Source organism: Schistocerca americana, chromosome 3, assembly GCF_021461395.2.
Source record: "Schistocerca americana isolate TAMUIC-IGC-003095 chromosome 3, iqSchAmer2.1, whole genome shotgun sequence".
In the NCBI taxonomy this organism is placed as follows: domain Eukaryota; kingdom Metazoa; phylum Arthropoda; class Insecta; order Orthoptera; family Acrididae; genus Schistocerca; species Schistocerca americana.
The window spans coordinates 813184163-813427955 of record NC_060121.1 but is presented as its reverse complement, the minus strand read 5'-3'; the positions used below and the strand labels follow the sequence as shown (position 1 = coordinate 813427955).

Sequence of the window (243793 nt, the reverse complement as noted above, 5' to 3'; positions counted from 1 at the left end):
CTTTTTCCTCAATAATCAAAAAAGATTGTATTCATTGTCAGGTACCATGCTGTTTTTTTATGATTTGTTACACTCTATTAAGCGTTAAACAATATTGTTTTTAATTTAACAATGGAGAGGAATTCGAGTAAAGAGGAAATAGTGTATTTATCCTTCAAAGAAAATAGCGGACCTTTCAACGACAGCCGTAATAGCCGAGTTTAAATAGTATAGTGCCAAGTGTGTTATGTGTGCGTGACGCTTTTACCCCTTCCTTAATTGGATGTTCCTGTGGAGTGAGTTTATTTTGTTTCTGTGCTTTATATTAATCATTTTTCTTTTAGGGAAATTGCCAATGAGGCTAGTAATTCATCAATGAGTCACTTTATTCGATTCCATAGCATATATTACCACTCTGTGTTTTAAATGGCTTACTGTAGCAACGCAAGAAATGACAATAAATAAATAAATAAAATGGCAACTGTGACGTTGGCAGGCGACATGACGCAGGCTGATGGCAGCGGAGACGGTGTTGTGGAAGCATCGACGACTTCCTCGGGGCGTCGAGTTTCCTCTGCTGAAGCATCGCCTCGTTACCACTGCGGCAGTTGCAGTGACCGCCAGCGAGATCTTCGTGACACCGTGGGATGACGTTTCCGCTCGCCAGCGTCAACGCTCCATCTCTGCGACGTCCACCACGATATCTCTCAACATTTCTCTTTTCAATAGCGAGAATTGCTGCAGAAACAAGAGAAATAATAAATACATTATTAGCCTTGAAAGCTTTGTGAGAAACAAGATGTGCTACAACTCCGAACAGCCGCCGGAAAAAAAAAAAGAACAGAAATAACCTAGCAGCTAAAACTGGCAATAGTAATTACAACAAACTAAGAATTCTTTGACGACAGTGTAAGTAGGCTGTTTAGGTTTTTATGTTGGTAACGCCATGTAGCGCTCTATATGAAAATCACTGACTGTGCTGTGTGAAATCTGTGGCTGGTTTGCTTTGTTGGAATTTGCTATTGTAGTGTTGGGCAGTTGGCTGTCAATAGCGCGTAGCGTTGCGCAGTTGGCGGTGAGCCGCCAGCAGTGGTGGATGTGGGGGGAGAGATAGTGAGATAGTGGAGTTTTGAGAGCGGATGATCTGGACGTGTGTCCATCAGAGACAGTAAATTTGCAAGACTGGATGTCATGAACTGATATATATATATATATACAGGGTGAGTTACCTAACGTTACCGCTGGATATATTTCGTAAACCACATCAAATACTGACGAACCGATTCCACAGACCGAATGTGAGGAGAGGGGCTAGTGTAATTGGTTAATATAAACCATTAAAAAATGCATGGAAGTATGTTTATTAACACAAACCTACGTTTTTTAAATGGAACCCCGTTAGTTTTGTTAGCACATCTGAACATATAAACAAATACGTAATCAGTTCCGTTTGTTGCATTGTAAAATGTTAATTACATCCGGAGATATTGTAACCTAAAGTTGACGCTTGAGTACCACTCCTCCGCGGTTCGATCGTGTGTATCGGAGAGCACCGAATTACGTAGCGGTCCAAAGGGAACGGTGATGGACCTTAGGTACAGAAGAGACTGGAACAGCACATTACGTCCACATGCTAACACCTTTTTATTGGTCTTCTTCACTGACGCACATGTACATTACCATGAGGGGTGAGGTACACGTACATACGTGGTTTCCGTTTTCAATTACGGAGTGGAATAGAGTGTGTCCCCACATGTCAGGCCAATAGATGTTCAATGTGGTGGCCATCATTTGCTGCACACAATTGCAATCTCTGGCGTAATGAATGTGGTACACGCTGCAGTACATCTGGTGCAATGTCGCCGCAGGCTGCCACAATACGTTGTTTCATATCCTCTGGGGTTGTAGGCACATCACGGTACACATTCCCCTTTAACGTACCCCACAGAAAGAAGTCCAGAGGTGTAAGATCAGGAGAACGGACTGGCCAATTTATCCGTCCTCCACGTCCTATGAAACGCCCGTCGAACGTGTACCTCACCCCTCATGGTAATGTACAAGTGCGTCAGTGAAAAAGACCAATAAAAAGGTGTTAGCATGTGGACGTAATGTGCTGTTCCAGTCTCTTCTGTACCTAAGGTCCATTACCGTTCCCTTTGGATCCCTACGTAATTCGGTGCTCTCCGATACACACGATCGAACCGCGGAGGAGTTGTACTCAAGCGTCAACTTTAGGTTACAATATCTCTGGATGTAATTAACATTTTACAATGCAACAAACGGTACTGATTACGTATTTGTTTATATGTTCAGATGTGCTAACAAAAGTAACAGGGGTCCATTTAAAAAAACGGAAGTTTGTTTTAATAAACATACTTCCGTGCATTTTTTTATGGTTTGTATTAACCAATTACACTAGCCCCTCTCCTCACGTTCGGTCTGTGGAATCGATTCGTCAGTATTTGATGTGGTTTACGAAATAGATCCAGCGGTAATGTTAGGTGACTCACCCTCTCTATATACACTCCTGGAAATGGAAAAAAGAACACATTGACACCGGTGTGTCAGACCCACCATACTTGCTCCGGACACTGCGAGAGGGCTGTACAAGCAATGATCACACGCACGGCACAGCGGACACACCAGGAACCGCGGTGTTGGCCGTCGAATGGCGCTAGCTGCGCAGCATTTGTGCACCGCCGCCGTCAGTGTCAGCCAGTTTGCCGTGGCATACGGAGCTCCATCGCAGTCTTTAACACTGGTAGCATGCCGCGACAGCGTGGACGTGAACCGTATGTGCAGTTGACGGACTTTGAGCGAGGGCGTATAGTGGGCATGCGGGAGGCCGGGTGGACGTACCGCCGAATTGCTCAACACGTGGGGCGTGAGGTCTCCACAGTACATCGATGTTGTCGCCAGTGGTCGGCGGAAGGTGCACGTGCCCGTCGACCTGGGACCGGACCGCAGCGACGCACGGATGCACGCCAAGACCGTAGGATCCTACGCAGTGCCGTAGGGGACCGCACCGCCACTTCCCAGCAAATTAGGGACACTGTTGCTCCTGGGGTATCGGCGAGGACCATTCGCAACCGTCTCCATGAAGCCGGGCTACGGTCCCGCACACCGTTAGGCCGTCTTCCGCTCACGCCCCAACATCGTGCAGCCCGCCTCCAGTGGTGTCGCGACAGGCGTGAATGGAGGGCCGAATGGAGACGTGTCGTCTTCAGCGATAAGAGTCGCTTCTGCCTTGGTGCCAATGATGGTCGTATGCGTGTTTGGCGCCGTGCAGGTGAGCGCCACAATCAGGACTGCATACGACCGAGGCACACAGGGCCAACACCCGGCATCATGGTGTGGGGAGCGATCTCCTACACTGGCCGTACACCACTGGTGATCGTCGAGGGGACACTGAATAGTGCACGGTACATCCAAACCGTCATCGAAACCATCGTTCTACCATTCCTAGACCGGCAAGGGAACTTGCTGTTCCAACAGGACAATGCACGTCCGCATGTATCCCGTGCCACCCAACGTGCTCTAGAAGGTGTAAGTCAACTACCCTGGCCAGCAAGATCTCCGGATCTGTCCCCCATTGAGCATGTTTGGGACTGGATGAAGCGTCGTCTCACGCGGTCTGCACGTCCAGCACGAACGCTGGTCCAACTGAGGTGCCAGGTGGAAATGGCATGGCAAGCCGTTCCACAGGACTACATCCAGCATCTCTACGATCGTCTCCATGGGAGAATAGCAGCCTACATTGCTGCGAAAGGTGGATATACACTGTACTAGTGCCGACATTGTGCATGCTCTGTTGCCTGTGTCTATGTGCCTGTGGTTCTGTCAGTGTGATCATGTGATGTATCTGACCCCAGGAATGTGTCAATAAAGTTTCCCTTTCCTGGGACAATGAATTCACGGTGTTCTTATTTCAATTTCCAGGAGTATATATATATATATATATATATATATATATATATATATATATATATATATATATATATATATATATACTATTAAGATAAATACATTGTTTGTTCTCTATCAAAAACATTCATTTGCTAACTATGCCTATCAGTAGTGAGTGCCTCAAGTAGTTAGAATCTTATATTTAGCTGGCAGTATTAGCGCTCGCTGTATTGCAGTAGTTCGAGTAATGAAGATTTTTGTGTGGTAAGTGATTCATGAAAGGTATAGGTTATTGTTAGTCAGGGCCATTCTTTTGTAGGTATTTTTGAAAGAGACTGCGTTGCGCTAAAAATATTGTGTGTCAATATAGTGATGATCAGAATAAGTAAAGAGAGAAATGTCTGAGTACGTTCGGTTTTGCTGAGCTGTTTGAAAATCAAATAACGTAAGGGGTTTACCAGCACAATCATTCATAAATTTTTTCTAAGGGGACGTTTCATAAAACCCCTTACATAATTTGATTTTCAAACAGTTGAGCAAAAATTATGAGCAATGGCAGCCGAAGACTTCCGGTCTAAGAAGTCACCCTCTCTCTGCCAAAGGCCTTGTCAAAGAGGGCGCTGAAGTGGACAGAGCTTCAGGGCACTCTCTTGCCCTTGGGGTGGGAAACTACTCCTAAAAGATGGAAGAATCATCAATGATCAACGGCATGAGATGCAGAAGGCAATGGAAACCACTGCATTATAGACATGTAATGTGTATCCTCCGAACATATGACCCATAATTGAAAAAGTATCATGATGATGTCTCCAGTGGCTAAAGATTCCTGACACGTCCCCATTCGGATCTCTGGGGGATGACTGCCGAGGTGGAGGTGACTATGAGAGGAAAATTGAATAACCAACGAAAGGATAACATTGTACGAGTCGAGGGGTGGAATGTGAGAAGTCTGAACGTGATAGGGAAGCTAGAAAATCTGAAAAGCGAAATGCTAAGTCCCAATCTAGATATAGTGGTGATCAATGGAGTGAAATGAAAAGAAGACATTAGTTTCTGGTCAAATGAGCATAGGTTAATATCAACAGCAGGAGAAAATTATGTAACGGGTGTAGGATTCATTATGAATTAGAATACAGGACAGAGTGAATTACTGTGAGCAGTTCAATGATGGGATTGTTCTCATCAGATTCGACAGCAAACCACCACCGACAACAATAATTCAGGGTCGCGCGGGATTAGCCGAGCAGTCTACGGCGCTGCAGTCGTGGACTGTACTGTACGAGTCCTCCCTCGGGTATGGGTGTGTGTTTTTGTCCTTAGGATAATTTATGTTAAGTAGTGTGTAAGCTTAGGGACTGATGACCTTAGCAGTTAAGTCCCATAAGATTTCACACATTTTTTTGGACAATAATTCAGGTACGCATGTCGTCGCCGCATGCGGAAGATGGAGAGGCAGAGAAAGCATATGAGGATACTGAACGGCTAATTCAATAGGTAAAGAGAGATGAAAATCTAATAATCATGGGAACTGGAATGTCGTTGTAGAAGAAGGAATAGGAGAAAGGGTTATGGGAGAATGTGGGCTTGGTATAAGGAATGAGAGAGGAGAAAGACTTTATGAGTTCTGCAGTAAATATCAGCTAATAATAGTGAATACTCTGTTCAAGAATAACAAGCGGAGGAGGTGTATTGGGGAAAGGACGGGAGATACGGAGGATGTCAGTTATATTATAGCCAGGCAGAGACACCAAAATCAGGTATTGGTGTGTAACGGGCACCCAGGAGCAGATAGTCTCAGTTCACAATTTAATAAAGATGAACAGTAGGATGAAGTTTCGCAACGCATTAAATTTTATTCTTAACAATTGTTTCTCATCGCAAACTACCCTGGAACACCTTTTTAAGCGTTTCAGTTTCTGACCACCTTGTACACGTATATATGTACATTATGACCACATTCCTGAGGGACACATATACAGTGTGTTTCAGAAGTGACTGTCAATAGTCAGGGATATGACAGGAATGATCATTCGAAACAAAAAAGTCAAGTAAACATGGACCCTAAAACGCATATCTTAAGAGCTATGACCAATTCTTAATCTTCGATGCTGTGAAACGAATCTGTTCTACTGCAAGCTCTTTGTTTTTCATATTTTGGGAAGTGGTAATATGGAACAAAACGAGAAAAAATGGCCAGTAAACATGTGCTCTAAAACGCATACTTTAAGAGCTATAAGCACTTGTTTATTTTCGCTACTTTGAAACACAACTCTTCTAATGAACAAATGCTCAAAACTTTTAAGGTACGAATTTTGGAGCACATGTTTACTGGACTTTTTTTCTTGTTTTGGTCCTCACTACCAGTTTCCAAAACATGGAAAGCAATGAGCTTGCAGTAGAAGAGATCTATTTCACAGCATCGAAGATAAAAAATTGCTGTAAACTTATTACCTGTTTCGATTTGACGAACTTTGCATGCTTTCCTTCTGTAGTGTAGACAGTAAATCGACCTTCTTCGGGATATTACTCTCTTATGAAGCAAATCTGCAATTGTATACAATAAATCAATGAACTTTCGTTTTACCGCCACTGTAGTCTCATGAATACAGCTTCGTTGGCGGCCATCTGATCCCGAGAGTCATTTTCGCCATGCCATTGCTTCACTACAAAAGCAATATCGTGCACCGAGCTTTCGTGCTACGTCAGAGCGTTACACACTTGCACGATTTAGTAAGGGGGAAAGAGTCCACGAGTAGGAAGCGACCGCAGACGCGCCGATTTCACTTGTCATACTCCGCAACTCCAGCGGGTAGGGAGGAAGCCAGTATAGAGCTGAGGTGACAGCAGCAAGTTGATTTACATTGTATGCAACCCTCAACCTTGCGTTTGTACTAGCTGTGTAGTCGGTAAACGACGCCGGAACAAAATATGTGCTACCGGCGTATGCGTGCTGAACTCTTGAGACTGCATACCTCCGACATACCCTCCTGGAAATTGAAATAAGAACACCGTGAATTCATTGTCCCAGGAAGGGAAAACTTTATTGACACATTCCTGGGGTCAGATACATCACATGATCACACTGACAGAACCACAGGCACATAGACACAGGCAACAGAGCATGCCCAATGTCGGCACTAGTACAGTGTATATCCACCTTTCGCAGCAATGCAGGCTGCTATTCTCCCATGGAGACGATCGTAGAGATGCTGGATGTAGTCCTGTGGAACGGCTTGCCATGCCATTTCCACCTGGCGCCTCAGTTGGACCAGCGTTCGTGCTGGACGTGCAGACCGCGTGAGACGACGCTTCATCCAGTCCCAAACATGCTCAATGGGGGACAGATCCGGAGATCTTGCTGGCCAGGGTAGTTGACTTACACCTTCTAGAGCACGTTGGGTGGCACGGGATACATGCGGACGTGCATTGTCCTGTTGGAACAGCAAGTTCCCTTGCCGGTCTAGGAATGGTAGAACGATGGGTTCGATGACGGTTTGGATGTACCGTGCACTATTCAGTGTCCCCTCGACGATCACCAGTGGTGTACAGCCAGTGTAGGAGATCGCGCCCCACACCATGATGCCGGGTGTTGGCCCTGTGTGCCTCGGTCGTATGCAGTCCTGATTGTGGCGCTCACCTGCACGGCGCCAAACACGCATACGACCATCATTGGCACCAAGGCAGAAGCGACTCACATCGCTGAAGACGACACGTCTCCATTCGTCCCTCCATTCACGCCTGTCGCGACACCACTGGAGGCGGGCTGCACGATGTTGGGGCGTGAGCGGAAGACGGCCTAACGGTGTGCGGGACCGTAGCCCAGCTTCATGGAAACGGTGGCGAATGGTCCTCGCCGATACCCCAGGAGCAACAGTGTCCCTAATTTGCTGGGAAGTGGCGGTGCGGTCCCCTACGGCACTGCGTAGGATCCTACGGTCTTGGCGTGCATCCGTGCGTCGCTGCGGTCCGGTCCCAGGTCGACGGGCACGTGCACCTTCCGCCGACCACTGGCGACAACATCGATGTACTGTGGAGACCTCACGCCCCACGTGTTGAGCAATTCGGCGGTACGTCCACCCGGCCTCCCGCATGCCCACTATACGCCCTCGCTCAAAGTCCGTCAACTGCACATACGGTTCACGTCCACGCTGTCGCGGCATGCTACCAGTGTTAAAGACTGCGATGGAGCTCCGTATGCCACGGCAAACTGGCTGACACTGACGGCGGCGGTGCACAAATGCTGCGCAGCTAGCGCCATTCGACGGCCAACACCGCGGTTCCTGGTGTGTCCGCTGTGCCGTGCGTGTGATCATTGCTTGTACAGCCCTCTCGCAGTGTCCGGAGCAAGTATGGTGGGTCTGACACACCGGTGTCAATGTGTTCTTTTTTCCATTTCCAGGAGTGTATATCGCTACCTGGCCACATCCACATTCTTCTACGTCTGTTGTCAGGCGTCAGAAAAATCTTGCAGTCGTCGATGAAGGGAACGCAGTCTCATTGATACAGGTTACATTCCAGGAGTTCCTCGGTAACCTCAAACGAATATGAACACATTCCTGAGGGACTCGTACGGTCATTCGTAGTAGATGTATAGAGGCCAAACTGATCGCATACTAGAATTAAAGGATACAGCGGAGACATGGCTTAACCACAGCCTGGGGGATGTTTCCAGAATGAGATTTTCACTCTGCAGCGGAGTGTGAGCTGATATAAAACTTCCTGGCAGATTAAAACTGTGTGCCCGACCGAGACTCGAACTCGGGACCTTTGCCTTTCGCGGGCAAGTGCTCTACCATCTGAGCTACCGAAGCACGGCTCACGCCCGGTACTCACAGCTTTACTTCTGCCAGTACCTCGTCTCCTATCTTCCAAACTTTACAGAAGCTCTCCTGCGACCTTGCAGAACTAGCACTCCAGAAAGAAAGGATACAGTGGAGACATGGCTTAGCCACAGCCTGGAGGACATTTCCAGAATGAGATTTTCACTCTGCAGCGGAGTGTGCGCTGATATGAAACTTCCTGGCAGATTAACACTGTGTGCGCGACCGAGACTCGAACTCGGGACCTTTGCCTTTCGGGGGCAACTGCTCTACCATCTGAGCTACCGAAGCACGACTCACGCCCGGTACTCACAGCTTTACTTCTGCCAGTATCTCGTCTCCTACCTTCCAAACTTTACAGAAGCTCTCCTGCGACCTTGCAGAGCTAGCACTCCAGAAAGAAAGGATACAGCGGAGACATGGCTTAGCCACAACCTGGGGGATGTTTCCAGAATGAGATTTTCACTCTGCAGCGGAGTGTGCGCTGATATGAAACTTCCTGGCAGATTAAAATTGTGTGCCCGACCGAGACTCGAACTCGGGACCTTTGCCTTTCGCGGGCAACTGCTCTACCATCTGAGCTACCGAAGCACGACTCACGCAGGAGAGCTTCTGTAATGTTTGGAAGGTAGGAGACGAGATACTGGCAGAAGTAAAGCTGTGAGTACCGGGAGTGAGTCGTGCTTCGGTAGCTCAGATGGTAGAGCACTTGCCCGCGAAAGGCAAAGGTCCCGAGTTCGAGTCTCGGTCGGGCAAACAGTTTTAATCTGCCAGAAAGTTTCTGATCGCATACTGTTTGACAGCCCTCCCAGTTAGCTCCAAAAAGACAACGTACAGTTCTGTTGCAGTCTCCTCGGGGAATCTGCTACCAATAAATTCTAGGCAGCGGTCATTAACGGTTGTAGATCGCTACGAGGCAAATATCAATGCTTTGTGTCACACGAAAGTGGTTGAGTCTCCGAATGTACACCAGTGTGGTGGCCAAGATCCAGTGTTGAAAACTCTTCTCGCCGTAAAATGGCTCTGTCCAAACCTGAAGTGCTCCGTCGGTACTTGATGACAGACAAAGCAGTGAGCAAACGCAGCATTAACTGAAGATTGGATACAAAGCTTGCTCTACTGCGGCTTTTCTTTTTCGTCCATTGCTTAGCGATGTCTTGTTTCTAAAAGAGAATCGACAAAAAGGCCGGCCTTAAAAAAGAAGAAGCTAGGTGAATAACGAAGATGGTATAAAACATTTTTGAGCACTTTATATGCATTTTCGGCTATATAAGAAGTAAACTCACTCCCTAGCGAGCTTTATTAAGCTATCGAAGATAAAGCTGCGTTTAGCTGCTGCTGAGCGACCGCGAGGAGGCGCTGATGCTGATGGAATAAGCGAGCTACGCCACCTTCCTTGGAATGTGGAATGAGGTGTGGAAGCACTTCGAGTTCCAGAACCTTAGCCGACCATTCATCCAGTTATTTTTATAAAAAATGAATAAAAACTATGGCAGTCGATTATGAAGATGAGGCAAGTCACTTGTACACTTTAAATAATAAGGCAAAGCAATCACATGAGGAATAGGAAAAATCAACCAAGATAAAAGACTACCACCAAAAACAGCAACAAATAATAAATCCAGCAGAAAAGCTTGATATTTATAATTACGTACTTACCACAGTAACACGGTGCACAGTGGATGAAGACTAAGGAATAGCCGGCCTTTGTCCAGTATGCCGCGTGACGTCACACTCGAAAGCCGCGTTGTCAGTACAGCACTCGCTTCTTTCTTTGGATTCCTTCGCTGGAAGAGTGAAAGGATGAAAAGCTCCATTTACTGTATTTTTTATTGAATTTTGATAGTTTCTTGTTGAGAATTTACAATTTGCGTAGCAGAAGATGATTTTAAATTGTATTGTTGGCCATGAAGAGTAAACCCTGAACATAAATAAATAATCTTCCAGGGTCTGATAAGCTAAACGCACTAGCCGATAATGCTAACGATCATTAGTGGGTCTACCAACTGACTACCTGATGAAATTCTAGAATTTACGTCACTAGCTTTCTTCATTATAATGGCTAAAACAGTTCCGCACTATCGTCTAGAAACAAAATACGAGATTCGGAATAACAGGACACTTTGGACTGAAGAGTTCCTACCAACAAAACAGAGCATGTGTTCTTAATGGAGAGAAACCTTCAGAGAGTAAAAGTGGCTTCGGATGTGGCCCGAGGACGTGTTATAGAACCAGTACTATTCACGATATACACTCATCAGCCAGAACATAATGGCAACCGACCTACTATCCATGTAGACCTATCCAGGCGATAGCAGCGTTACCTGGCGAGGAATGACTGCTAGCCAGACACATTCACGGTGCATGTAGTATCAGTAAGCGTGCTGCCCATGTGCAGAATGGGAAAAGAGCGCGATCTGTCTGAGTTTGACCAAGGGCAGATTGTGATGGCCCGGAGACTCGGTATGAACGTTTCGGAAACTGTACAACTTCTCGGGTATTCGAGAAGCGCTGTCGTGAGTGTCTTCAGTACGTGCTGGAACTGTGGTGAAACCACGTCCAGACGTCGCTGGTCGGACAAATGGTTCAAATGGCTCTGAGCACAATGGGACTTAACATCTGAGGTCATCAGTCCCTTCGAACTTAGAACTACATAAACCTAACTAACCTAAGGAATCACACACACCCTTGCCCGAGGTAGGATTCGAACCTGCGGCCATAGCAGTCACTCGGTTCTAGACTGAAGCGCCTACAACCGCTCGGCCACCCCGGCCGGCCGCTGGTCAGACATATGTCGGACGTCATAGGTTGGGCAGACTGGCAAAACAAGACAGGCGGCGAACTGTGGTGGAGCTAACACCAGAATTTAATGCTGGGCAGTGTACAAGTGTGTCTGAACACACAGTGCACCGAACACTCCAAACGATGGGCCTCTGTAGCCGACGACCCATGTATGTGACAGTGTTAACACCATGACGTTGGCCACTACGGCTGAAATTGGCACGTGACGCTCGTCGCTGGACATTGGCACAGTGGTAGAGCGTTACATGGTCTGACCAATCACGATACCTTCTTCATTATGTCGATGGAAGGGCGCGAATCCGTCATCTTCCAAGCGAACAGCTAGTTGACACCTGTACTGCGAGACGGAGGCTGCGGCTCAGTTAATGCTCTGGGGAACATTCATATGGGCATCCATGGGTCCAATGGAACTCGTGCTAGGCATCATTACGGTCACGGGGTATCGTACCGGTTGCAAACACTTACATCCTTTCATGACGATCATGTTTCCTGATAACGGTGCCATTTTCCAACAAGATAATGCGCCATGTCATGAGTCCAGGAGTGTGGTGGAGTAGTTCGAGAAAACATTAGTGAGTTCCAGTTGATGTGCTGGCCCCCAACTTGCCAGACTGAGCTCCATCGAATACATCTTGGATGTGATTCAACATAGCTCAAAACTCATTGTCCCCCTCCCCCGAATTTACGGGAATTAGGTGACTTGTGTGTGCAGGTGTGGTTCCATCTCCCTCCAGGTACCTACCATGGCCTCATTGCTTCTATGTCACGAGGCGTAGCCGGTGTTATCATTGTCAGCGATGGAGATACAGGCAATTAGGCCGGTGCCCATTATGTTCTGACTGATCAGTGAATGTATGAGACCGCGGTGAAAAACTACGATTTTTTTATTCTGTTCGGAATATGGATCGAGGTACTACATGCCATGCATATTATTCAGTCGACCTTTCCGTTTCGCTGGCGTAAGTGGCAACCCTTCGCCGCTAGAGGGCTCCGTATTGTAGCATGTAACATGGTGGTGTGTATTGTAACTATGGTGACACGTTAGAAAATCTCAGATCACTGAAAGCACGAACTCGAAAAGTTAGTCCATACATGGTGCACCATCTCCTTCAGCATGACAAAGCCAGACCACACTCGAGTGCTGCAGTACCTACAGCAACCCGCGGCCTTGCGTGCCCTGTCATCGATCATTGTTCGTACAGTCCCGACTTGGCCCCATCCGATTTTCATGTTTCGGAAACTTTCTGCGATTTAATTTTGATAGTTATGAAGCGGCACAAGCAGAGATGACATTGTGTTTCCCTCAACAAAGTCAAACATTCTACAGTGGCCGGCCGGGGTGGCCAAGCGGTTCTAGGCGCTACCATCTGGAACCGCACGACCTCTACGGTCGCAGGTTCGAATCATGCCTCGGGCACGGCTGTGTGATGTCTTTAGGTTAGTTAGGTTTAAGCAGTTCTAAGTTCTAGGGGACTGACGACCTCAAAAGTTTAGTCCCATAGTACTCATAGCCATTTTTACACATTGTACAGTGACTGTATTAATAAAATGGTCTCTCGTTGTGAGAAATGTGTTCCTTGCCAGAGTGACTATGTTAAGAAATAAGTATGTAGACACGAAGAATAAAGATGTAGAATGTTAAAACGTTTCTGTTATTTAAAAAGCTTTATGAGGTTTTACATAAAACATTCGGAAGCATTACTTTTCACCACGAGTTTGTATAAATGACCCGCTAGATAACTTTAGATGCTCCGTGAGGCTGTTGCTGTTGTATGTAGAGAAGTAGTAACGCTAGAAAATTGTACGGAAATGCAGGAAGACTAGCAGAGTACCCGACGCTTGTTGTACGGATTGGCAGTGGTCTATCAGTATAAACAAATGTAACATACTGCCTATAAATAGGCGTAGACACCAGTTATTGTGTAACTACACTGTTGCCAAATAGTCACTGAAAGCATTCGCATCCATTAAATATCTGGGAGTATGAGTACGGAACCATTTAAAGTGTAACAACGACATAAAAATATTCTTAGAAAAAGCACATGCCAGAATGACATTCTTTGCAAGAATACTTGGGAAGTATAATCCGCACACAAAAGAGGTGGCTCTAAAATCCTCGTTCGACCGATACTTGAGAATTACTCGTCAGTCTGTGACTCATATCTAGTAAGAGTAGATTGACGCATAAAATACGGAAGAACGAAAGAAGAGCAGCGCATTCCGCCACGGATTTATTTACTAAGTGCGAATGCATCATAAAGAAGCTCACCCAATTCTAGTAGCAGAAGTTACAAAATAATCATTGTGCATCTTGGCGGAGCTTACTGTTAAATTACCGAGAGCGTGCTTTCCTTAGAAGAGTCAACCGACATATTACTTCTTCCTACGTGTATTTCGTTAACAGACCATGGAGGCAAGATCAGAGAGATTCTACACCGTTTGGAGGCTTCCCAACAATCGTTTTCCCTGCGCACCATTCGTGGCTGGAACGCGAAGGTGGGAAATCGCAGTGGTGCACAAAGTATCCTCTACCACACACGATACCGTGGCTTGCGGAGTATAGGTGTAGAACTAGATGTAATTGCAGTAACATGCACAGACCACTACGAACCATGAACACGTACTCTGAATCACATGCAACTGTTTCCCATGCAACGACTGCTGGGCACACCCCGAAAATGTCGCGGCGTACATACAACACTGAAGATCGCCAGCGTCGCATCCGTGAATTTCCATCAGAATTCTTGTCTGTATATGAGTAAATGACGGCATTATTCGATTTCGGTGTTTGACGACCTCTATATATTTCAAAATATTGTTGCGATGCCTGAGAGGACTATTGTTAAATAAAGTAGGAATTCTGTCTTTAAAATACGAAGTCGGATGTATTTGTGTTCAGAAGAAACAATAGTAAGCGAGTGAAACGTGACGTGCAGAACTGAGAAAGAAGTTGTAGTATATAGTCTGCCGATCATTTCTGAAAAGCTGAGACGCAGCTTTACTTTCCAAACGCAACTAGCATATTGTTGCGGATTGTGTGCTGATTCGAAACTTCCTAGCAGTTTAACCGTGTGCCGAACTACCTCTTGCACTGTGATTTTTTTTCGCAGGTTCCATATTTTGTAAGCTCATTGTTCTGGAAATCAACTATTAGTCTGGCACTACCTGCAGATTTTCTAACGAGATATGTGACTCGTCTTCGTAACTGTGTGTTCACTTGATGTCTCTCTTTTTATTTTATTTGTTTCCGTAAGTCTTTCCAGTCTAACGAAGTATACTGTGCAACGAAATTAAAAGATCACTCTTTCCCACTGCGACGCATAAGTTTGTGATTTGGCACAAAGGTGCCTACAGCCTCTGTCTGTAATGGTGCAAATACATGGCGCCCTGTGACACTACATTTGGCCTCGCTGACGCTTCAGACATCAACGTCTTGACACATGAGAGAAAGAGGCCAGGGCTCAGAAGTTCAACGTGAGTTGGTGATGCCACACTCACACCAAATTTGACCGCAATTTTACCCAATGTCACCGTGGCCACGTCACACTACGAAAATGTCGTCACAGCCCCTCTGAGCCACATCCACTCCGTTTTTTGACGCCTCTGCACGGCTACGATGTCCTTAGAGAAGGGTTGAAGCGCTAAGGAAACATCATCAGTACCACAGACTTCTCAATCCACTGCAAACTGTCATTCTCGACCTCGAAATGTGTGGGAATCAATGTACCAAGGAAAGGGTAATTTCATTGACCCCCGTTATGCCACACCCTGGAGCCTTTTCGTGTCGATTCTGAGCGGCAGTGCCGGCCGGAGTGGCCGAGCGGTTCTAGGCGCTTCAGTCTGGAACCGCCTCACCGCTACGGTCGCAGGTTCGAATCCTGCTTCGGGCATGGATGTGTGTGATGTCCTTAGGTTAGTTAGGTTTAAGTAGTTCTAAGTTCTAGGGGACTGATGGCCACAGATGTTAAGTCCCATAGTGCTCAGAGCCATTTGAACCATTTCTTTGAGCGACAGTGTCCGAAATGTTTCCCTCGGCCACTAATAAAAAATAGCATGATTCCAACACTGGGCATTGCAGTTCTGACCTCCGTCACAGAGGCGTCCAAATAAGTGGTGAGGGGTGTGACGACCTTCCCATCGTGTGACACGTTCACGGCGATGTCGGTCAAAATTGTGGTGAAATTTGGTGCCAACTTAACATCAATAACCCAATAACCCACTTCGAGCGTCACATGAACTTTTGAGCTCTGGCCTTTTTTTTTTTTTTTTTTTTTTTTTTTTTTTTTTTTTTTTTTTTTTTTTTTGCTTGCGTCGAGACCTTACCGTTTCAAGTGTCGTCGAGGCAGAGGGTGATGTCGCAGGGTGCCACGCTTTTGCAGAACAATAGAGAAAGCTTGTAGGCACCTCTGAGCCAAATTTCAAACTTCTGCGTCGCCAGGGGAGAGAATAATAGTACTTCGAAAAAGCGACCCTTTAATTCTGTTGCACAGTGTATATGATGAAATCAAATCACTGTTCATTCCAGTTCTCTTTCTATGTGTGTGTGTGTGTGTGTGTGTGTGTGTGTGTGTGTGTGTGTGTGTGTGTGTGTGTGTGTGGGATTGGGCTGTGCTTAGTCGTGGTGGAGGCAGAAAGTTGAATGTCGATGTAATAGCTGCCAGAGATTGGTGAAAGTTTTAGGTGTAGGGAGCAAGTAAAGTACGCTGTAGATAAAGGGGTTTAAATTTGTGTAACGAAATTATGTACTCATTGTGGATCATGGCCACGAAGACAAACTTGTTATAAATCCTATTTAATACAATTTGAGCAATGAAGAAGAAATGTTACACAAGTTGTCGAGAACAGAGCAAATGTGGACTGAACTGCAAGAACATCGGTTGCTTGTATCGTCTCACGTAAAATGTGAGTTCAAACGCCAGTTGAGTCGACTACAGCGCGTGACACTGCAGTAAGGTGGGTTGCCGTAGAAGCATCGCCAGGCGCATATGCTGCTCTCGATGCCTGTGAAGTCTTCGAAATCGGCATATTCCAAGTCTCATGTTACTCAAAGGGCATAATCACGATCGATGAAGCCTTTATAATGTGTTAAACCTTTCCCTGTTTCCTTTAACCGTTCAATCATTGCAGGCATACGTGAAACTAAAGACATGCTTGTCTGGTAGTTGTCCTAAAGGCAGCTCATAGAAGCTAAGTAGCTACAAACAGGAAGTTAGTCTATTCGACTCACTTTAAAATAGAAATTCCACTCCTACTCTTTCAGTAGTAGCTAGTACTCATACTGCGATGATTTATTAATTATTTCATTAGTGAACGTATAGGAATGTGCAATAGCATGCCTGCCACCATTATAAGGGCCCTACAAGATGGCAGAGGCCCATCTTTGTAAGAATAAAGTCGCAGGAATGTGTAAGAACGTTACATTTTCATCCCTGTTATTCGGTGTTGTGATCTTCATTCCGAAGAATGATTTTATGCAGCTGTCCCCGCTAGTTCGTTAAGTGCACGCCTCTTCATCTCTGTATGATTATTACAGACTACTTCCGTTACTCCTATCTCAAGGCGATTTATTCAATTGGTCTCCAATGTAACCCCCTCCACCCCCCCCCCCCAACACACACACACACACACACACACACACACACACACACACACACACACACACACACACACACACACACACACACACACGTCCCCCACCATTATCAAACTGACGATTCCTTGGATCACTCGATCCACTCTTTCATATAAATTTTGTCGTATATTCGTTTTTTCCCGACTTGACTCAGTATCTCAGTATCTCATTATCAGTTATCCGTTCTACTCATATTATCTTCAGCATTGTTCTTTAGCGCCACAAGTATAAAGTTCCTATTCTCTTTTTTTCTGATTTGTTTATTACCCATGTTTCAAATCCGTAGAATGATAGACTCCAAACCAATACCTTTTGAAAATCCTTCATAATATTTTAATTTTATATTCGCTGTCAACAATTTTTTATTTTTCAGACACACACCATCCTTCCAATTTCCAGCTGCATTTTTTATTCTTTCTGCTTCAGCCATCGTTAGTACTTTGCTACCCACATAAGAACACTCGTCTAATACTTTTAGCGTCTCGTACCCTAATCTAATTCCCTCAGTAACCCCTGATTCAGTTAGACTGTATTCCATTACCTTTGGTTTATCTTTTTTATATTCACCTTATAGCCTCTTTTCAAGACTCTTGCCATTGCCATTAGCTATTAATCCAAGTTGATTACGTGTTAATAATCTGTTAATAATACTGAGAAACAAATATTTCTGATAACTTAACCCCTTATACAGGGTGTTACAAAAAGGTACGGCCAAACTTACAGGAAACATTCCTCACACACAAAGAAAGAAAATATGTTATGTGGACATGTGTCCGGAAACGCTTAATTTCCATGTTAGAGCTCATTTTATTACTTCTCTTCAAATCACATTAATCATGGAATGGAAACACACAACAACAGAACGTACCAGCGTGACTTCAAACACTTTGTTACAGGAAATGTTCAAAATGTCCTCCGTTAGCGAGGATACATGCATCCACCCTCCGTCGCATGGAATCCCTGATGCGCTGATGCAGCCCTGGAGAATGGCGTATTGTATCACAGCCGTCCACAATACGAGCACGAAGAATCTCTACAGTACATTTGGTACCGGGGTTGCGTAGACAAGAGCTTTCAAATGCCCCCATAAATGAAAGTCAAGAGGGTTGAGGTCATGAGAGCGTGGAGGCCATGGAATTGGTCGGCCTCTACCAATCCATCGGTAACCGAATCTTTTGTTGAGAAGCGTACGAATACTTCGACTGAAATGTGCAGGAGCTCCATCGTGCATCAACCACATGTTGTGTCGTACTTGTAAAGGCACATGTTCTAGCAGCACAGGTAGAGTATCCCGTATGAAATCATGATAACGTGCTCCATTGAGTGTAGGTGGAAGAACATGGGGCCCAATCAAGACATCACCAACAATGCCTGCCCAAACGTTCACAGAAAATCTGTGTTGATGTCGTGATTGCACAATTGCGTGCGGGTTCTCGTCAGCCCACACATGTTGATTGTGAAAATTTACAATTTGATCACGTTGGAATGAAGCCTCATCCGTAAAGAGAACATTTGCACTGAAATGAGGATTGACACCTTGTTGGATGAACCATTCGCAGAAGTGTACCCGTGGAGGCCAATCAGCTACTGATAGTGCATGCACACGCTGTACATGGTACGGAAACAACTGGTTCTCCCGTAGCACTCTCCATACAGTGACGTGGTCAACGTTACCTTGTACAGCAGCAACTTCTCTGACGCTGACATTAGGGTTATCGTCAACTGCACGAAGAATTGCCTCGTCCATTGCAGGTGTCCTCGTCGTTCTAGGTCTTCCCCAGTCGCGAGTCATAGGCTAGAAATTTCCGTGCTCCCTAAGACGCCGATCAATTGCTTCGAACGTCTTCCTATCGGGACACCTTTGTTCTGGAAATCTGTCTCGATACAAACGTACCGCGCCACGGCTATTGCCCGGTGCTAATCCATACATCAAATGGGCATCTGCCAACTCCGCATTTGTAAACATTGCACTGACTACAAAACCACGTTCGTGATGAACACTAACCTGTTGATGCTACGTACTAATGTGCTTGATGTTAGTACTGTAGAGCAATGAGTCGCATGTCAACACAAGCACCGAAGTCAACACTACCTTCCTTCAATTGGGTCAACTGGCTGTGAATCGAGGAAGTACAGTACATACTGACGAAACTAAAATGAGTTCTAACATCGAAATTAAGCGTTTCCGGACACATGTCCACATAACATCTTTTCTTTATTCGTACGCTTCTCAACAACAGATTCGGTGACCGATGGATTGGTAGATGCGGACCAATTCCAAGACCTCCACCCTCTCCTGACCTCAACCCTCTTGACTTTCATTTATGGGGGCATTTGAAAGCTCTTGTCTACGCAACCCCGGTGCCAAATGTACTGTAGAGACTCTTCGTGCTCGTATTGTGGACGGCAGTGATACAATACGCCATTCTCCAGGGCTGCATCAGCTCATCAGGGATTCCATGCGACAGAGGGTGGATGGATGTATCCTCGCTAACGGAGGACATTTTGAACATTTCCTGTAACAAAGTGTTTGAAGTCACGCTGGTACGTTCTGTTGTTGTGTGTTTCCATTCCATGATTAATGTGATTTGAAGAGAAGTAATAAAATGAGCTCTAACACGGAAAGTAAGCGTTTCCGGACACATGTCCACATAACATATTTTCTTTCTTCGTGTGTGAGGAATGTTTCCTGAAAGTTTGGCCGTACCTTTTTGTAACACCCTGTATATCGACTTAACGGCGGTTAACTGTTGGTGCACTCGGCCATTAATGAACGCCTTTCGTATTAATGGTTGACAATCAGGCTTTCTCACCGTGTTGTGTGCGTTCGTAGACATTTTGCACTGCTGGTTATCGGTAAATTCGTCTGTTTTGTCAACAAAGAAATATCGTGGCATTAATGATTAGATACAGAGAACGTTGGTAGAGCTATGTCCTTTTCGGAACGACAGATATTTCGTGTTGCTCGGCCACTGAGCTCGTGAGGCAGCCACTCACCTGGGGGAGGCTCGTTCCAAGGCTGGACATCGGCGCTGGTGAAGACGGCGTAGATGGTGTAGTTCACGGCAGCGAGCGCCGCCGTCACGTAGAAGACCGAGTTCCACGCCCACCGCGTTTGCTGCCGACATCAGAAGAACATCGGCTGTGTGGTAGTTTCTGCAGCATTTCGACTCACTAATTTATTAATATTAAATGACTAACACTCATAGATTGTCTTTACTTTTCTATAGTGACATAATTTACCTATAGTTTTTACTCTAAGATCGAACAGCATAACTATTATCACATCCTGCGAGGCGTGTTTTTAAGTAAGTACCGTTTTGAAATTAAAAAAAGACGTGCTAAGATATCTCAATAATTTTAGTTTTACATGAAAGCCTGTACCTTAATCTACTTTTCTACATAATTCCCGTCAATATTGAGGCACTTGTCATAACGTTGTACCAGTCTTTGAATACCCTCCTCATAGAAGTCTGCCGTCTGTCTTGTTAACCACTGCATCACCACTGTTTTGACTTCGTCATCGTCTTGAGGGCGCTGACCGCCCAGGTGTTTCTTCAAGTGCAAAATGGTTCAAATGGCTCTGAGCACTATGGGACTCAACTGCTGAGGTCATTAGTCCCCTAGAACTTAGAACTAGTTAAACCTAACTAACCTAAGGACATCACAAACATCCATGCCCGAGGCAGGATTCGAACCTGCGACCGTAGCGGTCTTGCGGTTCCAGACTGCAGCGCCTTTAACCGCACGGCCACTTCGGCCGGCTTCTTCAAGTGCAGGAACAGATGGTAGTCAGTGGGCGCAAGATCGGGGTTGTACGGAGGATGGTCTAGAATTTCCCATCGAAAAGATGTGATGAGATCTTTGGTCTGATTCACCACGTGCGGACGGGCATTGTGTTGCAGCAAAACGATGCCCTTGCTCAACTTTCATGGACTGTTGCTTTGATTCTGGTGTGACGTAGGCCACCCATGTTTCATCGCCAGTAACAATTTGGCTTAACAAATCATCACCGTCGTTGTGGTACCGCTTTAAACGTTTGGTTTTGTGCACATCCGCCAACATTTTCGGTACCCAGCGTGCGCACAATTTCGGTAACTCAAGTGCTCGGTCACAATGCCATACAGAACACTACGAGAAACATTAGGAAAGCCATCCCGCAAGGAGGAAATCGTAAAGCGTCTGTTTTATCTCACCTTATTGTCCACTTCCTGCACCAAAGTTTCATTAACGACCGAAGGACGCCCACTCCGTTGTTCATCATGCACTTTTGTGCGCCCATCTTTAAATGCTCTCACACACTTTCTTACCATTCCATCACTCATAATGTTTTCTCCGTAAACTGCACAGATCTCACGATGAATATCGATCGCTTTTAGGCCTTTACCACTAAGAAATCTTATAACAGCCCGTACTTCACAGTCGGCGGGACACGATTATCGGAGGCATCTTAAACACTCAGTACACAACGTAAACAAGGAAGAATTAGACTGTAATGGCGTCAGTACGTAGATTGAGGTACAGGCTTTCATGTAAAAATAAAATTATTGAGATATCTTAGCACGTTTTTTAAATTTCAAAACGGTACTTACTTGAAAAACAAGCCTCGTATTAGAATAAGAAATATAATAACATAAGCACGCAACAGTACATAATAAGCACATTAAAGATCAAGTTCCCCCCCCCCCCTTAATCTGCCTTACCTGGAGCGTTATTATCAGAAAATTTAGCACATCGAACAAAAAGCTGGTCAGGTATGAGTAGGACTCGCGTACGTAGACAGTTCATCCATTTCGGGAATCGAGGATATTGACGAAGTTTGCCAGTTATCGACATTTATACTGGCAAGCTATCAGACCCAGGCATTCGAAGACTTTCGAGAATGTTTTAATTTAAAGTTGAAGGCGGCTATCAAATGACAAAAAGTAATATTTTTTCCTGTGATATAATTACAGATTAACAATTTCGGATTATTGCCTTTACTCGTACTGTGAAACCCTCCTTTCCAAATCTCATGAGTCTGGATCAACGGAAAGAAACCTATATGTTCTGATGAGTGAGTTTGCGACTATCAATGTATCTGACATAAATGGCCGCATCTTTTGATTGCATTGACTTGCAAGCTTCACCTTTTTACGTCGCCAAGGACCCGTAGACCTTAATATGTGACTATGTGGCGTAAATTTCAACGTGATGTGTCTCTCTGGTTTTGAGAAAAGGGGTTTTGAACTGTCGGACACAAAGACAGACAAACGGGCAACAAAGTGATCTTACACGGGTTATGTTTTCACCGACTGAGGTAGGGAACGATAATTACACTACTGACCATTAAATTTGCTACACCAAGAAGAAATGCAGATGATAAACGAGTATTCATTGGACAAATATATTATACTAGAACCGGAATGTGATTACATTTTCACCCAATTTGGGTGCATAGATCCTGAGAAATCAGTACCCAGAACAACCACCTCTGGCTGTAATAACGGCCTTGATACGCCTGGGCATTGACTCAAACAAAGCTTGGATGGCGTGTACAGATACAGCTGCCCATGCAGCTTCAACACGATACCGCAGTTCATCAAAAGTGTATTGTGACGAGCCAGTTGCTCGGCCACCATTGACCAACGTTTTCAGTTGGAGAGAGATCTGCAGAATGCAGTCGAACATTTTCTGTATCCATAAAGGCCCGTACAGAACCTGCAACATGTGGTCGTGCATTACCCTGATGAAATATAGGGTTCGCAAGGATCGAATGATGGGTAGAGCCACGGGTCGTAACACATCTGAAACGTAACGTCCACTGTTCAAAGTGCCGTCATTGCGAACCAGAGGTGACCGAGACGTGTAACCAATGGTACCTCATACCATCACGCCGGGTGATGCGCCAGTATGGCGATGATGAATACACGCTTCCAATGTGCATTCACCGCGATGTCGCCAAACACGGATGCGACCATCGTGATGCTGTAAACAGAACCTGGATTCATCCGAAAAAATGACGTTTTGCCATTCGTGCACCCAGGTTCATCGTTGAGGTGCTCCTTTCTGTGATGCAGCGTCAAGGGTAACCGCAGCCATGGTCTCCGAGCTGATAGTTCATGCTACTGCAAACGTCGTCGAACTGTTCGTGCAGACGGTTGTTGTCTTGTAAACGTCCCCATCTGTTGACTCAGGGATCGAGACGTGGTTGCATGATCCTTTGCAGGCATGCGGATAAGATGCCTGTTATCTCGACTGCTAGTGATACTAGGCAGTTGGGATCCAGCACGGCGTTCCGTATTACTCTCCTTAACCTACCGATTCCATATTCTGCTAACAGTCATCGGATATCGACCAACAGAAGCAGCAATGTCGCGATACGATAAACCGCAATCGCGATAGGCTACAATCCGACCTTTATCAAAGTTGGAAACGTGATGGTACGCATTTCTCCTCGTTACACAAGGCATGACAACAACGTTTCACCAGGCAACGCCGGTCAACTGCTGTTTGTGTGTACGAAATCTGTTGGAAACTTTCCTCATGTCAGCACGTTGTAGGTGTCGCCACCGGCGCCAACCTCGTGTGAATGCTCTGAAAAGCTAATCATTTGCATATCACAGCATCTTCTTCCTGTCGGTTAAATTTAGCGTCTGTAGCACGTCATCTTCGTGGTGTAGCAATTTTGATGGCCGGTAGTGTAGTAACCCCCAGGAGACCTGACGCTAATACCGTGTAACACCGTCTCTAAAACTGGAAATGGCGTCAATTCGTCGCGGGAGAGAGTCCACAAGTTTCTGCAGATATGCGAGACCCATCTGAGGCTAGCCATTGATCACTATATGCCCTAGAGCTACTAAATTTCGGGGATGTTGATTGCTTCATTTCCGCCGCTGTTCGAAGTAATCGCACACATTTTTATGTGATGAAGATAGGGTGATTTAATGGACCAGTCGACATGCGATAGGATGAATCAGTGTTCGTCAACCCAGCAACACCTTTTAGCAGCTCTGTGAACATGGCTGATATCTTGTAAGACGGAAGTATCGATAGCATAATCGTCATAAGGGTGTAGAAGGAAGGACAATACTTTTCGACCTGGAGTGCTGAAATAATCATCCCGCATCGTAGTCGCAGTAACCTGGATGGGTGCGCCTGAGGCATGACAAGAAAGATGACCGCAAAACAACACGGAACAACCTCTCGTCTTAGCTAGACCTTCCGGTTAAACGCCTTATTACGCCGTCGGTACACTGTACCACTGGCCAGACCGTACTGCACACCAGCACACCACCAGTTGCGGCGGCGCGGTTCCTTCCTTCCCTTTACGACGAACCTGCACCTACCTGTGAACATTGTCTCAGCATATCACAGTAGGGAAGCCGAGCGAAACCTACTGTACTTCGACGTGAACCAGGCTACAATTAAAGTCACTAAATCTACGTTTCGGGAGAACGTTTTCAGACGAAATGAAAGGTTGGAAATTTTGTCCTTAATTAATATACTCTGAAACTTAGGTGAAAATGTACCACTGCTAAGCCCGTGCTAGTCTTAACACAGTCACCCACTATCCCTTTTACTCACGTTAGCAAGGTTATGGTGTTGCATTTCCCGAAAACGTAATAGCTACAAAAATACGGATTGTTATTGATTAAGAATGCTCGACCAATATTAAGTCTGTCTGTACCTAATGCAGTCACAGTTTTTAGCCACCGACCTTCTCAATACGCCACGCGGAATTTATGTCTTTTCTCGTCACAAAATTCACTTAAAAATTCCGAAATTTCTACACACCCATAGGAATAATTATGCCGTCACTTTACAACACTTTTGATGTATGAAACACTGCTAGATCCGGCAACTTATCATTTCCCTCGGAACTACTACTACACACGTCCGAACTGTTTCATGGCTAGGCTCCGACTCCTCTCTAGAATACTCTAAGTCTTCTCTACCAGCAGAGAAAGGCCCGCGAAGAATATTGCTTTACCATTGGTCAGTTTACTCAACAGCCAATAGCAAAACAACATTCGCCCGCGTCAGTCCGCGTTTTTCATCAATAACCAATCGCAAAATAGTAAACCTGACGGCAGCACTTTTTACCGACGCAATTATCTAATATGCTGAAGTTTTGTTTATGCATAAAGTTATTTGTAGTGACGTAACAAGACTGTTACGCCACTTGAGGTAGCCGTTTGAAAGGCACGCGTACACACACGCCGACTGGCGTCAATTCTGGAACAGGATAACTATTGAATGGTAGCAAGAAAAGTACGTAGCTGCTTTATACTTAACTTTTATTATGTGATGAATACAGCGTTCTTGTTGAGACATTTATACTATAACTCTCAAATTAGGTAAGGCTAATGGCGCCTTGCTAGGTCGTAGCCATGGACTTAGCAGAAGGCTATTCTAACTGTCTCTCGGCAAATGAGAGGAAGGCTTCGTCCGTATTGTCGCTAGCAATCTCGTCGTACAACTGGGGCGAGTGCTCGTTCGTATCACGAGACCTGCCTTGTGGTGGCGCTAGGTCTGCGATCACACAGTGGCGACAAGAGGGTCCGACATGTACTAAATGGACCGCGGCCGATTTAAGCTACCACCTAGCAAGTGTGGTGTCTGGCGGTGACACCACATTATTTATTATTCTTATTTATACCTGAATTAACTTTCCCTTTACTATAAACTTACTTTACAAATCTTTTCTACAGAAATCCCCTTTGTCCACACCCATACTTCTTCGAAATGTTCCCACACTAAATCCCACTACATAACTCGTTAAACAATTCTCTTCATATTAACCTTAAATCACACTCACGCATCATTCATACTGCTAAAACACATTTATAACATTTTACATACACAAAAAGACATAATAACACTTTATGAAAATACTAGAACAGTTTATGAAAAACATTCTACTACTTTAGTGCACTCTAGTGGGCACAATCGAAACTAAATCACAGTCCCCTATCCAATATTGTCCTCTACCGGCTGATACATAAACTACGTGTGCGTCCAGTCTCGCGTCACCATCTGTCACTATCCAGCTCTGGGACACATCTCCCACTTAACCGCCTCCAAGGCAGGATCGGTATATGGCGTTACGCCTCACAGTCACTGTCCAGTTTCTGTGTTCTTTGGTCCTATGAATACCAGCAACTCCATATGCCCCTGTGAGGAAAGGCCTATTGCGCGGGTCCATACATCCATTGCATGCTGTAGCTTTCGCATCACTCGCCTGGGAACTGACTGAGACAGACCTACATTCACTAGCAACAGAAGTTCCTGTCGGTTTTCAAACCACCTATCAACGCCAAGGCGTTGCATTATATCCAGTCACTGCCGCTGTGGAGCTCTCAACGACCACTGTCCTTACGTCACATACGAGGGGGTGTTCAGTAAGTAATGCAACACATTTTTTTTTTCTGAAGCCAGGTTGGTTTTATTCAGGTTTCCAATGCACCATATTATTCCCCACTCTTTTCCCTACACTTTTCGACATAATCTCCGTTCAATGCGACGGCCTTACGCCACTTTATTGGGAGGGCCTGTATGCCCACATGTTACCACTCTACTGGTCGACGTAGCAGCCAACGTCTTGCTGCATCGATAACCTCCCATAATCCACGTACTGCTTCCTGAAGAATGTAACTTTCAAATGGTTCAAATGGCTCTGAGCACTATGAGACTTAACTTTTGAGGTCATCAGTCCCCTAGACTTAGAACTACTTAAACCTAACTAACCTAAGAACATAACACACATCCATGCCCGAGGCAGGATTCGAACCTGCGACTGTAACGGTGAGGCGGTTCCAGACTGTAGCGCCTAGAACCGCTCGGCCACTCCGGCCGGCATGGATCCTTCATTGAGCCAAACAGCTGGAAGACAGAAGTTGTGTGATCCGAGCTGTAGGTTGGATGCGGAAGAACAGTCCAATGAAGTTTTGTGAGCGCTTCTCGGTTGAGCAGACTTGTGTGAGGCCTTGCGTTGTTAGGGAGAAGGAAAAGTTCGTTTTTGTTTATATGGTAACGAACACTCTGAAGGCATTTTAGTTTCCTGAGGTAGTTTCCGGTTCAAAGTGATGAACCCATGTTTCATCACCAGCTACGATGTTCCACAAAAAGTAGTCACGATCAGCCTCGCTAGTATTTCCGCACAGACGGTCCTTCGTTCCTATTATGGTCTTCTGTTAGGCGGCGCGGAACTCAGCAGACACACACTTTCGGGCATCCCAATTGATGGACGAATGTGTCAACACTGTCAACAGAGGTATCTAGTTGAGCAGCGACGTGTTTGATTGTGATCAGATGATCAGTTAGAATGAGAATGTCCGCACTTTCCAAAATTGCAGGAGTCACAACTGCGCGAGACCTGAAGGCACGTGGAAGATCGCACAGGTTTGCACGACCATGTTGCGATAATGACAGATGGCTCTCCGAACGACTCACCATGCTTTTGTTCACTACCAGATCTCCTAGACATTCTGCAAGCGCCAATGAATATCTGCGATGCTCTCGTTTTCCGACATAAGAAACTCAATAACAGCTCTCTCTTTGCAACACACCTCCGTTACACACGCCATTTTGAAGGCCACGTACAGTGCCGCCATCTATCGTGGCTTCATGAAACTATAGGGGCTGAAGCGGGAATATTCCACGATGTCCCACAAAAAAATTCTGCCTTTTTTCATTCGAAATTGTCCGAGCAAAAAGAAGTGTTGCCTTCCGTACTGAACGCCGCTCGTCCATAACTGCAGGGGGTACTCCATTTCTTGTAGACACATTGGACAACACCCATTGATACACAGACAAATCGGATAACGACATTCAGTCACGCCTAAAAGTAGACCTATCTTTCTGCGCTGATTTCATACAAGGGACTGCCACTGGATTGCCATGACTTATCCCAGCTGTGAAGAGTAACACAACCGACTAGTACCAGTCCTGCACCACCTACATCGTTCCGAAGCGGCCAGTCTGGTCTTCTTAGAGGGTGAGTAGTGTTCTGTCTGGTGAGCTTATCAGAGTCACTTTACACAGGTGCCACGCGCACGTTCTAAAATAGGATAAGAGCTTGCTACACTTATACGACTATGACATTTTACTTGCTAAACGGCAAGTGCTGTGCAATGGCGTCGCTCATACCTGACGTTTTGCCAACAATACCTTATGTCCATCTACATCGATACTCTGCAAATCACAGTTAAGTGCCTGGCAGAGGGTTCATCGAACCACCTTCAGAATTGAAATGATAATTAAATGGACACCTTAGCTGCAAACAGGTGTTGATGTTCTTTATTGGGGACATGTTGAAAATGTGTGCCCCGACCGAGACTCGAACCCGGGATCTCCTGCTTACATGGCAGACTCTCTATCCATCTGAGCCACCGAAGGCACCAAGGATAGAGCGCCTGCAGGGTCTTATCCCTTGCACGCTCCCCGTGAGACCTACTTACCCAACATGTCCACACCACTACATTCGTAGTGCGCTTAATAAATGATAAAGTCCATCAACGCCTGTTTGCAGCTAGGGTGTCCATTTAATTATCATTTCATTTCTAGCAAAGCTGCAGGGTCATCTACGGTAACTGTTCTTTCGGGAACAGATACTACCGTCATATATACCTTCACAATTCTCTATCATTCCAATATCGTATAGCGCGCCTAAAGAATGAACACTTATATCTTTCCGTACGAGCTCTGACTTCCCTTATTTTATCTTAGTGATCGTTCCTCCCTATGTAAGTCGTGTCAACAAAATATTTTCGCATACGGAGGAGAAAGTTGGTGATTGGAATTTCGTGAGAAGATTCCGTGGCAACGAAAAACGCCTTTCTTTTAATGATGTCCACCCCAAATCCTGTATGATTTCTGTGACACACTCTCCCATATTTCACGATAATACAAAACGTGCTGCCTTTCGTTGAACTTTTTCGATGTACTCCGTCAGTCCTATCTGGTAAGGATCCCACACCGCGCAGCAGTATTCTAAAAGATGACGGACAAGCGTGGTGTAGGCAGTCTCCTTGGTAAGTCTGTTACATTTTCTAAGTGTCCTGCAATAAAACGCAGTCTTTGGTTAGTGTGTTCTATGGGAAGTAACAGAACAGATGAAATGATATCAGTCATCCGGTAGAGTAGATTTGAGTTCCACCATTATATCGGCTAGAACATAGCTACCAGTATCGCTGTTTTTCCGAGTAAATAGCTTCCAAGTATACAGCGCATAGTTTTATAAACGTTTTGTGTAGGGCCTGGTTGGCTCTCTTTAAGTAGAGTATCGTGGTATTACATCCTGCCATTACTGAATAATCAATTAAAACTACAGTCTTCCATGACATGTCCAGCACCATAAAGTCACAATGAAGGCAATCATCGCATCTTACTGTACCATGACTGACATCCAACCAGTTTTGCACCGTGGCATTCCCGACCAGAGCCTCCCCCATTGTTTCGGCTTCCTTTGACCGTTGGAAAAGACAGGTCTAAAATATTTGTGATCAGGAAACACCACGTTTACGTCGCGTGATGCAAAGCCAACAGTCGGGAAGCACGCAGCACCATACAATCTGTTAAGTATGATTTTACTTTTGTTACTGAACAAAAAAGCAAAACGACGAAAGTTAAGAAGAAATTCTGGGTGCATAATTTTTTTTTTTTTTTTTGAGTCAACAGTCTTCTGACCGGGTTGATTCAGGCCGCCATGAATTCCTCTCCTGTGCCAACCTCAGAGTAGTACATGCAACCGACGTCCTCAAATATTTGCTCGACGTATTCCAATCTCTGTCTTTCTCTACAGTTTTCACCCTCTACAGTTCCCTCTTGACACCATGGAGGTTACTCCGGCATGTCTTAACAGATGTCCTACCATCCTGTCCCACCTTATTGTCAATGTTTTCCGTACATTCCTCTCCTCGCCGATTCTCCGGAGATTCTCCTCATTCCTTTTTTTTTTTTTTTTTTTTTTTTTGGTGGGGTTTAAGGGCGCTCAACTACTGAGTTCATTAGCGCCCAGTCACTGTTGTTAGAGCACATGGAATCTAGTAAAACTCAAGGGGAGGGGGGACACCAGAAAGACCTGACAAAGATGCAGATAAAATAAGTAAAAAGATTAGATGTCTTTGGACAAGCCAGTCAAAGTTATAAAACGCAGAACACGAGCAGCTGCTCGAGCGTCATCAGCTAAAATATCCGGTAAAGTAGATGGCAGGGACAGGACAACACGAGATTGACTAAATCGGGGACACGACAATAAAACATGGCGCACTGTTAATGCCTGACCACAAGGGCCCTGCGGGGCTGGGTCACCGGAGAGCAGGTAGCGGTGGCTAAACCGGCAATGCCCAATCCGCAACCTGGTCAGAAGGACCTCCTCTCGCCGAGATGGTCGGGAGGAGGTTGTCCAAGCAGTTGGGAGCGGTTTTACTGCCCGGAGCTTGTTTCCTTGGAGGTATGACCAAGCATCCCACCACAACGACACAAGCCTCTTACGAACAACCCCACGACGGGACACAATGGGAGGCTGGCCGAGGCAGGAGGACTGCAGCCTTGGCTGCAGCATCCGCAGCCTCATTCCCAGACACTCCTACATGTCCGGGAACCCACAGAAAGCTGACAGGAGAACCATTATCAGCGAAAGAATGGAGGGACTGCTGTATCCGTTGAACCAAGGGATGGACCGGATAGGGAGCTCCAAGGCTCTGAAGAGCACTGAGTGAGTCAGAGCAGAGTACATATGTTGAATGGCGGTGGCGGCGGGCATACTGAACGGCCTGATGGAGAGCAAAAAGCTCGGCCGTAAAGCTGGAACATTGGTCGAGGAGCCGGTATTTAAAGGTGGCGTCCCTGACGAAAAGGCACAGCCGACACCATCGTCAGTTTCGGAGCCATCGGTGTAAATAAAGGTGTGACCGGCAAGACAAGCACGAAGTTCGACAAACCATGAGCAATACACTGCAGCCGGAGTACACTCCTTCGGGAGTGAGCTGAGGTCGAGATAAATATGAACCAGAGCGTGGAGCCAAGGTGGTGTCGGGCTCTCACCCTCTCTGAAGGTGGTAGGGAGGGCAAAATCCAATTGTCGAAGCAGGCGACGGAAGCGGACTCCGGGGGGCAGCAGGGCAGACACATACAACCCGTACTGACGGTCGAAAGAATCGGCGAAGAAGGACTGGTAAAAGGGGTGGTCAGGCATAGACAACAGCCAGCAGGCATACCGACACAGCAGTACGTCACGCCGGTAGGTCAATGGTAATTCAGCAGCTTCAGCATAAAGACTCTCGACAGGACTAGTGTAGAAGGCTCTGGTCGCAAGACGTAACCCCCGATGGTGGATGGAGTTGAGATGGCGTAAGAGGGATGGCCGAGCGGACGAGTAGACGAAGCTCCCATAATCCAGCTTCAATCGGACTATGGACCGATACAAGTGAAGCAGGACAGTGCGATCCGCTCCCCAAGATGAACCACTAAGAACTCTGAGGACATTAAGGGAACGTGTACAACGGGCCGCCAAATAAGAGACATGCGGAGACCAACACAGTTTCCTGTCCAACGTGAGCCCTAGAAACTTAGTTGTTTCCACGAATGGGAGAACCACGGGACCGAGATGTAAGTATGGCGGAAGGAACGCTTTATATCGCCAAAAGTTGATACAAACCGTCTTCTCTTCAGAGAACCGGAAGCCATTTGCCACGCTCCATGAGTATAGGCTGTCTAGACAACGCTGAAGGCAGCGCTCCAGGAGGCATGTTCTCTGGGCACTGCAGTAGATTGCGAAGTCATCGACAAAGAGAGAGCCTGAGACATTAGGTGGAATGCAATCCATAATTGGATTGATCGCGATGGCAAAAAGGGCTACACTCAAGACGGAGCCCTGAGGCACTCCGTTCTCCTGGAGGAAGACGTCGGACAATACGGAACCCACACGTACCCTAAACTTACGATTCGTTAAAAAGGAATCAATAAAAAGGGGCAGGTGACCGCGTAGGCCCCGCCTGTGCATAGTGCGGAGGATACCTCCTCTCCAACAGGTATCATAAGCCTTCTCCAAATCGAAGAACACGGCTACCGTTTGGCGCCTTCGCAAAAAGTTGTTCATGATGAATGTTGACAAGATCACAAGGTGGTCAACAGCGGAACGGCGGCGACGAAAGCCGCATTGGACATTGGTAAGTAGCCGTCGAGATTCAAGAATCCAAACTAACCGAGCATGAACCATGCGCCCCATCACCTTACAGACACAGCTTGTAAGAGAAATGGGGCGGTAACCAGAAGGAAGGTGTCTATCCTTCCCGGGTTTGGGTATAGGAACAACAACGGCGTCACGCCAACGCATGGGGACCTGACCTTCGGTCCAGACGCGATTGTAGGTACGAAGAAGGAAGCTTTTGCCCGCCGGAGAAAGGTGTGCCAGCATCTGAACGTGAATGGCATCTGACCCCGGAGCAGAGGATCGGGACAGTGCAAGCGCATGTTCGAGTTCCCGCATAGTAAAGGGGGCATTATAAGTTTCCAGAATCTTCGAGTGGAAGGAAGGTCGCCGAGCCTCTTCTGCCTCTTTCCTGGGAAGGAAGGCAGGGTGGTAATGGGCGGACCTTGAAACCTCCGCGAAAAACCGGCCGAAGGCGTTGGAGACAGCCACAGGATCAACGAGGACCCCATTACCTGAGGTCAGGCTAGGTACCGAGGAGTGGGCCTTAATGCCCGACAGCCGGCGCAGGCCACCCCATACGACAGAAGAGGGAGTAAAACTGTTAAAGGAGCTGGTGAAGAGGCCCAACAAGCTTTTTTGCTCTCTTTGATGACTCTACGGCATTGCGCTCGGAGTCGTCTGTATCCAATACAATTCGCCAACGTAGGATGGCGGCGAAAGGTGCGTAAAGCACGTCGTCGAGCATGGATAGCGTCTCTACAAGCCTCGTTCCACCAGAGGACAGAAACGCGATGTGAAGAAGAGGTAGTATGAGGAATGGAACGTTCGGCAGCATTGATGATAACAGCCGTGAGGTATTCGACCTGACTGTCACAACTGAGAAAATCGTGGTCCGGAAAGGTCGCCAGGGAGGAGTAAAGTCCCCAGTCAGCTTTCGGTATGTTCCAACTCAAAGGACGTGGGGATGGGGTGTGGTGCAGGAGACGAACGACACTGGGGAAGTGGTCGCTCGAATAGGTGTCAGAAAGGACATACCACTCGAACCGACGGGCAAGAGTGGTAGAACAGATTGAGAGGTCCAAGTGGGAGTAGGTATGAGTAGAGAGGAAAGTCGGGGCGCCAGTATTGAGGCAGACAAGATTGAGATGGTTGAAGACATCCGCCAAGAGTGAGCCTCTTTGACAGGATGCAGGAGAGCCCCAAAGGGGATGATGGGCATTGAAGTCGCCAAACAATAAAAACGGCGGGGGAAGCTGAAGAATCAGGTGCATCATGTCAGCCCGACTAACAGTGGATGATGATGGAGTGTAGATGGTACAAACTGAAAAAGTAAAAGCAGAAAGAGTAATACGAACAGCTATTGCTTGGAGTGGGGTGGTCAATGGGATGGGATGGTAATAGACATCGTCCCGAACGAGCAACATGACCCCTCTATGAGCTGAGATACCGTCCACAGGGGTGAGGTCATACCGCTCCGAGGTATAGTGGGTAAAGGCAATACGGTCAGTCGGGCGCAACTAGGTTTCCTGGAGACCAAGGACGAGTGGACAGTGTAGGCGGAGGAGCAGTTGTAATTCCTCCCGATTAGATTGAATACCTCTTATGTTCCAATGTAACAAGGCCATCGCTAGTCAAAAAAGAGAGGGAACGAGACGGGGGAAGAGCTGGTCACTTCGACGGCCGCTGAGGGCCAGGTTTCGAGGGAACAACGTTACAATCGGAGGGCCAGCTGCGGCCGCTGTCCCTGGGTGTGTAGGAAGGGCAGCATCATTTGCCGACAAGAGGCCAGCTGAGCGCCTGGCAGCAGAGCATCCCAGCGAAACTGAGGACGGCCGGGAGCAGCAACTCACGGATGGAGCATCAGATGAAACGCGCCGGGGTGGAGTGGGGGATAGAGACTTCTTCTTGGAGGCCTTCTTGGAAGTCCAAGGAGGCACAGGGATGGTGGGCTGGACCCGAAGAAGGTCCTCACGCGCGGGGTCCGTTTTGGAACGCCAGACCTCGGAAGCTGGGGTCCGGAACGTTTCCCCGATGGATGCCTGAGAAGAGGATCGCTTCTCAGGCGGCGGGGGGGGGGGGGAGGAGGAGGAAGGGTGGCCCCTGGGGCAGAGGGGGTGGGGGCCACAGGGGAGGAGGATTTGGAAGGGAGGGATTTGGGAGGTGGAGGCAGAGACCCTGGATGGGGGGAGGAGGCGGAGGGGGGGACAGGATAGGGGTGAGGATACCATGGAAGGAGTGGACAAAACTGAGGCAAACAAAGTGGTCAACGGCATGGGATGGAGGCGGTCCTACTTCTTCCTGGCCTCAGAATAAGAGAGACGATCCAAAGTTTTCAGTTCTTGTATCTTCTTCTCCTTCTGATATGCAGGGCAGTCTGAGGATCTAGGCGAGTGGATGCCAGGACAATTAACGCACCGAGGTGGTGGGGTGCATGTATGTTCCTCACGAAGAGGATGTCCACAATCGCCACAAAGGGGCTCAGCCTCACACCGTGATGACATGTGCCCAAAGCGCAAACACCGAAAACAGCGCATAGGAGGCAGGACGTAAGGTCGCATGTCGGTCCGGTAGCACATCACCTTTACCTTCTCTGGGAGAACGTCCCCCTTGAAGGCGAGGATAAAGGCCCCGGTGTCGATGCGACGGTCTTTGGGGCCGCACTGGACTCGCTGGACGAAATGCACACCTCGGCGCTCCAGGTTGGCCCTGACCTCCTCATCAGATTGCAGCAGGAGGTCCCGATGAAAAATGACCCCCTGCATCCTATTTAGTGCCAGATGCGGCACAATAGACTCTGGGATGTCCCCTAGGCGGTCGCATGCCTGGAGCGCCGCCGACTGTGTGGCGGAGGTGGTCTTTATAAGAACGGACCCCGAACGCATCTTACTGAGAGCCTTGATTTCCCCGAAGATGTCCTCAATGTGCTGAACAAAGAACATGGGCTTGGAGGTGGCGAACGTCCCCCCATCAGTTCGAGAACAGACCAAATAGCGGGGGAAGTACTTCACCCCAAGCCGGCGAGCCTGTCCCTCCTCCCAGGGAGTGGCCAAAGGGGAAAGGGCAGGAGAACCAGAACTAGAGACAGTACCTTTCCTTTTGAAAGACTCGGCCGCAGAGTGACCTGATACGTGCTGACGTTTCATCTGCGAAACGTCCACCCTGATACCACCCACTCCGACCAGGGGCTCTCCCCACGGGCGCCACCCAGCCTCAGCAAGGGCCACCTGGCAGGATGAGCGTTGCCGGGAGTCCTGATGCCCCAAGGAGACGGGCATCTACTCCTTGGCCGATGTGGGGAGGGTGCAGCTCAGGTATCGGCAGTACGATCCTTGTGTTGTCAGGGGGCTACAACCTAGAGGGTACATGACGACCCCAACACAATGGGCTGGCTACCGTGCTGGATCTCTGGTGCCATGGAAAGTCCATCATGATCGTAGGTGCAGATGGGGACGCACTATGGGCGTAACTTGTACAACCCATCAGGCGTTTAGGCCCAATTTGAGGAATAGTGGGTATGGTTACAACGCCAGTATAATGCTGAGTGCCAAGGTCTCAGTGCACTGAGGACCAGTGGTACACCACGTAAGGCGTCCTTCCCCAAAAGGCTCGTACTTCTGTAGAATTTTGAAAAATGGAGGTCAAACCCCAAGGGGGACCATCACATGGAAGGCCGAAACGGTTGAAACTCCTTTTAGTCGCCTCTTACGACAGGCAGGAATACCTCGGGCCTATTCTTACCCCGGACCCGCAGGGGGGTCCTCATTCCTTATCAGTCCACCTAATTTTCAACATTCTTCTGTAGCACCACATCTCAAATTCTTCGATTCTCTTCTTTTCAGGTTTTGTCATCGTCTATATTTCACTGCTGTACAATGCTGTGCTCCAAACGTACATTCTCAGGAATTTCTTCCTCAAGTTAAGGCTTATGATACTAGTGGACTTCTCTTGGCCAGGAACACCCTTCTTCCAGCACTAGTCTCCTTTTGATGTCCTCCTTGTTCTCTCCGTCATGGGTTATTTTGTTGCCTATGCAGCAGAATGTCTTATTCTATTTCGCGATCACCAGTTGTGATGTTACATTTTTCAGTATTTCAAATTTCTGCTGCTTCTCATTACATTCGTCTTTATTGGATTTACTCTCAGTCCATATTCTGTGCTTATTAGACTGTTCATTCCATTCGGCAGGTCATGTAATTCTTCTTCACTTTCACTTAGAATAGAAATGACATCAGCGAATCGTATCACTGATATCCTTTCAACTTGGTTTTTAATTCCACTCCTCAACCTTTCTTTTGTGTCGGTCATTGCTTCTTCGTTGTACAGATTGAACAGTTGTGGCGAACGATTACATGCCTGTCTTACACCCTTTTTAATCCGATCACTTCGTTCTTGGTCCCCACTCTAATTTTTCCTATCCGTCTGTCCCTACAGCTTATCCCTGTTTTTCTCAGAATTTCGAACACCTTGCACTATTTGACAGTGTTGAACGCCTTGTACAGGTCGACAAATCCTATGACCGTGTCTTGATTTTTCTTCAGTCTTGATTCACCGTAGCGTCAGGACTGCCTCTTTGCTGCCTTTACCTCTCCTAAAGCCAAACTGATCATTATCCAACAGATCCTCAATTTTCGTTTCCATTCCTGTATATTATTCTTGTAAGCAACTTGGATGCATGAGCTGTCCTCGCACTTGACGGCTCTTGCTGTCTTCGGAATTGTGTGTATGTTTTTCCGGATGTGAGAAGGTACATCGCCAGATTCATACATTGTGTACAACACCGCCAGCGATTGTAATGCCAACAGTAAAATTCGGAGATGGTGATGTTATGGTGTGGTCGTGTTTTTCATGGAGAGAGCTTGCACCACATGTTGTTTTGCTTGGCACTATCACAGCACAGACCTAAATTGACGTTTTAAGCACTTTCTTGCTTTCCGCTGTTGAAGAGCAATTCGGGGATGGCGATTGCATCTTTTTTACCCTTCACCCAATCATTTCAGATATTCCGGTAGAATAGTATCAATCCCTACTGCCTTATTCGATCTTAAGTCTTGCAAAGCTCTTTTCAATTCTGATTCTAATACTGGATCTCCTTTTCTTCTCCATGGACTCCTGTTTCTTCGTCCATCACGTCATAAGCCAAGTCTTCCCCTCTCACAGACGCCTTCAGTATACTCTTTCCATCTATCTGCTCTCTCCTCTGCAACTAACAGTGTAATTACCATTGCAATACCAATGTTACCACCCTTGCTTCTGATTTCATCAAAGGTTGTTTTGACTTTTCTATATGCTGGGTCAGTCCTTCTGCTGTGACAGTCACAGATACTGCATTTCGCAATAGTAGCCGTTATCTATACGCAATTTACGTAACTCTACATTTTTGTATTTCTATCCATTTTTTACGAATTTGACATCTCCTTCATTCATTTTATTCATACTCCATAAATAGGAATATACAGCTAACTTATAACCACTTGCATTAAGACTCTGGAGATCGAGCAACTTACATTGGCGCTGGTGAAGGCGCCGACGACGTACGGTACTGCGATTCCCGTTAAGTTGGCGAACATGTTGACGATGCCGACGATGGTCCCCGCGTAGTTGGGCGCGATGGCCGACATGCTCATGGAGGGGCCGGCACCGTTGGTGGAGATGCAGAAACCGTTGATGGCGAGCAGCGCGATGATGACGCCCGTGTTGCAGCCGACCACCGAAACCACCAGAAACGTCGCTGCGGGCACCAGCGTTCCTGTGCGTCAACACGGCAGTCACGCCTGGCTCCCAGCTCACTCACAGAGGTGAAATGTGACAGTTCTCTATCAGTGTATACAGGGCTATTACAAATGATTGAAGAGATTTCATGAATTCACTGTAGCTCCATTCATTGACATATGGTCACGACACACTACAGATACGTAGAAAAACTCATAAAGTTTTGTTCGTCTGAAGCCGCACTTCAAGTTTCTGCCGCCAGAGCGCTCGAGAGCGCAGTGAGACTAAATGGCGACAGGAGCCGAGAAAGCGTATGTCGTGCTTGAAATGCACTCACATCAGTCAGTCATAACAGTGCAACGACACTTCAGGACGAAGTTCAACAAAGATCCACCAACTGCTAACTCCATTCGGCGATGGTATGCGCAGTTTAAAGCTCCTGGATGCCTCTGTAAGGGGAAATGAACGGGTCGGCCTGCAGTGAGCGAAGAAACGGTTGAACGCGTGCGGGCAAGTTTCACGCGTAGCCCGCGGAAGTCGACGAATAAAGCAAGCAGGGAGCTAAACGTACCACAGCCGACGGTTTGGAAAATCTTACGGAAAAGGCTAAAGCAGAAGCCTTACCGTTTACAATTGCTACAAGCCCTGACACCTGATGACAAAGTCAAACGCTTTGAATTTTCGGCGCGGTTGCAACAGCTCATGGAAGAAGATGCGTTCAGTGCGAAACTTGTTTTCAGTGATGAAGCAACATTTTTTCTTAATGGTGAAGCGAACAGACACAATGTGCGAATCTGGGCGGTAGAGAATCCTCACGCATTCGTGCAGCAAATTCGCAATTCACCAAAATTTAACGTGTTTTGTGCAATCTCACGGTTTAAAGTTTACGGCCCCTTTTTCTTCTGCGAAAAAAACGTTACAGGACACGTGTATCTGGACATGCTGGAAAATTGGCTCATGCCACAACTAGAGACCGACAGCGCCGACTTCATCTTTCAACAGGATGGTGCTCCACCGCACTTCCATCATGATGTTCGGCATTTCTTAAACAGGAGATTGGAAAACCGATGGATCGGTCGTGGTGGAGATCATGATCAGCAATTCATGTCATGGCCTCCACGCTCTCCCGACTTAACCCCATGCGATTTCTTTCTGTGGGGTTATCTGAAAGATTCAGTGTTTAAACCTCCTCTACCAAGAAACGTGCCAGAACTGCGAGCTCGCATCAACGATGCTTTCAAACTCATTGATGGGGACATGCTGCGCCGAGTGTGGGAGGAACTTGATTATCGGCTTGATGTCTGCCGAATCACTAAAGGGGCACATATCGAACATTTGTGAATGCCTAAAAAAACGTTTTGAGTTTTTGTATGTGTGTGCAAAGCATTGTGAAAATATCTCAAATAATAAAGTTATTGTAGAGCTGTGAAATCGCTTCAATCATTTGTAATAACCCTGTAAACTATGTGATCAAAAGTATCCGGACACCCACAAAAACATACGGTTTTCGCATTAGGTGCATTGTGCTGGCACCTACTGTCAGGTACTCCATATCAGCGACCTCAGTACTCGTTAGACATAGTGAGAGGGTAGAATAGGGCTCTCTTCGGAACTCAGACTTCGAAGGTGGTCAGGTTATTGGGTGTCACTTGTGTCATACGTCTGTACGCGAGATTTCCACACTGTCAGGTATCCCTACATCCACTGTTTCCTATGTGGTAGTGAAGTGGAAACGTGAAGGGACACGTACAGCACAAAAGCGTACAGGCCGACCTCGTCTGTTGACTGACAGAGACCGCTGACAGTTGAAGAGGGTCGTAATGTGTAATCCAGACCATCACATAGGAATTCCAAACTGCATCAGGATCCACTGCAAGTACTTTGGCAGTTATGCGGGAGGTGATAAAACTTGGATTTCATGGTCGAACGGCTGTTCAAAAGCCACACGTCACGCTGGTAAACGCCAAACGACGCCTCGCTTGGTATAAAGAGCGTAAACACTGGACGATTGAACAGTGCAGTGACGAATCACGGTACACAATGTGGCGATCCGATGGCAGGGTGTGGGTATGGCGAATGCCTGGTGAACGTCATCTGCCAGCGTGTGTAGTGCCAACATAAAATTGGGAGGAGGTAGTGTTATGATGCGGTCGTGTTTTTCATGGAGGGGGCTTGCACCACTAGTTATTTTGCGTGGCACTATCACAGCACAGATCTACATTGACGTTTTAAGCACCATCTTGCTTTCCACTGTTGAACAGATATTCGGGGATGACGACTGCATCTTTCAACACAATCGAGCATCTGTTCATAATGCACGGCCTATGGTGGAGTGGTTACACGACAATAACATCCCTGCAATGGACTGGCCTGCACAGAGTCCTGATCTGAATCCTACAGAACACCTCTGAGATGTTTTGGAACATCGAAATCATGCCGGGCCTCACCGAACGACATCGATATCTCTCCTCAGTGCAGCACTCCCTGAAGAATGGGCTGCCATTCCCCAAGAAACCTTCCAGCACCTGTTTAAATGTATGCCTGCGAGAGTGGAAGCTGTCATCAAGGCTACCGGTGGGCCAACACCATATTGAATTCCAGCATTACCGATAGAGAGCGCCACGAACTTGTAAGTCATTTTCAACCAGGTGTCCGGATACTTTTGATCACATAGTGTATCAGTCTGCTTACACTTTGTTTCATCAAACATTCAAGACTGCGTAAAACTATGATTTGTGAATATCCTTCTAGGAAAACTAGAATTTAGCTTCCATTCTGCAGTGGGATAGTTTTGAAATTTTGCTCCACACTGAAACTGTGTACCGAAGCGGAACCGGACCTTGCGGTAATGCTCATAGGGACAGAGCATCCACGATGGATCGAATAGCCACTCACCCTTCGAACATCATTTCTGCCAGTACCTTTCGACATCTGCAAGAAAGTTTGACAAAAACTGCATACTCTGGTGTGAAGGTTCGTTCAGGAAACCCCCCCTAAGGCTGTTGCTAAAGGCCCCTGCAAAAAAGCATGATTTTACTCACACGTATTCGGTCCCAATGTATGGGATCCGACTAGTGATGTATGTTTTGGTAGGCCAATTAAATAACGAAGGATCCGGGTACCGGGTGAACTGTAAAATTGTAGCCACCGACCAAGTTGGTTGGCTCAGTTGACCAGCGCTACTGTCGGTACCTCAGAAGAATCTCAGCCCCATAATCACTGCCAATGGTAGGTCGGGGAGAGAGGAACATCTTTGCCTCTCGGTCACTGTCCCTTCCGAGACATTGCGCGATTCGTTTCCACATGCATGTTGGCGCTCCCCGAGGTCCGATAAGTCACTGCGAGTGTAAATCCAGCCTGACGTCACATATGGATACCAGAACCGAGAAATCGTGCCTTCTCTAGGGCCATAAGTGCTGTATATTTTTTCTGAAGTGCTAGTACAGCAAGTGCAACTATTCTCAAACGTCCAGTGCAGGCTGTAATTATCGTGTAGCAGCGAAACGTGGAAGATATTCTAATGCGGTAATGCGGAACCGAATTATCTTGGCAAAAAAGGTACCAATTTTGGCCATCAGGTGCAAATTGGCGCTGTGAATGCAACTAGGCCGCAACTAGGCCGATCCTTCCCCGAATCGAACACGCCCGGCTGGTTAATGACGAGGGCCAGTGTGTCGGGCAGCTTGGGTGTGGTTTTTAGACAGTTGCCCACGTCCGACTAGGCGAATACCGGCTTGGTACCCACGTCCTGCCTCAGTTACACGATTTCCAAACATTTCGAAAACGTTCACTCATTTTCACTTGGGTTAACACTAGACGCAGACCTATGACATATAAAAATTTTGCCCCAGGGGGCAAGTGGGGAGAGGTGGACGATGGAAAAGTGATGGGGATTGAAGGGGGGGGGGGGGGCGGAATGGGTGATGACAGAAAGGTCATACAACCAACCTCTAACACTAATTTTGCCAAATCCAGATTAATATACCGACCCTGTGAAGACACAGAATAACGTCAGGAAGAAGGAGGAAAGAAGACTGACAGTACGTTTTAGATGCCCAATCCACAAGGTACGGTTAGTGTGAAGAAATACTGAGTAAGTAGACGCATGAAAATCATTAAACTGAATGGAACATCAAAGTGACTTACCTAATCCGTTTACTATACGAAGACCGTTGATCTTGGATATGTACCCTTTTCGGAGTACGTAGTCGATAAGCCAGCCACTGAACAGAACTCCGACACTGCCAGTGATTTGTGGAATGGCAGAGATGAGTCCATTCTGCACAGTATGCAAGCATATTCCAGGTTACTCCGAAGTCTCTTAGAGATCCAGCGTTTTAAACTACTATAAATAATTTTCTAATTGTTGTGTGCATTACCGCCTCAACGATAGCAATCTAGTCTGTCTCTAGATACAGTGTATACTGTATAACATTTGTTTCCAAAATTTTACAGCTACAATGTTACTGCTGGCATATGGTTTATTGTATAAAACTTTTAGAAATTGCTGTTTCTTGTCCTACATTTCGTACTTGACGCAAAACACACCTCAGTGAATTTGTCACGTGTAGTATTGTAGTCATTAGGTATCTTTCTCTAAAAGTTTTCCAAAACATCTTCCATATTGACTGCTCTTAGTTGGCAGAGAAGATAGTACTGAACACCACGAATAAAAAGTTAACACCAACTTTTGATCTGCTTGTCAAAGGTTACTGAGGTTCAATTGTTTGAGTGTAACCGTAACCAGGTTACCGTTTATTCCTTGTCCTATATGGCACACACTAAAAAAATTAAGGACTTACTATTTCACTTTATCTTTGACAACACTGTTCTTTTAAATTTGAGCATTTCACGGGAAAAAATGTTTTTTTTAACCGTTAGTGATGCAGGTAATAGTTACATAGTCCTAAAAGCAAATACCGTGTGCCTCTGTGCGATAGAGATATTACCTGTTTGTAACTTTCATACGTCTCCAGCTACGAATGTACTGCGCAGTTTTTCTCATACTGTACATTTTATATTGCCGTGAGGTAACAAAAATACAGAGTATGTTGATATGATTGACATGAGCGACTAAGGCTGAAACTTGGAAAGTGTTTATTTTTCTAGAATGACGTCACGAGTAACTTGTAAGTAATAGGATTTTTTACGTAGCCTTCTGGGATCGCAATTTTTTTTCTCGTATGACCGGCTCCGGAATTAAAAACCAACCGTCGTTTCTGTTGAAGGAAAGACAGGCTTTCTTAACTGCAAAAGTTTACTAAGTTGCATTGATATTCAAGACAATTGTACCTAGCCTTGTTAGACCGAGGCCACGTACGCTTACAATTCTATGTTTTATCTTATGTGCTATTTTTATTTCGGAACTACGTCATTTTCAAGACAATCAATTTTTGCAATTCCATGTTATAAATATAACTTATAAATGACAGAAATTACGTCGCTTACATACCAATTTATAAATTCGGAAGAAGCAATAGGGGCAACGACTAACGAAATAAATGAAAGCACTCCTGGTCGTTCGTGTGAGAATACGAGACTCAGAATGACTGCGCTTGAAAAAGGGATAAGGGCGAAACTGCATCAATACATAAAAAAATATAAACAACCAGGAGCGGACATGATCTCACTTAAACAATTTATAAAGGCTTTGGTCCCCTTCCTCAAGAAATTAATGGGTTTCTTCTTTTCTTCTTCTTCTTCTTCTTCTTCTTCTTCTTCCCTTCCCCTTCCTTTTCTTCCTCAGTGTTCAACCCGTACTTTTACATGCAGTAAACATTTTCCAACATGTTCGACTTTCCGTTAGTCTCCTCAGCTCGGTGTAGCTTCTACAAGCTTTTTTCCCTTTATTCTGTTATTAATGTACGAGGGGTGTCGATAAGTAACCTAACACACGTTTTCTCGGCGAAATACGGTTGAAAAATTTCAAAATTTGTTGTGGGACATCGTCGAATATTCCCGCTTCAGCTCCTATAGTTTCATGAAGTTCGGATAGGTGGCCTTGGTGTACGTAGCCTTCAAAATGGCGTCTGTAACGGAAGTGTGTTCCAGGCAGAGAGCTGTCACTGAGGGTAGCAGTACGTGGATAACGGCTGCGATGTAGACCAGTAGAGTGGTACAATGCCTGGATGCAGGGCCTCCCAATAAGGTGGCGTAAAGCCGTCGCATTGAACGGAGCTCGTGTTGAAAAATAGGGTTTTGTAGTCAAAAGCGTGAGGAGTAATATAGTGTATTGTAATCATGAATAAAAATAACTTGCTTTCAAAAAAAATGTGATGCATTACTTCTTAAACGCCCCTCGTATTTCAGCATGGGACGCTCTTAGCTATTCTTCCATTCTAATTGTCTATAGCAGTCCTTCTTGACAAAGCATCAATGCAACCCTGCTCCTAATTGACACCTCCCATACATCAGCTTTTCTCTCAATCGAACCAAATCTTCATTCATTATACTGTCAACCCATAATATTTTTGACGATCTCCGACAACACCACTGCTCAAATGCAATAATTCCTTTCTTTCGTGCTGCTCCAACTGGGCACGTGTCGTTTCCGTGAACTACACTCCTGGAAATTGAAATAAGAACACCGTGAATTCATTGACCCAGGAAGGGGAAACGTTATTGACACATTCCTGGGGTCAGATACATCACATGATCACACTGACAGAACCACAGGCACATAGACACAGGCAACAGAGCATGCACAATGTCGGCACTAGTACAGTGTATATCCACCTTTCGCAGCAATGCAGGCTGCTATTCTCCCATGGAGACGATCGTAGAGATGCTGGATGTAGTCCTGTGGAACGGCTTGCCATGCCATTTCCACCTGGCGCCTCAGTTGGACCAGCGTTCGTGCTGGACGTGCAGACCGCGTGAGACGACACTTCTTCCAGCCCCAAACATGCTCAATGGGGGACAGATCCGGAGATCTTGCTGGCCAGGGTAGTTGACGTACACCTTCTAGAGAACGTCGGGTGGCACGGTATACATGCGCACGTGCATTGTCCTGTTGGAACAGCACGTTCCCTTGCCGGTCTAGGAATGGTAGAACGATGGGTTCGATGACGGTTTGGATGTACCGTGCACTATTCAGTGTCCCCTCGACGATCACCAGTGGTGTACAGCCAGTGTAGGAGATCGCTCCCCACACCATGATGCCGGGTGTTGGCCCTGTGTGCCTCAGTCGTATGCAGTCCTGATTGTGGCGCTCACCTGCACGGCGCCAAACACGCATACGACCATCATTGGCACCAAGGCAGAAGCGACTCTCATCGCTGAAGACGACACGTCTCCATTCGTCCCTCCATTCACGCCTGTCGCGACACCACTGGAGGCGGGCTGCACGATGCTGGGGCGTAAGCGGAAGACGGCCTAACGGTGTGCGGGACCGTAGCCCAGCTTCATGGAGACGGTTGCGAATGGTCCTCGCCGATACCCCAAGAGCAACAGTGTCCCTAATTTGCTGGGAAGTGGCGGTGCGGTCCCCTACGGCACTGCGTAGGATCCTACGGTCTTGGCGTGCATCCGTGCGTCGCTGCGGTCCGGTCCCAGGTCGACGGGCACGTGCACCTTCCGCCGACCACAGGCGACAACATCGATGTACTGTGGAGACCTCACGCCCCACGTGTTGAGCAATTCGGCGGTACGTCCACCCGGCCTCCCGCATGCCCACTATACGCCCTCGCTCAAAGTCCGTCAACTGCACATACGGTTCACGTCCACGCTGTCGCGGCATGCTACCAGTATTAAAGACTGCGATGGAGCTCCGTATGCCACGGCAAACTGGCTGACACTGACGGCGGCGTTGCACAAATGCTACGCAGCTAGCGCCATTCGACGGCCAACACCGCGGTTCCTGGTGTGTCCGCTGTGCCGTGCGTGTGATCATTGCTTGTACAGCCCTCTCGCAGTGTCCGGAGCAAGTATGGTGGGTCTGACACACCGGTGTCAATGTGTTCTTTTTTCCATTTCCAGGAGTGTACTATCTGCCATACAGACTTCTTTACCAGATTGATTCTTATTTCAATTACAATACTTTCTTTAAGCGAATCATTTTGTGTGTCTTATCGAAAGCTAATTTTGTTGGTTGTATACTAATAATTTCCTGTTTGCTTCTACCATCAGATGTTATTTCGCTTTCCAAGCAGTTGAATTCCTTTATATTTTCTGGCTGTCTATTATCCTAACGTTTCTGTGCTGCTATTTTTATTTTCCTTATTTACTTTTCATCTTATTTAATTTGTAATTCCATCGCGAAAGTTTGGTATCGATCTGAGTATCAGTTGTTGCAGCTGATGCTAACTTTCTCCCAGGACAGCGGGTATCATCTGCGAAGTGTGACATATCTATTTTCCGATCGCGAACTTTTACTGCAGTTGCTACTAAATTTTCACTTATTCCATGCGTTCTGTCTGTGTTTAAATTAATGCGGGTGACGGCGAATATTTCTGCCTCATTCCCCTTCTGATTTTGGTCTACCTTTTTGTTCAAAATGGTTCAAATGGCTCTGAGCACTATGGGACTTAACTTCTGAGGTCATCAGTCCCCTAGAACTTAGAACTACTTAAACCTAACTAACCTAAGGACATCACACACATCCATGTCCGAGGCAGGATTCGAACCTGCGACCGTAGCGCCTAGAACCGCTCGGCCATCCCTGCCGCCTACCTTTTTGTTGTTCGCATCTCAGCGGTGCACTTTCTTCTCTTCAGAGACTCCAAAAAAAAACCCCAATTTTTATACATTGTTCTAGCGTCTTTCAATATCTTGAAAAGCTGAGTCTAGTCGATGCTATCCAAAACTTTCTCAAGTTGACCATAAGCTGTATAGGGATTCTTTCTTTGATCATTTTTTTATATTACTATTGTAACGGCAAATATTTGGTTCCTTTGTTCCTTTGCCCCTTCCAAATCCAAAATAGTCTCCACCGAGTCTCTGCTTAACATAATGTTCATTAATATGGGAGATATGTCTCACTGTGTGCTATTGTTCACATCTGTTGGCTGATGTTTCCTTTGGCAGTGGTACCATTACGCACTCCATAAATTAATTTGGTGTGTTACCAGTTCTATACATTCGTTCAATAAAGAATTCTTCGTCAGTCATTCTTAGGACGAATTCGTTTTTTATAATTCAATTGGGGGGCGGTAGTCAACAGTCATACAAAAAATTGTGACATCAGTTGAATGAAGGAAAGAAGATTTGGTTTAACATTCCATCGACAGGAAGGTCATTACAGACGGAGCATAAGTTCGGATTATGTCCGGAATGGGGAAGGAAATTGGCAGTGCCCTTTCAAAGGAACCATCCTGGCATTTGCCTGGAGCGATTTGTGGAAATCACAGAAAACCTAAATCTGGATGACCGGACGTGGTTTCAAACGTCGTCCTCAGAATGCGTGTCCAGTGTGCACACCATTGCGCCACCTCACTCGGGACCATCAGTTGATGTTCTGCAATTAGTACGTAAGTACGGAACCTGTATAATAACTCTATTACCGAGCGAGGTGGCGCAGTGGTTAACACACTGGACTCGCATTCGGGAGGACGACGGTCCAAACCCGAGTCCAGCAATCCTGATTTAGGTTTTCCGTAATTTCGCTAAATCACTTCTGGCAAATTCCGGGGATGGTTCCTCTGAAAGGGCTCGGCCGATTTCCTTCCCCATCCTTCCCTAATCCGATGGGAACGATGACCCTGCCGTTTGTTCCTCTCCCTGAAACCCAACCAACCAGCCTCGATTCATGTACTACTTCTTCGAAACGAGCCTATCTAGCTCCTAAACTGGCGAGTTACTTTGTAACGGTAGGTACCATTATAGAGTGATAAATAAAAAAAAACTGTTATTGACGTAGTAGCTTGTGTTTCTTCTTTAGATATCAAAGCCTATCTTTTTGTTGATGTTTGTGTTGATTAGCAGGGCACTCCGCTACACAAATGAAGAACTACCACACACGACGCGTGTTGTACTATCTCTCTTGCATTTCTGAGCTTCTCATAAATCGGCATCTAACCGGATTGCACCTGTATGCAGCACCGGGCAAATGTTTCTCTAATATGTCCTCTTAAGGGCGTGAATAGGTCTAAGTATTTCATTTAGTAACTGTGAATCTAGAAGAGCTCTAATGATATCTTTTAGAGAAGATTATAGTACTATTAAATAACTCATATCAACCATATGTACAAATAATTAAGTAAATATTACGTTGTATATCAGGCTGTTGCTTAACGAAGAAGCAAGGCTTAGGAAAATTCTGTCCTGAACAGATAATGTATTTTCTCCGAAAATGCTGTCTGAAAGTAGAAGGGAATGTAGCCATGAGAAACACCTCGCTTCCATTTATTGTAAAAAGAACTTGGATAGAATTAAAACGCTCTTCCCACGGACGTCATGACTAAATGAGAACATCCACTCCATCTTCTGGAAGTTATAGAAAACTTATACCGTCGCACACAAATAGTGATGAAAACAGAACATATGCTGTCTAAAGATCAAGGAATATGTCATGGCCGCAGCTTATCCACTACACTTTTTAATGTTTACGATGGCGATATAGTTAGAGAACGGCAACTCAGAGAAAGGCCGTTAATTAAAATCAGCGAAAGAGTGCATTTAAATAAAATGCTATCTGCAACATATCAAGTCATTATTCAGAGCACTAAGGATGGCTCTCAGATCTGTGATTTAACAGCAGCAGATCTGCACAGAATGTAACAAAAAAGGATCTCTGCACAAAAGAGGACGAGAATGGCATTCGGAGGTAAATATCCGGTCCGAACAAGAAATAGTTCGAGATAATAGGCCTACTGAGTAAATGTCTCACTTCCAACTCCTTGGCAGTGACATAACTTATGACATTTATCATGATAACGATCACCAGTTGAGTACCAGGTTATAAGTGGAATAATCTAAAAAGATTTATCTAGGTAAACGATGAAAGAAAGAAGAACGAAATTTTATGAATCGATAGCTATGGATGCTTTGTTCAGGGACATGGGTGACAAATTCTAAATATCTTAATAAGGTACAGAGATCAGAAGTGTGATTCCTGGGATATGTGCAAGGCTCTGAAAGACTGAACAGATTTAAAAATTAAGATATTTAGAGATAACTGAACTTTTTAAAATGGAAAGAGAAGAATGAACGCTGATAAAAAAGTCATCATATAAATCTAACGGCAGAAGAAAAATTGGAATACCAGTGCTTCCAATAACGTCCTATGTAATCAAAACCAGAAAATATCTTACTTCTTGAATAAGAAGATGAGGAAGTACAAATATGATATATGATTGCAGTGTACCTAAAACACTAAAGATAACTATGAGTGTTGCACTTAAAAATCTAAAATATGAAGTATTTACTATTTATGATGAGATTCGAAAATCGATGCCAAGTTAGTGTAATATACAGTGTGTCCCAGATGTGTTACGACTAACTTCGAGGGGTTGTAGACCGTCTTGGGGAGTAAATTGAGGACGGGAATCCGTGTCAGAACACGTCATCCAACGACGCTGCTGAGTGTCGAAGTTGTGGGCTCCGGCGACTGCCACTAGGCTGCCCCTTCAGCTGGAACCGTTACTTTGTAAGCTGACGCTCCGCAATGTTGTGAGCGCTTGCCACGATCGCCAATGGTGAAGACCGACATACGTACAGCCTAGGCAAGCCTGGTCTCCTTTGAATGCGAGCTCTATTGCCTCGGTGGATGATCGTTTTAGTCACGGGTTTCCAGCTGCAGTTTATTTTTCTCCTGGGACCCATCTCCAGTGTTTTTTGGTATTCAGTAGAAAAATTAACTGCATACGGCAACCCGTGTCCAAAACCGTCATCCACCGAGGCAACAGAGAATATCATTCAATAGACCAGGCCTGTCTACGCATCAGCTGGCTTCATCTCCTCCACTGGAAATCGTGGCAATCAGTCGCGATCACTGAATAACAAAAAACATTGCGAGACGTTCCGTCTACGGTTCGTCAGCGTGCGGCGTCACTTTTGCTGCCGGAGGGGTGGCCTAGTGACAGGCGCCGTCGCCTATTAACTTCGCTCTGTGCCGTCGTTCTATGACGTTTCTGGACACGGTTTCCTATCCTCGATTGGTTCCTCAAGGCACGCTCTATAACCCCTTGCAGTTTGTCGCAACATTTCTGGGATACCATGTACTACCTTAGCCTAAAACTGTAGACTAATCGATGCAGTCGCCGCCAATGTTTGCTAGGCTTTTATGAAGTGCAGTCCTTGCATACTCACACTTCGTGTATCGAAGAACAAGACGTTGGCGATGTAAAGCGGCAGTGAGGTGAGCAGTAGGTAGAACGTCCAGTCGAAGGTGATCATGAGCGACACGAGCGCCCACAGAGCTGGGGACGTCAGAATGCTCTTCCACGGCACTGGCAGGTTCTTCTGCACAACCAGCCACAAGAAAACGATATTCAGTCCTGGAGGCGTTATTCCACTTCCGAAATTAAGGTGCATTTGCGAACAGGATGGAGACGAGTTGGCAATGCGCATTATCTACTCAAATTGAGTCACCACCTCAGCAAGAGTTTGCTTAGCTAAAATATGACGCAGTGAATATTAAAGCAAGTGAGTATTTCTGATAAGTTTAAATTGGGTGTTGGACCGGTGATCTAATAAGAGTTTCTTTCGAGCAATAATGCGCTACCAATTGCACTAACCATCTGTATTTTATGTTAACATATGTCTCATTTTTGAAAAAACTTTTCTTGTTATTGTCAGTCTGCATTTCATATCCTCTTGTCCGCCCCCTGGCAGCTGAGTGGTGAATGTTATACCTAACGGCCCGGGTTCGATTCCCGGCTGGGTCGCAGATTTTCTCCGCTCAGGGACTGAGTGTTGTGTTGTCCTTATCATCGTCATTTCATCCCCATCGACACGCAAGTCGCCGAAGTAGCGTCAACTCAAAAGGCTTGCACCAGGCGAACGGTCTACCCGACAGGAGGCCCTAGCCACACGGCATTTCCATTTCCATATCCTCTTTTCCTCTGCCGTGGTCAGCCGTTCTCCTGCCCTAATGTCAAAACTCCGCCACTTTTGACTTTCCTGCTCTAGCTCCATCAAAAACAGCAGACCATATTCAAGTAGATTTCATTACCCCTCTTTTACATTTATTTAAACTCTTTTCTTACTCTTTTGAAGACCTTCTTCAATTGACCTTCCAAGTCCTTTGACGTTTCAGCGAACCTAAGAAATTTTATTTCTATTCTCTGAATTTTACCTTCTTTTCTAATTTCTCTTTATTTTCCATTATTGTTTACATTTAGACTTAACAGGCTTCATCCTGTCTCATCCCAATCTCTACTGTTGCCTCCCTTTCATGCCCTACCGCTATTATTAATCCTATCATGCGTATATGCTACACTCCTGGAAATGGAAAAAAGAACACATTGACACCGGTGTGTCAGACCCACCATACTTGCTCTGGACACTGCGAGAGGGCTGTACAAGCAATGATCACACGCACGGCACAGCGGACACACCAGGAACCGCGGTGTTGGCCGTCGAATGGCGCTAGCTGCGCAGCATTTGTGCACCGCCGCCGTCAGTGTCAGCCAGTTTGCCGTGGCTCCATCGCAGTCTTTAACACTGGTAGCATGCCACGACAGCGTGGACGTGAACAGTATGTGCAGTTGACGGACTTTGAGCGAGGGCGTATAGTGGGCATGCGGGAGGCCGGGTGGACGTACCGCCGAATTGCTCAACACGTGGGGCGTGAGGTCTCCACAGTACATCGATGTTGTCGCCAGTGGTCGGCGGAAGGTGCACGTGCCCGTCGACCTGGGACCGGACCGCAGCGACGCACGGATGCACGCCAAGACCGTAGGATCCTACGCAGTGCCGTAGGGGACCGCACCGCCACTTCCCAGCAAATTAGGGACACTGTTGCTCCTGGGGTATCGGCGAGGACCATTCGCAACCGTCTCCATGAAGCTGGGCTACGGTCCCGCACACCGTTAGGCCGTCTTCCGCTCACGCCCCAACATCGTGCAGCCCGCCTCCAGTGGTGTCGCGACAGGCGTGAATGGAGGGACGAATGGAGACGTGTCGTCTTCAGCGATGAGAGTCGCTTCTGCCTTGGTGCCAATGATGGTCGTATGCGTGTTTGGCGCCGTGCAGGTGAGCGCCACAATCAGGACTGCATACGACCGAGGCACACAGGGCCAACACCCAGCATCATGGTGTGGGGAGCGATCTCCTACACTGGCCGTACACCACTGGTGATCGTCGAGGGGACACTGAATAGTGCACGGTACATCCAAACCGTCATCGAACCCATCGTTCTACCATTCCTAGACCGGCAAGGGAACTTGCTGTTCCAACAGGACAATTCACGTCCGCATGTATCCCGTGCCACCCAACGTGCTCTAGAAGGTGTAAGTCAACTACCCTGGCCAGCAAGATCTCCGGATCTGTCCCCCATTGAGCATGTTTGGGACTGGATGAAGCGTCGTCTCACGCGGTCTGCACGTCCAGCACGAACGCTGGTCCAACTGAGGCGCCAGGTGGAAATGGCATGGCAAGCCGTTCCACAGGACTACATCCAGCATCTCTACGATCGTCTCCATGGGAGAATAGCAGCCTGCATTGCTGCGAAAGGTGGATATACACTGTACTAGTGCCGACATTGTGCATGCTCTGTTGCCTGTGTCTATGTGCCTGTGGTTCTGTCAGTGTGATCATGTGATGTATCTGACCCCAGGAATGTGTCAATAAAGTTTCCCCTTCCTGGGACAATGAATTCACGGTGTTCTTATTTCAATTTCCAGGAGTGTATAAGTAAATTCTTTTACTTTTGACTACTCTGGATAAAAAACAAATGCTTTTCTTACAAACTGCTGTGTTACTATCATTTACTGTTCACGATCATGTGTTGCTGTGACTCAGTCTGTTTAAATGGAAAATAAATATGAATGGGATTGTATATACATATATCCTAATCTCCTTCTCCCCCTGTCTCTGTCCATCTCTTTCTCCTCCTTTCTTTGTCTATCTCCTCTTCTTCCTTCCCCCCTCTCTGTCTATTACGTCCTCCTCCTCTCTCTGACAATCTTCTCCATCTCCTCCCGCCTCCTCTCTCTCTCCATCATCTCCTGCCCCCACTCTGCATCTCCTCCTGCTGTCTCTCTGTCCATCTGCTCTTTCCGTTTTCTGTGCCCATTTCCTCCCACACCTTTGTCCATCTCCTCTTCCACCCTATTCTCTGACCTTGAGCCTTGATTATTGTTCCGTAAAAACGTACAAAAATTTAACAGGACATAGAGGATGCTGGGTCGGTGAGCCAGCTTAAAGAGATAATAAGAATAAGAGGTGCATTCAAGTTCTAAGGCCTCCGATTTTTTTTCTCTGGACTGGAAAGAGATAGAAACATGCGCATTGTTTTAAAATGAGGCCGCGTTCATTGCCAGAGATGGCAGCACCGTACGGCAGATGGAATTTTACAACCAGCGGCGAGAATGAGAACTGTTTTAAATACTTAAAATGGCGACGTTTTCCTTACTTGAACAGCGTGCAATCATTCGTTTTCTGAATTTGCGTGGTGTGAAACCAATTGAAATTCATTGACAGTTGAAGGAGACATGTGGTGATGGAGTTATGGAAGTGTCGAAAGTGCGTTCATGGGTACGACAGTTTAATGAAGGCAGAACATCATGTGACAACAAACCGAAACAACCTCGGGCTCGCACAAGCCGGTCTCACGACATGATCGAGAAAGTGGAGAGAATTGTTTTGGGGGATCGCCGAATGACTGTTGAACAGATCACCTCCAGAGTTAGCATTTCTGTGGGTTCTGTGCACACAATCCTCCATGACGACCTGAAAATGTGAAAAGTGTCATCCAGGTGGGTGCTACGAATGCTGATGGACGACCACACGGCTGCCCGTGTGGCATGTTGCCAAGCAATGTTGACGCGCAACGACAGCATGAATGGGACTTTCTTTTCGTCGGTTGTGACAATGGATGAGACGTGGATGCCATTTTTCAATCCAGAAGAAAGCGCCAGTCAGCTCAATGGAAGCACACAGATTCACCGCCACCAAAAAAATTTCGGGTAACCGCCAGTGCTGAAAAAATGATGGTGTCCATGTTCTGGGACAGCGAGGGCGTAATCCTTACCCATTGCGTTCCAAAGGGCACTACGGTAACAGGTGCATCCTACGAAAATGTTTTGAAGAACAAATTCTTTCCTGCACTGCAACAAAAACGTCCGGGAAGGGCTACGCATGTGCTGTTTCACCAAGATAACGCACCCGCACATCGAGCTAACGTTACGCAACAGTTTCTTCGTGATAACAACTTTGAAGTGATTCTTCATGCTCCCTACTCACCTGACCTGGCTCCTAGTGACTTTTGGCCTTTTCCAACAATGAAAGACACTCTCCGTGGCCGCACATTCACCAGCCGTGCTGCTATTGCCTCAGCGATTTTCCAGTGGTCAAAACAGACTCCTAAAGAAGCCTTCGCCGCTGCCATAGAATCATGGCGTCAGCGCTGTGAAAAATGTGTACTTCTGCAGGGCGATTACGTCGAGAAGTAACGCCAGTTTCATCGATTTCGGGTGAGTAGTTAGTTAGAAAAAAAAAATCGGAGGCCTTAGAACTTGAATGCACCTCGTAAAATCACATCACTGCGTACTTTCTTATTTACGTTTATTAACTGAAAATATCATCCTTGACACAATAAAAGTATGTTTTGTACGGAATCTTACAAAATGCGCTGAAACTGACGGCCATCAACCTCAATGCAAGTATGACATCTGCGAACAATATTCCCTGGTGTATTTCGAATCGCATCACAGGAGCTATAATTCTGGCAACCAATTCCATCTCCGTATCCACTGGGGTCTCTTCGGAAAAGAGGATTCAGGTTAGGTGACCTCGCAAGTCATTGAATAGAACCTCTCATTCCAATCCAGCGACCAAGAAATACTGCTCAATCGTACTGTACTGCATGTCTCTGAATAACACTGAGTAATGAATGGGTCTGCCGTTGATTCATAGCATGGTCTATCATGAGACAATGTAAATACGATACAACACAGCCACCATATCGACAAGTAAAGTAAACAAAACCTGCATCATATCTACCTGGCAATCAGGCTCGTTCTCCGTGTTTCCTTGCAGGAAATAAACAACGTACATGTAAATAAACAGCACAGTACGTGTAAACTTCTACGCATCTTAATCATAAGTAAGCAGGAAAACAGTAATGCTAGACAAAGCATTAGACAAGTTTACTTCCATATTTCCTTAAGTTAGCTTCCCTACCTCAAATGCTCAGTGGAGCATTCTCCACGCCCTGTTACATTTTTGCGCGCTCTTACGGAAATACCCCATATATTACATATACAGGGTGCTAAAGAAAGAAGTATCAAATATTTTAAGAGGCGGCAGTACTGGTCCGCAGCTCGTGGTCGTGCGGTAGCGTTCTCGCTTCCCACGCCCGGGTTCCCGGGTTCGATTCTCGGCGGGGTCAGGGATTTTCTCTGCCTCGTGATGACTGGGTGTTGTGTGATGTCCTTAGGTTAGGTAGGTTTAAGTAGTTCTAAGTTCTAGGGGACTGATGACCATAGATGTTAAGTCCCATAGTGCTCAGAGAGAGCGGCAGTACTCATCGAAACGAGAAAAATAAGTCTCATAAACATGGGTCCGGGAACGCATGCTTTACGAGGTAAACATGTGTTTATAGGAAGGGCTGCGAGACGCTTGGTTGCGGATATTAGCAAAAAAATGGTTCAAATGGCTCTGAGCACTATGGGACTCAACATCTGAGGTCATCAGTCCCCTATAACTTAGAACTACTTAAACTTAACTAACCTAAGGACATCACACACATCCATGCCCGAGGCAGGATTCGAACCTGCGACCGTTGCGGCCGGCCAAGGATATTAGCACAATGTTGCATTGGCGCTCTGTCAAATGTGTCGCCAGGGTAATATGATGTGTTACAGCACTGGACCTACCATAAGGTGATCTGCATACAAGTGTGTGGTTCGGATCGTGTTGTAGGCTACGTAAGTTTTCGTCATGTTTATGTGCTTTATTGTACAGTACTGTCAGCACTGGATATGCGCTGTTTTATCTCTTTCCAAACATGGAGTAACTTACATGTTAACTGTTATTGCCCTGTTTGAACGTACAAATGGTGTGGTATATTTACATTTCCTCTCTTCCACCATTTGTTAGGACTGGGAGACTACTACTCGACAAGTCAAATGGCGGATATGATATATTGCTATTGTTTAGCAAATGGACGTAGCCTGCAAGCCGGCGCCCTCTATATCCAAAGCAATGAGTGCCCTCTGATGAGCTGTCCGGCAGACTTTTCCAGCATCTGAGGGACACAGGTACCCTTGCATCTCGGAAGACTCGCAGTGGAAGGCCTCGCACAGTCTGCACGTCTGGCGTGGAGGAGTGTGTGCTACGTTTGGTGAAAGAAATCCCTGGGACCAGTAACGACGGTTGACAGCAGCAGAAGGTCTGTCTCTTTTATCTGGGGGGTACTTCACGAACAGTTGCTGTATCCATATTATCTAAAGCGAGTTCAGCCCTGAGGCTACAGGATCATCAAGGCAGACGGCGGTTCTGTCAATGGCTGTTGCAGAAGTGTGTCGTAGATCCACTGTTCATATACAAGATTTTATTTACCGATGAGGCATGGTTCATATGAGAGGGTTTTGTGAATTTCCATAACCAGCATGTGTGGGCACATGTAGATCCCCATGCAATTCAGGAAAGAGGTCATCAACACCGATTCTCAATCAACGTATGGACAATCCCCTCGACTTTTGGTTATGGGGATACTTCAAGTAATTGGCGCACGTCACGCCAGTCAACGATGTGCGTACACTACAGGGTCGCATCTTCAATGCGTGACAGCAAGTACAACAACCGGGTATACTTCAAAGGGTGCATCATTCTTTATGCCGGAGGGAAGAGCGGTGCATTGTCATGATTGGACACCAGTTTGAATACCACCTGTGAACATGTGTTTATCACAGAACTTATGTATTTCCAGGTCCTTTTTTACTGATCTCAGAAAGTATACATTTTTGGACTCATGTTTATTGGACTTATTTTTCTTCTTTCGATGATAGCCTTCGTCCGTCCCAATCTTCATTAGATTATTGTGTAAAGTTTGAAATAAATCTGTGAAGAACTTTTCAATATTATGGTAAATGCGTTTGCCTTTTATACGTTATATATTTATTAATATATTGCATATATTTAAAAAAATAGATATTTAAAAACTCGCGCTTATCCGAATGTAACATTGTGTCAAAATTTCAAAGCATTCGGTGAAGAACTTTCGGATATATATGATTCTGAACAAACGAACCCTTACGTTTTTATTTATATAGATTGAGCTTAATATGTTGAGCGTGATATTTGGGGCATATGTTAATCTGTATTATTATGTGTATTTCTCCTCAGAGCTTTGTATACACTGATAACAAGAGAAAAAATAGAGTCTGGGTCGCATTTTGCGTGATTTTATCAACAACTCAGAAATAACTTATTTGTGGTTCTCATAGGAAATCACCTGAAATGCATTGTACCCCACAGGGTACGTCACTTTCCTCGTTGGGTACCATTACATGTTCAAAAATACGAAGGACTTAGGAAACACAGTGTTCAATCAGATGCAGAGTCTAATAATTTTAATTCTGTTTTTTTTTTTTTTTTTAATATCATCATTGTATCGCTCAGCCGTTCAGAGGAAACAGTATTTATTACACAACCGATTGTAGTCTGAAATGGAGGATTATCAGTTTATATAAAACTCCGACACGCCTAACCAAATTCTATAGGTTTAATGGTAATCGTAGTCGTAGTAAGACTCGATATGTCCAAAAATTTGATCACATATTTGATTAGCCACCTAACCTGATCCATGTAGTGTAACCTACTGTAAACTGCATGGAAAGTAAAATACAACAGTATGGGTATTACGCCGGAACTAGAACCAGGACTTTCGTCTTTAATGAGAGATGGTTGACTGAAGTATGTAGTCATACTTCACGACTCCATTCAAAATTTGAGGTTTCAATACGTCTTAGAAGTTCTGCATCACACTTGGTGGGAATAATCCTCGACAGAGTAGAACATTGCTGTGCCGTAAGCTACAGAACAAATCTTTCGTGCTAGAGCGATAAGTACATTGCAATTATGTTTCCTCAGAGTTTGAAAAATTGTATTCCTGTTCTGGAATCAAACACCTGGTTTACTCTTGTCAGCTGAGCCTTATGGTAATGTAACAGGAAAACGAGCAGGAAGAATAATTTCTGGTGTTTACCCGCTGCTATCTTGTAGGTAACTCTTCGAGGAGGTACTTCATAACAATACGTATATTCGTTAACGAAATTCTTCTTATATAATCCATCACAATTTGAGAAGAATAGTAATGTGCATACTTACAATATTAGAGGAAAAATGACCTTTATTACACATTATTTCAGTCCAACCTAAAGTAAAGTCTTCTGGACAACGCCCTGTATTCCACTGACGAATTTTTATTTTAAAACTGGTAGCCTGTTAAAAAAACTATTTTTAAGCGTAGTTGCATAAGTGGGACATTTACTGTATGTTTACATTAGTCAGGTATACATATCCTGTAAACTGACTCATTCGACATCATTTCGATAAACGGAAACATGTAACTAACTAACTGACATCGATTAGGGGAACAGTTTTATTCTTTGATGAAACATTTCAGTTGACACTCTGGTGAGAGCTACCAATTCAGTCTGGACGGGAGAAATTTGTCTGAGCTGTGAGGCGTTACCTTGGCACTCGACTTGATAGTAGCCTCGATGTAGCGACGCTCTGTTGGGTCTATGCGTGGGTGTTTCGCTGGCGTGTCGGTAATCATCAGGAACCATGGCAGGCACCAAAGCACACCGGCGCCGCCGATCACGTAGAAGGCCAGAGGCCACCCCGCCGCCGTCTCACACATGGCGCCTGTCGAAGCCATCGACACCAACGGCCCAACGAACATACCTGCAACCGAATTAGTGTCACGGTGTCATTTGTGTTCAGTGGATGATGAAGACATCTGTGGAAACAGTGAATAGGTAAACAAATTATTATACAGGATTTGTACCTAAATGAGATTTTGACTCTGCACACACACACACACACACACACACACACACACACACACACACACACACACGTACACACACGAGCACGCGCGGTGCTTACAGATATGAACACATTCACATGAACGCATAGCTAACCGTTTCTGTAGTATAGAGCACTAGTTCCTGTGCGAATAACTCGCAGTCTATTACTATAGGTAATACAGTTATGGACAAATAAGTAAATGGAAATATTATTAATAAAAGATGTTATGTTGTGAGCAGTGAAAGCAAATATTACACAGATGTGACAAAAGTCATGGGATATTTCCTAATATCATGTCGGATCTCTTTTTGCAGGGAAAGTGCAGGAACTCGACGTAGTATGGTCCCAACACGTCGTTGGAAGTCCCTGAAGAGATACTGAGCCATGTTGCCTCTACAGCAGTCCATTATTGCGAAAGTGTTGCCAGTGCAGGGTTTTGTGTACGAACTAACCTTTCGATAACGTCCCATAAATGTTCGATGGCTTCGTGTCGCGCGATGTAAATGACCAGATTATTCGCTCGAAATGTCCACAATGTTCTTCAAACAAGTCACGAACAATTAGAGTCGGTGACATATTTGGGAACTAAAGACACCAAGTAGCCCAACATTATTATTTCCAGTCAATGAGCTGTTCAGCTGGACCAGAGGACACCGTCTGTTCTATGCAAACACAGTCTGCACCATTGTGGAGCTACCACCAGCGTGCACATCGCCTTGTTGATAACTTGGCTCCATGGCTTCGTGGAGTCTCCGCCACTCTCGAACCCTTCCGTCAGCTCTTACCAAGTGAAATCAGGACTCATCTCACCAGGCCACGGCTTTCCAGTCGTCTAGGATCCAATCGATACGGTCACGAGCCCAGGACTGGTGCTACAGGCGATGTCGAGATGTTAGTAAAGGCACTGGCATCGATCGTCAGCTGCCATAACCCATTAAAGCCCAATTTCGCAGCGCTATAGACACGGATACGTTAATCGTATGTACCACCTCGATTTGTGCGTTATTCCACTCAGTGTTCCTTGTCTGTTACCACTGGCAACGCTACGCAAACGCTGCTGCTGTCGATCGTTAAGCGAAGCCCGTCGGCCACTGCGTTTCCATGGTGAGAGGTTATGCCTGAACTTTTGTGTTCTCAGCACACTCTTGAAACAGTGGATTCCCAAACGATTTCCGATATGGAATGTCCCATGCGTCTGTCTCTATCATTCCGCATTCAACGTCTGTTAATTCAACTCGTTTGGCCATAATCACTTCGAAAACCTTTCGAAAATCACCTGAGTGCAAATCACAGCCCCCTCAGTGCACTGCCCTTCTGTACCTTGTGTACACTATACTACGGCCATCTGTATATGTGCAAGTCGCTTGTAACTTCAGTGTACTCTCGTCGTAAAACATCGATTTCATTATGTACAATACGGATAACTGTAAAACATATGTAAACAGATATTGTCTTTCTCAGATTAATTTCATTTTTTTAAATTTCATCATTTTAAAAACTTCTTTTAAACCAAACTAAGCAGCCTTGATGTGAACATCGTTTACTTTTTCACTATATGTGACTTTAGTACAAAACCAATCTTAACAGTCATAATGTGATCACCGTTTACTTTTTGGCTACACGTGCCTTTAGCACAAACATAAGCATTACTGAATACGCAAACTCGTGAAAAAGCCACGTATAATTGTCCATGCGAAAGAACAGGTTCTGATCAAATCAATCCCGCTCTTCGAAGCGTCTGACCTCGTGCTTTGTTAATGGTCAGAGCGAAGCATCCTTTTATTGGGAATTGTTTTCTTATCATTTGGAAAGGCATGGTTGGTTCAGAAGGTGTGAGGTTAATGCAGGATATGAGCACAGTTTTATCGGAGTCAATTAATTTAGCAGTGATGATGAACTCGAATAAGTGACATCTTGCACCACTAATTAGTCCCTGATCAGCGATAGGATTTCTTTCTGCTGTTAAAGCTTTAAAAACAACTGATTAGGTTCAATTTAAAGAGTTCAAGAATTCCTTGGGGTACAATTGGATGTTATTTATTTCCTTAAATTGGACAGAATCAGAACAGAGGTAAATCTTTGCCTTTCCTGGCAACGAATTGGAAATGACATATTCATTAATTGCTGTACAGTCGTCATTTTCTTGGACACAGAACGCAGTTGAATAGAATACGAAAGATTTTGCTCGTTGTTTCTTTGGCCCTGAATATGGTGGTAATAAAACTATCGTCATTGCAATAACAACGTTCAAGAATTTTGAACGCTTCATTGAAGTAATCTGTTTGATTTTCTAAGTCACCGCTACCCAATTTGCCGTGATACTTTAAATTAACTTATGAGTTTTAATGTGAGAAAATAGGAGTGATTCTTTAACTTTAGTTTCAACTATGGCAATTCTGTTGCCATGTCCAACGACGGGTAGTACTTGATGGAAATCTCCACCAAACATGAAACGCGTACGTTTCATATGTATTCATTACCAGCGATGGCGAGGCATGACAGAATCTCTGACCAGAGAGTTATTTATCGTTGCTAGTCTGCGCTTGACCGCGCGAGAGTTCAGTAGTGTTTGTGGATTCGGCAGAGGGAGTAGTCAGTTGCGAGTGGCACTCTGTCGGCAGTAGTAGTAGCGAGTGGACGGTTGTACTGAGCGGGCGTCGACATGGGTCGGCGGCGTGCTCTCCTTGCATCTCTGGTCACGATTCAGGACGAGGTATATTGTTATCGAAGGTAATGAAGCAGCATTGCGCTCAGCTAATAACATATGTTAATTGTAATTAATTTGTTCAAGAATTGTCCCAATAATAATTTTCTTTTAAAGTAACTGTTTTAAACAAAAAGATTCATTTCAAGTTAAATAATATTTCCCATGCATTCCCTCCAAGAATCAAAATTAAATATGGGCCAGCATTGCACGGAGCTGTGCCGAAAAATATGAGCAGATATAGATGCTGTTTTACTGAGGTAAGAATTTTGGTTTCTCTATTCAGGTTTAATTATTTCACAGGGCCGAAGGTCAGCGTTGCTGCCCTTGTAAGATTTATCAGGTTAAATTATTGCTGTTCACATGTTACATTCAGTTGATGCTTCATTATTTAATTAATATTATTGTGAAGTTTATGATCAATCATCATCCCGTAATTTTGTGGGGAGTTTACATTTGGGCCATTATTATTCTTAATTTTGCAAGCAGGTTACGCTTGGCTCATTTTATTATGCAATTTTGTGGGAAGAGAACATTTCACTTAACACTGACTTTCATATTCTTGCCTGGAGGTTACAATTTCACTATCATTGACTTTTATTATTTTGTGCGGGGAGGTTACACTTGGCGCCATCCGGACCAGGATCGTATTTCTTTGAGAATCTTTTGAGAAGTAGTCAGATATCTGATCGTTTTTACTTAAATATAATTAGCATTTGGCGCAACGCTTTTACTAACTTTGTCACTTTCTTCCACAGATCATCGGCAATTTGTTGCTCTTTGTTGTATTTGTGTTTGTTGCATTTTGTATTGTCTTTGTTTCATTATTGAATAATTGTGATTGGTGTAAAAATGCCGCGAAAAACTGTTAATAGTACATCGCGAGGTATAATGAGTGAAATAACCAAGTTAAACAACTTGACCGATAGTAGTTGCGACATGCAGTATTATGATGATAATCTTTCAATTACGGACAATCAGTGTGTACCGACCACTAATGTTGATTTTGATCTTAGTGATGAACGGACAAATTCAATTGTGTCGTCTCTTAATTTAACGACAATTGATGACGCGGGGCGTTCTGTTGCAATGAGCGCTGCCCAGCTTGAAACACCCGGTTTGCAGGATTTACGTGACGAACAGATAAATTTTTCTAAAGAAAATTTACAGGATACTCAAAGTAGGACGGATTTATTTGATTCCGGTGTGGTGACTAACAGTGCTCACCCGACTGGCAAACATTTCCAAGAATCACGGAATAACCAAGTGGTTACACAAAACGTGACAATTGCAGGCACGTCATCAAACAGCACAGAGAATAGAGTAGGTAATATTGGCTTGGATCAAATTGTGGGACTATTGCTACAACGATTTGATGAAAAATTCAAACAACTAGAAAACAATTCCAAACAACTGAGCGAAGATCTTAAACAACAACTTAGTGAAAAGTTAGACATCAATTCCAAACAGTCGGATGAAAGACAAGACGAAAATTTCAAACAACTTAGTTAACAGAACAAACACCTTAATGAAAAATTAGGCAACAATTCCAGACAGCTTAGTGAACAGATAAGAGCCGTTGCCGCGCAGTGTCATGATTCTAAGGAACAATTACGTGAGGAAATTGAGACTTGTGCTAGGAAAAGTAGTGAGGAAATTAGATCTGTTGCTCAAGAATTAAGGGATATGCAAACAGCTGCAACAGAATCACTTAGAGACGAAATTAGTGCAGTCGGTAAACAATGTTCTGAGAAGGCAAAACAATTACGCGACGAGTTTAAGTTAATGACAGCAGAACTTTCGCGCACAATGGATGTGAAGATAGACCCGAAATTCGACCAACAGAACACTCAAATTGACGAACGTTTTAATCTTCACCTACAAAACAGTGATACGCGTTTCCGCAAATTTATACAGGATCAGAATAAAGTAAAACGACAAGTCATGGAAACAATTACTGCACAGAAGCAGGAAGACAAACGTAAATTGTTCGCGAAAGCAAAAACATACGTAGACAACAATATTGCTACAGTGTCCGACGAAATTAATACCATCAAACAGTTGAACACAGAATTACGTGATGAAATTTCTGATCTTAAATCAAAAACAGATACACACACAGTAGATAATCAGACAGTGACAGACAGATTCGAACAATAGAACTAACACAGAATTCCGATGTCATCAAAGCTGACGTTAAAAAATTGAACGAAACCACACGTAAATTACAAAAACAGATTAATACTTCTGACACTAAAAACGATGATCAGGTAAAAATACTGACTGAAAAATATGATGAATTGTCCAGTCGTATTGATGTTATCGAAAGTAATAATGACAACAAATCAGACGATACTGCACCGATTTTGTTTAACCAAACACACCTGAATTCCAAAATTTACAGCAGACAATCAATGAGATCGATTCGTCTAATAACACATTACGTAGAAAATTGTCAAGTTTACAGCAAGAAGTAACTGAGTTAAAAATTATTTCAGTTAATCACATGTCACAGCATACGGCGAATTCCGAACATTTTTCACACTCACACAGACAGTGTAACTTAAGCAATTTACAGAGACTACACGACTTAAAATCCGAAAAGCTACGCGACTTGAAATCCGAAATGACACAGACAAATAGATTCTCACACAAACCTGAACCTGTTCACAAATTCAGAGACGAGAACGTAGGTTACGAGCAATTTTTATCCGTAAGAAAATGTTGTTGTTGTTGTGGTCTTCAGTCCTGAGACTGGTTTGATGCAGCTCTCCATGCTACTCTATCCTGTGCAAGCTTTTTCATCTCCCAGTACCTACTGCAACCTACATCCTTCTGAATCTGCTTAGTGTACTCATCTCTTGGTCTCCCTCTACGATTTTTACCCTCCACGCTGCCCTCCAATACTAAATTGGTGATCCCTTGATGCCTCAGAACATGTCCTACCAACCGATGGTCAAGTTGTGCCACAAACTTCTCTTCTCCCCAATCCTATTCAATACTTCCTCATTAGTTATGTAATCTACCCATCTAATCTTCAGCATTCTTCTGTAGCGCCACATTTCGAAAGCTTCTATTCTCTTCCCGTCCAAACTATTTATCGTCCATGTTTCACTTCCATACATGGCTACACTCCATACGAATACTTTCAGAAATGACTTCCTGACACTTAAACCTATACTGGATGTTAACAAATTTCTCTTCTTCAGAAACGCTTTCCTTGCCATTGCCAGCCTACATTTTATATCCTCTCTACTTCGACCATCATCAGTTATTTTGCTCCCCAAATAGCAAAACTCCTTTACTACTTTAAGTGCCTCATTTCCTAATCTAATTCCCTCAGCATCACCCGACTTAATTAGACTACATTCCATTATCCTTGTTTTGCTTTTGTTGATGTTCATCTTATATCCTCCTTTCAAGACACTGTCCATTCCATTCAACTGCTCTTCCAAGTCCTTTGATGTCTCTGACAGAATTACAATGTCATCGGCGAACCTCAAAGTTTTTATTTCTTCTCCATGAATTTTAATACCTACTCCAAATTTTTCTGTTGTTTCCTTTACTGCTTGCTCAATATACAGATTGAACAACATCTGGGAGAGGCTACAACCCTGTCTTACTCCCTTCCCAACCACTGCTTCCCTTTCATGTCCCTCGACTCTTATAACTGCCATCTGGTTTCTGTACAAATTGTAAATAGCCTTTCGCTCCCTGTATTTTACCCCTGCCACCTTTAGAATTTGAAAGAGAGTATTCCAGTCAACGTTGTCAAAAGCTTTCTCTAAGTCTACAAATGCTAGAAACGTAGGTTTGCCTTTCCTTAATCTTTCTTCTAAGATAAGTCGTAAGGTCAGTATTGCCTCACGTGTAAGGAACTTAATAATGACAGAGCACAGGTACACGCTTTGAACTGTATACGACAATTTATTTTTGTACTTTCAATAGCATTGCCTGTAATGAAGAAACAATTAGCATGGATACAGCAATTTGTTTCTGAATTTTTACCGCCATTGCCTGTAACACAAAAGCTGAAGTTTATTTGCAGCGCGTAATTGACCTCGGGGATTCATTACGCTTTAATGAATATGTGCCGTAGCGTGCATAGGGCCCCGAGCTGTAGTAGTGCTGTTTCATCTTTAGTTTTCTGCACTGCTGCCTTCTCTTCTACTATCCTTTATATCTATCAAAACAGCTCTTTAACTATTGCTCTATCTAGAATTAAGAAAAATGACTAATGAAAACCCGATAAGACAAATTTTACCGGAAGTGACAATTTTCATTAGGCACTCCAGAACTACCAGCGTAATTTTGATATCAGATAAAATTTTAATCATCAGTATGCACAAAATTTTAAGCAGTCGCAAACGCACTTTGGTAACAATAGACGTTTTTCACCACAACAGCATGAAAGTCAGCCGGTTAGCATACCTAACCAACAATGCAGTCTACAAGGTCAACCAAGCTTTAATGTTTCGCCGCGTGCACGTATAGTCTCAGCTCCAACAAATAGTAACGCAAAGCAACAAGGAAATAACTACGTGCAGAAAACACAGTATTTCAATCCCTATCGCAATGCACCGTATAGGAATGACTATCACGACAGACGTAAAAATAATGACCACAATTTTCAACATACGTTTAATAACAGTCGGTCTTACCAGCAGCAAAATGATCAGCAACAATATATTCTCACGAATGAACCCGACAGTAGATGTCATCCATAGCGTAATACGTCAGGAAGAAATAACAGAACAGTTCAAATAGTCGAAATGCCACAGAATCCTCCTGAAAATAATAACACTCCAGATAGAATTTGATTAATTTCAGTACAGGTTGTATATTCCAGTAACGCAAGCAATAATTTTGACACGCAGAATCTTGTTCATGAGAATGTTATTTGAAACACGCCTTGTTGAATGCACCACTTTTATCGCACCCAGATCTTACCAGAAATTTTTACATTGCCACCGACAGTTCTAACACTGCATTAGGCGTACATATTTTCCAGGAAATTGAAGAAGATGGCTCTACAGTAATTAAAAACATCGCATTTGCAAGTCCCATTTTGTCACCTGCTGAACGAAATTATTCCGTTACAGAACTGGAAACATTATGTGTTGTTTGGGCTTTTACGAGATTTAGGCATTTTCTTTATGGAAGACACACCACCGTTTACACAGACCACAGAGCGATACAATTTTTACTTTCGGCTAAATTCACACACGACAGACTAAGTAGATGGAAGCTTTATTTACAGGAATTTAATTTCACAATTGTTCACATTCCCGGCACACAAAATGTTGTAGCAGACGCACTATCTCGTTCTCTCGGCAACAATCAGCAAGACATTGCAACCAACTTCTGCAAAGCAAATTTCAGCGTCATGTACATTCAACAAGTTGCATTTGAAAATTTTATTTCGTCGTCATTACAAGACAACAATTGGTTATTATGCATTCCTGATGAACTTGTTAACAAATTAATCTGGATACTCATTTAAGTTATGCACATTACGGAGGTAGAAAATGTTTTCTTATACTGAGACAGAACTGTTATTTTGTCAACATGGAGAAACGTATACGACGAGTTTTAGCGTCATGTAAAATCTGCCAGAAAGCTAAGTCAGACACGACTTCACATATTCCTCCATTATATCCCATTGTACCTGTTAAATTAAGACACATGGCCGCTGTAGACATTTTTGGTCCGATTCCCAGAACTAATAGAGGTTTTTGCTACATCTTTGTCGCTGTTGAACTCACTTCAAAATTTGTTACCTTCACTCCGTTACGCAAAGCTACTGCTAAAACTGTTTCGAAAGCATTTGTAAAACATTTTCTATTTCATGTAGGGCATGTGATGAAAGTAATTTCCGACAATGGATCACAATTTCGATCTGCTATATGGACACGTATGTTACGAGCTAGAAACATTTCTCCGATCTATATATCCAGGTACCATGCTTCTTCGAATCCTTGTGAGCGATTAATGAAAGAAATTGGTAAACTGTGTAGAATATACTGCCACAAAAGACATATTGACTGGGACACACACATACACTCATTCCAAGATGTAATTAATTCCATACCAAATGAATCCACTATGCTATCTCCGTCTGTAATACTGAAAAATGCTGAACCACCTAACAAAATTAAAGAATTAGTAACATTTCCTACATCTCGTCGACTACGACACCATGAAATAATTGACATTGCGCTGAACAACATCAAACGTGCCGCAGAGCGCCGGAGAAGGCAGCAAAAACAGGTTTGTACACGCCGTGACTTCCACATTGGACAAAAAATATTAGTACGTACACACTATTTATCCAACAAAGGAAAGAGTAGATGCAGTAAATTTGAGCTTCTATACGCAGGTCCATATCGAATTCGCAGCATTCCTCACCCTTTGAGAACCAGAAAATCGAAAGGAAACCACCACTGGTCAAACGTCAAACCTTTTATTGAATGAAGATACTTTATGATTTAACATGCTATAATGCCATTTGCTAATTTTATGATCACTTATGCAATTATATGTATGTGACTACTTACTGATGATTATCGTATTTTTTCTTGGCAAGTGCCCGGCAAGGTAAGGTTAGCAGGTCGCTTTTCTTGTCGTTACACATCAGACAGTGCACATTTTGCAGATAAAATTACGTATGTTACGAATAATTATGCAATTCTATCTAGTGATATATTAATTTTATCAAATTTTTTCTCTATTAAAGTCTTTAATTCTCGCCTCTATTAACTACACAACATACAAGCTGAACACAAAGAAGGTCACATTTCTTGTCATCATTTTTTTATGTATGTATGATTGTTTTCATGTTTTGTTTGTATGCACTGTGAAATAGTTAAGATATAACACACACCAGTTGACTTTGACATTTTTGCCCTATGATATCTCAACATCGTGACTGTTTTACATTTTTTTTGCTGCTGCTTTGTGATATTCTGTGTACATTTTTGCATCTGAACACTGTCTATGTTTTTGGACATATTACGTTTTTTGTCATGTTATGCTGTATGCTTAATTATGTTACCATAAACCAGTCATTATTTAGTGAGTATGTGATGTAAATGCAAGACATTAATCTTTGTTCATCAATTTCAGAGAGAAATGATGCGTGAAAGAAATAAATTAAACAAAATGGGAATTTCACCTTCGGAATGTCCGAAAGAAGATGCAAACCCTATGAGGAAGAGTAAATGGATCAGGATTAACAAGCATTAACAAGAATATACTATACACATCGTAGAATAACAGTCTTAACTAATTTTTTCTTTCAGAATACAAGGCGATTGATGCAGGCTGTCAGACAGAACTACACATGTTAGTTTTAGTGATGAAATATGCTAGAGATAAGGAATAGTTGTATAATGAGTAATGAAGTGATTTTTTTTGTAGATGATAATGAATGCTGATGAATAATGATGAAGAATATGCTACTATGGATAATGAAGTTTTTCTTTACAGGTGATGATAATAATGGAGTTATGATAATATAGATAATGAAGTGATGGATAATGAAGTTTTTTTCTTTACAGATGAGGATATTGTTGAAGTTATCTATTTATGCTATGTAATTATTTAAGTATTTGTTGCAGTTCGTTTTGACAGTAGGTATTATATTGCATAGTATGATGACTGAAGGTTTTGGAAGGGACAGCTATGGAACACAATTTTATACACATTTCATTACCTGTTAATTCCAAGTTCACCACTTTTCAGCATAAAATGCGTTTCTTCTTTCAGTTTAATAATCCATTTTTGTATATTTTGCAGGAGAAATTATTTATGAAATTAATGTGCTATAAGCAGTTGTTCATTAAGTCTATGTCATTTATGAAGGTGATTACATATACTCTAGTTGTTTCATAATCTTGCTACAGCTGACTCATGACAAAGGACGTTACACATTTTCATTTACAGCAACAATCCAAAAGCAATTTTTTTTCTTTCCCCTGTAATTACCCAACGCAATGCATTGCTAACACAAAAAAAAGGAAAGTATTACCGGTCCCAAATAATGCTACCAATTTAAAAGAGTATGAGTAATACAAAATGATGTTTTCCAACCACAGACTTTGACTAATAGTTACAGTATAATAATAATGCTTTGTAACTGGGAAATGAATGCTACTGATTACTGTATTGAGATGACCAATGATTAATTATGAACATTATTCTGTAATACTATGTTATTGACTACCTCCTGTTTTCAGTAATGACTTCTGATGATTTGTAATTAGGAATAGAGTGCCAATGTTCTCTGTAAAACGCTAATTTATGAACATTGTTCTGTAATACTACATACATGGTACAGAAATGTTCAATAACTGGGCAATGAGTGCCGCAAACTACTGATGTAATTCTCAGTGAAGACTAGTATGTGACTTAATGTCCTTCACCTTCTGGCGTAACTACCCTGAATTACTGCAATATCCGTTTGTCCTGTATATCCTCTTGATCATGGAGCAGTATATTTGGTTTTTGCACTAATTCTACGTTGGTGTACCTTACAAGGACGTAGTGTTGACACGACATGCTGTCCACCACCTTGAGCGATGGAGATGTTATAATGGTCCCACTGTTTGGTGAACCTAATGCACTGCCAAAATGACAACATGGAATATTACTACGACATTTCAGTGTCTTGGGTACGCTGATAAATACTTCTGGGAAAAGAACTTCAGATTGTTTCACTTGGTGTTGTGCTACAGTAGAAAGTGAAACACGTATGTAACGTAGCAGCGATGGTGAGGCATGTTAAAATCTTTGACCAGAGAGCCTATTATCGTGGTTAGTATGCGCTTGACCGCGCGAGTGTTGCGTGCAGTTCGCTAGTAGCCGTCATGTAGAGCAGTACGCGAGTTGCAGTAGCTCTGTTCAGTTGCATCCAGCAGTACGCGAGTAGTCGTCATGCAGAGCAGTCGGTCAGTAGTAGCAGCCCAGTGCGGTTGTGTGATGTAGTCTGTCGGCAACACTGGTCAAGATGCTGAATGAGGTATACTGTTACTTAAGATAATCATCAGATAATGTAAAGTTTATTTATTGTAATTAATTTTCAACAAGTGCCCCCAATAATAATATTGATTTCAAAAGCAATTTTACATAAACATTTTATTTAATTGAAGTAACTATTTCGTTCCACTTCCCTTAAAGAAAAGTTTCAGTTTTCAGTTAAATAATAATAAAAAAAAATATTATTATTTGCAATGCAGTTCCTCCAAGCCATGCGCAAGAATAAGAGCAGAAATTTGACTAGCAGTTACAATGAGGTAAGAATTTAATTCTGATTTTTGCACAGGGCCAAAGACCGATATTTCGGTTTAATTGAATTATCATTATCACTGAGATTTTTTATCACTGAATTGACTTTCATTTTTTTTGTGAGGAAGTTATACTTGGGTCAGATTGCTAATTTTTCACATTTTTGTTGCCTTTGTCAGTACATTTCATTGCAGGGAGGTTATTCTTGGGTCCCACTTATTATTATATTTTTTATTTAAATATTTCTGAGGGGACGATATTGCTTCTTGGCTCCATTTCTATATAATATTGTCATTTAAAATTTTTGTGGGGAGGTTACACTTAGCGCAATGTCCATTAGCATTCTTAAATAATATTGTCATTTAAAATTTCGGTGGGGATGTTACAAAAGATATGGACTTTCAGTGCAGCTGCGTGCAACCTAAAGTGCTACAACCATGATGCAATCGTTCCCTTTCCTACCCTATTCGTGTAACATAGTGAAAATCATGTTTTGCTAATATGATTTGTATTCATGACCAATACATTTTTTTGCTTTGCTGATATGTTCTGAACTACAGTGTGTGTGCACTTCTCCCATTTGTTAATATGTTTTGTACTGAACTTCAGTGCCTGTGCACTTTTATCATTTCTCAATATGATTTGTACTCGTTGCCTATACATTTGTGATTTCCTGATATGTTCACTACTTCAGTGCGTGTGCACCTTTGTCATTTTTCTAACATGATTTCTACTCATTGTATGTACATTTTTTTGATTTGCTGATATGTTCTGAACTAGAGTACATGTGCACTTAGGTCATTTGTCAAGAGATTTGTACTCATTATGTCTATTTGTTGTGAAAACTTTGAAGAATTTTTCAGTGCATGTGCACTTATGTCATTTGTTAATATGTTTTGTACTTACGTATGATTTGTACTCGGTGCATGTGCACCATATTTACTTCATGTTCTACATCTGTATATTCTCTGTTTGTAAAGTTAGTTAGTTAAGAAAAAATTTGTTGCTCATGGCAAGTCCAAATGACTCACCATCGCTGCCAAATTTTTGCCCCCCCAGTGGAGGGTTATGAAACGCGTACGTTTCATATGTATTCATTACCAGCGATGGCGAGGCATGACAGAATCTCTGACCAGAGAGTTATTTATCGTTGCTAGTCTGCGCTTGACCGCGCGAGAGTTCAGTAGTGTTTGTGGATTCGGCAGAGGGAGTAGTCAGTTGCGAGTGGCATTCTGTCGGCAGTAGTTGTAGCGAGTGGACGGTTGTACTGAGCGGGCGTCGACATGGGTCGGCGGCGTGCTCTCCTTGCATCTCTGGTCACGATTCAGGACGAGGTATATTGTTATCGAAGGTAATGAAGCAGCATTGCGCTCAGCTAATAACTTATGTTAATTGTAATTAATTTGTTCAAGAATTGCCCCAATAATAATTTTCTTTTAAAGTAACTGTTTTAAACAAAAAGATTCATTTCAAGTTAAATAATATTTCCCATGCATTCCCTCCAAGAATCAAAATTAAATATGGGCCAGCATTGCACGGAGCTGTGCCGAAAAATAAGAGCAGATATAGATGCAGTTTTACTGAGGTAAGAATTTTGGTTTCTCTATTCAGGTTTAATTATTTCACAGGGCCGAAGGTCAGCGTTGCTGCCCTTGTAAGATTTATCAGGTTAAATTATTGCTGTTCACATGTTACATTCAGTTGATGCTTCATTATTTAATTAATATTATTGTGAAGTTTATGATCAATCATCATCCCGTAATTTTGTGGGGAGTTTACATTTGGGCCATTATTATTCTTAATTTTGCTAGCAGGTTACGCTTGGCTCATTTTATTATGTAGTTTTGTGGGAAGAGAACATTTCACTTAACATTGAGTTTCATATTCTTGCGTGGAGGTTACAATTTCACTATTATTGACTTTTATTATTTTGTGCGGGGAGGTTACAAACATAATTATTTTACCTCCATAACGGAGATTATTATTCATGATATTCCTTAAACGTTAATCGAAAACGCTAAGGGCGTCTTTGGAATCACTGAAATCTCGTCCCAAATGATGAGATCAGTTGCAGAGAAGTTATGCATCCCTGGTGTCAGCGCAAATCGGTGAGACGGATGTGCTCACGTTGGGTACAGGTAGTTCGAAAATCGTATGTGAGTACCTCCTCCTGTTAGGATACTGGCATCAAATGCCTGTCCAACAAACTGTTACAGCAAATTCGCTTTCGTCTCGTAAAATGTGACACTAACGTAAGTTTTGTAGACAAATGTTTTACCGCTGCAAACTCCGTAAAGTAATGATGAATTATAAGTTAAATAAACTAAGTTATAAAAGTAGACTGTGCTTACCTATGACAGTGAATATTGATGTAATTTAGTTTATTCACGCAGCAGACGGCGCTTGCTTAAAGAAAGTAAACAAGTCCAACCGCTTTTGTGCATAATAGAAAAATTAGGGACCTCGTTCCTCGAACGATACCACACTAATATTGCCACAGCAGTCAGTGAACAACACGACGGCAAATCATCCAGTCACCTATGTCCAAGTTCCATCTGATCCCAATCTTACAAGGCGCTCCATCGTAGCTCATCCAACAAATGATGGCTCAGTGTCACTGGGCCAAGTTACGTCGCAGTACTGAGCTAACAGCCACTTTTCTGCCATACTTTGGTCTGCTAGTATACATATAGATAGTGTAACAATGTTAGAGGGGATGTACAAGGTGTCTTGAGGAACAATCTGAGGGTAGAGACCCATTTCTGGTAACATCCAACGAAGATACAGAGCGTCGAAGTAAAAGCAGTCAAACGCCCCACCCTGAGCTACCCCTTCAGCAGCTACTGCCGTCACTGCGCTTAGCGCACGATATAGTATTGTTGTGACAGGCGTGGACCGTGGACGCCTCAGATGGCACCAAACGCCCTCAGTACTGTCATCTCCGCTGCGACGAGTCCGTAAGCGTCAACACTCACGTTTGTTGCCAAAGGGTTGGCCTAACGGAAGGCTTTCTGGTCAAATGTTTGAGCAGAACAAAAACTAGAGTCCCTAGAAATTACACGATGGATTTTTGCACGAATTTTCATGGGCGGACGAAAAGTGGGAAATGGACAAATGGGCTTTCAAGTTGGCCAGTGTGAGGTCAAGTTTGGCAAAAAACAAAAAATATTTAATTGCTTGGAAGTAATCATGGACCCGCTCGGATAGTCGTGCGTTTTGAAGTGCTGATTCCCGGACGGGATCCCGACTCGGGATCGAATCCGCCTGGCGGGTTAACGAAGAGGGTGTGTGTGTCGGCCAGCCTGGATGAAGCTTTTAGGCTGTTTCTCACATTCCACTAGGTGAATACCGGGCTGGTAACCAGGTCCCGCATCAATTACAGGTTTCGCAAACATTTAGAAACTTTCACCCACTTTTACAAGAATAATATTGCACGTAGACAACTGGGATACACATATTCCGTCATGGTGAGAGGTACGGGGGGGGGGGGGGGGGCACACATTTGGCCACCCCTTAAACTAACTATGCCCCGAATCCGTTTGACAACAGTGCCGACCATGCACCGATGCGGAACAAAGGCACAGGGAAAAGCAGACGAAGAAGAAGTAGAAGGTAATCAGAGTGATTAAGAAAAACTTTGTGATTTGAAGTATTTTTGAAATATTTCACGGACAGCTGCTGCTAGTGGTCAAGTGTCAAAAAGTGTCACATTGCAGCATAAAATGAAACTTGTCTTCTTTCTCTTGATCTCCATACTCTTAAGTAATAATAACCCCCGACTGGTACATGATTCATGCTTTCTGAACGGAACTGAGGTCAGATATTTTTTTAAATGATTTGTCTAAAAGTAAGACATAAAAGACATAGAGAAACATTCGACGAGCCTTTGGATGATGCTTGTAATCATCTACATCATTTTTGCTTACGATTGAGAATTTAAAGTTCAGTGCTTGACTTTAAATATTAGAACTTTAAAGATTACTAGGGCACATTTGGCTGATGCAGTTTCACTCAGTGGTCTCCTCGCGTTACTAACGCGTGAGCATCTTAGCTCCTGTACATGATTTCGAACATCATTCAAATCTACTGCATTTCTTACATTTAGGCAAACCGTTTCACAAAAATTTGACCGTTTTTGTTTCTTCAAACTTTTCTTTTCATATCACAGTGACTTCGCCGCTATGTAGTGTCGATCGATGGCGTTTCTGGACATGGGTTCCTACCTTCAATTCATTCCTTAAGACACTGACTACAGTCCGTCGAAGTTTGTCAATATATTTCTATATCACCCTGCACATCTATGCGGATTGTAGAGACGCACGATATAAAGGGTGGTCAGAAATAGTGTGAAAAGGTTGTAAGGGTTTTGCAGAGAAGGCTGTGTTGAGAAATAGTTTTGCAGAGAAGGCTGTGTTGAGAAATAATTGTTCAGAAAAAAAATTTTATGCGTTGCGTTGTTTTCAAGTTAATTAGCATTGAAGTTTAATCAATCAGGCCGTTGCGAGCACCAGTTTAAGTTCAAATCAAATGGCTCTGAGCACTATGGGACTTAACATCTTAGGTCATCAGTCGCCTAGAACTTAAAACTACTTAAACCTAACTAACCTAAGGACATCACACACATCCATGCCCGAGGCAGGATTCGAACCTGCGACCGTAGCAGTCCCACGGCAAGGTGAGTGTAATAATATATTTAGTGCTCTGAGAAATTTTATTTTTTCAAGCAAACAAAATTATCGCTATGAAGCCTGTGCTATCTGCATTATTGTTACGAGATAAAAACCAGCGATACAGTGGTGATATCAGTGTATGAAGTTTAACATTTCACAGAGTCATAGGACTTTTATTCGACAGTTCATTTTAAAAGAACATGTAGGGGAGACTGGGGCAAGTTGACCATAGGGGTAAGATCACTATTCACCTAGTCCATACTTCCAGATAGCACCACCACACGGGTCGTACTAACACTTCACAAGGGCGAGGCACTAAGAACTCGCACAATGAAAGCGCTATCGCCAGTTCACTGTGCGTAAGATAACTGCCGTGCTCATTCCTTGACGTATTATGATTCTTAAGACATTCAGCATAAGCTCTTGTGGATCTGGTAAGATATTTAGTTATTATTTATTAAAGGAGGCGAAACAGACAATAAGCGTTACATATTCCATATTTATTTATGTCTTATCCTTGTTAATCCTATACCAAAGATCACACACTTTTTAAGACAGTCGACTGGGGCTAGTCGACTCGGGCAGTTTGACGACTTAGCCACCTACTGAGCACTACTTATTTCAGAGCAGCTACAATCGGTAATGCAATTAATGGATTCAAAGAAATGAGAGATAGAACCTTATGATCCTCTTGTGTTTAATGAGCATTATTTTGCTGCGGCGAAAATCACCGATCGTGGCTTTTTTTACAGACCAAACCGAAACTGAAGTGCTCCAGCTCAGGCCACAGAACCTACAGGCTAACACACAGAAACTCCTAACTACTCTCCTACTGAACACAAAGCAGATAATAATCAGGAACCGGATCAGCAATTGCTGCTCCCATTAAGACACGACGTTTCCGAAGTTTTCCCATTTTAAATGGTTCCATAAAGAAAGGTCATTTGTGAACAAACGGAAAAGTCAGAGAACGCAAAGTACCTCACTCACATGTAACAACGTTTAATTCATTAATTTTCTATCTCATACATCACAAAGTATAAAAACATGTTCAAAGTTTATCACTATTGTCAGCGCGCCCCCTGGTCAAAGTAATTTTTGCCCTTTCATTAGCTCTGAAAATTGGCAAAATAATTGTCATGGTATTAAGGCAAATATTTATACAACCGGATGCAACACAATAAGAAATCAGTTTCTTAATACATTTAAAGAAAGCCAAACTATATCCATAAATAAATTTATTAAAAATGAAAACAGTTAACATCGCCAATTTGCCCCGTCTCCCCCATGTATAAAGAAAATTTCAGTGCCAGAAAAGTACAAGAAGGAATATAAAAATTCTGAACTTACCGATGTAAATAATGGCAAACTTGCTTCTTTCGTGATCGGGTGCCCATCTACAGATTAATGTCTGTACGGCTGGTATTATACCACCCTAAAAGAAGGGAAAGCGATATTTAGTAACTTTTGTCATCGGCGATCAGAATTACATAATGTAAATTGAATAGTATATGATCTATGAACTAGCAGTTCCAACTTGAAACTGTGTAAAGGCATGTTGCTCATATTGTTTTCTTCAGGTATGGCTCTTCTCAGTCTTAATACAATATTCTGTTGGACACCACCTGTTATGATGCTGTAACAAAGAACTAAGCGTTCCTGCCGGTTATTCATCATCGACCTCTCCAATGATGCTATATGACTGTCATTCGGTACATCATACACTATGTGATTAAAGGGATCCGGGCATCGGGCTGAAAATGACTACAAGTTCTTGGCGCCCTCATTGGTAATGCTGGAGTTCAATATGGCGTTAGCACACCCTTAGCCTTGATGACAGCATCCACTCTCGCAGGTATACATTCAATCATTCTTCACGGAGTGCTGCGCTGGGGAGAGGTATCAATGTCGGTAGGTGAAGCCTGGAAAGAAGTCGGCGTTCAAAAACCTCCCAAAGGTGTAGAGCACTTGCCCGCGAAAGGCAAAGGTCCCGAGTTCGAGTCTCGGTCAGGCACACAGTTTTAATCTGCCAGGAAGTTTCATATCAGCGCACACTCCGCTGTAGAGTGAAAATCTCATTCTGGAAATATCCCCCAGGCTGTGGCAAAGCCATGTCTGTGCAATATCCTTTCTTTCAGGAGTGCTAGTTCTGCAGGTTCGCAGGAGCGCTTCTGTAAAGTTTGGAAGGTAGGAGACGAGGTACTGGCAGAAGTAAAGCTATGAGGACGGAGCGTGAGTGGTGCTTGGGTAGCTCAGCTGGTAGAGCACTTGCCATGTCTCCGCAATATCCTTTCTTTCAGGAGTGCTAGTTCTGCAGGTTCGCAGGAGAGCTTCTGTAATGTTTGGAAGGTAGGAAACGAGGTACTTTCAGAAGTAAAGCTATGAGGACGGAGCGTGAGTGGTGCTTGGGTAACTCAGTTGGTAGAGCACTTGCCCGCGAAAGGCAAAGGTCCCGAGCTCGAGTCTCGGTTCGGCACACAGTTTTAATCTGCCAGAAAGTTTCATATCAGCGCACACTCCGCTGCAGAGTAAAAATCTCATTCTGGAAACATCCCAAAGGTGTTCTATAGGATTCAGGTCAGGACTCTGTGCAGGCCAGTCCGTTACAGGGATGTTATTGTCGTGTAATCACTGCGTCACAGGCCGTGCATTGTGAACAGGTGTTCTAACGTGTTGAATGATTCAATCGCCATCCCCGAATGGCTCATCAACAATCAGAAGCAAGATGGTGCTTAAAACGTCATTGTAAGTCTGTGCAGTGATAGTGCCACGCAAAACAACAAGGGGTGGCAGCCCTTTCCATGAAAAACACAACCACACCATAACATCACCGCCTCCGAATTTTACTGTTGGCACTACACACGCTGGCAGATGACGTCCACCGGGCATTCATCATACCACACCCTGCCATCGGATCGTCACATTGTGTACCGTGATTCTTCACTCCACACAAAGTTTTCCCACTGTTCAATAGTCCAATGTTTGCGCTCCTTACAACAAGCAAGACGTCGTTTGGAATTTACCGGCGTGATGTGTGGCTTATGAGGAGCCGCTCGACCGTAAAATCCAAGTTTTCTCACCTCCCGCCTAACTGTCATAATACTTGCATTGGATCCTGATGCAGTTTGGAATTCCTGTGTGATAGTCTGGATAGATGTCTGCGTATTACACATAACGACCTTCTTCAACTGTCAGCAGTCTCTGTCAGTCGGTCGGCCGCGGTGGTCTAGCGGTTCTAGGCGCGCAGTCCGGAACCGCGCGACTGCTACGGTCGCGGGTTAGAATCCTGCCTCGGGCATGGATGTGTGTGATATCCTTAGGTTAGTTAGGTTTAAGTAGTTCTACGTTCTAGGGGACTGATGACCACAGATGTTAAGTCCCATAGTGCTCAGAGCCAACCATTCTCTGTCAGTCAACAGACGAGGTCGGCCTGTACGCTTTTGTGCTGCACGTGTCCCTTCACGTTTCCACTTCACTTTCACACCGGAAGCAGCGGACCTAGGGATCTTTAGCAGTGTGGAAATCCCGCGTACAGACATATGACACAAGTGTTACCTTAATCACCTAACCACGTTCGAAGTCCGTGAGTTCCACTGAGCGTCCCTTTCTGCTCTCACACGATGTCTAATGGTCACTGAGGTCGCTCATATTGAGTACCTGGCAGTAGGTGGCAGCACAATGTACCTAATATGAAAACCGTATGTTTATGTGGGTGTCCGGATACTTTTGATCACATAGTGTATGTTGCCAATTGCATTATCGCGTGCAACCACGACACAGGTTCGTTCCTCGCACTTGTCAAGAATTCTGCACAAGTTTCCACAATTCCAACAGCAGATCAGAGTTTAATTACAAATACGGCAGAGATCGCTCTTCTGAGTATCTTAAGGAACAGGGATGTGAGACAAGCACTGATGATATAAAACGTATCTTCACTTGTTTACTTTATAGATACAATTTATTAAAAACATCACTAGTTAACACAGTCTAGTAACATAGCTTCGAAAAAATAAAATTTTCCGCCAACGGGTCAGAGCCTCGTTCTAGTTACGTGCAATTTTCGCCATCTTTACAGTTCAAATCATTCTTTCACAAAATATGTCCCTGGAGGCTTACCTTACCTACATCTAAACTACGTTCCGCAGGAATTTGCTCCTATTTTCCATCATAGAAGCATAATTCTTTCGAAATTTTGTACACTGCGGTACTTAATAAGAGGCCAATTTTCTGGAGTATTTCCCATCCATGGAACTGGGATACCCTCCCTTCATTCTTCAGACGAGTTTCTTCAACTCAGATGACGTCTGTGAATTAGAAGAATCTTTTTCGTTGTGAGCACTCCTAGAACACTGGGTTGCATGCAGTACTGTATCCCGTTCTTATTCCAAGATAAAGAATAACTGAGCAAATGGGGTAGCACTATCCAGGTACGAAAAATTCTCCAGCACCACTGTTCTGTTCAGAACTAAATATAGTCCCCGAGTGACCCCTGGAAAATTCCGGCGTCCAGTGAAAACAGACGTTGTTGGCCTCAAGGAGTCTCCCTTCCCTGGCTCAGCATCGGCTTTTGCTGCTCAATTAGCGTCAATTTCCTCGCGTATCACATGTAACCTATTAATTATCGTCTCCTAATAAAAGTGAATCACAGAGTCCCCTCGTCCTCCGTTTCACATTCTGCACCTAGATCAACGTTTACATTAACCTCAACAAAACTGCACAATACAGCAAAATACCCAAGTACTACAAAACATGGGAACTGCGTGACTTGTTCGTAATATCAGATGTCACACACTTCCAGAAATATAACAAGGATCTGTCGGCTCGACGCTATGTAGAATCTCTGTTGTACTGCGTTTGAGAGGTGCACCGACGTGCTATTTTGTACGTGGTCATATTGATTGACCCATCAGTGTATTTGGCGGATGTGTTGGGGAAGTTCGAGACATAGGGGAACTCAGGCCAGAATGGGATATTTGACGTTTAACAATTTCTGTAAAATAAAGGAGCACAAGAAAACACTTCTTAGAGATATAAAAATCACCTTGTAGTATACCCTAAGGCACTTTACTTGAAAATTACTTAAAACTTTATGTTACGTAACTTTTTACGTTTTTCCAAAGAAACTCTTGCATTACTCTCGTTTTTCCCACCCACCGTGTAGGGTGGAATAAGGCGAATTTTAATGAAATTGTTGCATTAACCTTGTAATAATTAGGTATATATCTTAAAACCAAGATATAAAGTTGTTTAATGAACGATTCAGAGTAAGGAATATGGAATCATAAGAAAGTTAACAATAAGAAAAAAAATTTAATGTCTTTTTAAATGTACAGTTATTTTTAATGATTGTAGAGCTACACTAAGCGAATGAAACGCAGAAGGAATAGTAGCACTGCACAGATAAGGTTGCGCACACTTTTCTAACTGCTTAAGGCCGTACATGCGAGATACAACTGTACACACAGAAGCTATTAAGAAAACTACATCTACGTCTTCATCTACATGGCTACTCTGCAAATCACATTGACTGGCAGAGCGTTCATCGAATAATTCTCTGCTATTCCACTCCCGAAAAGCGCGCGATGAAAATGAACACCTGCATCTTCCCGTGCGAGATCAGATTTCACTTATTTTATTATTATGATCGTTTCTCCCTATGTAGGTCGATGTGAACAAAATATATTCGCAGTCGGAGAAGAAAGTAGGTGATTGAAATTTCGTGAGAAGATCCCGCCGCAACGAAAAACGACTTTGTTTTAATGATTTCCGCCCCTGATCCCGTATCATGCCTGTGACACTCGATAATACAAAACGTACTCCCCTTCTCTGAACTTTCTCGATGTACTCTGTTCATCTTATCTGATAAGGATTCCACATTACACAGCAGTACTCCAAAAGAGGACGGACGAGGGCAGTGTACTCAGTCTCCTTAGTAGATCTGTTGCATCTTCTAAGTGTTCTGCCAATAAAACACAGTCTTTGGTTCGCTTTCCCAGCAAAATTTTCTGTGTTCTTTCCAATTTAAGTTGTTCCTAACTGTAATTCCTATGTATTTAGTTGAATTTACGACCTTTATATTTGAGTGATTTAATGTGTAACCGAAGTTTAACGAATTCCTTTTAGCACTCATGTGGGTGACCTCACACTTTTCATTCCCTAGGGTCAAATGCTAATTTTCGCACCATAAAGATAACTTATCTAAATCGTTTTGCAGTTGGTTTTAATCTTGTCATGACTTTACTAGACATAAACGACAACAAAATCTAAGACGGTTGCTCAGATTATCTCCTAAATCGTTGATGTAGAAACAACGGAGGGCTTGTAACAATACGTTGGGGCACACCACTAATCATTTCTGATTTACTCGATGACTTTCTGTCAGTTATTACAAACTGCGGCCTCTGCCAGAAAATCACGAATCCAGTTGCATAACTGAAATGATATTCCACAAGCACGCAATTTCATTACAAGCCACTTGTGGGGTACGGTGTCAAAAGCCTCCCGGAAATCCAGAGATACGGAAGCAGTTTTAACTCCTTTGTCGGTAGCACTCAGCACTTCGTGTCAGTAAAGAGTTCGTTATGGTTCACAAGAACGATGTTTTCTAAACCCGTATTGAATAGGGTCAATAGACCGTTCTCTTCGAGGTAATCCACAATATTCGAACACAATATATGTTCCAAAATCTTGATGCATATCGACGTTAATGATATGGCCCTGTAATTTAGTAGATTATTCCTATTGCCTTTCTTGAATATCGGTGTGACCTGTGCAACCTTCCAGTCTTTGGGTGCGTATCTTCCGTCGCGCGAGGGGTTCTATATGATTGTTCAGTATGCAACAACTGCATCAGAATACTCTGAAAGAACCTGACTGGTAATCAAACTGGACCGGTAGAGTTGCTTCTATTAAGTGAATGAAGCTGATTCACTACTCCGAGGATATCTGTTTCCAAGTTACTCATTTTGGCTACTGTTCTTGAATCGAATTCTGGAATATTTACTTCGTCTTCGTTGGTGAAGGAATTTCGGAAGGTTGTGTTTAGTAACTCTCCTTTAGCGGCACTGTCATCGATAGAATTACTATTGCTATCGCGCAGAGAAGACATTGATTGTCTCTTGCCGCTAGCATACTTTACATACGAGCAGAATCTGTTTGGATTTTCTGCAGGTTTGGAGACAATGTTTCGTTGTGGAAACTTTTACAAGCATCTCTCTAAATTTCGAGCTCCTGTGAAAGATCACCAATCTTGGAGATTTTAAGTTCGTTTAAATTTGGCACGCTTTTTTCGTCGTTTCTGCAACAATGATCTGACTTGTTTTATGTACTATGAGGGATCAGCTCCGTCGTTTGTTAATTTATTTGGTACATATCTCTCAATGCTTTCGATACTATTTCTTTGAATTCAAGCCTCATCTGGAGTACTCTTACATTGTTAACTTGGAAGGAAGGAGACTCTCTCAAAAACACGTCAACCGATTCTTTATCTGCTTTTTTGAATAGATATATTTTTCGTTTATTTTTGGGGGATTTGAGAGTTACGGTGTTCAGTCTCGCTACGACAAGCCTGCGTTCACTAATCCCTGTACCCGTTTTTATGCTCGTTATTTGCTCATGATTATTTGTTGCTAAGAGGTCAAGTGTGTTTTCACAACCGATCACTATTCGAGTGAGTTCATAAACTAATTGCTCGAAATAATTTTCTGAGAATACGTTTAGCACAATTTCGGATGATGTTTTATACGTACCTCCGGATTTAAACATATATAACGGATGTAGAGGGTAAATTGAAGTCACCACCAACTATAATTGTATGAGTCGAGTATGTGTTTGAAATTAGATTCAAGTTTTCTTTGAACCATTCAGCAATTGCATCATGAGTTGGGTAGTTGGTATTATTTTGTTCCGGTGCCGGTGACCTCTAATGATACTAACTCACAGGAAATATCTACTTCAATTTCGCTACAAGATAAACTAGCAAACACGCCATCACCAACTGTACTTGGAGTATCCCTTCTGAATACCGTTAGGTGCTTTGCAAAAATTTCGGCTAAACTTACCTCCGGCTTTATCCAGCTTTCATTGCCCTTAATAATTCGAGCGGCAGCGCTTTCTATTAGCGCTTGGAGCTCTGGTACTTTCCTAACGCAGCTGCGACAATTTACAACTGTTATACCGATGGTTGCTAGATCTAAGTTGTTCCTGTGCTCGACCTGCACCCTCTGAAGACTACTCAGTCCATACCACACAACCCCCGCAACCCGTGTAGCCGCTTCCTGCGTGAGTCCACCACCCTACGGCGCAACTGACTGTCAAGATCACGGACATGGTGTCTAGGCAGTGATGGTATGGCGAGGCGCGGCGACTCGAGCGCACCGAGAATTCCTCGAGCCTCTAGTTCTCAAGCAATTCTCGAGAAGCTCACGAGAAACGGCTCGGCGGCGTGTGCCGCTGCGCGCCGGTTGGCTGCGACAATATACGCCGCGCCGCTGTTTTATGAATTGAATGCCGCCGCTAGACAAACACGTTCGCTTCTCGCTGTGCTCGTAACTAGTATGTCTAAGGTTTCATTCGAGTAAAGTTGTTATTCAGATCAATATGGACACTCGAAAACGAACCTCATGGTGCTGGTAATACTTTACAGAGGATTGAGATAACGTTACTTGCAACATTTATCGTAAAAATCACCGTAATGTATCAAAAAATACAATGGACATTATTAGACATCTTAAACTGCACAATTTATCGAGCAATAAAACAGCGACGTCCGTGGATAGAGAGGCTCATTCTTCCAATAGTGCGAGGCAGACAAAATATCCAGGTACGTATGGTACAAAAGGTGAATTCCGTGCAAAAGTTCGGATAGTGTCCGAAGCGGTCCGCCACGCTTAAAAATCATAGACTTTTTTAATCGTACTCCGATAACATACAACATAGCCCAAAATCAAACCTATACCATCCTAGCTTTTGCACGATACGATATGTAATTTTATTGAACTAGTTGTCGAGCATAACGTATCCCCTTGCATGAGCACTGATCTAAATCTTACGTTTCTCTTCATAGAGGGAAGTAAACGGCAACAACAGCTAGATGAAGCACTAGTGGCCATGATAACAGACGATTTTCAACAGCTTTCAATCGTCGAGGACACTTCACTGTTTAATCCACAATACTCGATACCAAATCGAAAAAAGTTGCGCCTCGTGATTGAGGACGATTACGATAAACAGAAAGAGGCTGTAAACTTGGCCGTGGAAGACTCTACTTGTGTTTCTTTAACGACCGGTATATGTACCTCACTCAATAGTGAGGCATATATTGCTGTAACTGGTCATTTCATTAACAGTAATTGGTGTCTGAAAGCTTTAGCTCTCGAGACTTTCCGTTTCCCGGAAAAGCATACAGCGCTAAATATTAGTGAGGCGTTAGATAACATGATTTCAAAATGGAACATTGAAAACAAAGTTGTAAGCATCACAACTGACAACGCCAGTAACATGACGGCAGCCGTACAACTTACTCATAGTGGCAACATAGTTATGCAACATGTGCCTTGTTTAGCACACACCCTCATTTTAGTTGTGAAAAGTTCTTTGAACAGCAACAGTGAGCTCTGCATAATGCGGGAAAAGGCCAGGAAAATTGGTAGCTATTTTAAAAAAAGTTGCAATGCTAATGAAAAACTCCATGAGATCCAGGATCTAATGAAAAAACCCGTTCATAAATTGATTCAGAAAACCGAAACCCGTACGTTTTATATGCTTCAACGTCTAGTGGAGCAAAAGGAATGCATTGCAGCCTGTTTATCATCTTTGTATTCAGGTGTACAGAACCTCACAGCTGACGAGTGGCGAATTCTGAGCGAATGTTTGTGTGTACTGGAGCCATTTGAAGTGGTAACAAGTGAAATCTCAACTGAAAACTATACCTCTCTTTCGAAAGCTATTCCAATAATCAGACAGCTAAGCCGATCAGTATGCAGTGGGAAGTGGGCTACCACGACAGCGCAAGAGCTGCAGCAACATCTGCACAACTCACTAATAGTCCGGCTAGGATTAATAGAAACAAAGTACATGCCATTGCCACAGTTCTCGACCCAAGATTCAAAACTTTACCATTTACGAATCCCATTCATTCAAAACATGCCGTTGCAAGCCTAATTGCAGAGTGCACAAATGTGGTAGAGACCGTACGATCTACTCATTCGGCTGCTAACGACACTAGCAACGAGTACAATTTCATACAAAACCCCAGTAGTTCCTTATGGGCTTCTTTTGATGAAGAGGTTTCCAATAAAAATCTAATGAAAAGCGGTTGTGATAGCATAGACCTGGAGGTACAACGATATTTGGAAGAACCGTACCTACAACGCACGGATAATCCTTTACACTACTGGAAAAAAATGAAAACAGTTACCCAGGTCTAGCTGTCGTGGCAAAAAAATATCTTGCAATACCTGTAACTTCTGTTCCCAGTGAAAGAATATTTTCGAAAACAGGACTACTTATAAACAAACAAAGAAGCAGGCTAAAAGGCCAATTGGTTAATAAAATCATATTTCTAAACAAAAATCGACGGCAGTGCAGCAATGGGATGTAAAAATGCCTTCTGCTGAACAACTTTTACTTCCTTTCTTTTTCAGTAAGTAAACGCATGTACGCAGTTTCTGTATATAAAAGGCTATAGCACATCTCTTTTACGTTTAAGCACGCATGCATACATGCAGAATGTACAAGGTAATTTATTTTGTAAGAATAACGCTTCTGTTTCATGCGAATTCTGTGCTTTGTTTAAACAATTCTATGATTTTTGTCTTATGAGACATATACTAATACTTCAGTGCACATTAATAACGGTAGTACAGTTGATATCAATCATAGGATTTCAAAGTTTTCCGTGCACGTACGTACGACTGGTACGACTGCTGCGGCTCAGTGCTTCGTGTATTGAAGGTTTGCGCAATTTCTCAGAGAGCGCAGTACCGTCAACTCGAGCGTACCCGAGACATTCTCGAGAAATTGCCTTCGCGTCCCGCGTTTCTCGAGCGCGATCATAGCCCATCCCTATCTCTAGGTCGATCAGCGATTATTCTTTGCAGTCGCGGAGTTCCCATAGGCTTAATGCGGAGTTTGTGTTACTGTTACTTTACTGAATCCCATTGCCGATCTGTCAGATTTTTTTTCTTTTTTTGCTTACGAACAGACAATAGGACGCGTGCTAATAAATCCTATCACCCAGTCTGCCCAGCTAGATAAGTTTCTTTGTCAAATCTGTTAGTCATTTCATTCTGTAGCTGGCAGGCTAATGATCTGACAATATGTTTCATCGTTGGGCTAAAAAGTCTACTCTGCATTGCCGTCAGGCACGCTACCATCTCTTTTGTTCTGCACTGAATACAATTTTTCATTTCCCATCTGACCTGTCAACTCTGTAGTTGAAAGTTTTCTAAGCTGTACGAACGTTTCTGGTTAACAACTTTTGTGGACCATAATAACTGACGGATTTGAAGGTATTATGTAACTAACGCATACTGAATGACATGCACTTCAAGATTACCTGTCATATAAGGGTGCACAGTTAAGAATTAGGGGCTTATCTTGCGTTTAAATTCAGCAAAAGTTATAAAAACATAACTGGAAAAGTGAATGACAAGTGTTCACTTAGAAGTCACACTCCAAACCGAGTCAAAGTTGGGAGAAGCAAGTTAGCGTCTCTTTGCCGCCGTCCGCGCTCAGTCGCTGCCGCGACCTGGTGGCCGTTACTCGATCTACTTGCTGGGGTCGGTGTCGTGTGGCCAAATAGTTCTTTCTGTTCCTGCCATGTGCAGCGGAATTGTGGGTGCGACTCGCGATCGCTTTTGCGCTTCTAGAGACTGAAATTGCAATCAAAGCTTGAATGCATGTCCATTTTCTTCCCTGATTGTATCCACAGCTCCAAGCCAAACACCATTCCTCAAAAAACTTTGACTGCAACATTAATCTTCTTCAGCAATATAGTGGAAAAGTCTGAACGTCTAAAATCTATGCTATGCTCAGGAGAGCAATTAGGTAAGCAAATTGCAAAATGGAAGCAAATTCGAAGAGAAAAGCAAAAAGGCAGAACGGTCACAATGGTAACGTTCTTGGAGGAAGGAAGAATAAGGAAGATACATGAGGTTTGTTCAAGAAAATCCGGGATTTTGTCCACAAAGTTTTTTTACGCTTACCGGTTACTTATTGTGCATGGTCTCTGAAATACTCTACTGCACAACTGATTAACTGCTCCTAGCACAGTTTCCACTTCCGGGAGCCAGTCTTGGTTCGCCTTTTGCTGGACCGCGCGAAGTGCCATCAGCGAATTCTCTTTTATTTCGTCTCTCTTTGCAAAATTTTTGTCGCTTCAACGGGGCTTTCAACTCTGGAAATAAAAAAAAGTCCCCAGGACCATGTCTGGATAGTACGGAGGATGAAGCAGCACAGTGATTCCGTTTTCTGTGCAATAGTCACGCACCAACAGGGATGAAAGTGCGGGTGCGTTATCGTGACGCAAGAGCCGTGAATTGTCTCGCCACATTTCAGGCCGTTTCCTTCTACATTTTCTTGCAGGCGTCGCAACACGTCCCGACAGTGCCGTCGATCAACACTTTGCCCCTGTGGCACGAATTCAGTATGAACTAATCTTTCAAAGTCAAAGAAAACTATCAGCATCGTTTTGACATTTGACCTAACCTGAAGAATTTTTGTTTGGTCTTGGAGAATCTTTCCCGGCCCATTGTACAGACTGAACCTTGGTCTCAACATCATAGCTGCAGACCCACGTCTCATTACCAGTTATGATTCTCTTAAGGAACATCTCGTTCTCATTTGCGAGATCCAAAGGCTCTTCACAGACTGCGAGGCGAAGGTCTTTCTAGTGTTGACTCATGAGCCGCGGGATGAACTTGGAGGCGACACGATGCACTCCAAGATGCAGCGTCAGGACATCATGACATGGTCCAACTAAAACGCTACATTCTTCTCCAATCTCTCTGACAATCAGTTTCGATTGTCACGCTCAGTTTCGCCGACGTTTCTGAGACGAGCGACATCGGTAGACATCAAAAGGCGTCCTGAGCGAGGGTCATCTTTAACTTCCGTCCGGCCATTTTTAAACTGTGTGTACCATTCGTAACACCGAGTACGTCTCAAGCACTCATCAGCGTAGGCTTCCTGCATCATTTGGTGCGTCTCTGAAAAGCTTTTTGAGTTTCACGCAAAATTTAATGCAGACGCGTTGGTCCTCTAACTCCACCATCTTGAAATTCGCACACTGTGCGACACAACGTTCTACTCGATACAGCACTGAACAATAACTAACAGACATACAACAATGAAACTTCCGGCAGTTACACATTAAACACAGGGGTGTGCAGGGATGCCAACCGCATTTCACTCCAACACACCATTGGCGGGAAATTACGAATCCTCCGGAATATTTTGAACAGACCTTGTAAAACGATTCAGCATAAGATGTTTCTGAGTATCTAAAATCTATGCTACGCCCAGGAATACAATAAATAAGAAAACAGCAAAATAGAAGAAAATTGGAAGTAAAAAGAAAATATAAAGGCAGAATAGTTACGTGATAATGTCATTGGAGAAAGGGAGGAAAATAACGAATACATAAAAGGTTTTGGGAGCAGCAGCTAGAAAACGAGAAGTATAGGTTAATAAATATTTTCCAAAGAAATCCCAAATGCACCTAAACCGAACCATCTCCATCTAACAGATAGAACTCACATAACTAACATCAGACCATTCAATATCATTATTTTATAGCCGTAAAAATTAAATTTCAATCCGTAAAAAGACTTTTTTTTGCGTAGTGGGGCGATCACACTGTTGTAGAAATAATTCAAAACTCAAGATCGCTTAAATACTGTTTACTGGATAACCGGTTTCAACACACTTCAGTGTAGCACCTTTAGTGCGTTGAAACCGGTTATCCAGTAAACAGTATTTAAGCGATCTCGGCTTTTGAATTATTTCTAAAAAGACTTCTGCCAGCCAGCCTTCATAAGCGAAAATGTAACTGAGGACAAAATTTAAAAAAAGTAAAAATGTTATTGTTATTAAGGGATCATAAGAGACCAAGTAACTCTTATCATGAGATCTTTCTTCAGCCTGCCGAAAGGTTACCTGGGCTTTTCCGTTTGTGGTCGCTGTCTAAAGCCTTCCTTCCCAATCAGCGTCGCCCACGTGTCAGTGGCCTTTGTCACATTGTTGCCACCAAATCACTACGACTGGACGCAACATTGCATTTGATCTATATACCACCAGAGTTTCACTCTGAATCTGTGTGCAATTTAGACGTTCTTCCTAGAAGAATCGTATTATCCCGTGTTCTTCAACGCTGGAGTTAAGTTTACAGCTGCTGCGTCATTTCAATCGAACTCAGTGGTACACCTCGTATCCGTACTGCAGCTAACTACCTTTCTGAATTCCCTACATATAAGCAAGCCTTCAAAATTCGATATTCACATTGTTGGCACCAGTTAATATTTGTAAATTATAGATTGCATCAATCAGTCGTCCTTTTTAAATTTTATTATGCAGATGTAGATGTCGGCTAGAAGCTAGCCATTCTTAATGCTAAGAATACAAGAAGTACATAGTCAGATGATGTCATAAAATGTTACAAGTAATGGCTTAAATCGTATGGTTTGTATATTACATACCACTATCATTTTCGCTCAAAGTATGTAAGTTCCTGTTGATCGGGCTTCACCCACAGTTCATTGAATACTATTGTTTGTGGAAGGCAGGCTGTATGGAGAACGCAGCGGTTGGCTACATGGCTCCATCTACATGAACTACGTATATAAGACTCAAGGGAAGTAAACCACTTCAAATTTGCATGAGAATTACATAAAATGAAACATAAGTAAAAATCTTTACATTGTAGTCCGATTTATTTCATATTTGCATAATACTGTACGAGTACGATGATTACACTTCTGAACCAACATAACTTCTTCCATGATACGTTACCTCAGATGTATAATCAGTATTATTAACAGCAATTCAGTATATTGGTTGTTTTGCATTTACAGGGAAAATCGGTTTTAAGGGATAATGAGGTTAGTATCCTCTATATGTATAGCGGAATAATAAAATTGCGCCAGCCATGCATCTGACTGACATTTGGCGCCATCTACGAATTATTTAGTAAATATGAGATAAAAATATTTAAGCCATTTCAAATAATAGTTGTATACAGCATGTGTCTTCTTGTGTCATAAATTTTTTAAAAATTTAAAAAGTTTTACCCATCTGACATAATTTAGATGTTTTAATAACAATAACGGACTCACAAGGCGTGAACATGGAAATTTTATTACTTGCCGGCAAATATGAAATAAGGCGGACTACAGTGTACGGAATTTTACTTATGTTTCATTTTATGTAATTCTCATGCAAATTTGAAGTGGTTTACTTCCCTTGAGTTTTATATACGTAGTTCGTGTAGATGGCGCCATGTAACCAACCGATGTGTTCTCCATACAGCCTGCCTTCCGCATACAGTGGTACCCAATGAACTGTGGGTGAAGCCCAATCAACAAGGACTTAACCTACTTCGAAAGACAATAATAGTGGTATGTAATATAAGAGGGCTACCCACAAAGCACATTACGTTTTGGAATTAAGAATAAAAAGTTTTGGGAAAATTTTTTATTATATACAGATGAAAGCCACACTTAAATACTACTTTTCTACATAGTTGCCATTTAAATTAAGGCACTTATCGTAGCGATGGACGAGCTTGGAAATTCCTTCGTCGTAAAATTCGGCCGCCTGCGTCTTCAACCACACCACGTAATGACTGTCTTTTGGGACAGAAAAGGTGTGAGTTTTGTGGATTTCCTGGAAAGAGGCACTACAATAAACTCTCAAAGGTATTGCCAAACTCTGTACAACCTCAGAAGAGCAGTACAAAACAAGCGCAGGGGAAAGTTGGGCTCAAAGATCTTGCTGATTCACGACAATGCCCGGACCATACGGCAAATGCCACTCGTGAAGCCTCGAATCTTTTAAGTGGGAGTTGTTTCCTCATCCGCCGTACAGTCCCGACCTGGCACCGAGCGACTTCCACTTATTCCCAGCAAAGAAGAAGTGGTTGGCTCTGCAGCGTTTTGCTGACGACGCACAGCTTCAAGAAGAGGTAACCACGTGGTTGAAGGCGCAGGCGGCCGAATTTTACGACGAAGGAATTTCCAAGCTCGTCCATCGCTACGATAAGTGCCTTAATTTAAATGGCAACTATGTAGAAAAGTAGTATTTAAGTGTGGCTTTCATCTGTATATAATTTAAAAAATTTCCAATACTTTATTTATTTTTAATTCCAAAACGTCATGCACTTTGTGGAAACCATATGAGTTAAGCCATTACTTTTAACTTTTTATGACATCATCTGACTATGTATTTCTTGTATTCTTAGCATTGAGAATCGCTAGCTTCTAGCCGAAATCTAGATCTGCATAACAAAATTTAAAAAGGACGACTAACTGCTGCAATCTATAATTTACGCCGGCCGGAGTGGCCGTGCGGTTCAAGGCGCTACAGTCTGGAACCGCGCGACCGCTACCGTCGCAGGTTCGAATCCTGCCTCGGGCATGGATGTGTGTGATGTCCTTAGGTTAGTTAGGTTTAATTAGTTCTAAGTTCTAGGCGACCTCAGAAGTAAAGTCGCATAGTGCTCAAAGCCATTTGAGCCATCTATAATTTACAAGTCAATGTAGCAGTCGCTGAGTGCAACCTATTTCCGAATGGAAGGTACCCTGATGAACAGTTAATATGTTTCCTTGTTATCAGTACTGCATTCGAAAATATTCAAGACACCGGACACGAACTAAAGTCGTCGGCACACGGGGCGAGGCAGCTAACGTTGACACGCACGCAAACGGGCTAGGTCACCTCACGAGACGCAGTGCCGGTACACGCCACGAGTTGGTTGACGTGATTTTTCGCTGTTGGCGCTCTGCAACGGCAGTTGTCGGCTTTATTTGTGTCGCAAACCATACAGGATGTTCATGAAAATGGATACCGTAGATTTTCTGTACTAGCTCTAGTAAAACGCACATTTCTTTCTTGACCAAACGCTAGTTATGTTGGTCTGTCTGTTGCGGTATACATAAATATAAACTTCAGTATCCGTGAACGTACAGTAAGACCAAAATAAAAGGTACATGTTCAATCAAGAAGGACATCAGCCTATAAAAGTTCACCAATTCGAACAATCTCAATCCTGGCAGAGAACACACATTTACATAACATCAAATATTATAGGAATTACTTCAATTACTTTCTCGTCATTTTATTACAACAGATCGTGCCAACAATGATTCGTTCTCGAGACTTTCAACGTTATGGTGCTTAAAAACAGCTTAATATTGACGGGGTGTAACGTATAACATAAAAACCCCGGAATATGACAAATACAGTATCCCGTCTTGCTTGTGACCCTGGGAGCGTGCTTGCTTCCTGCTGGTTCTTATTTTGTGTTTTACTTGACGAAATGGCTCAACAATAACAAACAGCAGGAAGTGACTTCACAAAACTCGCAGAGCGCCCCGTCAAGGTTAACTAAATCGTCCCGTGCGCCGACGGCTGCAGTCGCTCTCCGAAGACACCGGCTTAAACGCCTCTAGCTCCGATAGCGGTCTCAGTTCGGAGAGGAAGAGACCTTGAATATGCCGTATCTAGCTGAAGCCCCTCATTGATGATTAGACACTGTAGAACTACCAAACTGCGGGGCTGTTGATCGTCGCATTTTCACCTGCTGTTCCAAATAGTCCTAGAAATTTTCTAAGGGTCTAATATCGGGTAATTTAAAGGGCCGGACGAAATGTGATAGCGTGTCTGTCCGTTCGTCTATGTAGGAACGTAAGCGTGAACACAGCTGTTGTCATCTTGTAAAACGGGAATTTCCACACCATACTCGTAATGAACCTGTCGAAAAATGAAACCATTATCAACGAGTGCAATCAGATATTAACAAGAATCCCTGCCCTCCCATCACCATCATCACCATTAGCTCCCAATCGTAGAAAAGAATTTACTTTGAACACTTATTTTTGAAGACGAACGATAGATATTTAGCTTTTGTAGATGTTTCATTAAATCACTACCTAATGAGTCAGTGGGACGGCTGATACTGCTTATTTCTAACGAACTTTTTTAATAGAATGTGGAACAATTTTCAAACCAACCTGAGTGCTACGTACAACTCCTTCTCAGGAGAGGCAGCTAATCGCCAGAGTTGAGGATAGACACTTACTTTATACGAAACCTACCTCATCCGCCCGACTCCCCTCTCTAGCAACTCTCTCTTCATCCGCTCCCTGCACCCCCATTTAAAATCAACCGAATTAAATTTCATGTACTATACTCTGCCTTCTGCTTGTAAATCACTTGATTGCTGGGCTCCTTACTTCTGAACTGGTAAAAATTGGAAAAACTTCAGCCTGCCAATGCTTTGTGTCTGGCACTACCACTAATAATAATAATAATAATAACAATAATAATATAGTGTACAGCACTATAGTAACCATTATGTTGCTGCTATTGTGTTGTGCTCTCAATTTGTTGGTTTATCTGTTGCGAAGTAAGTAAAGAAGCAACTTCTATTTACAACTCGAGAAGGCGTTATTAACCGTTTCTTATGTGTAAGTCTCACTTCTATTGTCATAGGTGGATGGTACGAAATGTTGTTCATACATTCATTTCACAAGCTGTAACCTTCAACACATTGCGACGTCTGCACATAATACTTTTTCTGTGAGCTTTCTGTAAAATGTCTCCCACTGACGGAAAACTTCTCTGTCTAACGGTTGAATTGCGTACGTCGTGTCTGGTGGAATCTGAAGTACCTCGACTTCTTTGTCAGGGTGATCTCGAAATATAGCTTTTAATGAACCACAGCTTTTATGGCCTGACCACTAATCTAGAAGAAATCTGTAACGTTTTCATATCTCATGTCCTGTATCTCGACTTCAATGCGTCTATCATAAGATTACTGCGTAGAACAATGTTGATTTGACGTGTGGTCCAAAACGTCTCGTTGATTCTTGAAGACATATATATAGTTTAGGCAGCAGTGAACCATCAAGACTAATTACGAGCATTAAAGTTTGTGAATGTGTGAATGCAGTCTTACATTGCGCAGTGGCCTGTGAGTGTTTTTTCCCCTTTGAATGACAGTATTGTCTTAACACGCGTTTAGTTTTGAAAACGCCTGATCTGCACTGTAAACTTAAGATCCACTAAAACTAGTGATCTTATGCTTTTCATTCGTAATGAAAGCTTCCAACATTTCGTTGTGAATCACCACATTTTCCGACCTGTTTCTCAATTATTATTTTTCTTGCTATAATTTTATGTGATCTTTTGAAGCTACTAACCCAACTTTCAGAAACTGTAAATTCTTAGCGTCTATCGCGTTGGCAATATCTAACGCTCACTCACGTATTAGTTGTATCGCTGATTCGAAATCACATTCGTCTGCCTTTGGCAAATAGCTCAAAAAGGTCGCGCAACTTCCAGTCGACTCTTACGTCGTCCAGCGACTTCCTTTTCCCATCGATACAATTCACGTTCAGAGCGGGCAGAGCGATATTTATTTTGAACAGTATTGACGCGTAGGAGTTTCTTGTCACTGTCGTTCAATAACTACAACACCGCGTTTTTTTGTCCGATAAAGTAATTTTAGTTGCTGGAGTTGCTTTGGGAGATAATTGTTTTTTATACGTGACACTATCACTCGAAAAGTCTTCATGAGTACAACTTTCTTCAGTTTCTTTGCCATCTCTGGATTCGCAGTCTGCAATATCAAGTGTTTCAGTCGTTTCTCTATTTACATGCTCGTCTGCAACTACCATTTCGCACATTAAATAGTCTTCACGCGTGTTTTCTGTTGTTCTTCATTCGGCATATGTTTTATATCTCCACAGCAAGTAGCAAATATTTACAGGGTTCGTCATCAACTGTGAGGGGAGATTGAATGTTCAGCGTAAAGTGGTCTGTGGAGTATAGATGTAGTTGTACAGAATATTTATCTCAATTCGAACTAGCATCAGAACGATATATTCCGAAATACGTACCAGAAAGTAAAAGATGCTGTATCCCAAAGAATCGAATATTAATTTCCTCTTTTTAACAAAACTTTGCAGCGATATTCGTCTTCAGTGAATGCTGCTGTAAGACGGCCGCACTTCCCGGCCATGAGCGAATCGCTCATCACACCAACATTTCACGAGTCGCGAATTCCAGAGGTGGCCAGTCTTCGTTGCAAGCGCCGAGCAAGAAAAACGCCGTTTCCGTGTTTTGTTGTGGGTGACTTCCAGCTCATGTCAGCAGCTACAATCTTGTGTGCGGAGCTTTTTCACAGATAACTAACAGTGGTAAGAAAATCAATACATGTTTCGACATGACAAGCCTGACCATTCTGCTGTTAGTACGAAAAACACCCCCAAAACATCGCCCAGCTACAGCCTCCACACACTGCAGTTGAAACTCCTCACTGTGCAGTCGGTACGCTGGGCAGCTTGCTTCTTTTGAAGAGGGCCAAAGTTGCGATTGGTCGGCCACACCGCACGCCTCAAACCAGCTAGTGCCCAGTTTCTGTGTTGACGCAGGTTTGTGTACCGCTGTGAGCAATGGCCGTTTGCGATATGACCGACACAAACTTCCATTGCTTGCAGTTCCCTCCAATCCTCCTCTGGTCTGAAAATGATCGTCAATGATAGGGAGTGACAGTCTTCTCTGGTCTCTTTTGTTTAGGATCTATTTACGACAGCTGCTCTTATCTCGCGTTACGTGGGTGTAAGTGGTACACCATTCCTTATAAATACTATGGGGAGCCAACGTTGATCAACATCATAATATCCAGTTCTGGTTTAAGATCCTTGCCTGTCCAGTTTCAAGTAGACTACAGTTGATCTGTCCATCTCTCGTGGTTATTCCACTCACCCTGACTGCAAATTTGTACGTCAGTTTGGTGATACGACCTGTTGTGCTGCCAATCGTGAACAGCATTCCAAGTGATGTTTTCCAACAGGATAACGCTGTTGTAACCCAACGAGTTCTACAGGGAATCGACATGTTGCCTTACTCAAGTCGACCATCAGATCTGTCTCCAATCAACCACATAAGGGACATCATCGGACGACAACTCCAGCGTCATCCACGTCCAGCGTTAGTCGTCCCTGTATTCACCATCCAAGTGCAGAAGGCATGGAACTCCATGCCACAAACTGATATTCGTCACCTGTACGACGCAATGCAGCACGTTTGCATGCGTGCATTAGCATCTGGCGGCTACACCGTCTATTAATGTACCAGCATTTCACATTTGCAATGGCTTTTCTCGCAATTACGTTGACCTGTTGCAACACCGAAAATGCAGGATGCATGGCACCTGCTACCGATACATAATTTTGTTTGCTGAATTGTGTGTAAATATTTGTATTTTAAATGCTTTCTTTTAATAAGTAAGTACATTGCTTCGCTGCATGTGTAAATTTAGGTAGAAGTCTGTTGACATTTCATTGTATTTATCTGTGTCTTACTGTGAAACTTATAAGCCCTGGGGAAAAGCAAAAGAATTGTTATTTGCATCGACTAGCAACGATTGTAGCAGTGCTTGTGCGTTGTAAAATCTTTGGGTGGGGAGTTGCTGCGCGGAGCATGCGGAGAGTGTGGTGTTAATGCTCTCGCAGTAATGTACCATTTCGGTGGCATCATGTACGCGCGCCGGCCAGATATCTAGGAGCAGGAGTAAGGACAGTGGACGGGCGGAAGAGGCTGTATTAATTACGATTGCCCGATCCTGTAATTAGCCGTGCTCCACAAGATGCTACCGTCTTCAACAACAGCAGCAGTTCCAGCAACACAGATTCGTCATCGGCTCCGATTTCATCGTATGCACAGCACTGAAATAAGACTGTTCCGTGGTAGAAAGCATGAACGGCTAACCCAGCAGCACTACTGCATGTGATTTGATTGATAAAATTTATTTAAATAATAATCAGCTAAACTCAGGGCGGTTGTGTCCTCATTGTCCTCAGACATTGTTACCAAGCAGGGTCCTTGTCCCTTTTTTTCCCTTATACGTTAACCGAGTGTCATAAGAAACAAATTGAATAGTTACAGCCAGTTTATTAATGAATAATTTCTCTTTTAAGAATTTTAGACTCAGTCTACTTTCAATTAACTGTCGCACAACAGAGGCTTCAGTATGTCACTAAAGTACAGCAATTTCATTTTTCAAGTTTGCGAATCAATCACAGAAAAAAAACAATTCTAAAGAAATGCACAAATTAAGAGTGTGGAAGTTTTATTTATTTTAAATATAGCTTGGAGCACATGGCTGTCTGGTTTGGTACGTATTCTATTATTTATTTCTGTTCAAGTCAGTAAAAAAGGCTCAGCTGTTCAGACAATAATTTGAAATCCAATTTGCAAAATAAGTAAAAGCAAAGTAAAAATGCTTGCTTTTTATCTAAATTTCTTTGATGACGTTACGTTGAGGCCACTGAAAGTCATTGTTCACGTAACGAAGCTCAGTACTAACATACAGTTTAATTGCATATTTTCAAATCATTACTCGATCTTTTTTTTTTCAAAATTTAATGACACATTTTGTAAGAGTGACTTTTCAGTTTTTTTTATCATTACATACTCACTTAAAATTAGTGTCAAAAAACTTCACAACCTTCTGTTGCCACCTCAGTGTTTAATAATACATGTTTTTCTTTCCCATCATCTTGTACAGGATTTTGTATGTAAATTACCCTAGTGGGCTGTTGACCGTTAATGATTTCCTTTTCGTTCGTTAGTGTAACTTTTGGATTCATGATCAGTAGTACCCCTTTTCTGTCCAGTGTTGTTCGTGAGTGAATGCACAAAATAACTTTCATTTTTCCAAATTATAACCCTGTTCAGTTTAATTACTTTTTATTTTTAGTAGACTTTTCCATCGGAAGTGTCTGGTGTGCACTCTCCTCCTACTTATCGGTATTATTTCTTCGGGAAAGATAGCCTTATCCAATTAGTAAAAATCCATTAGGCATACATGCGATCCACGGCCATATTTTATATCGCAAGCACGGTAGACTGATTAGTAAGGGGGAGGTTACACTGTGATCTTGCAAAGTTAATCAGTTAAATATCTTATCTAGTCAAATACAGGGTGTGTCAAAAAAATGTATACACACGTTGAACTGTCATAGACAATTTATTTCCCGTTCTACAAGGTTAAATATCTGTGAGAAAGTAATGTTATGTTTCTTCAACAGGTGGCAGCAGTGGCAAGGAAGTAACTGCAACATGGCGGACGTGCGTTTCAGCTTTGAAGCGCGGAAGCAGATAATTAAGTGGTACTGGAATTTTGAGAATGTAGCTGCGGTTCGAAGACAGTGGAGAAGTGAGTATGGTACAGAACCACCTTCAAGGTTAACAATTACACGTCTACGAGACAAATTCGAAATTCATGGAGCAGTGTGTGATGTGCATAAAGGTCGATCAGGGCGACCTCGTACAGCTACAAGTGATGATTCCACAACTGCGGTCTTGGAACTGTTTCAGCGTTCGCTTCAAAAATCTTCAAGGCAAGCGGCGGGTGAGAGTAATGTAAGTGCTAGTAGTGTGCTACACATTCTGAAGAAAAGCAAGTCTCGTGTGTACATTCCAAGGCTGGTGCAACAGCTAAGTGACGATGATCCAGATCGAAGGTTAGAATTTTGTGAATGGGTTCAGGAGGTGGTGAGATGTGAACCGGGATTTATGGGTACCATAATTTGGTCGGATCAAGCCCAATTCAAACTCAATCGAACTAACAATAGGCACAATTGTGTGTACTGGGCTGAAGATAATCCTCACATTGCAGTTGAAAAGGCTGTGAATTTGCCTGCTGTAAATGTGTGGTGTAGTTTGTCTGCAAGGGGTCTCATTGGGCCTTTCCGCTTTGAAGGTACTGTTACTGGAGAAACGTACCTAACAATGCTTGTTGACTCCATATTCCCTGCCATTTGTCCATTATACAGAAATGATGAGTTTTATTTCCAACAAGATGGCGCCCCGCCGCACTATCATAGGGACGTACGAGCATACTTGGATCACAATGTGCCAGGCCAGTGGATAGAACGCAGGGGACCAATCGAGTTTCCTGCACGCTCTCCAGACCTCACGCCGCTGGATTTCTTCTTATGGGGCACAATAAGAGATGAAGTGTACAAACGTAAACCACGTAACCTGGACACACTTTGGAATGAGCTTCAGGCGGTGTGCGCAGAAATCTCATTGGTCACTTTGGTACGATGCACGGAATCAGTGGTGACTCGTACTCAGAAATGTATTGATGCTGAAGGCCACCAGTTTGGACATTAATCACATTTGCAAAGTACATTTATTTTCCAATTGGACTTTAAGCTTTCCATTTCCAGAAATTTAACATTGTAGAACGGGAAATAAATTTTCTATGACGCTTCAAAGTGCGTATACATTTCTTTGACGCACCCTGTATATTGCTGACACTTACTGTACACTAATTATTTATTGGTGCTGAGATTTTTTTTCCGTCAGGGTATGAGAGGGAATGTAGTCTACGTGTTCTTTGGTACATACCTGTGCGAGGCCCTGTGCCAGCCTGTTGGTGAACAATACGTAGTCGCCAGCCCATGCAGACAGTGGTGTCAGAATTGAGAGCGCTGATGAAACCAGCACGCCAACGCCGAAGATAATCTTACCGCCGAAACGATCTGCAAGCAGGCCGCCGGGGATGTGTCCGACCGTATAGCCATAGTAATACGCGGCTAAAATCTCGCCTTGCTTCTGTTTATCCCACACGAACTCTCCGCTCTGTAAAATATAAGTGATGTAAGACATTAACGAAAATCTGTGTGTTTGAAAATGCTAGCAGAACATTATCATGTTAAGCGATGTCTATATCTTCTGTTAACTTCTTGTACGACAAAGGTCTATCACTTAATTAATCCTTAGGCTGAGGTCTATCACTTACGTAAAATCTATGTAAGTAATCTCCAATAAAGATGGCATACACATGGGTATTTTTACACACATCAGCTCTCTGTGAATTCCATATATTTGCAACAGGAGACTTACGTGTAGCAAGAAAATTTTAGTTATTTTTTGTACATGTTTTGTAATACCGTAAGTCAAGCGAGAACCTTCAACCGAGAAACTGTTTTATATTACCGGCTTTTTAACTGAGTTGTATTGTGTGATTTTGTTCAAGCGGACCAGACTATCGTGTCGTAGTTAAATTTTTTATTACAGTCAGTTTATGCTATCAGAAATGAAAAAAGAGTTGGCAAAGTTATATATGTGATTCAGCTGTCTCTATCGATGTCGTTTTATGTAACCCGCAATTCTATATCTGGCCTTCAAAAACCACGCGCAATATTTTCGTATTCTCTCGCTCCCTACGCGCAAGCTATTAGTCTTACAGAAAAAATTAACAGGACCTTCTTGTAAGAAATTTAATTTAGTTAAACTTTTTAACTGGGGAATGTTTTTCCTACAGGCCGTAGTTTTCCAGTTGCTCAAGAAAGACAAACGGAAGTGACCTTCAAATGTACCCTCACTCTTACACTCAGCCCCCACCGATCATGTTGTTCATGGCACTCCCTTCTAACACTGTGCAAATATTTGCCACTGCACGAATTATTTCCAGCATTCAACCTTTCTTTGGTCTTCGTTGGTCGGCCTTGTTACGCCACTGGCTTAGTCGAGCACTTACAAATGTAAAATTTACGTTTGTATAAATTTCACCTAAAAATTTTGTAAGTTTAAACAGCATAAATTAAACAATTACATTGTTATATTGACCAGGCCTCCTGACTGCGAAACTATTGTGCTTGTAAGGGTTAAGTTTGGATCGAATTGTTAACGCAATTAGTTTTAGTGTAACGTTTCGAAAAAATCGTTTTTCTTTCGTTACCCTCACCGGCACGTTTAAGTTAATGGTGTTAACGAAATAACCGCCCATACTGGTGGCGTAATAGCCCAATCAATAGAGACGAAAGAGGGTCGAATATCGGGAGCAATTCGTCCACTCGGAAATTTGTCTACAGTGGTAGGAGTGAGTGCCACGAACAACAATCCTGAGCGTTGAGGTGTGGTGTGGGGTTGGAGGTGCATTTGAAGGCCAGCTTTGTAAGTTTTTCTTGAATAACTCGAAAACCGTGGCTTGCAGCGAAAAGGTATCCCAGTACAAACTTTAATTACATAACATTTTCTAGAAAAAAGTCCTGCTTATTTTTTCTGTAGGGCTAATAGTTTGCGCTTAGCGAGCGAGAGAATACGAGAATCTCGCATGTGCTTTTTGAAAACCAGATCTACCATTGCGGATTGTATAAAACGACATCGGCAGGGGCAGCTGAATCAGCCTGTATAAGGGGTCTACTGCTGCATTCAACAGTTAAGAAGCAACGGCTGAATTCAGATGTGGCCGTATTTTTCTTGAAGACAGCTGAGAGAGGAACGCTGCAAGTCAGCCAAAACAACTGCTTTTGTTTCATTTGTCTTATATTTTACAGAACATCGCGACCTTCTGTCACATACAATTATATTAAATTTTTTGGGTGGTACTCTCCTATAGCGCCACTATCTTACTTCATCAGTTCGTCAGTGACAGCAACTCATTCGCAAAGAGGCAGATTTTTAGTATCGAGACCAAAAATTTACAAGGACACCTCTAAGGTAGTGATTAAAAAAAGCTATGAGAGATAAATGACGCACGTGTTACACAGTCGACCAATCGTGAATTGGGTGAATGATGAAAATAACGACGTGGAGCAAAAGTCTGCAGCTTCATCACATTACGCAGCAAGTATTTGCAACAGGTCTGGTATTCTGAAGAAACTCGCTGTGAATCGTGTTCTTTCATCACCTAAGACTAGTTCTTTTACGGCTTTGTAAAGGGTGATTTTGTTTGCGTAATGTGACTACCGTAAATAGTGCAGTTGTGGTATGTTATACATACGCCAGACCACCGTCAGACCATTGAAGACCTGTGTACAGAGCATAAGCGCCACATACCCTTACAACAGCCAATCATGTCTGAGACGGCGGAGCGTCGCCTTGATAACGACAAAGAGATTCTGGTGTGAACTTGCAGTTACTGGGATAGTACGACTGAGAAATATGTTGAGATTAAATCCATGTTGAGCTTAAACTATCAACTTATGAAAAGAGACGTAGGTTTTGACGAACTTTCAGCATGCTGGAGTAATTGCGGGGCGGAAACTTATGTTAATCAATAAAACTGAAAAACAGGCAAAGTTGTAAATTTCACTTTTATGTAATTGATGACTGATTTTAGGTCATGAACCACTTTCAAATAATACAGATAATCAAATTGGTACTTCCCAAAATATAAGAACAATATCAAGATAAGAAACAAATACGTATTAAAAAGTGCAAATGAATGCATAACTGTATGATTTATGCTCTGAAAATATTTATTTGCACTTTGTTATAGGTACGTGTTTGATACCTTGACATGATTCTTATATTTTCGGTAACAATTTTGACTATTCCATTCTGGATAACCTGAAAATGGGTTCACACCCGTAACTAGTCTAGTAAAAAAAGTGAAATTTGGAACTTTGGCCGTTTTTCCATTGTACTGACGTACGTTTTTGTTTAAATTCTGCCTCGTATACTGCTGTGTCCCTAGTCAGACAACCGAAGGACAAAGCTGCTGCTACTTGCTTTGCTTCAGGTCGACGTAGCACCGGCCAGCCGCACAGTGGCCTGTCGTTTCATTTGTACCTTGAAAATTACGGAGTGTTCATCCATTGTCATATCGACGGTTGTCTACTTCTACATCTACATCCACATCTACATCTACATCCACACTACACCTACATCCACATAGGTACTCTGCAAGCCACCATACGGTGCTTGGCGGAGGTAGCCTGTACCACTACCCGTCATTTCCTTTCCTTTTCCATTCACAAACAGGGAGAGGGAAAAACGACTGTCTATGTGTCTCCATATGAGTCCTAATTTATCGTATCTTATCTTCGTGGTCCTTACGCGCAATACATGTTGGCGGCAGAAGAATCCTTCGGCAGTCAGTTTCAAATCCCGGTTTTCTAAATTTTCTCAATAGTGTTTCTCTAAAAGAACGTCGCCTTTGCTCCAGGGATTCCCATTTGAATTCCCGAAGCATCTCCGTAACACTTACGTGTTGTTCGAATCTACCGGTAACAAATCTAGCAGCCCCCCTCTGAACTGCTTCGATGTCTTCTTTCAATCCGACCTGGTACAGATCCCGAACACTCGAGCAGTACTCAGAATAGGATGCGCCAGCGTCCTATATGCGGTCTCCTTTAGAGGTGAACCACTCTTTCCTAAAATTCTCCCGATTAACCGAAGTCGACCATTCGTCTTCTCTACCACGGATCTCACATGCTCGTTCCACTTCATATCGCTTGGCAAACTTATGCCCAGATATTTAAACGACTTGACTACGTCAAGCACGACACTAGTAATAATGTATTTCTAAGTTGTCTTACATCTTCCTGCAGTCACTCAACGTCGACACCTTACCATACACTACGGATCATCAACAAACAACCGCAGATTTCTGCTCACCCTATCAGCCAAATCTGTTTATGTATACAGAGAACAGCGGTCCTATAACACTTCCATGGGGCACTCCTGACGATACACTTGTCTGAGGAACAATCGCCGTCGCGGTCAACATACTAGGTTCCATTATTTAAAAAGTCTTCGAGCAATTCAAACCTTCGTTAATTGCCTGCAGTGGGGCACCGTATCAAATGCTTTCCGGAAATCTAAAAATATCGAATCTACTCGTTGCCCTTCATCCATAGTTGTCAGCACATCATTTGAGAAAAGGGCGCGCTGAATTTCGAGCGAGCGACACTTTATAGAACCATCTGATTCGTGCGCGTAAGCTTATCAGTCTCAAGAAAGCTTATTATATTCGAACTGAGAGTATGCTTAAGGATTCTGCAGCAAACAGAAGTTAGGGATATCGGTCCGCAATTTTGTGGGTCCGTTCTTTTACCTTTCTTATACACTTTTTTCCAGTCGCTTGGGACTTTTCGCAGGGGGAGAGATTCACGATAAATGCAAGCTAGGTCAGGGTCCAATGCCGTAGAGTACTCTTTGTATAATCGAACTGGGATTCCATCCGGACCCGGTGATTTATTTACTTTCAAATCTTTCAGTTGTTTCTATACGCCAGGTATGTCCGATGTTCAAGTGACGGTATGCTTGTACGATTCTCCTGTGTGAACGATTTCTTGAACGTGAAATTTAAAACTTCAGCTTTCGTTTTCTATCTTCAACTGCCACACCAGACTAGTCAACAAGGGACTGATAGGGAGCCTTATACCCACTTAGCGTCTAGGATGTGGTCTGTCGACGTCCCTAAGGTATTTGAACAACCAGAACTTTGTGCACGGACTGACAGCTGACAAAAAAAGAAAAAAGTGATTGTATTCGCGCAAAGAGACGAAAAGAACCGAAATCTTGACTATACGAGCGTCAATTGGGAATCAACCATAACTCTCAAGTTTCTGGGGCTATGCTTTTGGAGGGATTTAAGGTGGAAATTAAACGTAAAGAGGAGCCCTCTTTGAAAACGTCAAAAGATTGATTTTTTTGGCTTAAAATGTTCTCTAAGATGTCCACTTCATTGTAGTGTTCATCCCAAGTGCGCCAGAAACTCCATTATCGAGCTATAAGGCGATTTGACAAGAAGTGTCTCCAAAAAACCAAAACCATTCACAGCGAGAAAAAAAATCGCGGCCAGTGTGGCACCCAGTCACTTCAACGACGGCCTAACAGGCATTCTGGAAATTATGAAAGTGTTCGAATTGAAACTTCCTGGCCGTTCTGCAAGGTTCGCAGGAGAGCTTCTGTAAAGTTTGGAAGATAGGAGACGAGATACTGGCAGAAGCAAAGCTGTGAGTACCGGGCATGAGTCGTGCTTCGGTAGCTCAGATGGTAGAGCACTTGCCCGCGAAAGGCAAAGGTCCCGAGTTCGAGTCTCGGTCGGCCACACAGTTCTAATCTGCCAGGAAGTTTATATCAGCGCACACTCCGCTGCAGAGTGAAAATCTCATTCTGTTCGAATTGAGATCGAACCAGCCTGTTACAACCTCTGCACAAAAGTGGAAGAAAAGCATATCGAGCGAGCAGTGCAGCGGATGACAGAATCTGTCAAACGGCCCGCAGGACTACCATGGCTACGAAGATGACGGAGGAGGACCACCTTTGGGATCTGGTAGAACTGTTGTATGGTCCAGCGATCGCTGACTCGAGGTCTGTTTACCTTAACTAGGAAAAACGTAACTCAAAACTTAAAACGCATTTTTCTCGTATTTTTAAAATTGGCGGGAAACATTACTTTAGAATGGTACATACGATTTTGATCGGAATTTGATGCCGGGATTCTAAATTGAGTTCTCTATCAGCATACGCAGCCGAAGTCTGTTTTTCGGTGCACATTTTTGGCTCGATTGTTTGGGCGAAGGACGTGCCTTTTTTGTTTTCAAGGCTTCATCATTTTGTTAGAACTTTATATTTTTCTGTTATCCTATACATGACAGAACACGTATTGAAAATGAATTATACAGAATTATTTTGCTACAGGACCAGTATAAGGGCTTCGGGAATTCCCACCGATGACTAGTGTTCCGGCAGGAAGGGGTCTTTTCATCTAGTGCAGTGGATGCAGGGAGCGTCCGACGCGGACACAGAAATAATTTGTTAAAGGCAAAAATGTAAGAAATAAAAATATCAAAACAATTAAAATCGCTCAAAAGACGAAAGGCCGCTGGACCTGATGGGATACCAGTTCGATTTTACACAGAGTACTAGAAGGAACTTGCCCCCCTTCTTGCAGCGGTGTACCGTAGGTCTACAGAAGAGCGTAGCGTTCCAAAAGATTGGAAAAGGGCACAGGTCATCCCCGTTTTCAAGAAGGAACGTCGAACAGATGTGCAGAACTATAGACCTATATCTCTAACGTCGATCAGTTATAGAATTTTGGAACACATATTATGTCCGAGTATAATGACTTTTCTGGAGACTAGAACTCTACTCTGTAGGAATCAGCATGGGTTTCGGAAAAGACGATCGTGTGAAACCCAGCTCGCACTACTCGTCCACGAGACTCAGAGGGCCATAGACACGGGTTCACAGGTAGATGCCGTTTTTCTTGACTTCCGCAAGGCGTTCGATACAGTTCCCCACAGTCGTTTAATGAACAAAGTAAGAGCATGTGGACTATCAGACCAATTGTGTGATTGGATTGAAGAGTTCCTAGATAACAGAACGCAGCATGTCATTCTCAATGGAGAGAAGTCTTCCGAAGTAAGAGTGATTTCAGGTGTGCCGCAGGGGAGTGTCGTAGGACCGTTGCTATTCACAATATACATAAATGACCTTGTGGATAACATCGGAAGTTCACTGAGGCTTTTTGCGGATGATGCTGTAGTATATCGACAGGTTGTAACAATGGAAAATTGTACTGAAATACAGGAGGATCTGCAACGAATTGACGCATGGTGCAGAGAATGGCAATCGAATCTCAATGTAGACAAGTGTAAAGAGCTGCAATTACATAGAAAGAAAGATCCTTTATCATTTAGCTACAATATAGCAGGTCAGCAACTGGAAGCAGTTAATTCCATAAATTATCTGGGACTAGGCATTAGGAGTGATTTAAAATGGAATGATCATATAAAGTTGATCGTCGGTAGAGCAGATGCCAGACAGATTCATTGGAAGAATCCTAAGGAAATGCAATCCGAAAACGAAGGAAGTAGGTTACAGTAAACTTGTTCGCCCACTGCTTGGATATTGCTCACCAGTGTGGGATCCGTACCAGATAGGGTTGATAGAAGAGATAGAGAAGACCCAACGGAGAGCAGCGCGCTTCGTTACAGGATCATTTAGTAATCGCGAAAGCGTTACGGAGATGATAGATAAACTCCAGTAGAAGACTCTGCAGGAGAGACGCGCAGTAGCTCGGAACGGGCTTTTGTTGAAGTTTCTAGAACATACCTTCACTGAGGAGTCAAGCAGTATATTGCTCCCTCCTACGTATATCTCGCGAAGAGACCATGAGGATAAAATCAGAGAGATTAGAGCCCACAAAGAGGCATACCGACAATCTTTCTTTCTACGCACAATACGAGACTGGAATAGAAGGGAGAACGGATAGAGGTACTCAAAGTACCCTCCGCCACGCACCGTCAGGTGGCTTGCGGAGTATGGATGTAGATGTAGATATCATCATATGTAGCATATGATCACGAGAAACGCCTACTTTTCATGCGTTCAAAGGGGATGTCATTCACAATTTTATTGTTCGGCAAGTTCTAAAACATTACTCGTGTGCAAGGACCTTTTACGAGTTGGATTAACGATAGAGATTTAGCTGTGCGACTCATCTAAGAACGTTTAGTGAACGCAAGACCCCTCACAGAAATTCTTAACAAACACTCTCATGGACGACATTTCAAGAGAGAGATGGCGCACGTGGTGCGCTTTAGAGAATTGGCAACTCGCTGTTCACTGCTGGCACCAAAGACCTTGTAAAAACCTTCGGTTGGACGCCATTATAGTGGTTGTAGTCTGATGTGTTGTGTAGTATTGTTGTTTATGAAGACCCTGATTCAACGTTGTATATTTGTTGGAGCGTACATACAGTATTCATTACTCGTAATTCTACTGTCTGTACGTTCCAATCAAAAGAAGTACAATGGTGAAGAGTTGTGCAGCGATTAATTGTACAAATAAATTCGAGAAAGGAACGAATATTACATTTCACAGGTATGTGAATATTTTAAGTTGTTTTGTATGTCAGTGCACTTGCTTAACAAATGTTTTTGTAACACGGTATTAGCATAATGTCTGTGCATCTATTTGCAGGTTTCCTTTCTCAAAACCACAGCTGTTACAAAAATGGTTACACGCTGTCAGGAGGCAAGATTTCCGACCGACAGAATACCATTTTGTATGTTCTGATTATTTTGAAGAAAGTTGGCTGATCGGTAGTGTTTTCGTGGTCTAGGTTAGGTTGAAACTTGATAATTTGGTCTTGAGTTGCCAAAGCACTATGCCATATATAACGCAGTTCTCGTCATAAAATCTAAAGCAAGGTAGAGTCAGAAAATATCTATTAATATAGTGGGAAAATCTTCGAGTATTTTGATGCATTTTGCGTACATCTATCGTAAATGAACTACGAAAAATGCTAGGGGTCCAGTACATAACTTTTAGCTACGGCAGATTCCATGTAGTACGTAAGATAAATTCATAAACAGTGACTAGTTGCTGTTTGTTCATAAATTAAAAAGTGTATTGTAGTAACGTATTTAAATGAGGCATTATGTTTGCGACCTAACTCAAGGGAAGGCATTTTATAACCAAAAGCGATGCATAAACATTCGAACTCCGCGCGTCAGTTTACCACTCTAATGGCCGCCGGCCAGCTATTCAATTTGTCCGCTCTTCACAGTCGACCACTCGTGCGGTTGTGGGGGCCTGGCTGGCACATGGCATCTCACTGCTGTCCAGGAGGAGTCTCGTTACGTTTCCGCTGCAGCGGCGCTGTTGACACATCGCTAGTCGCCGGTCGCACACGCGTCTTGCTTCTCGCCGAGAATCTTTACCCTGCAGGACTTCACGTCGCTGGTGGATTACTTGCAGTGTGTGAAGCACAAACTATATTCTCTGCATCGTCAGACGACAGTGATAGTACTTCGTTCGCGCCAAAAATATGAGGAGGAACAAAAAGAGGCATGGTTGCACGCTTTGAATGCAGACGACCCACACTGCATATATTTTCACTTCTAACAACAGCTCAAAAATTACCCACATCATTTTTCATACTGTTACGAATATGGAGCTGTTGAAGCCTCGTGGCCACTTGGACATTTTGCCTGCTGGCCTCTGTTCAAAATGGTTCAAATGGCTCTGAGCACTATGGGACTTAACATCTATGGTGATCAGTCCCCTAGAACTTAGAACTACTTAAGCCTAACTAACCTAAGGACATCACACAACACCCATTCTTCGCATAGTGACCGAGACAAAAAGAACTAGAGGTATCCGGGAAATACCACACTCTTGAATAAAAAATAAAAATTTAAAAGTTAACCCTAATCTCAGTAACTTGAGCGATGTTTTGTGATTTTATTTCACCAGTATCTTTTCCAGGAGGAAGAGTACTTACACAAGGACAGTGGGCTTTAGTATCACATTTTTCGACTACAACTTTTGTCTCTTGGCTAATTCGGTTTGTTTGTCATCTTTTGTGTCACTGTTGCACTGGAGCTGTTTTAAGACACTCTTACTTTTGTTATGCTGGTAGGTGCAGCGATCCTGTTGTCTAGACTATCAAGTTTCGAATTAAGGCTGCTGATATTTTAAAAATAATGGAAATCCGATATATCGATATTGAAAAGGTATCATTATCGTCCCTCGACATATCGAGTAAAAATACTGAACTACCGATACATCGACGGAAAAAATATCGACGTAGCGACCTATAAAAATATTGGCTGCAGATGAAAAATATACTGCTGGTCTTAGAGCTGTATATTTAAGTATTGATGTATTATTAGATATTCTGTACATCAGGACGCTAGCGGCATGATTATCCCCATTACAGCAAGAATTTAAAGGAAAATGATGCACGTTCACACTTGGCGATAATCACTTTGCTAACAACGGTAACTGCATGTGAGAGGCACAATAACAGGTGCCCGGTGGGTCCGCCGTTCCAGTCTTTAAACCAACTGGTATGCTAGTTCTTCACATCGGAAATCTTGTTATTCCATTCACACCGCCACCCCACGATGCAACTAGACTTCCTCTTTTGTGCGACCTTTACTTGCTTCACACAGTCAAAGAGAAAGACTGGACGTGATGTAAGTTCAAAAAGTAGCAAGACTCCTTCATACAGTAGTAGTAAAACTATGTTCTGTTACAATTTCAAAAGAACAATTTCAGATATTTGCCGAAAATTGCGAAAGAAATTTAACATAAAATAAAAATATCGTCACTCGATACTGCCATTCGAGACATATGTCTATGTATTGAAGCAGGACAACGATATTTCCGATACTTTAACGCGAAATATTAATACATCGATATTTTATCGACAGCCCTCGTTCAAATATACCGAATGTCCATAAAAATGTCCCAGTTTTAATCATAAACTATAAGTTTTTAGTTCAGACTATTTACAACAAATCATACATAAAGTTGAAGGTTTCTTACAAATGTTAAATATGTGTGCCTTTAGTTACACGGCACACATCCAACTTTAAAATGCAGTACTTCCCACACCCTGGTTAACAAGTCCGGAGTAATGGAACCAATAACCTTTTCAGTTCTGTATCTCACTCTAATAAATCATTAAGCAGTTCCAAAGAAAAAAGTCGTATGGCTGAGGTTAGGTGAACGTCGAGGTATTGTCGTACTGACCATTGCGACCAATCCAACGATCACGGGCTTCGACATTCAACCACTCTCATACATGTCAGTATGAAGGGACTCCATCTTCCTGCCAAATAAAGGTTTTGGGTTCGCCTTCTAATTGAGGAGAAAGCCATTCTTGCAACATATCCAGATAAGTCACCCCTGTTACGATAGCTTCAGCGAAAAAGAAAATTTAAAAAAAGTTCGTACACTTAATGTCGGCCACATCACCGGAAACGTTTAATTTTTGGAAATCCCTTTGATATTGTACAAGTTGTTGACGACGCTCTGACGCTGTAACTGTTATGGATGACTGTGAGCTTTTCCTTAAAACCTTTCACACTGTCGTGTTTGCAAACTGAAGCTCAAGACTTGCGTTCCGAGCAGACTTCTTAGGATTACGAAGGTAAGACGCTCTGACAAAATCAACATCCTCCTCATGCACTTTTGGTCGTCCTGTCCTTTTCCCTTTACACACACAACTTGACGTTTCGAACTGACTAAATCATCGGTGGTTGTTATGGGCACATAGGAGGACCACTATTAGACTATAAACGAAAGGGACGTTGAACTGAAATTTCAGATCACTGCAAGCAAAAAAAACAACAAAACAGTACCCGTGCATGTGCTTGTATAAACCTGTTGTAGTTACTGTTTAACTGTGACACTGAACCAACACTTTGCAGTGGTTACCGTTGATACTGTTAGAATCTATAACTGGGAGATTCTTTACTGGGTAGCCTGTATTTCAATATAGGTTTAGCTGAAAACGCGAAAAGTTAGTGTAAACAGGGTAATGACTTAGAAACAGTTTGTACTACTGTCAACTGTTGGTCCTCGAGTACCAGCGCCTAGAGTCATGCTCTATAAGGTATTGGAACCCCGTTGCTGTTAGTGACATGTCACTCACCTTGCGTCCAATATCTACTGCTTCTATTGGTCCTCCGGGGCAGGCGTCAGGATCAGTTACGATGGAGGAATTGTTAATACTGTCGCCTTCGCTGTAGAGGCTCGCGACAGCCGTATTGTTCACCATGTCGACTATGGCCACCGAGATGTTGACGCGTATCGCGTAACTGACGGCCAGGCCCAGGAAATTTAGCATCAAGACTGTGTGGCGGGTCTTCCAGAAACCTGTGAACATAAGCACGCATCGAACTTGAACAGCGAAATTCCGGCCGACACAGGCACAGTTCATCAGACATACGGATAAACTGGTAATAACTTTGCACGTACAAGAGAATTGACAACATCTGTGACTGGTAAGAACTCTGCGCATACACGAGAGTTGATTGTGCCTGTGGCTGACTCTGGATGTACCGTGGTAACGGGCCTGGAACCAATATCCATTGTGAAGAGCGTTTATGTAGTGTAGCAGACACTATTTCTTCAGTTGTCACCTGACTGGTTTGACGTAGGTCACAATGACTTCCTCCATAATTATTTGGATGTTCTGTAATCTCTGTCCTCTCCTGCAGTTTGTGCCCTCTACGGTTACCTACACTACCACGTTCGTTATTCCTTAATGTCTTAACACACGCTCTGCCACCCTGCCACTTCTTCTAGTTGGTGTTTTCCTCATACCTAATCTTTGCATCACCGGTTGTGCAGAAGACTACTTTTTATCAGTCCACATAATTTTCGGCTTATACTCACCGTTTCTTTTCTTTTGCGGTTTTCCCTTAATCCATACATCATTTCGAGACAATTTTTCTCCAGACGTACATTCTCATAAATTTCTTTCTAAAATTGAGTTTGATGCTAGCAAATTTCTTTTAGCAAAGAATGCTCTCTTTGCCTGTATTAGTCTATTTCTTGTAAGGGGTTGGGCAGAAATGTGGAAATGCCGCTAGAAATGTGTGGTTGAACGTAAATCTTAATTGGAAAATTTATATTTTGGATCTCCTTAAGCGACTAGGTTCAGCAACTTTTGCAATCTGAATAATTGCCAATTTTAAGGATGTAGAAATTAGTGAGCTAACATACTTTGCGTACTTCCACTCTCTGATGTGATACGGAATAATATTCTGGGGCAGCTCAACAGTTAGGCGAAAGGTATTCACTGCTCAAAAGAAAGTAATTAGAATAATGTGTGGGTTCATAGTCGCACATCTTGTAGGCATCTGTTTAAAAGGATAGGAATTCTTACAACTGCTTCACAATACATTTACTCAGTAATGAATTTTTTTCTCAACAACATGGAACAGTTTAAAATCAACAGCGACATTCATGATTACAATAACAGAAAAAAGAAAGACCTACACTATCCTTTACTTAACCTATCTGTGGCACAGAAAGGGGTAAAATATGCTGCTATAAAACTTTTTGATAAATTACCAGATGAAATAAAATGTCTGACAGACAGCAGTGATAGTTTCAAAAATAAACTGAAATCATACCTCCTTGACAACTCTTTGTATACCATAAATGAATTCTTGAATATGAGTGAATAAATCTGGAGATATAATATATGCATTTTGTGTAAGTTAAGGGAATGGGATAGATAAGACAAATATTTAAGTATAACACTAGTGTGGTGTGCATACTGTAAGACCTTCAGTACACACCCCATCAGATTATTTGACTTGTCGCTCTAACGAAGTAGGCGAGTGTCAGCAATATGTCTCGTGGTCTTATCGTGGCGTGTTTATCTTCTGCCGTTAGGTCAGACGATAGAAATGCCACTTGCACGCTTAGAGTAGCAGATGGACGGTGACCAACTTTAAACAGAACTTGATTAAATTTTCACACACATTTATTAAAATAATAACAACATAAAATTACTTAACTTGATTCTGGATCCTGTTTACAATTGACAATCTGAAGTCCCTTTGGTCTTGGTACGTTAATCTTATTCTCACATATCTCTGATACTTGACAAAGTGTCTATACATTTCTCTTCATGGCTATGTACAGGAATATGATAATGTTGTTAGGTGCAGACTGAAACTTGACTATAGACTGGTACAGACTAATGTAGACGAATGCAGACTGGTACGGACTAGTGCAGACTGACTAATCGGAGGTCTGTACACTCGTTATAATACCAGGTATCACTGTGCGAGTGTGATCCGCGAGGAGAAAAGGTTCTACGTTAGCAGCAATCTCATTGGCTGCGTTACATATTAATATGCAGATCGGCGGAAGCAGAACTTGGTCCGTCTCTAAGACAGCGCCATCTCGTAGTGCGGAGACGGACGAGCGCTGCGCCTGCGCTGTTGTGCTTAGCGGGGCGCGCTCTAGTGGGAAAGTTGTGTATGCGCTGACTACGCGAAATTATGTACACAACAACTAGAACGTAAAAAAAAGAAAAAGAGAAAAAAAACTTGTTTCCTGTGCGCTTTTCTTGTGCATTTGACACGTCCCACATCATAATGGTTTTTCCGTGCTTGATCAATGGAACACGTAAATAACTAACTAATTATCTAAATGCAGATGCTAGCGAAACCCACACGATGCGCTGTTGTATTTCGCCACAAACAGCACCTGCGCAATGTCCTCACTACGAAGAAAGTGTAAGACATAGTGAGAACAGTGCTCTGTGTAGTTGTGAGAGCGTTATGTCAGGACCTAAGTGAATTCGAAAGTGGGCAAATGGGTGCTTCCGTAGTCGAGGTAGCCGAATGAACGGTGTTTCAATAGGCGTTGTATCGAAGGTTTATATCGCGTACAGGGAAAGCGGAGAAACGTCATCGGCTAAGTCACAACGGGGACGAAAGCGTGCATTGAGTGATCGTGGTAAACGGAGTTTGAGCAGGATTGAGTCGAAATATGAAAGCTATAATGTCGCACTCGCGAACCCTATCAGCACCAAAACCACACAAAGGGTGCCCTATGAGCAGGGAATTTCAGGGCGAGCTGGAATTCCAAAGCCATTCCATCAGTGATGCAAATGCCCGTAACAGGAAAATCTGGACTGTGGAGCAATGGAAGAAAGTCATTTGGTCGGATGAGTCTCGTTTCACATGTTTCCAACTTCTCGCCAACTTTATGTCGCAAGACTGAAGCGTGGGGAGGGGGGGGGGGGGTTCGGTGATGATTTCGGAAGCCTTATCGTGGTATTCCATGAGCCCCGTGTTTATTCTGCAAGATTGCTTTGCTGTCAAAGGTTATTTGATCATTTTGAGTGATCGAGTCCATCCCACGGTACAATATTTGTTCCCCAAGACGGCAGGGTTCCTGTGCGCACATCTCGCATCATCCAGTGTCAGTCCGTGAGAACGAGGATGATTGTCGCACCTCCTCTGCCCTCCACAGTCGCCACAGCTCGATGTTGTTGACACTTTGTGGTCTACTTCGGAAAGAAGGGTGCGTGCACGTCCATCATCGTCAAGTGAACTTCCCACTTTTTTGCAGGAAGGATGATATAAGATATTTTTTGCCCGAAATTGTGGTTTTGAATTTTTTGGCAGATGGGATATTGGTGTGACGCCACTGTGATTATCTTTTTGTATCGGACGTGTAATGAGGCACCCACGTCTCCTCTTCCGTCACAATAGAGCTCAGAAAATCCTCGCCTTTCAGTTCAAGTCGCTCAAGAAACTAGCGGCCGCTGTTGACCTGATTGTTCCTGTGCTGCTTTGTCAACTGTTTTGAGACTCATCTTGCCCACAGTTAAGGTAGCCCAGCGTTTCTGGGAGTGTCTCGTGTAAGACAGTTCTGGAGAGTTCTGGAAACATTGTAGAAATTTCATCCTGTGTCAATCGTTGGGCTTCACGAACAGTTTCCTCGACTTTTTTCACCAACTCATCGGTCAGAATGGAAGGTCTTCGTCAACATTTGTCCTGCTACCACTAAACTTCCAACATCACTTAAACACACGCGTTCTAGTTATAAAACCTTCACCGTAAATCGTTTTGATTCGCAAAAATATTTCGGGAGATGTTACTTCTTTCGCGCCGGCCTGTGTGGTCGAGCGGTTCGAGGCGCTTCAGTCCGGAACCGCGCGACTGCTACGTCGCAGGTTCGAATCCTGCCTCGGACATGAATGTGTGTGATTCCCTTAGGTTAGTTAGGTTTAATTAGTTCTAAGTCTAGGGAACTGATGACCTCAGATGTTAAGTCGCATAGTGCTTAGAGCCATTTGAACTTCTTTCGCGAGTAGGAAGCGGAACACAGAACGTAGCTCGCGCACTTGACGGGATTTCTTCCCGACATATTTCACGCAACTGGACACTAAAACTTGAGATGAAAAATTATTCCATTCTGTCTTAGCATGGTGGTACAGCAACCTCATTTTTGCTGTTTTTTCTTTTTTTTAAAAAAAAAAAAAAAGACAGGCGTACGTTGGACAGTCTTCTTTATTAATCCAAGAATATGCGTTTCGCTCGGATAGGGAATCATCAGGTTATTTGAAAATATAACGGGAGGGCGAAATTACAATTAATCCAGCGAGGTCCTAACCTGGACTAACATAAAAGGAAAAATAAGCTTCAAACACCGACCGAATAAAGTTAGACAGAGAGACGTAATGGTACTCACGTTAAGAATACAACAATTTTCTGCCGAAAAGCATCCTTCAAAGAAGGTACGATTCCGAATGAAAGGTACTGAAAGCAACCTATACGGAAAAAGATATTAAAGATTAATAAATAAAAGTACCGGTATCAGGCGTGAGTAGAGACTGAGGGAGAAATGAAAAATGCGTATAACCCCATGGAGGCGACGACAGATACAGTAGCTCAGAACAAGATTTCACCGCGCTAACTGTAAACACAGCCGTACACTAGAATGGCAACGGAGGCCCGTCCGTATTCACATAGTACATGCATATGAGCGAGACGAGCTCGAGCAGAATATTGGTCTAGTAGTGATTACAGGGGCCTTGCGGCGCCGCCGTCGGGTGTACAGTGTGATAAAAACAAATGTCGTGTGACTAGGGCCTCCCGTCGGGTAGACCGTTCGACGGGTGCAAGTCTTTCGATTTGATGCCACTACGGCGACTTGCGCGTCGATGGGGATGAAATGATGATGATTAGGACAACACAACGCCCAGTCCCTGAGCGGAGAAATCTCTGACCTAGCCGGGAATCGAACCCGGGCACTTGGGATTGACACTCTGTCGCACTGACCACTTTTTTTTCATTTTGTTCGGTATTGTTCGTTGCGTTTGGTCTGGGCGGACGTCACGAGCCATCCGTTCAAGGTGATCATTGATTTCTTTACTCAGTTTTTTATTACAGAGGGCGAGGAGCCCTCTGACCGAACACGCTGAGCTACCGGACCACTCAGCTAGCGGGGGCGGACTACAGTCTGATAGCGGAGAAACATTCAAATACAAACGGCCAAACTGAGAAATAAAAAAACATAATGGAGCATACGAAAATAGACACAGTATAAGACGTGCTAGATCGAGTACCATTTCCAGAGGCATAGAAAACCCATACGTTCAAAAACAGTGTAAAAGAATAATGAAGTAAAAAACATAGAGAAACAAAATGAAGATTACAAATATAAGGCTAAAAGGTAACAATCCTGAAAAGACAAAATACCATAGCATAAAAGTGACAAGCGACCAAGACCGTGGTAATAAAAAGCTAAAAACTAATATATTGTTTGAAAATGGGAAACATACAATTATAAAAGCCTTATTTTTGCCAGATTATTGGTCACTGAATTTCAGTGATACGATGTACCACAGATCTGAAGTAGCTCACCTGTTACTTACAGGGATGACACGACGAAGCGTGTATAATTGTATAGCTTGTAGAAGGCTTACGATAAATGTCAAATTTGATGACATTATTAGTGAGACAAACCTGCAAATCACAGAAGTTGAGAATACTATTGCTATACATGATTTCATGCATAAAAATAATTTCGCTGTGAAGTTTGTTAAACTCTTCGACCACAAACGTAATTTCAAATCTTTCACCGTCAAAAAATAAGTGTTGTGTCATCGGCATATCGTCTTTAACAGAGTATTTTTTTGGAAATGGCAGAGGCCCGGGTTGAATAGTCACACTCCACGTAATTCCCGAATCCATCAGTGAGAAACGCCGCAAGACAACTGCCAAGTCCAAGCCATCCGACTGCATATAAAATTTGTTGTTAAAAGTGAAGCAATTGTACGAAGTCAAGAGCCAAATAGGAGCTATAAGCTCCACAGTTTCATCAGATCACAGACGTCAGTTCAAAATGGTTCAAATGGCTCTAAGCACTATGGGACTTAACATCTGAGGTCATCAGTCCCCTAGACTTAGAACTACTTAAACCTAACTAACCTAAGGACATCACACACATCCATGCCCGAGGTAGGATTCGAACGGGCGACCGTAGCAGCAGCGCGGTTAAAGACTTAAGCGCCTAGAACTGCTCGGCCACAGAGATCGGCCAGACGTCAGTGCTTCAAGATGTTATCCTGAGTAACTGAAATAGTCTCTTCTAGTGAACGACAGTAAAGTGCAGCCTGGAGATAAATATTTATCATGTAAGAGTCGTACAAGTTCCGTTCTATTAGAAACACCAAAATTTTCGCGAAATGTGAACTCTTTGCCAATCACTTGAAGCAAATATTTAGAGACCGGCTAACGTGGTTTCTCAATCATATTAATAACAGAACGCATAGAGAAAGCAATCTTGTGAGCCCTAATTTGTGCGTGCATGTTAGGGGCCTTATGGTTCATCACTCTAAAATTGGGTAAAAGGTGGGGGGGGGGGGGGGAGGGGAGGGTGATGATATACGTGTACGCCTCTAAGGAAGCCTTAAGCTCTTTGGTACAGGTCTCGACAGGATTGTAATCAGTCTACTGACTGGTTTGATGCGGCCCGCCACGAATTCCTTTCCTGTGCTAACCTCTTCATCTCAGAGTAGCACTTGCAACCTACGTCCTCAATTATTTGCTTGACGTATTCCAATCTCTATCTTCCTCTACAGTTTTTGCCCTCTACAGCTCCCTCTAGTACCATGGAAGTCATTCCCCCATGTCTTAGCAGATGTCCTATCATCCTGTCCCTTCTCCTTATCAGTGTTTTCCACATATTCCTTTCCTCTCCGTTTCTGCGTAGAAACTCCTCATTCCTTACCTTACCAGTCCACCCAATTTTCACCATTCGTCTATAGCACCACATCTCAAATGCTTCGATTCTCTTCTGTTCCGGTTTCCCCACAGTCCATGTTTCACTACCATACAATGCTGTACTCCAGACGTACATCCTCAGAAATTTCTTCCTCAAATTAAGGCCGGTATTTGATATTAGTAGACTTCTCTTGGCCAGAAATGCCTTTTTTGCCATAGCGAGTCTGCTTTTGATGTCCTCCTTGCTCCGTCCGTCATTGGTTATTTTACTGCCTAGGTAGCAGAATTCCTTAACTTCATTGACTTCGTGACCATCAATCCTGATGTTAAGTTTCTCGCTGTTCTCATTTCTACTACTTCTCATTACCTTCGTCTTTCTCCGATTTACTCTCAAACCATACTGTGTACTCATTAGACTGTTCATTCCATTCAGCAGATCATTTAATTCTTCTTCACTTTCACTCAAGATAGCAATGTCATCAGCGAATCGTATCATTGCTATCCTTTCACCTTGTATTTTAATTCCACTCCTGAACCTTTCTTTTATTTCCATCATTGCTTCCTCGATGTACAGATTGAAGAGTAGGAGCGAAAGGCTACAGCCTTGTCTTACACCCTCCTTAATACGAGCACTTCGTTCTTGATCGTCCACTCTTATTATTCACTCTTGGTTGTTGTACATATTGTATATGACCCGTCTCTCCCTATAGCTTACCCCTACTTTTTTCAGAATCTCGAACAGCTCGCACCATTGTATATTGTCGAACGCTTTTTCCAGGTCGACAAATCCTATGAAGGTGTGTTGATTTTTCTTTAGCCTTGCTTCCATTATTAGCCGTAACGTCAGAATTGCCTCTCTCGTCCCTTTACTTTTCCTAAAGCCAAACTGATCGTCACCTAGCGCATTCTCAATTTTCTTTTCCATTCTTCTGTATATTATTCTTGTAAGCAGCTTCGATGCATGAGCTGTTAAGCTGATTGTGCGATAATTCCCGCACTTGTCAGCTCTTGCCGTCTTCGGAATGGTGTGGATGATGCTTTTCCGAAAGTCAGATGGTATATCGCCTGACTCATATATTCTGCACACCAACGTGAATAGTCGTTTTGTTGCCACTTCCCCCAATGATTTTAGAAATTCTGATGGAATGTTATCTATCCCTTCTGCCTTATTTGACCGTAAATCCTCCAAAGCTCTTTTAAATTCCGATTCTAATACTGGATCCCCTATCTCTTCTAAATCGACTCCTGTTTCTTCTTCTATCACATCAGACAAATTTTCACCCTCATAGAGGCTTTCAATGTATTCTTTCCACCTATCTGCTCTCTCCTCTGCATCTAACAGTGGAATTCCCGTTGCATTCTTAATGTTACCACCGTTGCTTTTAATGTCACCAAAGGTTGTTTTGACTTTCCTGTATGCTGAGTCTGTCCTTTCGACAATCATATCTTTTTCGATGTCTTCACATTTTTCCTGCAGCCATTTCGTCTTAGCTTCCCTGCACTTCCTATTTATTTCATTCCTCAGCGACTTGTATTTCTGTATTCCTGATTTTCCCGGAACATGTTTGTACTTCCTCCTTTCATCAATCAACTGAAGTATTTCTTCTGTTACCCTAGAACTTAGAAGTAATTAAACCTAGCTAACCTAAGGACATCACACACATCCACGCCCGAGGCAGGATTGGAACCTGCGACCGTAGCGGTCGCTCGGTTCCAGACTGTAGCGCCTAGAACCGCACGGCCACTGCCGCCGGCTCAGTGTAGTCAGCTTCATGAACAATGACAGTGGGGAAACTTCCTGGCAGATTAAAACTTTATGCCGCACCTAGACTCGAACTCCGGACCTTTGCGGGCAAGTGCTTTATCATCTGAGCTACCCACGCACGACTCACGACCGGTCGTCATATCTCTAATTTCGTCAGTACCTCGTCTCCTACCTTTCAAATAACGACAGTGGAAACCCTTTTGTCAGTGCAGTCTACAATGACGTTAGGCCAGAATCGTATGGTCTTAATCATGCTTAGCATGTGAGGCCTTCTCAGTAAGTTCACTGGCTTTACAAGCGATTCCCAGTTTACCAGATTTGTTACAGGTAGAAGCACCAAGAGCGATTATACCTTATGTTACCAAGAACGTGGCGATAGTATTGTCTAGCCTTGGTTGGATGCTATACTTAAGGCCTTTGTTGAGCATGTTCAATTGCTTTTCACTGAAAACAATATCCGTTATGTTGACAATACGCTCTGCAGAGAGAAAGGGGGCCTTGGGTCTCTTAACCCTGTGATATGCTGAGTGACAATAAATTTTTCGAGGCTTATTTAGTTTATGCTGTTGTGACCTGATAATCGGTTGGTCACTCTCCCATGCACAAATGTTTAAAATTATATGCAAATCATCAAAATCAGCCATAGTCATATGCAAGACAGCATTAAAATGTGCAATGAAAATTAAAACATTAATCTTACCTTTCTCCGTGTAAAAGCATTTAATTTTCATATTAATCAGGACCTATCACACTTATGCGTATGAGCATATCCTAGGATATTTATGGATAAGTAAAGGAACAAGTTTCTCAACGAATCACTGCTTACTGAACCTTACGCTCATATTTATCTTCACAATATTGTAATTCATTTTACGGATGGAAGCCGCCGGCATTCTGGATGCCTGACAAAGCAATCATCATAATAATTATTTCATTCCATCTTGGCGCAGTGATAAATCAACCTCATTATTGCTACTGGGTCTGAGCACTATGAGACTTAACATCTGTGGTCATCAGTTCCCTAGAACTTAGAACTACTTAAACCTAACTAACCTAAGGACATCACAAACATCCATGCCCGAGGCAGGATTCGAACCTGCGACCGTAGCAGTCGCGCGGTTCCAGACTGAGCGCCTAGAACCGCTAGACCACCGCGGCCGGCCCATTATTGCTACTATTTAAAAAAAAATGGTCGTAGATTGCACAATGTCCTTTATTAACGGTGACTCTTGAGCTAATAAAGAACATTGTGTAACTTCCGACTTTTTTTTCTTTTTCTTTTATGGTAACTTAAGTTTATGTACTACCGTGTTCCTGCGATGCTTGCTCAGATGAGGGGATGCCCCTCTACCACTCAGTGTTGCCAACCGTAAGAAAACAAATAGAACCACAGCCTTAACAGGCTTAACAGTGCACTTACTTTTTGAACATGCCTCGTAATTTGGAGAGAAGGGCGCGTGATCGCTATTCACCTCCATCGTCGTTAAGTAGACTTGCCCCTATTTTCCGGGAAGAATAGTATAGAGTCCTTTGGAAACTATACAGGGCCTGTATTTATCTACTCAGATACGAGTGTCCGCAGCTCGTGGTCTCGCGGTCGCGTTCGCGCTTGCCGAGCACGGGGTCCCGGATTTGATTCCGCGCGGGTTCAGCGATTTTCGCCTGCGTCGAGATGACGTCCTCATCATTTCATCATCACTCATGAAAGTGGCGAGATTGGACTGAGCAAAGGTTGGGAATTTGTACGGACACCGATAACCGCTCAGTTGAGCACCCCACAAACCAAACATGATCATCATCGGAGACGACGGATAGCCGTTTCAAATGCTAACGGTTTTCCTACACCGTACTAGACACAGCAATGTGTATCTTCCTTGTTTCGACAGTTACTTTTCTTCCAAGGTACTGGAATTCCATCACTTCGTCTACCACATGGATCCAAATTTTGATGTCAAGTTTACCACTATTTCTGCTGCTCTTCGTTACTTTCGACTTTGTTTGGGCTTCAATCAGTCCATATTCTGCGCTCATTACTTGCGCTTACCTTAGTAAACAGTATAGGTCAAACCTGCGCTCTCTTGCAGCTAAGACGAACAAGGCTCTCGTAACGTTATCTGAGATCAATTATGTTCCATGATTACCTCTCAACAGAGAATGTGCCGGGGCGCTGAGATTTACCGATTTAAGCTGTTTTCAGCAACTCGAGTATTGATAAGCATGTGGCACAGCATAGGCTAGTGTATTAAATAATTAAAATACTCACTGAGTTTCGTTTCAGATAAACATTTGAAGACAGAAGATAACATTTCGGCTTTTTCTTTATTTCGGTTTCTGGCTCATCCTCAGGTATCTGGGCACTGGTTATTGTTACACAGACAACCTAAAAATGTGATCAAAATTTTTTAGGGTTCTGAGGCATCTGCTGTTATAATACTCTAAATTATTGCGCCTAAATACATTTCGTCATTATGAAATATTACAGACTTCCGAAACGAAGTAATGAGTTGGATGCATAGCAAAGTTGACAAATGCCGTTAAAAGAAGGAACGAAGTTGCAAAACATTGTGACATAAACCGTAATAGTTTGGAGTGACCTGCTAAGGACCTGGTCATACAAGGCTACTGCTTACGGCTTCTTGTTTACATAGGCCGCGTCGCTATTAACACTCTTCACACGTAACACTCCGTGACGCCATGGCAACACAGTCCCTTGATTCCCACGGTGACTCAGCACTGGTGACATTGCCACGTGCAATACACAAAGCCTTCCCTTGTCGTTTTGGTGCTGCTACATATGTTCTATTCTGTCATTTATCTTTGTCTTCAGTGACTTTCTTTAGAAGCTTTACTATTTGCGTCTATTTTTGCATCAATAACAACTATATTTTTGAGGATTCCGCATTGAAGAAACTATTATTTCTTGAATGAGATTTTCACTCTGCAGCGGAGTGAGCGCTGATATGAAACTTCCTGGCAGATTTAAAACTGTGTGCCCGACCGAGACTCGAACTCGGGACCTTTGCCTTTCGCGGGCAAGTGCTCTACCATCTGAGCTACCGAAGCACGACTCACGCCCGGTCCTCACAGCTTTACTTCTGCCAGTATCTCTTCTCCTACCTTCCAAACTTTACAGAAGCTTTCCTGCGAACCATGCAGAACTAGCACTCCTGAAAGAAAGGATACTGCGGAGACATGGCTCAATCACAGCCTGGGGGATGTTTCCAGAATGTGATTTTCACTCTGCAGCGGAGTGTGCGCTGATATGAAACTTCCTGGCAGATTAAAACTGTGTGCCCGACCGAGACTCCAACTCGGGACCTTTACCTTTCGCGGGCAAGTGCTCTACCATCTGCAAGGTTGAGCTGTGAGGACCGGGCGTGGGTCGTGATTCGGTAGCTCAGATGGTAGAGCACTTGCCCGCAAAAGGCAAAGGGCCCGAGTTCGAGTCTCGGTCGGCCACACAGTTTTAATCTGCCAGGAAGTTTCCTATTATTTCTTGTTTATCTGGCCCACCCTGGAAGCTGAACATTGTGGAAAGGCTTAAATAGTCTATGACTTTTTGTGAGGAAAGTGCGTCCAGTCGCCTTTGTTATATATTTAAACCTCTTAGTGTCCAATACCTAGCTTGCGAATATCAGCAGATGTTGGGTATTTCCGGGTATTTCATATTATATAGCTGGGCGATGGCATTATGGTGACGTCATACAGTAAATGAGATTGTGAGGATGATAACTAAACCGGCGCATTATATAATAGGGCACAAAAAATGCACTTCGATAGCCATGGTATGACACACAGTTATATGTCACTTTCAAGTCAGCTAGTTTTGAGAAATTGTTTTAGAGATCGTTCTTACGACAACAGTGTGATTTAAGCCAGTGAGTTCCGAGGTTATGGTTGACGGAAGATTATTTACGGATGGTCGATTGGGATGATTCTATTGCAGAGTCAGATCGCGAGCACACCTAAGGGCATCGTTTGTTGTCACTGGCATAAATTGGTAGGTCTTGTGTGGAAATATTGTGTAGATAACTGAAATCCTCAACCCGTCTGGACATCGGAGTCTTCTGTTATAATTCTTTGCTCTTTTACAAGATGCCTGCTAATCAACTAAATGTAATGTATAGGTCCGTCACTCATTTTATCGCTTGAGAAACAATCAGTAACGAGTGGAATCACTCTACGCTGTATAGCGAAATGTTTCATCCACACATAGATGAGCCACATACTATGACCATCTCCTTTGTACCGTGTTAATCCATCTTTGGAAAGCAGTACAGCAGCGATCCTATGTGACATGAATTCGACAATTCACTGACAGTTTTAGGAAGATATGTGGCACCAGGTCACGAAATCCCGTAAATTACGGGTTGATGGTTTGTGGGCCCGGAACTGGCACGGATAACGTCCGATATGTCTTCCATCGGGTTCAGATCAGACTAATTTGGCGGCCAAGACAACGCGAGATCACTATTGTGTTCCTCAAACCACTGTAGCTCGGAACTTGCCATGGGTCACGGGCAGTTGTGGCATCGCCTTCGTGGCAGACAACAGATATGGAGGGATGCAGGTAGTCCGCAGTAATGTTCACGAATTCTTCACCTATCCAGACGCCTACGATTACTGCCGAACGTCTATGGAAGCTCAGAAGAATGTCCGCTGTGGCATAATACTGCTCGCAGGGCCCTACGTTCGTGGCGTGGTGCATACCGCGAGCGGCTGTTCGCTTGGATGATGGCGTATCTACATCTACATCTATGTCGACATGGCTACTCTGCAGTCAGACGTAAGTGCCTGGCTGAGGGTTCATCGAACCACCTTCACACTAATTTTCTACAAGTTTCCCTCTCGAACAGAGCGCGAATAAAAGAACACCTGCCTGTATGTCTTTCCGAGCCAGCTCTGATTTCCCTAATATTATTCAGATGATCGTTTCTCCCTACGTAGGTCGGCATCAACAAAATATTTTCGCGTTCGGAGGAGAAAATTGAAATTTCGTCAGAAGATTCCGCCGCTACGAAAAACGTCCTTGTTTTTATTATTTACACCCCAAATACTGTATCATATCCGTAACACTTTCTCTCCTATTTCTCGGTATTACAAAACGGGGTGACCGTCTTTGAAATTTATCGATGCACTCCGATAATCCTATCTGGTAAGGATCCCTGAACGAGCAGCAGTACTCCGAAGTAGGACGGACAAGCGTAGAGCAGGCAATCTCTTTAGTAGATCTATTGCATCTTCAAAGTGTTCTGCCAATATAACACTTTTTTATTCCCCTTCCCCACAATATTTTCTATGTTTTCTTACGAATTAAGTTTTTCGTAATTGTAATTCCTAGGTATATAGTTGAATTTAGCCGGCTTCAGATTTTGATTGATTTATAGTGAAACCGAAGTTTAACGGATTCCTTTTAGCACTCATGTGGATGAACTTACACTTTTCATTATTTATGATCATTTGCCAATTTTTGCACCATACAGATATATTTTCTAAATCGATTTGCAATTGGTTTTGATCATCTGATGACTTTACAACTCGGTAAATGACAGCATCATCTGCAAACAACCTAAGACGACTTTTCAAATTGTCTCCTAAATCGAAGGAACAACAGAAGGGCTATAACACTACATTGCGGAACGCCAGCAATTACTTTTGTTTTACTCGATGAATTTCCGTCAGTTACTACGAATTGTGACCTCTCTAACAGTAAATCACGAATCCATTTGCTTAACTGAGACGATATTCCATAAGCACGCAATTTGACTTCAAAGCCGCTTGTGAAGTACGGTGTCAAAAGCCTTTCTGGATATCTAGAAATACGGAACCAATTTGAAATTCCTTTTCGACGGCACTAAACACTTCGTGTGAGTAAAGAGCTAGTAGTGTTTTGTAAGAGCGATGTTTTCTGAATCCGTATTGACTATGTGTCAATAGACCGTTCTCTTCGAGGCAGTTCATAATATCTGAACAGAATATATTCCAAACTCCTGCTGCACATCGACGTTAATGATCCAGGCCTGTAGTTTAATGGATTACTCCTACTTCCTTTCTTGAATATTGGTGTGACCTGTGCAGCTTTCCAGTCTTTGGGTGCGGATCTTTCGTCACGCGAGTAATTGTATATGATTGTTAAATATGGAGCTGCTATAATGGCTTACTTTGAAAGGAACCTAACTGGTATACATTATGGACTGGACGACTTGTTTTTATTAAGTGATTTAAATTGCTTCAGTACTCCGAGGATATCTACTTCTAGGTACTCGGATACGACCGCATCCACTTTCTACGATGAGGTGTGGACGCTCCACCCCTGATCACCTACCCGTTGTTATACCTTATCGCCGCTAGAATGACTCCCCGATCGCTTCTGCTCCACTTACACTTTCCTTACTGCGTCATGTGCCTGCAGTGCACCCAGGCGGCATTTAGTCTCGCGCTAGGTAATGCTCATAATGTTTTGGCGCATGAATGTGTTTCGGAAGAAGGAGACTTTCCTGTCACTAAGACCGCCGCGAGAAGAGAGTCCGTAATTTTCTCCTGATTCCAGGAACGGTGCATCTATCATATTGGGTGGTTCAAAAAGAAAGAGCGGATTTCAGTTGTTCATTAGAGAAAAACTGTAAAAGATAGAAACAAGTAGTGCATGTCACTAATTACAGGAAGGTTCAAAGTTTTGACAATGCTGCGCTGTTTTCTGTTTGTAGCTATATGGCAACTACACCTCAAGAAAAATGATTTTGTGTGTTGGGATTTGCGGGAAGTCAATCCGCCGGCCGCGGTGGTCTCGTGGTTCTAGGCGCGCAGTCCGGAACCGCGCGACTGCTACGGTCGCAGGTTCGAATCCTGCCTCGGGCATGGATGTGTGTGATGTCCTTAGGTTAGTTAGGTTTAAGTAGTTCTAAGTTCTAGGGGACTGATGACCACAGCTGTTAAGTCCCATAGTGCTCAGAGCCATTTTTTTTTTTTTTTTTTTTTTTGAAGTCAATCCACTGTTCAAGTGTAACGTTCATTCCGCCGCCGATTTAGCGAGAGGCTGCCTCTGCACAAGCAGATTTAAGACTGTCGTAAAAGTTGATTGCGCATGAAGAGGGCCACGCACATCTGATGAAAATATCGAGCTTAGCCGATATCCGTTCAAATGGAGCCCTGTGCAGTTCACAAGACGAGCAGACCAGGAACTTCAACTTCCACAAGCAACGGGTTGGCGTGCTCTGAAACAACGTCTGAATATGAGACCTTGCACATTGCCGTTACTGCGATAATTGCGCCCCAGCTACCCCAAAAGAAATTACGAATTTGCAGTTCATTTGTCCGGAATACGGTAGAGGGAACTTCCGCCGAGTGACTCATCATTTCGGACGAAACGGCGTCTCATCTATCGGGTAAAGTATACCGCCATAATGTAAGTATTTTGTGGCCACAAAATCCCGATGTCGTCCTCGAACCTGAAAGAGTCTTACAGAAATTGATTGTCTTTTGTGCCGTTTCTGTTCACAAAGTTTATGAACCTTTCCTTTTTTGCGGAGGAAACTGCGACAGGAATGTCATACCTAAACATTCTGCAAAATTGGTTGTTTACTCAACTTCGTGAAGGTTCCAATGATATTTTCATGCATGGCGGTGCCCCGTCTCAGTTTCACCTTGAGGCACGGCATTAGCTTACCAACACTATCCCACAAAGTTGGAGTGGAAGAGATGGACAACATCTTGTTCATTACTTTTGGCGTCCTAGGTCACCAGAATTCACAACTTGATATATTTTTTTCTTTGGAGGTATATAAAAGACGGAGTCTTTGTCGCACCTATGGCAGCTACTCTTCAGAGTTGAGAAATCGAATTGTTGAAGCTGTCGATTCGATAAATAGGGATCTGTTGGATCGTGTGTGGAATGAAGCGGGCTACCGTTTCGATATTTCTCAATTGTGCTCAATTGTGACATTGTGCTCACATTGAGTGTATGGTACAGTGTCTGCGCGAACATAAAACTTTCAACCTTCATCTATCTAGTGACATAGCAAAGTATTTTTATCATTCACAGTTTATCTGTAGTAAACAAATGAAATCTGTTCTTTCTTTTTGAATCAACCTGTATGAACATGATTTCACTGAGTTTCTTTTAGTACAGAATCTCCTGAACTTACATGGTGTATTAAGAACTTTTTGTTAGAAAGTTTCTGATTTCGTTTATGTAACGTCCTTCCGCTGCAGCGTTCAACTACGTCACGAGTATCCCTCTTTAATCACTTCTGTACTGCATCAATTAACTTCAAGAGTATCCTTTTGCTCGTTTCACGACGTTTTGTCAGTGAATTATCTACGTAGGCGTACAGACTGAGAACCTACTGAATGAAATGATGTCGTTAAAGAACAATGCAGTCGGCCACGGTGGCCGAGCGGTTCTAGGCGCTTCTGTCCGGAACAGCGCGACTGCTGCGGTCGCAGGTTCGAATCCTGCCTCGGGCATGGATGTGTGTGATGTCCTTAGGTTAGTTAGGTTTAAGTAGTTCTAAGTTCTAGGGGACTGGTGACCTCAACATCTGAGGTGCTCAGAGTGCTCAGAGCCATTTAAACCATTTTGAAGAACAATGCACAGCAACAATTCGAACCGAAGCGAAGTGGTTTAAAAGTTACAGTATGTAGTGGGCGCGATGTTACTGTTGGTGACAACGTCTCAGGTGTTGAATCCCTCACAGGTAATAATCCAGCAATAGCTCACCCTGGAATGGCATTTTCCACTTGAGTACAGCTGAACAATATGGTACGGATTTCAGCATCTTCCGACTTCGCATCTGCTACGTGTTTTACGTCGCAACACTTGTAGACTTTGACGATAGTGGACAAGAACATACAAAGGACTTGAGCTGTTGGGGGTGACATTTTTTTGTTTTTGTAGTGAATGACGAAATAGGAAATAATTGTGAAAGTTCATATAAAACGGTGTGGCTACACTTGCCAATAGTCGTATCTGTGTCTCTTTGGCGAGGACAGATGTAAAGCCGATTAACAAAGCTTTTTTTCTCTAATTCAGGGAGAGTGGTGGAGGGGGTGGGGGGGAGGGCAACTTCCCGTAGTGCACCACGGCGGGTACTCCTTCGAACCATTCTTTCATATTCTATGAGAGTGTGGTAGGCAGTGCTGTTTTTCTGGGGGAACGCTGGGGGATGCGTGCCCCTAAACTTTTTCATCGAAAAAGTAGATTTTTACGATGTTGAGAGCTTGGAAGAGTGCCAAAGAATTATTTCACGAACGAAAATTTTTTTATTTCATATTTTCGTGTTGGTAATTGCAATACGAACGATACCAGTGCAGTTTTTGGTGGGAAAAGCGATGTCATTGACTGTTTCAAGCATTTCGAAGCTGCGGCAACCGTTCTCGGCAACTTAATAGCTTTCAGCCCGTTCGACAAACATGAAGTGCCCTCGCCTGCTAATAGTGGCCGGTGATAGTGCTAAGCGGATTTGCGTACGCTCAAACGCCGAGCTACCGATAGATGTCTCTACGGTCCCGCTACCATGATCCTTCGTGATACATTGCCATCTTTGTTTTGTTGTTCTTTATTCGTTTGTGTTTGCTATTCCGTTCTTGTCGGTTGTGCGAAGTGTGTAATATCTTTCGTTGCAACTTGTAAGTTAAGTTGGAGGTAAGAGGTGAGCAGAAAACTAACAAACTACTTTACTTTTTACTTGTTCTCTTGCTATAGTAAAGTCAACTGAGGAGTCCGATACCCTTTTCTGTTCTTTTTTTTTTTTTTTTTTTCGTAGTTCGACATGTTGATGACGTCACGGCTAAAAGCAGACGGGTGGCATCCCATGCTTCAGTTATAATTAATTTTCGCTGAATTATATCCAATGTCGGAGTAGCCTCAGACTTTTTTTTTTAGAAAAAAAGCACTGGTGGTAGTTATGGGAGTCACAGCACCAATGAAGAAGGCTGGGAGACCGGTTTGCCAGGGCTTATCAAGGAGGTAAACTTTGCTGCTGTATTCCATCATGATGTCTCTACAATAGCTTGGATCATACATTAACTGGCAAACCGTTTACGCACACAATTACCAACCGAGAGCACGTGGTAGCAGTTGTAGCAACCAGAACACAGACTCAGTGTAGAAATACTATATTGTTATCAAGTTCCATCCTAACTCTTCTTTCTTCGTCAACACAAGTCACGACCCCACACTCTGTCAGGTATGCCAAACTGTGAACTGAAGCCGGCCAGAATGGCCGTGCGGTTCTAGGCGCTACAGTTTGGAACCGAGCGACCGCTACCGTCGCAGGTTCGAATCCTGCCTCGGGCATGGATGTGTGTGATGTCCTTAGGTTCGTTAGGTTTAATTAGTTCTAAGTTCTAGGCGACTGATGACCTCAGAAGTTAAGTCGCATAGTGCTCAGAGCCATTTGAATCTTTTTTTGCGAACTGAAGTTCCTGCAAGAGCGACAACCATCAGCACACAGATAGCTGTTGAATTTGCGTTTAATGATGGTCTTAGGCGCGTCCTGAAAGTGTGGCAACAATTAAACATTGACTAATACTTTCGTTTCACAGTACGCCGTTTTGAAAGAATATTTTCTCGTTCATACAGGAGAACTCTTAATCTGGAGCCTTTAACACTTAAGTCCGAAAATAGAATATTTTTTCTTATAGTTTCTTTGCTAATGTTCAATAGATTTAAAACATTAAAATAATAGAATACTTAAGTGTTCTTTTAAATAACTAAGTACAATTTTATATTGACGTTCTTAAAAACTATCTATTAGTGGTTAATTATAAACGAGAAGCAGAAAAATGCCGATGTATTACGGTATACTGAGTGTTTGTTTTAACTTGAGACAAATAAATATTTCCAAAACGACGCATAATACGAAAAAAGATGTTCAAGGTAAAAAGTTAATGTCAGTAAAGGGGACATCTGTCTGTGCTAGAACTGGTCACCTTCTAACCATCCCCCCTGTTTGGGTGGGGTCAACTCTGCGTTTTCAGATGGGAACGACCCCATTTTATAGCATATTCATATCCTACGCCAAAAAATGTACGGGTTACTAAATCCACTGTTTTTCATTCGTGGTAGATGGCATTGCAATCGCCAAAAATCAAGTCTACATGTTTTTTGCAATTGAGAAGCGATGCATTTGATTTAACCTTTCATTTACAATGTAAATGTACACCTTTGTGTTCTAACAGTCGATATTTAGGTTCTGAATTTAAGACGAGCGTATCCGTTAGGACAGTGGGACGAAAGTTGGCGTTAATAGGCTGTGGCTGCAGACGACCGACGCGAGTGCCTTTGCTGACAGCACGACATCGCCTGCAGCGTCTGTCCTGGCCTCGTGATCACATCGCTTGGACCCTAGACAATTGGAAATCCGCGGCCTGGTCAGATGACTCCCGAAATCAGGTGGTAAGAGCTTATGGTAGGGTTCGAATGCGGCGAAGACCCCACGAAGCCATCGACCCAAGATGTTAACAAGGCACAGTGTAAGCCAGGGCCGGCCAGAAATTCTGCACGCGTGCGGTGCTCCTGCACGTGTGCAACTTCCAGGTCACAGCGTGCACGCCGCAGCCGTCAGCGTTCATGTAGTGCATGTTTCTACGCGCAGATGTCGCTTTATCCACTTGCTGAGATACTCTGTACCGGCGCATTCCAGTGCTCTTTCCACAGCTTGCAAGCCAACCATGGGAAGGTGTTTCGCGTATTAAACATTTAAAATACTGTCACAGTCTACTCATTGAGACGTCTACTTTTGTGTTAACAGTTTAACCCAGTAAGACAAGTAATACAGTTAACAACCGTGGGTTTTTATTAAGGCAGCTTGACTGACGGTACGTAAATACGCGTAATGTTTTTGATCTAGTATTTAAGAAAGAGAGCACTTAGCCACTTCCAACGAACCTTAGTCATGATTTGAAATAACATTAAACCAATGGAAGGTTTCCTATAACTAATTCTCGGTGCCCTCATTTACACCCATATAATTTCTGTCTCGCTGACCTCTCGATGATCACCTGTACCATTATTGCTATATGTTTCATCAGTTCCGTCTGAAATCTGCGTAATAACCGACAACTAGATGCATGTTATGTTTTATCGACTTCAACTGAGCGTAGCTCTTCACACATTAAAAAAAACCCTAAATGTAAGTATACAACAATCGGTTTAATGACCAATTTTCCTGACAATAATGTAACATGGAGCAGAATAAGGCAATAATGCACAGTCAGTAAACAATAATTTTTATTATGAAAGGAATAAATCAAAACACGTTTATCACTGGTCATGCGAAATGATATAGTTAATATCGGGCACAAAAGCACGGCTCATTGACAAACGCAAGCAATTGCGGGAGATTTTCATCATTGATGCTTGATCGAAACGACCGAGAACACAGATCTGCCGTCCTTTGCTTTTTCACAGTACCTGCCAATTTCTCAGTACTTCTCTATTAAGGTTACGATCACCAGGGGTAAACGAGACAGGGTATGTTGTGCTCTTGCTTGTACCGCCGCCGTTCATTTGGTACACATGTCTAATAACAGATGTCACTGTCGCTCGCTGTCGCACACGTGCGCACATGTGCAGCACTTCGCACGTCTGCACACTGTGCAGCGTTTGGCCGGCCCTAGTGTAAGCGGTAGTGGCTCGGTAATGGTGCGGACTGTGTTTACATGGAATAGACTGGGTCCTCTGGTCCAAATAAACCGATCATTGAATGGAAATGATTATGTTCGGCTACTTGTAGACCATTTTCAGCCATTCAAGGACTTCATGCTCCCGAACAACGACGGAATTATTACGGATGATGATGTGCTATATCACCGGGCCACAATTGTTCGCGACTGGTTTGGAGAACATTCTGGACAATTCGAACGAAAGGTTTGGCCACCCACATCACCAGACATGAATCCCATCGAACATTTATTGGACGTAATCGAGAGGTGAGCTCGTGCACAAAACCCTGCACTGTCAACACTTTCGCAGTCACTGGCGGCTTACCTCTGCATGGGACTTCCAAAGTTGAGGCCACGCCACATCGAGTTTCTGAATTACGCCGGGCAAAATGAGATCCGACTCTATTTCAGGAGGTATCCCACGGCTTTGCCGTCTCACTGTATTACTTTTCACACAGTGTCGAATGGTTGCTTGTGCTTACGTATACGCAACAGCGACTTTGTAAATGGTTCATAGCATAGCACGATGTTTGCTTTTTACAAACTAGCCGTGACATACATTATCGGATCGCTTTGCGCAATTATTATTTCCGGAGACAAATGGTTCAAATGGCTCTGAGCACTATGGGACTTAACATCTGAGGTCATAAGTCCCCTAGAACTTAGAACTACTTAAACCTAACTAACCTAAGGACATCACACACATCCATGCCCGAGGCAGGATTCGAGTCTGCGACCGTAGCGGTCGTGCGGTTCCAGAGTGAAGCGCCTAGAACCGCTCGGCCACACCGGCCGGCTTTCCAAAGACAACTTATTAGAAGTTGCACATTAGCTGTTACAGTAAGATGCTACATATATGATGCATTGTAATACTCATTGACTGTACAGGATGTTTCACAATTCCTATTACAAGCTTCTGGGGCTTGCAGGGGAGACACAGTGCATAAACGTCTTGGATAATAACCGCTTGGCTGCTCTTGTAAATAATTTATCTAACTACCCGTTTCGTAGCTTATAAGCCACATCATCAGTTTAGATACGTTTAATGATGACGTTAAACTTGCAAAATGGACAGGACCGAACATTCCTTGTCTACGAACAAACGACGCAATTATCGATTCGTCAGGTAAGCAGAAAGTATGGGTCCACGATTCCTCAACCGCGCCATGAATCCGGAGAGGTCGACAGTAGGCCGAACGTAGCCGGTTAACCATTCGACCGAGGGTCACAATCCATCGAAGAGTGGGATGCAGGGACATGCAAGCGTGAGGGTGCTCAGGTAAGGAGCGGTAGATAAAGGTCTGATACAGGTGCACAAGTCTGGAACTTTTCCGTTAGGACGTCAGTTTGAAGATTGGATCATTTTTAAACCTCCCACTTCACGGTACACCCACAGCGGAGACAATTAGCTCTGAGCTATGAGTTCTACAGGAGTTGCCCCATGCGGCGACCTTGCTATTAGCTGTGGAAGGCGTATCTGCGACGCACGATCTGATAGGCACGATCCACAAGTCCTGGTGAACGTTCGTGGAGCGCCACGGTAACCCCTTCCAGTTGCGAATATACCAGTTTCTCGCAGCCGTTGTTGCAGTCGGTCGAAAATGGTATACGGTGGACTCAGACGATCCAGAAAACCATTATGAGTAACACCGCTTCATCTGTATGATACATCTTTATTTCTGATCCAACTAGGTTCGCGAGGTTGTAGCCACATCTTCAGGAATACAGATGTATAATTTATTCCAAACGATAAGCAGTAGAAGACCCAGCTTCTTTGTCCAGTTGTGATAAATAATTTACTCCAAATGGAAAACACTCTCCACACACGCGTTATTCAGCTGTACCTTACCGTATCATATCACGAAGCGTGAGATTTGAAAGCGATCCAATCTTCAAACTTATTTTGCATCTGAATGGTACATTTTCGTCATGCCTATAATGTATTCTAGGTGGCGAATGTGGACAAACACCAGCTGAAGAACGGAATAACGACAAGGAAAATTTGTGTCTGACCGGGACTCGAACACGCTTTTGCCGCTTATTGCGAGCGGTCGCCTTACCATCTGGTAATCCGAGCACGACTCACGGGCACACCCAAACTTCCATATGTCGTCAATCATGTTTCTACAACCTGTGCTCGTACATCCATTACGTATGTTCCCGTACGTGGGAGATAGTTTACTCATAAGTCGCTCGCAGGTATGGGCGGTTAAATACTATATTGCAGTGCGTGTGTTATTCCGAATTGTGATGCAATGTTCCTTCGAGTTCAAGTGCCGGTCGCGCACAAATTTTCACTGTCGTCATTCCATTCTACGGCTGATGATTGTCCATATTCGCAATTGCAAATACATTAAATATATCCAGAATGAGATTTTCACTCTGCAGCGGAGTGAGCGCTGATATGAAAGTTCCTGGCAGATTAAAACTGTGTGCTGGACCGAGACTCGAACTCGGGACCTTTGCCTTTCGCGGGCAAGTGCTCTACCATCTGAGCTATCCAAGCACGACTCACGCCCCGCTCACAGCTTTGCTTCTGCCAGTACCTCGTCTCCTACCTTCCAAACTTTACAGAAGCTCTCCTGCGAATCTTGCAGAACTAGCAAAGAAAGGATATTGCGGAGACATGGCTTAGCCACAGCGTAGGGGATGTTTCCAGAATGAGATTTTCATTCTGCAGCGGAGAGCCTCTGGTTGGTTGGTTGGTTTTGGGGAAAGAGACCAAACAGCGAGGTCATCGGCCTCATCGGATTAGGGAAGGACAGGGAAGCAAATCGGCCGTGCCCTTTCAGAGGAACCATCCCGGCATTTGCCTGGAGCGATTTAGGGAAATCACGGAAAACCTAAATCAGGATGGCCGGACGCGGGATTGAACCGTCGTCCTCCCGAATGCGAGTCCAGTGTGCTAACCACTGCGCCACCTCGCTCGGTGGAGAGCCTCTGTAAAGTTTGGAAGGTAGGAGACGAGGTACTGGCAGAAGTAAAGCTGTGAGGACGGGGCGTGAGTCGTGCTTGGGTAGTTCAGATGGTACAGCACTTGCCCGCGAAAGGCAAAGGTCCCGAGCTCGAGTCTCGGTCCGGCACACAGTTTTAATCTGCGAGGAAGTTTCACGTTAAATATATTTCATAATGGCTGCAGTTGCCGCAGCGTCTGTTACATTGGACGTGCATGTATGTGCAAAGGAACTTTGCATCGTAAGTCGTAATAACACAGGGACTGCGATATCGAATTTATCCGACGACAACGGGCAAGGGACTTTGACGTAAAATGGCTCACTTGTACGGGAATATATATAATGGGTGTACGAGTACAGGCTGTAGTCACACAGTTGACGACATATGAAAGTTAGGGTCTGGGCGCGAGACGATCACGGATAGCCAAATGGTAAGGCGGCTGCTCGCGATAAGCGGGAAATCCGGGTTCGAGTCCTGGTCGGGTACAAATCTTCACAATCGCCACTCCATTGATGATGGTTGTACATATTCGTAATTGCGAATACATGAAATGTATCTCATGACACCTGTAGCCTGTGCAGTGCCTGTTCCTTTAGACATGCATAAATATGCATGAATAACACTGGCACTGCAATATCGAAAAGCTTTTGTAGATACTTGCATACCCAAAATGGAGATAATTCAAAGCCATTTCATATCGTTCAAATTGTCAGAAGTGGAGTCACCATGGCGGAATCATTTCTTTCACTGGCCTCATCTTGCGATTATGACTTCGGGCTACATCATTGACGAAAAATCTGCAATTGAACCGTGAGAACAAACCTATCAGGCAACTGCACATTGTGTAAGCTCTGTATCCCACATAGGCCTTGAGTTGTTGAAAAGTAAGGATATAGATTCGAACAAGGCATCAGTGGGGAAAGTGGGAAATTGCGGCTCCTTTTGTGTGAGAATTTCCAACATTTTGCTCCGGTATTTCGGCAGGTATTTGCAATTTTGTCTTAGCAGTTGTAGATGGAGTCCGGGAATGAATAATTTCATATTTTATGATAGCCAAAGTGTCTTACCATGAACAACAGAAAGATATAGGCTATTATCCATAACAATGGTTGACGGCCTTGTGGAAGATGACATAGAGATGTTTCAAAAAGCTTCTGAAAATACCATCATAATAATCACTTGTCTTTTTACATGACATACCAGGCAGTGCGGCACAAAAGTTTGATTTTCCAACAGGCACTCTTCCCTCTTGGATTACATCACTCCAATCTCAGACAATGACTGCCACTGATCCAAGTAGCTAAAGCCTATGGTTTCAAAACTGCGGCTAATTAAATTGTACTGTCAATAAATATATCAATTTTCTGAAACACGAACAGTTTCAAATGTGTTGGATGTTCCAAAGATAATGTAGAGCGTCTTTCTGGAGACTATCCAAAACTATCACGTCTTTCTTCCTCAACCGCTTTTCCCCTAGAGTGTGCAGCTTCTTGCTGTTAGGCCCATCGCAATCTACAGCATAACACCGGGCGAGGTGGCGCAGTGGTTAGCACACTGGACTCGCATGCGGGAGGACAACGGTTCAATCCATCGTCCAGCCATCCTGATGTAGGTTTTCTGTGATTTCCCTAAATCGCTCCAGGCATATGTCGGGATGGTTCCTTTGAAAGGCCACGGCCGACATCCTTCCTCGTCCTTCCCTAATCCAATGAGACCGATGACCTCGCTGTCTGGTTGCCTCCCCCAAAACAACCCAACCCAACATACAGTGTACCGTTCTTTCCCTATCATTATAACTATAAGGCGGTTATGGGTTTTGTGTCCTCAGCTGACGACCTCCCTTGTTATTTGTCAGGATTATACAGACATTGGGTTCATGAGATCCCAAAACTCGCGAACATCGACTTATTTACCATCAGCACTTCATTTCCATAAGAACAGCATAACAACGCGCTTGCTACGCCGACCCGTCATAGCTGTGTCTGACGTCCTACCACGAGTAAGTACGGGTTTGTCGCGAGACGATGACGACAAGTTCCGCGTTGGAAACAGTTCCACCCGTGCAGCGACGCGACTACTGCCGGCGCATACTGACACCGCATTTCATCAGCATTCCGAGATAGCGCCAGCTCACACTCGTCCTCACACTAGACGGCTGCGTCCAAGCCTGCAACCCTTACATCAGACAGCGTTTCTGCTTTTTTTCGAACGTGTTGCCATCCTCGCTACAACCCAAGGAACAGGGAATAAGGACTCACAGTTCTTTTTGTTCTCAACGTTCTCTTCCACCGAACAACCGAAGTGGCGGATCTGAATATGTGACACACTTTTTTCCTCAGTTCTCACTTCATGTCTTGGGTTTGTACCACTTGTCGTACTATAGATGGTTTGAGGTGAAACAGAAGTGGCAAAATTGTTAAGGTTTTCGAGGCAACTTGTTGACAAACTGCCTGTTGCCTTCTGTCTCTGGTTCTTCTGTGGACGTTTGTTTGATGGTTTTTCTGGCGTTTCACTAGCACCAGAGAGTGTAAGAATGTGGGGATACAATTGAAATACTGACGAGAAACGATAGAGATAATTAAACTGTTACTTGTAGCACAAAATAATGCAAGCAGATGGGGCAGCTGCCATTTGAAGCTAAAGCAGTAACTAACTTAACCCGATTGACTGAATAAAAAACTAAGAATTATGATATACAGTTGAGAACAACTGCTATTTTATTGATAGTTGTGTCGTGTGAAACATATTCAAAACTAACGATATGCAGTATGCAATGTCCTTAAAACTAACGTAAAAAACATCCAACGGATTCCAAACTTACGTCGTTATTTCTTTTCTTCATTCTTCTTTTACATTTGTTGCAATCAATAAACATGCTGAAACGAAGTACTGAAGATATTCTAACATTTACACGTTTAACTGTACTAAGCTAGATGTAGCAAATTACTCTTCAGCCTCGCAGCAACACAACGTCAAACAATACCGACACCGTCAGCTGTCTAGCAAAAGCAAAGTGATTTGTGTTCGCTATTAATTTGAATGTACTTGACACTATGCCTTTCCTTGTCACAAATCATACGATATCGATCGTTCGAAAATGGTTCAAATGTCTCTAAGCACTATGGCTCTGAGCACTATGGGACTTAATATCTGAGGTCATCAGTTCCCTAGACTTAGAACTACTTAAGCCTAATTAACCAAAGGACATCACACACATCCATGCCCGAGGCAGGATTCGAACCTGCGACCGTAGCAGCAGTGTGATTCCGGACTGAAGAGCCTAGAACCGCCACAGCGGCCGGCATCGATCGTTCCTCAACATTTGCATGTATCTAAGGTTTTCATAAACAACAACACATTCTAGACAAATACCAGCAAATGATTCTAGCGATTAAATAAGTGGAGTAGTCATAGAACGATATTAATATCAAATTAAGGTCCTTGTAATTTTTAACGATATGTACGTCACTGAACTGGCTACACAACACCGTCGAATTTGGGAAGGAAACTAGAAAATAAGGAACCTACAACAGTTGATACAAGCAAAACCTACAATTTCGACATCACCGTTTTAAAGGATTTGTTGGCCGATTTCAACAGATTCTACAACTAAAACCTTCGCTGATTTTATTGCGACTCAACTCATCACTGAGAACACTGCTAGTAAATGCCACCTCGACCACACGTTTACTGCGTCAAAATTGACTTTCATCGAGTATTAACATAATATTTTTGAATATTCGATTGTACTCCACTCCGTCTGCTGAGGTGTTTGTTGTTGACTATCCTGATGAGCTGCAGTATGTTTCCCGTCATCCTTGCTAAGGAAAATATGTTCCGAACATTCTCAACACTTCTTTTAACACGTGTAGTCCTTGATGTGGTTTTGTGAAATAACAGATTCCGTCTAGGTCACGACAATTAATTCCACAGTAAATTATGAAATTCCAGGTGGATTTTTAAAACAATTACAAAGACCGCAGTTCGTCCATGATATGGCCTTATTTTGAAGCATTTACGACACTACACACACAGTCAAAAAATAAATGTATTCTAAGACTGCTGATATAAGAAGCCTATACGACGTGGAAGGCTGATCTCATATGGGACTCGCCAGTCAACAATGCCATGAAACATTAACGTTTGCATTTGGGGAAGCACGAGGGAAGACGTGTTAACAGGAACTACAAGAGCAAACCACGCAGGGTTACCGTTGACGTCGTGCGGCTTCTGCTGCGACGCTTGCGCCGTCATGTCGTCTGCGGCTGTCATTTGCGAGGGCGGGCGACTGCGGTGCAGTACGTAATGCCTGAGGCTCGGTGCTCGCTGTACTGCGTACGCAGCGCAGCAGCTATTTTTATATACTACGTGGAGAGGAGTGGGGGGACAGGATAGCGGGGTGGGGCAGGGCACCAGCTCAGGACTGGGTTCCACAAATCTCAGAGCTGCTTACTGACAAGATCGTGTTCTTACCCACAAGTCCACATACACACCGTTGTCCTGCTGTAAACGTTTTGTCTGAAACGGACCAGACACACCGTTCACCTTGGGGGGGGGGGGATCATCTTGAAACCAAAACTACTATTAAACCCGACGTTTCCACCTTCTTTTCAGCAGTTCTCTTCAGGTCGAATAAAATAGTTTAGTGGCCCTGAAGAGGGCCGTTGCAAAGACGATAGAAACTTCGTGTATAATAGTAGTTTCAGTTACAAAAGTGGCGACGTATTGCCAGAAAAGAATTTCATTCACATCATAATGTTATAATATTTCCATACTTCCTCCATGTTTGAAATGTTTGTTGAATGTACAAATAGTGTCAAACATGCACATGTATTAATATTAAAGATCTGAAAAGTGTATTTTATTAGTAATATACAGGGTGCTTATAAACTAGTTATAAAACTGATTGGCGACTCCATGGAGTGCTGTGTGCACAACAACCATATATGTGAAATTAGAAAGAAGGTCAGCGTTGGCCGTAAAATCGATTTTCAATCACATAGTGATCATCTTCAGTGCTGGAAGTTACAAATTTCACTTTTTTTCTTCTTTATTGTGATTTCATCCCCCTGCCCCATATGGGTAGGGGAGGGCTGTTAGCAGCACAATCCGCCGCTCTTCAGCCGAGTGACATGACAACTTAAAATAAGAATAAAATGTTACATACATAAGGCGATAAAGGGGAACTTAAAACAGAATAACGGGAGAAAATGGATGTAAAAATATAGACTAACACGGAGACGTTCGCGGAGGAGAGTTGAAAAAAGTCACCAGAAAGTTAAAAAACACAGTTGGCGATTCTTCAAAACTCAGAGAAGACACTGAATGGACATGCACGCGTTAAAAGTCGGCCACAGCAGTAAAAACACTCCGGAACAACACACTTAAAACCCACTTGGAGCACACACGACAATGAATAAAACTGCTAGGCGGGACCTGACGTGGGAAAGGGCAGAGAGGATGGAAAAGGAGGGGACAGCAAGCAGCAGGGGAAGCGGAGGGATGAAGAGAGGAGGGGCATCAGTGGGTACATGAAGAGGCAGGAGACACGTGGGGCGGGAGATGAAGAGGGAAGACAGGACAGGAGGGAGTGCAGAGACACTGAAAGGGGGCACAAGAGAGGGAGTAGGAGTAGGAAGGGGAGGCCGCTCAGGAGGAGGGAGGGGGAGGAGAGGGAGCCCTGAGGAGGAGGCAGGAAGATGGGGTTAGAGTTGGTAGGAAGGGTAGATGTCAGGGCAAAGCTGATCATCCGGAAGGGGTAGATGGTGGAAGTTGCGTTGGGAAAGGAGATGAAGGGTGTGGAGATGGAGAGAGGGTGGGACACAACAGTAAAGGCGTGGCAACTGGACAAATTTCACATACCGATCAGTGAATAAACAACAAACGACCACATATACACCTGAGTATAAACCAACTGTTGGAAAGAACATACGTGTGGTGCAAATTAAACTCATAGGCACTGGTATCACATTATTATCAGTAACCGCAGCTAAGAAGCGATGACAATAACTGAAGCTGCTGTTTACATTCACCTATACAGCAGACCTCGGTGTGACAGGGTCTTGGTACGCCCTCTATATGGCGTGTGTCACGTGAAGACTTAACAATACATTATTTGGCAAGAGATTACCACAAAATACCAAAGTGCACTTGCAAATCATTAATTGAATATTTCAAATTTAAAATTGTACATTAAAAAACGTATAGCAAAAAAGAAATGGGGAAATGCACATCTTGCCAACATACACTGGCGTGTTATTTTCTTACTTGACTGTGCTTAAACTGACACACAATATTTTTAGCGCAACGCAATCTGACTTTCAAAAATCCCTACAAAAGAATGGCCCTGACTAACATTAACCTATACCTTTCACAAATCACTTCCCTCACAAAAATCTTCGTTACTCGAACTACTGCAACACAGCGAGCGCCACTACTGCCAGCTAAATAAAAGATTCAAACTACAGAAGGCACTAACTACTGATAGGCATAGTTAGCAAATGAAAGATTTTAATAGAGAACAAACAATGTATTTACCTTAATAGTGTTGAAAACTGACAATATACATAGCAGTTCATGACATCCAGTCTTACAAATTTCAAAACTCCCCATTTCTCTCCCCACATCCATCACTGCTGGCGGCTCACCTCCAACTGCGCAACGCTATCCACTGTTAACAGCCAACAGCCCAACACTACAATGGCGAACATCGCAACAATGCCAGCCAGCCACAGACTGCACGCAGCACAGCCAGTGATTTTCATATAGAGCGCTACATGACGTTACCAATATAAAAACTTAAACAGCCTACTTACATAGCCCCCATGGTACCCAAAAAAACATTTTACAAATTGTTTTGGGCAGTGGCCAATACAGATTTGAAAACAATTTTCATAATTAGAATAACAAAGAAATCAAATGCACACACTTATTGATACAATGTTGGTCAAAGTCCATAAAGACAGTCCTGATCATTCATCACAGTAAGATTGCAGTGTTTTTCTCAAAGTCTCAGCAGGAAATGAAAATGCACATGGAAGTAGTGAATTTCCATGCAGTCTTGAAGAAGCAGCGGTGTCCTTCCAACGGAAAGACAGTGCTGACTCTCGACATGCAGACAGGTAATGGGCCACAACAGAGCAAACCCACAGCAGAGTCAGTGGAAGTTTTGAAGAATATTGGTAGGTAGGTCTCACAGAGCAGACCACTGTAGTCTTTTTAGAGATTATGGTATTGGTGGGCCACCAGAGGTGCAGACCCACTGCAGTCCTTGTAGAAATAATAGTGTTGGTGAGTCATCAAAGGTATAGACCCACTGTAGTCCTTGTAGAGACGGCCAGCAACCATCTGTAGCAACTGTGCAGGTGCACAATCACCATCGAAGAGTCTTGCGGACAATATAGCAAGTCCATAAACCACCACTTGTGCACTCACAAAAATTTTTTTTGAAATGTCCTTAGAACCAGCAATGCTGTTATCCAGCCCCTTGCTGAATTATCAACACACGTGCTCGCACTAACAGTCCCAACTTCTCACATACTGTGCATATATAATGACCAACAGAAACGTGTGCAGTGAAATGTAACTTACAAGTTACTTAATTTGATGAACTGGTGGCAATTACAATTTTATAACATAAGAATACAATAACAAAGGTACAAAACACATCATTAAAAACATAATAATACAGATAACATTTGTAGTAATACAGGCTTTACAAAAGAACAGAAATATACATATACATCAGTGTTACAGGAATGATGAAATAAGTACATACATAAAAGATCAGAATAACTTTTAAACATCAACTTCACACATAAGCATTGAAACAGAACAGAATAGATAATGTCTAAACATCTTTACAAAGAAAATAACATAGTATTTGAAAAATTTTACAACATAGCTCTCATCAGCTAAACACATAAAGACAGGAAAAACACAACTACACAAGGGTACACAAACACATAGAGGGATGACACAAAAGGAAAGGACGGGGTTTGTTTTACTGCAGTATTTTGCATGGAGATCTCCCTTCGTTCATCGTTATTCCCAAAAGTCCTATATAAGCCTGCTTTCTGTATACTGTTCACATCCTCTTTCAAAAACAGTTTTTTTCCACTTTACACTACCTTTTTTTGGCCAAACCATTTTCTTATATTGTCTATATTAGTACATCTATAAAATTTTATTTTAACCAATGCTGCAGTGCAGCTAGAAACTAGATATTAAACAAAATGAGCAAATATGTACAAAGGAAGGCATGAAACATCATTCATTAGCCATATGGCATTTCATAAGGTAGTAAAAAAATCTCTCAACTAGAAAGACAGTAGTCATAATCAGGTGTAGAGACATAAAATATTTCTCGTCATTTCAATAGGTATTTCAGAAAATATCATAAATTAAGAGCTCCACAGTGTAATCATATGTTTTCAAGTTTGAGCGTGTCGTATTTGCGATGCTTTCGACAAAGAAATGTCAATAGCGAGGACAATGGTCTCTCTTTTTTTTTCACCTAATGGCTTTCTTTTGTCAGGCGACTATTTCTCAGCTGGGCGCCCAAAACTCATTACGTCAAGGTCACTTACCTTTCTAACCGAAATATTTATGCCAGCAGTTTCAGCTACAGTGACAGTCTCATAAAAAAAAATTTCACCGGTCAAGAGTTTGCATTACAAATGTGTAGAAACAAAATCCTATAAACACAACAGTGTCCAAAAAATTTTCAGTGGCATTGTAATACATTCACGCATTTACATACATTTCATAACTCTTAAAGTATGATTCTTGATTTCCAACAACCTTTTTCACAAACCAGAGTCCCTAACCACTACTCATTATTCCTTACCTAATTACACATATACATATTCGTCGACACTTCAATATTTCATTATAACAGATGTAGCATAATCAGATAACTCATATAGCATCAGCTTATTGATCATAAACATACCTCAGCAGCACAATACACATCGTCGTCGTAATAATAACATCGTAACACCTCAGTCAAATCTCAAAAACGTCGTAGCTCTCTGCAATAATTTCAAAACCTAAAGAAAATTCTCTGCTCATTTCAATAGTGTCATCTACCTCAAACGTACTTTAAAAATCATGATCTCATACCAAATACATCATCCAAAGCTCTCATAGTATCACAATTGTTCCGAAAAAATATGAACAGTTCACAAAGTACAGACAAAATACAATTTCATAATTGTGAAGTTACCCAACTGTGTAATTGCGTAAACATGTGTCACTGATGTAGTAAAAAAAAAGTTTATCTCTCAGATAAATGATCAGATAGCTGTGTAATTTGTGTGTTAGAGAAATATGGTACCGATGTGTAAAGTTGTATAAGCAAATACCATATTAGCTAGGGCTCCTTGTGTTTGCCAAACACATGGTACACAAAGTAAGTGTGTACCCCCCTGAGGATTAACGTAATTATACCCTCAGGTGTTACAGATTATTGCAATGGAAAGAAATGTATCATGGAAAAACTTTGTATCATTGTACTTCTAATATCTTTAAAAATAAATGTTTTAAGCACAAAATTATTCACTCAAATACATGTACTGTAGCGCTAAATGTGCGTCTTGTTGTAAGATAATCTCTCTGGAAGTCTCGTAGTTATCGTCCTCCGAAAGCTAAGTTCTGCAGAAGTCAATGTACTTACCTCATCATAAACGAAAGTGAAATTCTTTGCTTATAGATATTGTGATCAAGAAAGTACTATAATGTAACGTATTGTTGTGCTACGGAAAAGGCTGTCTCATTGTAGCTATACCACAAAAGTTACTACTAAAACATGTTTACTTTCCAGAATAATACAAAAAAACTGTGCAGATATAAAACAGAAACACTGAAAAAGCAACATTGTAAATTATCACTCATTTGTAGCGTCGTGATAAAATCGTGTAGCTGTCACATAAACTAACCACTGTGTCATCTGGTATCTCACAGAAAGTACTTTAAATCCAGAATGTATTTTCAAGTAAACCAAAATGTTGCATTAAAATCTCATTAGCAGTACTGGTAAATGTTCTAAGTATGTGAGCCTTATTGTCATTATGTAATCGTGCAACTAACAAGCAAGAATGTACACACACAATAACACTGTGTCGTCTGTTCACAATAACAATGCATTCGTAATTTCTGTTTAAATAAGTTCTCTTGGTTCTTGACTGGATATTTAACTTCAAACATTGTTGCACATTAACAGATTCTAAGTCTGACAAAGCATACTAGTAATGTAAAGTGAAAAATTTTATGGCAAAGACTAAGTTAAAAAGCAGATTATCTTTCAATAAACGGTTTTACATGTGAAATGTGGTGTAAACCTTTACTCTTCCTAGTACGCAGAGTTTCAACTTCAACGCAATTATCATGTGGTATACGTCGGATTCTGTAAGGTCTATTGTAAACTAGAAAGAATTTGTGACTCAAGTGTTTCTTCTTATGTGACAATGAATGAGCTTTAATGAGAACTTTCTGACCAAGGTATAATTTCTTTGCATTTGCTTTACCGTGTAGTTTTCTCCTTTTGTCTGCTGCAGATTTTATATTTTTAAGAGCCAAATCAATTATGTCTTTGTGTCGAAGTTTACGTGTATTCGGGAAAGGTACAAGCTCTCTGATTCTGTTCGGTGGTTCTTCATTCTTCAGTGCAAGAGTAGGTGGTAAAGCAGTGGGATCATGAGGCATTTCATTCAGCACATTTTGAAATAAGTGTAAATATCTGTCCCAATGCTGATGCTTTCTGTGACAATAAAGTCTGCAAAGCTTATTGATTTCTTTCATAATCCGTTCAGACGGGTTACAATGTCCTGAGTACAATGAAATAAAAACAGGTTTGATTTTATGATTCCGAAGCATGTGTGACCAAACAGCAGATCTGAACTGCGGTCCATTATCTGAAATGACTTTACTAATGTGTCCAACTTCACGTAAGAAATTTTTAACAAAGGCGTTGGATACAGACCGTCCAGTGGCTTTACGTAACGGTGTGAAAGAAACAAATTTTGAAGTAAGTTCAACAGCGACTAGAACGTACGAAAATCCATTAGATGTTCTAACAAGCGGTCCCAAGAGATCAACAGCAGCAAATTCTTTTAATTTAGAAGGAATGATAGGAAACAACGGAGCACGATGTGAGATAGTAGATGGTTTCGCCTTTTGACAAAGTTTACAAATAGACAAGACTCTTCGAATTCTCTATTCCATATTGTTAAAATAACAAGTCGTTCGAAGAATATGATAACATTTTCGTGGACCAAAATGTGCGTAGCTGAAATGAATGTACCAAATGAGGTTATTAACAAAATCGTCTGGAATGCAAAGTACCCATAGCTTGTCATCAACAGTGTAGCGTTTGAACAGTATGTTGTTTCTAACCAGATAATAATGCCGAATCTGTGTGTGTGTCTTTTCATGCCATTTGCTTTTGATGTCTTTCCAAATCGGATTTTTATCTTGTTCATGAGCAATGTCCTTTAAAGATGTGGTGATGAAGTTTTCAAAGGCGACTTTCTGAATGTAAAAAATACTGAAATTTTTTTTGAGGTTGCCTTCTGTGTTACTTTTCTCAAACCCAGCCGGTGCGCGTGACAGTGTGTCCGTAACGATGTTCTCCTTGCCGGGAATGTAGACTATTGTGAAGTGGAATTCTTGCAGAAACAATGCCCAACGTTTTAACCTGTCATGATTTAATTTTGAACACATAAGAAATTGTAATGCACGATGAACACTGTATACTTTTACGTGCTTACCAGAAAGAAAGAAACTGAATTTGTTAAATGCCCAAACGATAGCTAAAGCTTCTAATTCAGTAACGGAATAATTTTTTTCAGATTTTGTTAGCACTCGGCTAGCAAAAGCAATGGTTTTCTGAACGGTAGTGTCATTTTCTATGGCTTCTTGAAATAAATGGGCACCAAGACCGACTTTAGAAGAATCCGTGCTAAGGCAGAAATCTTGTGACAGATCTGGATGAGCTAAGATTGGCGCGTGAAGTAACGCTTCTTTCAAAGAATTGAATTCCAATTGTGCTTGTTCGTCCCAGTTCCAAATAGTATTTTTTCCAGTGAGAGAACAAAGTTTTGGTGTAACAAGAATTTGCATATTCAGAAAACGACGGTAAAAATTTACGAGACCTAGAAAATTGCGGACTAGTTTCTTTGTGGATGGAACTGGAATGGCTCTGATTGCTTCTAACTTTTCAGGATCCGGCTGAATGCCTTCAGAGGAATTAATATGTCCCAAAAACCTCATCTTTGACCTACCGAATTCAGACTTTTCCAAGTTAACTGTAATTCCTTATTCTGCAAAAATACGTAACAAACTGTTGATGATGCGATTATGTTGTTCCCATGAAGCTTCTGCTATTAGAATATCGTCCACATATAAGGTGATGTGACGTTTTAAGAACTCAGGTAATATGGAATTGAGCCCGCGAATGAATGCTGCCGAAGAAATGTTCAAACCAAAAGGAAGTTTCCGAAACTGATAACAAACGCCGAAACTAAGGAAAGCTGTGTATTTTCTACATTCTGGATGAAGTTCGATCTGATAAAACCTGGATCTGAGATCAATGGAAGACAACACTTTTACACCATTAAAATTTTGAAGAAGTTCTTCCAACGTTTGTGGCCTGTCTGTTTCAGGAATAATGATAGTATTGATTTGTCTCGAATCTAAGACAAGCCTGATCGATCCATTTTTCTTCTCAACAACATGTAATGGATTGTTGTATGAGCTTACTGCAGGCTCAATAATGCCCTCGTCAAGCATAGATTGTATTTCTGTTCCCACATGGTCCCTATAATGTGCTGGAATTAAGTATGGTCTAACACAAAATTTAGGATGCTCACGAACACGAAATTGGTATTGAAATCCCGTGATTGTTCCTGTTTCGTGAGTAAAAACTGTGGAATGTGCTTGTAAAATCTCAAAAAGGTCCTGCCTATCACTGTCATTACAATTCTCAATTGTTTGAATTTTATTCTGAATTAATTCATTAGTTTCAAATATGCCGTCGATATCATCCCTGTCAGTACTTGCAGAGTGATTGTTAGTGTCTAGTTCCGTAGAAAATTCCGAACTGTTGTCTAACAGAAGGTAAAACCGATTAATTTCCTCGTCATGGTTTGAGAGCCAATCTTCAAATTTCAAAGCTATTGTCTTACCTTCTCTCTCTAAACTTATTTCAGCATCGTGAAAGTTTAAGATTGCTTTGTATTCATTCAAAAAGTCTACTCCCAGTATAATTTCCGTCGACAATAATGGAACAATAAGGTTCATAGAGAAGCTGTGGCTTTGACAAAAGAATTCTAAGTTGGTTTGTTGACGTACATCTACACTTTTTCCAAAGATTGCGCCTTGTAATTTAATCTTACGTAATGGAAGTGTGGGGCAATCGTTCGATTTGTTACATTTGCAAAAGGCTGTTTCACTAATTACTGAAATGGGACTGCCAGAGTCAAGTACTGCCGTAAATTTTACGTCATTTACTGTAATGTGAATCACAGGATATGCTATGTTGTTATGTTTTTACGTCGTGTTCCTGGAGTAAGATGTCCCTAATATCTTCCATTTTTACGTAATTACTAGCTACGGCAGCTGCGACGTCAGTTTCATACGTACGTTTCGTGGCTGCCAGCGGTATGAGTCATTGCCTATTGTCTCTTTGTTGGCGCGCGTCGTTATTGGGATTTGGAGACCTAACTTCTACAAATTCACCTTGTCGAGAGGGCCCTGCTCTGTTTGAATCCCGCCAGTTCTGATGCAATTCAGGTCTGTCGTTACGATCATATCGTCTGTCGTCATGTCGGTAGATTCCATAGTTTCTTTCTTGTTGGTCACGTGGTGGAGAACTTCTCCCTGAATCGTAACTGCGCGCTGGTCCGTTGCGTCTAAAGTTATTCTGTCTCCCTTGATAATATTTATTTTGGTTCCCATGTTGTCTGTTTCTCTGATTGTCTCTGTGATAGTCATTACTGCGAAGAAGTGATCTTTCCCTGTAGTTATTACTACTCTGCCAACGGTTGTCATACGGGTGGTGTCTGTTTTGGTCACAATTTGTGTTGTGAGAATAGCCTTGTCGTGTCCAGTTATTATTTCTTTCATCGCGGAATTGCGACGGATGTGACCTGTAATTGTTGTGTTCCTGTTTTCGCGTTCCGTGATTATCAGTGTCAATTTCTAATTCTTGTAAGAGTCCCTGAAAAGCTTCAATGTCGTCTTTGCAATGTCCTGCCAAAATAATATGTCGTAAATGTTCAGGTAATTTGATTAAGCAAATGCGGATAAGTTCTGAGGGGCTGTATGAGTTTGACAGGCACTGATTCTTGTGCAACATGTCTTCAAAATATTTCACAAGAATGGAAAATTCAGATTGTTCGAAATGTTTCATCATTATGATGCTATGTTTTACTCGGTCTTGTGTAGCTTGAGACTAATATGCTGAGAGGAAGGCATGATAAAATTCTCCTTCACTGTGACAATCGTGAATGACCGATCGCATTCTTACAGCTGGTTCATTCTCTAAGTAGCCACACATAAATTCTAATCTGTGCTGCAATTACCAGTTGGGAGGAAAACAATGAGAGAATTGATGAATCCATGCTCGTGGATGAATGCCGTTGCCAGAATTCTTAAATGTTTTGAATTTACGTGTAGTAATGAACAGCTTATAGTAAAAATCATCGTGTCGGCGACCCGCACATCGCTCATTGTTACTTCGTTTCGGCGGTTCCATCTCAAAATTCAATGCGCCTTGCCAATTTCTTTCATAATTTCCGAAGTGTCCTGTGTTATTATTTTGTGGTTGCTCTGTATTTCTATGTCGCTCTTCCCGTACTGGAGCGCGAGTGTCCTCTGAAATATGTAATTCTTGTATTACTTGTGCCAACTGATCTTGTACTTCCCGGATTTCTCTTTTGTACCGTGTATTGATTTGATTTTGATTTTGTTTGAATTTTCTAATTTGTTCATACTCTTCAGTGTCAGTGAAAGCTACAGGTCTTGTGTCATTCAGATCATCATCTACTTTGTAAATAAGTTAGTGAACTGATCTGAAAGTTTGGCTACTTTATCCGATAGTGAAATTATTTCCTGTGTGTGTTTTTCTGAACCAAGTTTCAGGGTGTCCATTTGTGTTGAAATCGTATCTACTGTGTCCTTTAAGTTTTCCTGAGTTTTTGCAAGTTGCGTAACCAAATCGGTAGATGCAACTGAGTCAATTTTAGCTTGCAAGGTCTCATGATTTTCATGAACAATAATTTGCAGTTCTTTTATGGCTGCTTCGTGATTCTGTAATGCATTTTCATGCCGCGAAAAAATAGGTTGAAAATGCTCACAAATTTGTGTTTTTACTTCATTACAGGCTTTTTGACATTTCGATTCAATGTTATGTAACTCAGTAGTTAAATCTTCACGTGTTTGTTCAAGTGTGGTGTGAAGATTTTGTTCCATTGCGTCTAAATGTTGCTGTGTTTGTCTCTGATTTTGTTCCATTGTGTCTAGCTTTTGAAGCATTTGCTGTGTTTGTCTCTGATTTTGTTCCATTTTTTGCATTAATTGCATTAATAATGTGTTAGTGTCTGGAATGTGTTTCTCTATGCTTTTTGGCAGTGCATTTTCACCGGCAACATTCACGTTTTGACAAGCAGAAAATGTGTCTTGACTCATTTGAGAAAACGGTGAGGACCCAAAACCTGAGTCTACAGTATTTGCAATATTGGGTTCTGTTATTTCGGATTCCTGAGGCGAGCTGTTGCCGACCGATCGATCGATAATGCTTCCCTGTTCACTAATTGTTTCACTGCCTATACCATTATTTGCAGCCCGCTCCATTTCCCTATGCACAATTACCAAATTACTACTTTGAACATTAGCTGATTCATTACTCTGCGGCGCTAACAAACTGCTTTCGTCTTCACTGTCATTTCTCAGTTTACTTTGAAGCCTAGTATTACGTTTTTCACACGCCATTATTGTCACAATTGTTCACACGATAACACAGAAAAGCACAATTTGAAGAGCAAAATAACAAAACACTTTAACATAGCATTGAAAATAATATCTAGTTAATTGCAAGCACAGCTGCGAAATACTTGGTGCAAATCTACGTGCATGCCACAACTGTGTACGACAATGAAAAACTACAACTAAAAAGGAAATTCTCTCTATAATTACGCGCTAGCAATAAACAAAAGCTACACTAATTACACAAACTACAAGAAAAAGTCAGAAGATTCCAGTGAGGTATCCTCGGCTAAGGGTCGACATATGAAACGTCCCCTTTGAACAATTATACTTGACTGTGCTTAAACTGACACACAATATTTTTAGCGCAACGCAATCTGATTTTCAAAAATCCCTACAAAAGAATGGCCCTGACTAACATTAACCTATACCTTTCACAAATCACTTATCTCACAAAAATCTCGAACTACTGCAATACAGCGAGCGCCACTACTGCCAGCTAAATAAAAGATTCAGACTACGGAAGGCACTAACTACTGATAGGCATAGTTAGCAAATGAAAGATTTTGATAGAGAACAAACAATGTATTTACCTTAATAGTGTTGAAAAATCATAATATACATAGCAGTTCATGATATCCAGTCTTACAAATTTCAAAACTCCGCCATTTTTCTCCCCACATCCACCACTGCTGGCGGCTCACCTCCAACTGCGCAACGCTATGCTCTGTTAACAGCCAACAGCCCAACACTACAATGGCGAATATTGCAACAATGCCACCCAGCCACAGACTGCGCACAGCACAGCCAGTGATTTTCATATAGAGCGCTACATGACGTTACCAATATAAAAACTTAAACAGCCAACTTACATAGTAAAGAAGAAAAATATACAGATGACATGACATCAAATATAGCAGAATTTGTTACAGCACAGTAACCGGCATTTGGCGTAGGAAGTCAGAGATACAAAGTAAATTTACGTAAACTATTACATTGGAACCAAGAAGTCAAATACATAAATAGTGGTAATTATACAATATATGTCACGATATAACAGGTCAAAATGTCAAGAAACACATTACGTGTTATAAAAATTTTTTAGGGTGCAGACTAACAGTTTTCTGTTGTATTTAATGACGTGATGATACACACATCTCATTAGTCCTGTTGGGACATGTGAACACTTTATAAATATTTCTGAGGCTTAATTACAAAAATCATCGTAATTATAAAAGCAGAATGTTTTAAAAGCACATTGTGGATGCAGACATCGTTTAGCGCACTCGTGAGTGAAAACTACTGTTAAAAATTGCAAAGAATTAATTATATGTTGGCTAGAGACAAGTGTACGAAATACGCTAGCTTTGTAGATACCTCCACTATCACACCTATTATTTAAAGAATAATTTCTCATATGATGTAGAACTTGGGTATAAGGAAACTGTTCTCTTTAATGTATAAAAGCTTTGTCCCAAAAAAATAAAAAGTAACCTTTAATTATGAAAATAGGAAAATAATTTACACAAATGTTAGGCAGAGCAATGAATGCAGTGTTATCTTCAACCAAAGTGATGTCGTCACTGAACAGCACCTTGTTTCTACGCAAAACTCAGCTAGTTTTTCTCCATCGCCCTCTCTCAAAGCTTGCAACAGTTCAGGCGTTTCCGTAATAAGCTCCATACTGTAACACTGGCCATATTCAATTCTAAGCTGGAACATCTGGTTGATTTTGTGGTGTCACCGCCAGACACCACACTTGCTAGGTGGTAGCTTTAAATCGGCCGCGGTCCATTAGTACATGTTGCACCCGTGTGTCGCCTCTGTCAGTGATCGCAGACCGAGCGCCACCACACGGCAGGTCTCGAGATACATACTAGCACTCGCCCCAGTTGTACGGACAACTTAGCTAGCGATGCAACACTGACGAAGCCTCGCTTATTTGCAGAGAAGATAGTTAGAATAGCCTTCACCAAAGTTAATGGCTACGACCTAGCAAGGCGCCATTACAGTTTATATTCTTTATACCATACCGTCAAGAACGATGTATACAAATCATGGATTAAAGTTAAGTATTCCAGCAGCTACGTACTTTTCTTTATAGCATTCATTCCGTATCCTGTTTCAGACCTCACGCCAGCCTGCTTGAGTTTAACGCGTGCATTTCGGCCTCCTCTCTCAATTAGTGTGCGTAGTGTTGGCTAACTGCCAACAGTACAGATTTACTCAGACTACGAATGTAAGTCTGCCGAATTTGTTCAACTGCTGCGTCAGAGGCTACCCTGTCCAGGGGTCCTATGTGATACACACGAATTTCATTGAAACGATTGCACCAATTAATAACAGTTTGGATTCGAGGTGTTGGCTTGCGATGTGTAGTCCTGAATTATCTCTGAACTTTAGCGGATTTGGATTCATGAAACCGGAAACAACACTACACACGCTCTGCACCATCATGAGACTCAGTCATGATTGTAGGAATAACTCACTCGCGCATGCCATCTAGCAGAAACGTCGGAAACTGACAACGATAGGCGAGAGTGATACTTGAAGAGACACTCCGTTCAGTGCTGTATCAAACATTTCTGTAAGATAGCCGGCCGCGGTGGCCGAGCGGTTCTAGGCGCTTCAGTCCGGTCGCAGGTTCGAATCCTGCCTCGGGCATGGGTGTGTGTGATGCCCTTAGGTTGGTTAGGTTTAAGTAATTCTAAGTTCTACGGGTAGATAAAAACTGAAGAAACTGCAAAAAGGTGGGAATTTAAGGAGATGGGACCTGGATGAACTGAAAGAACCGTAGGTTATACAGAATTTCAGGGAGAGCATAAGAGAACAATTGACAGGAATGGGGTAAAGAAATACAGCAGAAGAAGAATGGATAGCTTTGAGGAATGAAATAGTGAAGGCAGCAGACGATCAAGTAGGTAAAGAGACGAGGGCTAGTAGAAATCCTTGGGTAACACAAGAGATACTGAACTTAACTGATGAAAGGAGAAAATACAAAAATGCAGTAAGCGAAGCAGGCAGAAAGAAATACAGACGTCTCAAAAATGAGATCGACAGGAAGTGCAAAATGGCTAAGCAGGGATGGCTAGAGGACAAATGTAAGGATGTAGAGGCTTATCTCACTAGGGGTAAGGTAGATACCGCCTACAGGAAAATTAAAGAGACCTTTGGAGAAAAGAGAACCACTTGTATGAATATCAAGAACTCAGATGGAAACCCAGTTCTAAGCAAAGAAGGGAAAGCAGAAAGGTGCAAGGAGTATATAGAGGGTCTATACAAGGGCGATGTTCTTGAGGACAATATTATGGAAATGGAAGAGGATGTAGATGAAGATGAAATGGGAGATATGATACTGCGTGAAGAGTTTGACAGAGCACTGAAAGACCTGAGTCGAAACAAGGCCCCATCCCAAAGAAAGCAGGTGTTGACAGATGTGAAAATTACCGAACTATCAGTTTAATAAGTCACAGCTGCAAAATATTAACGGGAATTCTTTACAGACGAATGGAAAAACTGGTAGAAGCCGACCTCGGGGAAGATCAGTTTGGATTCTGCAGAAATGTTGGAACACGTGAGGCAATACTGACCCTACGACTTATCTTAGAAAATAGATTAAGTAAAGGCAAACCTACGTTTCCAGCATTTATAGACTTAGAGAAAGCTTTTGACAATGTTGACTGGAATACTCTCTTTGAAATTCTAAAGATGGCAGGGGTAAAATACAGGGAGTGAAAGGCTATTTACAATTTGTACAGAAACCAGATGGGAGTTATAGGAGTCGAGGGGCATGAAAGGAAAGCAGCGGTTGGGAAGGGAGTGAGACAGGGTTGTAGCCTGTCCCCGATGTTATTCAATCTGTATATTGAGCAAGCAGTAAAGGAAACAAAAGAAAAATTCGGAGTAGGTTATAAAATCCATGGAGAAGAAATAAAAACGTCGAGGTTCGCCGATAACACTGTAATTCTGTCAGAGATAGCAAAGGACTTGGAAGAGCAGTTGAACGGAATGGACAGCGTCTTAAAAGGAGGATATAAGATGAACATCAACAAAAGCAAAACGAGGATAATGGAATGTAGTCAAATTAAGACGGGTGATGCTGAGGGAATTAGATTAGGAAATGAGACACTTAAAGTAGTTAAGGAGTTTTGCTATTTGGGGAGCAAAATAACTGATGATGGTCGAAGTAGAGAGGACATAAAATGTAGACTGGCAATGACAAGGAAAGCGTTTCTGAAGAAGAGAAATCTGTTAACATCGAGTATAGATTTAAGTGTCAGGAAGTCGTTTCTGAAAGGATTTGTATGGAGTGTAGTCATGTATGGAAGTGAAACATGGACGATAAATAGTTTGGACAAGAAGAGAATAGAAGCTTTTGAAATGTGGTGCTACAGAAGAATGCTGAAGATTAGATGGGTAAATCACATAACTAATGAGGAGGTATTGAATAGAATTGGGGAGAAGAGGAGTGTGTGACACAACTTGACAAGAAGAAGGGACTTGTTTTGAGGCATCAAGGGATCACAAATTTAGCATTGGAGGGCAGCGTGGAGGGTAAAAATCGTAGAGGGAGAGCAAGAGATGAATACACTAAGCAGAGTCAGAAGGATGTAGGTTGCAGTAAGTACTGGGAGATGAAGTAGCTTGCACAGGATAGAGTAGCATAGAGAGCTGCATCAAACCAGTCTCAGGACTGAAGACAACAACAAGTTCTACGGGACTGATGACATCAGATGTTAAGTCCCATAGTGCTCAGAGCCATTTGAACCATTTTTCTGTAAGATATTTACCATTTCCATTATTAAAGTTCACTTTTGCATAATTAATTTATAAACACCCTGTATTATTATTATTATTTATCCTTTTACGTTTTTCTCCTAAATAGCCACGCGTCTCCATGTGAATCAAACCGATGACGGCCAATTGTAAATCCAAAACTTGAAAAAGAAGAAATAAATGTTAAACATACAACTACTGTCGAGGTCATTGGCAAGCAATACAGACTGTCCCGATAAAGGAAAGGATGAAAGTTGTGGTACCAACGTTCGATACCACACTTGTTAGGGATTGCAGTTATCGACCGCGGTCCGTATTAGTATCGTCGGACCGGCGAGTAGCGACCAGCGCCGCTAGCGCCGCTCCGCGGCTTGTGACAAGTATCTAGCGAGCTCTCGTCCACTCTTGCCTCCGGACGTCAAGTAGTAAAGTAGCATAGCCTTCAGCTGATGGGAAGCAGCCTATAAGAAGGCGCTTAGTAACGTATGGCCTAAGTGAAACTTCAATGGCTATCTGTTTATAATTATATGCATGCAACCAAGAAGAATCCTGTACAACCAGTTGTTGTTGTTGTGTTGTGGTCTTCAGCCCTGAGACTGGTTTGATGCAGCTCCCCATGCTACTCTATCCTGTGCAAGCTTCTTCATGTCCCAGTACCTACTGCAACCTACATCCTTCTGAATCTGCTTAGTGTATTCATCTCTTGGTCTCCCTCTACGATTTCTACCCTCCACGCTGCCCTCCGATACAAAATTGGTGATCGCTTGATGCCTCAGAACATGTCCTACCAATCGATCCCTTCTTGTAGTCAAGTTGTGCCACAAACTTCTCTTCTCCCCAATCCTATTCAATACCTCCTCATTAGTTATTTGCTCTACCCATCTAATCTTCAGCATTCCTCTGTAGCACCACATTTCGAAAGCTTCTATTCTCTTCTTGTCCAAACTATTTATCGTCCACGTTTCATTTCCGTACATGGCTACACTCCATACAAATACTTTCAGAAAGACTCCCTGACACTTAAATCTATACTCGATGTAAACAAATTTCTCTTCTTCAGAAACGCTTTCCTTGCCATTGCCAGTTTACATTTTATACCCTCCCTACTTCGAGCATCATCAGTTATTTTGCTCCCCAAATAGCAAAACTCCTTAACTACTTTAAGTGTCTCATTTCCTAATCTATTTCCCTCAGCGTCACCCGACTTGATTCGACTAAGTACAATATATTTTATTTTTTACCACCGACGTCTAATTATTTTAGTCGTTGCAAATTCAGACCGTACAGCCAGCACCTTACCGACGTTACTGACAAACCTTATGTGATTTTTTATGTTTCTTTTTAGCATTGGCCACCAGATAACATTGGCGACGACTCGCTCGTCGTCATCATAACAAAAGTGACTTGTTTGTGGAATCACCCTGCCTCGAGTGATCTGTGAATACTAAGGAAAAAAATTAATCATGTTGCTTGAGCAGGGATTTGAATCGTTCTCCTCCGGAAAACGAGTCCAGTAAACCATTACGTCTCCCCTCTCCGTTTAAAACCTGAAGGCCCGGGTACACGCTGCACAATGACGAATGTAGAAACGCAGTAGAAGTCAGCTGCAACTATCAGTACAGTTATCTGTATACGTTCGTTATACAGTTGTATCTAGCTCGTTCTCATTTGACAGCGCGTAAGTTTTCCTGAACGGTCAACCTGGTAACGGTCCCACTGGATGCGGCATGCTCGATCTTCGTGTTTGATATCTGTTTTCCCGTTCACTTATGACGGAATTGGAGTTTAATCTGGAATCCAAATCATTACTGAACGCAACATTTTTAAATACGAGAAGTATTGTGAGTCGCAAATCACTTCCCTTTTTCCTTCTAGTGATTGTCACGTTCTAATGGAATTACCAAGATCAGGCAGACTCCACTACGACACAATTTTTGATCGATTCTCTTCCTGCCACCAATCTTGTCGGATATTCTAAGGGAGCGAAGTCGGGTGCACCATCTGTGGGCGAGTTGCCTAAAGCTTTATCTGTCTACATTATTTTAATTACACTACAAGACAATAAATAACGACGCAGCACAAAGGAATTATCAGAATGAGACGGAAATCGGTAGATGTGAACTACATGTATCAGCAAACAAATGATTACGATTTTAGAAAAATTGGATGATTTATTCTCGAGAAAGAGTTTCACAAATTGAGCAAGTCAGGAACGTGGTGGTATCTCTGGCCCATATGCAGGTTGATAGCGTTGCTGGATATCCTTCTGAGGGATACCGAGCCAAATTCTGTTTAACTGGCTTGTTAGGTCGCCAAAATCCCGAAATGATCGGAGGGCCCTGCCCACACTGCTCCAAAAGTTTTCAGTTGGGGAGGAGATCTGGCGACCTCGCTGGGCAAAGTAGCGTTTTTGCAAGCACGAAAACAAGCAGTAGAAACGCTCGCCGTGTGCGAGAGGCCGTTATCTTGCTGAAATGTAAGTTCAGGATGGGTTGCCATTAAGGGCAACAAACCAGAGCTAAAATATTGTCGACGTACCGCTGTGCTGTAAGGATGAGGCGGGTGACACCCAGAGGGGTCCTGCTAAGAAAACAAATGGCACCACTGTCTTCGCTGCCCATCGGGGCTCAGTTCGAAACGACACTCATCACTGAAATAATTTTTCTCCAGTCAACGAGATTCCAAGCCGAAAACCTGTCTGGAGATGCTCCGGACAGCGGTGGGATAGCAACCTGATTGTCTTCCGCATTGCGGCCCGACAACCAATACTGACGGTCTGGGAGCCATACTTTTTCATAGCAGGACTACTCAGGTTGTCATCCGTGGCGCCCTTACAGCACTGCGGTACGTCGACGACATCCTACGCCCTGTTTTGTTGCCCTTAATGGCAACCCATCCTGAACTTACATTCCAGCAAGATAATGCCCGCCCGCACACGGCGAGAGTTCCTACTGCTTGTAGAGCTTGCTAAACCTTACCTTGGCCAGTCAAGACGCCCGGTCTCTCCTCAATTGAATACGTTTGGAGCATCGCGCACAGGGCCAATTGGACAGAATTTGGCACGATATCCCTCAGGAGGACAGCCAATAACTCTATCAGTCAATGCCAAGACGAATAGCAATTTGCATAAGGGCGAGAGGTGGACTACCGCCTTATTGACTTGCTCAATTTGTGAAGCTGTTTCTCTTGAATAAATCATCCATATTTTCTGAAACTGTAATCGTTTGTTGGTGTGTACCTGCATATCACATATATGGATGTCCTTTCCATTCGGATAATTCCTTCGTGGCGGTTTCTTTTTTCTTTTTTTTTTTTTTTTTAATAAACAGTATTCGGTTGTATTTTATCAGGCGGAAATTGCAAAACAGCCCGCAATATGTTTACATGAGAGTGAGAATCCGTCAAAAAACCACATCCGGACTGGCTCGCGTAGCAGAGTAACGATTGCTAACCCAGTACGAGGAGGAGTAGTCAAACCAGCCAAAAGCGTTGACAAACATGCTGGTATAAAGTTCTGTTTCCTGCCCTCTCCTACACACCATCTGAAAGACATAACAGTTTACTTTGATAATTTGTAATCAAATTCAGGAACACATTATCACAAACCCACAGCGTGAATGTGGTGAACTGCATGACATTCAGTTCTTTTTTCTGTTATTGTTTTCATAATGCTGGAAGAGGTTATTAAGGAGAACAAAAAGTAGATAACAGTAATGTCTTCAGTCTTAGAACACATATGTCACTAATTCCACTTATTTTTTCTGTTTGTTACTTCGTAAAAGTATCTTATGCTCTGTCTTAGAACCCGTATGTCACTAATTCCACTTATTTTTTCTGTTTGTTACTTCGTATGCTCTTGCATTTATGTTCTCGCATGTCAGTATCAAAGAGAATCGTTGACTGTGCGGATGGTGACTTCAGTACTATGTGGTGCAACTGCTGCGACATAAATAAAATTACTGTGTAACACGAACCTAGTAGATAGTGTCGGAAGTTCCATGCGGCTTTTCGCGGATGATGCTGTAGTATACCGAGAAGTTGCAGCATTAGAAAATTGTAGCGAAATGCAGGAAGATCTGCAGCGGATAGGCACTTGGTGCAGGGAGTGGCAACTGTCCCTTAACATAGACAAATGTGATGTATTGCGAATACATAGAAAAAAAGATCCTTTATTGTATGATTATATGATAGCGGAACAAACACTGGTAGCAGTTACTTCTGTACAATATCTGGGAGTATGCGTGCGGAACGATTTGAAGTGGAATGATCATATAAAATTAATTGTTGGTAAGGCGGGTACCAGGTTGACATTCATTGGGAGAGTGCTTAGAAAATGTAGTCCATCAACAAAGGAGGTGGCTTACAAAACACTCGTTCGACCTATACTTGAGTATTGCTCATCAGTGTGGGATCCGTACCAGATCGGTTTGACGGAGGAGATAGAGAAGATCCAAAGAAGAGCGGCGCGTTTCGTCACAGGGTTATTTGGTAACCGTGATAGCGTTACGGAGATGTTTAATAAACTCAAGTGGCAGACTCTGCAAGAGAGGCGCTTTGCATCGCGGTGTAGATTGCTCGCCAGGTTTCGAGAGGGTGCGTTTCTGGATGAGATATCGAATATATTGCTTCCCCCTACTTATACCTCCCGATGAGATCACGAATGTAAAATTAGAGAGATTAGAGCGCGCACGGAGGCTTTCAGACAGTCGTTCTTCCCGCGAACCATACGCGACTGTAACAGGAAAGGGAGGTAATGACAGTGGCACGTAAAGTGCCCTCCGCCACACACCGTTGAGTGGCTTGCGGAGTATAAATGTAGATGTAGATGTAGATGAACAGTGGCTGGTGTCCCTAGCAAGTATGATACAGGCGATCTGCTCCATCTTTCGAAACGTGGGATGATTGGGAAAGAGGAGGAATGTGATAAGAAGAACAACAATGACAATCCAGAATGAGGTTTTCACTCTGCAGCGGAGTGTGCGCTGATAAGAAACTTCCTGGCAGATTAAAACTGTGTGCCGGACCGAGACTCGAACTCGGGACCTTTGCCTGTCGCGGGCAAGTGCTCTACCATCTGAGCTGCCCAAGCACGACTCACGTCCCGTCCTCTCAGCTGTACTTCCACCAGCATCTCGTCTCCTACTTTCCAAACTTCACAGAAGCTCTCCTGCGAACCTTGCAATACTAAGTAGTAAGCTGTGAGGACGGGGTGCGAGTCGTGCTTGGGTAGCTCAGATGGTAGAGCACTTACCCGCGAAAGGCAAACGTCCCGAGTTCGAATCTCGGTCCAGCACACAGTTTTAATCTGCCAGGAAGTTTCAACAATGACAGTAACAACAACCACAAAGATAATGAGGTGCCAAATACGCCATTTGGTAGAAAACTGACGAGGATGTTGGTGACAAATCATGCATTCCACCCTCTCCTAATCGCTTTTTAAATAACATAGCAGTTTTCTTTAACTCTTGTAATTTGTAATCAAGCTGTGGGAATACATTACCGTAGTCCCATAACGTGAATGTGGTGAACTGCATGTCATTCCATTCCTTTTTGTCTTATTGCTTTCATAGTCCTGAAATAGAAGAAGACGATAGCTGCTAAATATCTTGCTATGGAGAATAAAAACTATTTATCACTTTTTACTGTTATTTTTATCTCCTACCAGTTGTATTTATCGATTTTGACAGTCTGCAATAGATTTCAAAGCACTTCACAAATATCTTCAAAAACATAGTGTTGTATTTGATTTATTACACATCCGAAAATGAATAATGGTAATCATAACAGGTCAGGACCGATGTCAGATTGGAGATGGATTGTCACCTTTATTCAACATAGCGCCGGACGAAGTGAACAGGAAATGGAGACCAGTAAACTAAACAATACGGCAAAACGAAGGAAGTACCGGGGGGAGGGGGGAGGAGGGGGGCGATAGGGCCAAATTGGACTGCTTAGCCTTTGAGGACAACATAGAGACAGTACGTGAGGCAGAGAAGGACGCAAAGACAACACTAGACAATCAAAGCAAGATAGCCCGAAGCCTGGGACTGAGGATCGAACAAGGCAAAGTCACTTAATACCGCTAGGGATTGTAAAACTCCAGAAGGCACCAAGCATGAGGTGGCTAAATTTGAAAACACTGGAAAATATGTAACAGGAAGAAACAGGGACAAGGATGGAAGACCAGAGAGGATGAAGAAGATGAGGTCAGCCTTCCGTGTGAACAGAGATAAAAATATCTAGAGATGCGAAGGCAACCGTGTAAAATGTGGTACTATATGCAGCTCTAAAACGATGGCACTAGGAAGAAATTGTTTAGAACAACTATAAAAAGAAGCGAGAATACAGAGATGAGAAATGGGTGCGAAGATCTAGGGAAGAACTGTTCTGGAGCATGAGCACTATATCAGAAAAACCAGACTGAAAATGGCCAGGTTTGCCGGACATGTATTCACGATTAATATGGATAGGACGACGAAAACAATATGAGTAACTACAGGCAGCACAAGAAGAAACATGGAAAACAAGTCGACTGTTGTACACCAGAAGGATTTGCAGGATTGGGGTCAAAGTCGTAGGGAAGGAAAATTTAAGAAGCATATTCTCGCCGATCAATACGCCAGAGATCAACAGAAAAGCGCACAGGAGAAGGAGACCCATCAGTGGAGCAGACAAGGTGAGAGGATACTGAAGATCTCGGAAGAAGAGGGGGAGAGAAGAAAAAAAAGCATAAAGAAGTTCTGGGAGGAGAATAAGAAAATGCAGTCTGTTGTCCTGCAGAGTCCGTAACGCAAGAAGAAGACGAAGAAAGAGAAAAACGAAGCAGCATCATCTGGTACTTCTTGAGAAATCAAGAAAGACGTTATACGTCCGAAAAAGAGATGAATTCATAAGCCGTGACAGTCCAGATGGTCTATGAAGATGAAGGTTGTGATTTAAAGGGGAATATAGAAATGTTCTCTTGTGACATGAACAGAGAGGCACATAAAGATATGAATAGGAATGTATGCCTCATGTGCCGATTTGTGCTAAAAGAAGTAATATGTGAAAAATGTAATCCAGTCTCACAGTCTGTGTATTGAGAAAGTGATATTCACGTACTGCGACTCTGGCGATCACTGCATCTGGAACCATTACTGCCAACAACTCCCGATGCTAATGTACAGCATTTTCATGTCACATTAGATACCCGGGCGCCTTTTCCACAGAGGGTTCGCCGAGAGTTCAACTATGCAGAAGACGTCTTACCACATTGTTTAGTTGCAAATGTAATCATTAACAGAGACACAGCAAATTACTGTCGTTTTTCCACCTAGCGGGAACCGCATTCTCTTATATGTTCGTTCCTGAAGCATGGGAAAACAACGTCTCCATACATAGGTTGTATTCCATTATTTAACTAGTCATAACACTTTACATGCTTTAAGTATTAGTAAGACGGATTTAGAAACACTTCGTAAATGAAAATATAGCTGTGACGGTTGTAATTAACATATCGGGACAATATCATTGTGATGTCAAGGTTTTCAGTTTGAAAAAGCAGGTGATGTCTCGATGACTAATACAAGGCGTTGCAGTATCCCTACAGAAGGTACACAGCTATGGGCTACTTCGTAGATTAACACAGTAAGATGCCTTTAAAATCACTCTGTCTTGTTTCCAGAATAGATTTTCACTCTGCAGCGGAGTGAGCGCTGATATGAAACTTCCTGGCAGATTAAAACTGTGTGCCGTACCGAGACTCGAACTCGGGACCTTTGCTACGTTAATTATAAACAACCGAAAACCTTAATTCTAAGAGTTTGTGTGAAACTTTTCAATAGAAGTGTAAAAATAAAGTTCTTCAACCCGGTGAAACCTCACAAGATTACCTACAATAAACTTAATATGCGCTTGCAAGTAATAGAATACATGTGTACCAATCTGCTTTCTGTAGTAATATTAAGCCCGCACAACCTTCGTAAAGGCGTTTTTCATCCTGGAGTTCAAGTCACGTTTTACACTTTTTTTTTTTTTTTTTTTTTTTTGAAAAAGAGGAATATTGGTGATGACAAAGGCCATTAATGAATGTGTATACTGTGAAGTAGTTCTCAAAATGCGAAGTTTTATGAAGAATTCTCAGACGGATGTTCTATTCTAGAACTAACACCAGATGATCTCTGGCAACTCTCACAGCTGTGACTCTATTAATAGGCTGACTCGAAGCAATATTTCTGTTAACCCCACAATAGAAGCTTAAGTGTGTGGTCAGAGGCTAATCGCTGCATCGATTGCGAAGACGACACAGCGCACATGGGGCATCAGAGTTTTTTAGACAATCTGTGGAGGCTAATCATCTAACACAAACAATCGTTCCCAATAAATTTCATTGTGTATATCCGTGATAAAAGTTTATGTATTGAGAATCTTCGGACGCTTACGATTGTTGTAGCGTATTTCGCAGCAATAGTTGAGTGTGAGGATATAGAATATGGAAAGATAGACCTAATGGAAAGAAAAAAGGGAGATGCTTGTGTGACTGTTATGGGGGACTGTAATGCTGTGGTTACTGAAGAAAGCAAAGAAAATGAACTAGGAATATTTAGACTGGGCACTAGGACTGATAGAAGTGAAAGGTTAATTAATTTTTGTAAAGAAAAGTCTTTAATTGTTGGCAATACTTTGTTTTCGATCCACAATATCTTCTCAGAAAATAATTTCCCCCTTGTATTACTGTAGGTAGTACAATATGTATACTTTTCCCCTCATGAACATGTTTATTGTCAGTGTTTTGCGTCTTGCGATCGCGACTTAAACTTAGCTCTTTCGAAATGCTCCGTTCTAATATCGTTACACGAGTTTGTTAGTGAGCATAACCTTGATAAAAGATCGAGGCATAAGTTTATCTTAAAGGAATTTGTAAATTTTGTCCTAGGCTTTTCTTTATGTGGAAAGAAACAGGGTAGTACCTTACTACAATCTCTCAAGAAGTACATGATATGATGTTCCATGTAAAACATTCTGAAGGTAAAGCTTCCCCTCACTCGGATATCCGAGAGGGCACTGCGTTGAGAGGAAGTACCCACAAAAGAAAGAAAAATCGAGAGAAGATCAGAACTATAATATGGAATTTACTAACTTTTCTGTACAGTGGAAAGTTAAGGAATGATGAACAAGAGATGAAGAAGAACAACCTAGATGTACTTGACATGTGTGAGATGAGAAAACTGGGCTGTACGATTTGGGAGAGGAAGAAAGTGGAGCAATCGTGGCGGGAATATTGTTATCACAGAAACTAAAAATAAGTAAAAAGTAGAATATGTAGATGAAACATTGATGATAATAAAATAGGTAAGACCAAAAGATGCATTATTTATATTATTTATACAAGTATACATGCCAAACTGCCAGTACAAAGATGAGGATATAGAAGAACGTGGAAAGATAGACCCTATGGAAAGAAAAAAGGGAGATGTGTTGTATTATTGTTATGGGGGACTGTAATGCTGTGGTTACTGAAGAAAGCAAAGAAAATTTAGACTAGGCCCTAGGAGTGATAGCAGTAAAAGGTTAGTTAATTTTTGTAAAGAAAAGCCTTTAATTGTTGGCAATACTTTGTTTTCGATCCACAAATATATACAGAAAAGATATAAGAACTACGTGAAAAATGCTAAGGCATACACAATGCTGGCGACAGCCTGCTGAAGGGGAAACGCAAACAAACAAAGTTGAAAGAAGTAAGGAGAGGAATGACTGAGGAGAAATTAAATATAGGGACTGTGAAAGAAGCAGGTAAAGTATTGAAAATGTGAAACGGCGAAAAGGTAATGAGGAAGAAAGCATAAATGAAAAATAGATATAAATAAGGGATACTAGCATGAGAACTGCAGAAGAAGTTGTAGGAAATGGAATGTCTAAAACATGGAACTAATGGGTAAGTGAAAACGCGTTAAAAAGGAAGAGCAGCGAAAATGGAAAGTAGGGAAGGGAAAATTATGTATATGAAATTGAATAATAAATAAAGAAGGGAAACAAAACACGCAAGAGAGAAATAGACGGGCGGGAAATGCGAGAAAATGGAGGAAGGAGGAAAGTACGAAATGATGTACAGAACAGGTTGGAAGACAGCTTTTGAAAACAGGTAGAGAAAGAATAATATTGAAGTCGAAGGTAGTAGTGACACGATAATCAAAGAACCTCAAGAGATGTTAAGAGTGCCTGTATGAGATGGACGAAAGATCAAGCAATATAATGAACAAGAAGTGAAGATGCCAGATAATTAACATATTAGATGCAGGAGTGCAAAAGCCACTGAATGAGATGTAAAATAACAAAGCATGTGGACTTGACGAATTTCCAGCAGAAATAATGAAGAGATTGGGAGACAGTAGGATGAGAGAGATAGGTCGCCTTTGTAATTAGATATACGAAACAAGAGAACGGTCATAGAACTTCATCACGATAATAATGACAACATGTGAGAAAGAGAAGACTACCAAAAAGTGTGAAGAACGTAGATCTGTTTACTTTTTAATGTAGCCAAAATATGATTGAGGATGATAAACAGAAAGTTATATGGTAAATTAGATTGGTAGACTGCAGAGGAGCAGTCAGTAGAGCAATTGCCCGCGAAAGGCAAAGGTCCCGAGTTCGAGTCTCGGTCCGGCACACAGTGTCAATCTGCCAGTAAGTTTCATATCAGCGCACACTCCGCTGTAGAGTGAAAATTTCACTGCAGAGGATTCAGAAAGGGCAAAGGAACAAGAGATACAGCTGTGCTAGTAAGAATTATAGATGAGAGATGCGAGAATTAGAGAAATTTGTACTGTATTTGTTGACTTGAGTTTCATATTATTAGTGCAACCAGTTTCAGCGCTGCATTACGCCATCTTCAGGCCCCCTGACCGACGTCTAAGAAGAATCCCACCTCTGGTCTAGTCAAAACAAGGGCGTAATGTGCGCTGAAACTAGTTGCACAAATAAAACAGAACTTGAAATTTAGACGGCTGAAGGTGTTTCGATTTGACATTTTATACTGAACAGAAGAGGTTCCTCAACCATTTTGTATAAAGATGGACGTACCGACATCCCGACATTGGTATGGGGGCTGTGACGCCCATCCTGAGTTCCACTTTAAGAGCACAGATGGACGGTAAGGAAATCGATAGGGAGAGGAGTTTTTATGGAGCCAATGGAGAGAGTAGGAGAGACTTTATAAAATTACACTATTGGTCAATGTTGGCGACAAAACGGGAGAATGGTCAGGAAGTTTAAGGCGGGCGAAAAACTGTAGTCGAATATGGAGGAATGAGCTTTTCAGACAGATGGAATCGGGAGGTCGGGTAAGCAAGATTAATATTCGCAATCAGACAGAGGAGTAAGAGAGACGGGGGATGCTGAGTCAGGCAGTGACAGCAGAGATGACCTCGAGTTACTACGGTGCGACGCCAACCAGCACAGCTCACGCTAAGAGTACATTGCTGTAACAGCTTGCCGGGGACGAATAACTATGATGACTTGTACTTATGGAGGGAGGTGGCATCCTCTGCAATGTTCGCTCTGCCCCAGTAAGAGAGTTCACTTCATTCACTCTCAGTTCCTTGCCATGCAATCACTGTATATTCATCATATTCTTCGCGATTCTGTAAGTGTGTAAGGGACGCGCCGTAACCCAGCTGATATCCTTGCTCATCTCCGCACCTTCCCAACCAATGGTGACGACTGTTATGTAAACTGTCACATATTATTGGAAATAATATTGTGACTAATGAATATCCACGTCTACATCTACATCCACATCTACATCCATACTCCGCAAGCCACCTGGCGGCGTGTGGCGGAGGGTACCCTGAGTACCTCTATCGGTTCTCCCTTCTATTCCAGTCTCGTATTGTTCGTGGAAAGAAGGATTGTCTGTATGCTTCTGTGTGGGCTCTAATCTCTCTAATTTTATCCTCATGGTCTCTTCGCGAGATATACGTAGGAGGGAGCAATATACTGCTGGACTCTTCGGTGAAGGTATGTTCTCGAAACTTTAACAAAAGCCCGTACCGAGCTACTGAGCGTATCTCCTGCAGAGTCTTCCACTGGAGTTTATCTATCATCTCCGTAACGCTTTCGCGATTGCTAAATGATCCTGTAACGAAGCGCGCTGCTCTCCGTTGGATCTTCTCTATCTCTTCTATCAACCCCATCTGGTACGGATCCCACACCGCTGAGCAGTATTCAAGCAGTGGGCGAACAAGCGTACTGTAACCTACTCCCTTTGTTTTCGGATTGCATTTCCTTAGGATTCTTCCAATGAATCTCAGTCTGGCATCTGCTTTACCGACGATCAACTTTATATGATCGTTCCATCTTAAATCACTCCTAATGCGTACTCCCAGATAATTTATGGAATTAACTGCTTCCAGTTGCTGACCTGCTATTTTATAGCTAAATGATAAGGGATCTATCTTTCTATGTATTCGCAGCACATTACACTTGTCTACATTGAGATTCAATTGCCACTCCCTGCACCATGCGTCAATTCGCTGCAGATCCTCCTGCATTTCAGTACAATTTTCCATTGTTACAACCTCTCGATACACCACAGCATCATCTGCAAAAAGCCTCAGTAAACTTCCGATGTCATCCACCAGGTCATTTATGTATATTGTGAACAGCAACGGTCCCATGACACTCCCCTGTGGCACACCTGAAATCACTCTTACTTCGGAAGACTTCTCTCCATTGAGAATGACATGCTGCGTTCTGTTATCTAGGAACTCCTCAATCCAATCACACAATTGGTCTGATAGTACATATGCTCTTACTTTGTTCATTAAACGACTGTGGGGAACTGTATCGAACGCCTTGCGGAAATCAAGAAACACGACATCTACCTGTGAACCCGTGTCTATGGCCCTCTGAGTCTCGTGGACGAATAGCGCGAGCTGGGTTCCACACGACCGTCTTTTTCGAAACCCATGCTGATTCCTACAGAGTAGATTTCTAGTCTCCAGGAAAGTCATTATACTCGAACATAATACGTGTTCCAAAATTCTACAACTGATCGACGTTAGAGATATAGGTCTATAGTTCTGCACATCTGTTCGTCGTCCCTTCTTGAAAACGGGGATGACCTGTGCCCTTTTCCAATCCTTTGGAACGCTACGCTCTTCTAGAGACCTACGGTACACCGCTGCAAGAAGGGGGGCAAGTTCCTTCGCGTACTCTGTGTAAAATAGAACTGGTATCCCATCACGTCCAGCGGCCTTTCCTCTTTTGAGCGATTTTAATTGTTTCTCTATCCCTCTGTCGTCTATTTCGATATCTTGCAAACTTCAATGTTGTTTATGAAATAAATTCTGATTGTTGTGTCCCAGGACTTCGTTTTTATAGCTGTTATATCCCATGTCGTAGGAAATAGCACAGAAGATTCAAAGAGACCCCACTTGGGCTACAGTAGTTAGGGCCACTTACACCAGACCGCGTTTTCAAAAATCCGTAGTCTAACTTCATTAATTAGCACTGGATCCCGAGGAGAGACTTACTATTGGAATTAGATCGTTCAGATCACGGAGGAGGAGTACAATTAGAGGGAGAGGTTTCGCAAGAGGACCATAATCAATCATGGTCATTTCAGCAGAACTACTGTCTTTGAATAAAAGTATCGTTTCTGGTAGTCTCATTGCGTACTTCTTTCAGTTACCTTCCGTGCTTTAATGTAGCAGTTTTTTCTATGTATACGTCATGTTTTATCGATCTATGTCATTTGGCATTGAAATATCATGCGAAATTTACTTTCGTCCGTAAGTTTTGCGTACCGGTGTATAATGAAAAACTGTCTGGAAGAGCTGCTTGAGTATCGTCAGATCTTGATAAGATTTTGAAGTTCTGAACAGATTTGCAGCTTACTTTAAATGTTCATATATGTAAAAGTGTACAATTCACAAAATACAAAAAAGTCATACAATTAAGTACAACATCAGTGAGTGACAATTGGAATCAATTGATTCATACAAATACCTAACTGTAACAATTTGCAGATACATGAAAAGGACTGATCGCAAGTCTCAGACTTCGATTCATTATTAGGATACTGAAAAAATGCAATCGGCCTCCAAAGGATACTGTTTCCAGATGACTTGAGCGTCATATTTTCGACTATTGCTCAGGTGTGTGTGTCCCATACTACGTAGGACTAACAGAGGTACTGAACGTGTAGAGAGAAGGGCGGTACGAATGATCACAGGGTTGTGCGACTCACGAGAGGGCGTCAGGGAAATGCTGAGAAACTTTGTCAGACACTTAGACGCCAATTACTGCGAAAGTTCGCTTACAGAAGTTAAGGAACCAGTGTTAAGTGAAGGCAGTAGATGTATTCTTCAGCTCACAAGGAATCGTTTCCCTACCAACAGAGAAGACAACATTGTATTTATTACAGCATTCACCAAGGCATTTAGTAAGTCATTCACTCCGCGCTCTACGCAGAATTGCGACGGGTACAAATCATATCGTCGCACCTTGCACTGCATAGTGTTTCGTAGAGTAGGTATGTAGACGTAAGCGAAGAACTGCTGACAGTTTTGGCTGACAAGAGGCTGGGTAGTTAGTTACATCTTCCAAGATCATTTGTATGATTTCTACAGCAATGGTGTGGAGCGAATTGGTTTATAGGCTGTATACTGCACACATAACAAAATTCCTACATAGCTGCAATCAAGCCATTTACAAATTAATAAACAGCACATCGGCTTAAATTGGATGAAAATTGATATGTTAATTTTTGTCGGTATTCATATCGCAAGTGATATACTAATTGTGCAACGTAAATATGTTTGTTGATTATACAACACACGCTGCCACTGTTTTGTTAAATGTTCTTCCATAGAGCAGAAATAGTATGCAGAAGAAATGCTTTCATATTAGATTTGATATTTGCATTGCGAGACGTCACATATTTTATGGTACAAGAATGACCGAAGATTTTCTTGGCTGCATACTGAACTTCTGTCTGATCCAGCGTTACCTTTATTAATGAGTACCAAAGGAAATTTCTCTGCTTACTGTTGTCATTAATATTGCTCTCAAATTGGGATACATTATTTTAAGACGAATTTTTTTAGAGAATATGAATACTGCAGCTACAGTGCCCAGTTCCTTGAGGGAACAAGTACAAGGCACCTAAGGATTAACACGAAATATTAATCTAACTTCTGGTTCTTGTGTAAAAGGTATGTAAATATATAGCTCTTTGGAAGCTGTATAACTTTTTTCCTTTCATTATTTTGTTTTATTAATTATATTTATTAATAAATGCCAATAGATGTAAATATTACAAGAAGATAAATGCTCCAGTGTATCTCATATATCTTTGGTCCAGAGAGCCTGTTTTTGACTACCGCAACTGAATAATCCAGACGAGGGGCGGAATGGAATTAGAGACGCTGATTGTTGATATGACGGTATGGCTTTTATGTGAGGACACGGATAAAACATTTAAATTAATAACACCATTGTATCGACATGAAGCGCAGAGAGAAAGTAATTGCTATTGAGTAAGCTGTGTACGTACGCTCTGTTTTTATTCCCGGTTGAACTACGTTTTCGTGTTTGCAATTGACCAAAATCGGTGGGTCACTTGTGAAACAAAACCTGTGCACGACGTCAGCTTTGAATATTTCGAGGACTGTGCTTTGATGCGAATAAGCGTTTAGCTGTCTCCTAACAGTCACAGAACAGAAACTGTTTCGTGGGTGTCACGGAGTAGGACACTGCATAGACAAGCATACTCCTTAAATTCGTCAACGCCGCGCATTTCTGGAACTGCAGTCCCAAGAGATAAAACACCTGATGACAGCTTCGACTGTACGTGAGTCGCATCGTTACCTGGAACATACGAGTATGTATAACAGTTATGGAGGCATTACTTTACCAGCATCGCGCTTTGTCGTCGCCACACTATCTCGGAATACAGCAATGAAGTGAGGTGCAGTCAAAGCAGACATTTTTGAAACAGTCTGCTAAATGAAAGCAGACTGTCAATTATAAAAGTCATGTATAATGAACTTTATCTTTAAAAAATGTTGTTCCACTGGTCATTTGTAATCTGTTCACCTACGACGACGCTGTCTTTGCAACAATACCAATTATTGCAAGTAATGGTTGCTCCGCACTCAACTCTACGATTTTTCTACAATCCATATTTCGGAGTTTCTGATTTCTCATATAGAAAACAAATATTTTTATGTGAAATAAGCAGATTTGCAAACCGCCAATATAGGGACTATCAAAAATGTATCTTTTTTTTATTGTCCAGAATTGCAGCCCGCGGTGTATTCGTATTAGTCGTCTGGTGTAGCTGTGTTTCTGAATGGTTTGGTTACAATATTAGGAGAGTTGTATGGGTTGGGTGCGCAATATATTTATAGTGACTGAGCGTGTTTCTGGGTGCTACTCATTATTCAGTGGCACTGGTACTACGCGGGTGTGCAAAACATCAGGACGAACTTGGATCATACATACAAAGAATTGCTGCAATAAACTTCAGAAGGCAACTGAAAGAAACGCGCAATGAGACGAAAACATATGACACTTCCAGTCAAAGACAGTAATTACCATACACTGAAGCCACCTCGATTTCTGATGGTCCCCTGGACTTTACAAAAGATGGGACATGGTGTTATTAGCGTGGAGGATCACCGCGGCCGGCAATGCATTCTCTCTCTGCAACGTGCTCCCATGCTGGCAAGGAGTTCTTGTGACAGGGCCTTCCTTCCTCCACCAGCACAGCTGCCAACTCTTGGATGGTCACTGGTGCATGCAGACGTGCTGCAATACTCCTCACAAGTGCTCGGTGGAATTTAATTCCGGGAATGAGCAGACCAGACCATTCGCCAAATACCATCTCGTTCCAAATGCACCTCCACCTTTGCTGTTTGATGCGGTCGCACGTTCTCATCCATTAAAATGAAGTTAAGGTCGAATGCACATGAGGAAGGAGTACAGTCTCACAATAACGTTTACCGGTGAATGTACCTGTTCAAAGATTTGGAGGTCAGTGCGATCATCCAACATTATGCCTCCACATACAACACGTGGACCACTAAAACGATCATATTCGACAACATTACTGGGTGCATTACATGTTCCCATCTCTCGCCATATTGGGGTACGTCCATCCAGTGTAATATTGCGGTATTAGGTCGCCACCTGATCACACAGTCATTTACACTATTTAAACTTAGGTCGGCCACGCCGCTGCATTATAAGTACTTTATTCCTAAATGATGATTTACCCCAAAAAATTACGCCTTAAAACTTACATGCCTCGAAATATGGAAAGTATGTCAAGACGATGGATCGATCCTTTCCAAAAGTCGAAATTATGCAAAGAACAAATGTTGCTGAATTTAGTTGTTTGCGTAGCGCAATCGCACGTTTCTTCAACTACAAACCATCGGTTGTCTGTGCAACCAGATAATTGGTGAATTTTCCCAATTAAACGATTTCTGTTCATGTACTAGATTGATTGTTGACGTTATTCTACTTGTTATACATAACTTTATATACTGTGGTGTCTTTTTTTCGAAAGTCAGGAAGAGATCATTTGCAGAGAAACAACTATTAAATCTTTGAAAAACATTATTAACACTTTCATTACTGTCAATTTAATCATACTAATTATAATCCTTGAGTTATCTGCAAAAGAAATATGAACTTGATATGTGAAAGCAGAATGTGATTCATATATGCAACAAATAGGGTTAGATCTCAAACTGAACGCTGTAGGATTCCACTAATGGTATCTCCCCAGCATCTACACGCGTTGTTTGTTCAACATTACATTTTACAGTCTTTGAGGTAAAATGATTTAACTTAATTATTGATAGTATCACCAATTCCACAAAATTTAAGCATTTCTGTAAGAAAGTCATAGTTTATATAGTCAAATGTCTTGGACAGATCACAAAAAATGCCAATCGACGGTATTTCAACTACGTAACGCTTTTCGTTTCGTTGAGTAAATGTGTAAATGTCATTCCCAATTAAGCAAATATTCTGGAAAAAAATGCGATGTACTTAATTGTCTCTGCGTAAATTTGAAACTGCTCCGAAGTGCATAATTTTCTCCAAAATTAAAAAAACATGTCAGTCAGAAAACTGGAGGATAATTATTTAGATTTTCCTGTTATCTTCCTTACAACGATGTTTAACAATGTCATATTTTAATCTATCTGGAAAACTTTCCTAATGTAATGCTGCTTTTCATCTGTCACCGAGGATATTAAGTTATAACAACTCTTCAGGATTCGGTTCGAAATTTCGGTAACACCACATAAGTTTGTGTTTATCATAACCTTTACAATACGTTAGCTTCGCACACCTTATATAGTTACCTCAACATTAAAATACTTTTGTTTTTCTTTTCTGGCTTCCATACATAGCAACGAAATTGACATGTTCGGCTGTAACCAAGCTGAAGATGATGAGCACAACTGTGACAGCAATAAATAACCAGTTACAGCTTATCGAACACCACCGAACAATACCGAAAGTTTCCGCATGTTTCTGCGCTTCGTTTAAGGTATGTCTCTGTTCCGTCATGTCCATTGCATAAACTAAGTCTTTTAGATGTTGTGACAGATAAATATCCATAAGACTGAGTTAGAAAACTGTGTAAGTCACGTAGTTCGTACTTCCTAACTGTTACGGTAGCCATCGACTTGGTCACGTAATATAATATGACTACAATATTTTTGAATCTCGTGATGTTTAAATGACACGATTCTGGTTGTTAGTGGCACATTCTCTAGAAAGAATGCAAGGTATTAAATGGAAGAAGAAGTAAGAAGAGACAGGAAAGAAGTTTTTATGCAGTAGTGAAAAACCGGGACGATTTGGGTTTAGAAAGATTGCAATCGAAACTGTTATTTTCTTAGTTCAGGTACGAAAGTTTCTTTTGATCCTGCAAGAAGTATTCGTACTAGCTTTTATGTAGCTTGACATTCCAGGGCTCATAAGGTGGGCATTCAATAGGCAACAAACGTGAGCTCTTATTGGTACATTTCTCATCAATAAACGCGACCCACTGCTTACATAATCCAATTGTCAAAAGATGACAGTCTATTTACACTGGGACGCCCTTCGAGTGTCCTCTCTGCGTAGAAGACTCGCCTGGGAGACGTCACGTACTACGTCACTCACAAACAGCTGGTATATTACGTAACTCTTTATCGTACTTTACACGTTCTTTTATTTTCTAGGCTATATGATTAAGATTTCGTAATATGTATGCAGTTGCATTCTTTTGTGACAGCTGAGGGTATCTTCTCAGCAAATAAGATTACGACTTGTAGCAATACGTTGCCACAGTGTTCCTTTGAATACTGTGACGTCGTGCTGTGGTACTTGCCAGTAATCTCAGCCCGCAATTGTTCTACGACAGCTGTGGAACTACCCGTGTTATACGAGTCTCAGCCGATAGCATTTTTTTGTATTAAGCTTTGTAATTGAGACAGTGGTCGTAAAAGGTCTGCACTTCCACTACAGATAGAAATACGAGTCTGTGTAATCGGGTACAGTTACTTAGAGGAGTAACAATAGTGTCAACAGAAACAGTGAACACCTGTCTTCCTGTGTACTCCGCCGCTTATCATTGTACTATGTCAACGTTCCAAGCGGCACCACTGCAATCTCTCCGTAAGTCAAAGTGATGCAACGCGCTACGTATTCAAGCATCAGTAGAGATATTTTTGCATTTACGCACATTGTATTTTGCTCAGACGACGCTTACAATATTGAGAAAACAGAAAATTAAGCATCTATGCTGATCAAACCTCTGTACAGAACTGTGACCAGAGCCCAGAGACTCTGACTTTAGCGGACAATTGCTCTACCATCCCGGCTGCTCCCGACACACATCCACGTGCGACAGTACCTCTCTCGTACTTTCCAAACTTCACAGTAATTTTCCTCCATACCTTGCGGGACTAGAATTCCTGGGGAAAAGAATGTTGTGGAGAAATGGGTTAGCCACAGCCTAGGGGATTATTTCCAGAATGAATTTTCATTCTGCAGCGGAGAGCACGATGATTTGAAATTTCCTAGCAGATTAAAACTGTCTGCCAAATTGGGATGCGAATCTGGGAGACAACTACTCAAATAAGGTACCCAGTCATGACCACGATCCAACCTCCTTCACGCGGTGCCTCTCCGAGGACTTTTCGGCGGAGAATCCGCTGGTTTAAACGGGCGCCTTCAGGCGTGCAGCGTCACCGCGCTTCTGAGGCGCTCAGTGGCGAAGTGTTGCTCATGAGGTGCCACTGGGCCACGCAAGCGGAACATTGCCTCCAACAGCGGCTTTCATATGACGTCACTCGGAGGCGCCGAGGCGCTGCAGACCGTCCAAGTAGCGGTTAACGCCGCATATAAACAGTCGGCACGTGACATACTGGGATTGCTACTCGTCGTTATTATGTAGCACGGTCGTGCATGTCACACTGCTAGCTAGAGATGGAAGTCAACACAGAATATTTCAACTGTCAAGTTGAAAAATATATTCGAATAAACTGGAGAAAATTAAAGCAAGGGAAGCAGTTATTAGATGTTTTCTACGGCCTTTAGGCAAAAGTGCTGGAGAGAAGTCGATGACTGCAGAGCGGAAATGGAAAAAGTTCTAAGTGCCAGTTTCTTCACAAAACGCGATTTCAGTGCTGTTGTGTTATTGATTTTTTTTTGCACGTCCCTAATCTTGACCCAGGAGTGAAATCACTGATAAGGGGAGGCCACGACGTTTGGAACACGGATTTACTGCAAACTTCGTACACTCGTAGTACTCCATGAGGACAACAAAATGTGTAAGCAGTAGCGCGTACTTCGCAAGCGTTATTGAAAAAAATCGCAAGATAATTTCGGTCGTCAAATATACAGGGTGTTACAAAAAGGTACGGCCAAACTTTCAGGAAACATTCTTCACGCACAAAGAAAGAAAATATGTTATGTGGACATGTGTCCGGAAACGCTTACTTTCCATGTTAGAGCTCATTTTATTACTTCTCTTCAAATCACATTAATCATGGAATGGAAACACACAGCAACAGAACGTACCAGCGTGACTTCAAACACTTTGTTACAGGAAATGATCAAAATGTCCTCCGTTAGCGAGGGATACATCCACCGTCCGTCGCATGGAATCCCTGATGCGCCGATGCAGCCCTGGAGAATGGCGTATTGTATCACAGCCGTCCACAATACGAGCACGAAGAGTCTCTACATTTGGCACCGGGGTTGCGTAGACAAGAGCTTTCAAATGCCCCCATAAATGAAAGTCAAGAGGGTTGAGGTCAGGAGAGCGTGGAGGCCATGGAATTGGTCCGCCTCTACCAATCCATCGGTCACCGAATCTGTTGTTGAGAAGCGTACGAACACTTCGACTGAAATGTGCAGGAGCTCCATCGTGCATGAACCACATGTTGTGTCTTACTTGTAAAGGCACATGTTCTAGCAGCACAAGTAGACTATCCCGCATGAAATCATGATAACGTGCTCCATTGAGCGTAGGTGGAAGAACATGGGGCCCAATCAAGACATCACCAACAATGCCTGCCAAAACGTTCACAGAAAATCTGTGTTGATGACGTGATTGCACAATTGCGTGCGGATTCTCGTCAGCCCACACATGTTGATTGTGAAAATTTCCAGTTTGATCACGATGGAATGAAGCCTCATCCGTAAAGAGAACATTTGCACTGAAACGAGGATTGACACATTGTTGGATGAACCATTCGCAGAAGTGTACCCGTGGAGGCCAATCAGCTGCTGATAGTACCTGCACACGCTGAACATGGTACGGAAACAACTGGTTCTCCCGTAGCACTCTCCATACAGTGACGTGGTCAACGTTACCTTGTACAGCAGCAACTTCTCTGACGCTGACATTAGGGTTATCGGCAACTGCACGAAGAATTGCCTCGTCCATTGCAGGTGTCCTCGTCGTTCTAGGCCTTCCCCAGTCGCGAGTCATAGGCTGGAATGTTCCGTCCTCCCTAAGGCGCCGATCAATTGCTTCGAACGTCTTCCTGTCGGGACACCTTTCTTCTGGAAATCTGTCTCGATACGAACGTACCGCGCCACGGCTATTGCTCCGTGCTAATCCATACATCAAATGGGCATCTGCCAACTCCGCATTTGTGAACATTGCACTGACTGCAAAACCACGTTCGTGATGAACACTAACCTGTTGATGCTACGCACTGATGTGCTTGACGCTAGTACTGTAGAGCAATGAGTCGCATGTCAACACAAGCACCGAAGTCACCATTACATTCCTTCAATTGGGCCAACTGGCGGTGAATCGAGGAAGTACAGTACATACTGACGAAACTAAAATGAGCTCTAACATGGAAATTAAGCGTTTCCGGACACATGTCCACATAACATCTTTTCTTTATTTGTGTGTGAGGAATGTTTTCTGAAAGTTTGGCCGTACCTTTTTTGTAACACCCTGTATACCAGTGCGTGGCCGTTATTATCGCGAAGCGGCTGCAGCCGACTGGCGCCGGCACGGTAGCTCAGCGTGTTCGGTCAGAGAGCCGCTCGCCCTCTGTGATAAAAAGAACTCAGCAAAGGAATCAAAGATCAACTTGAATGGATGTCTTGTGACTCCGCCCACACCATACGCAACGAACAATACCGAACAAAATGAATTTTTTTTTTAAAAAAGTGGTTAGCGTTCAAGCCCCGTAATCGCTGGATCGCAGGATCGAGTCCAGTTTGTCAGTTTTTTTTAATTTCTAACACAGTCATTTTCTTTACTATTTATGTTACAATTGATCTAATGGGAAAAATACGTGTAATCGGATGAACTTTTATTCAATTTAGAATGTTATTTGGCAGCCTACAAACTTTTATTATCACAAATAATATAATATTGGTTACTGTAACTAGTAATCGACCAAACGCATAAAGTGATACTGAAAATGTATGCTTGTTCTCGATTTGAGAAATCCCGTAACCTGGAAGGAGCCCCGAAACGATTTGTTACCTCCAAGTTTTGGCCGGCACAGACGGCTTTCGAAAGATGTACAATTAATCGTCACTTTCGACATCACGAGTGTAAGTTGCAGGATGGTATTTTTCGTAAAAACATGGAAATCATAAAAGTTAAACGGCACCAGTGGTATTGAATAAATGCTATGTTTCCGCATACGCAAGGTCTTCTGAGGTTATCCGTGGAAAAACAAACCTCGTTAACATTTTCAAAAACCTCTCCTTCAGCCGATAATTTGGAAGCAAACCATGTATAACGCAGCATTTCCTTAAATATCGGCGCTGATGATTGGACATGCAGTATCGAGTGTATTTTAATAGCGTCTTCACGAGAAGCAGTTTCTCGTTCTCTTTCGATTAAATACGAACAATTTTGAAGACGTGTCAATAGATTTTCAGTGTCACTTTATGCATTTTGTAGTTTACTAGTTATAGTTATCAATATTATATTATTTGTGATTAAAAAAAAGTTGTAGACTGCCAAATAACATTGTAAATTGAATAAAAATTCATCCGATTACACGTGTTTTTTTCATTAGATCAACTGTAATATAAATAGTAAAGAAAATGACTGTGTTGGAAATAAAAAAATTTACAAACGGGCCTCGATCCTGCCATCCAGCGATTACGAGGCTTGAACGCTAACCACTTTTTTTTCATTTTCTTCGTTGATGATCGTTGTGTTTGGTCGTTGCGGACGTCACATGACATCCGGTCAAGTTCGTTTGTTGATCCTTACACTCATATTTTTATTACAGAGTTGAAACAGCTCTCGGACCGAACACGCTGAGCTACCGTGCCGGCAAGACATGCTGTTCAAGTTCGGTGGTTGATCCTTCCACTCAGTTTTTTTTGGTTCATATGGCTCTGAGTACTATGGGACTTAACATCTGAGGTCATCAGTCCCCTAGAACTCAGAACTACTTAAACCAAACTAACCTAAGAACATCACACACATCCATGCCCGAGGCAGGATTCGAACCTGCGACCGTAGCGGTCGCGCGGTTCCAGACGGAAGCGCCTAGAACCGCTCGGCCTTACTGGCCGGCCCTTAATAGTGTTCAAAAGTCATCAGTTCATGACATCCAGTCTTACAAATTTACCGTCTCTGATGGACACACGTCCAGATCATCCACTCTCAAAACTCCGCCATCTCTCTCCCCACATCCAACACTGCTGGCGGCTCACCTCCAACTGCGCAACGCTACTCGCTGTTCACATCCAGCTGCCCAACACTGCAATAGCGAATATTCCAACAATGCCAACCAGCCGCAGACTGCACACAGCACAGTCAGTGATTTTCATACAGAGTGCTACGTGACGTTACTAACATAAAAACCTAAACAGCCTACTTACAAAGTGAAGTGGAAAGAAGACAAGGATTTCTGGTCACATGAGTATAGGGTAATTCTTATCAGAATCGGCAGCAAACCAACACCGACAATGATAGTTCAGGTATACATGCCGATGTCGCAACAGTGGGGGAAGATCTGGTCAAATGACTAACTGTGAAGCTTGTTGGTCGGAAGCGCCACGGTAGCCGCGGCACCTACAAAACGACAGGAAATGCCACGGTCGGGCAGCCCACAGAGGAGATAAAGACGGCGGCGGCGGAACAGTGGAAGTAGCAGCAGCGGCAGCAAAGCTGCTCACAGCGACAGAGGCTGCACTTCTTCTCACAAGGGAACCTCCCCATCGCACCCCCCTGAGATTTAGTTATAAGTTGGCGCTGTGGATAGGACTTGTAAAACTGAACACAGATCAATCGAGAAAACAGGAAGAAGTTGTGTGGAACTATGAAAAAATAAGCAAAATATACAAACTGAGTAGTCCATGTGCAACATAGGCAACATCAAGGATAATGTGAACTCAGGAACGGCGTGGTCCTGTGGTTAGCGTGAGCAGCTGCCGAACGAGAGGTCCTTGGTTCAAGCCTTCCCTCAGGTGAAAAGTTTTCACTTTTTTTTCAGTTTATGTGACAAACGCTTATGTTTTTATCACTTTTTTGGGAGTGATTATCACATCCACAAGAAAACCTAAATCGGGCAAGGTAGAAGAATCTTTTTACCCATTCGCCAAGTGTACAAGTTAGGTGCGTTGACAACATATTCCTGTCATGTGACGCACATGCCGTCACCAGTGTTGTATAGAATATATCAGACGTGTTTTCCTGTGGAGGAATCGGTTGACCTATGACCTTGCGATCCAATGTTTTCGGTTCCCATTGGAGAGGCACGTCCTTTCGTCTACTAATCGCACAGTTTTGCGGTGCGGTCGCAAAACACAGACACTAAACTTATTACAGTGAACAGAGATGTCAATGAACGAACGGAGAGATCATAACTTTGCAAAAATAGATAAAGTAAACTTTTCACCCGAGGGAAGACTTGAACAAAGAACCTCACACTCCGCAGCTGCTCACGCTAACCACGGGACCACGGCGCTCCTGAGCTCAGACTCTCCTTGATGTTGCCTATCTTGCACATGGACTACTCAGTTTGTATATTTTGCTTATTTTTTCATAGTTCCACACAACTTCTTCCTGTTTTCTCAATTGATCTGTGTTTAGTTTTTCAAGGCCTATCCACTGTGCCAACTTATAAGTAAATCTGAGGGGGGTGCGATGGGGAGGTTCCCTTGTCAGTAGGGACCGCGCAGCAGAAAGGGTTCTATGCGCTTCTCTGAGATGTCGTGTGAAGCCAGCCTCACTTCCGCCTGTACAGCTCTCCTTCTTTCAAAACTTCAGTTTTGATCTTTCAGCAAGTTTCAAATCAGTGCACACTCCGCAGAGAGAGAATTTATTCTGGAAACAATAGCTGTGGCGAAGCCATTTCTCGGCATCTACATCCATAGTCCGCAAGTCACCTGACGGTGTGTGGCAGAGGGTACCTTTAGTACCTCTATCGGTTCTCCCTTCCATTCCAGTCTCGTATTGTTCGTGGAATGAAAGATTGTCGGTATGCCTCTGTGTGGGCTCTAATCTCTCTGATTTTGTCCTCATTGTCTCTTCGCGAGATATACGTAGGAGGGAGCAATGTATTGCTTGACTCCTCGGTGAAGGTATGTTCTCGAAACTTCAACAGAAGCCCGTACCGAGCTACTGAGCGTCTCTCTTGTAGAGTCTTCCACTGCAGTTTATCTATCATCTCCGTAACGCTTTCGCGATTCCTAAATGATCCTGTAATGAAGCGCGCTGCTCTCCGTTGGATCTTCTCTATCTCTTCTGTCAACCCTATCTAGTACGGATCCCACACCGGTGAGCAGTATTCAAGCAGTGGGCGAACAAGCGTACTGTAACCTACTTCCTTTGTTTTCGGATTGCATTTCCTTAGGATTCTTCCAATGAATCTCAGTCTGGCATCTGATTTACCGACGATTAATTTTACATGGTCATTCCATTTTAAATCAATCCTAATGCCTGTTGTTGTTGTGGTCTTCAGTCCTGAGACTGGTTTGATGCAGCTCTCCATGCTACTCTATCCTGTGCAAGCTACTTCATCTCCCAGTACCTACTGCAGCCTACATCCTTCTGAATCGGCTTAGTGTAGTCATCTCTTGGTCTCCCTCTACGATTTTTACACTCCACTCTGCCCTCCAATACTAAATTGGTGATCCCTTCATGTCTCAGAACATGCCCTACCAACCGATCCCTTCTTGTAGTCAAGTTGTGCCACAACCTCCTCTTCTCCCCAATTCTATTCAATATCTCCTCATTAGTTATGTAATCTACCCATCTAATCTTCAGCATTCTTCTGTAGCACCACATTTCGAAAGCTTCTATTCTCTTCTTGCCCAAACTATTTATGGTCCATGATTCACTTCCATACATGGCTACACTCCATACAAATACTTTCAGAAACGACTTCCTGACATTTGAATCTATACTCGAGGTTAACAAATTTCTATTCTTCAGAAATGATTTCCTTGCCATTGCCAGTCTACATTTTATATCCTCTCTACTTCGACCATCATCAGTTATTTTGCTTCCCAAATAGCAAAACTCCTTTACTACTTTAAGTGTCTCATTTCCTAATCTAATTCCCTCAGCATCACCCGACTTAATTCGACTACATTCCATTATCCTCGTTTTGCTTTTGTTGATGTTCATCTTATACCCTCCTTTCAAGACACTGTCCATTCCGCTCAGCTGCTCTTCCAAGTCCTTTGCTGTCTCTGACAGAATTACAATGTCATCGGCGAACCTCAAAGTCTTTATTTCTTCTCCATGGATTTTAATACCTACTCCGAACTTTTCTTTTGTTTCCTTTATTGCTTGCTCAATATACAGATTGAATAACATCGGGGATAGGCTACAACCCTGTCTCACTCCCTTCCCAACCACTGCTTCCATTTCATGTCCCTCGACTCTTACAACTGCCATCTGCTTTCTGTATAAATTGTAAATAGACTTTCGCTCCCTGTATTTTACCCCTGCCACCTTCAGAATTTTAAAGAGAGTATTCCAGTCAACATTGTCAAAAGCTTTCTCTAAGTCTACAAATGCTAGAAACGTAGGTTTGCCTTTCCTTAATCTCTCTTCTAAGATAAGTCGCAGGGTCAGTATTGCCTCACGTGTTCCAACATTTCTACGGAATCCAAACTGATCTTCCCCGAGGTCCGCTTCTACCAGTTTTTCGATTCGTCTGTAAAGAATTCGCGTTAGTATTTTGCAGCTGTGACTTATTAAACTGATAGTTCGGTAATTTTCACATCTGTCAACACCTGCTTTCTTTGGGATTGGAATTATTATATTCTTCTTGAAGTCTGAGGGTATTTCGCCTGTCTCATACATCTTGCTCACCAGATGGTTGAGTTTTGTCAGGACTGGCTCTCCCAAGGCTGTCAGTAGTTCTAATGGAATGTTGTCTACTCCGGGGGCCTTGTTTCGACTCAGGTCTTTCAGTGCAAATGTTACTCCCAGATGATTTATGGAGTTAACTGCTTCCAGTTTCTGACTTGCTATATTGCAGCTAAATGATAAAGGATCTTTCTTTCTATGTATTCGCAGCACATTACACTTGTCTACATTGAAATTCAATTGCCATTCCCTGCACCATGCGTCAATTCGTTGCAGATCCTCGTGCATTTCAGTACAATTTTCCATTGTTACAACCTCTCAATGTACTACAGCATCATCCACAAAGAGCCTTAGTGAGCTTCCGATGTTATCCACAAGGTCATTTATATATATTGTGAATAGAAACTGTCCTACGACACTCCCCTGCGGCATACCTGAAATCACTTATACTTCGGAAGAATTCTTTCCATTGAGAATGACATGCTCCTTCCTTCCAAATTTGATACGTCTGCAACGTACACAGGAGAACTTTGAGGTTGGTAAAGTAGGAGAGCAGTACTGGAGAAGGTGAAGCTTTGAGTTCAAATGCCTCTGAGCACTATGGGACTTAACATCTGAGGTCATCAGTCCCCTAGAAGAACTACTTATACCTAACTAACTTAATGACATCACACACATCCATGCCCGATGCAGGATTCGAACCTGCGACCGTAGCGGTCGCTCGGTTGCAGACTGTAGCGCCTAGAACCGCACGGCCACTCCGGCCGACAAGCTTTGAGTAGGAGGCTTCACGAGTTGTGCCCGGATAGCTCAGTCGGTGGATATCAATGTAAAATTATGATTTCGGTTGAAGATTTAAAATATTATCTTTTTCTTCTTCCTCGGAGATTCCCCGTGAGAGCTGTTTTCGACTTCCACAGAACTCTTTCGTCCCAGTCATCTAGTCCTAGATTTCTCTCTCCCATTGCTCCCTGTGTGTATTTTTTCGAACTTAGAGCTGGCTTTTCTATCCTTCTTCTTCCGGGCGGCTCCCACTTTAAAATCACGGCCACCTACGGTTAGACATTAATTGCAACTTAGCCGTATCACGAAGCGCTCCATTCTTTAAGGTTTTTGTTACGTAGCACGTTATTGCCGCTGGCGTCATCATTTCTTACCCTATCTTCTCTCGTTAAATGCAGACATCTTCTCGTACAGCCCATTACCACTGTTCTAATCTTCTCCCTAACTTTCCTTGTTTGAGAGCCGGCCAGGGTGGCCGAGCGGTTCTAGGCGCTGCAGTCTGAAACCGCGCGACCACTACGGTCGCAGGTTCGAATCCTGCCTCGGGCATGGATGTGTGTGATGTCCTTAGGTTAGTTAGGTTTAAGTAGTTCTAAGTTCTAGGGGACTGATGACCTCAGAGGTTAAGTCGCATAGTGCTCAGAGCTATTTGAACCATTTTAACCTTGTTTGAGACATCTCCGCTCCATATAGAATTATGCTATCCGCCGCAATATGAAGTATTCTTTTCTTAGTGTCTTGCGGAATATACTTATCCCGTATTATACCATGCAAAGCTTTAGTAGCTCTCTTCCACAGAGCTGCTCTGGAACACATCCTTGTCCCATGTACCGGAGCTATCTATTACTCTTCCCAAACATTTGTAGCTGCTGCAGGATTTTACTTCTTCTTCTTCTTCTGTGTCAGCTTTCTCCTCTGTCTGTCCCATACACATACACTCCGTCTTGTCCAGATTTATTCCCAAACCACATTTTTCATACTACTCCTTAAGTTCTCTCAGTATATATTCCGTATACTCTTCACTTGGTGATCCGAAAACAAGAGTGAAGAGCATGGTCAGCAATCTTTACTTCTGTGCCTGAGCTTTTCCGTTACCAGTCATTCACTGCCTATTCCATCTACATGCTAAACTAAATAGTTGGCATTCCACAACTTTTGTCAAGAAAAATACTACAGGTATTGTTCTTTTTCATTTTAATCATTAGTTTAGTGTTCCTGTATAACTTTTTAACCAAGCGAATCCACTTTTTTCTCCCATTAACCCTTCTGATTGCTTCCCATACTTTTATTCTAAGGACACTGTCGTACGCTTTCTGCAGGTCCACAAAGGCCGTGTAAAAGCGTTCATTTTTATTTCTGCATTTTTTTTTCCAGAAACTGCCGTATCAAAACATGATAATTCTTGCCTAACACAAGTTTGCTCTTAACACCGACACATCCTTCTCCTATTCTCTTTCTCAAAAACCTGGATTCTCAAAAATCTGGAGAAAACCTAGCTGTTGCTGAGCCATCACTTATTGCTCCGAACTCGTAATCTGTGAGTACCATCTTGCCACATTTTTATATATCGAGGAGACATATGACAAATTCCAATCCATATTGTAATCTATGTAATATTCTGCTCGCAATACCAAGTCGGACAGGGTGGCGGGGGGAGGGGGGCGGGTATTTTATGCCCACCTTTTGAAATTAATGTAATCTAGTTAAGTACTTTATAGTTTGAAACTTTGAAAAAATCCAGAATGAGATTTTCATTCTGCAGCGGAGTGTGCGCTGATATGAAACTTCCTGGCAGATTAAAACCGTGTGCCCGACCGAGATTCGAACTCGGGACCTTTGCCTCTCGCGGGCAAGTGCTCTACCATCTGAGCTACCGAAGCACGACTCACGGCCGGTCCTCACAGCTTTACTTCTGCCAGTATCTCGTCTCCTACCTTCCCAACTTTACAGAAGCTCTCCTGCGAACCTTGCAGAACTAGCACTCCTGAAAGAAAGGATACTGCGGAGACATGGCTTACCCACAGCCTGGGGGATGTTTCCAGAATGAGATTTTCACTCTGCAGTGGAGTGTGCGCTGATATGAAACTTTCTGGCAGATTAAAACTGTATGCCCGACCGAGATTCGAACTCGGGACCTTTGCCTTTCGCAGTTTGGAAGGTAGGAGACGAGATACCGTCAGAAGTAAAGCTTTGAAAAAAATGTTTATTATTTTTTATTAATTCTTCTACCCGATTCCAGAAATGTTTTAAACATATAAGTCTTAGTAATAGAAGTTATTTTTCCCAGTGAATGTCATATTGCATATTTTCAGTATGCTGCGAGTAAAAGCCAACAACAGTTTACGAATTTTGCTTTTAGAAAAAATTTTGTGGTGGTCATAAAGTATCGGCCTCTTGACAGTATACGTTATTAAAAGTGCATTCGTACGGAGTGGCGGCGCGGTTTGAGGCGCCATGTTACGGATTGCGCGGCCCCTCCTGCCAGAGGTTCGAGTCCTCCCTCGGGCATGAGTGTGTGGGTATTGTTCTTAGCATAAGTTAGTTTATGTAGTGTGTTGAGCCTAGGGACCGATGACCTCAGCAGTTTGGTCCCTTAGCAATTTTTTGAAAAGTGCATTGATATTCGTAAGAATGTGATAAAAGAGATTTTCAGGTTCTGACCCGTACATACATATCAGTATCTCTTTAAAAAGTGTGTTGTTAATATAAGTCAATAACAATTAAATAATTTTGCTTCTTTTTAAAGTTTTTAGGGTGAGCTTAAGCTGCTTCTTCCCTAGCCCCCCCTCCCCCTTCTGGTAACGCGCGCCATGGAAAAGTACTGCTAGGGTTAATAAAATCGCTAGGCCGCTGCGTGTAGTAGTCAACAAAGGATGTTTGAGAATGCTGCACACATTATTGTCGTGCATGAGCCAGAAAATGGCGTTTTCTTAGCAGCATTTGCAAACAGTGTTTTCGGCGTGTTCCCTAAAAACTGTTGTGTAGAAGCAAGTGGTAAACATAAATATCTCCTTCCGAGAGAAAAGTCAAAGAGTAAGACGAAAATCTAAACTGAGCAAAAAATAAAATCACAACCTGAAAGAAGAGCATCAACATATCTCCACACACTGCTACCTTATGGCTCATAAAAGAAAAAGATGGAAAACCGTTGACTACTCCGATGTAATTCTGCGAGGACTGCATCAGGATAGCTCACGGGAAATAGAGCTAGTAGTGAACGGCCGCTGAACACGTATCGTATCATACCTCGCATTCTTAAGACTGCTTTACACAACATTAAGCTGCGCAAATCATTTCGTGGTACGAGTTTCACGCACGTGATTTCGTAAGTGTCTGCACTTCATTTTCTTTGTGAGTGCCGTAGTCGTGTGTAAAATGTAAGTTTTGGTAGCTGCACGAGTTGTTGCGGAGTTAATGCTTGTCTGCATGAAATTACAGCATAATAAAAGAAGTAAGAGACCTGCTTCTGTTAGTGATTGGGTACTGGGTAAAGAAAAGACGTCAGGACGATTGCTCAGCGATCGTGCTCAAAGAATCATCTAAGATGTCACTACAACAGTTCACATTTCTTCTAAACATAGTTAAGAATACAAAATTATTAAGTCTTTCGTTTACCACTTGCTGACAAACTGCCTGTTGACTTCTGTCTTGGGTTCTTCGGTCGACCTTTGATAATTTCTCTGACGTTTCGCAAGCATGAGTGGTTGCCACTGTCAAGACTTCACCCCCACTGCTGGTGGTGGACTGTGGACTGGAGTCTAGCTCGCGGGCACAGATTATACACCGCCGGAAACAAATTAGTACACTTAAAAAGACGACGTCAATTTTGATCCGATGACGGCATATGCCACCTGGGGAGTCATAGATGCACGTCGTGTGCCAGCAGATAGCGTAGTGGCATAGCTACCAGATCGCCATTTGTGTCTATCCTTTAATAGGGAATCATCACATCCAGAAGGCTCAGTGTGATGAAAGCGTGTCAAGCAAGCAGGTAACCATGCCACAGAGACTTACTCGTGCTTCCTACAGGCAACTGATCGAGTTTGATAGGGGTCAAACTGTGGCCCTCCGAACAGTGGGATGGTCCTTTTGGAGAACTGTGAAACGTCTCTGTGAAGTCGTTCAATAAGACGCTTGTCGAATTCGGTACAACTTATTCACTTTACTACCTGATTTTAGCTCAATTCATGAACTCTTCCAGAAAGACTGAGCACTCAAATAAGGCCTATTGAATATTATATGTGTGTTATAATGTGGGATTTCGATTTTGTTTTGTGGGAAACGCTGAGCTGGTCATCGTCTGCTGGGAGCAGACGATGTTGCTTCTCGTTCGAAGGAGAGCACAGGATGACCAACAAAGGTTTCCCATACCTGAACAGAGAGTTTTACCCATCTTAGTCGAAGGCTGTGTCGAAGACTGTTTTTGTGTGTGAGGTTGGTGATGGAGGGCTACCCCTCTGGTAGCTTCCGCTGCACGGGGAGCTAGGTAATCTCGCAAGAGAAAGGGGCACTCTTCGGTGAACGCATGGTGAGTACGGATCGTAGCTCTTAAGGGGGGTTTCAGCTGATAGGAAGTAGGTTGAGTTAGGACTTCATTATGTTTAACTGTTTAAATACTTAAGAACTTCAGCTTAACTGAAGCGTGTGAAGCGAGTTATTTTTTCGAATGTGCATTAATTATATTACTTTAAATAGGCGATTTTTGGGTGTGTTAAAAGTGTGGAAGCTGCTTTTGTCTTTCTGTGTCGATTTTGTGCCACGTGTTTGGTAATCAGTGACCCTTCTGGTCCACCACGGCACCGCAATAGGCTTTATTTTAACAGTTTGCTTGTTTAATGAGCTATAAGTTCTGCAAGAATATCTGTTCTTTCGTGCGCTTTCTACAAAGCAGCACAAAAGTCTGATTCGGAATGCACCACGAGCTCTAGTTCGGCCGTTTGCAAGCATCAGACGCAGTTAGTATGTTGAGTAATTATCGCACAGCCTCGTGCATTGGTTAAACCTCTGTCCAGAATAGTGCATGCGTAGAAGCGCAATGCGAATTTCCCTGAGATATGTTATGGTATGAATGCAAAGGAGATTTTCGTATCGTTGTCTCCCTCCCTCGTTTTCTGTGTTTCTTCTTGCTGTAGTTAAATTGTGCTCTGTTACATTCTCATGTAATTCTTACTTCAATGTCTCTAGTCAGGCACCAGTTATGTGTAGTTAGGATGTGCAACCAAACACTTAGATACAATAAATAATCTACGTGAAAGATAAATTCTGTAGTGTTGATCTTACCCACTTATTCCGATTTCCAATCCTGAATTAGTCAAGATGCTTCATGCACGACATGGAGGGCTATTTATCTGGTTACTTAAATAAATTTTCATATTTGTCATTAAATTATTAAAGTACTTAAACTAATAATTTTCCAGTTCCGTTTTTTTCTAACTGGTTAGGAAGGGCTTGGGCTGGTGGCGACCCTGAATTTCTGAATTTTTATCATTATTTGTGTGAGAGAAGCAGTTAGAAATGCGAGATAACGTATACGGCTCGATGAGAAACGTCGAAGAGATAGTAATACGTTACAACTGCCACACAATTTTAACGTGCTACGTCAGCTGTGCATCGATGCTGGTATCAGTAATCACGTGAACATTATCACGCCCGTAGACGAGGTTCTGGGTGTCCACGCAGGACAGGCGCCCGCCAGGATCGTAGTAATTTTAAGAGTAGCAGTGGTTCAAATGGCTCTGAGCACTATGGGACTTAACATCTGTGGTCATCAGTCCCCTAGAACTTAGAACTACTTAAACCTAACTAACCTAAGGACATCACACAACACCCAGTCATCACGAGGCAGAGAAAATCCCTGACCCCGCCGGGAATCGAACCCGGGAACCCGGGCGCGGGAAGCGAGAACGCTGCCGCATGACCACGAGCTGCGGACAGTAGCAGTGGCAGACCGTACAGCAACACAGATAACGGGGCTTGTGAGCCCAGGCGTGTCAACATGAGATGTTGTGAACCGGTTATTGGCAGTGGGACTATGGGTCGTGCACATCTAGCCCGTCGTCCACCGAGGCCACAGCAGAGTCTTGCACGGCTCAGCTGATGCCGTCAGAGGATAACTTGGAAGATAGCATACTCTGCCCACACGTAAGTGATAGTCGTTTGGGTGCACAACGTAGACCTGGTGTACGCTATCTCATAGACTGCATTTGTCCAAGACACACTGGCTCCAACCCAGGCCTTATGGTCTGCGGTGCAGTAAGCTACAACCCTCGTTCACTTTCGAGTTTCTGGAGGGGACGCTAACCAGCGCTTGGCACGTGCAGGACGTTCTCAGACCAGTTCTTTTGCCGTCCTCGCAACAGGATGGTGATGTTCCAACAGGACAACGATCGTCCAACTCTCCGTGAAACCCAACGTGCTCTGCAAGAAATGCAGCAGCTTCTCTGATCAGCACGATCTTCAGACTTGTCTCCATACGAGAGTGTGTGGGATGTCACGGGACGATAAGTGACTCATGCGACTCATCAGCCAACAGATGTTATAGAAATATGTGAAGAAGCTGAGCAGACGTGGAATAACGTATCCCAGGACAGCATTCGCCAGCTGTGCGACAGACTGGGTGCCGGAGTCAGCGCTTGTATTGCTGCCCGAGAAGGCTACACCACGTACTAGTATGGATGTTTAGGCACGGATCGATACGTAGTACCTCAGAAATGCTTATACTATTGATCTGTAAGTGTAATCATTTCATGTACTCCATATGCATTATTGCAACAATTAATCTTGAGTGTACTGGGAACCTCTAAAACAGCGGACTAATTTTTTTCCAGCAGTGTGTGTACCAGACCAGACCAGGCGTGACTTCATAAGGGGCTCCTCGAACCCTGCTTTGGCGGAGTCCTAGTACACTATACCTACTTTGCCCCCATGGCTTCTCTGAACCGTGCACAGGATGTGTTGCTCCGCTTGTTGTTGGTCTTATCTCGTTGAACTTCTCAGGATTTTTGTTATTCTTCGCTCCCTGCGGTGCCGGCAGCTGTGACGGCCCATTACAGGCCAGACCTCGCTGCTCCCGGAGCGGACCCTGTTGGGAACACTTACTCCGACGACTGCTCGGCCGCCGCCGGCACGGCAGTGTGTGTACCTCGCGCATCAACGTTCAAAATGGTTCAAATGCCTCTGAGCACTATGGGACTTAACTTCTGAGGCCATCAGTCCCCTAGAACTTACAACTACTTAAACCTAACTAACCTAAGGACATCACACACATCCATGACAGAGGCAGGATTCGAACCTGCGGCCGTAGCGGTCATGCGGTTCCATACTGTAGCGCCTAGAACCGCTCGGCCACCCCGGCCGGCAGGCGCATCAACGTCCAAGGGCTTTCCCGTACTCATTTCCGCTGCGGTTCTCCCGTTGTTACCTGCAGCGGTCATTCTCTGCAGCACTGGAATCCAAAATCCGTTCACCCTGATGCTCTCTTCTCTGTTGATGAAGCTGTTGTCGTGTTTGTGTATTTCTACAGCCTCCCTGAAGAAGAGCATGTAGCAGCTCTTCTCTACAGCAACAACTTCCATGTGGGCGAATTTTGATGCGTGGTCGATCTCACATATCGCGTGTTTCGCCGAGGCCGATTTCTCCATCTGCTCCGACCTGCAATGCTGCTCATGTTCGGTGATGCTGGTGTTGATTGATCGTCTAGTCAATCCAACATTGACTTTTCCATATGTGCGTGGTATTCGATATATTCCCGACACTGCAAATGGGTGCCTTTTCTCCTTTGCCGATCTGAGACACTCTTTGATCTTCTTTGTCGATTTACAAATACCCTTTAGCCTTGTTTGCGAAATATACGGCTGATCCTGTCCGTCAGTCTGTGAGTGTGTGGTAGAAAGGATGTACTTGACATTTCTTTTTCCGATGCGTCACTTCGTCGAGTACTTGGTTCTGTGACGTTTCTGATTGCTCCCCAGAACGCTTTCCAGGAGACGCACCTCGCTTCTGAAATGCTGCTGCTCACGTAATCTTCTTCTTCGCATTACGAGCGTAATAATCATGCCTTTTTTCTGGCTCGAGTGGCAATTTGATAATTTGTGCGGATATCGCTCTGTGTGTATCTGTTTTGTTTTTGAAACATGCTGTGTCCCAGGTTTCCACTAACCCTCGTGACCAGCACATATAGGAAGGGTAACTGTTGGTCCTTTTCTACCCTCACGTTAAATTTTATTTTGGGAAGGAGAGCGTTAAGGAAGTGACTGAGCTGTTCCCCACCATTGCTCCACAACAAAGGTATCGTCGAGGTATCTGTACCAAAGCTTAGGTTTACAATGTGCCAAGTCCATCGCCTGTGCATCTAAATGTTCCGTGAAGAAGTTGGCCACCACTGGACTAAGTGGACCACCCATGAAAAGTGTCAATGCCAACATAAAATTTACCATGAATGTAAAACAGCGTCCAACAGTTACCCTTTCTAGATGTGCTGTTCACGATATATGGTGAAAACCTGGGACACAGCGTGTATCGAAAACCGGCATACACAGACCGATACCTGCACAAACTATCAATTCATCACTCTAGCCAGAAGACAGGCATGATTAACACGCTTGTAGCACGAGCAAGACGAATATGTGAGCCACAGCACCTCAGACGCAAGATGCAACTCCTGGAAATCATTCTGAGGAGCAAAGGGTACTCCAATAGTTACAGAATCAGATGCTCGGCGAAGTGACGCATCGGAAATAGAAATATCAGGTACGGCTTTTCTGCCATACAGTCACAGAGTGACGGGCAAAATCAGTCGTATATTGCGCAAACAGAATCTAAAGACTATTTATAAACCGACAAAGAAGATCAAAGAGTGTCTCAGATCGGCAAAGGAGGAAAGAGATCCACTTACAATGTCGGGAATATATCATACATAATGTACGTGTGGAAAAGCGTATGTTGGAATGACTGGACGATCAATAAACACCAGGATCACCGAACATAACAGATTTGGGCAGGTGGAGAAATCGGTCGTGGCGGAACACGTGGCATGTGAGACCGAAAACGTCGTGAAATTCACCGACACGGAAGTTGTTGTAGAGAAGAGCTACTGCACCCACTTGCTCAGGGAAGCTATGGAAACACACAAACTTGACAACGGGCTCAACAAGGTGAAATGATCCTGGATTGCCGTGCTACAGAGGACGACTGTTGCAGGCAGCAAGGGGAGAACCGCAGAGGAAATGCCCATGAAAAAGCGGTTGGACATTGGTGTGCCAGATACATATAATCGGTGGCCACGAGCTCGACTTCAGTTGATCACCAGCAATTGAGGGTGAGGCTTTGACATTCCCAGTCACTCGTGCTGGCGAAACGTCACAAAAATTATCAAACAAATGTCGGCCGAAGAGCCCGAGACAAAAGCCGACTGGCAATTTGTCAAGGTTAAGAATGTAATAAGGAAGAAATGTAGTGTGTTAACTGAAGTTTTGTCTCCACAACTGAAACAACAAATCATATTGCGATTTTTGGCAAATGGGGATTCATATTCGTCTCTACAGTACCTATATCGTGTTCCAAAATCTACAACTGCCAAACTTATCGTTGTTCTTCTCAAAATTGCAGACATTAATTACTGTTTCCCTTACATAAATATGGATGACGCAGGAAGAGTATTGATGGTGGTATTTTTTCCTGACAATACTCTAAAATCGGCAATAGAATCCAAAACTCCTACCAGAAATGCAGTGCTGGTGATGGCGCATTTTCGTTTGCATCGTATTTCATGAAGCCCTCTACAAAGCAAAGAAAGAATATTCAGTTACTCTTACAGACAGTCGAGAGCTCGCCGTGTTGTGGGAAATGCGTTTGGAATTCTGGTTTCCAAATTTTCTGTGAACAACTATGCTTAAAAAAGAATTTGTCAACTCGAACCAAGAGATTTTAGTCTTGTGAACGTGGGTAGATGTTTTGCCTGCCTGTATTATTCCATAAGAATTTCTAAAATCATGGGGGGAAGTGGCAATAAAACGACTATTCACATTGGTGTGTAGAATGTTTGAGTCTGGCGACAAACCATCTGACTTTCGGAAAAAAATCATCCACACAACTCCGAAGACTGCAAGAGCTGACAAGTACGAGAATTCTCGTACAAGCAGCTTAACAACTCATACATCCAAGTTGCTGACAAGAATAACATACAGAAGAATGGAAAAAAATGAGGATGTGCTTGATGACGATCATTTGGCTTTAGGAAACGTAAAGGCACGAGAGAGGCAATGCTGAGTTGCAGTTGATAATGGAAGCAAGACTGAAGAAAAATCAAGACATGTTCATAGGATTTCTCGACCTGGAAAAAGCGTTGGACAATGTAAAATGGTGCATGATGTTTGAAATTCTAAGAAAAATATGGGTAAGCTATAGGGAGAGACGCGTAATATACAATATGTTCAAGAGCCAAGAGGGAATAACAAGAGTGGACAACCAAGGACGAGGATTAAAAAGGGGTGTAAGACAGGGATGTACTCTTTTCCCGTAATGTTCAATCTATACATCGAAGAAGCAATGATAGAAATAAAAGAAAGGTTCAAGAGTGAAATTAAAATTCGAGGTGAAAGGATATCAATGATACGATTCCCTGATGACATTGCTATCGGGCGTCCGTCTGCTTAGATAGGTGGTAACGTGCTTGTCTCCCATGTACTGCTCCCAGGTTCGATTCCCGGCTGGGTTGGAGATTTTCTCTGCTCTGGGACTGGGTGCTGTGCTCTCCTCACCATCATTTCGTCCTCATCACCGGCCGCAAGTCGCCCAATGTGGCACCAACTGAAATAAGACTTGTGAGACCTGAGTTTCTCCTGGCGTATACAACTTTCAAATAACTTCCGGGAATTCAGCCAGGTAACACTTTCAGCGACCGCCGATGTTTCGGCGGGAGAACACCCCGCCATTTTCAAGACAAACTGCAACGGACAGGCGGCGTACATGCAAATTTAATACCTCGGTTCTCGGACAGAAGCAGGAAAGATAACACACACACACTGAACACTAGTACCACCAAAGATGACCAAAGTTAGAGCTATCGATAGTGAGACTATGAATTCGCAGGTGAGGCAGCATTGACTCTGTTCCTCTGTTTTTTGACAAGGGAGAGAGCCGGATTCCAAACAGAGTTTAAACAGAAACCTCCATCCCTGTTAACGAGGTTGCTCGCTAATTTAATCTCAACTGCCTCCCTAATGACACTGTCCCAATAGCTGCTTCTGTCCGAGAACCGAGGTATTAAATTTGCATGTACGCCGCCTTTCCGTTGCAGTTTGCCTTGAAAATGGCGGGGTGTTCTCCCGCCGAAATATCGGCGGTCGCTGAAAGTGTTACCTGGCTGAATTCCCGGAAGTTATTTGAAAGTAGTATACGCCAGGAGAAACTCAGGTCTCACATTGTTTACCTCTACGGGGAGGAAATGTATCGGTGTTTACGTGAGTTGGATAGACTTCGTAGCTGTCGAGTTAGACTGCAATGTGCTTTGTCGTTTTTATCGAGGTGTCGTGATGAAAATCATGTCCCAACATTTGATAAGGTTGTGCACCATATTAATTCTCCTGCCGCCAATCGTATCAAGCAACGTGCTGGCTTGGCTCTTGTTCGCGAAAGGATTCGTTTTACTCGTCGACGTTTGGATTCTGTTTCCAAAGAATTGTATCGTTTTCATTTAATGGTTGCATCTGAAGTGTCTGATTTCACTTGGGATTGGTTGGACGGTGCCTCATGGACCCAAGCTGACTGGGAGTACAACTCCGTTACTGCCCGGCATTTGGCAAAGTTTGAACGTTTTCATCGCGCGGAGTCGGATGTTATATCTCGACGTTCTGTGGTTAATCTCACAGAGAAATCTTTTGACGACGCAACCTTATCCGTGCTAGGGAAGGGTTTAAATTTTGCACCCACTCCGAAGAATTTGCCGATAGTTGATTTTATTATTTCAATTGAACAAGCAGTTTGCAAACTACCTCCTGACGCTGCAGAGGAAGTTTGGAGGGAGGCATGCCGTGTTTTGACTAGGGCTCGTCCACCCAAGAGTAATGTAACAGCAGCAGAGAGGGCTGCTTTACGCTCTCTCAAAGTTGATCCCAGTATTGTTATTTTACCTGCTGACAAGGGCAATGCCACCGTTGTTTTAAATAAACATGATTATGTTCAAAATATGCAACGTTTACTATCTGATTCAGCGTATCGCAGAATCGATGCTGACCCCACGAAAAGTGTTGAGAGAAAGACCAACAGCCTCCTGAAGAAAATTGGATTGTCGCAGGACACAATAAAGAGGCTTAACACCTACAGTGCGGTTCCCCCTAGGTTATATGGCCTTCCAAAGGTTCATAAGGAAGGGGTTCCTTTCCGTCCTATAGTGAGTAACATCGGCGCTCCGACATATCGTGTATCCAAGCATCTTGCTTCTCTGTTGAGTCCACAAGTAGGACGGTGTGAACATCATATCAGGAACTCAGCTGATTTTTTACGTCGTTTGGTAGGACTGAGGCTGAATGACTCTGATATTTTAGTGAGTTTCGATGTGGTATCTCTCTTCACTCGTGTTCCTCTGTCTGATTCATTGCGGTTAATTGAAGCCAGGTTTGGTGCTGATTTAACTAATCTCTTTAGGCATGTTTTGACATCCAGTTACTTTTTATTTAATGACCAGTATTACGAGCAGACAGATGGAGTTGCAATGGGTAGTCCGTTGTCTCCTGTGATCGCAAATTTGTTTATGGAAGACTCCGAGGAACGTGCATTGGAGTCGGCGCCTTTAAAACCCGCCTGTTTCTTTAGATACGTTGACGATACCTTCGTTGTTTGGCCTCACGGTAGGGAGAATTTGAATGTCTTTCTAGAACATCTGAACTCGATCCACCCGAACATTCGTTTTACGATGGAGGTGGAAGAGGATGGTTGCCTTCCCTTTCTCGACGTGTTGGTTAGGAGGAAGGATGATGGATCATTGTGACATGCAGTCTACAGGAAACGTACTCACACCGACTTGTACTTACAAGCTAATAGTACCTTGGTACACAGGGCACATGTCGTTTCTGACGCTGAGACTTTGCCAGCTGAGCTGTCCCATCTTGAAGTTACATTTCGTCAAAATGGTTATAGTGATAGACAGATTGAACGTGCGTTGCGCTATCGACCAACTGTACATCGGGTGATTGATGATAATTCTGAGTCAACACCTAAGTCTACTGCCTTTTTGCCTTACGTAGGAAACACGTCCAATAAGATCGGTCGTATTTTACGTAAATACGATGTGAAATGTGTTTTCCGACCTCCATCTAAAATTAGAGCACTTTTGAGTTCCGTTGAGGATGATCTTGGACTGCGTAAGGCGGGTGTATATCGTATTCCTTGTAGCTAAGACATGGCATATATTGGTCAAACTATCAGGACCGTGGAGGACAGATGTACTGAGCATAAACGGCACACACGATTACAGCAGCCAAATAGATCTGCTATTGCCGAACATTGCTTGGATACTGGTCACCCCATGTTATATGATAACACCGAGATATTGGCATGCACGTCCAGCTATTGGGACAGTGTCATTAGGGAGGCAGTTGAGATTAAATTAGCGAGCAACCTCGTTAACAGGGATGGAGGTTTCTGTTTAAACTCTGTTTGGAATCCGGCTCTCTCCCTTGTCAAAAAACAGAGGAACAGAGTCAATGCTGCCTCACCTGCGAATTAATAGTCTCCCTATCGATAGCTCTAACTTTGGTCATCTTTGGTGGCACTAGTGTTCAGTGTGTGTGTGTGTGTGTGTTATCTTTCCTGCTTCTGTCCGAGAACCGAGTTATTAAATTTGCATGTACGCCGCCTGTCCGTTGCAGTTTGCCTTGAAAATGGCGGGGTGTTCTCCCGCCGAAATATCGGCGGTCGGTGAAAGTGTTACCTGGCTGAATTCCCGGAAGTTATTTGAAATGAAATAAGACTTGCACTTGGCTGTCGAATCCGACTGGGACATCCCGGCCAACAATGCCATACGATCATTTCATTTCATTGCCATCCGGAGTGAAACTGAAAGAGAATTACATGATTTGCTGAATGGAATGAACAATCTAATGAGTACAGAATATGAACTGAGAGTGAATCGAGGAAAGACGAAAGTAGTGAGATGTGGCAGAAATGAGAACAGTGAGAAACTTAACATCAGGTTTGATGGTCACGAAGTAGATGAAGTTAAGGAATTCTGTTATGTAGGCAGCAAAATAACCGATGACGGACGGAGCAAGGAGGGCATCAAAAACAGACTAGCAATGGAAAAAAGTGTGTTCCTGGCCAAGAGAAATCTACTAGACTCAAACATAGGCCTTAATTTGAGGAAGAAAGGTCTGAGAATGTAAGCCTGGACTACAACAATGTACAGTAGTGAAACATAGACTGTCGGAAAACAGAAGAAAATCGAAGAATTTGAGATGTGGTGCTACAGAAGAATGTTGAAAAATAGGTGGATTAATAAGGAATGAGGGGTACTCCGGAGAATCGACGAGGAAGGGAATGTATGGAAAAGATTGACAGGAAGTATGGACAGGATGGCAGGATATCTGTTAAGACATTACGGAGTAACCTGCGTGGTTTCAGAGGGAACTGTAGAGGGTAAAAACTGCAGATGAAGACACAGATTGCAAGACATCCAGCAAATAATTGAGGACGTAGGTTGCAAGTTCTACTCTCAGTTGAAGTGGTTGGCACGGGAGAGGATTTCGTGGCGGGCCGCATCAAACCATCCAGAAGACTGATGACCAGAAAAAAATATCGTGTATGGCCTCAATCGCAGTGAAACCCCGCTGCTTGTTTTGAAGTCAGCATCATTGAAATCCCACGAACATCTGTGCATAGCCCCTGGTGTCGCACAAATTTATCTCAGATGAGGAAAAATTTTAAAACTGCCGTTTTTAATACAACTAATTCGGAGAATTTAAAGATGCATCTTGTCCCACGATTTAAATTTGATAGAAAGTGACACAAGTTATTGTTAACTCAAGTGACTGATAGGTATCCACTCAGTGTTTCTGAGGTAGATTAGTCTGATAAGTGAATTACGGAATAGAGGGTGGAGCAAATGACTCTCTTGCCACTCCCCCCCCCCCCCCCCACCCTCCCTTGCGGACTCACATGTGCAAAGTACAGATATTTAAAAAGGCAAATAATTTCCTCCGTTCCCCACTTCATATTTCAGTTTGCCACTCTGCCGACACAACCAACCAACCTCAAAATACGTGTAACCAGTGTCGCCAAAGAAGCAACAAGCCGTCACTTTTTAGTGAATTTCACCAAGGCGCTGCCAACACGCGTCCCGTTTCGCAGTGGCCGGTCGAGCAGTTGCGCGCAACTTGACGTCGCGTGTAAACAAGGGTTTATGCACTACGCCTGACTACGCGCCGACAAGCGCAAATACCGGGTGATCAAAAAGTCAGTATAAATTTGAAAACTTAATAAACCACGGAATACTGTAGATAGAGAGGTAAAAATTGACACACATGCTTGGAATGACATGAGGTTTTATTAGAACTAAAAAAAAACAAAGTTCACAAAATGTCCGACAGATGGCGCTGAACAGCAAAACGTCAGTGACTGCGCATGACAATCGTGTATAAAAGGAGCTGTAATGAGAGAGAGAGAGAATCAGATGCGCCAGCAGTCGCAGCATGTTGATGTTACCTGAAAAGGCGCTTTTAGTGAAGCTGTGTTACCAGAATGGGAAATGTGCTAGTTCAGCGTTACGATCCTATCGCCATAGGAAGGGGATTCGAACGGGTAAAGGTCCGTTGACGAATGCAGCTGTGGCGAGAATGATTTCAAAGTTCGAACCCACGGGTTGTTTAGACGATAGACCCCGTAGTGGCCGACCGAGCACAAGGCGTAATGCTGCTGAGACAGTTCAGGAAGAAATGGAAACTGTAGCGGGATCGTCTATGCACGGGGAAGCCAGCGCTCGGGCTGTCGCACGTCATACCGGCATTCCATACACTACTGTTTGGTTGGCACTTAGGCGTACCCTCCGATGCTATCCGTACAAAATCCATGGGCATCATGAACTGTTACCTAGCGATTTAGTGAAGCGGAGGGCATTTGCGGTGTGGGCGTTTCAAAAGATGGTGGAAGATGACGATTGGTTGAGTAATGTGTTGTGGACCGACGAAGCTCATTTCACGCTCCGAGGGTCAGTCAACGCCCACAACTGCAGAATTTGGGCTACCGAAAATCCTAGAACTGGCATGGAAACTCCATTGCACGACGAGAAAGTCACGGAATGGGTTGGATTTACCACATCTACCTTTATCGGGCCGTACCGTACGTGCAACCACAACGGAGGGGTATCTGTTGAGAGGCCAGACAAACGTGTGGTTCCTGAAGAGCGGCAGCAGCCTTTTCAGTAGTTGCAAGGGCAATACTCTGGATGATTGACTGATCTGGCCTTGTAACAATAACCAAAACGGCCTTGCTGTGCTGGTACTGCGAACGGCTGAAAGCAAGGGGAAACTACAGCCGTAATTTTTCCCGAGGGCATGCAGCTTTACTGTATGATTCTGTCAGAGACAGCAAAGGACTTGGAAGAGCAGTTGAATGGAATGGACAGTGTCTTGAAAGGAGGATATAAGATGAACATCAACAAAGCAAAACAAGGATAATGGAATGCAATCTAATTAAGTCGGGTGATGCTGAGGGAATTAGATTAGGAAATGAGACACTTAAAGTAGTAAAGGAGTTTTGATATTTGGGGAGCAAAATAACTGATGATGGTCGAAGTAGAGAGGATATAAAATGTAGACTGGCAATGGCAAGGAAAGCGTTTCTGAAGAAGAGAAATTTGTTAACATCGAGTATAGATTTAAGTGTCAGGAAGTCATTTCTGAAAGTATTTGTATGGAGTGTAGCCATGTATGGAAGTGAAACATGGACAATAAATAGTTTGGACAAGAAGAGAATAGAAGCTTTCGAAATGTGGTGCTACAGAAGAATGCTGAAGATTAGATGGGTAGATCACATAACTAATGAGGAAGTATTGAATAGGATTGGGGAGAAGAGAAGTTTGTGGCACAACTTGACCAGAAGAAGGGATCGGTTGGTAGGACATGTTCTGAGGCATCAAGGGATCACCAATTTAGTATTGGAGGGCAGCGTGGAGGGTAAAAATCGTAGAGGGAGACCAAGAGATGAATACACTAAGCAGATTCAGAAGGATGTAGGTTGCAGTAGGTACTGGGAGATGAAAAAGCTTGCACAGGATAGAGTAGCATGGAGAGCTGCATCAAACCAGTCTCAGGACTGAAGACCACAACAACAACAACCGTTATCGGGCATTTTTTCTTAGAGGAAATGTGTGATTCTGGTTTTGTAACTGCTACCGTGACGGGTGAGAGGTACGCCGATATGTTACAGAATTGCATCATCACCAGCCTGGCTGATAAACACCTACTGGAACGTACGATGTTTATGCAGGATAGCGCTCCACCCCATATTGCTAGACACGTGAAAGATCTCTTGCGCGTCGTTTGGAGATGATCGTGTGCTCAGCCGCCACTTTCGTCATGCTTGGCCTCCCAGGTCACCAGACCTCAGTCCGTGCGATTATTGGCTTTGGGGTTACCTGAAGTCGCATGTGTATCGTGATCGACCGACATCTCTAGGGATGCTGAGAGACAACATCCGACGCCAGTGCTTCACCATAACTCCGGACATGCTTTACAGTGCTGTTCACAACATTATTCCTCAACTACAGCTATTGTTGAGGAATGATGGTGGACATATTGAGCATTTCCTGTAAAGAACATCATCTTTGCTTTGTCTTACTTTGTTATGCTAATTATTGCTATTCTGATCAGATGAAGCGCCATCTGTCGGACATTTTTTGAGCGTTTGTATTTTTTTGGTTCTAATAAAACCCCATGTCATTCCAAGCATGTGTGTAAATTTGTACCTATCTATCTACATTATTCAGTCATCTATTCAGTTTTCAAATTTATACTGATTTTTTGATCACCCGGTACTTCCTTACAGTCCGTCTGCTTTACGATCTGTTTGCCTGATAGCCGTATTCAGCTGCGCCATTTCTCCTCGATATTCGCATTCTTATCCGAAGAGTGTAGCACAAACATTTGTTTGCGTCAGAACAAAGACCGTTCCGTCCCACTCCATCGTTCTTCCGCATTTTTGATTGTTAATGGAAGGAAGTCTGCGGAGGCGAAATTGTAGAGAGGGAACAAGCCTTGAATTTGCTTCCTCATAGACAGAGGTCTGCTGTTCTGCCATACATCGAAATCCGGCGCCACAGCACGGCAGTACGCCATGAGAGCAGCCAACAGCGGAATGCGAAATGGTGTACCCAGTTCATAAAGCGGTAATCGGCTGCACCATTTTATTTTATTTGTTTCGTGTTTTATTGAATCGCACGAGCATTTCGGACGCATTGAGTCCATCATCAGATGAAAATCGTTTTAATACGTCATTTACTTTTGTTGCTGAGCGAGGTGACGCGAAATGTATGTTCCTATTGTGAGAAGGTTAGATGTTAGGTAACGTAAGTCGCGAATCAAATGACTGCAAACATGACGATGAACAGTGGAAAACGCTCTGAAAAATCTAGAAGGGACTTTTTTTAATGTTTTAATGTCAGCTAGACGTCGGTATATTGTAAGTAGGCTGTTTAGGTTTTTTTATTGGTAACTCCACCTCTGTATGAAAATCACTGGCTGTGCTGTGTGCAGTCTGTGGCTGCTTTGCATTGTTGTAATACTCGCCATTGTAGTGTTAGGCAGCTGGCTGTGAACAGCGCGTAGCGTTGCGCAGTGGGAGGTGAGCCGCCAGCAGTGGTGGATGTGGGGAGAGAGATGGCGGAGTTTTGTAATTTGTCATGAACTGCTACATATATTATGACTATTAAGGTAAATACATTGTTTGTTCTCTATTAATATCTTTCATTTGTTAACTATCCCTATCAGTAGTTAGTGCCTTCCGTAGTTTGAATCTTTTATTTAGCTGGCAGTAGTGGCGCTCGCTGTACTGCAGTAGTTCGAGTAAACAAGATTTTTGTGAGGTAAGTGATTTGTGAAACGTGTAGGTTAATGTTAGTCAGGGCCATTCTTTTGTAGGGATTATTGAAAGTCAGATTGCGTTGCGCTAACAAAATATTGTGTGTCAGGTTAAGCACAGTCGTGTGTAATTGTTCAAAGGGGACGTTTCATATGTCGACCCTTAGCCGAGGATACCTCACTGGAATCTTCTGATTTTTCTTGTAGTTTGTGTAATTAGTGTAGATTTTGTTTATTGCTAGTGCGTAATTGTAGAGAAAATCTCCTTTGTAGTTGCAGACTTTCATTGTTGTACAGTAAAACAGTTGTGGCATGCATGTAGATTTGCACCAAGTATTTCGCAGCTGCAATTAACTAGATATTATTTTCAGTGCTATGTTAATGTGTTCTCTTATTTTTGGTCTTCAAATTGTGTTTTTCTTTGTTGTCGTGTGAAATACTGTGACAATAATGGCGTGTGAAAAACGTAATACTAGGCTCCTAAGTAAACTGAGAAATGACAGTGAAAATGAAAGCAGTGTGTTAGCGCCACCGAGTAATGAATTAACTGATGTTCAAAGTAGTAATTTGGTAATCGTGCATAGGGAAATGGAGCGGGCGGCTAACAATGGCGTGGACAGTGAAACAATTAGTGAAGAGGGAAGCATTATCGATCGATCGGTCGGCAACAGCTCGCCTCAGGAATCCGAAATGACAGGACACAATTTTGCAAATACTGTAGATTCAGGTTTTGCGTCCTCACCATTTTCTCAAATGAGTCAAGACACATTTTCCGCTTGTCAAAATGTGAATGTTGCCGGTGCAAATTCACTGCCGAAAAGCACTGAGGAACATGTTTCAGACACCAGTGCATTGTTATTACAATTAATGCAACAAATGGGACAAAAGCTTGAAAAGTTAGACACAATGGAACAAAATCAGAGACAAACACAGCAAAAGTTAGACACAGTGGAACAAAATCTTCAAAAGCTAGACACAATGCAACAACACCAGAGACAAACACAGCAACAGTTAGACGCAATGGGACAAAATCTTCAAAAGTTAGACACCACACTTGAACAAACACGTGAAGATTTAACTAGTGAGTTACATAACATTGAATCGAAATGTCAAAAAGTCTGTAATGACGTAAAAACACAAATTTGTGAGCATTTTCAACCCATTTTTTCACGGCATGAAAACGTATTACAGAATCACGAAGCAGCCATAAACGAACTGCAAACCATTGTTCATGAAAATCACGACACCCAGCAAGCTAAATTTGACTCAGTTGCATCTACCGATTCGGTTATGCAACTTACAAAAACTCAGGAAAACTTGAAGGACACAGTAGATTCGATTTCAACACAAATGGACACTCTGAAAATTGGTTCAGAAAAACACACTGAGGAAATGTGTTCACTATCGGAGAAAGTAGCCGAACTGTCGAATCAGGTCACTAACTTATCTACAAAGGTAGATGATGATCGGAATGACACAACACCTGTAGCCTTCACGGACACTGAAGAGTATGAACAAATTAGAAAATTCAAACAAAATCAAAATCAAATCAATACACAGTACAAAAGAGAAATCCGGGAAGTGCAAGATCAGTAGGCACAAGTAGTACAAGAATTACGTGTTTCAGAGGACACTCGCGCCCCAATACGGGAAGAGGGACATAGAAATACGGAACAGACACAAAATAACAACACAGGGCACTTCGGAAATTGTGAAAGAAGTTGGCAAGGTACGCCGAATTTTGAGATGGAACCGCCGAAACGACGTAACAATGACCGACATGCGACTTGCCGACATGATGATTTTGACTATAAGCTGTTCATTACTACACGTAAATTCAAAACATTTAAGAATTCTGGCAATGACATTCATCCACAAGCATGGCTCAATCAATTCTCTCATTGTTTTCCTCCCAACTGGTCGTTAGAACACAGATTAGAATTCATGTGTGGCTATTTAGAGAATGAACCAGCTGTAAGAATGCGATCGGTCATTCACGATTGCCACAGTGAAGGAGAATTTTACCATGCCTTCCTCTCAGCATATTGGTCTCGAGCCACACAAGACCGAGTAAAACATGGCATCATAATGATGAAACATTTCGAATAATCTGAATTCTCCAGTCTTGTGCAATATTTTGAAGACATGTTGCACAAGAATCAGTACCTGTCAAACCCATACAGCCCCTCAGAACTCATCCGCATTTGCTTAATCAAATTACCTGAACATTTACGACATATTATTTTAGCAGGACGTTGCAAAGAAGACATTGAGGCTTTTCAGGGACTGTTACAAGAACTGGAAATTGACACTGACAATGGGGGAATGCGGGAACAGGAGCACAACAATTACAGGTCACATCTGTCACAATTCCGCGATGACACAAATAATACACGACAAGGCTATTCTTATAACGTAAATCGTGACCAAAACAGACACCACCCGTATGACAACCGTTGGCAGAGTAGTAATAATTACAGGGAAAGATCACCTCTCCGCGGTAATGACTATTACAGAGACAATCAGAGAAACAGACAATATGGGAACCAAAATAATTATTATTACGGGAGACAGAATAACTTTAGATGCAACGGTCCAGCGCGCAGTTACGATTCAGGGAAAAATTCTCCACCACTTAACCGACAAGAAAGAAACTACAGGAACTACCAACATGACGACAGACGATGTGATCGTAACGACAGACCTGAATTGAATCAGAACTGGCGGGATTTAAACAGGGCAGGGCCCTCTCGTCACGGTGAATTTGTAGAAGTTAGGCCTCCAAATCCCAATAACGACGCGCGCCAACAAAGAGACAATAGGCAATGACTCACACCGCTGGCAGCAACAAAACGTACTTATGAAACTGATGACGCAGCTGCCGTAGCTAGTAATTACGTAAAAATGGAAGACATTAGGGACATCTTACTCCAGGAACATGACGTAAAACTTAACAACATTGCATATCCTGTGATTCACATTACACTAAATGACGTAAAATTTACGGCAGTACTTGACTCTGGCAGTCCCATCTCAGTAATTAGTGAAACAGCCTTTAGCAAATGCAACAAATCGAACGATTGCCCCACACTTTCGTTACGTAAGATTAAATTACAAGGTGCAATCTTTGGAAAAAGTGTAGATGTACGCCAACAAACCAACTTAGAATTCTTTTGTCAAAGCCACAGCTTCTCTACGAACTTTCTTATTTTTCCATTATTGTCGACGGAAATTATACTGGGAGTAGACTCTGAATTCTTAAAACGTCACATCACCTTATATGTAGACGATATTCTGATAGCAGAAGCCTCATGGGAACAACACAATCGCATTCTCAACAGTTTGTTACGTATTTTTGCAGAATCTGGAATTACAGTTAACTTGGAAAAGTCTGAATTCGGTAGGACAAAGGTGAAGTTTTTGGGACATACTATTTCTTCTGAAGGGATTCAACCGGATCCTGAAAAGTTAGAAGCAATCAGAGCCATTCCAGTTCCATCCACAAAAAGACAAGTTCGCAGCTTTCTAGGTCTCGTAAATTTTTACCGTCGTTTTCTGAATATGCAAATTCTTGTTACACCAAAACTTTGTTCTCTCACTGGAAAAAATACTATTTGGAACTGGGACGAACAAGCACAATTGGAATTCAATTCTTTGAAAGAAGCGTTACTTCACGCGCCAATCTTAGCTCATCCAGATCTGTCACAAGATTTCTGCCTTAGCACGGATTCTTCTAAAGTCGGTCTTGGTGCCCATTTATTTCAAGAAGCCATAGAAAATGACACTACCGTTCAGAAAACCATTGCTTGTGCTAGCAGAGTGCTAACAAAATCTGAAAAAAATTATTCCGTTACTGAATTAGAAGCTTTAGCTATCGTTTGGGCATTTAACAAATTCCGTTTCTTTCTTTCTGGTAAGCACGTAAAAGTATACAGTGATCATCGTGCATTACAATTTCTTATGTCTTCAAAATTAAATCATGACAGGTTAAAACGTTGGGCATTGTTTCTGCAAGAATTCCGCTTCACAATAGTCTACATTCCCGGCAAGGAGAACATTGTTGCGGACGCACTGTCACGCGCACCGGCTGGGCTTGAGAAAAGTAACAAAGAAGGCAACCTCGAGAAAAATTTCAGTATTCTTTACATTCAGAAAGTCGCCTTTGAAAACTTCATCACCACATCTTTAAAAGACATTGCTCATGAACAAGATAAAGATCCGATTTGGAAAGACATCAAAAGTAAATGGCATGAAAAGACACACACTCAGATTCGGCATTATTACCTGGTTAGAAACAACATACTCTTCAAACGCTGCACTGTTGATGACAAGCTATGGGTACTTCGCATTCCAGACGATTTTGTTAATAAGCTCATTTGGTACATTCATTTCAGCTACGCACATTTTGGCCCACGAAAATGTTATCATATTCTTCGAACGACTTGTTATTTTAACAATATGGAAAAGAGAATTCGAAGAGTCTTGTCTATTTGTAAACTTTGTCAAAAGGCGAAACCATCTACTATCTCCCATAGTGCTCCGCTGTTTCCTATCATTCCTTCTAAATTAAAAGAATTTGCTGCTGTTGATCTCTTGGGACCGCTTGTCAGAACATCTAATGGATTTTCGTACGTTCTAGTCGCTGTTGAACTTACTTCAAAATTTGTTTCTTTCACACCGTTACGTAAAGCCACAGGACAGTCTGTATCCAACGTCTTTGTTAAAAATTTCTTACGTGAAGTTGGCCACGTTGCTAAAGTAATTTCAGATAACGGACCGCAATTTAGATCTGCTGTTTGGTCACGCACGCTTCGGAATCATAAAATCAAACCTGTTTTTATTTCATTGTACTCACCACATTGCAACCCGTCTGAAAGGATTATGAAAGAAATCAATAAGCTTTGCAGACTTTATTGTCACAGAAAGCATCAGCATTGGGACAGATATTTACACTTATTTCAAAATGTGCTGAATGAAATGCCTCATGATTCCACTGCTTTACCACCTACTCTTGTACTAAAGAATGAAGAACCACCGAACAGAATCAGAGAGCTTGTACCTTTCCCAAATACACGTAAACCTCGACACAAAGACATAATTGATTTGGCTCTTAAAAATATAAAATCTGCAGCAGACAAAAGGAGAAAACTACACGGTAAAGCAAATGCAAAGAAATTGTATATTGGTAAGAAGGTTCTCATTAAAGCTCATTCATTGTCACATAAGAAGAAACACTTGAGTCACAAATTCTTTCTAGTTTACAATGGACCTTACAGAATCCGACGTATACCACATGATAATTGCGTTGAAGTTGAAACTCTGCGTACTAGGAAGAGTAAAGGTTTACACCACATTTCACATGTAAAACCGTTTATTGAAAGATAATCTGCTTTTTAACTTTGTCTTTGCCATAAAACTTTTCACTTCACATTTCTAGTATGCTTTGTCAGATTTAGAATCTGTTAACATGTAACAATGTTTGAAGTGAAATATCCAGTCAAGAACCAAGAGAACTTATTTAAACAGAAATTACGAATGCATTGTTATAATGAACAGACGACACAGTGTTGTTAGTTATACATTCTTGCTTGTTAGTTGCACGATTACGTAACGACTATCAGGCTTACATACTTAGGACACATACTGGTACTGCTAATGAGATTTTAATGCAACATTTTGGTTTACTTGAAAATACATTCTGGGTTTAAAGTACTTTCTGTGAGATACCAGAGGACACAGTGGTTAGTTTATGTGACAGCTAGACGATGTTATCACGACGCTACTAATGAGTGACAATTTACAATGTTGCTTTTGCAGTGTATCTGTTTTATATCTGCACAGTTTTCTGAATTCTTCTAGGAAGAAAAACATGTTTTAGTAGTAACTTTTGTGGTATAGCAACAATGAGACAGCCTTTTTCGTGGCATAACAATACGTTACTGTACAGTACTTTCTTCATCACGCCAATAAGCATAATAACTACGATATCTATACGCAAAGCATTTCACTTTTGTTTATCATGTGGTAAGTACATTGACTTCTGCAGAACTTAGCTTTCGGAGGACGATAACTACGACACTTCCACAGAGATTATGTTGTGACAAGATGCACAGTTTAGCGCTACAGTACACGCATTTGAGTGATTAATCTTATACTTAAAACACTTATTTTTAAAGATTTTTTTAATTACAAAGAAAGTTTTCTGTGATACATTTAATTCCACTGCTGTAATTTGTAACACCTGGGAGTATAATTACATTTATCCTCAGGGGGGTACATGCTTACTTTGTGTACCATGTGTGTGGCAACCACAAGGAACCCTAGCTAATATGGTATTTGCTTATACAACTTTACACATCGGTACCATATTTCTCTAACACACAAATTACACAGCTATCTGATCATTTAACTGAGAGATAAACATGTTTTTTACTACGTCAGTGACAGATGTTTACGTAATTACACCGTTGGATAACTTCACACTTACGAAATTGTATTTTGTCTGTACTGTGTGAACTCTTCATATTTTTTCGGAACCATTGTGATACTATGAGAGCTTTGAATGATGTATTTGGTATGGATTCATGATTTTTAAAGTACGTTTGAGGCAGATGACACTTTTGACATGAGCAGAGAATTTTTTTAATTATTGGAGGAAGCTACGACGATTTTGAGATTTGACTGAGGTGTTATGATGTTATTTTTACGACGACGATGTGTATTATGCTGCTGAGGTATGTTTATGATTAATAGGCTGAGGCTATATGAGTTATTTGATTATGCTTCATATTTATAATGACGAAATATTGACGAGTGTCGATGGATACGTATATGTGTAATAAGGTAAGGAGTAATGAATAGTGGGTAGGGACTCTTGACATGTGAAACAGGATGTTGGAAACCAAGAATCGTACTTTAAGAGTTATGAAATCTGTGTAAATGCGCGAATGTATCACAATGCCGGCGAAAATTTTTTTGGACACTTATATTTGTAGGATTGTGTTTCTACAGATTTGGAACGCTAATTCTTGACCTGTGAAATATTTTTATGTGAGACTGTCACTATAGCGGAAACTGCTGTAGTAAATATTTCCGTAAGTAAGTTAAGTGACCACCTGCACGTAATGCGTCGCGGGCACCCACCTGGGCAACAGCCGCCCAAAAAAAAAAGGGCCATTAGCCTTTCACCAGCACAGGTAGAAAAAAAAAAGGGGAGGCCATTGTCCGCGCTACTGACATTTCCTTGTTGAAAGCATACCGTGGAGCTCGTAATTTATGATATTTACTGAAATGCCTAATAAAATGACAAGAAATATTTTTACGTCTGCACACCTGATTATGACAAGCGTCTTTCTATGAGAGTTGAGAGAATTTCTACTAACTTATGAAATGTCACATGACTACTGAATGATATTTTTATACTTTGCTTTTCATAGTTGCTTATTTCATTTGATATCTGGTTTCCAGCTGTGTTGCAGCATTGCTTTTATAAAATGAAATGCATTTGCTAATGTGAACACTTTCTGTCAACAGATCTATTAAATAATTATTTTATGATCCACATTCTTTAAAAAAGGAGCACTTGGAAAGGAAAGAACAATAAGAAGGAACTAGTAACAGTAACACATAATTTTCTTTTCAAGTATATAGTAAAATTTTTTTACAATAAGTTGTTGTGGTGCACCACTTTAATTACATAGACATTAAGATGTAATTATACATTTTCCTTATCTGCATTGTTATCTTTAGTGTACTATTTTTTCTGCTTGAGCTATGTCATGTTTAGATATAAGCTGCTGTTTGCCAGGCATAGTGCTACTGAACTTTAATTTGTGTTACTCTGCTAAGCCAGATTTATTTTTTTGTTTGCTGCGCATTGCCTCATATTAGTTGTAATGTTGAATTGCTTGGTAATTTAGATTTACTGTAGCTTGCTTTGCGATTTTCCATTTTTTTCATTGCTGTTTATATTAATTGTTTTATGTGCTGCTGCATTACCTTGTCCCTTAGTTTAGCATCTGAGCTCAGTAGATTTAAGTTAGCTTAAGAGAGGGTAGACTATATCAGAAACTGACTATGGAGAATAGGTAAAGAATGCATTGCGAAGTTATATAAAAAAGATTTGGGCCCAAATGAGTATTGTACAATCAGAAATAATTATTTTGAAAGAAATATGAACAGAATACAGAAAGCAGGCTTAGATAGGACTTTTTGGGAATAATGATGAACAAAGGGAAATCTCCACGCAAAATACTGCAGTAAACAAACCCTGTCCTTTCCCTTTTGTGTTATCCCACTATATGTTTGTGTACCCTTGTGTATTTGTTTTCTTCCTGTCTCTGTGTACTGTTTCATAGAACTTTTTTCTCTTCTAATACTAAGTTACATTCACTATGATGAGGAATACTGTTATCCTCAAATACAATTGGCATTAATAATGTGTTATTTACTTTGTAAAGATGTTTAGACATTATTTATTCTGTTTTGTGTTAATGCTCATGTGTGAAGTTGATGTTTCGAAAGTTACTCTGATCTTTTATGTATGTACTCATGTCATAATTCCTGTAACACTGATGTATATGTTATTTCGATTCTTTTGTAAAGCCCATATTACTACAAATGTTATCTGTACTATTATGTTCTTTAATGATGTATTTGTACCTTTGTAACTGTATTCTTATGTTATTAAATTGTAATTGTCACCAGTTCATGATATTATTAACTTGTTAGTTACATTTCACTGCACACGTTTCTGTTGGTCATAGTATATGGACAATATGTGAGAAGTAGGGACTGTTAGTGTTTGCACGTGTGTTAATAACTCAGCAAGGGACTGGATAACAGCATTGCTGGTTCTAAGGACAATTTCAAAAACTTTGTGAGTGCACAAGTGGTGGTTTATGGACTTGCTATATTATCCGCAAGACTCTTCAATGGTGATTGTGCACCTGCACAGTCACAACAGATGGCTGCTGGCTATCTCTACAAGGACTACAGTGGGTCTGCATCTTTGATGACCCACCAGTACCATTATCTCTACAAGGACTACAGTGGGTCTACATCTTTGATGATCCATCAATACCATTATTTCTACAAGGACTGCAGTGGGTCTGCACCTCTGTTGGCCCACCAATACCGTAATCTCCACCAGGACTACAGTGGGTCTGCTCTGTGATGACCTACCTACCAATACTCTTCAAAATTTCGACTGACTCTGCTGTGGGTTTGCTCTGTTGTGGCCCATTACCTGTATGCATGTCAAGAGTCAGCACTGTCTTTCCGTTGGAAAGACAACACTACTTCTTCAAGACTGCATGGAAATCCACTACTTCCGTGTGCATTTTCTTCTACTGCTCAGACTTTGAGAAAAACACTACTATTTTACCGTAACGAACGATCAGGACTGTCTTTATGGACTGTGAGAAAATTTTAGTTTTTGACCAACATTGTATCAATAAGTGTGTGCATTTGATTTCTTTGTTATTGTAATTATGAAAATTTTTTTTCAAATCTGTATTGGCCACTGCCCAATACAATTTGTAAAATTTTTTGTGGGGAGCATGGGGGCTATGTAAGTAGGCTGTTTAGGTTTTTTTATTGGTAACGCCACCTCTGTATGAAAATCACTGGCTGTGCTGTGTGCAGTCTGTGGCTGCTTTGCATTGTTGTAATACTCGCCATTGTAGTGTTAAGCAGCTGGCTGTGAACAGCGTGTAGCGTTGCGCAGTGGGAGGTGAGCCGCCAGCAGTGGTGGATGTGGGGAGAGAGATGGCGGAGTTTTGTAATTTGTCATGAACTGCTATGTATATTATGACTATTAAGGTAAATACATTGTTTGTTCTCTATTAATATCTTTCATTTGTTAACTATCCCTATCAGTAGTTAGTGCCTTCCGTAGTTTGAATCTTTTATTTAGCTGGCAGTAGTGGCACTCGCTGTACTGCAGTAGTTCGAGTAAACAAGATTTTTGTGAGGTAAGTGATTTGTGAAACGTATAGGTTAATGTTAGTCAGGGCCATTCTTTTGTAGGGATTATTGAAAGTCAGATTGCGTTGCGCTAACAAAATATTGTCTGTCAGGTTAAGCACAGTCACTTGGATAATTTTTCAAAAGGGGACGTTTCAATATACGTTCTATGAAACATCATGTCACTCAAAGAGCATACTTCTTTATGCGCCAGATGTAGTTTAATATCGGATGGCCAAAGATGAACTTCATTATGTAATGTGCAAAGAGGCAGTATGCCATAGAGGGGCAATGCAGCAACGACAGTGAAGCAAATTGTGCAACCCTCCGTCATTTTTTATGCTGTGGAAATCCAAGGGCGTGCACGATATAGGACAAAGGCAGATAATGTGTCAAAGAACCACGAAATAATGTCCAACTGTTGATGTTCAGCATTTAGAGCCAGAAGCGAAATTACCTCTGAGTATAACTAACTAGCATTTGATATACATTATCACCCTTCACTACACATCCAATACAGAAAAATTTCAAAATGAGTTGCAGATGTGTTTAACTCAGAAGTTCTGGATAGCGAGTTAAAAAAAATTATAGGGAATGATTGCTTTTTTATAAACTTTGTGTAGCAATATGTTTAAATTGTGTCTGAACTTGTATTTCAATAACTGTGTGTTATAATTTTCAGATAACTAAACTCCAACTAACGGATCAGGTACATTATGACCTAATCCATCCAGCCAGTCAAATATACAACCAGCGACGTACTAAAATGTGAAACGAAACCTGACACTTGAAACATGTTGTGCAGCTGGTCCCGGCGGAGTTCAGAGTCCTCCCTCGGGCATGGGTGTGTGTGTTTGTCCATGGGATAATTTAGGTTAAGTAGTGTGTAAGCCTAGGGACTGATGGCCTTAGCAGTTAAGGCCCATAAGATTTCACGTACATTTGAACTTGAAACATGTGCTTGAAAATGATCCACAGTTGAAAGTGACTAATTGCACAGATAATAAACAGACTGCATTGTACTTGAGCTATGCTTTCGTTCTCAAAATACAAAGAAATTGTTAGATGATTGTAAGTTATCAGGCTTCTCCATTGTCACAAAATTCTGTGAATATGGTACAGCTTATACTATGGAGAACTTGCAAGAAATTAGCTTTTTACACACGTGAACAAATGCAACAAAGTACACTAAACAGAACATATTTAGAAACGAGTACACCAGTCTTTAGTGTTTTTGTACTGTGAGTAAACGATAGGCACGATTCCGAAAAGAAATTTGGCATTTGTGAAGCTTACAAAACCATACTCTGTAACTTTCAGAGCAACAGGATTATGACTTCCCCAAACATGGGAGCTAAGTGTATGGCGTGGCATCGCAGGAAGGGCTGCATAACATAGCACAAACTCTCTACGTATTCTCTGCTTCTTTGGTAATGTCAGATATTAGAGTTTTAAATGAACTGACATACGCAAGAAAATAAATTTAAAATAAGTTTTTAAAATTACTAAAATAACTACAGCTGACGAAATCTGCTCATCTAACATGTATTCAGGGTTTTTTATTTATGAAGGAACATTTGCAGTTGTTCTAACATACACTCCTGGAAATTGAAATAAGAACACCGTGAATTCATTGTCCCAGGAAGGGGAAACTTTATTGACACATTCCTGGGGTCAGATACATCACATGATCACACTGACAGAACCACAGGCACATAGACACAGGCAACAGAGCATGCACAATGTCGGCACTAGTACAGTGTATATCCACCTTTCGCAGCAATGCAGGCTGCTATTCTCCCATGGAGACGATCGTAGAGATGCTGGATGTAGCCCTGTGGAACGGCTTGCCATGCCATTTCCACCTGGCGCCTCAGTTGGACCAGCGTTCGTGCTGGACGTGCAGACCGCGTGAGACGACGCTTCATCCAGTCCCAAACATGCTCAATGGGGGACAGATTCGGAGATCTTGCTGGCCAGGGTAGTTGACTTACACCTTCTAGAGCACGTTGGGTGGCACGGGATACATGCGGACGTGCATTGTTCTGTTGGAACAGCAAGTTCCCTTGCCGGTCTAGGAATGGTAGAACGATGGGTTCGATGACGGTTTGGATGTACCGTGCACTATTCAGTGTCCCCTCGACGATCACCAGTGGTGTACGGCCAGTGTAGGAGATCGCTCCCCACACCATGATGCCGGGTGTTGGCCCTGTGTGCCTCGGTCGTATGCAGTCCTGATTGTGGCGCTCACCTGCACGGCGCCAAACACGCATACGACCATCGTTGGCACCAAGGCAGAAGCGACTCTCATCGCTGAAGACGACACGTCTCCATTCGTCCCTCCATTCACGCCTGTCGCGACACCACTGGAGGCGGGCTGCACGATGTTGGGGCGTGAGCGGAAGACGGCCTAACGGTGTGCGGGACCGTAGCCCAGCTTCATGGAGACGGTTGCGAATGGTCCTCGCCGATACCCCAGGAGCAACAGTGTCCCTAATTTGCTGCGAAGTGGCGATGTGGTCCCCTACGGCACTGCGTAGGATCCTACGGTCTTGGCGTGCATCCGTGCGTCGCTGCGGTCCAGTCCCAGGTCGACGGGCGCGTGCACCTTCCGCCGACAACTGGCGACAACATCGATGTACTGTGGAGACCTCACGCCCCACGTGTTGAGCAATTCGGCGGTACATCCATCCGGCCTCCCGCATGCCCACTATACGCCCTCGCTCAAAGTCCGTCAACTGCACATACGGTTCACGTCCACGCTGTCGTGGCATGCTACCAGTGTTAAAGACTGCGATGGAGCTCCGTATGCCACGGCAAACTGGCTGACACTGACGGCGGCGGTGCACAAATGCTGCGCAGCTAGCGCCATTCGACGGCCAACACCGCGGTTCCTGGTGTGTCCGCTGTGCCGTGCGTGTGATCATTGCTTGTACAGCCCTCTCGCAGTGTCTGGAGCAAGTATGGTGGGTCTGACACACCGGTGTCAATGTGTTCTTTTTTCCATTTCCAGGAGTGTATTTAGAGTTTTACCGTTAGCTTCATTTTGAAGTACTACCAAATTGCTTTATGTCCTGTTTCCAACACATGATGTGTAATGACCGATTTTCCCTTGTGGTTGAGTCTGAACGCATACGTGTCTTCTTGGAAATTTAAACTAGAAACTTAACTATTTCCGAACAGGCCTCGGGAGGCCCACCGGTACTGACCGACCGCCGTGTCATCCTCAGGGTGAGGCGTCTGTGGTTGCTGATATGGAGCGGCATATGCTCAACACATTCCTCTCTCAGCTGTCTTCAGTGTTTGTTAACGAAGTGGCTAGTTCCCAGTCAACTAGCTTTCAATTGGCATCACAGGGGCTGAGAACAACCCGCGTACCAACAGCGCTAGGCAGACCTGGACAATCAACCACACAAGTGCTGCCAAACCCGTAACTTCGATATTGCAGTGCCTGAGTTATCCCGAATTACGATGCAAAGGCACTGCGCGGCTATAGCCGTCATGAAATACACGAAATGTGTTCACAGTTGCGAATAAGGACTACCATCATTTGGATAATGGAATGACGACAGTGAAAATTTGTTCCCGACCGGGCCTCGAACCCGAAGGAACACTGCATCGTAACTGGGAATAACACAAGCGCTGCAACATCGTATGTCTCCGTCAAAATCGGGCAAGCGACTTTCAAGTAAAATGTCTCCCCTGTATGAGAATATACATAAAGTAAGTACGAGTACAGGTTGTAGACGCATGATTAACGACGTTTGGAAATTTGGATGTAGCACTGAGTCGTGCTCGGATATCCAAACCGTAAGGCGACCGCTCGCGATAAGCGGAAAATCCCGGTTCGAGTCTCGGTCCGGCACAAAATTTCACTGTCGTCGTTTCGTTATGCAGCTGATGGTAATCCACATTCACAACTGCGAATACACGTCATGTATTTTATGAAAGTTGTAGTCGCCACAGTGCCTTTGCATCGTAATTCGGAATAACGCAGGCATTGGAATGTTGTTTTTATCAGTCGGCACCGGGCAACAGACTTTGAAACAGCCTCTTAGAAAAATTTATGAATTACTGTGCTGGTAAACCTCTTACGTTATTTGATTTTCAAACAGATGAGCAAAACTGAACGTACTCAGACATTTCTCTCTTTACTTCTTCTGATCAACACTAAACTGACACACAATATTTTTAGCGCAACGCAATATGACTTTCAATAGTCGCTACAAAACAATAGCCCTGACTACCAGTAACCTATACTTTTCATGAATCACTTACCTCACAAAAATCTTCGTTACTCGAACTACTGCATTACAGCGAGCGCCAATACTGCAAGCTAAATAAAAGATTCTAACTACTGAAGGCACTAACTACTGATAGGCATAGTTAGCAAATGAAAGAGTTTAATAGAGAACAAACAATGTATTTACCTTAATAATGTTCAAAAGTCATACATTGTTTGTTCTCTATTAAACTCTTTCATTTGCTAACTATGCCTATCAGTAGTTAGTGCCTTCAGCAGTTAGAATATATATATATATATATATATATATATATATATATATATATATATATATATATATATATCAGTTAATGACATCCAGTCTTACAAATTTCGTTTTTCTGACGGACACAGGCCTAAATCGTCCGCTCTCAAAATTTTGCCATCTCTCTCCCCACATTCACCACTGCTGGCGGCTCACCTCCAACTGCACAACGCTACGCACTATTCGCATCGAACTGTCCAACAAAACAATAGCAAATATTCCAACAATGCCAAATCAGCCACAGACTGCACACAGCAGTCAGTAATTTTCATACAGAGCGCTACGTGGCGTTACCAACATAAAAATCTAAACAGCCTACTTTCAACTTCCAAATAAAATGTCTCCCCCCTACAGGAATATACATAATAGATGAACGAGTCCCGGTTTTAGGCACATGCTCGACGACATATGGAAGTTTGCGTGTCCAATGAGTCGTGCTTGCACAGCCTAATGGGAAGGCTACCCCTCGCGATAAGCGGCACATCCGGTTCGAGTCCAGCTCAGGCACAAATTTTCTTTGTGGTCATTCCATTATACAGCTGACTGTAATCCATATTCGCAACTGCGAATACAATTCATGTGCTTAACTTCCATGATCTGGCGGGAACTGGTGTTAACACTGCGGCACGCCGTTGACCAGTGTTCTTGGAAATAGGTTTTGAAATTTCTGCTGCTTTTCCGTACATAGTAGGCATGATAAATGCTGCATGACACACTATATACTTAACTGTTGTTGAATTTGTAGGTATCTAGTTTTATGTTGTGGACTAGTAAATGCCCTAACTTATTTTTAGTGCAGAATGCAATATTGTTATACTGGGTTTTTAATAAGGCAGCAATGTTTTTATGAAATGGATCTTAGGTATGGGATGCTGACAAATGTTTTCTCTTCTTCCTTAAATCAGCAAAAATGATTACGTACCTTGTAACCTCCCCACAAAAAATATAATTAAATATTATTTGGTTAATGATCCTAATTTTAGTGTAACCTCAGAACAAAACTGGATTCCATCTAATGTACCCACAAAATTCTTTTCTCATTTAATGTAAGCTCGAAACAGAAAAATTCCTAAACCTCGTAATAAAAAATAAATTCAGTAACCTGGTAAAATTTGGACGACAGCAGTGCTGCGTCATGGCCCTGTAAGATCATTCTAAATAAAAAGCAAAAATTCTCACCTCGATAAAGTCGGCAACTATCTGCTCTTACAATAGCTCTTTTCCGGCACAGCTCTGTGCAATGCTGGCCTATACATTTGTTATTTATGAAAGGAAGCAAATGATTTTTCTTTTGCAGCAATCGGAATGATCATGCATTGAAAAAAATATTAAATTCTTTAAATTGAAATGAATGCTTGTTATTATTAGGACATTTTTAAAAGATATACATGGGAGTTTACATAATATTACTAGATATGCGCGAGGCTGCTTTTTTTACCTTATACAATAATACTCAGGCTCCGGCATCGCTGCACCGCGACCGGCCCAGCCAACATGATACACCAGACCAGACCAGAGCATACACACACTGGCAACAACTTACTACTACTGCTACACAGTTCGTACAGTCAACACTGCTTTCTGGTCAGCGATTCTCTTATACCTTGCATATCGCAGGCAGCACGTGAGCAATACATCGAAATTACATCTGCTCGGACCTCTTACATAAAATTACATCTGCTCAGACCTCTTACATAACCCTCCATTGGGGGGGGGGGGGGGGGCAAAAATTTGGCAGCGATGGTGAGTCATTTGGACTTGCCATGAGCAACAAATTTTTCTTAATTAACTAAGTTTACAGTCACAGAGTATATGAACATGAAATGAAATAGAGTACAGAACATATCAAGAAATCACAAAATGTATACGCAATGAGTACAAATCATATTAACAAATGACATAAAGTGCATATGCACTGTAGTATTTTTTTACCATTTTCAAGAACTAGGATAGAAAAGGGAAGGACTACATCATGGTTGTAGCACAGTAGGTTGCACGTAGCTGCACTGAAAGTCCATATCTTTCTACAGAAGCACAACACCAAGTGAGACTATCTGAAGTTCTCTTCCCTGAAGTATTAATCAGTGTAGCCAAGACACTGAAATGTCGTATGAATATTCAATGTTATTATTTGGTAGTACATTAGGTACACCAAACAGTGGAACCATAATAATATCTCCATTGTACAAGGTAGTGGACACCGTGATGTGTCAACACCACACTCTTTCACCAACGTAGAATTAGTGCAGAAACCAAATATAGTGCTCCATGATCATAAGGATAGACAGGACAAACGTATATTGCAGTAATTTCTGGTAATTAGGTCAGAAGATGGAGGACATTAAGTCTTATGCTAGTCATCATTGAGAATTACACTAGTCTATCAACCGATTTGAGTAATTGGTGGCACTCATTGCCTAGTTACTAAGTATTTCTGTACTATGTATGGAGTATTACAGAATGTTATTCATAAGTCATCTGATGACAGTAAATATTGGCACTCATTGGCCAGTTACAAACCATTTTTATACATCATTTAAAAGTGATCATTCAAAGTAAGAGTTAATTAATGGCATACCATTTGCATAATTCATCTAGTTATAGTAATCATTAGCACTCTTTGGCCAGTTACAAACCATCAGAAGCCATCCTTCAAAACAGGAGCTAACGAGTGTAGCATCAAGCTACTGGTATTCATATATAATAGCATGTAGGTGACATAATACAAAATTGAAATAAGAAGCAGTGGCATTCATTGGCCATTTACTAAACTTATAGCAAGTATTGAATAGTACAAAACATTTTTCATCATTCAAGTGACATACGACATGTTGTTGTTGTTGTGGTCTTCAGTCCTGAGACTGGTTTGATGCAGCTCTCCATGCTACTCTATCCTGTGCAAGCTTTTTCATCTCCCAGTACCTACTGCAACCTACATCCTTCTGAATCTGCTTAGTGTATTCATCTCTTGGTCTCCCTCTACGATTTTTACCCTCCACGCTGCCCTCCAATACTAAATTGGTGATCCCTTGATGCCTCAGAACATGTCCTACCAACCGATCCCTTCTTCTGGTCAAGTTGTGCCACAAACTTCTCTTCTCCCCAATCCTATTCAATACTTCCTCATTAGTTATGTGATCTACCCATCTAATCTTCAGCATTCTTCTGTAGCACCACATTTCAAAAGCTTCTATTCTCTTCTTGTCCAAACTATTTATCGTCCATGTTTCACTTCCATACATGGCTACACTCCATACGAATACTTTCAGAAATGACTTCCTGACACTTAAATCAATACTGGATGTTAACAAATTTCTCTTCTTCAGAAACGCTTTCCTTGCCATTGCCAGCCTACATTTTATATCCTCTCTACTTCGACCATCATCAGTTATTTTGCTCCCCAAATATCAAAACTCCTTTACTACTTTAAGTGTCTCATTTCCTAATCTAATTCCCTCAGCATCACCCGACTTAGACTACATTCCATTATCCTTGTTTTGCTTTTGTTGATGTTCATCTTATATCCTCCTTTCAAGACACTGTCCATTCCATTCAACTGCTCTTCCAAGTCCTTTGCTGTCTCTGACAGAATTACAATGTCATCGGCGAACCTCAAAGTTTTTATTTCTTCTCCATGAATTTTAATACCTGCTCCGAACTTTTCTTTTGTTTCCTTTACTGCTTGCTCAATATACAGATTGAACAACATCGGCGAGAGGCTACAACCCTGTCTTACTCCCTTCCCAACCACTGCTTCCCTTTCATGTCCCTCGACTCTTATAACTGCCATCTGGTTTCTGTACAAATTGTAAATAGCCTTTCGCTCCCTGTATTTTACCCCTGCCACCTTTAGAATTTGAAAGAGAGTATTCCAGTCAACATTGTCAAAAGCTTTCTCTAAGTCTACAAATGCTAGAAACGTAGGTTTGCCCTTCCTTAATCTTTCTTCTAAGATAAGTACATACGACATATTTAAAATAATTATTGGCACTCATTGGCCAGTTACAAAGTATTCTTATATTTTTATAAAACCTTATTCAGTATTATTCAGAAGTTATCATTCAAAATGAGAGTTAATTATTGGCATAGCATTTATAGAGTATGACAAAAATATTATTTACAGAAATTATTGGCGTAGTATTTATGCATTATTACAAAACATCATTCAGTATTACTTACATCTCATCATTCAAGTGACATAGGAAATATTGAAAATGAAACACACTGTAATAATTACTCAAGGTCTGTGATTAGAAAACATCATTCAGTATTACTCAGAACTGATCATTCCAGTGACATAAGACATATTGAAAACGTAACACACTGTAACTATTACTCAAGGTCCGTGATTAGAAAACATCATTCAGTATTACTCAGAACTGATCATTCCAGTGACATAAGACATATTTAAAACGTAACACACTGTAACTATTACTCAAGGTCTGTTTTTTTTTGTGCTAGCAATGCATTGCGTTGGGATCGATAATTAATTGCTGGCACATGAAAATATTTGCTTTTGACTTATTGCTGCAAATGTGGATACGTAACGTCATTCGTCATGAGTCAGCTGTAGCAAGGTTATGAAACAAGTAGAGTATATGTGATCACAATCATGAATGACACACACAAATGGGTAAAAAAATGCAAGTACTAGAACAGGTTTAATGACTAACTGCTTATAGCATATTAATTTCGTGAATAGCTTCTCCTAGAAAAAATACAAAATGGATTATTAAGCTGAAAGAAGAAACGCATATTATGCTGAAAAGTAGTGAACTTCGAATTAACAGGTTATGAAATGTGTACCCAATATACACTCCTGGAAATGGAAAAAAGAACACATTGACACCGGTGTGTCAGACCCACCATACTTGCTCCGGACACTGCGAGAGGGCTGTACAAGCAATGATCACACGCACGGCACAGCGGACACACCAGGAACCGCGGTGTTGACCGTCGAATGGCGCTAGCTGCGCAGCATTTGTGCACCGCCGCCATCAGTGTCAGCCAGTTTGCTGTGGCATACGGAGCTCCATCGCAGTCTTTAACACTGGTAGCATGCCACGACAGCGTGGACGTGAACCGTATGTGCAGTTGACGGACTTTGAGCGAGGGCGTATAGTGGGCATGCGGGAGGCCAGGTGGACGTACCGCCGAATTGCTCAACACGTGGGGCGTGAGGTCTCCACAGTACATCGATGTTGTCGCCAGTTGTCGGCGGAAGGTGCACGTGTCCGTCGACCTGGAACCGGACCGCAGCGACGCACGGATGCACGCCAAGACTGTAGGATCCTACGCAGTGCCGTAGGGGACCGCACCGCCACTTCCCAGCAAATTAGGGACACTGTTGCTCCTGGGGTATCGGCGAGGACCATTCGCAACCGTCTCCATGAAGCTGGGCTACGGTCCCGCACACCGTTAGGCCGTCTTCCGCTCACGCCCCAACATCGTGCAGCCCGCCTCCAGTGGTGTCGCGACAGGCGTGAATGGAGGGACGAATGGAGACGTGTCGTCTTCAGCGATGAGAGTCGCTTCTGCCTTGGTGCCAACGATGGTCGTATGCGTGTTTGGCGCCGTGCAGGTGAGCGCCACAATCAGGACTGCATACGACCGAGGCACACAGGGCCAACACCCGGCATCATGGTGTGGGGAGCGATCTCCTACACTGGCCGTACACCACTGGTGATCGTCGAGGGGACACTGAATAGTGCACGGTACATCCAAACCGTCATCGAACCCATCGTTCTACCATTCCTAGACCGGCAAGGGAACTTGCTGTTCCAACAGAACAATGCACGTCCGCATGTATCCCGTGCCACCCAACGTGCTCTAGAAGGTGTAAGTCAACTACCCTGGCCAGCAAGATCTCCGGATCTGTCCCCCATTGAGCATGTTTGGGACTGGATGAAGCGTCGTCTCACGCGGTCTGCACGTCCAGCACGAACGCTGGTCCAACTGAGGCGCCAGGTGGAAATGGCATGGCAAGCCGTTCCACAGGACTACATCCAGCATCTCTACGATCGTCTCCATGGGAGAATAGCAGCCTGCATTGCTGCGAAAGGTGGATATACACTGTACTAGTGCCGACATTGTGCATGCTCTGTTGCCTGTGTCTATGTGCCTGTGGTTCTGTCAGTGTGATCATGTGATGTATCTGACCCCAGGAATGTGTCAATAAAGTTTCCCCTTCCTGGGACAATGAATTCACGGTGTTCTTATTTCAATTTCCAGGAGTGTATATGTACTCTAGCTGTCCTTTCCAAAACCTTCAGTCATTATACCATGCGACATAAGACATACTGTCAAAACGAACCGCAACAAATACCTAAATAACTACATAGCATTTCTTAACCAACAGTAAATATATAAAATTCATCATTATCCTCATCTCCAAAGAAAAACTTAAAAGTTGTGCGTTTAGTGGCCATATAAAATTTATCACTATCATCACCTGCAAAGGAAAACTTCATTGTTCATGTTACCATATTCTTCATCACTATTCATCATCATTCATTATCATCTGCAAAAAGACACTTCATTATTCATTATTCATATTACCATTTACTTCATACAACTATTCATAGTATAAAGTTCCTTATTTCTAGCATATTTCATCACTAAAACTAAGATGTGTAGTTCTGTCTGACAGCCTGCATCAATCGCCTCGTATTCTGAAAGAAAAACAATTAGTTAAGACTGCTATCATACGATGTGTGTAGTATATTCATGTTAATGTTTGTTAATTCTGATCCATTTACTCTTCGTGACGAGGAATTGCATCTTCTTTCGTTCATTCCGAAGGTGAAATTCCCATTTCATAGTAATCAACTGTGGTTTGTTTCATTTATTTCATTTACACGTTATTGCTTTCTGAAAATGATGAACAATGATTAATGTCTTGCATTTAAATCATATACCCATTAAATAAAAACTGGTTTTCAGTGATATAAATAAGCATACAGCATAGCATGACGGAAAACGTAATATGTGAAAAACATAGACAGTGTGCAGGTGTAAAAATGTACACAGAGTATCATAATGTAGTAGCAAAAAAAATGTAAAATAGTCACGACGTTGAGATATCATAAGGCAAAAATGTCTAAGTCAACTGGTGTTTGTTATATCTTAAAGATTTCATAGCGTATACAAACAAACAGGAAAACAATCATACATACATGAAAAATGGAAAATGTTCATGGTCTGATGTGTAACGACAAGAAATAACTTTCTTTGTGTTCAGCTTGTATGTTGTGTAGTTGATAGAGGCGAGAGTTGAAGACTTTAATGGAGAAAGAATTTGATAAAATTAATATGTCACTAGATAGAATTGCATAATTGTTCATAAAATATGTAAGTTTATCTGAAAAAAAAATGTGCACAGTCTGATGTGTAACGACAAGAAAAGCGACCTACTAACCTTACCTTGCCGGGCACTTGCCAAGAAAAAATATGATAATCATCAATAAGTGTTCATATAAATAATTGCGTCATTGGTCATATAAATCAGGAAAAGGCATTACAGTGTGATAAATCATAAAGTATGTTCATTCAATAAAGGGTTTAATATTGGAGACATGGTGATTGCCGTTACTTTTTCTGGTTCTCAGAGTTTCGACGTGTACTACATTGGGGTGACGAATGCTGCGAATTCTGTATGGACCTGCATATAGAAGCTCAAATTTACTACATCTATTCTTTCCTCTGTTAGATAAATAGTGGGTACGTACTAATGTCTTCTGTCCAATGTGGAAGTCACGGCGTGTACAAACCTGTTTTTGCTGTCTTCTCCGGCGCTCTGCGGCACGTTTGATGTTGTACAGCGCAATGTCAATTATTTCATGGTGTCGTAGTCGACGAGATGTAGGAAAGGATACTAATTCTTTAATTTTGTTAGGTGGTTCAACATTTTTCAGTATAACAGTCGGAGATAGCATAGTAGATTCATTTGGTATGGAATTAATTACATCCTGGAATGAGAATATGTGTGTGTCCCAATCAATATGTTTTTTATGGCAGTATATTCCACACAGTTTACCAATTTCTTTCATTAATCGTTCACAAGGGTTCGAAGAAGCATGATACTTGGATATATAGATTGGAGAAATGTTTCTTGTTCGTAACATACGTGTCCATATAGCAGATCGAAACTGTGGTCCATTGTCGGAAATTACTTTCAATACATGCCCTACATGAAATAAAAAATGTTTTACAAATGCTTTCGAAACAGATTTAGCAGTAGCTTTGCGTAACGGAGTGAAGGTAACAAATTTTGAAGTGAGTTCAACAACGACAAAGCTGTAGCAAAAACCTCTATTAGTTCTAGGAATCGGACCAAAAATGTCTACAGCGGCCATGTGTCTCAATTTAACAGGTGCAATGGGATGTAACGGAGGAATATGTGAAGTCGTGTCTGACTTAGATTTCTGGCAGATTTTACATGACGCTAAAACTCGTCGAATACGTTTCTCCACTCGTGTCTGACTTAGCTTTCTGGCAGATTTTGCATGACGCTAAAACTCGTCGAATAAGTTTCTCCACGTTGGTAAAATAACAGTTCTGTCTCAGTATTAGAAAACATTTTCTGGCTCCATAATATGCGTAACTTAAATGAGTATACCAAATTAATTTGTTAACAAGCTCGTCAGGAATGCATAGTAACCAGTTGTTGCTGTCAGGGTGAGAGCGGCGAAACAGAATATTATTGCGTACAGTGTAATGGTTTCTAATGGTAACATTATTCCTATCTTGCCAAAGGTGTTTAATTTCTTTCCATACGCTGTCTTTGCTCTGCTCTTGTGATATGTCTCTTAATGACGACGAAATGAAATTTTCAAATGCAACTTGTTGAATATACATGACGCTAAAATTTGCTTTGCAGAAGTTGGTTGCGATGTCTTGCTGATTGTTGCTGAGAGAACGGGATAGTGCGTCTGCTACAATATTTTGTGTACCGGAAATGTGAACAATTGTAAAATTAAATTCCTGTAGATAAAGTTTCCATCTGCTTAATCTGTCGTGTGTAAATTTAGCGGAAAGTAAAAACTGTATAGCTCTATGATCTGTGTAAACGGTAGTGTGTCTTCCATAAAGAAAATGCCTAAATCTCGTAAATGCCCATACAACACATAATGTTTCAAGTTCTGTAACAGAATAATTGCGTTCAGCAGGTGACAGAATGCGACTCGCAAAGGCGATGTTTTTAATTACTGTAGTAGCATCTTCTTCAATTTCCTGAAAAATGTGTACGCCTAAAGCGGTGTTAGAACTGTCGTTAGCAATGGAAAAATTTCTAGTAAGATCTGGATGTGGTAAAAGTGGTGCGTTCAACAAAGCTTGTTTCAGATTCACAAATTCAGAACGTGCTTAGCTATCCCAGGACCAAATAGTGTTTTTACCCGTCAATTGACATAATCTAGGGGTATCTCAAGCAGAGTAATGAATAAATTTACGAAAAAAGTTAATTAAACCCAAAAAGCTGCGTGGTTGTTTCTTCGTCGTAGGAACAGTAATGTCACGTAAAGCTTGAAGTTTTTCCGGGTCAGGCGCAATGCCTTCTGCTGAAATTACATGTCCAAGAAACTTTATAGAAGTTTTGCCAAAGTGCGATTTGCTGAGATTAACTGTGAGTCCTTGTGCACGTAAAGTTCGTAACAGTTGTTCAAGAATCAGGTTGTGTTCAGACCAGTTAGCTTCTGCAATAAGAATGTCGTGTACATACGTTGTGATTCTGTCTTTAAGTTCTGTCGGAAGTATACTATTCAAACCGCGAATAAATGCTGCTGAAGAAATAGTTAAACCGAATGGTAATTTACAAAATTGATAACAGTCACCAAAACAGAGAAAAGCCGTGTACTTTCTGCAGTTCGGATGGAGCTGAATTTGCCAAATTCCCGATTTCAAATCTAATGTGGAATAAATAGCAGTACCATGAAATTTTTGTAGAAGTTCTACTAGTGCCTGTGGCCGATCTGTTTCATTAATAATAATGTCGCTGATGTGACGCGAATCAAGTACGAGACGAAGTGAACCATCCTTTTTCTTGACAATATGGAGTGGGTTTATGTACGGACTAACTGCCGGTTCAATAATTCCTTGGTCAAGAATAGCTTCCAATTCTTTCTTAACTTATTCTCTGTGAATATACGGAATGGGATAATGTTTGGCTTTAAATGTGTCGTGCTGGTTAACTTGAAATTCATACCTAAAACCGGACATAGTACCAGGGACGTTGTCAAAAACGGGAGCTTGCTGTAAATGAATTTTGCGCAGTTGCGTGCGTTCGTCGTCTGTATTTGCACTGCTCTGTTTAACTTTATCAGAAATCATTTGCATAACGTCATAGTCGGCTTCGTCTGGAGTATTATAGTTGTGTACGTACGTATCTGTGAACAATGTAGAATGACAGTCTATGTTACGTGATGCGGAAATGACCTCTTTACGATTAATTGTTTGTTCTTCTGCAGATAAAGAGTGCTGAAATTCTAATGCCAGTTGTACATTTTCATCCTTTAACTTTAAATAGGAATTTTGAGAGTCAATAATTGCATCACGTTGTACCAGAAAATTCCTACCTAAAATAACGTCTGTTGTCAATAAGGGAACAATCCAAAAATTTGAGTGAAATGTATGACCTGCAATACAAAATGATAAATGTGTCTGTAATTTTACATCTACTCCTTTACCAGATACTGCTCCTTTTACTTTAGTTTTGCCCCCCCATGAACCATGGACCTTGCCGTTGGTGGGGAGGCTTGCATGCCTCAGCGATACAGATAGCCGTACCATAGGTGCAACCATAACAGAGGGGTATCTGTTGAGAGGCCAGACAAACGTGTGGTTCCTGAAGAGGGGCAGCATCCTTTTCAGTAGTTGGAAGGGCAACAGTCTGGATGATTGACTGATCTGGCCTTGTAACAATAACCAAAACGGCCTTGCTGTGCTGGTACTGCGAACGGCTGAAAGCAAGGGGAAACTACAGCCGTAATTTTTCCCGAGGGCATGCAGCTTTACTGTATGATTAAATGATGATGGCGTCCTCTTGGGTAAAATATTCCGGAGGTAAAATAGTCCCCCATTCGGATCTCCGGGCGGGGACTACTCAAGAGGATGTCGTTATCAGGAGAAAGAAAACTGGCGTTCTACGGATCGGAGCGTGGAATGTCAGATCCCTTAATCGGGCAGGAAGGTTAGAAAATTTAAAAAGGGAAATGGATAGGTTGAAGTTAGATATAGTGGGAATTAGTGAAGTTCGGTGGCAGGAGGAACAAGACTTCTGGTCAGGTGACTACAGGGTTATAAACACAAAATCAAATAGGGGTAATGCAGGAGTAGGTTTAATAATGAATAGGAAAATAGGAATGCGGGTAAGGTGCTACAAACAGCATAGTGAATGCATTATTGTGGGCAAGATAGATACGAAGCCCACAACTACTACAGTAGTACAAGTTTATATGCCAACTAGCTCTGCAGATTACGAAGAAATTGAAGAAATGTATGATGAAATAAAAGAAATTATTCAGATTGTGAAGGGAGACGAAAATTTAATAGTGATGGGTGACTGGAATTCGAGTTTAGGAAAAGGGAGAGAAGGAAACATAGTAGGTGAATATGGATTGGGGCTAAGAAATGAAAGAGGAAGCCGCCTGGTAGAATTTTGCACAGAGCACAACATAATCATAACTAACACTTTGTTTAAGAATCATGAAAGAAGGTTGTATACATGGAAGAACCCTGGAGATACTAAAAGGTATCAGACAGATTATATAATGGTAAGACAGAGATTTAGGAACCAGGTTTTAAATTGTAAGACATTTCCAGGGGCAGATGTGGACTCTGACCACAATCTATTGGTTATGACCTGTAGATTAAAACTGAAGAAACTGCAAAAAGGTGGGAATTTAAGGAGATGGGACCTGGATAAACTGAAAGAACCAGAGGTTGTAAGAGTTTCAGGGAGAGCATAAGGGAACAATTGACAGGAATGGGGGAAAGAAATACAGTAGAAGAAGAATGGGTAGCTTTGAGGGACGAAGTAGCGAAGGCAGCAGCGGATCAAGTAGGTAAAAAGACGAGGGCTAGTAGAAATCATTGGGTAACAGCAGAAATATTGAATTTAATTGATGAAAGGAGAAAATATAAAAAATGAGATCGACAGGAAGTGCAAAATGGCTAAGCAGGGATGGCTAGAGGACAAATGTAGGGATGTAGAGGCCTATCTCACTAGGGGTAAGATAGATAGTGCCTACAGGAAAATTAAAGAGACCTTTGGAGATAAGAGAACGACTTGTATGAATATCAAGAGCTCAGATGGAAACCCAGTTCTAAGCAAAGAAGGGAAAGCAGAAAGGTGGAAGGAGTATAAAGGGTCTATACAAGGGCGATGTACTTGAGGACAATATTATGAGAATGGAAGAGGATGTAGATGAAGATGAAATGGGAGATATGATACTGCGTGAAGAGTTTGACAGAGCACTGAAAGACCTGAGTCGAAACAAGCCCCCCGGAGTAGACAACATTCCATTGGAACTACTGACGTCCTTGGGAGAGCCAGTCCTGACAAAACTCTACCATCTGGTGAGCAAGATGTATGAAACAGGCGAAATACCCTCAGACTTTAAGAAGAATATAATAATTCCAATCCCAAAGAAAGCAGGTGTTGACAGATGTGAAAATTACCAAACTATCAGTTTAATAAGTCACAGCTGTAAAATACTAACACGAATTCTTTACAGACGAATGGAAAAACTAGTAGAAGCCAACCTCGGGGAAGATCAGTTTGGATTCTGTAGAAACACTGGAACACGTGAGCCAATACTGACCTTACGACTTATCTTAGAAGAAAGATTAAGGAAAGGCAAACCTACGTTTCTAGCATTTGAAGACTTAGAGAAAGCTTTTGACAATGTTGACTGGAATACTCTCTTTCAAATTCTAAAGGTGGCAGGGGTAAAATACAGGGAGCGAAAGGCTATTTACAATTTGTACAGAAACCAGATGGCAGTTATAAGAGTCGAGGGACATGAAAGGGAAGCAGTGGTTGGGAAGGGAGTAAGACAGGGTTGTAGCCTCTCCCCGATGTTGTTCAATCTGTATATTGAGCAAGCAGTAAAGGAAACAAAAGAAAAATTCGGAGTAGGTATTAAAATTCATGGAGAAGAAATAAAAACTTTGAGGTTCGCCGATGACATTGTAATTCTGTCAGAGACAGCAAAGGACTTGGAAGAGTAGTTGAATGGAATGGGCAGTGTCTTGAAAGGAGGATATAAGATGAACATCAACAAAAGCAAAACAAGGATAATGGAATGTAGTCTAATTAAGTCAGGTGATGCTGAGGGACTTAGATTAGGAAATGAGACACTTAAAGTAGTAAAGGAGTTTTGATATTTGGGGAGCAAAATAACTGATGATGGTCGAAGGAGAGAGGATATAAAATGTAGGCTGGCAATGGCAAGGAAAGCGTTTCTGAAGAAGAGAAATTTGTTAACATCCGGTATTGATTTAAGTGTCAGGAAGTCATTTCTGAAAGTATTCGTATGGAGTGTAGCCATGTATGGAAGTGAAACATGGACGATAAATAGTTTGGACAAGAAGAGAATAGAAGCTTTCGAAATGTGGTGCTACAGAAGAATGCTGAAGATTAGATGGGTAGATCACATAACTAATGAGGAAGTATTGAATAGGATTGGGGAGAAGAGAAGTTTGTGGCACAACTTGACCAGAAGAAGGGATCGGTTGGTAGGACATGTTCTGAGGCATCAAGGGATCACCAATTTAGTATTGGAGGGCAGCGTGGAGGGTAAAAATCGTAGAGGGAGACCAAGAGATGAATACACTAAGCAGATTCAGAAGGATGTAGGTTGCAGTAGGTACTGGGAGATGAAAAAGCTTGCACAGGATAGAGTAGCATGGAGAGCTGCATCAAACCAGTCTCAGGCCTGAAGACCACAACAACATAATGGTAATATAGGATAGGTATTCTCTTTGTTACATTCGTTGAAAGTTTCCTCATTTATGACTGACATAGGTGATCCAGAATCGATTACTGCTGAAAATTTGGATGATCCAATCTTTACTTCAATGACAGGGTGCGAATTGGTTTTTTGAATAACTGCTCTTTCCTGCAAAAGAGTGTCCCGCATGTCGTCAAAAGTAATAACATTTTCGTGAACAAGATTCTGCGTGTCAAAATTATTGCTTGCGTTGCTGGAAGATGCAACCTGTACTGTATCTAGTCAAATTCTATCTGACGTGCTATCATTTGCGGGAGGATGCAGTGGCATTTCCACTATTTGTACTGTTCTGTTATTTCTTCCTGACGTATTACGTTCGGGATGATATCTACTGTCTGGTTCATTCATGATAATATGTTGTTGCGGATGATTTTGCTGCTGATAAGACTGACTGTTATTAAACGTATGCTGAAAACTGTGACCATTATTTTTACGTCTGTCATGATAGTCATTGCTATATGGCGCGTTGCGATAGGAATTGAAATGATGTGTTTTCTGCACTATTTGGTGGAGCTGATGCTATACGTGCAGGCGGCGAAACATTAAAACTTCGTTGACCTTGCAGACTGCATTGTTGGTTAGGTATGCTAACCGGCTGGTTTTGATGCTGTTGTGGAGAAAAACCTGTATTGTTACCAAAATGTGTTTGCGACTGCCGAAAATTTTGTACATACTGATGATTACAATTTTGTCTGTTATTAAAATTATGGCGGTAGTTGTCATTTCGGGAGTGTCTAAAGAAAACTGTCACTTTCGGTAAAATTTGTCATATCAGGTTTCCTTTACTCATTCCTAATTCTAGATAGATCGATAGTTAAAGAGCTGTTTTGATAGATATAAAGGATAGTAGAAGAGAAGGCAGCAGTGCAGAAAACTGAAGATGAAATAGCACTACTACGGCTCGGGGCCCTGTGCACGCTACGGCACATATTCATCGAAGCGTAATAAATCCCCTGAGGTCAATTACGCGCTGCAAATAAACTTTAGTTTCTGCGTTACTGGCAATGGCAGTAAAAATTCAAAAACAAATTGTCGTATCCAGTCCAATTCTAGTTTCTGCGTTACAGGCCAAGCTGATGAAAATACAAAAGCAAATTGTCGTATCCAGTCCAAAGCGTGTACCTGTGCTCTGTCATTTTTAAATACCTTAAATTTCCTAACAGATGGAAAGTGTTTGTAATAAAAATTATCGTCTCTGTATGTCTTAGCAGGTTCAGGATTGCATGATAATCTGTTTGTCTGTGTCTCTTCGGATTCTAACTCGCGTGGTCTCTGTAAATTACCTAAATTATACTGGCTGTGTAAGTCTGACAAATCTTCGCAAAGTGGCGTATGCTGTGATCTGTTAAAGGCTGAAATATTTTTCATCTCCGTCACTTCGTGCTGTAAAGATGACAATTTTCTACGTAATGTATTATTAGACGAATCTATCTCACTGATCGTCTGCTGTAAATTTTGGAATTCGGGTGTTTGATTAAACGAAACTGGTGACGTATCGTCTGATTTGGTGTCATTATTACTTTCGATAACGACAACACGATTGGCCAATTCATCATATTTTTCAGTCAGTGCTTTTACCTGATCGTCGTTTTTAGTATCACAAGAATTAATTTGTTTTTGTATTTCACGTGTGATTTTATTCAATTTTTTTAACGTCTGCTTTGATGGCATCGGGATCCTGTATTAGTTCTAATTGTTCAAGTCTGTCGGTCACTGTCTGAAAGTCTACTATGTGTGTGTCTGTTTTTGTTTTAAGATCAGAGATCATGTAATTCGGTATTCAACTGTTTGATAGTATTAATTTCGTCTGATACTGTACCAATATTGTTGTCTACGTATGTTTTTGCTTTCGTAAATAATTTACGCTTATCTTCCTGTCTCTGTGCAGTAATTGTTTCCATGACTTGTCGCTTTACTTTATTCTGTTCCTGTATAAATTTACGGTAACGCGTTTCACTGTTTTGTAGGTGGTGATTAAAGCGTTCGTCAATTTGGCTGTTCTGTTGGTCAAATTTCGCGTCAACTTTTGCATCCAGTGTGCGTTAAAGTTCTGCTGATAGTAATTTAAACTCGTCGCGTAACTGTGTTCGTTTTCAGAGCATTGTTTAGCGACTGCACTAATTTTATCTCTAAGTAATTTAGTTGTGGCTGCATGTGTATTATTTAATTCTTGTGCCATAGATCTAATTTCTTCACTACTGTTCCTAGCACAAGCCTTAATTTCTTCACATAATTGTTCTTTAGTATCATGACATTGCACGTCAACGGCTGCAATCTGTTCACAAAGTTGTTTGTTCTGTTCATTTAGGTCGTCGTGTTTTTCGTGTTTGAAATTTTCATTAAGTTGTTTGTTCGATTCATTAAGTCGTTTGAAATTGTCGTCTTGTTCTTTCTTCGACTGTAGCAATACTGCCATAATTTGGTCCAAGCCAAAATTAGCGACTCTTTTTTCTATGCTGTGTGTTGGTGTATCTGCATTTGTCACGGTTTGTGTAACCATTTGGTCATTCTTTGATTCACAAAAAGGTTTGCCTATAGGATGTGCACTGTTGGTCACTAAATCGGAATCAAATAAATTTGAGGTACATTGTTCATCTTCGTGAAAAAAATTTATCTGTTCACAATTCAAGTTTTGCAAACCGGGTGTGTCAAACTGAGCAGCGTTCATTGTAACGGAACGTGCCGCGTCATCAATTGTTACATTTACTCTGGACATAATTACATTTGTTTGCTCATCATTAGGATCAAAATCAATATTAGTGATCGGTACGCACTGATTATCTGTAATTAGGGGATTATCACTATTACACTGAGTGTCGCACGTATTATCGCTCAAATTATTCGAGTCGGCTATTTCACTCATGGCACATCGCGAAGTACTGTTAACAGTTTTTCGCGGCATTTTTCACAAATCAAAATTAAGCACAAAAATGAAACAAAGACAAAGCAAAAATGGAACAAACACAATTACAACAAAGAGCAACAAATTGCCGATGATCTGTGAAAGAAAGGGTGACAAATTAGTAAATGCGTTGCGCCAGATGCAAACTACATTAAGTAAATAAGAGCAGATATATGACTACTTCTCAGAAATTCACAAAGGAAATCCGATCCTGGCCGGATATCGCCAAGTGTAACCTCCCAACAAAAAATATAATTAAATATTATTTGGTTAATGATTCTAATTTTAGTGTAACCTCAGAACAAAACTGGATTCCATCTAATGTACCCACAAAACTCTTTCCTCGTTTAATGTAAGCTCGAACAAATTCCTAAACCTCGTAATTTTATTACGAGGTTTAGGAACCTGGTAAAATTTGGACGACAGCAGTGCTGCGTCATGGCCCTGTAAGATCATTCTAAATAAAAAGCAAAAATTCTCACCTCGATAAAGTCGGCAACTATCTGCTCTTACAATAGCTCTTTTCCGGCACAGCTCTGTGCAATGCTGGCCTATACATTTGTTATTTATGAAAGGAAGCAAATGATTTTTCTTTTGCAACAATCAGAATGATCATGCACTGAAAAAAATATTAAATTCTTTAAATTGAAATGAATGCTTGTTATTATTAGGACATTTTTAAAAGATATACATGGGAGTTTACATAATATTACTAGATATGCGCGAGGCTGCTTTTTTACCTTAGACAATAATACTCAGGCTCCGGCATCGATGCACCGCGACCGGCCCAGCCAACATGATACACCAGACCAGACCAGAGCATACACACACTGGCAACAACTTACTACTACTGCTACACAGTTCGTACAGTCAACACTGCTCTCTGGTCAGCGATTCTCTTATACCTTGGATATCGCAGGCAGCGCATGAGCAATACATCGAAATTACATCTGCTCGGACCTCTTACATAAAATTACATCTGTATTACATCTGCTCGGACCTCTTACAACCTTTATTTTATAGAGGCGCTGATTAGGAATCCATGACTACCCCTCGTGCGTTAAATAGGTTCAAGCAGATGTAGGCTGCTGTAAGTATACGAATACGAAGAGACTTCCACATGGTGAACTAGCAGGGAGAGGTTCATCAATGCAGAGTTCAGAATGAGAACTCAACAACATGACAATATTCATTCTTATCGCGTAATCAAACTGTTATGCATAGATCTTCTTTTGTAAAAATCTAATGCAAATCCAACAAATCTGCGCACAGCCATCCATAAAATAAATGCTAACTTACTTGATCTATCAGACTGGGCGCAGAACATCGGTGTGAAACTTAACTAAAATGCAAGCAATGTCAGTCGCTCACAAAAGACTTATTACTCCTTAGTTTAGTGAATCTTTTTCCACCCTTAATCCTAAAGGGCACAGTATCACATCCTCTTCTTCTGCAGAGGATTTAGGCTAATTTTCGACGCTCTCCTAGACTGTACTGAACGCACAACTGCAGTCTGTAAGAAGGTGTCAGCATCGCTTCATTCATTACAGAAATGTGAAAAAGTATTTCCTCTCGAGCTTAAAAAGAAACTCGTAGAGTCATTTATACTCCCCATTCTTGATTACGGCGATCCTAAGATGCGGCTGACCAAAATAATCTTGTCCTCAATAGGTCCTAAATCACAAAGAGATAAGACATAATAGTGATACTAAGTAGGTGAGTGAACCAGCTGTGATTATACAAAGTACAATTTTTAAGACAACGCAAGAAGTTACAGTAACATCTTTGGAATATGTTACCGAAGTTTATTGTTCAGTTATTTTCATCTATGTACAACTGTTGTAATCTGTCTGTAGGACATTAGTTAATGTGCCATATTTTTTATGTTAGTTAAATAATCTTACATCACATTTACACTGAAGTAATCCCTCTTCTTTTATTCCTAATTCTAACATTAACATTTTCATCTCTGAGAATGGACACGCTCTGTACATGCATTGGCTTAAAATCTCAGCTCCAAGAAAATTTCACTGCACCACACACTTATATTTGCACTTGAAGATGGCGTAATAGGAGAAAATCAGTTCCTGTAATAGATAATAAATATTGTAGAATATTATACCAGTGTTGTGTGTGTTTCATTCGTAATGTACAGGGTGAAAAGTATTTAAACCGACAAACTCTGGGAGGTTGTAGGGGACATCAAAACAAATATTTTTCCCTAATGTCATTTTTTCCTATGAGGTTTTTCCATTTTTTATGACCAAGAGACAACACATTACCACAACCCAATTTCAATTACAGTAGATTTTCAAAAATGCCTACATTGACACGTAAACAAAGGTTACACCGTCGGATCATGTTCTGTCTGACACGGGCAAAAACCCCAGGAGTATCCTCAGTTGTTCTACATCTACATCTACATTTATACTCCGCAAGCCACCCAACGGTGTGTGGCGGAGGGCACTTTACGTCCTACCGTCATTACCTCCCTTTCCTGTTCCAGTCGCGTACGGTTCGCGGGAAGAACGACTCCCGAAAAGCCTCCGTGCGCGCTCGATTCTCTCTAATTTCACATTCGTGATCTCCTCGGGAGGTATAAGTAGGGGGAAGCAATGTATTCGATACCTCATCCAGAAACGCACCCTCTCGAAACCTGGCGAGCAAGCTACACCGCGATGCAGAGCGCCTCTCTTGCAGAGTCTGCCACTTGAGTTTGCTAAACATCTCCGTAACGCTATCACGCTTACCAAATAACCCTCTGACGAAACGCGTCGCTCTTCTTTGGATCTTCTCTATCTCCTCTGTCAACCCGACCTGGTACGGATCCCACACTGCTGAGCAATACTCAAGTAGAGGTCGCACGAGTGTCTTGTAAGCCACCTCCTTTGTTGATGGACTACATTTTCTAAGCACTCTCCCAATGAATCTCAACCTGGTACCCGCCTTACCAACAATTAATTTTATATGATCATTCCACTTCAAATCGTTCCGCACGCATACTCCCAGATATTTTACAGAAGTAACTGCTACCAGTGTTTGTTCCGCTATCATATAATCATACAATAAAGGATCCTTCTTTCTATGTACTCGCAATACATTACATTTGTCTATGTTAAGGGACAGTTGCCACTCCCTGCACCAAGTGCCTATCCGCTGCAGATCTTCCTGCATTTCGCTACAATTTTCTAATGCTGCAACTTCTCTGTTTACTACAGCATCATCCGCGAAAAGCCGCATGGAACTTCTGACACTATCTACTAGGTCATTTATATATATTGTGAAAAGCAGTGGTCCATAACACTCCCCTGTGGCACGCCAGAGGTTACTTTAATGTCTGTAGACGTCTCTTCATTGATAACAAGATGCTGTGTTCTGTTTGCTAAAAACTCTTCAATCCAGCCACACAGCTGGTCTGATATTCCGTAGGCTCTTACTTTGTTTATCAGGCGACAGTGCGGAACTGTATCGAACGCCTTCCGGAAGTCAAGAAAAATAGCATCTACCTGGGAGCCTGTATCTAATATTTTCTGGGTCTCATGAACAAATAAAGCGAGTTGGGTCTCACACGATCGCTGTTTCCGGAATCCATGTTGATTCCTACATAGTAGATTCTGGGTTTCCGAAAACGACATGATACTCGAGCAAAAAACATGTTCTAAAATTCTACAACAATTCTGCTGCTGCTACTATCCGGGCAACCAGATCCTCTTCTGATGCAACAGGAGTTGCGTAAACAAGGTTGTGTATCTCTCCCCACACAAAAATGTCCAGAGGGTACATATCTGGGGATCGAGCAGGCCATGGTACAGGACCACCTCTGCCAATCCACATTTCTGGGAAACGTCGGTCCAGGAATCGACGCACAAGACGACTGAAATGTGCCGGCGCCCCGTCATGTTGGCACCATATGCTTTGTCTTGTAGGGAGCGGGACGTCTTCCAGCAATTCTGGTAATGCCCTGGCGAGAAAATTGTAATAGTGCCTGCCATTTAATGGTCTAGGTAGCAGATACGGCCCAATTAAACAGGCCCCAACAACATCAACCCACACATTAACGAAGAATCGCTCTTGATGAGCTCTAGTAACTGTGGCATGTGTGTTATCCTCACTCCAAACATGCGAAGACTCCATCACGCCCGGACGTTGCTTCATCGGTAAACAACACAGAGGATGGAAATGTAGGATGCATTTCACACTGTTCCAGGTACCACTGCAAAAACCGTGCTCTGGGTGGATAATCAACTGGTTCCAGGTTGTGGACACGCTGTAAGTGAAATGGACGTAACAATTGCTCTCGAAGGACTGATCCTACATTCGTCTGATTGGTCCCCATGTTACGTGCAATTGCACGAGTGCTGATTGAAGGATCCCGCTCTACGTGCTGCAAGACAGCTTCCTCAAGTCGCAGCGTTCTTACCGAGAGATGGCGTCCCTGTACCGGTAATCTGTTAAATGACCCGGTCTCACTCAGACGTTGGTACACAGCATCAAAGGTCGAATGATGCGGGATACAGCGATTAGGATATTGCTGTTGATAAACCCGTTGTGCAGCTCATCCGTTGTGGTGCGCTACGTAGTACGCACCAACCATATCAGTGTACTCACTCCAGGTGTATCGCTCCATTAGTAAACAGAGACAATGCACTACTACACTGGTTGACAGCAGCTGCCTACACCTGAAGAGCGTAATACGCCCTCTAAGAACTGAAGAGCGTAATACGACCTCCACCGGTTTAAATAATCCTCATAGGGAAAAATGACATTAGGGAAAAATATTTGTTTTGATGTCCCCTACAACCTCCCAGAGTTTGTCGGTTTCACCCTGTATAAAATATGCTAGCAAGAACCGATGGAACAGTCAATCAATGCAAATAAACAAAAAGTCCGATGTAAGGCTAAGTAAGTAATTATATTTTGAGAAGGAAAGTTGCTACTCACCATATAGCGGCCTCTCTGCGACTCAGCATGTCCGCTATATGGTGAGTAGCAACTTTTTTTCTTATAAAATTGTTACATTCCATCCTGGATTTTCTGTTGTTTGATTTAAGTATGTAATTATCTGGATAGCTGGTTTGTGACTTTTACTGCCACGTGAGAGCGCTCTGGTGTTTCCTGCGTTGCCATCCCACCCGGTGGAAGTAATGGCAGAGTGGCGAGCAGGCCGGTCCTGTCCGCGGCCACCTGCCTGCAGATAAGGCCGCCCCCAGATAACCGCCGGCCACTCTGCCTCCCAAGCTTCCTGTTGCTCGCTCAGCACGCTCCTATCTCCGCCCAATCTTTTCTTGGAATGCCCTCAGCCTGTGCGGTAGAGTGCAGATGTCAGCTGGGCCTCCTCCACGCGCGTGGCTGTGGCAGCTATGCAGGAAACGCAGGCAGTGCGGAAGCGGAAACGCCCCCTTCAGCGTTCCGAGCAGAAGAGATTCATTTCGGCTCCCTGGAGACGATAGACTGTATGGGTGAGATGCAGGCGGGAGGCGTAATTGATCCTGACTAGGACAGGAATGTCAAAGACGAAGCGTCCGTGTTGCAAATAGAGCTCCTCAGTCGGGTCGAGGAGCTTGAGAGTGAACTAAATAACGATTGTAGGTGCGAAATGAGAAAGACAGAACGAAAGAAAAGGGCTGCACGTAGGAATAAGCAGAATCCACGTCTATCATTGTCCAGCGTTGAACGAAGGAAGCATTAAATAACGCCAAGAGTAAATCGTACGTCAGTTACGTTTATGAAACAACAAACAGTCTTGATTACAAAACTGGATTTTTTATTTTATTTATCTTCCAATGACACGTTTCGCCTCGTACAAGGCATCTTCAGATTGGCTGGCAAAATACGACGTTAAACTCATAGGATACCCAACAGGAAACCGTCGTGATCAGAATTTGAAAAAAAAAATGCGGTGTTTGATATAGGAGTTCTTAATACACAAGAAACCGCGTCTAAAACCAAATGAAATCCCCAGTGGGTAGTTGCCCTTGTCAATTTTTTTTTTCAAAAAGGCCTTGCACAGAGCTCTTGTCAGATATGCGGCGCCGTCCACATCCACTAAAACGGCATCAGGCCTACAACTTTTATATCAGATACCGCAACCTCACAATGCTTTTTCATATTTTTTAAATATTTTTTCAGATTCTGACCACGGCGGTTTGCTGCTGGGACATTTGTATGCGCAGCATTCTATGTGCTTAACAGCGTATTTTGCCAGCCAGTCTTAAGATGACTTGTATAAGGCGAAACACGTCATTGCAGGATAAATAAAATAAATAATCCAGTTTTGCAACCAAGACTGTTTGTTCTTTCATATTGTTCCCACTGGTTGCTGTACCACACCGCCGTTTATTGAAAACAGGCAGTTACGTCTGTCTCAACAGGCGTGATATCATGAGAGCATAGATTCGATAGTACTATCTCGCAAGTGCTCCAGACTTTCAGCGTTGTCTCTAGGGCTGTTATCAGTGCATCAGATCCAAGTCAAAACGAGAACACCACTCAAAGTGCCTCCCCGCTCTCCCCAGTGCCCTCTGCTTCTTGTAGCAAATCACCAAATACCTCCTGGGCGGCTACATATATGGCACAGACGGAAGAACCACTCCAAGTTCATTTCTCTCCGTGGCATCGCATAGTGCCCGAGCAAGATCCCTTAAAAGATCGTTGCTACGAGAAGATGTCATGCACAGTGCTTCACCAAACGTGTCTCCCAGAGCATCTCATGGTCCACTCGTACTGCTGCCTCTGCAAGGAGCCCTCCTAAGGCCCAGTCGAAAGCCTCCAGGGCTGCAGGGAATGGCTCAACGGAAGGTAGTGGTGGCAACCAACAAGCAGACAACTGAAAAACGTTAAATGAACCAGGGAGCTGGAAAAGGGGGCATTCCACTTTTTTTTTCACACTACGTTTACCGGAGATAGCTGACGCATCATTTCGAATAATAGGTTCTCATGTCCCATCAACATAAGTGATCGTTAAAAGGGTATAGAGAAGGGACCATGTCCATAAAAGCAAGTGAATAGCGGACCTGCTCAAAAAAAAAGGGGGGGGGGGGGCAGACGGTGTGGCCGTGCGGTTCTAGGCGCTTCAGTCTGGAACCGCGCGACCGCTACGGTCGCAGGTTCGAGTCCTGCCTCGGGCATGGATGTGTCTGATGTCCTTAGGTTAGTTAGCTTTAAGTAGTTATAAGTTCTAGGGGACTGATGACCACAGATGTTAAGTCCCACCCATAGTGCCCAGAGCCATTTGAACCATTTTTTGAAC

At 42.6% G+C, this 243793-nt stretch overlaps 1 protein-coding gene across 1 annotated transcript; it reads right to left on the bottom strand.

Annotated features, from left to right (window-relative positions):
• Positions 1-375: 375 nt before the first annotated feature.
• On the bottom strand, positions 376-141013 carry LOC124607011 (sialin-like). Its single transcript, XM_047139165.1, has 11 exons — positions 140911-141013; positions 112206-112429; positions 100424-100657; positions 77135-77219; positions 58785-58999; positions 50231-50383; positions 42131-42263; positions 37780-38021; positions 20137-20257; positions 10365-10492; positions 376-717 (listed from the first exon to the last, which is right to left on the bottom strand). The coding sequence occupies exons 1-10, from the start codon at positions 140969-140971 to the stop codon at positions 10395-10397; spliced, it is 1566 nt and encodes a 521-aa protein (XP_046995121.1). The 5' UTR covers positions 140972-141013; the 3' UTR covers positions 376-717; positions 10365-10394.
• Positions 141014-243793: the final 102780 nt, after the last annotated feature.

Excerpts from the sequence above, each read along its gene's own strand:
- LOC124607011 (XM_047139165.1), bottom strand. The coding sequence starts at position 140,971 with ATGACAGCCGCAGACGACATGACGGCGCAAGCGTCGCAGCAGAAGCCG. Across the intron at positions 77,220-100,423 it reads TGGCACAGGGCCTCGCACAG|GGTGGTATAATACCAGCCGT; the intron begins GTATGTACCAAA and ends CCCTTCTTTTAG. Across the intron at positions 38,022-42,130 it reads TCGTATAGTAAACGGATTAG|GAACGCTGGTGCCCGCAGCG; the intron begins GTAAGTCACTTT and ends GTTGACGCACAG.